The sequence below is a fragment of the Diceros bicornis genome, chromosome 12 (assembly GCF_020826845.1).
Source record: "Diceros bicornis minor isolate mBicDic1 chromosome 12, mDicBic1.mat.cur, whole genome shotgun sequence".
In the NCBI taxonomy this organism is placed as follows: Eukaryota; Metazoa; Chordata; class Mammalia; order Perissodactyla; family Rhinocerotidae; genus Diceros; species Diceros bicornis.
The window spans coordinates 22921256-23209613 of record NC_080751.1 but is presented as its reverse complement, the minus strand read 5'-3'; the positions used below and the strand labels follow the sequence as shown (position 1 = coordinate 23209613).

Below are 288358 nucleotides of genomic sequence, written 5' to 3'. Positions count from 1 at the left end.
TCAAGGCAAGCATGGGGAAGCGTCCACTTTCAAGCTCACTCAGTGGTCATTGGAAGGACTCAGTTCCTGTGGACTATTGGATTGGGGGTCTCAGTTCCTTGCAGGCCATCAGCCAGAGGCAATGCTCAGTTCCTTGAAATGTGAGCCTTTCTCCAAGGGCACCTTACAACACGGGAGCTGGCTTCATCCAAGTGAGCAAAGGAAAAGGGGGGATCACAGACTTTGATAAAATAACGTAGAAGTGATATCGCATCACTTTTGCCATATTCTGTTCATTAGAAGTGAGTCTCTAGGTCAAGCTCATACTCAAGGGGAGGGGATTACATGAAGGCCTACATACTGGGAGGTAGTGATCATTGGGGACCATCTTAGAAGGCTGATTACCTCACTGCCCTCCTGGTAAGAGCAACCCTCCTTCCTCCATAAAGGCACATATGAATCTGGTGGAGCTGCTCTTAACACCTGCCATCCCCTTCCCACCCCACATTGGCATAGCATGAGACCCAGGTCTGGTCAGTTATCATAGCACATCCAGTTGGCCACAATGATTGGTCCAAGAAGTAGCCATGTGACCCAAGATTGGCCTATCAGAGTCTTTCCCTGTGATTTATATATAGACTGAAACAAGTAGACAGAAGATCTCTCTTTCATCTGAAATCACTAACATGGAATGATGTAGCCTGGGGTTTCCCATGGCTGTATCTTCTACCAACCATATAAAGGAATTCCAACGATAACAGGAACAATTGAAGCCATCATATTTTGAAGTAGAGACAAAAGATTTGAGATTAAAAAGAGAACACAAATAAACTAGTGACATTTTTTTAAATCCCTGAAGCTAGTTCTACCCCTGAAAGCTAATATATCTCCTTTTTTCACTTGAGATAGTTTAAAGGGGTTGTGTCTCTTGAAGCAAAAAGAATCTTGGTTAATTCAGCCTCAGTTTTTGCATCTGTAAAATGAAAGAGCTGAACTAAATATCTCCATGTTTTTTTCTACATTTCAAATTCTAAGATTCAGACTTACACTGTCTGACCCCTTACTAGGAAATAGACTTTTCAAAAGTGAGGAAAGAGCAGGAGGGGCAGCTGAAGGAAGAGGAGTACATAAGAGGGAAAGGGGGCACTCCTGTGACCAATGGGAGCCAAAGACCAAGTCTGCCTTCTTCATAATTTAGGCAAGCCTCCAGGTTTTAACTCAGAATTTGAAGAATGCCACCGAGAAGGACTCATGCCTCCAATGATCCAGGGAAAGACCCAGACACGTGCTTCTTTCATGTGTTGCTGGGGCCATGATAACACAGTGTCAGGGGCATGGGCTTTAGAGGCTGTAGCCCTGGGTTTAATGATGATAATAATAATGGCTAATGTTTACTGAGTGCTGACTCTGTAGCTGGCAGTATCTCATGTCCCAGCTCCTTGACTTACTAGGTATGTGACCTTAAGCAAGTGACTTAACCTCCATAAGTCTCTGCTTCCTCATCTGTAAATTGGAGGTAATAATAGTTCCCTTCTCACAGGGCTGTTGTGAGCATTGCATATGAGTCAATGCAGGGAAAGCACTAAGCATGGTCTCTGGCACATGTTTTTCTTCCTTGCCTTTTACACCCAGCTCAAATATCAACCAGTCCACAAACCTTCCCCAGCTGCCCTCCACCTTCTCTGTACTCCCACAGCACTTTACTCCTGCCTGCTTTTCTAACCCTATGGCTCTGCATTACATTTACCTGCTCACATATTTATCACTCTTGGTAGACCACTTCTTATTTATCTTTGGGTTCCTGAAGCCTAGATCAATGCCAAATACACAGTAGGATCTCAACAAATCCAAAGGGATTGATAAACACAATATTTATCAGTCTCTCAAGAAGAGGAGCAGACAGTCTGACTGGTACATGGCCACACCTTTTGGTTTCACTGCCTCGTTAGGCATTAAGGATTTTTGTCAGGCGAAACTCTGATGTGTGTTTGTAAAACTACTCCTCAAACGAAACCACCAATTGCTCAAGTTAAAAGTAACAATTCCTCACAACTGGCAGGCCAGCCTGTCAGTAACCAGCGCGGAGCCCTGTGTCAGCGGGTGCGGTGCTGCTGGTTTGGAAGCTGACCAAAGAGACAGTAAACACTACGGTTGCCCGGGTGCATAAACACAAAACCAGCTCCTCATCGCCTCATCCCTGAGACACTCCAGTCACAGCATCGGTGACACACTCAAGTGGTTACTTGTCAGCTCCTGTCAAGTGCAGCAGCAATGGCCAACCATCCCCAAAATGCAGATATTAAGGACGAAAACACAGTAACAGTAACCGCGTTTTTATAAGAAGCTAAACAGTGTGTGTGTTTGTGTGTGAGTGTTCAGAAAAAGAGATCTTTTTCTAAGGTTAGTAAAAGACAAGGGCCTGTGTTAAAAAAGGAAACATTTCTCTACTCCTGAGACCACATTTTTCTCCAGCTAGAGGCTGGGTTGGGCTAGAAGGGAAAATTCTTTGGGAGTACCCACCCTACCAACTACAGAAAGGCCCTCTGGGGAACAGTCTGCTGTGCTACATGGGGCTAACCACATGGCACCTCATTTCTCATTAGTGTAAATCTTAGGGAAGTGGTGCAAGTGCTTTTGGAATCTATAAGGAGAGTGGGGAAGGAAATGAGAAGCAGGCCTGGCTGGACTGGCATGAATAATGGAATAAAAAATTTTAAATATAATTTTTATTCCCCTGTGTTGATAGGAATTCAACTCCAGGGCATGATATAGCTTACAGGATCACAGTGCATGGTCTCCCACATGACAGGAATTCAAAAAACTCTCTTACCCCAATTCCTCTTCCCCATCTGTTTGTTTCTCATTCATTCATTCATTCATTCACTTATTCATACCCTGCCTCATTCCTGAAAGCAATGCAGCCTTATACCTATCAATGGTCTTTAAACAGGGGATCTCCATGATCAAATATGATTTTTAGATCATCTGAAATCAGTGTTGAGGATGGAATTAGAGAAGACAGAGACAAGTAGCCACCGAGATGCGTCCTAACTATGGCTATGGAGGGAAGAAGATAGAGATTATTTAAGAAGTAGAATGATCAGGACTTCTTGACTGGTTGAATGTGTATGGTAGAGAGAGTGAAAAATAACTAGAAGTTTCTTGTTTAGATGACTTTGTAAATGAGGACATTACTAAAAGCAAATTGACAATACAGGAGGAGGACCAGTTTTGGAGAGGGGTGATAAAAAGCTTGAGGAACTGCTTTAGTGAAAAATGCTATATAACGATGTGACCAGTCACCAGTGTAGGGAACAGATAATGTTGCTAATGAGGGTCAGTTGTTGGGTTGATCCCCAACTGCATCACTTTAAGTTGCTCTGTCCCACATCCAAAGTTTGTCTTACAGGCTGATCATGCCCCATGATCACTATGGTCACTAGAGGAACTTTGAGAGAGTGTGGGAATAGAGCAGTACAAGCCTAGGGCCACCCTTAGAGACCCAAACAGCAGACCTCTCCTATGACAGTGGGCCCCATGTGGTACCACCTTCACATCTTCTAAACATCTAGAGGTTGGACAGAAATCTGCTGGTAGTGGAGAACTGAGTGTTCTACGGCCAAGGAGATGACTGTTGTGATTGTCCTCAGGCCCTGCCTCAAGTCTCTACCCATATCTGACCTCCTAGCCCGAGGGATGGAGGGAGGAGAGGAATCTTTCCAATCAGCCTAGTCTTCTCTCTTTTCCCCCAAAACACCTTCTGTCCATCTCAGAGCCTCTTCTGCTCCTTCCATTCCCCAGAATTCCTTCCTTTTCCACACCAGGTAAGTCTATTAGCCGGCCGCTTCCTGAGTGGGAGTTATCTGTTGGAGCAGTCTACCTCTGGCCTGGGTAGACTGTCTCTGCTGCACAAATAGAAGGCTTTCGTTCAGCTTGGGAATTTTTTATGTATTGCTTATTTATTCTCACCTTGTATTAAATAAAGGTTTGAGCCATCCTGCAGTACAATAGGATTTTTTTTTTAATAAGAAGAGGGGGAGTGGCGGATGTCTCACTTTGGGCTGAGCCTACAGAGCAAGTGTAGAGGCTCCCCCTGCTGGCTGGTTTTGCTCTTGCCGCCCTCTGCCTGTCGGAACCCTTCAGCCTTTGTAAAGTTCAGCGTGGTGTCAGAGGAGAAAGAATCACCCAGCTTCAGAAGACACTCTTGCTTTCAGAAACAATGGTCAGTGTCTCTGGTAGACTTATCATGTTTAAAACTCATTCCACCACTTTCTACCCTTCTCTTTCACTAGCTCGTGCACAAATATTCAGGGTCTTCATTTGTTTGTTTATGGAACATTTCTTGGGCCCTGACACCGAGACAACACCTTGTGAGCGGTGAGAACACTAAGGCGAAAGAGACACGCTCCCTGCCTTCTGGAGGCCAGAGCTAGAACGGCTGTCCTCTGTCGGGTAGTAAAGCCCTGGCCAGCCCAGGGTGGGAACACTCAGACTAAAGGGGCTCCCCAGCCAAGGGCCTAGACCCAGGCCCGTGGGGTAGCCTTACCACTCTCTAGGATTTTCAGGAAATGGGAGTATTTTCTCAGGGATTCACTTCGCAGTTATCCGGGTCCTTCCTCTAGGCTGAGGCAGAACCAGGCTGCCCCCTTCAGGTGGGAGGGAAACGTAGGCATCCTGAAAGCTGCAATCCTGGTGGGCTGTGCTCCACCTGGTGATCTTCTTCTCAGAGGGCTTCTCCTCTGAGGCGGGGGACGACTACAGCAGTGGTTCTCAACGCGTGATCCCCAGCCCAGCAGCAGCAGCAGCAACTGGGAACTTGTTAGAAATGCAAGTTCTCATGCCACGCCCCAGGCCTACTGAAAGGCACCTCTGGAGGTGGGGCCAGCAGTCTGTGCTGAAGCAAGCCCTCCAGGGAATTCTGGCACACTTTCAAGTTTGGGAGCAGTGTAGCCACCTCTGAAGCCCTACTTAATAGCTTGGCTTCAGGAGACTTGGCCCCTCCTGCATTCTACCGACCTCAGAACCTCAGCATTTCAGAGTACCTACTGCATACCCCTTCCCTTTACAAGTGACAACAGTGAGGTGCAAGGATGTGTGGTTTGCCCAAGGCAATCCTGTCAGGGAATTTTCCCCCAAGCCTCCCAAATTACATGAGAGGAAAAGAGAGGCCAGTAAAAGTGCCCCTCCTGGGGTTCCTCAGACTTCCGTGCTGTGGTTTTCAGGGCTCTGCACAGCCACTTATGCAGGTCTGCCTCTCTCAGGCTAGACCGGAGCACTGGGCCCAGGGCACAGACTCTCTCTGCCCCTCGCCCTGTATTCTTCGCCTCAGTGGTGATGTTGCATTCAGCTTTCTCTGCTTTGATCACATTGGTCCTGCCTGCCACTAGCTCAGAGATGGAACATGAAGGGCTCAGCTGTGAAAGGATCACAACAGGATTTGGTTTTGTTTTTAATCAATCTCCAGCATTCAAAAATACTTGTCAATCACAGAGAGATAGGAAGTCACTAGAAAGACAGGAAACATTCGAGGATGGAAATACATCCCGCTTAGCCCGGTCATATGGCAGATGTCTTTTCAAATAAGTACCAGGGTCTTTTTGGCAGGCTGGAATGAAGGAAACGTTCTGCCTCTCCCTCCCCACAGTATTTACAAGTGTTGATTTTCTAGAAGCGGGGGGGAGAGAAAAGAAGAAAAGAATAGCATCTTTATTAATATTAGTATCTTTGTTAATGTCATCAGAGAGATTGGGTCCCAAAGGGGAGACTGTACTTTGAAGACACAGTTTTCTCTCAAAGAGCGGAAAAACGATGGCCCCCTTTTCTAAGCACTGTCGGCGTAGTGCTGCGCTTAGCCACAGAAGGTCTTTCTGTCCTCTCCACTTATGGCCTTTGCAAAAGGTCCTGTGCTCCTTTGTTTCAAAACATCACCACACACACACTTGCATCTTTACCCAGTGGGTGGGGTGGGGAGCAGAGGGGACTTTCCACAACGGAAAAGCTATCCTTTCTCACCAAAGGTGAAGGAGTCATTTTTGCAGGAGGCTGTAATTGAATGCTGCAGCTGAAGGTACTGAGGAAGCACTGGGAAATCATCCAGTAATAGAAGAACAATCCTTCACTCTTGCAGTGGGAGCTCCCCTCCCTCCAGCCCTCTTGGGAGGTGGGCTTTGTGCAAGCCCATTCAGAGGTGTTTCCACAGGTATTGATTGGATTTCAGGTCTAGAATTAAAGAAGAGAAGGAGAGAATCTTGCAGCTGGTGTGAGAAGGGGAGCTCGGGGTGTAAAAGGCGTGCTCATCACACACACACACACACACACACACACACTCTACAAGCTAATTCTGTTTTGTTTTCTGGGTAGTTCACTTCCTTATTCCAAGAAAGTGGTCAATCCTTATATTTCTTAGCCTCAGGAGCACTTGCTCCGTGGAAACCTGGTATTTCTAGAAGATAAACTCTTTTTCTGGCCTAAATGAAAGTTTAATCTCATTGAAGATATTATATTATTCTGGAAGTTGGTGGTGTTTGGGGAAGGGATGGGGGTTGAGCTGAAGGAAGAGGAAGATTCATGGGTTCGTTGAGCATTGGGACCTACACTCTGTGCTCTCTCAGTGCCCCAGGGATACAGCAGGGCCTCTGAGAGGAGTGATGCGCCTGGGGAGGCTAGATCTAGGTCTAGGGATACCTAGTCCACACAAAGATAGTGTAGTGGTTAAAAAAATCAGATGGCCTAGGTTTGAACTCAAGCTCTGCCACTTGCTGACTATGTGAACTGGGATATTCACTTCCCTTTATGTGCCTCAGTTTCTTCATCTGTAAAATGAAGATTATTTACATATTCCACAGGCATTTATTGAATTATATGCCAGGTACTGTTTTAGCAGCTTGAGAGACAAAAGTAAACAAAATAAATATCCTACCCTTATGGACCTTACATTCTAGTGGGGGGAGGCAGACAGAAAACACTGTTAGTATGTAAATCATACTACATTGTGTTAGCAAGTAAGTGCTATGGAACAAAAGTAGAGCAGGGAAAAAGGACGGGGAATTGTGGTGGATGAGGCAGATATGCAGGTAGTCAGGAGAGGCCTCATTGAGAACGTCGTATCTGGGCAAAGACTTGAAGGAGATGAGGGAGAACTGTGAGTTATCTGGGAAAAGTGTGTTCTAGATGAAAAAGTAATTGGCCCATCTGAAATTATTTATGTGGAGCACTACTAACTCCCTGGCACTTTAGTAACATTCCATAAACATTAATGGTTGTTATGATTTTCATGCCCAAGTGTGGCCCAGCAGCTACCAGACACTAGCGTGCCATGTAGGCTAGGAAAATGAGCATATCCACAGTAACCAGCATGCCTTGCACTGAGGGGACCCCTCCAAGTGTTTTCCTCTGGATAAGATCCCGAGGACCTTTGTCTGACCCTGGGGTGAGGGGAAGAATCCATAATAATAACCAAGATTGAATTTCCCTCCAGTCCTGCCAAATGGGGACTCGGAGTCAGTTTCTGTTATGATTTAAAGACAATAATGTAGCTTTCTAACCTGAGTTGATAAAGTAAGATTCCTACCCATCCCAGAGAAAAATGGAAGGAGGCATAGGAGAGAAAAACAATCTAAACACACAATAGGGTCCTGGCACAAAAGATTTAAAAATGTCTTAACGCTGCAGATTAGCAAGTAAATATGACTTTAGCAAGGCATGGAACAAGAGAAGGGAAAAAAGGCAAATGAGAGACAAAAAAGAGTCAGGGTCAGAGAGAAGAAAAATGTGCCATATGTGCCAACAAGGATCATGTTGAAGGACATTTGGAGATACTAGAACTGAAATACAAGTGGCTGTTTCAACAGGGGCAGATCCTGAACCTGTGGCCAGAACAACCAACCCCCAAAGGAGATGGAGCAGTAGACACCATAAATCAGAGGGGCTGGTGGTAATACGGGCAGAGAGTGGCGTGTGGCTCCAGGGAACCAAGTTCACCCACAGCCAAAAATGTTTGGGCTCCATAGATCAGGGGACTTAAATGTGTTAGAATCCTGAAATGTTAAAATCCTTGAAAAGACTTTCATATTCAGCTAACCTGACCACCTCTTTTTTATCAGTGAGGAAACTGAGACTCAGAAACTTGAAGCAGCTTGCCCAAAGTCACATTAAACTTGTCAGGACTCTTTCATCCACAGTGGCAGAAACCCAACTCAAACCCACTTAATAAGCAAAAGGGAATGAATTGGCTCATGTGACTGTGAAGAATAGGACTGGTCCACAATCCAGGACTGAGACAGAAATTTGGGTGTGAACAAATCCAAGATTTATAGCAGAGACAAGATGCAAGGTAGACTGCTTTCACAGTGTTCTGTGAAGGCATAGGCAGGCATGAGGCGCCCTGGAATTTACAGGACTTTTCCTAAAACTCATTGTGGTCCATTTCCCAGGACAAAATAAATCAACTGTCTACTTTGTGGGAGGCAGAAAGCTGCTTGCAATTCTTAATGGCACTTTTCTCCAAGGACTGCTCAATATAGGTCTACAACAGAATTTGCACACTGATGGCCCATGAACTGAATCAAATTTCCAGCTGTGCTTTGTCTGACCCACATAGTGGGGTGTTTTTAAAAATTCATTTACTTAAATAAATGTTGAGCACTTTCTATGTGCCAGGGACTATTCTAGGTACTTGGCATACAAAAGTGAACAAAACAAGACAAAAAGTGCTCACGCTCATATACTTTGATTATAGTGGTAGAAAATAGGCAGGTCAATCAATAAGTTTAAAAAATTATTATTTATTTAGAAGATGACAAAGAGTATGGAGAAGAAAAGAAAACAGGGAAGGTGGAGAAAGTAGAAGGTGGGAGGGAGGTGTTGTGATTTTAAAGAGGGTAGTCAAGAGAGGCTTCACTGAGAAGGTGACATTTGGGCAAAGACCTGAAGAGAAGAAGGAGCAATACTTGCAGGTGTCTAGAGGAAGAACATTCCAGGCAGAAGGACCAGCAAGTGCGAAAACCTAGAGGCAGAAACATACCTATGATGTTTAGGAAACAGCAAGGATGTCTGTTTTTTGGTTTTGGTTTTGTTTTGTTAATCCATATGAGCTGCCAACACATAAAAATTGGGAGATTTCATATCAACATCCAGATTTCCAGCTTGTCTTGAAAAAAATATTCACTTAAGATCTGGCAATGCTGGCCCCAAATTATTTCATGAGAAGATGAACTAAATCTGAGCAGCAGCTCTTCCCCTATAATGGGACATGCATCTCCAATTCAACACAGTCCCCTCCCCACCCCTCCTCCTTCTTCTTAGTCTCGCTCTTAGCTGCTTCATTCATTTTAATTACCTGCTGGTGGAGTCTCTGGAGGCCTTTAAGCCCTTGTAGTCTACATAGGCTAGGCTAGGCTATGGCCATAAGTAAACCCCACCAGCTCAGTGGCTTAGTTTAACAGAAGATTTGTTTCTTGTTCACACAAAATCCAACCAGGGTGGGGTGATTCCCCCAGGCATCTGTCCTTCATGCAGTGACTCCAGGATCCATGTTATTTCCATCTTGTGGCTCTGCCATTTCAACTTATGGGCTTCAAAATCACCGTAGATAAGGAAAAGAGAGCATGGAGGGGCCACACTTGCCCTTAAATGCTTCACCTTGGAAATGATACAGATCATTCGTTCTCACATTTTATTGGCTAGAACTAGTCACATGGGCTTGCCTGACTGCAAGAAGTCTGGAAAGTGTGTCCATGTGTCCAGGGAAGGAGAAAGAACTAGAGAGAAGTAAGAAGTACTAGTTTCTTCCCTACCCCTGATTAAAACTGTGCATCTAGTCTCAGCCAGAGCCACCTGGTTATATCTATATGATATGATGTTGTTGAGAAATTTTCCAGAGAGCTGAGCTAGCCAGCCAGGTGGCTGACTTATCTAAGCAATCTTTGGTAAATTATACATGACACAGAGGTGAAGTGCATGAGCTCTGGGATCAGACAGGCTTTCTTTAAGTTATGGCTCGACCATTGCTAACATTGTGACTTTGGCCAAGTTTTTTAACCTCTCTAAATCTGTTTCCTCATCTTTAAACTTGAAGATAATAAGAGTACCCACCACATACGGTTAATGTGAAGATTAAAAGAGATTATACATACAAGGTGTGCTCTTGATAAGTATCCAACAAGTCTTCAATAAATGTTAGTGTTATTATTATGAGATTTTTTAAACTTTATATTATGACATAATTCCAGACTGGCAAGTTGCAAAAGTAGTGCAAATAATTTCCATATTTTCTTCTCCAGTTCCCCAAATGTTAATACATTATCACGCTTTCTTATTCTCTCTCTCTCTACGCACATGCAATTTTTCCATGAAATATTTGAGAATAAATTACAGACATGATGCCCCTTTCTCTCTAAATATTTCAGTGTATATTTTCTAAAAATCAAGGACATTTTCTTACGTAACCATAGTACAGCTGCCAAAATCAAGCAATTGGCGTTGAAACAATAGTATTATCTAACCTACAAACCTTATTCAGATTTTACCAATTGCCCCACTAATGTCCTTTTTCTGGTCCAGGATGGTTCAGAATCATATGGTGTGTTTAATTGTCATGTTTCTTTAAGCCCTTTTTAATTTGAAACAGTTCCTCTTTCTTTGTCTTTCATGACCTTGACATTTTTTAAGAGTACAGGCTAGTTATTTTGTAGAATGTTCCTCGGTTTGAGTTTGTCTGATGTTTCCTCATGATTAGATTTAGGTTATGCATTTTTATCAGGAATATTCCAGAAGCATGTAGTGGCCTTCTCAGTACTTCATGTCTAGAGGCACATGATGCCTATAATGGTGATGTTCCCTTTGATCACTTGGTTAAGGTGGTATCTGCCAGGATTCTCCATTGTAAAATTACTATTTTTACCTTTTTAAGAAGCATCTTATGGGGAGATACTTTGAGATTGTATAAATATCCTGTTTCTCATCATACTTTTTCCCACTAATTATAGCTTTTAGTGGGAAATCTTGCCTAAAGCAATTATTACTGTGGTGGTGGTCAAACAGTAATTTTCTAGTGCCATCATTCCTTCTACATTTCCTAATTAGGTATCATGACATATCAGTGTATCTTGAGCTTCTCAAAGGAAAAGGCCCTCTGGTATGGGACTAGGAAACTTGCCATTAAATTAAAGTTCATGAACAATGAAAGAATGTAGCAACATCAAGGGAACTATGAAATGAGCACTATTGTATTCTACAGGAACTGATGATGTAATTTCTAACATGAATGAATGTGGCCACCATCACCACCCACAGCCTTCCAAATTGGTGAAGGTAGGGTGGGGTAGCCTAATGCATGTTTGCATACCTTTTAAAATTATCCAAAATAAACTGAGCCTCCTGGGATCTAGTGTACTCTTGGTCACATCAAAGCAGGAGCAGATTCACTAGGCTTTCAAAAAGCATGGGAATGAATGAGAAATCAAGGTTAGATGCACTGAGAGAAGAGGAGTCAGCCTGAAGGGGAAACTTGCAGTGTTTTAACTTGTACGGCATGTGCAACAGGTAAGCCAGTGAGAGAGAAAGGCCAGAGAAGGAGAAATAGCATGATGTTATGAAAGCCATGGTAAGAATCTGAAGAAAGAGAGAGCATCCAAGGTTATTTTCCACTCCTTGGTACAGTCTTGGATTTGGAGTAACTTGGGTTCTTTAGATTGGAAAAACTTGGGGTGAGCTATCAATGTGGCTAACTCTGTAAAGTAAGGGGAAACCTCCCTGTGGGCTCTAGAATGTCAGTCCAACTCCTTTCCCCAAACAAAAGCCACATGGCCATTCTTCTGCCCAAGCAGTGCTGCACTCAAGACTACCAGGATGGATGGGACCTGCTGTCCTGGCTCTGAGAGAAGGGGCTGGGAGCCAACTCTGCCCTCTTCACCCTCCACAAAAAAGGAACCAGGCCCAAGGTCCTGGTGTGTTTGAGTCAGCTTTACTTCTTCAATGGCTGCTTGCAAAAACTGGGCTTCCCTTCTGGAATCTCATTTACCTCCTTTTCACTCTCTAATCTCCACTGTCTCCCTTTTCTAAGCATGGTCTACAATCAGGAGGGTCGAGAGTTACAGAAATCAGCAGGATGAGGTCATTGGATGTGGTGTTTAAGCAGTTCATGATGACTTTTGAGAGGCTAGTTTTGTGATGGTTCCAGATAAATTGACTATAGCCTACACTTTCCAGAAAGATTGGTTAGCAATCTGATAGGGAGGCATAGTCATGGCACAGGTTTTTGCAGTCAAGACATTAGGGTATGTTTTCGAGGAGCTAGAGGAGAATAAGACCTCAGAGATGCCAGAAAGAGGGAGATAATGGTCACTGGTGGTGAAGGTGGAGAATTATTGGTGAAATCAAGAACCCCAGAGGGCCGGCCCCGTGGCTTAGCAGGTTAAGTGCGCGCGCTCCGCTGCTGGCGACCCAAGTTCGGATCCCAGGCACGCACCGACGCACCGCTTCTCCAACCATGCTGAGGCCGCGTCCCACATACAGCAACTAGAAGGCTGTGCAACTATGACATACAACTATCTACTGGGGCTTTGGGGGAAAAAAATAAATAAATAAATATTTTAAAAAATTAAAAAAAAAAGAACCCCAGAAAAGGTTTTGGGAACAAAGATAGGATGTGGCTTCTCCGGAAATAGGTAGAAAGAATGAAGGAAAAAAGCAAAGGATGGATGATGATGCAGACAAAATTGAGATAGTGGAGAGGAGAGCTGAGGCCTTGACCTTCTCAGGAAATAAGGTGTAGAGGTCATCTGTAGGGAGTGAGGGAGGTCAGAAGTTCTTTGAGAAGAATGAAACAGATTTAGGACAGCTGCCTTAAAGAATTGAATTATTGAATTAAAGAATTCAATAGAAAGTCAAGGGGAATAAAAAGGCTGCTCTGACAACAAAATGACTTAGGAAACTGAAAAATAAACATGCCTGGATAATGCATTGGGTACAGATTGATTTCCTCTAGAAAAGTCTCTGCTGATTGTACTGCTTATTGGAACATCCATCTGAACGTCTAGGGCTGATAGAAATCTTTGGCAGACTAACTAATGGCTGGGATAACTATTAGCAAGCACTTCTCAATACTTAGAAAAATGAAATTTTCCACTCACAGTAAGCTGTTAAAATCCTAATTATCCCCTTGAAGGCTGGCCCTCTCGATTTCAGAAACTAGCTCCTTGACAAAGGAAGGAAATTATACACACACACAAGTACCCATTCATACACACCATGAATAAAATAAATCGATCTACATTTCCTTATCCAGTAAGATACTCTAAGTCACTCCTTGACACATGGACTTTCTGGTAATCCCATCATTGATCATTCCAAACAAAGTAAGCTTTCTACCCATTCCAGTGACAGCAGCAGCTGGGTTTTGTTGGAAGAAGCATTTATGTCAACTGCGGAGAACATTTACTCCTACTCCCACTGCCTCCCATACCACGCTGTGGCCAATTATGAATGAAAGGCCAGTTCCTTTCCTCCTGGGATTTTGTGGAGAGACTGAGAAAATCATTTCCTGGGGAAATGAAGGCTGAAAGCCCTGGCAGAAAAGAGACAGTTCTCCAGAGAGAGGTAGGAAAAGGTTGGTGGAGGAGAGATGCAAGGGACCGATGCCAGAAGCAAGGTACTGAGTGTTGACTGCCCCTTTTTCCAAGCCCTAAAGGGCTTCTCCGTGGACTTGAGCTCTCAGCAAATGATAGCCTACAGGAAGCAGTGAGGAGAGTCACTCTCACTTGGTCCTGAGAACCAAGACTGAGTAACGCAGCTTGGGAAGCCCCAGATGGAACAGAAGCCCCGAGGCAGGTTGCCTGAAAGGGAACCCAAGAACAGAGTGGAGGTTGGAGGAGGTTTTGGAAGCAGAGCCATGCTTTGACCAAAAGGTGAACAACAATAGAAGGAAAGGGAATAAAAGCCTTCCTGTGCAGTCATCCCTGCATAGAAGACTGAATTCATAAAGTTAAGAGACTCAAATATACTCTACAAAATTTAGAATTTGCAGCATTTTGTTATTTGGGGGCTGGTGGTAGAATGTAGTTAGGTGTGTAGTCTCGTACATACACATCATATCATATTACATATTGCTGTAATTATTAGAATTACTTTGCTATTTGCAAAATGTGCCTTGTAGGATGTGACCAGCTTCCCAAATAAGTGATGAGTGAAGGAGTGATTCTGTGGGGAAGAAAAAGTAACTGTAAGGTTAAATGCTTTCGAAAAAGTCAGGCCTGGGGGCCAAGTTGTATTTATGTCTAGAGGGTATGCTGGATACATAATGCAAGTGTGCATTTTGAATCCACCAATGGTAAAAAAGAGGAGAAGGAACCAGCAGGGCTATGGGGATGGGTAATGCTATGGGGCCATAGCTATGGACAGTCAAGGAGTACAAAGAATATGGAGTTAGATGAACAGAACGGGGCTAGCTCTGGAAGGTAAAGGTAAACAACTGAGTTGAAGGGCCACCAGACAGGTGATGTATTGTGTTCTTTCCCAAGGCTGGCTGTTCTTTAATTGTGCTGTTTATCTCCTAAGAACACTTGAGTAGTTGCAAAGCAAACTTCTGAGCTGAGAACTGAAGTCTCAACTAAGCACAATCCACTTACAGCCTCCCTATTGCCGTAGACCCCTTGGTGCAGAGTTCAAGACCCTCCACAAATTGGTCTCAGCCTGCCTTACCAAACTAAGGCACAGAAGAGCCAGTAGTTAAAGCATTAGTTTGGGAAAAGATGGGTTAACATTAGGTCTCTCTAACACCATGTTGGTAATTGATAGAAATTACCAGTTGCCTAAAAAGGAGTGGGATGGTGGGAAGAACAAGGCCTGTGCATTGGTCCGGGCGCTGTCCCATCTCCTCTGCTGCCCTCTCTACTTCCTCTCTCCTTCACTCTCACCCTATTTCCAAGGCATCCAGTTGCACTCTGGAGTGCTTTTGGCCTACCTGAAGTTATCATAACATACAAAACCAGGCTTGCAGCCCTTTGACACGCTCCAAACTTACTACCCTCCTTTCCTTCTACTTTCTACCCCACTCCTCAGACAAATCCATCAAGAAACCACAGCATTATCTGTCACAGCAAAACAGAGTAGAGATGCCTTAATGTTAATCAACATGGGAACTGGTTAAAAAAAATTGTGGTCCACACACTATGGAGTACTATGCAGCCATAAAAAAGAACTGGAAAGTACTGCATGCATTGATAGTGGAAGATGTCCATAATATGTTGTTGAGTTTAAAAAAAAAAGGGTAATTTGCCCAAAACTATGTCTGGAGTCAGATGATTCCATCTTTGTAAAATAAATAAAACAAAACAAAAAATTCATAGATGTCTTGAGACCTCAAAGGTATGCTTGAGGAACAACAGGTAGTCTGCTTGGCTAAGGCCCAAGACTCACCTTGCTGGGTTGGGTTGAATATACCCACACTGAGGGGATCTGGAGGTGGAGATGGTGGAGACCCAGAGCCAGTTCTGCCTCAGAGAGTTTGGGAGGAGGCAGCTTTGGGAGAAGGATGAGCAGGAGAAAAGAAAGGACGAGAGAGATGCCGTAGGGAGAGGAACTACTTTGTAGAGGTCCTGCCAGCCACTCTGCAAGTCGTGTAGGGCTGTGCTGTGCTAGCCACTTTCTAGAGCCAGTTTCTTAGCTCAGAATGTTTTTTTTTTTACGCACGATAGAAAAACAAAACTCCTCACTGAGTTTTAGGTTTATAAAGTGTCAGAAGAACTTTTACTTATTTATTTTTGAACCACTGCAGAAGGAAGATAACAGAGCTGGTGTTTCCTGCCTCGAACACCAGAAATCACACTGTGTGGTCTTAAGGAAGAAAAACCCAGAAAAAGGTGAGAGAGGAGAAGAAAAAAAATGCTTTGAATTTAATGGAAGTTCATGTGTATACCTCCACATGATTAATAATTGGTAATTTGTGAACCATCATCATCTCCTACAATTGTTTTATTTCCTTTATTTCCTGTTTTATTTCCCTGCTACGGATGTAGCGGGTTTACATCTGACATGGATAAGGCTCTGTAGAAAAACCATTGGACAACAATGGTGTTTTTATCCCTTTGTAATTAAGGAGAAAATTACCTTGATGGATATCAGTGCGCAGACAAATTTATTCTAATTTGAGACCTTCATTACTATCCCAGTAGTCAGTTAACAACGGCTTTTTGTTTATTTCATTAGGTCCTCATCTCAGCTTCCTTATCAGCAAAGAGCAGGTCATTTACAACACGACACTGAATAAACAAAATGTTTTAGATCCAAGTGATTTGTTTCATAGATTCCATTTAATAAAAACTGATTCCCTTAAGGGAAAATATGCTTCTGGGGTTTTGTGTTTCAAATTTAAACATAGTCCTTTCTGAATCATCCAAAATGTTTACAATAAATGTATTTTAATTTGTAACCATAAAAATTATTTTTAAAAATAATAGAGACCAATAACAAAAAGAAATTGCTTTTAAGAAGCTTCAGTCCATATCCTGATTCCCCACTGCTGTGCCTTCCCGAAGAAGTATCAGGATGTCTCCTCAAACAAGAAAGCTGATTTTAATGGCAGGGTCACCTTTGGTGACTGGGTCTGACTGACTGGATGGATGGCAGTTATTGATATCCCTGGAAGAAGCTACGTCATCTCAGCAGTTTCCACCATTTGTGTAAAAAAAATAAAAAATAAAAAAGTGCCTTAGTCAGAGCTTTAGCTGCCTCCAGCTCCTGCTCATTTTGTCACCATAGCCTCTCTTTCCCACAGAAGACAGAGTGTGAAGCTCAAAAAGTTTATATATCAGTCAAGGTCCAAACAGAGAAACTGTAGATCAATAGACGGGATTTAATACAGAGAATCAGTTAACCAGGTGTTAGAAGAGCTGGAATACGGAGCAGGGGCAGTGCTGCAACCCAGGGGTTAGCGATAGTTGGAAGCCATCACCTCCTCTGGGCAGGAGGGACAAAATTATTACCAGGGCCCAAAGCCAGGGCTGCCTGGTGAGAGAGGGCTCCAGAGAGAAAGAGGTTTCTCATGGGATCTGGACCATGGAGGAGGCACAGCCCCTGTTGGAGAGGCCACATGAAGCAGATAAAGGGATAGAGGAGAAATACCCAGGCTTCTCCCTTCCGGCCTCTGACCTCTCACTAGGACCTTCCATGAACTGAAGCCACCCAGTGGCCACTGGCAAAGGGGCCTGGGAAATCAGCAAGGGACCAACGAGGCACTATGTCCATTCCTAATTTAACCACTCACCGTCATCTCCTACTTGAACTGTGCAGCATCCATCTAACTCACCACCAGCCTCCATGCCAGTCTCCACACTGCTGCTTAAAGCCTCTCAATGGCTCCTTGGGATCCTCAGGTGCAGTCCAAGCCAGCTCCACAGCTCTGATCTGACCCTGCCACCACCCGCCCCTGCCTCTCCCAGTTGCCATCTCCAGTTCTATTCTCCCTCAGACTAAGCCTTCTTAAAGACTTTTTTTCTTTACGAAAACTTTCAAACACACAAAAAAGGCATAGAGAGTAATATAGTGAACACCCATGTACCCAACATCACAAGATACAAAACTTTACAAACACAGTTGAAGCTCTCTGCATACCCTTTCCACAATTACGCTCCCCTCTTTGACCCACAGGCAATGAAAACCTTTTTCCTGTATTTGAAGTTTATCATTTCCAAGCAGGTCTTCATGCTTTTGTTATACATGTTAAGTATCCCTAAACGATAAATGATAATGTAGGGTTTTCAGATATTATATATATAGTGTCATATTGTATGTATCCTTCGGCAGCTTTTTTTTTTTTTTTTGGTGAGGAAGATTAGCCCTGAGCTAACATCTGTTGCCAATCCTCCTCTTTTTGCTGAGGAAGACTGGCCCTAGGCTAACATCCGTGCCCATCTTCCTCTACTTTATATGTGGGACACCTGCCACAGCATGGCTTGATGCGCCATGCGTAGGTTCGCACTGGGATCTGAACCTGCAAACCCCGGGCCTGCGAAGCGGAGCGCGAGAACTTAACCACTACACCACTGGGCTGGCCCCTTTGGCAGCTTATTTTTTTCACTCAACATTACATTTACTGTTTGTACCTGTAACTCATTCATTTCAACTGTTTTATATTATATAACTGTACCATAGTTTATTTATCCATTCTCTTGGATGGTGACATAAGTTGTTTCCAAATTTTTGCTATTACAAACGATGTTGCCATCAGCATTCATATTGCTGTCTCATGCTGGCTTGCAAGAGATTCTCTGAGATGAACTTCTGAGGTAGAGTTGCAGCTAGTTCATGAGGCATATGCTATTTGTTTATTGGATTTTGTCAAATTGTTGTCCGGAATGGATGTACCAATTTAAATTCCTACCAGCAGGAAAAGAGAATTCCTTTGCTACACATTCTTACCAACATTCAGTACTGTCAGTTTTTTGTTGTTGTTTTTTTTGATTTAGGAAACTAATAGATGTTAAATTGTGTCTTACTGTGTTTTTAATATTTTTTTCCTGGTGACCAACAAAGTTGGGAGTCCTTTTATGTATATTGGTCATCTGAGTCATCGTCTTCTGTGCATTACCTGTTACTATTTGTTCATTCTATATTGGAATGTTTACCTTTTCCCTATTCATTTGTAAGAATTCTTTATATATTCTGGATATTAATACTTTGTTATATGCATTGCAATTATCTTCTCAGTTTTGGTGTATCTTTATGCTTTTAAAATATGTCTTTTAATTTATTGAGGTTTTAAGTTCTAAATTTCAATGTATTCAAATTTATCAACCTTCTTACTTATAGTTTGTGCTTTTTATATTTTATTTAAGAAATACTTCCTTATCATGAGGTCATAAAAATATTATCCTATATCTTTCCTAAAAGTTTTTAAATTTTGCTTTTCATATTCAGATTTTTAATCTATCTGGAATTTGTTTTTTGTTTATTTTGAAGTATGGTTCTAATTTTATATCTGAATGGAAAATTCAGATAAGCAATTTTGTCAGCACTATTTATCCCATTGTCCATTCTTTCTTTACTGGTCTGCGATGACAGCTCTGTCATAGATCACATTTCTGTATTTGTGCAGATCCATTTCTGGGATCTCTGATTTTTCCCTTGGTTCACCTGTGTATCTCTGAGCTAATACATGTTGTTTTAAAAACTATAGCTTTATATTAAGGCTTGATATCTGCTAGGGTGTATTATTCCACCTTGTTCTTTAAATTTTTACTTTTTCTTGGCCCTTTGCTTTCCAAACAAATTTTTAAATCAGCTTGTTAAATTTTATGCAAAAAATAATTTGGATTTTTGTTGGAAATTCATGAAATTTGTAAATTTACTCATGGAAACTTGACTTCTTTATCATATTGAATTTTTTTTCAGTGACCACAATATACCTCTTTATTTATTTAGGTCAGTTTTAAGACATTTCAATAAAGATTTATGATTTTCCTCCATAGGATCTTGCCCATCTTTCGTTAGATTATTTTCCTTACAAATCTTTATATTTTTGTTGCTATTCTGCATGACATGTATATTTAAGTTGCACTTTTCTCACTGTTGCTTATGTATAGTAATGCAATAGATTATTGCATGTTACTCTTATATCCAGCAAACTTGCTGAGCTCCAATAATTTGTCTATAAAGTGTTTTGGGTTTTCTATATTGCCATTCATATTGTCTCTACATTTTTTTCTTTGCAGTCTTTATATGTATATATTTATTATCTTAGCACGTTGTCTAGGACCTTCAATACAATGCAGAATAAAGTAGTGATAGCAGGCATCTTTGTCTTATTCCTGATTTTAAAGAGAATGCTTCTAAAATGTTACTACATTTAATATTTGTGGCAGGTTTTGTAGATACCCTAGTTTCATGTTCTTCTCCCTCAGAGAGGAGGCTCTACACTCTTATTCCTTTTCCCATGGACATCTAGGGATAGTCAGGCTCCAGTAATATGACACATGCTAACCACACTCACAAAAGACTGAATAGAGTATCAACCAATTGCTTTATAACAAGAAGGATAAATAGCAGGTGGACCAGATACTGGTGTATTCTGTCTGTGGCCAAACCTTTGTGAGAAATGATCATCAGAGGGTAGTTCAGTGTGTGGGAAGTGTTAGCCCACGTGTCATCAAACTGTGGTGGTTTGATGCTCCCTTCTCCACCACGGGAAAAGACCAGTTTAATCAACACATGGTGCAGAGCCAAGGTTCCTCTCCCCTAGAAAAGGTGTCTGCTTCTCCTACTCTCTGTTTTCCCTGTGTCCATTGCTGGCCAGCCCTTTTCTGAGTGACATCTCCTGCAGTGTGCTTGTACCTTCAGTCATATTAAGACCTATTCTGACTATTTTAAGAAGAACTGCATATATTTCTACTTTGATCTATAGTGTGTTGATTTTATAGTTTGACATTCATAGGCAATTTTATTTCACCTAATTTTTAGAATGTCCATCATCCAAATTGTGTATACCCTTTCATCTTGCAGTTCCAGTTCTAGGAAATGGTAGCACAAGTCCTCAAAAGTGCACGAATAGAAATGTTGCAATGCTATTATTCCGTGCTCTTGGATTGGAAGAATTAACATAGTTAAGATGTCCATACTTCCTAAAGCCATCTATAGATTCAATGCAATCCCTATCAAAGTTCCAACAACATTTTTCACAGAAATAGAACAAAGAATCCTAAAATTTATATGGAACAAAAAAAAGACCCCGAATAGCTAAAGGAATCCTGAGAAAAAAGAACAAAGCTGGAGGTATCACACTCCCTGATTTCAAAATATACTACAAAGCTGTAGTAACCAAAACAGCATGGTACTGGCACAAAAACAGACACACAGATCAATGGAATAGAATCGAAAGCCCAGAAATAAACCCACACATCTATGGACAGCTAATCTTTGACAAAGGAGCCAAGAACATACAATGGGGAAAAGAAAGTCTCTTCAACAAATGGTGTTGGGAAAACTGGATAGCCATATGCAAAAAAATGAAAGTAGACCCTTACCTTACACCATACACAAAAATTAACTCCAAATGGATTAAAGACTTGAATGTAAGACCTGAAACTGTGAAACTTCTAGAAGAAAACATAGGCAGTACGCTCTTCGACATCAGTCTTAGCAACATCTTCTCAAGCACCATGTCTGACCGGGCAAGAGAAACAATAGAAAAAATAAACAAATGGGACTACATCAAACTAAAAAGCTTCTGCACAGCAAAGGAAACCATCAACAAAACGAAAAGACAACCTAACAATTGGGAGAAGATATTGGCAAACCATACTTCTGATAAGGGCTTAATCTCCAAAATATATAAAGAACTCATGCATCTTACCAACAAAAAAACTACCAACCCAATTAAAAAATGGGCAAAGGACCTGAACAGACATTTCTCCAAAGAAGATGTACAGATGGCCAACAGACACATGAAAAGATGTTCAAAATCATTAACTATCAGGGAAATGCAAATCAAAACTTATTGAGATATCACCTCACGCCCATCAGAAAGGCTATAATTAACAAGACAGGAAACAACATGTGTTGGAGAGGATGTGGAGAAAAGGGAACTCTCATACACTGCTGGTGCGAGTGCAAACTGGTGCAGCCACTATGGAAAACAGTATGGAGATTCCTCAAAAAATCAAGGATAGAACTACCATATGATCCAGCCATCCCACTGCTGGGTATTTATCCAAAGAACTTGAAAACACCAATTTGTAAAGGTACATGCACCCATGTGTTCATTGCAGCGTTATTCACAATAGCCAAGACTTGGAAGCAACCTAAGTGCCCATCAAGGGACGAATGGATAAAGAAGCTGTGGTATATATACACAATGGAATACTACTCAGCCATAAGAAACGATGAAATCCAGCCATTTGTGACATCATGGATGGACATTGAGGGTATAATGCAAAGTGAAATAAGTCAGAGGGAGAAGGTCAAATACCGCATGATTTCTTTCATTAAGTAGTAGATAATAACAACAATAAACAAACACATAGGGACAGAGATTGGATTGGTAGTTACCAGAGGGGAAGGGGGGAGGGAGGAGGGTGAAAGGGATAATTCGGTACATGTGTGTGGTGATGGGTTGTAATTAGTATTTTGGTGGTGAACATGATGTAATCTATGCAGAAATAGAAGTACAATGATGTACACCTGAAATTTTTACAATGTTATAAACCAATGTTACTGCAATAAACAAAAAATTAAAAAAAAAAAAAGAAATGTTGCAATGCTATTTATAATATCTTTAAAATTGAAACATAAATATACCTCAACAGGGGACTAGTTAAAATTAATTAGGTATTTCCATTTGATGAAATACAACGCAGCTGTAAAGAGGCTAGGATAGGTTTTTATGTACTTATATGGAAATAAGTACCCAACATATTTCTAATAGAAAAAAAGCAGATCATAAAATAGTATTTATAATATTATGCTACCTTTATTTTTAAAAATGTTTGTATGTATTTATATAGGCAAAAGAGCCTATAACTACACACACACACATTATCAAACTGCTAACGTTGTTTATTGCTAAGGAAGGAGAATCATGGAGTTAAGGTAGCAGACACTTTCTCTTTGTATTGTTTTCCATTATGATGTATTATCTGACAAAAGATATTTCTGGATTTTTTGCATTTTTATAATTTTATAACTTAATTTTTTATTTTTTAATTATGTAATATAAAAGTAAAAAAATTACAAATAGATGTTGTGGGGATAAAAAATAGGTCTGACTCAGAATTTAAAAACAAGCCTTTGCTATTTCTAAGAACTGTATTGGCAAAAGCAAGGAGGAAAGAGCTACTAGCCAGGGGACTGGGAACCACCAACCTCAATTTCTTAGTGCATTGATTTTATAGGTTCTCTTTTATACCCAAGTACAACCCAACATTCAGCCCTGCCTCACCCCACTCCAGGAACTGCTTTGAGGACAACAGGGAAGGAAGGGCCTTGAGACACCTGAAACACTGACCCACTTGAACCCGTGCTCAGGAGTCCTGAGATGGGCCACAGGATTTGGAGATGTGCCATCCTCTTCTTGGCATGACTCGTCAATCTCAAACTTCATGCAGCTGATATAGCAGGAAGAGATCAGGTCTATCTCCCAGCTGGTAGGGATACAACACCCATGGAATAACCACATCATCAGCAATAGCTAACGTTGCTGGTACTGATTATGTTCCAAGCCCTGTGTTCAATACTTTATTTACAGCATCTCACCTAGGCCTCATATAGATCTATGAGACAGAGACTATTATTATTATTTTTTTTTTTTTGGTGAGGAAGGTTGGCCCAGAGCTAACATCTGTTGCCAATCTTCCTCTTTTTCTCAAGGAAGATTGGCCCTGAGCTAACATCTGTGCCCATCTTCCTCTTTTTTTTTTTTGTATGTGAGACTCCACCACAGCATGGCTTGATGAGCAGTGTGTAGGTCCATACCCAGGACCATGAACCCCAGGCTGCTGAAGCAGAGCACACAAACTTAACCACTACACCACCGGGCCGGCCACATGAGACTATTATTTTTTAACAATTGTTTTATTGAAGTATAAAATATGTAGAAAAGTGCACAAAACATGCAAAATCTTTGCAATGATACCAGGCTGAGAAGTCCTGGAGGAAAGGGAGTATCTTATTCATCTTCATGCCCCCACAGCTCCTGGGACCGAGCCTTGACATAATAGTTAATGTTGATAAGTGGTTAAATAATAAGCTAATAGCCAAAAGAAAATAAATGGTCCTTTGTCTTAATAGATCTCAGCTTTTGGTGCACTTCACCACCACCCGTGGAACTCGGAATGACAGCTGCCAATGCCCCCAAGCCTGGGGGTCCTGATGCAGTGAAAAATCTTGATTCAGTAGCTGGATTTTTGACCATACAAATATTTTCACTCACCTTTAACTCATGCTCTTGTCAAATGAAAACGTGTTTGCCATCACTTCACTAAATCATAAACCTAGAAGCTCCGTGATGTGTATCTATCATCTCTTTACTTCTAAAACGATTTTTCTTACACAACTCTTCCTCTCAAATACTTAAAGCACTCTAGGGAATATCACTAACTGGCTTTTTTAAACCCACACTTTCAACATTTTTACATCAAAAAGAATAAAAGTAATCATTGGAATAACAATGAAAACTTCTCTGGCAGTACATAAAAGGGAAATAGATACTAGGTAGAGAAGGAATCCATTAAGATTATGGATAGTAATATCCAAAGAAATTACAAAAGAATTTACAATTTATAAAATCAATACCCTAAAATTTGCTCTATTTTAATGTCAGTGGAAACTTATCAATGTTCTATTATGACAAGAATGCAAATGGTAAAAAAAGAAAACTTTGAAATGATGCCTATTTATGTCCAGAGCTGTTATAAACATACTAAATTTCATACCATCAATTTCATTTGTTCAATTACTCATTCATACAACAAATGTTAGATGAACACTATACTAGGCACTAGAGATAGAGAGATGAACAATACAGTTCTTTCCTTTAAAGTTATCAGTTTCATGGGGTAGACGGTTTAGGATATCAGAAATTAGAATAGATATGATAAGAACAATATTATGGATACACACAAGGCACTGTGGAGCTTAGAAGAGGAACAACAAATTTGGGGGGAAGTACAGAGAAGACATCAGTGAAGGTTTCCAAGAAGAAGTTCTTGAGTTTTGAATTTTATTTTAAGGAAAAAATAGAAGCCAGCTAACTTGGGAGAAGCATCTGTCAGAGTGCTTAGTCACAAGCAACAGAGATCAACATTAGCTGATTAAGCAGAAAAGCAATTTATTATAATGATAGCAGGTAGCTCACAGAATTTCCTGTATGACTTGGAGACTAGGTTCAGAGTCCACACAGCCAGAAACATCTCTCAAAATCATGCCAGAGATCTGGTCCAGTGAGGATGCTACTGAAGTTGGTATTGCCAGTGCCACTGGCCCTGGACATTAAACAGCAACCAGCCCCTGCTGCCTCAGAAGTTCAGTCTTGCTGCAACTGCTACCATCACCATCAGAAAAAGTTCTCTGTGGATCTTGCTTCCATTTGTCATTAGCTCCTAATTCAGAGTCTGGGGAGAAGCATCTTCTCAGGAAAGCCTAGGTCACATGCTACATCTAGTTGCAAAGGAAGCTAGGAAAGCGAGTATCTGCCTGTTTTCATTACCCATTGCTGCATAACAAACCACCCCAAAATTTAGTGGCTTAAAAATCATCAATGACCATTATTATGTCTCAAGATTCTGTAGAGTGACTGGGCTCAACTGGAAAGTTCTTCTGCTCCAAGTTGTGTCTGCGGGGTTTAAAATCATTTGAAAGCTCATCTGCCTGGAATGTCCAAGATGGCTCACTCACACAGCTGGCTGTTGGCTGGGAGCTCAGCCAGAAAGGGTCAGCTCTTCTCCATGGGGCCTCTTCACAGAGATTGGGCTTCCCACAGCATGGTGCTCTCAGGGGAGTTGTACATTTTACATGGTGCCTCTTTTCCAAGATGGGGGCATTCCAAACAGCAAAGTCAGACACTTCAGATCTGCTAATGCTCAGCCTCAAAAGTTCCACAGCACTGCTTCCACCCATTCTATTAGTTAAATCAAGCCACAAGCTAGCACACACTCAAGAAAAAGAGCGAGAAATCCCATCTCAAAATGTAAAGAGTGGCAAAAAATCTGCAGCTGTCTTTAATTCCCCACACTGGTACTTTCAGCCTTCATACTGCGAGGAAGGCTCTGCCTCCCACCTAGACTCATAAGTTGGTGATTTTCCCAAACATAGGAAAGAGGTTCAGATGCTGAGCTCTCAAAAAAAAAAGACAATTGTCCACTGTAAGAAGCAGGAAGAAGGGCATTCCAAGCAGAGGGAACAGTATTGGAAAGTCACAGAGAGGGCTTCAGCTGATACTGCCACTTAAATAGTGCACTACTCATGATAATATAATTCCTGCTGGTCTCTTGCTAACACTGCATTAGAACAGCTCCTTGTTGAGCAGAGTTGTAATTCTACTGTATTTGTGCATATTAGAGGGTTTAAACTAATTACAATTGATTTGGTAGTTGCAGACCTTGCTTGTTTTCTCCTTTCTACATCTTTAAAACCCTGTACAAGATCACCGTTAAAAAGAGCTGCACCAGAATTGGAAACGTGTATTTGACAATGATTGCCTAGGGAATGCAGAAATTTGGAAATAAATATAAGGGAAATCCAGACCTCATCTGTATACTCAGGTATTTTTTAACAGTCTTTTCTTTTACTTTTCATTACAAAAATATTCAAAATAGCAGAAAAGTAGAAAGGAGAGTACAATAAACACTAAGATATCCACCACCTAGATTCAATTCAATAACTGCTAGCATTTTGCCATATTTGCGTTATCTTTTGTATATGGGGTTTTTTGTGAACTGTATTAAAACAAATTACGTATATCATGACATTTTAGGCACCTCCAAAAAGAAAGAGCATTCTCATATATTTCCATAATTTCATTATCATATCAAAAAAATTAATAATAATTCCTCAAGAGCTTTTAATTCCAGTCCATATTCAGATTTCCTCAGTTATCCCCAAAATGTCTTTTGTAACTGATTTATTTAAATAAGGATTCTATCAAGAACCACACATTACATTTGGTTGTTGTTTCTCTTAAGTCTCTTTTAATCTAGAATATCCCTTTTGAAGAGGCCAAATTCTTTGTTTTGTAAAATTCAAGTACTGGACTGGTACGGTGTGATTGTTTCTTTGTAGTCCTGTTTAACTTGTCCCTCCAGTATTTCCTGTAAAGTGGAAGGTAGATTTAAAGGCTTATTTAGATTCAGGTTAAATATATTTGGCAAGAGTACCGTGTACTTCTGAGATCGCCATACTTCTGTGGTCTATGTACTTCACATTGCATCACATCAGGAGGCTCATTGTGTCCTAGTATCTTTGTCTTTCAGTTTGAGGGGGGAGCAAAAATAATGTCCACCAGGTTGGATGAGGCAAAATAGTCTAAGACAGGGTCACAGCGGGACTAAAGGTGTGGAGAGAAGTGATAGCCAGCCCCGGGGGCTGCTGCTGCTTCTGAGCGCTTAGCTCACCTGAGAGGAGAGACACCCATCTTGATGGTGTTAATGAAGGGAGGCAAAGATCCAGGCTGGGGTCTGAGGACAAGTCCTCGTCTACTTCAGAGAAGAGGAAGGGCCAGCACAGCCCCTGCACAAGTCTCTCTTGCCCTGTTTTGGGAGAAGTCTGGCCAGATTTCCTAATAGGGCAAGCAGTACAGCAGCATTTACTTCATGGGATCCACAGAGTTATAAGAATTTAGGGTCTAGTGTATTTAATATGGGCCTATAGGCCAGAGCACCGGAATTAGTGTCTCTCTCAGCTCTAACACACCAGTAGAGGCCCAAAATGGCAGTAGGGAGTTCTCCAGAAAGCCAATGTGGCAGTTTGGCTCTTGAAGTGATTTTAAGTTTTGGGGAGCAGAAGCAGACACTTGAGGAACCTGGGATTAGCAGCCCCAGTGGAGAGAATTAGCTGAGGCAGTACAGCAGCAACTGAAAGCTTCAGGGTGGTCCGGAGCATTCTCAACCTCTGCACTACTGACATTTTGGGCTGAATAATTCTTTGTTGTGGGACCATCCTCTGCATTAAGAATGTTTAGTGGCATCCTGGCCTCTACCCACTAGATGACAGTTGCACCCCCACCCCAGTTGTGACAACTAAAATTTTCTCCAAACATTGCCAAATGTCTGGAGTGGAGAGGGGGAGGCAAAACCACCCCTGGTTTTGAATCACTGGTCTTGGGGGAGGGTCAGTTGAGTGGCAGTAGGGTTTTCCATTAAGGAACTAACACCAGACTCTATGTTGGAATCTCTTACATACATTGGTTCACCTCATCTGGATAGCAGCTCTGGGAGGTAGGGGCATTGTCTTGATTTTTACAGCTGAGGAAAGTTCTCACCAGGGTTCTATGATGTTGCTAAGATTCTGACCTGGGTCTATCCCACTTCAAATCTAATTCTCTGTCCATATACCAAGCTGCCTCTCTTTCTGACAGCAGGGAGCAGCCTCCAGAATGTCAGCCTTCCAGGCCTGGTTGCAGGCACTGAACTTCAAAGCGGCCTAGGAGTGTGAGGGGCAGTCTTAAAGGAGCATTAGCTTGGGGCAGGGAGCAGCTTCCAGCTCAGCAGCATTGATCTGGTGAGAGTTGTCAGGGTGCATGGGGAAGTTTCCGCCGGTGGTCTTCACAGGGCTTCTGCTACTTGGCCTGACCAAAGACATGAAGAAGACATAGCCAAGAGGGTCACAAAGACCTGGCTTTGTTGGGAAAACATGGAACATGTTAAAAACATGGAGGAAAAAAGTGGTGGGCCAATGAGAAATCACAATGAGAAGATTATCCTTATGTTCTTTAAGTAACATATGAGATCATAGGCTCCAAAGAAGCGTGAGATAATTCAGGAGTTGCAGCATGAGAACAGAACCTGGACAAACCACACTTCACTGAAACAGCATAGAGTTGAGAGAAGCTCACTGAACACCCTAGCAAGGAAGGGCTGGTGCTGTGGAGGGGCAGGGCCTGAGGCACTGGGCATGGAGGATCTGGAGAGGTGCCCGTCCAGTAGAACCAATTGGATTAGTGGGCAAACACGTAACTGAAGCAAAGCATTTCCCAACTATTCCAGGAGATAGTCCTCTTCTCTGAACTCCAGTTACTTTTATTGTCAATCCCATGAAGCTCAGGGTTTAATTGTTCTCCATTTCATAGACTCAGAAATTTCAAGGTGGTGGTTGCTTCAAGTATGTTGGTCTTGTCTCCCTAACCAGACTATAATCTCTTTTGTTTATGTGCAAGAACCAAGGCCTCTTTCTTAATAGTCCCTCAGCACAATGCTGAGTGCATAAAGGTGTTCAGTAAATTGTTAATTAATTTTAAAAGACAAATTACAAAAATAATCAAGGATAGGTTAACTATAAAACCATTGAAGAACATGATAAATAGCAAAGCCTCAAGAAAGCTAGTAACAATTAAGTATTTTTAAAAAATTTTTTCTGGCAATGCTCATCCCACTGATTCAAGAGAATGTTATTCATTCAACAAATGTCTGTTGTCATCAACCATGTGCCAGGCAATGTTCTTGAAGTTGGGAATACAACTTTCTTATTCACTTAAAGAAGTGAATAAGACAGACAGAAATTTCTGCCCACTATCTCTGTCACATTTCCCTGGATCTACCACACAAAGTTAAAGACAGATGTAAGTTATTTGCAAAGGTAATACTCTAGTTCAGCCTTGTCCAATATAAATATAATTTGAACTATATATGTGATATCAAGTGTTCTAGTAGCTACAGTCTTTTAAAAAGAAACAGATGAAATTAATTTTAAAAGTCTTTATTTAATCAAATATATCTAACATAGTATATTAACATGTAATCAATATCTTTATATTATTAATGAGATCATTTTTGTACTAGGTCTTCAAAATCCTGTATTTCATACTATAGCATATCTCAATACAGAGTACACACATTCCAAGTGTTCAGCAATCACATGTGGCTAGTGGCTACCTTATTGGGTAATGTAGTTCTAGTTATTTTTAAGCAGCACATTTGATTAGCCAATCACTTATGTGATAGTCATTTCAATGTGTTAATAAAGCCAACTAAAGAGGTCAAGTTTAGGCATTAGCCCCTCTTACCCTACGTCTAGGAAATATCTTTAAGGTCTTTACTTTAAATGTTATGTATTAGTGTGAATTCCTACCCCAGGAGCCTATTCTTCAAAACTATCCTTGGAAAGGTCTACACAGCCCTGAAATATTGAATATTTGTCCAGAATGTTCTAGCTATCCAGTAGGCCAGAAAGTACTACAACATTAAATTGTAATTGTCATCATTTATACAATAAACTTGACAAGCAAGTCCAAGAAAGGCCAGTGGGAATGATTCAGAAACAAAATCTCTGTTGCTCATCACACTTTCACCAAGTGTAAAATGGTGAAATCCCCACCAAACCAAAAACAAAAACATTAGCAACAAAAAAAGTTTGATTGTATTCCTACTATAGAACAAGTTTCTTTTTATACTTTTATTCCACATGATTAATGTAATTTATATCTAACATGAATGTTTATTTTCAGCACATCTTGTATTATGGCCACAGCCAGCTGAGGATATAGAAAACAAGTTCATCTGGGTTCCCAAATAGTTTGGTTTCTTACATGCTTTGGGGGAAAGAGAAGATTGTAACAAACAAGAAATAACGTGGAGTAAAAATGGAGGTTACTCTGGATTAGAAACATGAAACCTGGCTTCTAGTACCTACCTAGTTCTCTACAAACCAACGGGATGACTGAGGATGTCATTGTCATTTAACCTCTTATAACATTATTAATCTACTGTAAAGTTGGAGGGGGAGGTGGGGAAGAGACTGCTTTTGGACCAGATGATTTCTCAAGTTGCTGAAAATTTTTCAGCAGATTTATCAATGGCTCAAATTCTACATATACAATACTTTATAGTGAAGGTTTGTTCCATTTATTAACCACACTCTTTGTGAGAAGGAAAAAAAGCTCCATTAGAAAATAATTCAAACATGAAGAAAACGAGCAAAGTGTATTAAATGATAAAATGAAGGCAATTGTCTTTACCTATGAGGAAAAGGGGGACTACAATATTACTCTTCTACAAAGTTAGAAGGCCAAATGATACAGGGGGAAAGAATTGTGAATCAGGAGATTGTGGTTCCAGTCCTAAGTCCATCTCTAACTTTTTAATCTTGTACAAATCCCAAAATCTGTGATCACATCTTCTGTAAAATGGTATTAATCGGCTCTACGGGGGTCTGTGTGAGAATCAGAAGAGATAATATACTTAAAAGCATTTTGAAAAGTTGTGCAAATCTAAGATATTAGCATTAGCATCAGGAATTATCTCTAGGATGCTGTTCATATTTCACGGTTTTAAACTAACTGGTTCTGGAAAAGTTATTTTTTAACCATGAAAAAAATGAATACAGAACATGTCAGAGAATTATATAACAAACACCTATGTACCCTTCACCTAGAATTAAATGTAAATGGTTTGATCAAATCATCAAGTTGTACACCTTAAATATACACAATGTTTATTTGTCAATTATACCCTGATAAAGCTGGGAAAAAAGAAAAAAATGTAAATAGTTTGTCATATTTACTTCAGATTTTTTTAAAGATATAAAACATTGCAATTACAGATAAAGTCCTCTTTAGTGCTGTCTGACTCATTCCATACTAGCCCCTAATGAATTTTGTGTATATCATTCCAGTCCATATTTTTATACTTTACCATAAAAATGTATATCCATGAAGAACAAAGTATTGGTTTATTTTTAAAAGTTAAATACATTGTAAAATTCATATCATATTTTACTCATTCTGAAACTTCATTCACTTTTGTTTTTATAGTTTAACCATATTGATGCCTAGAGCTCTAGTTTAAGTGCTGAATACTAATCCATCTATGAATATATGACAATTTATTTATCCACTAAAAAGTATTATTTAGCCAGAAAGGTTTACTAGGTTATAAAATAAAAACATAGGAAAATGTTTAGATACAGAAAGAACCTTGGAGATCATCTGGTGCAGGGTTTCCTAAGCTATAGTTCGTAGACCCTCTTCCACGAATGAGCTTTAGGAGGTCTAAGAAATTTGAGTGTCTTTGGGATGAGCATTTTCTGCAGAGAGGGCCAAAGCTTTGACCATATTCTCCAAGAGATACACATACTAAATAGTTACTTGTCCTAAGAGAGTTGAGAACCTATGGTGTAGTTCCACTCTCTCATTTGACATATAAAAAGACTGAGGTCCAGAGAGGTTAAATAATTTATGCAAAATCATAGGGATAATAGGGCCTGTTTGTGGAACCAGGTCTATGTATATTGCTTTTCCAGAATACTACATTGCTGGGATTTTGTGCTTGCTTGTTTGTTGCTTTCTTAAACAATATAATATGAGTTAAGTTCATTTCAACTTTTAGTCGATAAAGTTCAATCCAAGTTTCTTTTAATTATTGTCCACTGCTGGCAAGGAGGTGGTAAAATTGGTACACCCCTATTTTACTGGTGGCATTGTAAATTGGTATGGTCTTTTGGAAAATAATTTGAGATGATGAAGTGCCAATGAAACATTCATAGCCTTCTGGCTCAATCATTTTTAAAGATTTTGTTTATTTATTTTTCTCCCCTTAAAGCCCCAGTAGATAGTTGTATGTCATAGCTGCACATCCTTCTAGTTGCGGTATGTGGGACGCGGCCTCAGCCTGGCCGGAGAAGCGGTGCGTCAGTGCACGCCCGGGATCCGAACCCGGGCCGCCAGCAGCGGAGCGTGCGCACTTAACCGCTAAGCCACAGGGCTGGCCCTCAATCATTTTTATATAGAGAAAAATTTCCTAATATTGGACAAAGCTACATGCACAAAATGTTCATCAAAGTGTTATTTGTAATAGTGGAAAATATCCACTAATAGGATAATGGATAAATCACAGTATGTCCATTCCATTGACTACTATGTAGGCAATTAAAATTAAGGTTTTATAAAATGTTAAGTGATAGAAGGAAATGGTTACAACATAATATTAAATGAAAAAAGGGATACAAAATCAACTTACATTATGATTACAACTTTGTAAAAAGTCTGCACAGAGAAAAAACTAGAAGTAAATACAACAGATTATAACTAGTCATTTATTTTTTTTCTTTTCTTGATGCAAAATCTTAGGTAATGTAGTGATGGTCATAATTTTTAAAAAGTAAACAAAAGCAATACTATCCTTGAATCCAAATGCAATAAATTTTAATAAGTATATTTCCCACAGATTCATCACCTTAAAAATATTCAAAGATAAAAACTTTCATTTGGTAATACAATTTTGTAGGCATTGGAATGTGGTCTTCAGAATTATGTGTGAAATTACCAATTACAAGTTGGTTGATTGCACTCACAAGTCATCTGGCCAAATAGCTACTCAATTTCCAGGCACAAAGTTGGATGCTGATTTCTGAATTGTTCTTAAGTGAATAGAATTGGCTTCTGCTTTTACCTGACAAAAATCACGTTATGTATGAAATCAGGAAGAAATTTTTCCAAAAGCAGGGTTCTTTTCAATGTTTTGATGTTTACATTCATTATTTCAGTTTAAACCTTTTCTTAGTGTAGGGTCTGCTTTAGGATTTTGACATGTGTTCTTACTCCGATATTTCTGTTTAGTAGAGCTATCAAATTAAAACAAGCATGTATTCATCTAAATTCAATTCATTTCCAGTTTCTCCGCACACACACACAAATATTTTTGTTTCTTTCCTTCCTGGTCAATAAACATTTACAGTGACATATATATATATTAAAGCTTGCACGCGGGCTAAACCAGCAGGGGGCGAAATACAATAAGAGTAAATTTGACAAGCCGTATAGATTTTTCCCGCTTTAGCGACCGAGCAATAACAAAAAATTCAGCACCACCACAAAGCAATAGGTACTCCAATTTAAAGTGATGCAGTCTCCGTATATCTTACAGCGATCGAGTTGTAAAGAGACTAATGCGGGTCTATTTTAGTGCTCCAAGTTAATTTGTCGAGACCATTGCAGAGGCGGGATAAACCGTGATGAACTGCTTTTGTCCTTATCTTTCCCCTGATTCGTTTAATTCCTCCACTCAAAGGGGTGGACACTTCTTTGTGGCTGAGGGGGTGTTTTTCATCCAGGTTTCTTTGCGTAGCTGCTGAGCTTTGCTGTTTGGGAACTATTTTAAAATATTCAAATTACCGGTGCGGGTTTGGTAAAAGTGAGCAGAAGCAGCACCCGTCAGGGCTCATGATTTATAGGGTAGGACTTATCATCCCGGATGATAACAATAATCCTTGTAGACTAATTTTTACAGTGGCCGGTGTTCTAACAGATATTCATGATAAAGGATGCGGAAAGCTTATAAAAACGCAAACGATCAACTGCTCAGGACTGATGATAGAAAAAGAATGTTAGGAACTCTTAGAGAAATGCAGAAGTTGACTTGATTTCTTTTCACTGGCTCTTCTCCCGCAGCATCTATGAAACACGACCACTGTCTCCATCCGTTAGCAAAATCCCCAATTACTATTATTTTTTAATTTTTTTGTTAGCCTCGAAGACGATTTGTCAGTTCGGCGGCTGTTTGCCCTCTTGCTTCCCATCTTAAGTTTGATTTATAATAACCTCTTCTTTGTTATTTGTTAAATATCAGTTTCCCCTTCTGTCAGCTTAAATTAAAAAGAGAAACGGACTTAAAAGACTGTGAATGAAAAAGTCCTTTTTCGGGGCGAAAAGGGCAAGCTGCTAACTGTTCTCCAGTAGGTTTTGGTGGAGAAGATATGGTTCTGTATTTCAAAACCTTTGCAATTTTATTTGGAGACCAAGGGACCTCTCGGTCCCAAGCTGAACGTTAACGTTAACCGACTGAGGAGCACCTGCCCTCGCAGGGAGCGCCGCCTCACCGGGCGACGAAGTGCCTAAGGACGTCTTTCCCTCCCACAGCTCCATGACTGGCAAGGAAGTAAAGGAAAAGGACAGCTTGCCCGCACCCAAAATGGCGGCCGGCGCTCTGCGCGACAGCGCCTGCGCAGGGGTAAGCGTTCTGTGACACTAATTCCCCTGGAGTGTCCTCCCCCCACCCCCCAGCACCCAGCAGCGCCCGGCCCCGACCTACCCACCTGCGCCCGGAAGTGACGTGTCGGCGGCAGCGGTCCCCCGCTGCATGATGGGAGAGTGTGTGGAGTGGGCGGGGGGTCTCCGCGGAGGAGGATGTGGAGGCGGCGGAAGAGGGCGGAGGGTAATGGAACGGGGGTCCCGCGGCAGCGCTGAAACTCCGGGTGGGCGTCCATGGTGCTGCTTCGCTGACAGGGCTGTGAGCAGCCTGCCTTCCGCTCTCACCAGCTCCGCGTCGGACTAGCCGGTCCTTCCCCGGGGAGCCAGTTCCTCCCCGGGCCCCTGAGCCATGCCCATCGCTGCCGCCCCGGACGAGCCAGGTGAGCGCCACCGCTCCGCTCCCCAAGCCGCGCCGGGGGAAGAGGGTACAGGGACCCGGCGCGGCCCACCGGCTGGACGCTCGCCCGGGCTGGGGGCACCTGCCAGCTGCGGAGAGGGGGCTTTGAGGACGGTGCCGGCTCTGCGGGCCTGCGGGCTGCGAGTTGGGCTCTGCCCTCTTCCGCGGCGGGTGCGGGGACGCCGGCGGCGGCGGCGCTCGGCCCCCTCCTCGCCATCCCGGGCACCGGCCGGGAAGTGTGAGCCGTTCCCACCTCCCCGGTCGCCGCCGGCTCGCCCTGCCCCTCCGCTTCCACCTGCCTACAGGTCCGCGCCGGCCGCTCCCTCCCGGGAGCTGTTGAGAAGTTTGGGGCTTTGCTCGGGCTTCCTGTTTCTTCCTCCTCCTCCCTCGTGACAGGTGTAAACACTGCCTGCTTCGCCCAGGCCCGAGGCCGGCCGCTATCGGAGTGTGCTGCTTCCGAGGGTCTCTGAAGCAAGCGGATTTTTAATGCTCCAGGCAGGCAGAGGAGACAGCCCGAAAGCTCATGCATCTCTTGCTGAGAGGACCTTTTCTGCTCCGTTCTTGCACTCCTCAAGAAATAATCTGCGTCTCCTCCCCAGATTGTCTTCGAAAAGTTGGACCATTATTCTTTAAGCGCCCAGTTTGGCAGGTCTGCGTCTTGCTTGGGCAGGGGACAGAGTATAGGGTGAACGGTGGTGGGTCCTTTCTCCATTATTAGGAAAGTACTGAGAATGGCTAGGTATTTCTCTTGTTGGTTAATACAAGTTATAGCTTGGTTTCCCACTGAATCTTCTATTGGGGTCGAGGAAAGGACTAACTCATACACGTAAATATTTTACTAGGGGCAGGAGGTGGGTGTAAATGAAACAAAAGCAGTGGTTTCGTTTCAAAGTTCTCACTTGAGGAGAAGAAAAGTAAAACTTTACTTTTGAACGTTAATCGTCCTTTTCACTGGCTACGTTCTCGTACTCAGAGTTTTTGTTTTTTTGGAGGGTGGGAGGGGGAGAGAGTTTAATCCTTGATGTTATGTTTAATTGTTGCTTTCAGTTAACCTTTTAGACGTAGAAATATATGCTAAACTCTAGGGGAAGCAAATGTTTCAACACTGTTGTGTTGATATAATTTGCATAGCTCATCTACATTTTATATGCTTTGCCGGCTTAAATGTTGGTTTTTGTAGTAGTCATTTTTAACTCTTTGCAGAAATATATGTGTTTAAACAAAATATCTATGGTAGTCTTCTAAATTTTGTCCATGAAGATATCTCACATGAATTAAAAGACAGATCCTGTGTAAAACATCAAGCCCGGTAAGTGGCACCTAGTAAATGCTCCTTAGATCGAATTCCTGTTTTATGTATCAATCAGATATATTAATTGATCGTCAGAGCGTAGATATATTTTTAAATCTTTAAAAAACTCTGGAAAGAAATTTACTAGAATTCACGTAATATGTAGGGCATTTAAGTTTTGATGTTTTCTGATCTTTTGACCTAGAGACTATTATAAAAATAACCCAATATTAAAACAAAGATAATGTGTGGATAATTGCATCGATAAATTTTGCAGAATCCAGTTGTCTTTATGAAAATCTTATGATGTAGATGAATCCTATTATAAAACATCATTTTAAATTTTGATTTGTTCTGCTTATATGTAAAAACTTGTTCAGAAAAGTAGTGAAATTTGAATATCAAGTAATGTTTTATTTTGTGTGGAATCTAAAATGCCTCTCTTAACAGTCTAAATAGTATGTCATTGAGGGATTACCCCTTCTCTCCCAGCCCTATCCCCCAGAGCTCATAAAAGGAGGCCATTAAGTATTTAGGTATTTTTAAACAGTCGAAAATTATTTAAGTCAAATGTTTATATTCTAATTTAATGTTACCTACAATTCGTAAGTTTAAAAATAGACTTTCCTCTATGCTTAGAACTTTCAGTTCCTCTTCAAGTAAGCTAGTGATCCTTTCCAGCCTGAACTTCATAAATATTTCTAGTTTTTCTGCAATTTTGAAAATATCTGGCATTTATATGAATTATATATATATATATATAACATTTTGGTAATTAATGTTTTCTCAATCAGTGTACACAAACAAACACATGTCCTTCTGCAGCTTTATATGATAATTACTAACAGTAATGTACACTACTTCCTGTGAGCAAGATACTGTTCTAAGTGGTTTATATACAGCATATTAACTCATTTAATCCTCACAACAACCCTATAAGCTAATAGTTGGTATTATCCCCATTTTTCCTAGGGAAAACTGAGGCACGGAGATATTAACATCAAACAGCCTAACATCAAACAGCTTGTGACAGAGCCAGAATATATGATAGTTTTATTTATCATACTTATATAATTTTAAAAACATGCCACACTATACAATATATTTTCTGGGAATCGTGGAATATGTAGCAAAAGTATAAAAACATGCATTGGAATGATAAACACCAAATCAGAGTAGAAGTTACCTCTGGAGAACTGGAGAGGGGTAAAGGATCTAGGAAGGCCCATGGTTTTTCAACCATAACTTTACTGTCTTTAAAATAAACATGAAGCAGATTTGGTAAAAGATTAAGATTTGACACAGCCAAGTGGTGGGTACTTGATCATTATATATTTTTTTTCTAAACTTTGTTGTATGCTTAAATCTTAATAAAAAGTTCAAGTTTTTCATTTAAAAACATATGTAAAGTATCACTCTGTGTTTCGCCATTGTATATTTAAAAAGAGGTCAGGGAATTAGTGTTATTTTGCGTTGACTTCCTTTTAAAATATAAGGATCTTCTACCTTCAAAATATTTGAATTGAGAATTGTTGCCCTCCCGAGGTTCCTCTGCAGTAACTTCCCCTGCCTGGGCTCGCCTCTAACTGCTGCCAGCCATCTCAGCAGCCCTCTAGTGCACTCCTAGTTTCTATTTCTGGCCTTACCCTAGGGTGGGAGCTCATTGGTCTGGATTAGACCTATTCCCTGGGAAAGGGAGAGGGTCAGAAACTAGATAGTGGGGAGGAAGCAGAAAGATGGGGAGTCATGACTCATTATTTTGGGAGAAGTGAGAAGAGAAGGAAAATAGGAGAGTTAAAACTCTGTTCTGTCGTTCCTCAGTCATCACTACTCACTATTCCAAAAAACTAACTTAAGTGAACCTTGCAGAGAGAAATTGCTAATAAATTAAAGGTTGTCTGTATGCCCCAAGCATTTACAAGCACTATTTTGGTGAACAGTTCCCAGAAGAAAATTAAGTAGTAAATTAGAATAAATTCACTGTAGGTTCTATTTATGAATATTTACAATATGCCACAAACCATTTCAACTAAATGTCTACTAACACGATAGTGTTCTCTTGCTTTCATTCATGCAGCAAATACTTACTGATTACTTGCTGTGTGAGGCCCTGTTCTAGGTGCTGGGGATGCTGAAGTAAACAAGGGGAAAAAAATAGCCCTCAGAGAGCTTCAGTTTCTTGCATTTGTAGGTGTGCGCACACACACGTTTGTGTATGTGTATAGGGATAGACTAAATATAAAGATGGCAAATGATAAGTATCCTAGAGAAAAATAGAGTCAGTTTTGTGGGATAGGGAAGTACAGACTTTTTGGCTTGAAGCTGGGAGTGCAAGGTTGTTGGGGCTTGCTGTTTTATACAGGATGGGGTCAGAGAAGGCCTTAAGACCTGAAGGAGGAGAAGGTGGTGGAAGCAGAAGTATGCCTGGAATAGGGAAAGAATTGCAAGCGGAAGAGTAGTAGATGATCCGAGTTAGAGGGTGAGTGGGCAGGGTTATAGGAATTTGTAGAAATTCTAGTGACGTTGGCTTTTTACTGAGTGATATGGGAAGCCACTGCAGGGTTTTTGAGGAGAGACATGACATAACTTGTGTTTTAAAAGAATCTGACTGCTGTGCAGAAAATAGACTATATGAGTGCAAGAGTAGAAGCGGGAACATTCTGTTAGGAGCCGGTTACAGTGAGGCAGCTAAGAGATGGTTGTGGCTTGAACCAAGATGGTAGCAATAGAGGTGGTGACAAGTGGTAGGACAGTTTCTTGAATTGGATCCTCTACTAATTTCCCTATTGCTAAACTCAAAAACTTACAGATTTACTCCCTTCTGAAAATTCAAAGCCCTCACAGCCTGCTTTTTCAACATACTGTCTACTCCCTTCGTATACTCTACATTCTAACCGAACCCTTATGTGACTTCCCGCTCCTTGATAGTTGGTCCATGCTTTATCTTTAGTGCCTGCCATTTCCTCTGTCTATTAAAATACTTCCCATTTCAAATTCTTTTTCCTTCATGAAGCTTTTTTCTCATTTTCACCATTCTTCCTCTTCCCAGTCAAATGAGATCTTTTTCTTAGAACCCTTTTAACTATATTTTACTTCATTTGATGTTTATATTCTGTCTTGCATTGATTACTCTTAGTGTTTTCTTGTATTGTTCACCGTAATTAATTGTAAATTTCTTTAAGGTTGTGTTTCCTTTTACTCAGTTGTACCCCTCATAGAACTTAGCACAGTTTTGTATGTAATAGATGCTCAGTAAATAGTGGGTGTATAGATATTTTAATTTTTAAAAATAGTCGTTTATTACAGAAGCATACAGGAGCATCATAGAAAATAGGCAAGCAAAAAAAAAAAAAAATCACATTCCCACTGCCCAGAAATCCCCACTGTTAACAGTTTAGTGCATATCTTTCTACACGTTTTTGTACATATTTATATATGTGCGCTTTTTACCAAAATGAAATCTTATTATACTGACTGTTTTGTAGGTTTTGTTTTAGTAAACTAGACTCCCCTTACTATTTCAGGAAATTTTCATCTAAACTAATATTCAAGACCATATTCAGATTCTTCCCCAGTTGACTGAAAAACGTCCGTTTACAACTGATTTGCCCAGATCAACATCCATTCCATATTATATTTTTCTGGTTACTAAAATTATGAAAGAATAATATACTTATTATAGAAAGTTTGGAAAGTGTAAAGAAAACTGGTATGCCCCTTGGTGACAGCGACCCATCTGTTTTAACACCTGACACAGAGTAGCACTCAATAAATATATATTAAAAGGAATAATAGAAGAAATATATCATTAGTCATCACACTACAGAGAGATAACTGTAAACATTTTGGTTTACATTCAGTTTTGGTTTGTTTCCTGTGGATATATGAGTGTCATACACACACATACATGTATGTATGAATCGTATTATATCTCTGTGAACAAGTTTGTATGTGAATCTTTGTCTGGTTATTTCCATAGGGCTGAGTCTTAGAAGTGGAGTTACTAAATCAGAGGGAAAGCCAGTTGTTTTCCAAGAGGTTGTAATAAAATCACTCCTACCAGCAGTGGTTGAGAGTACCCATCTTCCTGTAATCTCCTCAGAGGATCAGTAAATACTCAGTTTTAAAATTGTTTACCTGAATTTTTATTTCGGAGTTAGGCTTTTCAGCAGTGTGGAATGTTTGCATAATTTAAAACTTTTCAAAGAATTTAAACGTGAGATGTCCTTGTCTGATATGCAGTTAAAATTGCTTGAGCCAGCCTTGATGGCCTAGTGGTTAAAGTTCAGCACTGACCACTTCGGTGGCCCGGGTTCGCTTCCTGGTCACAGAACCACACCACTCATCTGTCAGTAGACATGCTGTGGCAGTGGCTCACATAGAAAAATTAGAAGGACCTACAGTCAGGGTATACAACTATGCACTGGGGCTTTGGGGAGGAAAAAAAAAATTGCTTGCTGTCATGCTCTTTTTAAAACAACTCTGATTCTGTTAGCAAGCTATTTAAGTATAAGAAATACAATATTATCTTCCAGAACTATGTTGTATAGTACGGTAGACACTAGCCATATGTGGCATTTGAAATAAAGCTAGTCCAAAGTAAGATGTGCTTTAAGTGTAAAATACACACCATATTTTGAAAACTAATGTAAAATATATATTTTACATTGATTTCATGTTAAAATAATATTTTGGATACTTTGGGTTAAGTAAAATATATTATAATTAATTTTATCTGTTTCTTTTTCTAATTGGCTGCTGGAAAATTTTAAATTGTGTATGTGGCTTGTATTGTATTTCAGTTGGACAGTGCTGCTCTAGAGCATGACACTGACTTATTTTTATCTGTGGAAAAGAAATATAAGATTAACTTCACTGTTCTAGAAAGTAGTAAATAGGTTTTTAAAAATCACTTCTTACCTTTAAGCCTATCATTTTGTTTTTCATAGTATACACAATTTAGTTATTTTTCAAATTATAAGTATTTGATTACAAACTATAACTTACTGCAGTTCTTATGGTCTGAAAGAAAATACATGTAGGAGGACTTGGGGAGGGTGTTAGGAAACTTACCTGAGGAATTGATCCTTCATTTAAGAATTGAAGGATGTATAGGAATGTTTTAGGCACTGGGACTGCAGGTGCAAAGGCCCTGTGCCATGGAAGAATGTTATTGTCTGCCTTTCAAAAACTGAAAGAAGGCCTAGCTTAAAGCATTGAAAACAATGGGGGAAAGGAGGGAGAGTCGTGACTGGAGAGATAGGAATGGCTTATAGACTTTATTAAAGATTTTTTAAAAAATATTTATCACAGGCAGGGGGTTGATGTGATCAGATTGACTTTTAAAAAGATTACTTGGGTTGGGCATGATTGAATACTAGTTAGGGAGACTAGTTTAGATGATAATGGCGGCGTAGACCAGAATGGAGTCAGGGGAGCTGGAAAGAGGTACAGATATTCCAGAATTGAGGGGTTTATGAGATAAAAACCATTCTTTAGAGATGGTGGAGGGTCGAGAGCTTTGTGAAGGATGGCTCTTAAGTTTCTGGCTTAGTATCCGGGTGGGTAGTAGGGCCATTCACTGAGTTAGAGAGCCCTGGAAGAGGACCAGGTTTGAGGAAGAAAAGCTTGAGTTCTGTTCTTGTTAAGCTCAGTTTGAGGTCTTGGAGGAATTCAGGTGGAGAGAACTAGTAGAGAGTTGGCTTGGCTGGGCTGGAGCTCAGGTTTGAGGGCTAACCTGTAGGGATAAATCTGGGAATCCTCAAATGTGGTCATTAAAGCCTTAGGTGGATGAGATTGTTTGGGGGAGAGTTTGAGTAAGGAGAGCGTGGATGAAACCTGGAAGAACTCATAGTGCTACTAAATTGAGTATGTTTAATACTTATGAGAAATTTTCAGTTTGTTTTGAAGCCTAATTGTAAAAGTGAAAGTAAGGTGTAAGTTGGATCAAATAAGTTAAATACTTCTGTTTAACATACGCGTGATCAAGTAGATAACCTAATACAATGCTTATTTGATTGGGACAATACCCTTTTCCTGCAGAAAACAAATTGGGCTTCTCTAACCATAGAACAGGCTGCAAACAATTATGAATATTGGTATTTTTGCTACATTAAGAGATCTAAGGAAAAATTATATAATTATCTCCATAAATATTGAAAAGGCATTTTAAAACCCATTTCTGATTTTTTTAACAAAGTAACTTAAAATAAGAATTATTGAATAATTCTGTAATATGATAAAACATGTATACCTCAAACCAAAAATCAGTCTTTTCATTAAGGGGGAATACTAGATGTCTACTGTCACCACTACTGTTAGATTTGGTATTGAAGGCATTAGCCAGCACAATCAATAAGGAAAAACAGAGACATAAGAATGGGAAAGGAAAAGGTCAGACTACCCCAATTTGTTTATGATGTGATGGTGTACTGTACAAGTACCAGGAGCTTTCAATTTTATGAACAGTGCTCACCAGTTAGAAAATAGGATAGAAGTGGAGACCCCATTTTACATGAGTAGCAAAAAAAATAAAATAATAAAAGGTAAAATACTCAACAATAAACTTAACAACAAATGTAAAAACCCTACATTGCTAAGATTCATTTTTTTTTGTTAAAACAAAATTAACAGGGCTGGCCCGGTGGCGCAGGCGGTTAAGTGCACGCGTGCACTCTACTTCAGTGGCCCGGAGTTCGCGGATTTGGATCCTGGGCGCGCACCGACGTGCTGCTTGTCATGCCATGCTGTGGCGGCGTCCCATATAAAGTAGAGGAAGATGGGCACAGAAGTTAGCTCAGGGCCAATCTTCCTCGGCAAAAAAGAGGAGGATCAGCATCGGATGTTAGCTCAGAGCTCATCTCACTCACAAAAAAACAATACAAAACAAAAAACAAAATTAACAATTCTTTGTTTAGATAGTAGAGGAGATCATTCCTAAGGCACATCTTCATATTCTTTAAATGTTAACTTTAAATGACACTTCTCAAAGCAAGACTTCTAGGAGTAGGATCTTTAATATTTGCATACATCTTAATGAGACCACAGTTTTTTTGTTTTGTTTTGTTTTGTTTTTGATTTTTATTGATATTTTAATGGTTTCTAACATTGTGAAATTTTGGGTTGTACATTTTTGTTTGTCCATCACCCCATATATGACTCCCTTCACCCCCCTTGTGCCCACCCCCCCTTCCCGGGTAACCACAGTCCAGTTTTCTCTGTCCATGTGTTGGTTTATATTCCACATATGAGTGAGATCATACAGTGTTTGTCTTTCTCTTTCTGGCTTATTTCACTTAACATAATACGCTCCAGGCCCATCCATGTTGTTGCAAATGGGACGATTTTGTCTTTTTTTATGGCTGAGTAGTATTCCATTGTATATATATACCACATTTTCTTAATCCAATCGTCAGTCGAGGGACACTTAGGTTGCTTCCACTTCTTGGCTATGGTGAATAATGCTGCAATGAACATAGGGGTGCATAAGCCTCTTTGGATTGTTGATTTCAGGTGCGTTGGATAGATTCCCAGTAGTGGGATGGCTGGATCATAGGGCATCTCTATTTTTAATTCTTTGAGGAATCTCCATACCGTTTTCCATAGAGGCTGCACCAATTTGCATTCCCACCAGCTGTGTATGAGGGTTCCTGTTTCTCCACATCCTCTCCAACATTTGTTGTTTTTTGTCTTGGTGATTATAGCCATTCTAACGGGCGGGCGTGAGGTGGTATCTTAGTGTTGTTTTGATTTGCATTTCCCTGATGATTAGTGATGTTGAGCATCTTTTCATGTGCCTATTGGCCATCTGTATATCTTCCTTGGAGAAGTGTCTGTTCATTTCCTCTGCCCATTTTTTGATCGGGTTGTTTGTTTTTTTGTTGTTCAATTGTGTGAGTTCTTTATATATTATGGAGATCAACCCCTTGTCAGATGTATGTTTTGCAAATATTCTCTCCCAGCTGGTTGGTTGTTTGTTCATCTTGATTCTGATTTCATTTGTCTTATAAAAGCTCTTTAGTCTGATAAAGTCCCACTTGTTTATTTTTTCTTTAGTTTCCCTAGTCTGGGTAGGCATGTCATCCGAAAAGATTCCTTTAAACCCAATGTCAAATAGTGTGTTGCCTATATTTTCTTCTATGAGTTTTATAGTTTCAGGTCTCACCTTCAGGTCTTTGATCCATTTTGAGTTAATTTTTGTGAATGGCGATAGCACATGGTCCACTTTCATTCTTTTGCATGTGGATGTCCAGTTTTCCCAACACCATTTATTGAAGAGACTTTCCTTTCTCCATTGCATGTCCTTAGCACCTTTGTCGAAAATTAGCTGTCCGTATATGTGGAGACCACAGTTTTTTAAATGGATGAAATGAATAGTGTATCTGCCTCACCCCGCCTCCCAAGTGAATATTTTTCTTATTGTTTTCTTCTTGGTCATTGCTTACATTTTGTAGTATTTTCTATTTTGCTGTGGTTTATCATCTCTCATCTTAATTTTTTATTGTGTAGATGCAGAAATGTTGACCTGGAGTATTTGCAGGTAAAACACGTTTGCTACAGTGACACTCAAAATCTGAAGCATTGATTTATTTTCTTAAGGCTTTTGTTTTTGGTAGCTGTTTATAAAAAGTAATGAAATAGTATAAAAACTAACATTAAGAGATAATTTAACTCTGGATATTTTCAATAGCATCTTTGTTCCTAAAAAAAAAACACTTTATACCAAGAGGTTCAGGTATCAGATTTAAATTTTCTCTTATCTGAAGCCCAAACAGACTGTTTGAATATTCATTACTTTTTACTTCTAGTTAAGTCACCATTTCTTCTTATTCCTTTCCGTATTTCAGACTCATTCCCTTGTATCGTAATGAGCCAGCAAGTGATTGCTTTCTGTCTCATTAGGTTTCAGAAGTTTACTTGAAGCACAGTGCAAGTGTTACAGCTAAATAAAAAGTGCAGATTTTTAATCAGATTACCAGTGACCTTGATTTCTGGAAGTGGAGGAAAGTTTCTGTTGTTGCTGTTCACATATTCATTTCTTAATGTTCAACTGCAAGAGAAACTGATTAATTTTTTAAACATTTTATTTTTTCCAAGACATTTTTTAAACATTTTATTTTTTCCAAGAATTCTATAACATTTAAATTATATACATAATTATATCTGTTTCAAGGATTATCGCAGTACTTTAAATTTGATCCTTTAAGGAAAATTTCCAAGTTTCATTTTTGAGAGAAGTATTGAAGATCTAATGTTGTGAACTCCTTGTTTTTGAAATCTTAAGAGTTTTAAATTTCTTAGTGATAGTCTCAAGTAAATGTGTATGACACAACTTTAAGAAATATTTGTACAGGGCCGGCCCCATGGCGTAGCAGTTAAGTGCACACACTCCGCTGCTGGCGGCCCGAGTTCAGATTCTGGGGGGGCACCGACGCACCGCTTGTCAGGCCACGCTGTGGCGGCGTCCCATATAAAGTGGAGGAAGATGGGCACGGATGTTAGCCCAGGGCCAGTCTTCCTCAGCAAAAAGAGGAGGATTGGCATGGATGTTAGCTCAGGGCTGATCTTCCTCACACACACAAAAAAAAAACTTCAAGAAATATTTGTACAATCAAATCATTGTAAGTTAGGGAAAACTTTTTATAAGAAAAAGTACTATTTCATTGATTTACCTATATCAGTGAGTTTAGCAGTGAAGCTTAGAGACATTTATCATCCCCAGAGTTCTCAAGTCCAGTGATATTCTTATCCTCTGGAAGTTTAACACAGTGGTTCTCAACCTTCACTATCCATCAGAATCATCTTTGAAATTTTTTTTTTTTTTTGTGAGGAAGATCAGCCCTGAGCTAACATCTATGTCAATCCTCCTCTTTTTGCTGAGGAAGACTGGCCCTGGGCTAACATCCGTGCCCATCTTCCTCCACTTTATATGGGATGCCGCCACAGCGTGGCCTGACAAGCTGTGTGTCGGTGCCCGCCCGGGATCCGAACCCGGACCGCCAGCAACGGAGCGCGAGCACTTAACTGCTATGCCATGGTGCCAGCCCTGAAATTTTTTTTTTAATGCAGATATTAAGATCTGCCTATTCTATTAAAAAAAAGCAACTTAATACAAAGCCAAGATTGAGAAGCATTGGTTTATAGTCTCCTAGGGGAGAAAAACATGGAAACAAATTTGATTCACTTTGTTAAATGTAATATCAAGAGGTAGATAGAAGGAAGAAGGGTTAATTCAGACAGGCAACCTGACGTAATAAAAAGAACACAGGCTTTAATGTTAGAGCCCTACTTTCCATAGTTACCTTTTGTGGGATCTTGAGCAGATTATTTGACCTCTCTGAGCCTGTTCCTTCATCTACAAAATAGATGGTTGAGATTAAATTGGGTAGTGTATGAATAAGCCCCTTGCATAATACCTATCACATAATAACTTGATAAATATTGGTGATCTCACTTCACAGAAAACTTTAGGCCTGAGTAGGGTTTTGAAGGCTTAGTAAATGGATTCTCTGGACAGATAAGAATAGGAAATTAGAAGAAGTGGCATATGTGACAACCTAGAGGTAACATGGTGCCAGTGGAGAAACCAGGGGGTAATTTTGTCTGGCTGCAGCAAAGAGGGAGTATCTTGGCCATGTTGGCTAAGATAAGGAGCTTCAAGTGGACTGCACTTATCCTGGCCAAAAATAATGAGGCCCTGAAATAAGGTATTGGTCCTGGGATGTTAAATATAGTAAGAGATGTTAAGGATTTAATTCGTGGGAGAGGGATGGCAAAGGGGGAGCAGTCAGGCATAACACTCACCTTTCTGGACTTAGGATTCAGAATATTGTATAGGAACAAGTGGTTTCTGTTTGTTCTCTGAGTAGAGGTTGACTTCAGTTTTGAAATTGGAGAATATGAGATGTCTTTGGGACATCCAGATAGAGATATTTGAGAAGACATTTGGGTAGGCAGATCTGGGGTTGGGCAGCCCGCAGAGAGATAGAGGTTTGGGCGTCATGAACATATAAAAACAAAAGGTGAGGGCCGGCCCCGTGGCTTAGTGGTTAAGTGTACGTGCTCAGCTACTGGTGGCCCAGGTTCGGATCCCAGGCACGCACCGACGCACCGCTGGTTGAGCCATGCTGAGGCCGCGTCCCACATGCAGCAACTAGAAGGATGTGCAACTATGACATACAGCTATCTACTGGGGCTTTGGGGAAAAAAAAAAAGGAAGAGGTTTGGCAATAGATGTTAGCTCAGAGCCAGTCTTCCTCAGCAAAAAGAGGAGGATTAGCATGGATGTTAGCTCAGGGCTGATCTTCCTCACAAAAAAAAAAGGTGGATGGGATCTCTCAGGGATAAAAATAGGGAGGCCAAGGCCTGGGAACACTGACGTTTATGAGGCAAGCAGAAGCAGCAGATCCACTGAAAGAGGGGAAAGAAAGGATGTGATAGGTAGGAGCAGGATCAAGAGAGAATGCCTCTCAGAAATGCTTTTTCACTTAAAAATGTGTTTTAAGACACCTCTCCCTATTAATAATATAGCTTTATCTTGTTTTTTAATGGCTATACTTTTTATTTACCCTATTCCTTGTTGATGGATGTTTAAGTTGTTTTCAGTTGCTTTATGTAAAACAAACAATGCAGGAATTAACATTTTTATGGAAATATCTTTGCATACTTAGATGAATGCTTCTGTAGGATACATTCTTGCAGATAAAATTGCTTAGTCAAAAGAATGCGCGTTAAAATTTTTGACGTATTACTAAATTGCCTGGAGTATGTGAACCAATATATACTCCCACCAATAGTATCTTTAATTTTATCCTTAAAGTGGCTTGCTCCCTAGATTGAAGGTAGTATGAATTTGAAAAATAAGTAGTATTTTTTATTTATTACTTTTATGCAAAATTCTATAAAGAGAAAAGGAACTTTCGTTTATCAAATTAATTGTTCATTCAAATAATGGAATTTACAAATGCATTTTGTTCTTGTAAGCACCAGATCAAGGAGGAATTCTATGTTTTAAAGGAAGCTGTGTTCCCTTCTCTTATATGCTGGAAGCAATAAATTGAATTTAGAGGAAGTGGATCAGAAGAAAGAGAATGATAGTATTATGAGATGGATTAAACCTTGAACAAAATTGATGCATACAGTTTTTGTCATTGTTGTAGACATACTGACATTACCAACACAAATTCTGTGCTAAGATTTTGTACAGAAATATTTTGAATTTTTTTGTTTTTGTTTTTGCTTCTTATAGCAAACTTGAAGCAATGGCTCCAAGACTGTAAAGTGAGTTATTCTTGTAAAACTGATCTTAGGAGAGTCAATGTCTTAGAAAATACGCAGAGTAGAAATACTGCAGAAATTTTAAGTTGCCTTAAATTGCACCACTTACATAATTTAAAAGTAAAAAATATGGACAAATTTCACAGCTTGTATTTTGTTTTGTTTTGTTTAATTACCTGACATTGTTCACCACACCTGTATGGAAGGACCCACTGCCTTTCCCTAACCTTGGTGATACTAATAGTCTTTGGGGAGAAACTGACTGTAAGTTTTGGTCATTTTCTCTAAGTTCTTCAGTGTCCCTTTTGTCAGACTTTTCTTTACTTTGGGTTATGACCTATTTCTGGTTTGTAAATTTAGGTTTATAAAATTAATTTAGGGGGTCGTGACCAGCTTGTAAGAAAAAATGAAATAGAACTAAAAATATCAAGAGTACACAGAGAGTAAGGGTAAATACTGTTTGGTGAAACTTGTTTTGTAATGTATGTATGTATATGTTGGGTCATCATGCAAAATATATTTCTTCTGTGGATTATGGGGGGGAAAAGTTTGAAGAATTTCGCTTTATATGACAGGCTGATTCTCAAATCATTTCTAACCAAAGGTAATAATGGTACATTGCAAATAATAAATAACTTTTTTTTTCTTTTTACCCTTTAGCCTTTCTACCTCACAGGAGAAAGTAAAACTTTAAACCAAGCAACAACACCATTAAAAGGTCAATCAGCTAGAAATCTGTTTGCCGTGGGCATTCCTTCCATAGTTTCCTTGAAGTTATCAGTTCAGGTAGACCCACTTGTGGCATCACCTGCATACACCACATACACTCATGAGCGCTATTTTGGAATGTGTTTATGTTTGAGTTTTCAGATATACAAAGCTTTTGTTTTATGATAGTTCACCCCAAGAATGTCATTGTATGTTATTACCTGTGGATAATTTATGGCTATTTTTAAAGCTCATTCATTGTCTGGTTTCCTTCTGTTGCCTCACATGTCTCTAGGTCATCTTTTTTTCAATTGATGGGTGGTCAGAGAACAAATTAACGTAAAACTAATAGCACTTGGCAAAGATATAACTTGTGAGGTAAATCTGCGGTTACATGGGTCATATTTTAAGGCCAAATTTGTGAGTTTTAGATTATTTAGGACATTGCCTCCTTTCTCATTAGCTCAGTTAATTGAATTCTAACTGCACTTGGTTGCAGTTTTATAACTTTTACTAAATGCTTTTTCTCTAAAAGATGAGTTGCTTTCATGGTAGGCGTTTATAATATAGTGAGTAGCACTGTCAGAGAAAGGGGAGCTGCCAAGGGCCTGCCAAGGTGTGCATATTTTAGTTACAGACTAGAGTGGTGTCTTTAATTTTGAAAGTCCACAAAGTAGATTTTTTTTTTTCCAGAACACCCTGGGCTCTTGAGGTTGAACTCATCTGTCTTGACTGGAATGCTAATTTAAAACTTTATAGCAAGAAATTTCTTTCAGAGCATGTCAGCTATTCATGTCGGCTGATTGCAAAATCTGTGGGAAAATTTACATGAAGTACTAAAGAAAGTTGCTGGGAGCAGAGAACAAGAGCAAGGGAAATTAGTTGGACTACCAGAGGAGCATCACTCTCTGGAAACACCAGCTGACACCTCCGCTTATGCTGCGAAACTGCCTCATATCAAAGGAGATATTCATGTTAGTCTGTTGAAAACACATGAGCAAATTTTTGTCCTTTAGCTGTTTTTTTTCCTAGCTTGCGAATAAGTACTGCCCCTCTCAACATATTCTTTCTTCAGACAGGTTGTAGCACAAACAATTGGATTTGTTTTCTTTCACATGTGTCGCCTTTCAGGCCAGCCTCTCTCATATCACACTTACCTTGCTTGAACTTAGATACCTGTTTCCTAACTGATTTCGTGGAGCACTAGGAGACCAGAGCTAGGATTATAGAAACCTAGTCAGTGGGTGGAGGAGGAGGCAGTTCAAGATTGGTCAGTGGAATAATGTCCCAGCAAGAACAATAGGGGCTGGCCTGGTGGCGCAAACGGTTAAGTGCGCGTGCTCCGCTGCGGCGGCCCGGGGTTTGCTTGTTCGGATCCCAGGCGTGCACCAACGCACTGCTTGTCAGACCATGCTGTGGCGGCGTCCCATATAAAGTAGAGGAAGATGGGCACGGATGTTAGCCCAGGGCCAGTCTTCCTCAGCAAAAAGAGGAGGATTGGCATCGGATGTTAGCTCAGGGCTGATCTTCCTCACAAAAAAAAAAGAGAGAGAGAACAGTAATAATATATTCAGTTCCTACTGTGAGCCAGGCGCTGAGGATGCAGTGGTCAACAACAGAGACGTATGCCTGCACAACATTTTCAGTCTTTTGAGCTCAAGTAAAGTAACTCTTGCAAGAGCAGTTTCAGTGGAGTGGTAGGATGGAAGCCAGATTGTGCTGGGTTGAAGAATGAGTGGGAAGTTAGGAGGTAGAGATAGTGAATAGGCAGGGCCCTTTGAAAAAGCTTGATGGTGAGGAGGAGGAGAGCTAGAAGGGCATGGAAGGGAGGGATTTGTTTTGCTCTGATTTGTTTGAGGATGGAAGAGTCTTGAACATTTACAGACTGATGAGAAAGCATCAGTTAGTAATAGAGAAATTCAAAGAGCTCCCTGAGCAAGCAATTGAGACAGAGAACAAAAGGTCCGGGGGTTATCTATAGACGATATTGTGGACGTAAGCGAGATTTTATTGAAGGGGCAGGAAATTAAAGTGTAGTTACTACTTTTAGATTCTGTTTTCATTGTAAAGTTTCAGGGATATTAGAGTAGAAAATTAGAGTGGCTAATTTATTCAGCAACTATATAATACAAGCAGAGAATAAATACTGTTTTCCAAGGACTAATGCATCAACCCTCATTGCTGATTCTGTTTTGTTGCTTTTGTCATCACCAGTTATCCAGTGTCATTTATTCAATTTCAAGTCAAAGTAGGTTTTGGGAATAATAGCTAATAAACTCTCGAATGTGGTCAGTTGATATGACGAGTTAAAGGTAAAACAATTTCTAATGTTTTTATTTATGTTGATTTTTACTGTGAAACTATACAAACACAAGTAAAATGCATTATGAATTTGCGTAGAAGGTTAAAATGTATAGTAAAAGAAAAGCTCTTTCTTAGGAATTTTTGAAAACCAGCTTCTGTAAAATGATAACTCTTGGGGCCGGCCCAGTGGCGCAGCGGTTAAGGTTGTACGTTCTGCTTTGGCGGCCCACATAGAAGAACTAGAAGGACCTACAATTAGGATATACAACTATGTACTGAGGCTTTGGGGAGAAAAAAGAAAAAGAGGAAGATTGGCAACAGATGTTAGCTCAGGGCCAATCCTCCTAAAAAAAAAAATGATAACTCTTATTGCTGGTTTAGCAGCATTCATTGAAGAGTGGATGTGTGTTACTACTCGTGTTGTCATCTACCTTATATATATGGTATTTGTACTTTGGTGAATCAACCTCATTGACATCAAAACCAGGAAGACAGAATATTTGTCACTTTGGCAGTCTGGTCTTTTGAGGGTGATCAACTTAGGTATAAAGATATTTTGCTGCTTATTTTCATTGTTTACCACATTTTTACCACCATGTACATTAATATTGAAACAACTTCTTGGCGTTTTTGTTGGTTATACTTTCTTCATCTTAGCTTGTAAACATCTTTTTTTCTCCTTCCAAATTGTTGTGGAAGTTTCAGAAACCTTTTTCTTTAAACTCAGAAACCTTTTAGGGAGGATTCTTGTAATTCTAATATTTGCTGTCAATTATTTCTGCAATAAGACATTTTTCAAGTATTTTATTAGCGTGTGACTGATTTACCACTTACTAGTTAGACTACTGTGAGGGATTATTTAACCTCTTAAAGCTCTTATTTCTTCACCTGCAAAATGAAGATAATTCCTACCTCAAAGCATATCGTGAGGACTAAATGAGATAATTCAGGAATGCTTTTCATGTAGTATCAACACATAGTAAGCACTGAATAAGTATTAACTTGATATTGGTGTAAGCAGAGAATGAAAGCACATGGAATATACTATCTAACAAATGTTTTAAATAATATTGCATATTATTATGCAGTTGATGACATATTGATACAATTGATGACATATTGATACAATTGATGTCTGTGATGTCTTGGGTTTTTGTTTTTAAATTGGCAAGTTTGAAGGAATTATGAGATCTCATAAAAATATTCAGCTTTGAGATTGTGGAAGTTTGATTAAGTAGCCTTAAAGTTTGCAGCCTCTGTTGAAGGGAGGATGATAGTTCTAAAAACAAACAACAACAACAAAACCTTGCTCAATTCTTTACTAAAAAGCATCTATCTTTAGGCACTCTCCCTGTTTTGTTAGCTGCCTTTGAGCTAATATGCTGAGGACAAACCACTCAAAAAGAGAAAATGAAAATTAGCATTTTCATAGATTTTAAATTTTAGAGGCATGAAAACTTTTGTGACATCCTGGTCCAGTCATCTCTAGATGTACTGAAAACCAAAAAGTTAACTAAAATCCAAATCTTCATATGGCTCAAAAAAAGGGCTCTGTCTTCTGTTGCTTTATGACAAAATGATTCTTAAGCAGGAATGTAGGCTGGGCAGGTTCATTGACAGTACATTTTGATAGTATCTTAAAACTCCCATGAGGATATTACAGTACAGATTTGAATAATTTGAACTACTGCAATAGCAGGCAACATTTGTAATGCTAATTGATGTTTTTAATTGCTTATGTAACATTTTCATTCATTTTTCTAAAGAAAGTGACTAATTATAAACCTCAGACATATTGTGGTAAAAAAGGTAGCAGTTTTTTTGTGTGTGATCCATTAAATAAATCTTGCTGGTATAGTTTGTACTATTTAAGTCAGTAGCATAACTTCAGATACAGTTGTTTATCTTTCTTGTCCATTTTCTTACTCCTGTCCTTTCTGCTTGTGTTCTCCTCCTCTCCACACCCCCCATCCCAGTCCCTATAAAAATAAATTTGGAGTGAAAAGTGCTTGGGAAAGCTGGATTGTAATTTAGGTGTGCTTATCTGGCCTTGAAAGTTGATCCACACGTTGATGCAGCTGGGCTGGTGCCCTGGGAAAGGTGCAAGTTTCTCTCTGGTGAGTTTTTAGCTTGTCTGGAAGGAACTCTCAATGTTTGATTCTGGGAGATTCTTGGAGGGCCTCTTAGAGACCCCACCCCTACCACCAAATGTGAGCTCAAAGACTGTTAGGGCAGTTAATACTTTGTCTGGATAATGGAGAGTAGAGTAGTGGTCAAGGATTAACTCTCTTAGAGGAATGTGTAGAATCCTTTCCATCTCAACCAGGCACCTTCTGAGAAGTCTTTATTCTTGTGGTCTTTCCTCTAACTGGATAGTATCTACAGCCAGTTTACTTCAGGGTGCTGGTGAGAGCTTCTGGGTTGCATTGTCCTTTTCCACTTCATAACCTCCATCTTTTAACAGACTACTACTGGTCCCTTGAGTTGGTTCAGAAGTTATGGTCTCAGTCCTTCAACCTTGGGTATTGTTTCATATTTTCTAGGGATTGGTTATAGAAATTAGCAATAAAGTCAACTTCATGTATCTTTAGTGTAGTTGGTAATATTTTTCTTAAATGACTTATTCTTTCAGTGATCTTTTAAAGCATATGCCGAGTCATGTGAATGTTTGTGCCGACTAAGCAAACCTTGACTTATGTTAAGGATAGATTATGGTTTGAGCCACAGACTTGGTGAAAGTTAAAATGTAATGATAGTTGATAATTTACTGAGTGCACGAAACGTGCCAGGTACTGAAGTTCTCTTATCTGTAATCTTCACAACAGCATTGAAAGGTAGGGACTGCTAGGCCCTTTTTATAGGTAGCAAACTGAAACTCAGAGAGACAAACTCACATATTTAGTATATGGGGAAACTGGAATCTGAACCTAGGATCTATCTGAATCTAAGTCCATGATCTTTACCCCATACTGTACTGCCTCTTGAGACATACACACATATTGCCTTAAACCCCCAGAATAAGCCAAGGTATAAATAAGCAAAACTTTTTTTTAATAAAATGGTATATTGATAACTATGGTCATATATTCATTCACTTGTAACGTAGTTGCTGTTAGTCTAAGTATGTTGATTTTCTGAGAAACATTTTTTGTTTTTTATTGATGTATAGCATACATACAGCAAAGCGCACAAATCTTAAGTGTATGACAAGATGAATTTTTACAGATGTATGTGCCTGTGTAACTACTACCCAGATCAAGAGATAATAACATTATTAGCATCCAGCAGGCTCTTTTATGCCCCCTTCCAGTTACTACTCTACCCCTTGTAGGTAACCACTATTCTGAATTACCACTGTAGATTAGTTTTGCCTGTTTTGAACTTCACAGAAAGGGAACCATACAAAATGTATTTTGGGTTTGTTTATCTGGTTTCTTTCACACGTTATGTCTGTGATAGTCATCCATGTTGTTGCATGTCGTAATAATTCATTTCATTGTCATGTATCCCATTGTATGTATATACCACGATTTATTTTAACCATTCTCCTGTTGATGGACATTTGGGTTATTTTCAGTTAAGAATAAAGTTGTTATGGGGGCCCGGCCCAGTGGTGCAGCGGTTAAGTGCGCACACTCCACTTCGGTGGCCTGGGGTTTGCAGGTTCAGATCCCGGGCGCGCACCAATGCACCACTTGTCAAGCCATGCTGTGGTGGCGTCCCATATAAAGTAGAGGAGGATGGGCACAGATGTTAGCCCAGGGCCAGTCTTCCTCAGCAAAAAGAGGAGGATTGGCATCGGATGTTAGCACAGGGCTAATCTTCCTCACACACACACAAAAAAGAATAAAGTTGTTATGAATGGTCTTGTACATGGCTTTCAGTGAACAGTCTTTTCACTGCATAAAATGTACTCAACGTGTCTTTTCAGTACATAAAATGTACTCACTTTTATGGGGTATATACCTGGTATAGTTTTAGTAGATACTGCCAAACAGTTCTCTAAATGGGTATACCAGTTTACATTCCCACCATTAAAGTATGAGAATCTTCAGTTGTTCCTCATCTTTGCCATCAGTGGGTATGCTTAAAATTGTTTTAATTTTAGCCATTCTGGTGGGTGTGTAGTGGTGTCTTATTGTGGTTTTAATTGCATTTCCCTGATGACTTTTCATATGCTTGTTGGCCATTTGGATATCCTCTTTTGTGAAATACCTGTTCAGATATTTTGGCCATTTTTCTATTGGGTTGTCTCACATTGATTTGTAGGAATTCTTTACATATTCTGGATATGAGTTCTTTGACAGTTTATATGTATTGCAAATATCTTCTCCCAGGTAATGGCTTGCCTTTTCACTCTCTTAATGTTATTCTTTTCATGAACAGAAGTTTTTAATCTTAATGAAGTCCAATTTATCAGTTTTTTCTTTTAAGATTATTGCTCTCTGAGTCTTGTTTAAAACATTTTGCCTTCCCTAAGGTCATCAAAATGATCTCTTAAGTTATCTTCTAGAAAGTTGATTGTTTGCTTTTCACATTTACATCTACAATCTATCTGTAGCTGATTTTTATGTAAGATATTAGGTAGAATCAAAGATGTTTCCCTGTGTGGATATCCAGTTGATCGAGCACCATTTGTTAAAAAGGCTGTCCTTTCCCCACCACACTGCAAAGGCATCTTTGTTATCACATGACCATGTAGCTTTAAACTAAGTCCTAATATCTCGTAGTTTAAGTCTTCCAACTTTATTCTTGAGAAACTATTTTTAAATGGCCAGATAGTTGGGCCTGTTCTTCTTTTCATTCCTCTGCTTTCCCCAGCCCACCTTGCTACTTGACCCCCCGGAACTTTCAGCCTGGAGACTCATTACCTCTTCTTTTTCATGACCATTTTCAGACTTGAGGCTAGAACTCCTTAAGCAAGTGTGGTTCCTCTTCTTGTGAAAGGTTAGTACTGAATCACTTCACCCATTGTATGCACTGTCACGCTGGCTGCTAATCTAGCACAGGGCTTAGGGTTCCACTGCTGATTGCTGCTGGACTTCTGGATTGTTCCCTTGACCCCACTGTATTGGACCTCCTGTACCAGAATTTCCAAACCGAAGACCCTGTGATTATCATGGTTGCTAGCCCTGCAGGTCTTCTTTGGCTTGCATTTTTAGTTATTGTTATTCACCTATATTGTCCCCTAGTCTCTCTATAAGGATGTGATTTCCCAGATCGCCAGAGTACAGGAGGTCTCCCCAAATTCTCTGTCTCCATGCTCTGACTACCTTTGGGATAGCCCCTCATGTCTACTGTTTGTGTATACTATGGCTTGAATCTTTCCTAGATACCCCCATTAATTGTTACTCCCCTCTAACAGGTCTTGGAATAAGCAGACATAAAAATGGAAAGTTGAACACATCCCCCTCCCTGCAAACACGTACATGAGTGCTTGTTTAGGTTGTAAAGAAATTGGATGACTCATTCAGACTTCTTCTGGTGTGGAGTAAGTAGTCCATTAAGAAAATGAAGAGGGCCAGCCCCATGGCTTAGCGGTTGGGTGCGCGCGCTCCGCTGCTGGCTGCCCGGGTTCAGATCCCGGGCACGCACCAACGCACCGCTTCTCCGGCCATGCTGAGGCCGCGTCCCACATACAGCAACTAGAAGGATGTGCGGCTGTGACATACAACTATATACTGGGGCTTTGGGGGGAAAAATAAATAAATAAAATTATTAAAAAAAAAAGAAAATGAAGAAACATTTATTGAGATTGCTGTGCCAGGCACAGTTTTAAAGTAGCTCATCTATCCCTTTTTTTTTCCTGTTAAGTGGGAATAGCTATTTAAAGTCCATATTTTCTATGTAAAAAAAAGTAGATTTATCTAAGTCAAATATAATACAGTCACATTTCAGTTAATGACAGGGATACATTCTGAGAAAGGCGTTGTTAGGCGATTTCGTCATTGTGCGAACTTCATAGAGTGTAATTACACAAACCTAGATGGTATAGCCTACTACACAGCTAGGCGATATAGTACTAATCTTATGAGACCACCATCATAGATGCGGTCCATGGTTGACCAAAACATCGTTATGCGGCGCATGACTGTATGTAAATTCATTATACAAATCATATTTCAATTAACAATACTTCAATTAACAAATTTTACCGAGTTGGCCTAGACGCATAAGAATTTTCTGGTAAGTTTCGGGTCTCCTCCATACTGGCTGGTTGGCATTCTTGGCTGAAACTTGGGAGCAGTGCCACTCTCTTAGGTTTCTGAAGGGTGAGTTGGGCCAGAGCTCAGACCAGCTGAAGCAGAATGTGCAGCCCAAGTTCTTTCCGTCAATTGGAGACACAGTTTTGAGAAATATGGAAATGTTTATAGTCTGGGAGGCTGATAGAGCCTGTTGCACCTAGCAGGAAAGAGAGAGAGAGTACCTTACCAAGGTGTGATAGGAAGAAAAACTACTTACTGTGTTGTTGGTTTGGTTACAAAGTTCCTGATTCAGATCTTTGTATTTGCCTTAACATCCGAGTTTGAAATAGACCTTGACCCAATAAAATAGTTCATTTTTCAAATAATGAAAAGTTTTAGAAAAAGCAATAGGTTAACCACGAATAGAGTCTCCTAAAAAGAAACATCATAGATGATTCTTTAAAAATAAAGTATTACAGGGGCCAGCCTGGTGACGTAGCGGTTAAGTGCACCCGCTCCACTGCGGCAGCCCAGGGTTCACAGGTTCGGATCCCGGGCGCACGCTGATGCACCCTTTGTCAAGCCATGCAGTGGTGGCGTCCCATATAAAGTAGAGGAGGATGGGCACGGATGTTAGCCCAGGGCCAATCTTCCTCAGCAAAAAGAAGAGGATTGGCATTGGATGTTAGCTCAGGGCTAATCTTTCTCACGAAAAAGTATTATGGGAATGTAAAATGGTATAGCACTCTGGAAAATAGTTTGGCAGTTTTTTTACAAAACTAAACATGCACTTACCATAGGCCAGTATTCACACTCTTGGGCGTTTATCCCAGAGAGATGAGAACTTATGTTCACACAAAAAACCTGTACATAAATGTTCTTAGCATCTTTATTATATATACTATTTAAATATATTATTAGTATATATATTATTTAATGCAGTATATATATTATTTATAATAATAAAATACAGGAAATAACCCATATGTCCTTCAGTTGGTGAATGGTTGAACAAACTGTTATATCTATACAGTGGAATACTACTCAGCAATAAAAATTATTGACCTATTGATAACATGCAATAACCAGCATGGACCTTAAGCACGTTATACTCAGTAAAAAAAGTCAACCTCAAAAAAATTACATACTGTATGATTTCATTTAAAACTCTTGAAATGAAAAAACTATGGCGATAGAGAACAGATTAGTGGTTGCCTAGGGACAGGGATGGGGTGAGTGGGGGCAGTTCTGTATCTTGGTAGTGGTGGTAGTTACACAGATCTGTACATGGGATAAAATTGAACAGAACTATACACAAGCACAAATGAATGCAAGTTGTTTTTTTTTTAATGGTGAAAACTGAATAAAGTGTGTAGTCTAGTTAGTAGTAATGTACCAGCAAGGTTAATTTCCAGTTTTGCTATTGTCCTAGAGCTATATAAGATGTCACCATTAGGGGGAGCTGGGTGAAGGGTGCACAGGACTCTACTATTTTTGCAACTTTCTTTTAGTCTATTATTATTTCAAAATAAAAAGTTAAAAAAATAAGGTATGTTGTACACCCGTCTTCATGGAAGCATTATTCATAATAGCCAAAAGGTGGAAGCAACCCAACTGTCCATCGACAGATGATAGTATATACATACAGTAGAATGATGAACCTCAAAAAGGATGAAATTCTAACACATGCTACAACATGTATGAACCTTGAGAACATTATGCTAAGTGAAATAAAGCAGTCACAAAAGGACAACTGCTATGATTCCACTTATGTGAGGTACCTAAAGTAGTCAGATTCACAGAGACAGAAAGTAGAATGGTGGTTGCAGGAGCTGAGGGGGAAGGGGAATGGGAAGTTACTGTTCAATGGGTACAGAAGATATTTTGATATTTTGGAAGCTAAGTTCTAGAGATGGATGGTGGTGATGGTTGCACAACAATGTGAATATATTTAATACCACTAAACTGTATACTTAAAAATAGTTAAATTTTGTGTTATATATATTTTGCCACAATTAAAAAAATAAGGCATTATTACTGTATAAGTAATACATGTTTATTATAAAACATGCATATTTAAATGCAAACGTAAGTCTCCTTGAATGCTTTTTTTGTGTGTGTGAGAAAGATCAGTCCTGAGCTAACATCCGTCGCCAATCCACCTCTTTTTGCTGAGAAAGACTGGCCCTGAGCTAACATCTGTGCCCATCTTCCTCTACTTTATATGGGACGCCGCCACAGCATGGCCTGACAAGCGGTGCATCGGTGCGCGCCTGGGATGCGCCTGCGGTGGCCTGGGCCACCGCAGCGGAGCGTGCGCACTTAACCACTACGCCACGGGGCCGGCCCCTCCTTGAATGCTTTTAATTTTTTTTCACTTTTCATTTTGAAAAGATCACCAACTTATAAAAAGTTGCAAGTTCATTACAAATAAGGTTTTTTTCTGGAACAGTTTGAAACTGTTACCAAGCTGATGTCCCATCTCTTCCAGGTATTTTAGTGTGTATTTCCTACAGCCAAGGACCAAGCACATTCTCTTACATAACCACAATACTACCATCAAAATCAAGAAATTAGCATCAATACATTGCTGTTGTCTAGTCCTTGGACTCTATTCAAGTTTCACAGTTGTCCCAATAATGACTTTTATAGAAAGGGGAGCCAGTTGAGAATCAAGTCTTGCATTTGCTTGTCATATCTCTTTAGTCATCTTTAATCTGGAATAGTTCTTCAGTTTTTCTTTAACTTTCATGACATTGATACTTTTGAAGATTACAGGCCAGTTGTTTTGTGACTGTCTCTCAATTTGAGTTTGTCTGAACTTTCCTCATGAATCAATTCAGGTTATGTATTTTTGGCAGGAATATTCCAGAAGTGATCCTGTGTTCTTCTCATTGTATCTTGTCAGGTGATGCATGATTTCTATATTCCCATTATTAATGATGTTCACTTTGATCACTTGATTAAGTGTCAGGCTTCACCACTGTAGACTTACACGTTTTCCCTTTATAATTAAGTATGCTGTGGGAAGGTATTTTGAAACTATGCAATATCTTGTTCCTTATCTAACTTTCAGTTTATTCACTTACATGTTTATATCTGAGGACTGATAATTTGTTATTTTATTCAGTGAATTATAATCCATTATTATCTGTATTTTGATGCTCAGGTTGTCCCCGATTTAACCAGTAGGAACCCATTCAAGCTAGCTTTTGCGTCCTTTTGACATGTTCCCATCATTATGAATGCTTTTAAATTAAAAAAAAAAAGAAATCATCATATTATTGGCTACATAGTATGCTACTGTAACAATATAGCATAATTTACTCAAATAATCTCTTTGGAGTTGTTTTACTGTTTTTGTAGAGTATAGCCAGATTGCCTTCTAGAAGCCTTGTAACAATTTACACACCCACCGGCAGTATGTGTGTGCAAGTGTCCCTTTCTCCACACTCTCGTTAATGATCAGAGGGTATTTTTAAAAAATAGGAACATCATAATTACAAGGAAACTGTTAGAGATCAGATTAGCCTGTACAATAAACATTAGAAGGAGTAATCTTTGTCTAGTTATCTCTAGACAAAGAAAGAAAATAGGGTTTATATGTGTCTTTTACTATTTTTTTCCTTTTCTCTTTAAATCAGCATCCTAGAGAAGGTATCTCAGAACTAAAGCAGTTACTTCCTTCTTTATGATACTGATTTTGTGAGGAAGACAATTTAAAGCAGATATATTACGATGTAGTCTTTTACTTTTCTCATGACTTGCTCATTTCTTTCAAATAACTCTCGGTGCTGACCAGTCATTGACCTCAAAGATCCTTTTCAAAATTCTGAAGTCATTCTCTACTAACCAGCTGTATGACCTTTGGGCAAGTTGCTCACCAGTAGGCCTCATTTTCCTAATTTCTAAATTAAAATATATGGTTTCTAATGTACCTTCTCCCTAAAACTGGAAGATCTTATGAAAGTTTATTCTGAGAGTTGTAAGAAAGTGATTTTTTTTTAGCTTGCTAAACTGGTTGAGTTTTGTAGTAAACATTTCTTCATGTATCTAACTTGCCAACTGAATTGGAGAAAGTATCAATTCATTGTTTATGGGCTGGTTTTATTCTAGGACTTTGGTTGTTATTCCTCCCTTTGCTTTTATTGTTAAGTCTGTTTTGTGGCACTTTTGACTTAGTACAGAGGAACAGAATAACCCAGAGACATAGATTCCATGTAAGTATTAAAATGTAAGAAATATTAAGAATATAAGAAAAGAAGATATCATCAACTAATGGATATGGGAAAGATTATTCAATAAGTGGGATTGTGATAATTGCTTGACTATTTAGAAAAAAAATTCACTTAGACCCTTGCTTTAGATCATGCACCAAAATAAGTTCTAGATGTACTAAAAATTAAAAGGAAAAAAAGGAAAAACCACTCTAAAAGTAGAAGAAAATAAAAGTGAATATGATAGCAGAGTAATGAAGAAAATTACTAATGAAAAGATCAATTGATTTGACTTTTCAAAAATTAACTTGGGAAAACAATTTGGCAGTTTCTTATCAAGTTAAACATACACTTACCATGTGACCCAGCATTCTCACTCCTAGGTATTTATCTTAGAGATATGAAGACTCATGTTCACATTACAGTCTGTACACAAATGTTCATAGCAGCTTCATTTGTAATTGTAAAATACGGGAAATAACCCAAATGTCCTACAGAGAGTGAATGGAGAAACCAACTGTGGCACATCTATACAGTGGAATACTGCTTAGCAATAAAAAGGAATGAACTGTTGATACATGCAGAAACATGGATGGATCTCAAGGGCATTAAACTGAGTGAAAAAAGCCAACTTCAAAAGGTTACATATTGTATGATTCCATTTACCTAGCACTCTCGAAGTAGCAAAATTATAAAGAATAGATCAGTGGTTGCCAAGAGTTAGGGTTTAGGGAAGGGTGTGACTGTTAAGGGGTAACACAAGAAAGTTTCTTTATATTGATGAATATTATTGAACTATTTTTGCAACAGTTCTTATCCCAATTGTAGTGATGGTTACTCGAATCTAATCTACACATGTGATAAAATTTCATAGAACTACACACACACAAAGAAAAAACTGGTGAAATCTAAACTAGGTCTGTAGCTGAGTTAATACTGTTATCCTGATGTCAGTTTCCTGGTTTGATCGTGTATTATTATTTACCATATTATTGGAGAAAACTGGGTGGAATGTACATGAGAACGCTCTGTACTATTTTTGCAACTTCTTGTGAGTCCCTAAATGATTTCAAAATTGAAAGTTATAGAAAATTAACTTAAACTGTGGTCCATACTGACAATGGAATATTATTCAGTGCTATAAAGAAATGAGCTAGCAAGAAAAGACATGGAGGAACCTTAGATGCATATTACTAAGGGAGGAAAGCCAGTCATACAATATGTAGCCTACATACTATATTTTCTAACTATATGACATTCTGGAAAAGGCAAAACTATGGAGACAGTAAAAAGATCAGTGGTTATCAGGGGCAGGGGAGAGTGAGGGATGAATAGATGGAACACAAGATTTTTAGGGCAGTGAAATTTTGTGTGATACTATATTGGTGGATACACGTCTTTATACATTTGTCCAAACCCATTGAATGTACAATACCAAGAATGAACCCTAATATAAACTGTGGACTTTAAGTAATAATGGTGTGTCAATGTAGGTTCATTAGTTGTAACAAATATACTACTCTGGTGGAGAATGTTCATAATAAAGGAGGCTCCACATGAATGGGGGTAAGGGACGTATGGGAAATCTCTATATCTTCTGCTCAGTTTTGCTATGAACCTAAAACTGCTCTAAAACATAAAGTCTATTAAAACAAAAAAATTATCTTGGGTCAGAAATAAACATTGAAAAGCAAAGTGAGAAAAATATTTGTAGCAGTTACTAAAGATAAAATTTTCATGTCTTTTATTTATAAAGAACCCATATAAATCCATAATGCAAGCCCTGAGTCCCCAGTGAACTGGGAAGAGCTTAAGAGAACAAGCAAGTGACCCAAGAGAGCATTTTGTAGATGTTCTTTTGTAAGTGTTTATTCAAAAATTTCTGGAATCCCCAAATTCAGTAATATACTACCAATACCCTTGGAAACATGCGCTAGAAGAGAGAATTTTTTTTTTTTTGCCATTATATTATAGCTGTGTAAAGTAATCCTACCTAAGAGAAAAATAGTTTAAAAGATACAAAACAGAGCACTGTAAATTTGCATTGTTTTGAGGTAGCTTTGAGAGAATTTTGAAAGACCTTGTTATATGTAATCTGTCCCCTCCAAAAAAAATCTTTTTTTTTTTTCAGGTGTAAATTAATTATTTGAAAGCAATTGAACAATGGAGCCAGACATCATTCGAATGTACTCTTCATCCCCACCGCCACTAGACAATGGAGCTGAGGATGATGATGATGATGAATTTGGGGAATTTGGTGGGTTTTCAGAAGTTAGCCCTTCTGGTGTGGGGTTTGTTGATTTTGATACACCAGGTTATACTCCTCCCAAGGAAGAATTTGTACCTTCAAACCATTTTATGCCAATTCATGATTTCTCAGAAAAAGTAGATAGCCTTACAAGCTTTAAGTCTATTAAAAATGATAATGATAAGGACATCACTGCTGAACTTTCCTCTCCTGTGAAAGGACAGTCTGATGTTTTACTTTCTACCACCAGCAAAGAAATAGTTTCATCTAAAATTTTAGGTACTTCCACTGAGGACATAGAAAGTCCAGGATATTTAAATAAAGTAGAGGAGCAGAGACAGAATGTTGGAACACCTGAAAGTTTCTCTCCAGGAGATTTTAGAACTGATACGAATGTTGTTCATCAAAACAAGCAGTTAGAGAGCTGCAATGGTGAAAAGCCTCCTTGTCTGGAGATTCTAACAAATGGATTTGCAGTATTGGAAACTGTAAATCCTCAGGGAATAGATGATCTGGACACTGTAGCTGATTCAAAAGGACGAAAGCCTCTTAGCACTCATAGTACTGAGTATAATTTAGACTGTGCCCCTAGTCCTGCTGAGGAATTTGCAGATTTTGCCACATTTTCCAAAAAGGAAAGGATACATCTAGAAGAAATAGGATGTGCAATTTTAAGTGAGAGAGAAGCACTAACCATTCAGGAAAACAATAAAATTAATAGAGTCAATGAACTGGATTCCGTAAAAGAATTGTCTTTGGGTAGAAGCTTTGACGATAAAGGAGACACTGATGGAGAGGATCAGGTTTGTCTTTCAGAAATAAGCATAATGAGTACCAGAGATTTCAGTACTGAAAAACAAGGCCTTCCAACATTGCAACAGGATGAATTTTTAGATTCAAGTGTTCAATCAAAGGCTTGGAGTTTGGTAGACTCAGCTGATGATTCAGAAGCCAGTAGGAGAGAACAATGTAAAACTGAGGAAAAACTTGATTTATTTACTTCTAAATGTGCTGATCTATGCATGGATTCTATTAAAACTTCTGATGCTGATGATGAAGTTCGTTCTTCCAAAGAAGAAAGCAGAAAGTTTACTGATTCCCAAAGCCCCAGCATTGATCCTACAGAAGAAAATGTTTTGGATGATTCTATAAGTATAAAAAATGGTGATAGTAGTAGCGACTTTGTGACTTGCAATGATACTAATGAGGATGATTTTGGTGACTTTGGCACAGCCAGTGGCACAACTCCACCTTTTGTTGCTGGTACTCAAGATTCAATGAGTGATGTCACTTTTGAAGAATCCTCAGAGCACTTTCCACATTTTAGTGAACCAGGTGATGACTTTGGAGAATTTGGGGATACGAATGCTGTTTCTTGCCAAGAGGAAGTTATATTTACCGAGTCAGACCTAAAGCAGACTTCTGATAGTTTATCAGAGGAATGTGAGTTGGCAAGACAGTCTACTGGGATAGGCACTGACCCTGTTTCAAAACTGAAAATTGGGCAAGAAGGTGAGTTTGGAGATTTTGATTCTGTGCCAAATATTCAAGATGACTGCACTGCTTTTCAAGACTCTGATGATTTTGCAGACTTCAGTTCAGCTGGTCCTAACCAAGCTGTAGATTGGAATGCTTTTGAGGATGGACAGAAAGATAGTTGCTCTTGGGCTGCTTTTGGAGACCAGCAGGCTACTGAATCTCATCATCGAAAGGAAGCCTGGCAGTCACATAGGACAGATGAAAAGATTGATACTCCAGGAACCCCCAAAACGCACAGTGTCCCTTTAGCAACTCCCAAAGGAGCAGTTGCTGGTGGCCATTTACAGGAAACAGCCACTTCAGTTCAGGTATTTACTAATTTTCTCTGTTTTGTGTAAGATATTAATTGCTGTGGAGGCTTCTAATTCAGCTTTTCAAAAAATGTTTTTAAATTGTGTCCCTGTTAAAGGAGTCTTTATGATATATATTGCTTCTTGCCTCATTTGTAGATTAATTAAATTTTTCACAACCGTTTGGTAAACTTTAAATAGACAGTTCTATAATAATGCTTGGTAAGATTTTTCTTTATCTCAGTGAGTTGCTTTAATATTTACAGAAATTCATCAACTTGGTTTTTTGATGAATATAAATACCACTTATGTAAAAATTCATTAATAAGCTAATTAACTATTCCAGTGAATCCTTCAGTTTTTACCTTTACAGTGATTTTAAAAGAAGGTTAAACTGAGATTTAGATGACTTTTTTTAAGATTCAGAAAATAATGTCTCAATTTTGTCTATTGAAGACCTAGGAAATTAAAGTACAGTTTCAACTGCAGGAGAGAACAAGTAGAATTTGAAATCTCAACCTGCGTTGAGAGGGAATTGAAGGACAGAAAAAGAATTTGAAAAAAGCAGATTTGGACCTCATAATTTAACAGCTACTAAAAGACCTGGGGTGAGGGTATGAGATAGATTTAGGTTAAGACCTAGAGCAAGCAACAGCCGTAGGTTGACTTATTGTGGCTGTATTTATTTGCTTATAATTTCTTGCAGATGTACATTTATGTTTACTCTTCTTGGGGAGTAGGTATGTCAAAGAGAATATTTTTACCCCCGAGCTCCTATACTTTGTCCTTTTCTGGTTCAGACTCTTTCAGAGAAGATTCATTAAGATTTATTTTGAGGGGCCGGCCCGGTGGCACAAGCGGTTAAGTGTGCACGCTCCGCTGCAGTGGCCCGAGGTTCACCAGTTCAGATCCTGGGCGTGCACCAACACACCGCTTGTCAAGCCATGCTGTGGCAGCGTCCCATATAAAGTGGAGGAAGATGGGCACGGATGTTAGCCCAGGGCCCGTCTTCCTCAGCAAAAAGAGAAGGATTGGCAGATGTTAGCTCAGGGCTGATCTTCCTCACAAAAAAAATAAATAAATAAAATAATTAAAAAAAAAAAAGATTTATTTTGACCTGTAGTAGCCCCTAGAGGTGCCGCTTGATATCCAGGTTGTTCCCAGTCCTGAGTTGTACCCTGTGCTAAATTTAACCTTTCCTCAACCCCAGGGATGTGGAAGAGAGCACTCCCTTGAAAATCACTGCTTTATTCTGACAGTTGATATATGTAACACTTGGTCCAGAGGCTTATTTTAAGGATACCTATAATAAAATCAGAATTTACGAACTCTACTTCTCCAGTTATCTTTTCTTCTAAGCAAACCATTTGCAATTGGAAGTATTTCCAAAGACTAAGTGTTTATTGAAATGGTTATACATCATTGCTTTGATACCTTTGATACATTAAGATATTGTGGAAATTATGTTATTACCAGTTGGTGTGCTCAGCTAATCACTTTTCATTTCACTTTGAGTGTCTCAATAGCTTAATTTACTAATTCAGTTATTACATGCTTTGGCTAATGTGTATTATTCCTGTGAAGTAACTTATTATTGAGGCAGAAACTTGCAATTTTAAACAAGGAGTGAACTAATTATAACCAGAAGACTGTTAGTTTTGACCTAATCCTTTCCCTATTTAGTTTTATCTTACTAGAGTATAGGGTGACAGTGATATTGGATGATCTTTAATTTATAGCCTTAGAATTTTTAACATCAATAATGAATTTTTAAAAGTACGACCACTTCAAGAAGGAATTTTTGTGGGGGCCAGCCCCATGGTGTAGTAGTTAAGTTCAGCGTGCTCCACTTTGGCGGCCTGGGTTCATGGGTTCAGATCCCAGGCATGGGCATACACACCACTCATCAAACCATGCTATGGCAGCGACCTACATATAAAGTGGAGGAAGATTGGCACAGGTGTTAGCTCAGGGCTAATCTTCCTCAAAGAAAAAAAGAGGAAGATTGGCAACAGATGTTAGCTCAGGGCTAATCTTCCTCAGCAAGAAAAAAAAAGGGGGAATTTTTTGCATCATACAAATTGATTGAAGTTATTTATATATAATTTGGTAACTAGACACAGGAAGTAATAAAGTATATGGGCTTTACGGAATCTTACAGATCTGAGTTTAAATCTTGACTCAGCCTCTTATAAGCTTTATGATTTTGGACAAGTTACTTCTGAACTCAGTTGTCTGTAAAAAGGAGATAAAATCTACTTCGAAGGACTTTTGTGAAGATAAAATGGCAGTAAACTTTAAAATGAATGAGAAAAATACTAAAAAGTAAGAATTTTGTAGTATGATTCTATTTTGTAAAAATAAAACAAAAACTGTAGATATGGCAAGATGCCTTAAGACTTCTTGAGATTTGTTTGGCTCAGTCCTCAGGCTTTTATTTTTGTTGAATGGGTTATGTAAAATGAGCAGAACTTGGAAATGGATGTTGGAAAGGAGAAACTGCTGGAAGGAGCTGGAGGAGAAGTTTGGAAGGAAGTCGAGGTAGGGAAATGTTACGGTAAGCCCTGCTGAGTAAGGGACTGAGTCGGAAGTGACTTTCATTCTTGTCCTGCTGTTGTGAAGGAGGCTTGTGGCTTGCAGTTTCTTCCTTTTCCGGAATCTGATGGAAAAGTACATTAATCTAGTCCTCTAGGAGATGATTAGATTTATTAATATTTTTCTTAAGATGTTTCTCCTAGTTGCTACAGTGTTGGAGACAGCACAAAAATCCTCACATGTTAATGACAGTAGTAAACGTTAGGTTTTTTAATGGTAAAACTTAAAATGATTTGTTCTTGTTGAATTTTACCTGGATGCAACAATTCTGCCCTGAATAGAGTGCCATCGAGTGGTTTTGTCCAAATTCTGCTTTGACAGAATGTTGTGTCTTTTAAAATTCAGAGCTCAGTTAATTCGATTAAACAAACATGAGGAACAATTCTTTGTTTTGTGAAGTGAGACAAATGGTGTAGTTGTCATTACAGATTTCTTCTACTTTTCACTATATTTGGTTTGTGACATTGTCCAGGTCCCTATTTTTTAGTACTTTCCTTTTTTTAGCCTACCAAAAGGATATCTTAACATTTTAATAAAATGTCTTCCCTGGGTCAAGAGACAATCATTTATTGCAGCTTTATTGCAAAAATTTGTTACTTAGGTAGGGAAAAGTCAACCAAGAAGAAATTTTTCAAATGTGTAAAATGTTCTTAGTCAAGCTAAGTCGCAGATGTGGGTCCAGCAGGCCTCAAAAGTTTCAGGCCTTGATATAAAAGCCATATATGACCATTTATTGAAAAATATTCTTCACTTCTGTGAATATTTTTTTCTGAGAACCCAGAGTTCAGTATATTTCATTCTCTTGTTTACAATCTTATAAATTGTGGAGAAAAGCAAGTAGTGGTATCTCTGTTGTACAAATTAGAAAGAGGTCAAAACTGTTCTTCACTTTTTGGGCCAAGATTTAAAACAAAACGACAACAAAAAAACAAAATCCTCCTTACTTTTAAAGCAGTCTTTTTTTCCAAAAGACCATTATGTGTATTATTTTAATAGTTTTTTTTATTCTTTTTTTAACCTGTTAATGTTCCAGGAAGGAACCTTGATTGAAATAGCCAAGATGACTTTTTCTTAGATGTATGGTAAAGGAGACAATGTCATAAGCACTGCATTTAACTCTGAGCTTTTGTAAAATTTTAAAAATATTGCTCTGGATGTTATTTGAGAATTTGGGTAACTGGTAAGTAATCTCTTTGTATTAATTGGCTATAGAAAAGGAAACTATGAGTCATTTTTTTCTTATTAGCCATCTAATTGATAATGCTACTGGGGAAGTGTTATTAGATGAAGATTTGTTTTGAGAGCTTTAAAAATTAAGTATCACAAAGAGGAAAAAGAACAGAATCACTAATACTTTAGCTTATGTTATTTTGAGACAAAGTTATTGGTTGGTTCACCAGGAAGTCAGCATTCTTAAACTGAATGTAACTAACCCTACATTTTCACCTTTGTTTATTTAATCATCTACCTAAGATTTGTGCAAGTTTTCCTTTCTGTAGGTGAACTTATGACTGAACACAGAAGTAAGCAACAAAATTAAGTGGTCAAAAGGTACAAACTTTCAGTTATAAAATAGATGAGTCCTGGGGATGTAATATACAGCATGGTGGATCTAGTTAATAATGCTGTATTGTATATTTGAAAGTTGCTGAGAGAGTAGATATTAAAAGTTCTCATCACAAGAAAAGTTTTTAACTATGTGTGATGATGGATGTTAACTAGACTTATTGTGGTGATCATTTTGCAATCTATACACGTGTCGAATCATTATGCTGTACACCTGAAACTAATATAATGTCAATTATATCTTAATTTAAAAAAAAAAGAAATTAAAATTTTGACCTGATAGCTCTTTATTTATTTGAAGTATTTGGATCACAGTTCCTTTTGTTATTTTTCCCTCAGAAAATTTGAAATTCTGGTCTTTAATTCTAAAAGAGATAGAAATACTTTATTAAATTTATCCAGAAATTGTGCAGAGAAGGCAAACCATCTTTTTAGAGCGTGGCAAATATTACAATTGGTCACTCTTCTTATATAGCTTGAAATGGGGGATTGATAAGTATACAATTATAGATTTCACTTGATATCTTACTTAATATTTCATGGTGGTGAGGCATAAGGTATCCTCTTAAATGGAAGGTTAAATTACCCAGTGAATTTTATGTTTCTTCTAAACCTCCACTTAAGAGCAAGACCTAACTAATGCTATCAGTATTAAAACTGTTGACATTAATCAACTTCTGTTCTTAAGGAAGAAAGGAAAACTAACTAGAAATACGTTGAAGGAATTTTAGGAATTACCTTAAATACAAGATACTTTAAAGGAGATATGCGTTTGAGTGGCATAAGAACCAGAGTCTAAGATCCTAGCTGCTGTCTTACACAGCCCTTTGGGAAACTGAATGAGACTTTCCATACACTTAATCTTTTTATACTCAAATGTAGTCATTTATAAAATAAAGGTGTGTTAGGGTTCTCCAGAGAAATAGAACCAGGAGGATAGATGGCAGGGAAGGGATCTATTATAGGAAATTGGCTCATGCAATTATGGCGGCTGAAGTCCCAAGATCTAGTCTGCAAGCTGTCTTCAATTGATTGGATGAGGCCCACTCATATTAGGGAAGACAGTCTGCTTTACTCAGTCTACCAATTCAAATGTTAATCTCATCCGGAAACACCCTCGCAGGCATACCCAGAATAACGTTTGACTAGATGTCTGGGCACCTCCTGGCCCAGTCAAGTTGACACATAAAATTAACCATCACAAGAGGAAAACCATATGTTCATATATAGCTTTCAGGATTTTTGGAAGAGTTGTAACCTGTTTGTGATTGAGGCATACCAATCACAATCACAGGCATACCGATTGGGAAGCTCTGTATTAGATAATTTGACTTATTTGCACCAGTGGGTAAAATGAAATGGCTGCTTATATCCCCCAGGTCTTTCTTCCTCCAACCCCAGACATGGAGATATGACAGGACTGGGAATGAGTATGAGTGAATTCATGCATGATGCTTTGGCCCATTTGATGAATTAAACCCTTGAGTAGTTAATCACTTTTGCTTTCCCAGAAATCCTATCTGGTTGGAAAGAAATAAAAGTAATTATAGACACATGCAAGGTATTAAAGGACCCTGATAGGAAAACAAATATATGAGAAATGAGAAAATTGGGAAAGATAGAGAAATGCTATAAAAGCCAGTGTACCTTTGGAGAATAGTATAGCCAAAGCCACATATGACTTTTGTGAGCCCCTTCCCAATAAAAAATATTTAAAGTTGTATTTTATAACAGTATAAAGATGAGTCTGTTAATATTAGCTATTAAAATGTTTTCATGAACCCCTAAAATTATTGTGGGTCCTAGGCCCTGTGCCTACTGCCTAAGTTGGCCCTGGGTATAGTACACTGCTTAGAAGCAGGACTCGGGAGTCACAGTGCTCGATTCAGATCCAGGTTTAGCACTAACTGAACCTCAGATTTAGAGAAGAATAATAGTACTTACTTGAAAACTCTCATTATGAAGATAAAATGAAATTGTGTATGTAAAGGTGCTTAGCACAGTGTCTTGCACATAAGTGCTCAATAAATGAGAACTGTTACTGAATAATCTCAGAAATGAACTTCTTGGGAAATAGTCTTCAAAGGTACAAGAAATAGTGTTGCCAACTGAATTTTTTGGTGAATAGGAGAAAGTAATAGGGGTGCAAATGAGAATTTGTGTGGGAATACCCCCAGTTCTGGCTATATACTCCTCTGTCAAACTATTTTGAGAGCAAAGCTGCTGCTTTGGGCTAGTTTCTGGTCTCAGAGTAGTTTTGGCAGGTAGGAACTTTTCTGAGCACAAGTGCTCTTCTGTGCGAGTAGCAGACCTTCTCCTGAGGCTTCTAGCACTGGACACAAATAGAGAAAAGAAAAAGGGAGCCTGGCACCTGCCTTAAACAGCATTTGACTTTCAACCCTACATTGATCAGAGCCCCCAGTTCTTAAAATGTTTAATGGCCAGATGTGCTGCTGTTTGCCAGGCTTAGAATTTGATACATGTATGAGTTGAAGGACACGACTGAGTTACATAAACTGGTATTCAGCTAATCAATCACCAGTTTCCTAATTCCAATTTAAAGGGAAAACGGATGACTCCTTTTCCTCTTTGACTTTGAGGTTGAAGGCATTTAAAATTCAAGTAAATGGTGTGAATATTATTTTATTTAGTTTGCTATTTAGTTACTATTATAAGCCAGCTAAATATTTAGTATGCTGTGTGTGTGCACTTATTTGTTACCCTCACATTAATTTAGAGTGCAGCACTGACTCTTCAGTAAAAATTTACAATTTGCTTTGTTGAAAACTATGAATCGTAGTGTTAGATGAAATAATTTACTTTTTTAAGTAGCCATCATCTCAGCAGTTAACAGTTGAATCCCTTATCTAATGGCTAGAAATGTTTGAAAGACCACAAAAAGTGGGTAAAAGCATGATGTGATGAAAAGTAGGCTTTAAAGTCAGACTTTGGATCAAATCCTTGCTGTGCACCATACCAGCATGACACTGTGGTTAATTATGTTGATCTCCTTGAGCTTTATTTTCTTCATCTGTAATATGAAAACAATAATACTTATCTTTCAGGGTTTCTTTTAGAAGATTCATCAAGTAATATATGTAGAGCATCAAGCATAGTACCTACTACATAAAGGCATTCAGTTGTTGTTTATACATGTTATAATTATATGAATATATCCAACCTCTGTACAAAAAAGACTTAGATGGCTTACAAGATGTACTTTCATAAATAGAACAAATATGCCCCCTGCAGTCTTAAGTTAAAGTGAAGTGCTTTTTTTTTTTTTTGTAATCTAGTGCACATTGATTTGGTTAACATTCCTGTACCAACTATGTGCAGGAACCTACGTACTGGAGATTCAAGATAAGACATGGTCCCTGCCCTCAAAGCTCCTGTAATTTTTAGAAATTGAACTTAGAACTGCTTTGATGACAACATAACATAGTGATTAAGAGCACGGACTCTGAGGCTATACTACCTAGGTTAGGATTCAGCCTCCCCATGTCACATTCTGTGGGCAAGTTAACCTCTCAGTGCTCCATTTTTCTCATCTAGAAAATGGGGGTAATAATATTACTGTTACCTCCTTCATATGATTCTTATGCGACTTAAATGAGCTAATAGTTGTAAAGCATGTAGAATAATGCCTGGCACGTGGTAAGCACTATGTAAGCATTAAATAAAAATCATAACGCACCATATCAGGCTTTTGCAGTTTCTGACTATTTCAGTGAACATCTTTTGGTCTTTTGCTGAATTTAGGCCTTCACTTTCTTGAACTGAGTTATACTGATATTGTTTACGTATGCTGCCTCATCTGCCTAGGGAAACTAGAGTTCAGCCAGTCTGACTTGACCGCTAATTCCAAATAATCTAATCTTTTGGAATTTAACGTCTAATACAAGTCCACATATACTCTAACATATTAATAAATATCACTGTTCAATTTATATCTTCTTTTTCTGAATTAATCAGCTACAAGTAGTTTAAAAAATTGAGTAGTGCACCCATTTAATCAAAATCAGAAGTATACTTTCTATTATGGCTAGATATACTCCATATAAAAACAAGAGTTTATCTAAGTAAGGTAATATAAATAAAGTTCCTTTTTACTCATGCACAGTAGAATAAATCCAAGTTTAAGTAATATTTTACTTTACTAACTCTAGTTTTGATGTGATATTAATTTTATTACTGATTTGGTTTAAGGCTGTTACATATATTAAACTATCCTCGCTGATAGTGTTGAGGAAAAAATTGTATATATTTTAAAACAGTTAAAATTATTTAATAATTTTTAAATTAAAAAACTCAAAACCTTTACCAATATCACAGTTTTGATATACCTTTTATATCATGCTCAAATTTTGTGCTCAAAATAACAATGATTTTTTAAGAATTTAGTTCCTGATTATAATCTGTTTTGGAAAATCTGTTTCTTGAAAGAAACCTGTCTGCTTGGTCACAAGACAAGCTGTTCTTGTGGTAGGTTGTTTTAACTTCTCTTCTGAGCGTTGTTAATTATATTCTTGTACCTGTTCTCCTTACCGAGTTACTCCATCACATTTTTGAACTTTTAACTTCATTGTGCTTCTTGGGAAGTAAAGGTCTCTTAAACACACCTAAAGTGTGGCTTACACACTTTGTATTTCATAAAGGTGATCAAGATTTAAGTCACAAATGCCAACAAGTAAACCAAAATGTTCATCAATTTCCAAAGTTCAGAATCCACAAAGAGTAGCAGTAACAGGTTCTATTTATATAGTGGCTCTTAAAAATAGATATTTTTAGGGGCCAGCCTGGTGGTGTAGTGGTTAAGTTCATGTGCTCCACTTCAGCGGCCCAGGGTTCGTGGGTTCAGATCCCAGGCGCAGACCTACGCCACTTGTCAGGCCATGCTGTGGCGGCATCCCACATACAAAATGGAGGAAGATGGGCACACATGTTAGCTCAGGGCTGTTCTTCCTTAAGCAAAAAGAGGAAGATTGGCAACAGGTGTTAGCTCAGGGGCACTCTTCCTCACCAAAAAAAATTAGATAGATATTTTTAAATTAAGTACTTTTTTTCCACCTTCATAGGAGGATCTTAAGGAGGATGCAAAATATTTGGATTAATTTCTTCTTATAATATTGTAGAAATTGATAGATTGAGATAAGTATTTTCATAATGATTTAGAATGCTAAATAGTGGTAGAGAAACATCCTTAGTGAGATTTGAACCTAGTTTGGACGTTTATTTTATTCCCTGGCAGGCCACTGTATCCATGTGTATCATCTATATAATAACAATAGTAGTGATATAAGCTACCCCTTCTTGAGCACACATTGAGTGCCAAGTATTTAATCCTCCAATTCATTATCCACTCTGTGAGGTAGGCCCTGATATATCCAGTTTATAAATCCAGAAACTGAGTCTCAGCCTCTTGGGTCCATAGTTTTCTATTCAAGTGTTATCATTACATCAACGATGTACTGATTACCATTACTTACTGGAATTAACTAGTAGTGAATGAAATTTGACATTACTTATTACCATGAACAAGATAGTAGTAAGAAACTCTTTTTAGAGGATGCCCTTTTACCGTCAAACTGGTCTTGTGGATAGTTGGAAATTGATGTACTTTTAAAAGTAAATGACAGGGGCCGGCCCCGTGGCTTAGTGGTTAAGTGCGCTGCGCGCTCCGCTACTGGCGGCCCGGGTTCGGATGCCGGGCGCGCACCGACGCACCGCTTCTCCGGCCATGGTGAGGCCGAGTCCCACATACAGCAACTAGAAGGATGTGCAACTATGACATACAACTATCTGCTGGGGCTTTGGGGAAAAAAAAAAGGAGGAGGATTGGCAGTGGATGTTAGCTCAGAGCCGGTCTTCCTCAGCAAAAAGAGGAGGATTAGCATGGATGTTAGCTCAGGGCTGATCTTCCTCACAAAAAAAATAAAAATAAAATAAAAAAAGTAAATGACAGAGGAACTTTAATTTTAATCAAAATCTTTGTTAATTCACTTAGCTGCTTTCTTGTTGAATTGTTGGAGTTCCTCCTTGTGGTGGGCAGTGCTCTTCAGTTAGTGGATTCAGGTTATTTGAATCTTTGTTGTTTATTTATTGCTCTACCTCAGGGATCGGCAAAGTATGGCCTAAGAGACAAATCTTTCCTGCTGCCTGTTTTAGTAAATAAAGTTTCATTGGAACATACCCACACTTATTTGTTTATGGGTGGCCTGCAAAGCCGAAAATATGTACTTTCTGGCCCTATATAGAAGAAATTGCCAACCTCTGCTCTATCTCACTCAACAAAAGATTTGAAGCAATTGAATGTCATATCTAATCATAAAGACATATGGAACTTTTTTTTTTAATTTCCATGTAATTTATATTCTTTATGAGAAAAGATTAGAGAAGAAGTTAAAAAAAAATGATTAGGTTAATATAATGTTCTGTTTCCTCAAATACACTCTGCTAATTTGAGAATTTGCTCACCAGTGTACATAAGAACTTGTAGTTATGTGTAATATTGCCCAAATGATTGAATGTGTTTTGGGGTCATTTCTTTTTTCCTTTGATAAATATTTTTTGTATCTTGTTAAAAGGATAACAAAGAGCATACAAGAAAGAGTCTGTTTTAATTAACAGAGAAATAAAATTTGGTCACATGTGAGTTTTTGTTTACCTTCCTTGCCCAGGAGGAGCCAAAGCTTATCATGTTTCCAATTAGATGGTTATCTGATCCCTTTAAAAGTAGTGTCTGTCCATTCCCTTTGTTGAAGCAAGTAAGTGCGGGTCCCCTTGACACACTCAAGTTTCACAAGCCTCGGGATCTTGAGTCTACTCTTTACTGTAGGTTTCATAATTGATACTGAGAACCTTTTCCCATATCACACACATGAATGTAATGAAGGTGTTAGAGTAACTTTTGTAGAGATAGCAGAAGAGTACCCTGAGACTAATTATGCAGTGTTAAGTTTTATGCTCTGGTACTGCTTCCAAAAGAGAGATTTTGGTTTGGGAAATATGTTTGTGAAAATTTTTCCTTTTGTTTTTCATTTTCCTGTTTGCTGACTACACTAAACAACAGAAATGAAATGTTAACTTGTTTTTGTCATTTGGCAGGAAGTACCACCATGCTGTGGCATTTTCTTGTACACTGGGTGTCATTTCGGTAGTACATTTAATCTTCCAAGCTTTAACTTATTTACAGTTTGCATTCCTGTTTGATGTTTAAGTAGTAGATTGAGCTAAGTTGAAAGTATTTTGTGTATATCTGAAATACAGTTAGGAAAGTGAGAATAAATGTTATTGTAGGTTGCATATGTAGAATAAACCTCGTAGTACCCTAAAAATGTAAGTTAATCTAAATCCAACAAGTTTTAATTAATTAAAATACTCCAAAATGCCAATGTTCTCAGTGAAAATATTCTAGAGAATATGCAGGCTTTGCTTGGAGGAAAGGCAGTGTTCTATTCAAAAATACATGTACACACCATAGAAGAGTAGAGAAATGGAATTTCTAAAAGACAACACAGATCATCAAAATGATAAATGAGCTGTTGAATTTCTTAGTAAAAATTGAGACATTTTTTCCTACTTTGTTCTATTAACAGCAGAGATTATTTCTAAAAAGCTTTCAAAATTCAAGTGTTTATGTCCAAGAAAAAGGTTCTGTATAATACTTTTCACAAGCATCCAGTCTTGTTCCTAAATCTAGAGTACGTGAGTGGTAGTAAGAAACATGCCAGTGTGGTGGAAAGAATATGAATGCTGTCTGGTTGGTTGTTTTTGATTTTCTTTGGGCAGATTATTCAGACTTGGAGATTGCTGTCTCACTGTACAATTGGGTGATAATTTCTTCTTGGTAGAATTGTGTAATGGATTAAATAAGATGATGTTTGTAAAGTACCAGGTATGGTGCTTGGTGTATAACTGCCTTTATTTGTCACCACTGTATCACCGTGGTTGTTTAAAGTAATCGTTTAGAACAGCTGCTCTCTGAGTAGTTATGCTCCTTTCACCTGGTGTTTCCTGTACCTGACTGGTGTTTCCCTCTCTCTCTTATAGTAGGGGACTGGGTGCCGGGGTGAGGGTATGTGTGTGTGTTAATGATAAAACTATGACATTATTAAAATCAGACAAATGAAAATAAACCTTTTGGGGGTGTTTTGATGCAGACAGCTTTACTAAACCGCCTGGAGCGAATTTTCGAAGCATGTTTTCCTTCCATATTTGTCCCTGATACTGAAGAGGAAGTGACTTCTCTGAAGCACCTGCTGGAAACAAGCCCCTTGCCAATAAAAACAAGAGAGGCCTTAGCTGAAAGTGGGTAAGTAGTAGACAGTTTTTAGATAGCACATATATTTGTTAGTTCCAACTGTTCTAACTTATAAAGTTATCTTAAAACATTGATTCTAAAACATTGTGTTGGGCTGGCCCCGTGGCTTAGCTGTTAAGTGCGCGCGCTCTGCTACTGGCGGCCCGGGTTCGGATCCCGGGCGCGCACCGATGCACTGCTTCTCCAGCCATGCTGAGACTGCGTCCCACATACGGCAACTAGAAGAATGTGCAACTATGACATACAACTATCTACTGGGGCTTTGGGGCAAAAAAAAAGGAGGAGGATTGGCAATAGATGTTAGCTCAGAGCCGGTCTTCCTCAGCAAAAAGAGGAGGATTAGCATGGATGTTAGCTCAGGGCTGATCTTCCTCACAAAAAATAAATAAATAAATAAATACATACATACATACATACATAAAACGTTGTGTTAAAGTTTAAAAAATCATATTGTGCTAAAAGACATGATTTAAAATAACTCCCTGCTTCTCCATTTTTGAGCTTTTTTTTTTGCCATTTCTAAATCAATATTCTAATCAGTCAAGTTTATTATCTTTTGACTTCCTAGTATGATAGATGAGAATTTAGATCTTACATCTGCTATTCTTCTCCCTTCGTCTTCAAATGTACTTATATCATAGTTTTTCGTTAAATTGTTATTTGGTATTTTCATTATTAGATCATGTAAATAGTGTTCACTAAGCCACTATTTCCTTTATAGTACAGCTTTTTCCTGGACTTATTATTGCCTCTCTTTTTCATTTACTAATCCTTTCCCTATCCTCCAACACCTGTTAATACAGTTTTACTTGTGATCAAACCTATCAGGCTGGCCATTCCATTTTTTTCCTGCAGTCCTCCATCTTCCTATTCCAATCTGGAATGGATTCAGTCTAGGCCTCTTAAACACGTGTTGTTTTGGGACTTCCCTTCACTTAGATCCTATTTTGGTGGAGCACATCCTCTAATAGCATCCTGAGAGAAAAAGGTACATGGGAGGTAAAATTTTACTTTATTTCTACCCTCACATTAAATTTATAATTTAGGATCTTTTGTTGCCAGTGTTCTGAAATTTTACAAAGTATCTTGAGGAGTCTTTTTTCATTCATTGGACTGAGCACTAGGTAGGGCCTTCCAATCTGGCTTCTGTTCTTCAGTATTGAGCAGTTCTCTTGTATTGACAATTACCTTCCCTCCATTGTCTCTGTTTTCTTTTTGGAGCTCCTATTAATTATTAGACTTTAGAGGGTCTAGATTGATTTTCTAACTTTAATTTCAAAGTTTTTCTCATTCTTGGGGTCTCCTCTTGCGTTTCATTATGCTCCGCCTCTGGAGGCATTCTCTCCCTCTGCAGGTCTCCTTTGTCCCTCTTTGTGACCTCTGTGTTTGTAGTGCAGGGTTATAAGTGTCTCTTAATTTCATTGAAGGTGGAGATTATTTTTGCTTCTTGATTTTTATTTTGGGGTGATTTCAGAGAAGAGAAGAGGACAAAAACCTTTATGTTTTGCCATCTTAAAACTGTTTATATGTGTTTTTTTTTAAATATGCTAGTTGTCCGGATAGTTTATACTCTTAGACCCAAGAATATCTTTCCAGGAGATTCATTCTAAGAAAATAACACACTCTACAACCACACACACCATAGAATACAGGAAGGTATTCTTGCCTTATTAACAACAGAAGCTGCAGAATGAAAGCAACTTATTTAAAACTGTAGGATTGTGGCTAAATAAATGATGGTGTATCAATCTAATAGAACATTACACAGCCATTGAAAAAGATAGATATGTAGATGAGGAAATGCTTAAAATCTGAAGAAAAAATACAAAATTACATATATGCTGTAATTGCAACTGTGTGTTCGTGGATCCAAACTCAAGGAGAAAACACAAATATTAAATGGCTATAATAAGATAGTGGAATGCTGAGTGATTTCTTCCTTTTAAATGTTTTTGTTTTACAATAAAAAAAAAGAATAACTTACAGGCTCAATTTTTGCTTGATTACTGGCATATTGTTTCAAATGAGTTTAACTTAGTTACTTTTCAAATGACTTTAAAAATGTTGGCTATTGATTTCTTTCAGATAATAGTTGTATACTCATGTTAGACACAAGATTAATTGGAATGTATAATATTTCACAGTCACATTGAAAGTAGAATTTGTGGTGAAAGCTATTGAGTAACCTGTTGTTGGTGGCTTCATCATGACCTTTACAGGGAACTGCTGGATGTGTGGACAGAACTACAGGATATCCACGATGCACATGGCTTGAGATATCAGTGGGGTGGCTCCCATAGCAACAAGAAGCTTTTATGCTCCTTGGGAATAGACACTCGAAACATTGTAAGTTTGTTAATACCTTGGAAAATCTTTTAATCAACCTATGGGTGTTTTTAAGTCTGTTACACTTCTGTTCAAGATGTGATAAGCTAGTTCCTAAGAAAAATAAATATTAGTTGGTCTAAATGTTCATGTATTTTGAATATGCTAACTTTTAAACATAAATCTATTTAAATTTTTCCCTAATCATTATTTATTTTTAGAAAAAGTTGTTTTAATGTTTTTCCGTAACTATAAAATGAGAGAATTAGACTAGGAGATCAAGAATATAACCCCATAAGGGCAATTTAACAATTTCTTCAGTTTATCATTCACAATTTATGTAATAAAGCATTGCAAGCATATTTTGGAAACTGTTGCATCGTATAACAGATCGTTCGCTAAATATGTTCTTTCTCTCTAACGCGTGTGTAGCTCTTCACGGGCAATAAGAAGCAGCCTGTTATAGTGCCCATGTATGCAGCAGGATTGGTAAGTACAAAAATGTCTCTGCATATATTTATCATTGCTGCGTTTGTTCTGTAAAATCATCTTACATAACATGACATGGAAAGTATATTTTAAGGGGCATTTAGTGTGGGATCATCAAGGGAATAAATACAGTATCCTTTTTGATCTCATAAATCCCTTAAAGTCTTGATCTGAGGAAATTTTTCTATATTCCATTAATTAGACACTGTTTTGTTTTAGAGTGAAACTTGTTTTTATCTTAGTAATATTAGTGCTTATAACTCTTTGTAAAATGCACTTTCAGAGGTCTCGCTCTCTCTCTTTTGCTCTAAATTTGCTTTTAAAAAGAAGCTAGGGGCTGGCCCAGTAGCATAGTGGTTAAGTTCACACACTCCACTTCGGCAGCCCAGGGTTCACATGTTCAGATCTCGGGCGTGCTGGATCTTATCAAGCCATGCTGTGGCAGGTGTCCCACATATAAAGTGGAGGAAGATAGGCATGGATGTTAGCCCAGAGCCAGTCTTCCTCAGCAAAAAGAGGAGGATTGGCAGCGGATGTTGTTAGCTCAGGGCTAATCTTCCTCACCAAAAAATAAAATAAAATACAGAAGAAGAAGCTGGAATATCTGAAGGCTTAGATATCATTTGTTTTAATCCAGTTGTAATCAGTTTTAAATAATGCAATATTCAGGCTATGGAGGTGTATAAAAGCTTGGAAATACCAAATTATAGTAAATGAAAATGGGCCGGGCCCCATAATTGGTCTTTAGTTTTTCCATTAATGTTTTAAATGTGTTGAATTTTGTTTTTTCAGCTATGCCAGGTAGTCTAGGATAAGTGAGGAATTTTCATTCTGTACCTTATCAAGATTCAGTCACATTTTAAAGTTTGATGTGCTTGTGGTTTTTGGTGTGTCTTTGAGTTATTGGTGAATAACAATGTCCTATTAAACTAAAAATATTTTAAAATTCTTTCACCAATAACCTGAAAATAAGGAAAAAATACTATGTTTAAGAAAGAAAGAAAAGACTAACTAAGGAACCCTGGGTATAGAATTTAAATAATATAACCCTTTGTGTGCATGTGAAAATGGATTTGCTGTGAAACATGACCTGTTTTTAATCTACAAACTGTTTCCATGACTATGCTCTAATTACTGATATTGAGTTGGAACGTTTTGCTTTGTTTTGTTTTTGTAGTTTGTTTGTTTTGTGGAATTGGACAAAAACTTTTCTGTGTGAGCATTTTTATCAGTTTCTGCTCCTTTGTAAATGGTTATCTTGTATTTTCAAAACACCTTGATCATCCCTACACTCTATTCTGTTATAGGTAAATACAATCCAAAACATTTCTTTAACTTTTTGGTTATTTGGATTTCTTTCTTTCTCAAGGAGTAGCATTCTAAAGATTGTCGGTAGTGTTATTGTCACGTTCTGAGTAGGAACTAGGAATTTAATTTGTAGGAGTTTTCATTCAGCATGCTTAATTAGTAAGCTACTTAATGCTTAGGTCTAGGCCCAGCACATAAGCCAGTTCTTTAAGTCTTGTGAGGAGTTAGAGACTAATATCTATGCTTTATTTTCCTATTTTAATTACAATCTTTATTAGTAATAATTTTATGCTTTTTGTGAGCTTTTAATACCAAAGTTGATTTAATGAATGTGTCTCTCCCCACCCCATCTTGGTGATGCCTTACATTTAGGAACTTATTCTTTTTCATATCTGGTTTCAAATTTTTAATTATACCTGAATTTTTCCCATGGTGCTTTACACATATGAGATCTGTTCAGTATCTTTTGATCTCATCAGGAGGAATAGTACCTGAAATGATTAAGTCACTGGTTCTCAAACTTTAATACACATCCAAATTGCTTAGAAGACTTGTTAAAAACCAAAATGCTGGGCACCACCCCCAGAGTTTCTTATTCAGGAGGTCTGAGGTGGGGCTTGAGAATTTGCACATCTGACAAGTTCCCAGGTGATGCAAAAGCTCCTGATGGGACCGGCCCCGTGGCTTAGCGGTTAAGTGCACGCACTCCGCTACTGACGGCCCGGGTTTGGATCCCGGGCGCGCACCGACGCACCACTTCTCTGGCCATGCTGAGGCCGCATCCCACATACAGCAACTAGAAGGATGTGCAGTTATGACATACAACTATCTACGGGGGCTTTGGGGGAAAAAAAGGAGGAGGATTGGCAATAGATGTTAACTCAGAGCTGGTCCTTCCTCAGCAGAAAGAGGAGGATTAGCACGGATGTTAGCTCAGGGCTGATCTTCCTCACAAAAAAAAAAAAAAAAGCTACTGATGGAGACTACTTTGAGAACCACTGGTTTAAGTGATAGTTCACTTCAGAAAATTTGGGTAAGACTAGTATTTGTTTACCACATGTATCGTCTCCTTGCATAAAGGCACACTAGAAAGCCTATATAATATATATGATACTGATTTAAACCATGAATTTATTTTTGTTTTTCAAGCTGCTAGATTAAAGCTTTTCACATGTGCCATTGTTAAGAATTGAATCTAGGGCCAGCCCTGGTGGCCTAGTGGTTAAGTTCCTCACACTCTGCTTTGGTGGCCCAGGTTTGGTTCCCGGGCGCAGACCTACACCACTCTTCTGTCAGTAGCCATGCTGTCGCAATCTTCCTCAGCAAAAAAAAAAAGAATTGAGTCTGTAAATTGCTTTAGTTAGCATATGCCCTGTTTTATGGGGGAGGAGGGATTCTCCTGACAGCTTGTTTTTAGAAATTTACAGATTCTAACCTTACTGACTTAGCAAGTTTGATTTTTTTCTCCCGGTAAAGGGAGACTTTTGTTTAGTCTAGTTGATAAACATTCAAGAGCTTATCGAGTATTATTTTAAAATGTGTCAAAGCTTGACTTTTTTTCAGGCCATTAACCTAGATTATTACCCATTATTATTAATGTTTGGTAGAGTGTTGATGCAAAATGCTTATTTTTTTCCCTCTTTGTTTCTACACCCATCCTGAATGTCTTCCTTTTTTATTCAAAAAGTGTGTTAGATTTGTAACATGCCTAGTGGAACATGTAAGATGTTTTTCCCTCTGAAATGGCTGTGTCTCTACTTTGCCAGTTCAAGGAACTAAGTATTGAGACCCCCATCCTTTGGTGGGGATAGGACCAAACACTAAATTCACATTGAAGCATGTAGACGTCATTACATCGTATGGTGTGTTTTAGAATCAGCTCTCACTTCTCCAGGCACTACCAAGTGTGTAGTGTGTCTTTTCCTGCAGTTTCAGTGTCTGAAACATCATAAAAGTGTTGGGTGTAATATACTATTGTGCTTGCCTCTTACTCACCCCTGTCATCCGAAATTGTGTGTAATGTTTTGTGTGACAGTGATAACTAGGCACTTTAAAACAATTCTGATTTAAAATACAGGATCTTTCTTCAAAAGGTTTGGGTTCCAAAGGTATTATTGTGAAACATTTCGCATTATAGTGCTATAAGATTTTCTTTAAACAAAATTTAAGAATAGTTCCTTTTTGTCTTTAGTACTTTCCAAATGACCTGTTTTTTTGTTTCTGCTTTCTGCTAGATTAGCTTTCTGTAAAGTTTATGGGTTGATTTCCCCGATACACAATTAATGGCTAATATGCCTCTTTCAGGGTATGTTGGAACCCACCAAGGAACCATTGAAACCGCTATCTGCTGCAGAAAAAATTGCTTCCATTGGTCAGACAAACACCATGTCACCAGAAATGAATACATGTACATCTGACCAATTCCAGGTAAAAATATCTGTATGTATATAGATATGTTTATGCAAGTATCTATACATATGTCTACACACACTGTTATTTAGCTTAATATATAAGTTTTAGTTTTTAAAATATTTTTTAAAATTTGATTTCATGATGGACGTGATTTTGATTACTTAACATCCCTTGGAATACAATGAACAAATTATCTTTAATTTTCAAAAAAAGAAGGCACAATTTGAGAACTGGCTGGTTATGGGTAAGTCCTTTAAACCTATACAGGCCTTAGTCTCTTTACCTATAAAATGAAGACTTTGAAGCAAGCATCTCTAAAAATTTCTTGCAGCTTGAACATTGTATGATCATAATTACTGACACAGAAATCTGGTAAGTGCTGGATTTTTTAAAAAATAGGAAACACTGCATTTATACCAACTCTTCAAGTCTGCTATTGTGTGTTTTTCCTGAAGCTTGCAAAATTTTATAAAGTAATAAAATGTAGGTGTGTTTAATGCATCAAAAACTGTTGTTTTGAGAGTTTGAATAAAGCTGTTATTTAAATTGAAAATGATATGGCATTTAACAAAACATCCTATGAATTAGGAAAAAAAGAGTGCTCTCTTATCTTTCTTATCCTTTACCTCCTTGGCACATGTAAGCACAAATTTTATTTCAGTCTAATATGTTTACTATCAAAGCCTTCCCTCTCACTTTCCACATCAAATGAGAAACTGACTCAGTGCTAAACATTGTTTTTTAGAAGGTTAATATTTTTAAGTGAACATTACCATTTCTAAAACAGATTCTTGGGCCGGCCCCATGGCTTAGCGGTTAAGTGCGCACACTCCACTACTGGCGGCCCGGGGTTCGGATCCCGGGCGCACACCGACGCACCGCTTCTCCGGCCACACTGAGGCCGCGTCCCACATACAGCAACTAGAAGGATGTACAACTATCTACTGGGGCTTTGGGGAAAAAAAATTAAAACAGATTCTTGCTGTGTGTGTCATTTCTTAACCTTAAGTGTCATCTTCAGTTATATCTAACACAAAATGTGTGTTTAGACGACCTTTCCCAAAATGTGTGTTCCATTGAACGCTAATCCCTGGAGATGTTCCATTAAAGAACGGTTCTAGGGTGAGGTAAGTTTGGGAATACTTCATATCATACCCTACAACCAGTGTTGGAGATTCACAACACACATATTAAGGACTTCGAAGAATCCTACGGTAAAGAACCGTCTTTAATTTTAATTCATTTCTCAAATTTACTTGACCACAGGACCCTTTTCTGCAGGGACCAGGGTAGAAGAGTCATAATACCTTTAGAACTAGTGTTTTGAAAAACTTACTTTAGAAAACAATGATGTAAAGCAAGGTTCTACCCTTTCAGGTGTGTTTCAAGAAACATCTAATATTACTGCTCTGTACCACTGTGGTTTACCCTTGGGCATAGCTTAAACATCACTTTGAAGCCAGTTTATTGCTAGCACTGAATTAGTGGACAAGGGGGCCTGATGCGTAAAATGGGTGGCCTTATTGATGGCTGGGCAACAGGCAAGGTGGCTTGGGCAAAATGTCTCAGTGGGTAGAATCTGTCCTTTGTTATCTTCCTTTCATTGCCCTTATATTGTCCTCTGGCTATCAACTACTCTCCCAGGCCTGCCCTGTCTATGCAGATTCCAAAATTGCTTCTCCCACAGCACATTCCCACTTCTGCCTCAATCAACATTCTTACTTCTACAGTGCTAGGTATTGGGAGAGTAATTTGAGTAACTACCTGGGACATTTACTGAAAATGGAGCTGTTCTTATTTGAGGCCACTTGTTGCTAGTTTTGTTTGCCTCCTTCCCCTCTTCGGCTCCATCCAATCACTTCCATGTGTTAATAGCCCATAAACTATTGCTTGTTTTATCAGAGTTAGCTCTCACCTGTCATTTTTGCCCTAGCTGGTTTGATCGATCTTACATATTTCATTCTAGTTATACCTCATATTTATCATCTTTCTTATATAATTAATTATAAACTTGACTAAAAGTAGTCTAGATGACCTAATAAAAACGTATGTTAATTTAGTGGAAGACTTTTCATGGAAATTAATTTGTGTTAATTTAATGGAGGTCAGTCACTGTTCCATGATACGTGTTCAGCTACTGCCATCTCTGTGCGTATACGTATACCCCTATATACTTGTAATCAAGGGACTACTGTCTCCCTATTTATAGGCAAGTATAGAAATTTCAGCAATGTTTAAGCATATATAACTTGTTTGCTAGAAGGTAGAATTTGGTCTCTTACTACGTATATATAAAAAACTTTTCAAATACGGTCTTTTATTCTGTTTAGTGCACACCTTTCTTTTTTAAAAAAATACACGTATAAATATTGAATTACCAAGTTTATTCTGTACGTTTTTTTTGGTAGTTTGTGATCCTCATTAGCTTTAGTTTTTAGGCTTTTTTGGGAACCGATGAAAATAATATTTCCCAATGGAAGTTGTTCAAAATTATTTCTGAATTGACTTGAACCTGTGTAGGTCTTCATGGTAACATACACACACACTCAAACTGAAGATTTCAGTATGCATATCAGAATTTTGTACTGTGAATGGAGCCTGACCTCCGTTGTATGATGGAGGTATAAATTGTATGATCTTTGCGTGGCTTCATACTTCTGATTCAGGTTCAAATATTTTAAAAATATCTAAAATGCATTGTAGGATTCTCTTTATATAAAGGTGATATTTCTTACCACTATACTTTGGCATGCAATGTATATATTATTTTTACTTTGCTTTTTGGCCATGCAATTACACTGTTACGTCATCCTGCTAATCATAATGTTCAGATGAGACAGCCATAGCTTTCAGTGCTAGAAGTTTAGCAAAATTTGTCAGGACAGGCCTGTTCAATACCTGATTTTTTTTTTCAAAAAACATATACCAAACATTGCTTTTATGTTTCTGTATCTGGCATCACTAAACAGCGACTTTCAAACTTAGCATAATTATATAATTCTTGTTATGACTACTGGATTTTTGATCCGTCTATTCTATCTCAATTTTGGTACCCATTGAATTTTTATTTTTTCTTGCAAATTTGTTTGTACTCAATCTTATAATCGTTGCATCTCTTGTTTAGGAATTTAATAACTATTAACAGCTGTTGATCGTGTTTTTTCTAAGATACTTTTACCTGAAAAGACAGCTTATAGGTAAAAAAACAGTAGTGGTACTTTTGTTGTTGTTTTTGTTTTTATTCTTTATCCACTGAATTTCAAAGTCACACCATTCATGGTGCCATTACTGATTCCCCTCTTAGTAAGATTCATACTTTAACCACACTTTACTGTTGAGTAGAGTCACCTTTCTGGCTAGCAGTTATCTGACTAGTCACCACTAGCAGACTTCTTCACTTAGGCTACTTGATGTGGCTGTTTCAGTTGTGAATCAGAATTATAGAGCTAGAAGACAGAAAAAATGATTATCTAGTACTGTGCTCTCTTTTTACAATAAGAAGACATATTTGGAAAAGCTCAGTGATTTACCCAAAATCATGCATCAGTGGTACTGCTAGGACTACAACCCAAGTGTCCTGTCTCTAGTCTCCATTTTTTTACACTTTTTATTATGACCTTGTTTCCTTAGTGCTTTTGTCTCTACTGTAATCATTCACACCACATTGCTCCAAGTTGTTTTAAAATGCTTCATTCTCTGTGCTTTCTCTTTGAGTTGCCTTACTTGTCAATGCCTTTAGTTAGCCTATAATTGCTTAGTATCCTGTTTTTCATCTGTCTCATTTCCACTAAATATTGATTCATGTTTTAGCACCTCATTATTATAATATTGGCTGTGTCTTCAAAATGCCACCCACCTGTATGGGAACCTAAATTCCAGCAAATCACTGAAATATTTCTAAGCATCCAGCTACTTGATAACATTTAGATAAAACATGTTAATGAAAGAGCTGTGCTCCATTTACCCAGAAATTTTGTTATAGCATAAACCTGGGTTTTGTCCATCCAGTCAATGCTGAATATGACTAAAGGTGTTACTGATCTAGAAGTAGAATAATATAAGTTGAATCTATCAGAATGCCTAGAGCTTTTTGTTTGTTTGATCTTTGATCTTTTCTAAATGTTGTTTATTAGTTTTGCAGGTAGATCGTATACTAGATTTTCACCGGCATTATTTTTTTTAATTTTATTTGAAATAATTATAGATTCATGGGAAGTTGCAAAGAAAGTACAGAAGAGGTGGCTTGTACCCTTCACCAGTCTCCCCCATGATTACATAATTATAGTACAGTATCAAAATCAGGAATATGACATTTGTACAATATGTGTGAATAGTTATATGTCATTTTGTCACTTGGGTAGATTCACGTAAGCACCACCACAGTCAAGATACAGAACTCTTCTGTCACCACAAAGAGCACCGTTAATAGTACCCCCCACGTCTGCACCCCCCACAACTAACCCTAACCACTGGCATCCACTAATGTTAGCATTTTGCTTTGTTTATACCTCCCCCCCCAACCTCCAGGCCTGACCTGAATTTGGGGAGACTAAATGCTTATAGTAACATGCCTATCATTGGTATCCCAGTTAGCAAGACAATTGTATTATGATATCATGGGATTAAATTTTCCTAAATAACTGATTCATGCTCCTTTCCTACAGGGAACAATGCCTTTATCTATACAGGAAAAAAAAAGGGGTATAAAGTTTTAATAGTACCTCCCTCACAGTAAAGCATAGTGGTAAGCAATTCAAAATAAAAAAGACAACGACATGTTGATATTAAGTCTAATGAAATACTGGTTATTTCAGTAAGTGTTGTCAACACACTCCCAAAATAAAAGAAGAAAGAAAACCAAAAAAATTAATTTTTCATCATCAAGAATATTCTTAAAGCAATGCTTATTTTTTAAATGTCTTATGTTAACTTCCATCTTATATATACCATTTGTTCATTTTATCTTTGTGCTTGGCAATTAACAAAATTTAAAAACCTAGAAGATTCAAATGAGTTTTTTTTTTAATGAGAAATTATTTTTTATTTTATTTTATTTTATTTATTTGTTTTGTGAGGAAGATCAGCCCTGAGCTAACATCCATGCCAATCCTCCTCTTTTTGCTGAGGAAGACTGGCCCTGGGCTAACATCGGTGCCCATCTTCCTCCACTTTATATGGGACGCCGCCACAGCGTGGCCTGACAAGCGGCGCATCTGTGCCCGGCTGGGATCCGAACCCCGGGCCGCCAGCAGCGGAGTGCGCGCGCTTAACCAGTACGCCATGAGGCCAACCCCTCAAATGAGTTCTGAGTATGCTTTTTAGTATATTATCTTAAAAATAAACTCTGATACTGATTATAAGTAATTTCTAAATTAGAGAAGTTGATAACATTTTTTTTTAATTTGTAAATGTAGTTCCCATTTTCTGGCTCATAATTTCCTTTATAGTTTGGAAAATTGTAAAGAACCAGAGACCTTGGGCTTTGAACCTTCTCATTTTATATATAAAGAGACTCACTAAATTAACCTTACATCGTCATATAACTAGTTACCTAGTAATTACTCAGTCTTGAATAACGCAAATCTCCTCACTTTCAGTATGGTACCTTCTCTATTGCATTATACGGTCTATTTAAAAACTTTAAGTGGTTAGTCATTTAAAATAAAGTAGATGACTCTTTAGTGAAAAAAGTCAGTGATGGTTTTTAACATTTTAATATTTTTATTGTAATCAAGGCAATAGTTTAAATTATGATTTGAGAATAGATTGAAATCTTGACATAAAATCAGTCCATAAATTTCTGTTTGAAAATGTAAAGATAATTCCATTTTTCAGATATAACTTTTTAATGTCAACAAGCTGTACTGTTTGTAAATTTTGCAATTTCAGTTTTTGTTAATATTTGCAGGTAACCTGAAATTGTAAATTATCCCAATTTTGTCTTTAGGTATTTTATCGGCTAATGATCTTGCTATAATAGTTTTTTTAAAGGATTCTTTACATTGCTGCAACCTGTACTGATTAATTTTGATTTTTTGGTTTTCAACTCTAGGAGTCTCTACCACCCGTCCAGTTTGACTGGAGTAGCAGTGGCCTTACTAACCCTTTAGATGGTACGTCTCTCCGTAGAGCCTCTAGCACCAGAGCTAGAGTTAAGAAAGCTACAAAGTTCAGACAAACTTCTCTCTGCTGATTTCCATTTTTGTTTGAACATAACTTCTTATTCTTATCTTTGGAAATTCAGGCTTTCTTTCTGAATAGTAATTGCTCAAGAAACCAGCCTTTACTATTATTAACAGTATTAATGTCCAAATATAGGTAGTAGTAGCTAGGTAAAATTTTAGTTTCTTTATGTTAAGTCAAAAACAGGCTTCTTTATTTTTTACAAGTATCTAGGTAGTTTAAATGATATTTTAGGTAGGATCAATTTACTTGAAATTTGTTTCTGTAGTTTTAATTTATGGAATTTTCTTGGATGCAAAGTCTTGTGGCTAGAGGCTGCTTTAAAGCACAAAGCACAATTATTTAACCAAAAACAATGTGCAAATAGGTCCATGTTTGTTGACTCAAAGTAGTTTTCAGATTTAATAATATTTTATAGAGCAATTATATGTAAATGGAAAAATGAATGGTTTTCATGATCCTTTTCTAAAACTTATCTCAAAATACTAGTAGATAGTTCCAGAAATAAGTGGTTTCACTCATGGCTTTAAGAGAGAATACTGAAAAAGGAGTAATTTATTCCAGTAATGTGGGGTCTTTAAAATAACATAAATGCTAGTTTTCCAGTGTGTTGACACCACAAGTTTTAATTGGACCCTGAGATACAATTACTCTTACTCCTTATACTTCATCAGTTGTTTGAGCCATTGTCTAAAACACCTGTCATTCTATCAGCTTTGCCTTAGAGTGGGGGTCCTAGAATATCTGGAAAGCATCCAATTGAATAACAGTGCTGAAGGAAAGCCTGGATGCACCTTTTGCTGTTGTCTGGTGTCTTATTCAGTCAAATCATCATGCTTTTTATTAACAAACAACTTCTTTAAAAATGTATACTATTTCTGATTACTGTTTCAGAGTTAAAGGGGAACAGTACAGCTTGAGGTTGCACATCAGGGTAGGGCAGTTGTGACATTCCTTATTATGTTATTTTCAACTAAGTTAATGTATTGGTGCGTGTCCTGAAACTGACAGCTTTGTCACTTTTTAAAAATCATTAATTAGAAACCAGCATTACTAACATGAAATATTGATTTGGGCATGTACAGTGATTTAATGTTGGGTTGAGATTAAAGTATTGTTTCCCTTTAACGGGTACACTTTCCCCTTGGTCTTTCTGGTATGGCTTCGAGTTTTGATGGAAAGAACTGAACTCCTAACTAAAACCTTACTAAGTGTTAAATTACTTACATTGTACATGAGAAGATGTACATTGAATTAAATTGTTACTTTAGAAATGTCCTTAGGAATGAAAAACTAATACTGTATACATTGTTTTAATGTTGATTTTAAAATGTGTAATGATTACTAATTATAACCTGCATGTTCAAGTGTGTGTCTTACCCCTTTTTACACATAACCCCTCCTCCCTTGGCTTACCTTCTGTGTGGCTGACTACCAACACGGTCACTGAATTTCAAGCTAGTGGAGGTTCCACTCTTCTGAACCTTGATTTCTTTGGGCCCGTGGATGACAGTAGCTCTAGCAGCAGCACCACAATCCCAGGTCAGCAGAGTGTTAAAACCACAATTCTAGTTTATTTCCTAAAAGCATGACCACATCACTTGACTTTCCTATAAACAAGGAAACAACTAGAGTGTATTCTCTATCATGTCTTTCTAAGAATTTTCTTTCATCTATCTATTGTTATTTTCTAGGTATCTGACTGTAACAAATGACTATGTGAAATGTATTTTAAGGAAGTCTCACTCAGAGTGTACTATTCAGAGCTGAAAGTAGTTTCTAGAAATAAAACAGCCCTAATGTCCTTAGACAGTTAAAGGCAAAGGGTTTTTTTTCCTGTGAGTGAAAATTGTGATATTTTATACGCTTATTTTTAAAAGCATATTCTATAAAGCCATTTGAAAAATACAAGTTTAGAGATATAAGAATATTTTAGTACATAAAGATGACTACATTGTGTCGCCTGTGATGATAGAACCTTTACAAATTCTAACATTCAATTTGTTGTTTATTAGTGCTGCTAAGGTATCCAAAATGTTAGAGTCTAGCACTTAGTTTATAGTCCCACATAGAACTATTACTGTTTTTATGTAGCTCTTAAATAGAAAGTATACTGTTAGTTTTCCATGGAGGGAAAAAAAAAAAGTGTTACAAGAGTTAATAGAAAATAATTGCTATGAGATACTAAAAGCTAGAAATTAAAACTTACTGGAGTGCCTGTTAAATTAATTTTCAGCCCTGCAAAAGTTCAGTTCATTGACCAAAGGACTAATGTACTTTGTCATTTTCTAACTGAATAAAAGATTAAAATATAATGACATTTTTATGTTTACATTTTATTTAATATGATGTTAATGAGTCCGTGTCATCCCAACTTGTGATCTGGTAATCATGCCCATTGATCACCAGACAGTTGTCGGGGTGCCATATAGTTGCTGATGCCCAGAATGCACAGCAAGGATCCCTCTCTGTCCCTACTAGTAGCCAGTTACACAGCCAGCCTGGTGTCTGAGAATTTGCTGGTTTTGTTCTATTCCACTACCCTGCCACCCATTCCCAGCAGTTTAGGAGCCAAGGTGGGGAAATGGGGGAGACAGAGTCAGCTAAGGGTAAGCGTGGACCCAGGATGCCCTTCCCCAAAATCTGGTTATGGAAATCTGATCCTGCTATAAGGAAGTTCCAAGGTCATTTGGTAGAATGACTGGATTCCTCAAATCTAAGCCCCTGGTTATCATTTTCATTGTTTTCAAGATTTTACAAGCATACGAAAAACCAATCTGTGCCTGGTTTGACTTCAAAATGATATTTTATTATTACTTAAATTATTTCTAAATACATTTGAACTATGGAATGACTTGGGTGAGCTAATTAGTTGTTTTTATTACTTAATGGGGGAAAAGAAAACAACAAAAAACTTGTGTATCAGTTTCCTTATTACTGTATTCCCAAGAATGAATTACCAAGCCCCCATTTTTAATTTGCTCTCAGCTTTGTTTTGTCATGAACTGTATTATAATTTAAATGAGGTCACTATTTTTGGATGCCTAAAACCTGGTTTAAGTTTAATTTTTGGTTACATTTCAAACTCAGTTAAAAACCATCCATAGGAGCACAAGTAATCTGACCAATTTATAAAGAAGTACAGAAATGGCCTGATAACCAGGCTCAGTATACACAACTTCAAGAAGAGCAAGTAGTTTCAGAAGCTTAGAGCTGTAATGGAAGTGAAATTAGCATGCTCAAATGCAGTCCTCATTACTTTGGAACCTTTTAAATATTTTCGTTCCGTTTTCATTAATATGCTCTAGCTGCTGTATAAACTTGATTACTATAAATTTGCTTTGGCTTCTTTTTATTGCTATTGGGTTTTGTTAAAACTTAACATCAAGCTACAGGTTAATAAAGGTATCAACACCTTTCTTAGTATTCCATTTCACCACTTGCTTGCACTTTTTCTGACTTGTTTCTGGGAAAGTCATTTTGTCTTAGCTTGCGGTTATTTAATTATTTTGTGTGTGAGACTTTAAGAGGTTGGCATAGAACTTGGTTGGCTAGCTTTAGTTATGTAACTATGCCTCATTAAGGTTCTTAAAAACAAACAAACTCTTCCATTAAAAAAATTACTCTCCAACTATTAGTGTAGAGTATAATAGTTATCTTGTTTTTGAAAAATATACAATATAGTACCTTTTGCGGGGGTGGGGTCTATTTTTGTTGTTGTTGTTTTTTAAATCTCCCACGTTACTGTTTGACAGCCAAGTGGCTGGTATTTTACAAACCCACCAAGTTTTTACTAGCACTTTCTTGTTGCCAATCAGAATGCAGTTGTTTATTCTGCATTCTTCATTAGACATCAACTTAAATGTGGTGGTTATTTGGAATCTAACCTTTCACAGTGGAGGAAGGAGGTACTTTGGGTTCCTTTGGTCTCTTACAGACATCTACAATTTTTTATGTTTTAATTGCAATGTATATACTTAGAGAAATACAAAGAAAAGCCCTTTTTAAATATACTTTGAAACTGTACCTTAATAATATATTAAGAACTTGAGAGAGTCAACAAACATTTTCTATAGCCTTCCTCCCTTATTGGACATGAACTGTGGAAGCTGCTTTTGCTTGTTTGATTTCTGTAAACATCTGAGATCTGTGTTTACATCTGCTAATCATCTGCAAAGTTGGGTAATAGAAGGCAGTTCCTGATTTTTTTCTTAACCTTGAAATATCCTAAAAGGAGGAAACTTGTTAATATCAATATTTTCATTTGTATATAATGTTTTTTGCTGATCTTTAGGGCTTGTTTAGAAGTAATAAGTAAAAATTGATGAAACCATAAGACGTTCTTTTTACAGTCTGCTTTTCTGTTACACGCTGAAACTACTGAGCTTTTTATCTCAAGTTAATTTGCTGGTGCCAGAGAGAGGGTAGGATTAATATTTGTTTATCTGATTGTCTTTATTATCCAAAATTTAGCTTGAGTTGAAACTATTTGTTATTTTCAGTGTTTTTGTAGTCATCGTGGTTATTTAATATGTCTGTATTCAAGGGAAATATAAAAATATGTATATTTCAGTGAGGTCAGATAGGGGAGGATTTTTATAGACTGCAATAAATCTAACTCAGCTTCATTTTGAATTCCTCTAACAAGATATTTGAACTATTAGCTACTATATTCAGATATGAAACTATGGAAATATAATTAACCCTTGAGACAATTTTCATTTTGTTCAAAAGTAGTGCTTTTATTAATTTTTCTGAGAATACTTTACCCTCCTTTCTTCTTACCTGAAGAAAGAACAATGTGGTATATAATTTATCTTTAGTAATGATTTGATGCTTTGAGTAATATTTCATGTCCTCAGATGGTCAGAATATATTAAACTAACCAAATCATTTACCATATTTGAGACTCTATATTAGCTTCCTGATCTTTTGGTGTGGAAGAAAATAATGGAGAAAAAAAATGATCAGGGAGGTGTAGGGGGAGAGAGTTTCAAAAAATGAGGTTAATCAGTCAATTTAAAAATTGAGGTGTCATATAACAAATCATGTGCACTCTATTTATAAAACATTGATAACTTTTGTATCACCAACTAATCCAAAATTGAGGTAGTTTTCTATAGCAGATAGAAAAATTTTAGAAGTATTTGCATGATATCTACTACATAAATGTTAGATTAATTAAGGCTATATTGATACCAAATTTTTAAAGTATTTAAGGAATTTTAAAGTATTTTAAAGGAATTTTTAAACTATTTTCCCTATTTATAAAAACTCTAGAAAGAATTTATAATTTAAAAAGTAAATGCAATATTACAGTGTTCTAAAGATGTGTTGTGCTTGTAAAAGACTCAGATGTTTACAGATAACTGCCTTTTGCATCTTGGATTGTGGCTAGTTGAGTAACCTATTGCAGCTTACCATCACTGACTATCATTTTATACTATAAGGTGTGGATCCCGAGTTGTATGAGTTAACAACTTCTAAGCTGGAAATCTCCACCTCAAGCCTCAAAGTGACTGATGCATTTGCGAGACTCATGTCCACAGTGGAGAAGACAAGCACATCTACCAGGTAAACGTCTAGTGTTGATTACACCCTAATTTAATTCTGTGTTAAACAAAACAGCCAAATAGGAAAGCAAATAAGTTGGCAGTATTTCAATATATTGTATTAAGATTCACTTTATATTTGTAAAAACCAATTAATGACTAATTCCAGAAAATAGTGTCAAATTATGTTTAATTACGAACTTTATTAGAGCAGAGCTATTTCATAAGAGACTGGAAAGGGCTGACAGATGTGGTTTTCTCTCTTCTGTGCCCCCTCCCCTCCCCCCCGCCACCTCCAACTCGTAGAGATGATATTCTGGTTAAGTATTGAGATCATAAAGCCACTGTAGAAACATTCCCCCTTTCCTTTCCTAACTACTGAGATGATCATCTTTGGGAACCCAGTTTCACACTCCCAGAGTTACTTAGGCTAATCTTTTCACTTCTGGGCTAAGATAGAGTAGGGGATGGCCACTGTTTTATTTTCTGAATTTTTGCTGCGTGTAGCACCTCTGATTTGGGATGTGAAAGCCTTGCTTTACCAAGCTTTCTGGGAGGCCCTTCCAGGGTATGGCCTCTAGAAAAACAGTTATTATCTCTCAGTTTTGGAACCAGATACAAGGAATGTCACTTGGGCCTTGTATTTAGGATTCAGGAAACTTTTAGTTTTACATAATTAAGCACTGGAATAAGCCATTGCTTTGACATGTTAGCCACAAGAATAAGCCAGTTCCTATAAGAAGGTAGTCATTATGAACCAGGAAATCACTACTGCAAGAGCAAATACTGGTTGACTGGCACACCAACTCTGCTGTCCCAACTCCATGATTCCTCAGCATTTTCAAGAGGAAATATTTACCTGTTAGTTGCCCACTTTGGCAGAAGTATGATAGCTTTTTCTCTTGAATAAATATGTTCCACTTAAATGTCAAATTCAAATTTATCTTTTTTTTTCCTGCTGAGAAATGTTCACCCTGAGCTAACATCTGTTGCCAATCTTCCTCTCTTTTTTCTTTTTCCCTCCCCAGTACATATTTGTATATTCTGGTTGTCAGTCCTTCTACTTCTTCTATGTGAGCTGCTGCTACAGCATGGCCACTGACAGATGAGTGGTCTGGTTCCTCGCCCGGCAACTGTCCCCAGGCTGCCGAGGCGGAGCACATCAAACTTTAACCACTGGGCCATCAGAGCTGGCTCCAAATTTATCTTTTAAATCATTTCTTCTGTAGAAAAACATCTATTTAAAAAAGCCTTTTTTTCTTGTGAATAATAAATGCTTACCTGTCTTAAAACTTTGGCTTGAATTATCACATTGCCTTTTAAACTGTATTGTGAGCATAAGTATCTATTCATTTAACAGATATTTATTGTTATTAATATTTATAATTATGAAAAGCCATTATTATTTGTTTTATAATTATGGATACCTTTAACTTTTCCCTGGAATGGAGGGGTAGCCTGTGCGTCCTTGTTTGTCCACAGATCCTCTCCATTCTTCTCACTGCCCTGTTTCTTTGTGGTAACACCACCTGGCACTGCTAAAGCCTCCTATCAAGTGAGCCTGCTTGGAAATGAAGCTGTGGTGGATTTTTTTTGCTTGCTGTCTTATTTTTTCTCTTTCCAAATCATATTTTCAAATTGAAATTCTTCTCATACAAATTTCTCATCCATATATGTTAACTAAAAGCTAATGCACATTTGACTTGCGCTTTTATTGTTGAGATTTCCCCTGCTATTTTTAAGACAATCTTTTCTAAGGACAGTCCTACTATTTCCTTACCTTTTTTTCTCTGCAGTCTCACTGAAGGAACAGTAGTTGAGTTTTCAAGTCCCAATGATGAGAATTCATTCTTTGTGCCATTAGGAGGAGCTCTAATCCGTATTGTTAACTTGCTTGCTCTCCTAACTTTTAACTCATCCTTTAAACATGCTGTACACTAGGGAACTTTTGCAACTCCTATCACTTTAAGAAGTTATTTTCATTTTTTTCCCTTATTCTGTACTATTATGGAATGAACTGAAACTACAGTGTGTATCCTAGGGTCAGTGTTATAGCTGCAGTGAATTACTCTCTAGTACCTGTCCAGCTTCATGTTTAAAACACAACAAATTGAAAAGAAAACAGTTGCCAACTTTGTATTTTCTGTTTTGAGGAATTATTTAAAAATGGCAAGAAGTACAAACATTCACAAGTCTTATAATTAGAAGGTAATACCGTAAAATGTCCCCATGAATGAGTCTCAGTTGTACAGGGAAGAGAAAGGTGGGTGGCATATATAGTTTCAGAAAATTTCAGTGTCTTTGTTGTTTTAGGTTTTGTTTCATTTTTCTTTTTGTTTTTGAATAAAATAAACTACAGCAAGTAAAGCTCAGCAAAATCTTCTTGGCTGTTGACAATACAGAAGATAGAGTACAAAAGCACTGAGGGACCGTAGGGTTAGAAGAGGTGAAGAAACAGTGGTCTAGGCAGAGGAATTTGACATGTAACAAACAGCATCCCATACTGTTTCCAAGTGCCTTTGCATATGGAAGAGAAGGTACGTGTGCTCTTCTCTCCATACGCAGGTTGTAAAAGTGACTTCTCACTCTTTAAAGAAATGCAAGTTCTTCATTTTAAAATAGTTCCATCTTCTTGCTTACTCCTTTTCTAATATAGAGAAAAATTACTTCCTAATCTTAATCAGTGGGTGGCCAGGTAGTTAGTAGCTACAGATCTCTAACTGAAGTTTATATAAGCAAAAGGACTAGTTGCCCAAAGGAATACATCTTTTTTTCTTTTTTGACCTTTTAATTGAGATATAATTTACATACCATAAAATTCACCCTTCTCAAGTGAACAATGCAGTGGTTTTTAGTATATTCACAGGGTTGTGCAACCATCACCACTAATTCCAGAACATTTATATCACCCCAAAAAGAAACTCCATACCCATTAGTAGTCACTCCCTATCTGTCACTTTTCCCAGCCCCTGGCAACCACTAATCTGCCTTCTGTCTCTATAGATTTGCCTATTCTGGTTATTTCATATAAATGGAATCATACAATATGCAACCTTTGGTGTCTAGCCTCTTTCGCTTAGCGTCATGTTTTCAAGTTCAGCCATGTTGTTGCGTGTGTCATTACCTTTCATTTTTATGGCCACATAATCTTCCATTTTATGGATATAGCACATTTTGCTTCTCCATTCATCAGTTGATGGATATTTGGGTTTTTTTCACTTTTAGACTGTTATGAATAATGCTGCTATAAACATTCGTGTAGAACTTCTTACATGGACAAATGTTTTCATTTTCTTGGGAGTGAAACTACTGGGTCATATGGTAACTCTATGTTTAACTTTTGAGGAACTGCCAAACTGTTTTCCAAAGTGGCAGCACCATTTTACATTCCCACCAATAATGTACAAGGGTTCCAATTTCTCCATATTCTCACCAAGGCTTGTTACTGTCTGACTTTTTGGTTATAGCTGTCCCAGAAACCAGTACCTACTTCAAGGTCAGGAAGATTTACACCTGTGTTTTCTTCTAAGAGTTTTACAGCTTCATCTCTTAGATTTAGGTCTTGATCCATTTCAAGTATTTTAGTATGGTGTGAGGTAGAGGTCCGACTTCATTCTTTTGCATGTGGATATCCAGCACTGTTTGTTGAAAAGACTATTATTTTCCTATTGAATGGTCTTGGCACGCTTGTTAAAAATCAATTTACCAGAAATGTATGGGTTTATTTCTGGGCTCTCAATTGTATTCCATTGACAAAAAAGATAAATCTTAGCTAGAGAGAATATATATCAAAATTAGGTCACTGCCTTTGGCTTTGGGAAAAGTTCATGATATAACTTTTTATTTTCAAAGTCTCCTCAAGCATTTTCTTCTTATATTCTTAAAAAAACTAGATCACATCATTGCACAGTGACTGCAGATAAATGCACAGGGCCTGCCCCGTGACTTAGCGGTTAAGTGCGCGCTCCGCTGCTGGCAGCCCGGGTTCGGATCCTGGGTGCGCACCGACGCACTGCTTCTCTGGCCATCCTGAGGCCGTGTCCCACATACAGCAACTAGAAGGATGTGCAGCTATGACATACAACTATCTACTGGGGCTTTGGGGGAAAAAAATAAATAAATAAAATTATAGATAAATGCACAAACTATAAACTATGTAAACTTTTTTTCTTTTTTGTGTGTGTGAGAGGAAAATCAGCCCTAAGCTAACATCTGCCAATCCTACTCTTTTTTGCTGGGGAAGACTGGCCCTGGGCTAACATCCGTGCCCATCTTCCTCTGCTTTATATGGGATGCCACCACAGCGTGGCTCGACAGGTGGTGCGGTGCACGCCCAGGATCTGAACCCGCGAATCCTGGGCTGCCAAAGCAGAGCGTATACACTTAACTGCTACACCACCGGGCTGGCCCTGTTTTTTTTTTCTTATTTTTTAATTACAATTTCATATTGCCTCTAAGTAGTGCCTCTGAAATAAGGCCATTGATGGAAACTCAAGAATAATCTTTACCAACCGTTCCTTGGATGAAAGCTTCTTCCTTGCTCTCCTTTCCCACACTCCAACTGCACTCCACAAAGAGCAAGTCTTTGCATTTAGTTGCAATTTTTTGGTTACTGTTTTTAATAACCTTTTATCATTACAGAAGCAGTAAGATATATTATAGAAAGTTAAAAAATACAAACAAAAGTTAAACATTAAAGTATCACATTCTTACCACTCAGATCAGTATAACTTAGTGCGTATTCTTTCAGATCTTTTTCTATGCAAATATACACCTATGTATGTTGTTTTAACCAAAAATGAGATTTTATAGTCTGTGCTGAGTTGAATGTACTCTTGCAGGCATTGATCTCCATCTGTCAATTTCAGTAAATTTTCATTTTCTATACCCAGGCTATATTCCAGTTTCACATAAATTGAATATTGGTTTGGACAAAGCAGAGGACTGTTATACCTGGCTATCATGGCTCTTAAGTCTCCTTTAACCTAGCATATCTATCCATATCTCTTTTTGTTTGTTTTCCAGTTTAATACTAGCTTGTTAAAAAGATCAGTCCCTTTGTCCTGCAGACAACCTCTGGATTTGTCTATTTGCTTCCTTCAAGTAGTATTTAATATGTTTCTCTATTCCCCTGATTTCCTGTAAACTGAACATTATATCCATAAGTTTGATGGATTCAGGCAAAACATTTTGGCTAGAATACATCGTAGGTGTTATATTGCATCAGAAGCTACGTGACATCTGGTTGACTCCACTCTTAGTGATGCTAAGATTGACCACTGGTGAGATGCTGACCTTTTCCATTACACACTTCCAGTTTTTCACTTTAAGACTAAAAAATGAACTATCTGGTTTTATTTTGGAGTGATGCAGATATCCATTTCCCCATCAAACATCCACCTAATAGTTTTGCCACCATTTAAATGCAATTAAAAAGTCTAGGTTTTAATCAGAAAAATTTTGGATTGCTATTCCCTTCTTCTGAGAAACCCTAGAACTGAGTTCAGTATTGGTTGATCTGCTGATGGTTTCAGTGTGCCTGAGGCTGACCCCCTTTTGTCCTAAAAGTCTGATGTTTGATTTTTCAGTCATTCTATAAAATCTGTTGATTTCAGCCTAACTTCAAAAGTGGTAACAGAAAAGTCTAGGTATAAAATAAAGACCTACATCTCTGTTTCCTTTCTTGCTTCATCTCCTGACTTCCCGCTCCCCATCCCAACGACAAAGAAAATATGCAGGTGGAAGAAATAACTTGTGTCACCCCTAACACCAATTATCCTTTACCATGAAAGAAAATTGAGCTTTGGAGAGCCAACAATTTTAAATGAACTTGGTCTAAAATTAGTATCTGTATGACTACAACTATTCTTTCAGTATATTTCACATTCTGGAAAAAATAAAGATTGGACTACCGTCATATGCTCCATTTGAGCCGCATTTGAGGCTCAGGTGGCATTTTCTACAGCTCACCTGCTGGGTCACCAGTTCTTCCTGTTTGTGCCAGGCACCAAACTGCCCACTTCTCATACGGGGGCTGGTGCAGTAAATGTACTCTATCTACAGGACCCATGGGGTTTCAGCATCTCCCATCTCCCTGAGTCCTTCCTGCCTGGAAGGACGTCCTTCTCAACGTCAGCAGCTGGCCCTCGTGCTGCTGCTTTTGGGCCTGTTGTCTTAGTCCCAGTGGGGCTGAGACTGGGTGTTTTTCAGCTGAGGGCTTTCTCTCCTGGAATTCCCCATTGGGCATGAAGAAAGCCTGAGGTTAAAATGACTTACGAGGTCTTGTGCCAGACATACTTTATTTTACGTTGAGGTAATTTTGGAGTTTCACAGAGGGACAGGGGAAATCCAGTTGGGCGGAGTGTTATTAGGGCTTCAGCATTGTATTTCTGCTTAGTAACATTTTGAAAGTATGTCTGGGTAGATGCTTCTGGCCTTCAGTAAAGCTGTGAGCTGTACACAGGTCCATGTGGATATCTGTATGTACGTGCCCGGCTATCATGAACACACAGAAACAGGGCATGCTTCTTCAGAGGAGGTTTGGCATCTGGCACAGCAAGCACACAACACACAAGTATTACAAGGTTCAGGAACTGGCAGAGGAAAAGATACTCAGGTTCCCGCAGATTGCTAACGATCTTCCTTGAGAGTGAATTTTCTCCCATTTGACCTACAGCAAAATCACATTAACCCACTTCTCTTTTTCCCTTTGTCAATAGGAAACCGAAAAGAGAAGAGCACCTGAGTGAAGAAGCCGTCAAGGTGATCGCTAGCCTTCCTGACCTAACGTTCATGCATGCCAAGGTGTTGATGTTCCCGGCCACACTGACACCTTCCACACGCTCCCGGGAGAAAGCAGACTGATAGCTGATGTGAACTGGACAGTTCCAATTGCTTTTCCTTCCCTCCATCCCTTCCCTACCATCAAAAGCATACCTGCTCTAATTAAAAAAAAAATTCAAGTTCAGCTGATTTGTTGGTAAGCCGCACTAGAAAGGTATACATAGTAATGTATATTTATTTACATACTGAAGTCCTAAATTTATATTAGAAAAAAATGTAAATAATCGGGGGTGAACATTTTTGAAGATTTATTCTTTTTGTGTTGCTGGGGTGTATACATTTATGTCTTTGTGAAATACACTGGTGGTGTCCTTCTTACAAAACTTTTGAAATAAAAAAAAGAAAATTAAAAACTCAAATCTCCACTGTCTGTGAAATCCCCTTCAGTCTTTTCAGATTGCATTGAATGTCCTATTAATTTTTCATATCATATGTTGAATTACTTTTGCTGTCATAAATAAGCTCCAACGTACCCATTTAAATTTCTTTTTTTAATTTTATATGTGGTGGGTTTGTTGCAGATCTGGCTTTTGTTAAAACTTTTGCACTCGTTGAGTCTCTTCAATCTGGCATATTGCTGTTTCACCTCTTGCAAGGTACTTCATCGATTGCTCTTTTGTTATGGCGTATGGATCATTGTCAGAACTTGATTGGAGGGGTTTAAAGAGATTGTCTCTGTTTTAAATCATTTTGGTTTGGAGAAGGACCAAAATATATGAATGTCTTACAATGAAATTTACTTGTTACTGATTTTTTTGTTCTATCGTACCACTATTTTTTGAGGATTTTGCACAGTGTAAAATGACATAATCATAGATTGCTATGGTTTAGGCTGTATATACAGTAAAAACTATGGGTTTTAAATGTTTGGGGAAATTCCTATGGAAAAAAGAGAGACATGTAGAAGAACCTCTAACAAGGTTAATGTGCATGCCCAAGGTCTTTTGAGATTTCAGTGTGTAAATTTCCTTTTAGCTTACACAAAAATAAAATAATTTAAAACAAATTTTGCCTGGTGTCTTTATACTTTGGTATCTGAGGGAAAATGTAATGAGTTTGGATGTGAAGTTTCATTCCGTTTTAACATATTTCAATCCAGAGGAAATCATTTGGTAGGGCTTCCACTTTGTTTGAAACCAGAAGGAATTAGATCTGGCCCATAAGAATTGGATCAGTACTTTTAGTAGCAGAGCTGTTTTTATGTAGAACATGAGATCATAAAAGAAATTCCTATGATTCATTAGAACATATCTTCTTCAGAATTGGCAAAGTTAAATGGAGATATATAGAGGATTTTTTTCTTTCCAAAACAAATATATGTATGAAATTAAGGTGAGCAGAAAATTTCTGAAAGTAACTTTAAAATATTGTTATTAGATATTGCTTCAGCAGAAGATCACATGACATACTTCATTAGAAGTAGGCGGTCAGCCCGACGGTGGTCCACCTTATCTGCTAGGAGAATGTTCCTGTGAAGCCCTTTTGCACCGCCGTCATTGACAGAGATTCCTGTGTTGCCAGGTTATTACACAGGCCGTTGGAACAGTTGCCTAAGTGTAATTTAAGTATGGCATGGAGTGATGATGCTTATCTAGTCCATCTCCCACTATTTCCCCAACTTGTTTTTGTCTTTTTCAGAGAAGGCTTTCCTCCAGAATAGTCACAAGTTTTCAGTCCCCAGTGGACATTCTGAATGGAAAGATAAAAGTATTCCCCAGCAGAACTTTACACATTTCAGTAATTGAAACTTAAAAGGCTGCGTCTGCAGTACGTTACAACTGAATTGTAATGGCAGCCTTCACCAGCCTAAGTTCAGAGCCCATTTATTAGCTGTGTTACTGTGAGAAAGTTGATCAACTTCTCTGAGCCTTAATTATATTATCTTTAAAAATGGGAATGAGATTGCCTACCTGTGGGGTTGATATATTAAATAATAAATGTAAAACACTTGTTACATGAGGAGACAGTCAATAAATGATATCCAGAGCGCAGAGCCAGCAAAGCCTGTGAAGGCCCCTGGAGTCCCAGGAGATTCAAGAAGCAGTCACAGGAGAAAGGATCACTTAAAATAACAAGTTATTGCATTATTATTTAAAAACAAGCAACTGGGCCTTCCTCATGAAAGTGATCCTGCTTTAGTGACACACAAAATGGATATTTTATCTTACATCCACTTTTAGATTTCCCTTTTGTTTATCATACTGGCCTTTGATGTTTTAATCACAACAGGTACATTAATATTGGATTGTCATAGGTTAAAGTCAGGACTCTAACCTTGAGGACCAAAAGTGCTCAGCTTTGCACCAGACCAGAAAGCAATAGCAGTGGCTGGTGCCGGCAGAGCCTTGAGCGTCTCCCTGGGGCCTCAGCTAAGGGAGAACCTGCTGGCTGCAAGCTTGTTTTGATCATCACCAAGCAGCTGCCCATTTGGTTTTCTCCAAGTCGACCAGGAGGACCCTGCAGAGTTGGGGAGAAGAAACCAATGAGTCTGAGACCCTAAAAGCCAAATCACACACAGTGGAGACTAGCTTAGCAATCAGCTGTGTGTCCTTGATATCTTAAAGCCAGCTCACTCATCCCCTTGCGTGTCGTCTCACTTGATGGCCAAATCCAAGTAGGCAAACATAATTCCCCAGTCAATCCAAGCCAGACTGGGAAGGAGAGAAGAACTGTCCCTAAATTGAGTCATGTGTCACTACTATTTTTATGAGTCATTCTTTTATATAGAAACTTGTTCTTCCCTCTACTTGATTATCATGTTCTTTATTTAGAACTTGGCATCCTTTCGTTCCCTCATGTTTCTTGAACCAGTTAGGATTAGGCTTGGCTATGAGTAACAAAAACCCAAAATACTACATTTCATGTAATAAGACTCACACTTGTGTCACATTTGAACTTCTCTGAAATTGGAATGTGTCATACAATCAGAGGGGGTATCCATTTAGTTGGCAGTGGTTTCTTTTTCCTAGTGATGTATAACTACTGCTGTCTACAGTGAAGGACAGAATTGATGAAAAACGGTAATGGTGGCTTAAATAGTAGAAGTTTATTTCTCTTGCCTGTAAAACAAGAGGAAAGCAGTCTGCGGCTGTTAATGGGGCTTCATAAGATCATTAGAGACTGAAGCTCTTACTATCTTGTTCCACTTTTCTCAACATAAGGTTTCTACCTTATGGTCCAAGGTGGCTGTTGACGGTACAGCCACCATGCCTGCATTCCAGGCATCATGGAAGAAAGGGTGAAGAAGGGCATTCTCCCTCTCATTAAAGACACTTCCCATAATCTATACACAAGATTTCTAATTACAATCTATTGGCCAGAACTCAGTTGCAGCACCATATCTAGCTGCAAAAGAGACTGGGAAATTAAAACTTTTATTCTGAGCTGCCATCTAAAAGGGATTCTAGTGTAAGGAAGAAAGAGTGAACAGATAATGTAGGACAACCGGAAGTTGGCACCACACCTATTTTTCACTTGTCATCTCATACACACAGTATTTCATTGAGCTAAAGTAATACATAGAGAAATGAATTCCAGCGTCATTGTCTCAGGCTGCAGCGATGCGTCAGACTGGATCTGTTGCCTTCCTGGTGCTTTTCCAAGGGAGAGAGAATCTGTAGAAAGCAGCACAGGTTTGCTGGGACCTTGGGGGAACAAATGCTAAGACAAATCATGGATGATAGTAGGGAGCAGCTTGGTGAGATAGCAGGGGCCCCAGATAGGCTAGGAGTTGTGTATTCTAAATATAGCTCTGCCACTGATCAGCCATAAGCTCTTGGCTAGATCCCTTTTCTAAGTCTCAGGTACTTCATGCATAAAATGAATGGTTGGGGTCTATAGAATTGAAAACTAAGGTACGAAGAAATCTTAGGGAATCATGGAAGTTTGGGGCTGGAAGATCAGCTGGTCCAGTGCTTTGCAAACCACTCCCAAGAGCCCTGCAGTGTTCCGGGGGGAAGGGCTCCCCCTGCCTCGAGGGGGCTGTCCAGTAGTAACACACTGGGCTTGTATGTTCGGAGGCCGGGGGGTTGGGGGGGGGTGGATTGCGGAAGATTTCACTTGATAAAATGGTTCCATTGCTACCAAAAGTTCAAAGCCAATGATGATTAAATTCTCAGAGCTGAAGAAATTGAAGCCCATAAAAGGAAATTGGCTTGCACAACATTACACATCTATAGCCAGAGGCAGGACCTGAATCCAGTTTTCCTGACTCTTTGCCTTTTCATTTACACCCTCCTGCATCTCCCCTCTGAATGGGTAGCCAGTCCAGCCTTTGCCTGAACATTTGCTGGGACCTTATGTGGGCTCAGAGTCTCACAAGGCAGCCCCCCACCACACGTGCTTTGGTGGCCACTATTGATTGTTAGGACTTCTATTGAGGGGAAACTTGCTTCCCCATAACCTCCTGTTGGTTCAAGGTACCTCCTCTCAAGCCGCATGAGATAAACCTAATCCCTTTTCCATAAATATCTGAAGACAACTATCATGTTCCCCATCCCCACCTTCTACCAGGTCTCCCATGATGACATGGTTTCCAGGCCTTTACCATAAACATTCCCCTCTGGATGTTGTTCCAGTTTGCTGAAGTTCCTCCTAAAATGTGCTCCCCAGACTGGATCAGATGTTGCTTCGTCACTGGCATGGGGCTCATATTTATTTTATTTCAGACACTTCTTTTAAAAGTGGCCTAAAATCACATTACTGTATACGGCAACAACGTTGCGTCTTTAACTCACTGTGTGAACAGCCTTTTCTCCATAACTGCCATCAAGCCAGATTTTCTCTATCATCCACTTATCTACTTGTGGTCATTGAGTTTTTAAATCTAAAAACAGAGTTCTACATTTATCCTTTTACAACTTTATTTTATTAGCTTTAGATGATTATTTCAGCCTGTCCATCTCACCAAATCTCTTTCTCTTCTATTTTTTACCTTTTGACCCCCTTCACCCAATTCTCCCCAATTCTACCATCCAGTATATAGCCTCTCCCTCCTTCCTCAGCTTTGTCACCCACAGATTGATAAATACCCCTCGTGATCCAATCCCCGACCCAAGTGTTGACCGGCACAAATCTCCGCACCTCCTCTCCCACTGAGCCAGGAGACTCTGCCTGGGGCTTCTCAACACAGTGACACCCACATTTCTCCACCTTGCCCGCAGACCCTAAGAACAGGCGAAGCCTTGCCACGCACGGCCACACTACACCTGTGGCCTTTCATGGATCTCCAGCACCTCATCCAGCTTGAAAATTTCTGTGACTAGTGCTTCAAAAGAAGCATAAGGGTGAGAAAACAGGTGGAAGAGAAAATGACATCCACTCAGGATGGGAGATTAGATGAGGATAATCCACATAGCCGTGGGCACATAGTAAGCACTCAGTAAATCACTTTGCATTTTCATTATTCATCCAGGTCAGTGTTCCATGCAGATCAAAGGCTAATGGCAGGAGAATATGGCTGTCTTCCCGAGGGTAAGTCAAAGTCAGCCTGACCTCCAGAATCCTCAGGCCGCCCTTAATAGATCTCTGAGGTTTCAGTCATCCGTCACTTTAGTTCATCTTTTCAGCCTGGACCCCCTCTGAGGACAGCACTTCATATCACCTCACATAAGCATTTTATTTTTTTTTACCATTTTATTTTATTTATTTTATTTTATTTTATTTTATTTTATTTTATTTTATTTTATTTTATTTTATTTTATTTTATTATTTTATTTTATTTTATTTTATTTACCTCTTTCAAAACTGCACCCTTCCTTCCTGGGAAAGGAGCATTTGGGGACTAAAACGATGGTCACCTTGTCTACACCCTGAGTTTCGTTGTGAACTGTGACTGGAGCTCCTTCAGCTTTCACCCGCTGGCCTCGCCTTTGACCCAAGCTTATGACCCCTCCCGTGCCACTGTCTCTCTCCTGAGGGTCAGTGACTAGGGTTACAAAAGGTCACAGGGTCAAGGAGTGAGAATGAGGAGGTCGTGTGTCATCAGTGCTGTGTCTGCCTCAGAAAAGGGGCTGCCGTGCTCTTCATGGTATTTCCTACATGGCATCCTCCGTCAGAACAGGTGACAAATGTTCTTGTTGGAGATCCGCATCCTCGCCCCTCCCCTGAGCTCTGCGCGGAGATTCTCACAGCCTCTGGCCCTCCCCACCCAGATGTCCCACAGACCCCAGACACCAAGCCCGTGCGCCACAGGTCCGTGCTCTCACCTGCCTGCCCAGCTCTCCACCCACACCCCTGCCCCATAGCTGGCCTTGGTGGTCCTTTCTCCAGTCGCTGCCCAAACTCCCAACTCACTCTCAGCCTGCTCCCCTTCCTCATCCCTGATCCTATTGGTTCTGGAGTCCTATCCATTATCCCTCCTAAATAGCCATTGCCTCCTTCAGGCCCCCCAGTCTCTCATGTGACTACTGCAACAGCCTCCGCACTGACCAGAATTCCCCGCCTTTCCTCCCTTCCCATCGAATCTTCCACTACGACGACAGAGTGCTCTTTTCCTGTTAAAAATCCTTTACGGTACCTCTTTGCCTCCCCAACAAGGTCTTAACTCCCTGGCATGTCACACATGCATCCCCTCTGCACCGTGGGCTCCTGCCTGGACAGCCAGCTCCTCGCCAGGCACCCAACGCCCCCCTCACAGGGATGCTCTGTCTCACCATCGGGTCAGCATCACTTCCTCTGAGAGCTTTTCTGGACCCCCGCCCCGTCCCTCCTCAGACAGCCAGCTCTCTAGCCTCCCAGAGTGCTTGGCCAACCTCTCTGATACCATAACACTCATGATAAACCTAGTTTACATTATTCAGAGCGCTGCTGAGTGCCAGACACGACGCTCTGCACGCATTCTCTCTCTGAATCCTCCCAGTAACCCTAAGAAGTACCAGAACTGTACTTATTCCCAGTTTGCTAGTGAGGAAACCCACACTTGGAACATTAGGTAACTTCCCCAAGGCCACTCAGCCAGAAAGCAGAAGAGTCTAAAACTCAGTCTGTCTGATTCCAGAGGCTGAATGCTTAACCGCAGACTATCAGCCTCTCGGTGTGAGGAGGGTGTCGCCTTGCTTTATGACGACCACTCCGCTCATCTCCGCTCATCTTTCTCCCTCAGGCTGTGAGCTCCTTGAGGGCAGAGACGGGGTCTGACTCAGGTTTGTCCCCCTGGTCCCTGGCACAGTGCCTAGCACATGGACAGACTTTCACCTTATTTGCTTCCTAAACCAGTTTTTGCATGAGCCTCCTCAGTGAAATGGACAGGCATCCTTCCAGAATCTGTACTTTGTCTTTGCCTGCAAATATTGTGAACCCCACTTCAACCCCCATCTGAATTTTTCCAAAAAAATGTCCTGTTCTCTTGAATACCGACTCGATTCTCCAAGCTCTGAATCAGCCCCCAAACACCAACCCCAACCCCATGGGGTTTCCATTTTGCCAACAGCTGTTTGTTTTGGTTGGTTTGTTTTTGCCTGAATCCCTGCCTTGCGCAAGCGGCAAGCAGGGGCTGGACGTGGGGTGACACCGGCCGCTCCTGGGGCACAGCTCCATAGCCCACACCACCAGGCAGGCCCCAGCTGAAAAGTACTCAGCTCTATAGGAGACTCCCAAACCTGGACTCGTCTTGACCATTCCCCAGAGGGTGTCCTGAGTGGATGTTTATGGGAAATCGATAAAGATGCCTCTGGGTCCCTGAGCGAGGCCTGAGGGTGGCTCAGAGGGGCTCAGATGACCACACTCTTGGGTCCTCAGACAAAGCTTGATACTCCTGAAAGAAGATGTCATACTGACAGTCATTAAATTCAAGTGACACAACAAGCATACCTGAAGGTATGCTCCATATTGAAACCTGCCCTGCCATCCATCAGCTTTCAACATCCCATTTACTTCCCTCCTTTTCCTCCTTTCTGTTATCCAAAGCAGGACTTCCACACTGGGGCTGGAGGTGGTGCGGTCCTGGTAGGGTGACTCACTCCTAAATTTGAGGTTCTGGGCCCAGGCTCCTCATCATGGCCCCAGGACCCCAAATTCAGCACGATTATTGCCAGAACAAGCTACACCAGGGGCTCTCCTTTCATTATAAACTCAAGCCTCGGCTGACTGGAGACATTTTACTGAAATCTATTTTTACTCAGTGGGAGGGGAGAAGCATGGCCCAGGGACCGTCCAGCTCCTCACCTCACACCTTGGCCGTGGGAAACATCACTTCGAGTGGGGTAACAGTGTGCTTCACTTTCTTTTTGCTGAGTTGCTTTGGGAGCCTGATCTTTGATCTGGGTGGGAATCATTAATTCATTGGCTCAGAAGAATGACCCAGACAAGCGTTCCACCTCCTGTCAGAATAAACTGCTCTCCTTGGTGCAGAGAAGGGGTCTGAACTCTCCTCAGGACCCTAATGTTTGCCGAGCACCCCTATTCCATTCAAACCCCCTCTCCTCCACCCTGTTTCATCACCTTTCTTGCTGCCTGGGTCCTGTTGGTGCAGCAACAACAACCACCCAGAAAACAGGGAGGCGTTGTTTCCCTTCAGCTACTATCTTGTAACTCCCTCGTAATTTACAATCTGTTTGCTGTTTCAGATGTTTGGAAAGAAAACTCCTGAGTCAGCAGCCCTGGAAAGCTTCATTTTCAGTGAAATCTGGACTCTTCTTTCCCACCCCAGGTTTTTTTTTTGGTTTTGTGGCTGGAACCTAACATCTGTGAGGCAGGCAGGACCTCATGGGCCCTGTGTCACCAGATACCTGTTGAAAGGATGCATTCGGAGGTGGAAAATCTGGGCAGAGCCCACCAGTGACAACTGGTATTTATCTAATATCAGCTTCCACTGACCGGGAGATGGATGGGCAACCAGCCCTGGGAGAGCAGCAAAGGCGAGAAATGGCAATCTGTCCTAGCTGAGACGCTGGTGGGGACCCGCCAGGAATCCCTGTCCCTAATGACCAACAGGAAAGCCAAAGGCGCTTGAAGACATGACCATTTCCCTAGCTTAAGAGGAGTGTCTGCCATGGTGGCACCTCCACGGGGCTGACAGCTGGGGAAAGGGTCTTCCCAGGCACTTCTATAAAAGGTGACACTTGTCAGTCCGCCTGACTTCCAGTTGCCCTGTGGTGTGCGTCTGAAGGGCTGTGAAGGGAGAGGAAGAGCTCTTCCTTCAGATAATCATTTCAACCCGGAGCTTGGTGAGGACAGAGAACCTACCTGGAGTCGCAGCTCTTGGGCCCTGGTGGCTCCTGGCTTTCCTTGCAGCTGTCCTCAAGCATCACCAGCCCCACAACAGAGGAACCCTGAGCCTCCAAGGGCACAGAAGAGGTGGCCTGAACATGGCTCCTGGGGGAGAAGCAGGAAGGAGGCAACCAGAGTTGAATCCAGGCAGTGCCACTTCCTAAGTGTGAGCCTATGAACCAGTCTGTAAAAAGGGATCGGAATTAAAGTAAAAAAGACCAAAACGGGCTTCTTAGGAGAAGTAAAGAGATAATTTGTGTTAAACACTTAATATAACACTTGGAAATACTAAGTGCTCAGTAAGGTTAGGTATCATTATTATTATTATTTAGGACACCAAGTTCTTATTGGGTGTCTACAATAGACAATGTTTCTCGCCTGACTTGGGAGCCTTTTGGGGTACAAGGCTGTTTAAGATGTAGCACCTGATTCAACGAAATAATTGGGGACCAGCAGGCCAGCGTTCATGATCGAGTGATTACGAGCAACCTACTCTTGACCCGAACAGTGAGGCTACGGAAGGAACCGAGAGCCACGATGGGGCTGCCAGGAGAGGCTGAAGGGGCTCGGGGAGGGGAGTTGGCAGCGGTGCCTGGAATCATCCACAGAGACCTCAGAGGGCCCTCCCAGGCACTTCCATGACGGTCTGCCCATGTTTTCAACTGTCTTGTGGTGGGCTTGAAGGGTAGGTGTGATGTAAACTTGTGGAGTGGCAGGGGTTGCTCAGCCAGAGCCCATCCTAGGAGGTGAATCCCACAAACACTTTCATTCATTCCTTTCATTCATTCAACTTCGATTAAGCCCCTCTGTGCCACATTCCCTTCCTGCACACACAGAAAGTGCACGCCCTGGGGTTTGTCAAGCATTTGGGCTCGGCCAAGCCCAGGAAAGTGAGCCATGTCCCTTGAGGCATCTCATTGTCCTTCTTTGAGCCATTTCTAACCTTAGATATCTTAGATTTTATTTACTTATTTACTTTGCTGAACAATTTCAGAATAAATTATGGACATCATCACACATCACTCCCACACACCACCATCATACCAAAATAAAGGGATATTCTCCTCTCTAACTGCAATGCCATATCACACCAAAGAAAATTCACAATAATTTCTGAATACCATTTGAAACCCAGTCTATTCGAATTCCACAAAGTGTCCCTAAAAGGTCTCCTATAGTTTGCCTGTTCAAACCAGGGTCTGCTCAGGGACGATGCCTCCCATTTGATTGTATGTTCCTTTTCATCTAGAACAATTCTCTCTTCCTTGTATTTTTTATTACATTGACTTTTTTTTTTTTTTTTTTTTTTTTTTGTGAGGAGATCAGCCCTGAGCTAACATCCACCAATCCTCCTCCTTTTTTGCTGAGGAAGACGGCCCTGGGCTAACATCGGTGCCTATCTTCCTCCACTTTATATGCGACGCCGCCACAGCATGGCTTACAAGCAGTGCGTCGGTGCGCGCCCGGGATCCGAACCAGCGAACCCCGGGCCGCCGCAGCGGAGCGCGCGCACTTAACCGCTTGCGCCACCGGGCTGGCCCTACATTGACTTTTTTGAAGAGACCAGGCCACTTGTCTTGCAGACTCTCCCACATTCTGGATTTATCTGATTGTTTCCTCTTGGTGTCATTGGGCTTCTCCCTCTATCCCCTATATTTCCGCTAACATTGTCTTAGTCCCTTCAAGCTGCTTTGATAAAAATACCATAGACTGTGTGGTATTTACACCCACCCATAAGTTGGGCTTATAAACAACAGAAACTTATTTCTCACAATTCCGGAGGCTGAAAAGTCCAAGATCAAGGCACCAGCTTGGCAAGGTTCTGGTGATAGCCTGCCTGCTTCCTGGTTCATAGACAGCTGTCTTTCACTGCACCCTCACATGGCAGAAGGGGCAAGGGAGCTCTCTGGGGTCTCTTAGAAGGGCACTCATCCCATCACGAGGGCTCCACCCTCATGACCTAATCACCCATGATTGGTCCCACCTCCAACTACCATCACACTGGGGTTTAGGATTTCACATATAAATTTTGGGAGGACATCAACATTCAGTCTACAGCAAATAGTATAGCCTTCCTAAAGGTCAATGTCTTGAAACACTGCCAACTTCATCCAGCTTTCAGAAGTTTTTTGGGTTTGGCAAAGTGCAGGTACAATAAGGAGAGGTAAGGATGAGAAGGAAACAGCCCTCACGGTGCTCTCAGCATGGCAGGGAGGCCCAGCACACAGCCTTGAAGGACCTATGTGCCCCAGGAAAGGTTCCGGCAGAGGGCTGGGGGCGTTCAGCAGCCTTGTCATCCAGAAACCCCAGCTGTGGGAACCGGCCCTGTGGGTCATCAGTCATGCTGGGCTGTCCCAACTCAACCAGGACTGGCCACCTGGTGGATGGCCCTCCTTCCTCCCTGGGCCCTTCTTCACGGCTCCCGCCCTCACTCCTTTGGCCTCTGCTCAAAGAAACCTTTCCTGAACACTAGCTAAAATAGCACGTCCAGCCCTCTCTAGCTCCTGCCTGCTGTGTTTTTCTTCTCAGCAGGCATTACCATCCGACATATATTCACTGTTTACTTTGTGTCATCTGTCTTTCCAGCCAAGACTGTAAACCTCATTAGGACAGGGCCCTTTATTGCCTTGCTCACTGTTTATCCCCAGTGCCTAGAACAGCTTCTCGTGGAAGGAAGGCACCTAATAAACCCTGAATGAATGAAGAATGACTAAATAGGTCCCACAGCAAATAGCCCAATTCCAAGCACATAACTGACCTCAAGTAAACAGAAATTGTTTGAGGTTATTATCTTCCCAGAAACACGTACTAAAATTCTGAAGCTACACTTACCATCAAGTGGGTAAAAAATCTATCATCAATTGTGAACAACAACAAAAAAATCTCCCCCCTGCACGTTGTCTGATCTCCCAGCCCTCGGGTCTCTCCCTGCTGCCGCCAGAGTCTGGGCAATGCCTGGACCGCTCAAGTCGGGGTGAGTCCACGCTCTTGGCCATAAATACCATTTAGTCCCACTCAGCAAATAAGAGCCTGTGAATTATGGTGTCTGGCTTGGAGGATGACTCCTTCTGTCTGATTTTTTAAAAGTTGAGTCTGCTTTTTCTGTTTTAGCCCTCAAATGCTGAACAGGTGCTGTATTCAACTCCCAGCCAAGGTTCGTGGCTTAGAGTGGGCGCTGAGCCAGGGGCCTGGGGAAAGGTAATGCGGGGCCTGGGAGCTGTGAGGGGAGGCCAGGGTGCAGCCCACTGATGAGTGAAGGAGGAGGGCCACCTTTTGTTTGTTGGAGACATGGGAGGGTGTGTCATCTAAAGATGGGCTTCTCATCCCGGCCCTCAGGGGGTCCAGGGATCCCCTGAAACTCTGTGCAACATATTGTGAATATTTGCTTCTGAGCTCCTTTCTGGGGAGAGCTTTCTCAGTTTCGTAGCTTTCATCGGTTTCCCAACAGAGTTTGTGACACTGCACCCCCACCCACCACCACCAAAAGAAAAGGTAAAGAAGACAGAGACAGCACCTGTCAGCCTTTCAGGATATGTGAATCAACGGAGTTGTGTCAAACTCCTGCTGTACCCCCATCCCACTCAGGAGCCCAGGCTAACTGGGGAGATGTGGCCCAACGGGAGGATGTAGGGTGAGGTGTTTTGTTTTGTTTTGTTTTAAGTTATTTCTTGAGGGCTTCCTACATGCACAGCATGGTGTTAAGCTCTATAACAACAACAACAACAACAGCTGGCTCTGACCTAGTACGTAGTGTGCCAGGCACTGTTCAAGGTGCTTTCCATGTATTCACTCATTTAATACACGGTAGGCAGGTACCATTATTCTCATCTCGCCTTACAGATGATAAAACTGACACCCAGAGAGCTTAAGTTAACTTGCCCCAAACCCTCAGCAGACGGGATTTAAACCCGAGGATCTGGCTCCAGGTCCGTGTGCCTAAGGGACATCTCAGGCTCTGTTATCTCATTGGAGCCTCACAACCACCCCCTGAAGTATCTACTGCAATGATCTCCATTTGGCAGGTGATAAAACTGAGGTTGGGAAGTTTGCCCAAGGTCATCTCGGGCTGTCCACACCCTGAGGGCTGTGAGGGCTGAGAGCTGAAGACAAGTCAGAGGAATTCAGAGGGGCCAGAGGTCACTCTGGGCAGGGGTGACCAGGGGAGGAGTTGAGCACAGATCAGTGGGAATCTGGAAGGCCACCAAGTTCAGATGCGGGTGCCTGGGGGCCAGCTCCTGGGGGCCAAAAAGCAGGGGTCCTAGCCCTGGCCCCATCATTTTGCCTCCTTCCAGAGCCCCCAGCCCAGGAGAGATGGCTTGTGGTGATGGGGATGGAGCCCCAGTCTCAAGGTTAACACCCACTCTCATTCCCCCTTCTGCATTGAAGGCACGGGGGTCCCCCAAGGAGTGCCTTCTATGGGTAGAGAGCCATTCACAAGGCAGCTTCCCCAGCCTGCCCCCACCCCGACGCTCCTACTTGGGTCCCTTGTCCCACTTTGATCGACCAGGTGTCTATTTACAGTTCTGCAGGAGAGGCCTCTCTCATGGGGAGAGGGAATCCCCTCAGTGCCAGAACTCAGGCCATGTGGAGACCAGGCTCATTAGGGGCCACACACAGGGCAGTTATAGGTCAGGCCTCCTGCCACCAACCCCTCGGCATAGATGGCACCGCAGTCCCTACAACCATCCTGCAAAGGAGCTAGAGAAGGAAGTATGAGGAGATGAAGCCCATCTCATAGATGAGAAACCTGAGGCTTGGAGGCTGGATTAGGTTGACTGGTGGCCCCCTCAAAAGAGATGTCTCTCCAGAACCTGTGAAGATGACCTTATTTGGAAAAAGTCTTTGCAGATGTAATTAAGTTAAGGATCTCAGAATGAGATCATCCTGGATTAGGGAGGGTTCTAAATCCAATGTCAAGTGTCTTTGTGAAAGAGGAAGGGATGTGAATGTACTTAATGCCATTGAACCATATATTTAAAATTGGTTAAAATGGTTAAGTTTTATGCTGTGGATATTTTCCCACGATAAAAAATTCAATTCCATTCCATTTTTTTAGAGAGAGAGAAGAGGAAGGGAGAATGCGAGGTGAAGATGGAGCAGAGATTGGAGTCGAGTGTGTGGCAGTCAAGGAATGCAAGGATTGCTAGCAACTGCCAGAAGCTAGGAGAAAGGCACAAGGCAGTTTCTCCCCCAGAGCCTCCAGGAGGAACCAACCCTGCAGACATCCTGAGTTTACACTTCTGCCCTCCATAACCGTCAGAGAATAAATTTCTGTTGTTTTAAGCCTCCTGGTTTGTGGTAATTTGTTACTCAGCCCTAGGAAACGAATACAGAGAAGGACACTTGACCAAGGTCACATGGCTCCTCTGTCCTGAAGACTTGGGGTTTCTAACTACAAATCCAATACTCGTTCCACTCCTGGAATGTTCCCAGCTGCTGCAAGGCAGCTCTCAGCAGCTCACAGAGCAGGTGGGGCTAGAAGCAATGCTTCCATCTGTGTTTACAGCAATGGCCAGCGCCGCGTACCACCGCTTGAGAGCTCAGTGTGGCCCCCAGAGAAATCAAGTCACCGTCCCATTGCCTGGTGTCTCTTTTATAAGGCCATGTGTGTGCAGGTACCTCAGGAAGCTCTCTTTCTAAAGATCACCAGACTGCCTGGTTGTCCTGAAAAGAAACAGGGATGCCTCGAGGGCCACATGCACTGTGCACTGCACAACTCCAGGGGGCGCCTTCACAGAGGCAACAGTACAAATGGCACCCTTGGAGCTGCAGTGCACAATCCACACCACCGCACACAATGACCTTAAACATTTCTGCTGAACAGGTCAAATTCCCACGTGGCCAGACCTTCGGGGAGACTGGCCCCATCCCTCTGGTCTCAGTTCTCAGGCAGAACTGGCTGGTAGGTCCCAGCTTGAGAACCGTGTGGGCTTCATCAGTCCTGGGGAGTGGGGGTCTTTGTAGCCTGGAGCCACTACCAGAGAGTAGGCTCTCCATGCCCTTCACAGGTTCTGGTCCAGAGGAGCCTCTCCTTGCACCCAGGGCCTGGGTGAATCAGTCTGGGCCTCCACAGACCTTTCTCAAATGTTCTGTGTGGTTTGCTAAGGAGTGCCTTGCTCTAGAATTTTGGAGAAAAGTTGCAGACTTCAAGTTGTTGAGCTTGGGAGCAGCCATCCGAGAGTCCTATGGCATTCAGGGCCCAACATCTCTACCCTTCCTACCAGTATTCAACCTTTATCTAGGTTCTCTGAGCCAAATATACATATAAAACACTATATAAATTTATATATTATATATGTATGTATATCTTTAAGCTACCTGGAGGGACGTTTCTGCCATTTGCAATCTGACTGTCTTATATACTTCTCTGAACCATCTGGACATTTTGTGGGAGCTTCTCTTCCTGCAGAGCGGGCAGGGGTGGGCTGGGGAGGACAGGAAGGCCTTTGGGTTAATGTGTTGGAAGCTGCTACCAAGCTTATAAATTAAGAACTAGCATCTTTGAACTCATTGAGTAAATCAATAGGAAAACGGATTTAAGTCTAAAATACTGTCATTTCCACACAGTCTTGGGAGCACATGTGTGAGGTCATAAAGCTAAAAGCTACTAGACTTTCTGCTCAGGAGCTCTCAGCTGGATGGCAGCCGCATCCCTGGACCAGGCTCCTCCAGATCCAGCAGGGCCTGTGACACAGGGACAGGGCCAAGCAAGACTTCAGCCTCCAGTGTGAGACAGCCATGGGCCATCTCCTGCCCAGCTGGATTTTCCAGTCAAGCCTGCATGTTCCTTCCTGTTGCTTCTCTCATCCTCGAGCAACACGTGACTGCAAACCAGGCACCCAGATAGTGAGGGGATTCCCATGGGGCCTTCCCTGGTGGATGGGCAAGGGCTCAGCCAACCCCCTCTTGGAGGCCAGGACTGCAGGGCCTCCTCTCTTCTTTCCCTCCACCACCGCAGAGCCCCTGCCTGTACCCAACCCCTGTTCTCCTCCCTGCGCCAGACCCCATCCCACCACCTGCCACTTGCACGTCAAGGTGGAGAATCATAGCTCTCTAAAGTTGGAAGGAACCTCAGAAACCATCCCCTCCTCCCCAACCCATATGCTTTACCCAAGGAGAAACTGAGGCCAGGGAGGTACAGCGAGCTTTCCAGGCCACATTGCCGTGAGGAACGGCTCTGGAGAGAGAACACAGGTCTCTAGACGCGTAGCCAGTGGGGGTGTGGGTAGGGGGTGCATGCAGAGCTTTCTCTCTCTTCCTGCGGGCGAGGAGGAGAGCCCTGAGCTCCAGGGACAGGCAGCTGGGGCAGAGGAAGGGTTTGAGAGGCAGGGACTCAGTCTGTCTGGACAGTCGGGAGGGAAGCTTCAGCGGCCATCCCTCCTCTCGCCTTTGTCCCGGCGCGTGGGACTCCAGCTCTCCCTCCTGCCCGGGGGTGCCGGAGGACTGGAAGCCGAGGGGGCGCGCAGCCGGGTCTGGCCACTGGGCCGGGTCGGGGAGGGCGGACGGGCCGCCATTGCGCCCAGGGTGGCGGGGGGAGGCTCCTGCCCGCCGGTCACTGGGCACAGCCTGCTCGGCCCACGCCCCCGAGGCGCCCGCTGCCCCCGTGCCACCCGAGCCGGCCCGGTCGCTGGACCCGAGCCCCGCGCGGCGGAACCGCACCAAGCCCGGCGCCCGAGCTTCCAGCTTCCCGCTTCCCTGTCCTGGCCCCCGGGCCGGGTCCGCGCCCCCACCCACCGCTGCCCCGACCGCCTCCGCCCGCACGCTGGCTCCCCGCTGCACCCCGGCATCTGAGCCCGGTCCCGTCTGCCTGGGGCGCCATCCCCGGGTCTCTCCCTCTGACCTACTGGGCCAGCGTCCTCGAAGTGTGGCCCTGGGACCAGCAGCGTCAGCATCCCCCTGAAACTTAGAAATGCAAACTCCGGCCGGCCCAGACCTACTGAATCAGACTCTCTGGCCCCAAAAAGCTGTGTCCGCAGGCCCTCGGTAGACTGTCAGCACGCCGAAAGTTTGAGAACCGCCGCTCTGGATGGAGCACGGACACCGCCCGTCCGGCTCCACTGGGAGGGTGGACTGAGTTCTCTGAGGACACCGATCCTGTGTTTGTTTCCTCAATTAGCAGGCTGTTCTGCGCAGCCATCACCTGTGCTGATTATTGACCAGTGAGACAGGGAGAATTGTTCCTGCAGGCAGCCCTGGGTTCTTGAATAAAAATTGTCTTTCCTGGATCATGACCAGGAGTGACTTGGAAATTGACACAAATTTCCTCAAAGAATTGATCCACTTAGCATCTCTTTAGATTAAATCCCAGATTGTTTGCAGTGGAGCTGGAAAAGCGCTCTGCCTCTATTGTGATGGCCCCTGAGGGGCTCGTGGCACCTGGCGCGGCTCACATGTCCGTCTGCTGGAGAACTGAGCCACTGCTTCATGGATGTCATTCACAGGCTGAATGAAAATCTATCCAAGAAGGTTGGGATACATTTGAAGGTACTGATCAAAAGGTTCACTGAAGGTTATTCGCATTTCATAAGAAGAGACTACTTCTCTCACCTAGAAAAATGTGGAAAAATGAAAAAGATGTGGCCATATTTTGTCTTTTTTCCAAGAATATTCTTTAATATTTTTACATAATGTTTTCAATGAAATTTAAAACATGCATAACTCTGTAATGTCTCCCACTTCCTGAGGCCCAAGTCTCCACGTTAACTTAGTGACGGAAGGTTAGCCCAGTGGCCATGGCTCAGTGGAATGTCTCCAACTGGAAGTCCATTTTACAACCAGTGGTCTTTGAGCCCCACTCCCCTTAACCCAAAGGAGTAATTCTGACGATGGAGTCCAGATCAGAGAGAGGGGGAGATTTGGGTGTAGATTGGCCAGGTCAGTCAACTCCCATCTCCCAGGTGACACTCCCACCTGCTTCTGTGTTTGAAAGGGCAGGGGGTTTGGGAATGAGAGGGGGACCTAGGGGATGGGGCCTTCTGGCTGGTCGGTGGGTCCACCTGGGTGGGTGAGGCTAGGAGAGGGTTTGATAGAGCAGGGGTTTGTGCAGAGCCAACTGTGATATGTCAAGAGCCTTGGAAATATCCCTTCTCCTTGTCCCAACAATTTCGCTTCAGGTATTTCTCTTATGGGAATAATCAGAGAGGCTGTAAATGAACCACAACAGTATGGGAGTGGCTTAAACAAGATGGGCACCGTCACATGAGAGAATAATCTCTAGCCATCAAAAATCCCATTTTCAGGGGCTGGCCTGGTAGCGATTAAGTTCGGCGGCCTGGGGTTCGCAGGTTCAGATCCCGGGCACGGACCTGCTCACGGCTCATCAAGCCATGCTGAGGGGGCGTTCCACATTGAGCAACTAGAAGGGTGTACAACTATGACATACAACCATCTACTGTGGCTTTGAGGAGAAGAAAGGAAAAAAGGAGGAAGATTGGCAATAGATGTTAGCTCAGGGCCAATCTTTCTCAAAAAAAGACAAGTCCCATTTTCAAAGAATTTCTAATGATGTGGGAATTGTTCATAAGGTAAAAAAGCAGCATAGCAAATAGTATTGTATGAAGTCTAGTTTATGCAAAATACATATTATTTATCTGAGCAAAAATATGTATGTATAAAAGGACTGGAAGGAAATTCACCAACATATTAACCAAGGTTTTCTCTGGGTGGTGGGATCATAGGTGCTATTTGCTTTCTGCTTTACTTTTTCTGTGTTTTCTATTTCTTTTTCTATAATGAGCACATGTTACTTTAGAATTAGAAAAATAATTTAAGAATCTACAGTGTTCTAGGCATTGTACCAGACTCAAAGATGAATAAGATACAAAGACATACTTGCTGCCCTGGGGCAACTCATGGCCAAAGGAGATAAGAGGTACCCAGAAAATACCAACGCAAGGCAGGGTGGGATAAATGCTGAAGAGCAGAGCAAGGTGCAGTGGGAGCCCAGTGGAGAGAGGGAGCACATCTACTGGAATTTAAGCTCCTTGGGGACAGGCACATAGAGGGTCAGGTATATGATACAAAATGGCGTGAGAGTCCAGCTGGGCTCCCTAATGCCCTGTGACTTTGGGCAAGTTATGCTGAACAAGTCTGACTTTCCTCATCTGTAACATGGGATAACAAAAACATCCCTGTGAACAATTAATAATGTCATGATGGTGAAGTATGGGCCCTGGCACAAAGTGAGGGCTCAATAAAAATTAGATATACAGGAAAAATGTTAGTCATCTGAGTGGGAAAGCTCAAGGACTGTGGGGAACGGATGAGGGGAGCATGGGGTTCACAGGGAGAGGGTGGGAGAGAAAGCAGGGAGGTTGGGTGTAGCCTAGGGCAGGGTGCTGGGCGCAGGTGGAGGGGTGCTCCTTCTTCTGTGGGCTTGGGTCAGTGCTGGAGGCCGGGAGACCATGTAGGCAGAGGCTGTCTCCTCTGCCCCTGAGCAATGGAATAAATGAGGCACGTGGGGATGAAAAAGAGGATGGAGATTCCGGAGCTGGACCCGGAGCCCCCAGCTCTGACTGGCGAGGGTAAGGAAAGGGCATGAAGGGGCACACACAGAGCACCCCTGGCATTTACTGAGACTGTGCAATGTGCCACATACAGCTTTTTTAGTCCTCTCCGCAACCCTGAACATCAGCATTACAATCTCCATTTTACAGATGAAGAAACTGAGGCTCAGGATCACACACTGGCACCAAGTGGATTAAGATTCAAGCCATCGAATACATTCTCTCACCTCTGGGCACAGCAGCACCTGGAAGACCCGCGTCCCTGTCCTCCACAAGGCCTCAGGTGTGCCTGATGTGGAGCAGCACCAAGCCAGCCTGGGAGTTCCCAGGGACCTTCCTGACTGAATCACCAGAAACACCCTTTCATCCCATGACCCGCTGGGCTGCACTAGGCTGGAGCAGAGGTGGTTAGTGTTGGTGGGGGGGATCGGGGGGTGGGCTGGTTAGAGTTGGGGGGGTGCAGATCTTTTGGGTTTTATTGGAGTTCAAATAAGTTTGTTTTGAGAATATCATAAACCCCTTGAGAGGACTAGAGGTGGTGGAGGCAGCCCCTGCACCACCCGGGCTCCCCTGACCCTCCCATCCCCCGCCTCCTGGGCAGGCCTGTGAGCCAGAGGGGTGGTTCCCTCCTGAAGGACCCATGCTGACATCTGAAAGGAGACGAGATGCCTCACATAAGACCTTGATTCTAAACCTTGAAGCCCCAGAGATGGCAAGATTGCTGTGCATCTGAAGGGGGGTGCAACAGAGAAACAAACATGTTCTGTAGAATCCCAGCTTTATCCCCCTCCACTTAGAGCTCAGGCTGTCTTTAGGGAAAGTCTAATTGCCTGAGCAAGCATTTTTAATTTCTTCCAATCCACCTGGCAGAAAGCCTGACCACAGCGTCTGTCTCACCCTCTTTCCTGAAACTCTGGCCTTCTCAATGGGATTTATAGAATTTGGTAGGGGGTCTGTGTTGCTTCCCAGTTCTGCTGCCCATTTTTTCACAAAAGAAAACTGGGTGTCAAAGAAATGAAATCGATTCTGCCGTGAAAGCATTTGGAGCCAGACAGTGAGAAAAATCTAATTTATAACAAGGGTTCTCAACCATGGCTGCAAATTAGAAACACAAGGACACTTTAAAAAATTCTGATACCCATGTTCCACCAAATATTTACTCTAGGATGGGGCCTTTTTCCCTCTCTCCCTCCCTCCCTCCCTCCCTTCTTCCCTTCCTTCCCTCTTCCCTTCCTCCCTCTCTCCTAACACCTCCCTCCCTCCCTCCCTTAGTTCCTTCCTTCCTTCCTTTTTCTCTGTCTCTCTCTTCTTTTCTTTCTCTCTTTCTCTTTTTCTTTCATTCATTTAAAAAGTCTTCCAGGTGATTCTAACATGCCAGGGTTGAGAACTACTCACATAAATAAGAGAACTGTGTTAAAAAGAAGACTATCCAATAGAAAAATGGACAAAGGATATGAATGGTAATTCACAGAGAAGAAATAAAAATGGCTAACAGGTACATGAAAAACTGTTGACCCCAATTAATTATTAAAGAAATGCTAAATAAAACAATAATGAGATAGCATTTCATGTATCAAATTGTCAACCTGTCTTTTTTTTTTTTTTTTTTAATGAAAGAATATTCCCAGGAATAGCAATAGTGTGTCTGTGTGTGTGTTGGGGTGGGCAGGGAGGGTCTAAACTCTGTTTATGAGAATACATGGCTACAACATTTCCCTAGGGCATCTTCTAAAAGTAAAAGATACTTTTAAAGTATCTTTTAAAATGGGCAACAGACACACCTTTTGAACCCTCAGTTTCACTTCAAGATTCCAGATAAGGATGTACTGAGATTTTAACTAGAGTTGTTAATCACAGCAGGAACAAAATATCAGAAATTCCTAAATATTTAACATTAGGAGATTAGTTCAATGAATTATGGTGCAGCTGTAGAAGAGAACGCTAGCTACGCAGCCATTTAATATGATACAATAGATGAATAAATATGTCCCCACTTGGGAAGATGTTCAGATAAATTATTGAGTGAAAAAAAGCAGTTTCTAAATAATAATGATAACATGTTTGCTTTGTTAGAAAAATAGAGTATGAAAAAGTGTATGTGTGTGTTTGTGTCTGCACTTAGAAAGGAATGTACACAAATATATGCAAGGTTTTAGCAGTCATCACCTCTGAGTAATACAAAGGTGAGTATTTTACATTTTTATTTTTGCTTCTCTGTATTTTCTAGTTTTGCCCTACAAAAGATGTACTTGTTTTTGTCAATTTTAAAAATTTACTTTCCAGAGCAAAATTTTCTAATCTGTTTTCTTTTGGGAGGGGAGGGGTCAACATCTTGCAGCAATGAAATCTCCAGATAACCCCCTAACCACTCATCCTCTTCTCTGCATCTCACCTTTGACCAAGAAGCCAAAATAGAGGCTCCAACTGGATTTTTCTTCTTCTTCTAGGCCTTTTCCACATTGTTGGGCTGAAGGAGGTGAAGTCTTCAATGAAGACATTGAAATGGCTGAGGGAAGTGGACTTGGGGAAGGAGAAAAGGATCCAGAGGTCTGAGGGATCCCCATCAGAGTAGAGAAGAGCCCAGGCTTTGAAGTCCTGGCTCCACCTCTGTTTAGCTATGTGATCTTGGGTCAGGCCCTTACCTTCTCTAAGCCTCAGTGTGCACAGCTATAAAATGAGAATAATAATAGTGCTGACCTCATGGGTGGTTATGAGGCTTTACTGAGATAATGCAATGTAAAGGGCTTAGCATGCCACCGGGCATGTAGCACTCAATGAACAGCACTTCTGATCGTTTCTGACTTGGGAAGCCAGACTCTTCCCTGCCCAAGGGGTGGGCAGATGCCCACAGGGAGCCTCTGGTGGTCCTGACCCTCACTGAGGCCCTTGTGACCATCTTGGGAGGGAAACTATAGAAAGAAACCAAGCCCCAGAGCCACAGACTCCAAAAGCACCTTCCTAGACTCTGTGCCTGGACCTATTACCTGGGAGGCCATGCTTGGTAAGGGCTCCACACCTAGCCCCTTCCCCCTGTGCCCTGTCACTCCATCCATAAATGCCCTCAGAGACTGGTGCCTGGTCTTGATCCTTCCCCCAACAGTAACTCCATTTATCACAGTCCGCTTGGTGATGTGTCAGAGCCCCCAAAAGACCTGGGAACTCATCTTGTACTGTTCATCCCCCCTCTCGCCCCTCGCTACAATGTAGGACTGAGAGATTAAAAACCACCTCCACTCACCCATCCTCTCAACCCCATGGCCACCTCTGTGCCTCCAAGCCCCTCACTGTCAACCCAGGGGAAAGTTCCCACTGAGGTGACCCAGCTCTTCAGTGCAGAGCAAGACGTCTACCGGGCACAGAGTTCCTGGTCAGTGCAGTGGCCGGGGCCTGTCACCAGGCTTGGGGAGGCTCCTCAGCAACAGTGCAGATGCCCTCTGACAAAATCGGGAACAGAGTGGCTTTATGGTCTTCTAGAAGGTTCCATCTGGGAGTTGGAGGAGTTGTGCTTGCTCCCTGACCCAGAGGAGGCTGTAGTCCCTGGAGGCAGCAACAGGCCCCACCTATTCTCCACCCACCTCCAGAGCAGGGCTGCCTGGGACCGGGTGCTCAGAAACAGTGTAGGTAGGAGATAGCCTTTACAGCAGCAGGTGGAGCACCTGCGAAATCTCTTCCCCAAAGACCAGGAAAGAGCTGGGAGGACATTTGGGGTTTTTTGTATAAAGGACCTGGTGGGCCAGCCTGACTTCACCCCTCCTGAATGAGTGAGGGGATGAATGACTGAATGATTTGAGTTTACTCTGTTATTTCTAGAGTTAATTAAGGTACAATAAAACATCCGTGGATGTGCTAAAAGCCATTAGAAAATAGTTAAATTAGCCTGGAAGCTTAGCTGAGCACTCACGTGTCAGGAGGCAGCCACGTTTTGCATTACTGCCCGGAAGCTAAACCGGAACTTGGCCCGCAGTGTGGCAGTTCAACCATCGAACGGATGAATGAATGATGTTACCAGACATCTCAGACGAGGTGGGGAGAGGGAAGGAACCTCTGGGTGTGTCTCCACTTGTCCTTGCTGGTATGACCTGACAACTTGGTGAGCCGTGGAGTCAAGCGCCCACAGGTGGGAAGCTCATTTGTAAAGTGAAATTAACAAAGCAAGAGGGGCACAGGCAGCTCAGGAGGGTTCAGTTCACACCCCAGGCTGCTCTCCTAGCGATCTAGTCAAATAACACTTGCCCGGGGTGCGGGTCTTCTCTCTCTCTCTCTCTCTCTCTCTCTCTCTCTCTCTCTCTCACACACACACACACACACACACACACACACACACACACACACACACACACACACACACGCATGGACCCTGCCCTGGGCTATCCTGAGTGTTTGATGCTTGAGCCATCGCTAGGGCTTGTGTGGACTAGATTTCCTGGAGGTCGGGCTTCTGGCTGGGACTGGGTGCCCCAGAACTTCTCTGGAGAGCCCAATGAGGCCACCAGGTGGCCTGTAGCCTCAAGCCCTCTGGCCATATTGCTGTGTGTTCACTCCACTGGGGACTCCTGGTGGCTTTGAGCCTCTCACTGATCTGGATCAGTCCCTGAGCTCCAGCCTTCTGCCTGGTCCCTGTCTCCCACCTTTGGACTCCCCTGGGCAACGGGCTGTCCCAGTCTGAAAGGGGCAGCGCCCAGGCCCTGCCGCGTTGGGTCCACGGCCCCAGGAAGCATCTGGAGTGGAAGGTAGGCCTGCAAAGCTTGTGTTTTTCTCCTGGGGGGTGGCCCCTTTTTGTGACTCAGATCCTGGGAATTTGGGAGCCCTGCTAGACTCTGGACAAAGTTGGGCTCCCAGGAGCCCTCACCAGGCTCAGAGTGAATGCACTTGGGTTTCTCAGCTTCTCTGGCCCCCTCCCATTCCCCTCAGTGGGTTCCTTTTGTTGTCACTAAATCCCTTCCAATCTCCCCTTCCAAAAGCCCGCAGATCCAAGTGGAATTCAACACCCAAACACTTACACAAAAGCTAGGATTAATAGCTGGCTTTGTCTGGGCACAGATGTGCAGCAGCTTGGGGGGGGGGGCATTTTTCCTGCCACTTGAGTCAACCCGGCTGGCTCCACACTGGGGGAGGGAGAAGAAGGGGAGAGAGATTGCTGCCTGGATCCCCCTCAAGGGCACCATGCCCCACCTCTCAGAGCTGGTGTGCTTTTGCGGGTCTGGCCTCAACAAGGAGGAAACAAATGTCCTTTCCCGCTAGGAGGCCCCTCAGTCTCCCCTCTTCCCCTTCCAATAAGTCACTCTCAGCGGCTGGCTAGTGCTCACAGTCCCTGGACTCAGTCCCTGTTCTTCTGGAGCCTGAGCTGTGAAACAGGCCCCAGCAATCCTCAGAGAACCCCTGTGAGCTGAGCGAATTAATAGGGCACTGACAGGAGGCCCCCAGGAGCCTATATGTGCAGGCAACAGGGAAGGTTCCTGGAGGAGGTGTGGCTGAGCTCCAGAGGGTGGGCAGGGTCTGGTAGGCGGGGACGGGATGAGGCGGTCCTAGGCAGGGAATTCCAGGAAGAGTCTGTGGGCAGGAGAGAGCAGGGCCTCAAAAGCCTGGAAAAGGGTTCAGATATTTCCTCACGGCAATAGGGAGCCACTCAAGGTTGTGGATCAGAGTAGGAGCTGGATGAACAAGGTGGGGTGTAAGGAAAGCTATTCTGCTGTTGAGTAGGGGACAAGGTGGAGGAAGTGGTAGCTGAGGAAATAAATGGGTGTTGCTGGGGCAGAGCCGGTTCTCACCCAGTCCTCTCTGCCTCCAATAGAATCCCTTTTCTGAACAGTCCCTGCTCCTGTTCAGCCACACAGTCTTGGAACTTACGAATTTGGTCCTCAACACTTAGGGGGAAAATATCATGTTTCCCTATTATTCTATGTCAGGTAAATCAGGCTCCATGCCCAACAGGAGAGCTGGTGGAAATATGATGTCAGTCAAGTTTTGGGGGTGGGGGGTGGCTTCCCCTCCCTAGGGTGGTACAAGTATCTGGAGTCCCCAGCCCGTCTGGTCTCTGAGGAGCTTGTTGACCAAGACAAGGTCCCTACTGTCAGGAGGATATGCTACAGGAAAGAAAACAGGTAAGAAACAAAGAAGCAAACGAATAAATGAGATGACTTCACATGGTGAGAAATTCTATGGAGGGGATAAGACAGCGATGTGCCTGGCTGGGGGGCGGTGGTCAGGGAAGGCTACTCTGAGGAGGTGGCATCTGAGCTGAGATTTAGAGGATGAGGAGGAGTGGGATGTTGGGATGTATTAGGAGAACCCTATGTGATCACTGATATTTAACCTTTTTTTGGTCCATAAAAATAGTAATTTCACAGGGTTCAATGAAATACAAAAATAGAGGGGGAAGGGAACAGCAAATGCAAAGAAGCGAGTGTGGAGTGGTGGTCTGAGATCAGAAGGGCTGGTAGAGTGCAGTCCCCAGCAAGAGAGCGCTTAGGAAAATGAGGTTGGAGGGGAGGACTGGCAGGGAAGGAGGTGGGAGTTCAAGTTCACTGGGAAGATGCTGAAGGGCCAGGATGTGGCCTGATTCGTGTCTGGAATGTTGAACATTTTGGAATTTGAAATTAAAAACATAACACCGTTTACATTAGCACTTTATACTTATGTGTAAATCTAACAAAATACTACAAAATCTATAGGAGAAAAACTACAAAATGCTGATGAAAGAAACCAAAGAAGATTGAAATAAATGGAGAGATGTTCCATGTTCATGGAGAGGAAGACTCAATATTGTTCAGATGTTAGTTCTTCCCAACTTGACCTACAGGATCAACACAATTCCAATCAAAATCCCAACAAGTTAGTTTGTGGATATTGACAATCTGATGTTAAAGTTTATAAATACCCAGAACAGCAAACACAATATTGAAGGAGAAAAACAAAGTTGGAGGATTGACTACCAGACTTCCAGACTCACTATAAAGCCACAGTGATCAAGACAACATAGTATAGGAAAAAGAATAAACAAAAACATGAATGGAAGGGAATAGAGTGCCCGGAAATAGACCCACAAATAGATTCAACTAATTTTTGACAAAAGAGCAAAGGCAATTCAATGGAGAAAGGATAGTCTTTTCAAAAAATGGTGCTGGAATAACAGAACAGACAGGTACAAAAAAAATGAATCTAAACACAGACCTTACAGTCTTTACAAAAATTAACTCAAGACAGATCATAGACTTAAACGTAAAATGCAAAACTATTTAAAACTTCTACAAGATAACATTGGAGAAAATCTAGGTGACCTTGGGTTTGGTGATGACTTTTTATTTTATTTATTTTTTAAAAATAATTTTATTTATTTTTCCCCCAAAGCCCCAGTAGATAGTGGTATGTCATAGTTGCACATCCTTCTAGTTGCTGTATGTGGGACGCGGCCCCAGCATGGCCAGACAAGCGGTGCGTCGGTGCGTGGCCGGGATCCGAACCCGGGCCGCCAGCAGCGGAGCGCGCACACTTAACCGCTAAGCCACGGGGCTGGCCCGGTGATGACTTTTTAGATAAAATGCCAAAAGCATGATCCATGAAAGAAAAAATTAATAAGTTGGACTTTGTAAAACTTAACATTTCTGCTCTGCAAGAGACCCTATTAAGAGAATGAAAAGAAGACACAGACTGGAGGAAAATCTTAGCAAAACACATATCTGATAAAGGTCTGGTATCCAAAATATACAAAGAACTGTTCAACAATAAGAAAACAAACAGCCCAAGTAAAAATGGGCAAAAGATATGAACAGACACCTCACCAAAGAAGACATACAGATGACAGATAAGCATATGACAAGATGGTCAATATGATATGTCATCGGGGAAATGTAAATTAAAACAACAATGAGATACTACTACACACCTGTTAGAATGGCTAAAATCCAAAACACTGACAATACCAAATGCTGGTGAGGATGTGGAGCAACAGGGACTCTCATTCATTGCTGGTGGGAACGCAAAATGGTACAGCCACTTTGGAAGAGAGTTTGGCAGTTTCTTTCAAAGAAGCCTCCTACCATATGATCCAGCAATTATGCTCATAGGTATTTATCCAAAGAAGTTGAAATCTTATGTCCACACAAAAACCTGCATACAAATGTTTATAGTAGCTTTATCCATAACTGCCAAAAATTGGAAGCAACCAAGATGTCCTTCAACAGGTGAATGGATAAACAACGATTGTACATCCAGATGGTGGAGTATTACAATAAAAAGAAATGAGCTATCAAGCTGTGAAAAGATATGGAGGAACCTTAAATATGTATCGCTAAGTGAAAGAAGCCAGTCTTTCAGGCTACACACTGTATGGTTCCAATTATATGACATTCTGGAAACACAAAACTATGGATACAGTAAAAAGATTAGGGGGAGGGATGAATAGGTGGAGCACAGGGGATTTTAGGGTGATGAAACTATTCTGTGATACTGTAATGGTGGACACGTGACATTATATCAAAACCCATAGAACTGTACAACACACAGAGTGAGCCCTAATGCAAACTGTGGACTTTAGGTAATAATGTATTGATATTGGCTCACCAATTGTAACAAACCTAACATGCTAATGCAAAATATTAATAATACAGGAAACTGTGGGTGGTGGCAGAGAGAGGCGATATATGGGAACTCTCTGTACTTTTTTCACAGTTTTTCTATAAAACTAAAAAAGATCTAAAAAATAAAGTTTATTAATAAAAAAATCTTTAAAAGTAATTTAAAAAAGATTTCTGCTGCCCACTCCTCTCTCCTTCAGGGCAGGGCCGGGAAGCCTCTCTCCCTCAGCCCTAGCTGCCAACAGGTGCTATCCCTTCCCCACCCAAAGACCCGCAGAGCACATCATGAAGCCCAAAGCACCACCAAGAGGGGGTGGGCAAGCTAAAAGCATGACACTTCCTCCACTGGGAAAAGGAAATATCCCAGCAGCAAGACCAGCATGCACATCGTTATCTCAATCAATTATCTGGCCTGGGATGATGACTTTGGGCCTCCTCCCTCTAGGCTGGAGCCAGCCTCACCCCCCCGCCCTTCTCACACCTCCCACCCCTCACCAGTGTTGGGGGGTGCGTTCAAATGCCAGGAGCGAGGTGTGGGCCCCCAGCGCGAGGGAAGGAGAGAGTGGGGAGGGTGCAGGGCCCCCACTCCCCACCCCTCACCCCTGCAGGGGGAGGATGGGGTAACCCAGGGGAGAGAAAGCAGATCCCTAAAGTGCAGCAAGCCGAAGGCCACCCTCAAATGAGATGTAGGCGGGAATGACAGCACCTACCTTGCTGGGCTGTAGCGGGACTAAATGAGACAGCTCACAGAGACACTTGGCCCAGGGCAGACACTGGAAGAGGTCAGGAAATACTGACCATGACTGTTTGGTTGCTCACCCCATGCCCATCCTCCCGCTGGGAACAGGGCTGTGGACTGCTCCAGGGCAGGCGCCAAGCTGCTTTGCTCAGTGCTGGAGCCCCGGCACCTAGCAGCGTCTAGTCCATCTGCTCCTCCAGCAAGTAGTTACCGGGGGTCGGCCCCCATGCCAGGCACTGGGGATACGGCCACAAAAACACATATTCCAGCCCTCATGGACTCTACAGTTCAGTGAGGGAGACATGAGCATCAAATACATGTAGGAGGTTTATAAACTATTAGGAAGCAACGCCTGGTGGAAGGACAAGAAGGCTGGTGGGACTGGAGCAAAGTGCGTGGGGAGAGGGGAGATGCAGGGCAGAGAAGCATCAGGGGCCACAGAGGCCAGGACAAGAAGTGTGGATTTTATTCCAAGAAAGCACCGGAGCGCTTGGAGCACAGGAGTGACGTGGTCTCACATTTGGCTACTCGATGTGCGATGTGCTCCATGGACCAGCGTCTCCTAGAAGCTTGTTAGAGATGCAGGTGCTCAGCCCCAGCCCAGACCTGCGGATTAGAAGCTGCGTTGTCACAAGTCCCCCAGGTGAGTCATGTGCACATTCTGGGAGCACAGGACTAACTTATATTTCTAAAGGATCCCTCTGGCTGCTCTGCTGAGGACGGAAGATCCCGACAAGGGTGGGAGCGGGGAGCAGCGCTGGGAGGCTGTGTGGTAATCCAGTAGAGATGACAGTGCCAAGCGGTGGTGAGATGCCAGGGGACCCTGTGTACATCTGGGAGGCAGAATAAACAGGGTCCGCTGTTGGAGTGGGTGTGGTGGGAGAGAGGAGGGTCAAGATTGACTCCGAGATTTTGGCCACATCCGTTAGGTGAGTGGTGGTGCCATCTACTTTGATGGGGATGCTGGGGATGAGCCAAGAAAGGCTAACGGAATGAAAGAACAAATGGCCCACAGGGCTCCCTAACCTGCAGCTGCCCCGGCCATAGTCTTCCTGCCGCTATGGCCATCAGACAAGCTCACAGGCCCTTTGTAGCTGGGAAGCGTTCCAGCCTCTGTTTGTTATGACCCACAAGGATCAGTCTCAATGAGAGGAGTCCTCCTGGTCTCCAAAGGTCCTCTTTTGCCCATCCCACTCTTCCCCGTAGCCAAGCTGAAGGGTCTGGCAGGCCAAGGATGCAGACTGCTAGAATTTGAGGACCAGAACCTATTCCTGGCCCCTCGTTCCCCCGTGAGCCAGCCCCATCTGAGACAGCTAGGGGTCACATCCAAGCTTTCTGCATGGCACCGTCTCCACAATGACCCACAGGGTGACCTGGGCCCCCTGGACAGCAGTGTGATATATCCTTGCCATGCAGAACAGAGTCCCACAGGCACATGCAGACCCCCTTCACTCCCCAGCGACCAGCTATGCCACCTTGGAAAACCTGCCTCACTTTTCTGGGCTGCAGTTCCCCTGTCTGGATTAGTGAGAGGGTGACCAGAGAGGGCCCAGCCCAGTGTCCAGCAGAGAGAAGGTGCTTTACAGAAAGCGGTCTCCCCCCTCCCACCTCCCTGAGGGCACAAGCCCTTAGCCCCAACCTGTCAGCCCTCTTCAAGGTCCCAAGCAGCCCCTACCCCAACTGCATGGTCTTAGGACCACTTAGAACAGAATGACCCAAGACTCACGCTGCCCACTACCTGCCAGCACCACTGGCTCCTGTCCCCATCCTTGGCGGATGCCTCTCCTCAGACCCCACCTCCCCCAGAGCCTGGCACCCAACCAGCTCAGCCGGCCCAGGCAGTGCAACCTGGGAGCCCCTCCTCTCTGCCCGGAATCTCCCTCCATGCCCACAGGCCAATTGTACTTAGTCCCTGAGCTGCTCCAGCCAACCTGGAAAACAGCTAGAAATTCTCTTATCCCAGCTGACTCCTAGCCCAGGTGGCCCCAGATGGGGAAGCCAGGTGCTTAGGGGGTAGCACCAAGACTCCCCACCCCCGCCCACCACACCAGCAGTTGAGCGCCCCTCAGGAGGTCTGGGAGCCCTCACCTGGTGACTCAGAGGTCCCCAGACATCCATGAACCCGAGCCCTGGAACCTCCCAGTCCCACCAGGCCTGCCTCAAAGCCCAGGGAATGTACCCCAGCTCCTTGGACCCAGAAAACTCATACCATGGAGAGGGGGGAAGACCTGAGGGCAGAGAGGCCTGGGTCCTCGGCTTCTAAGGTCAGACTCAGTGCCCTGCGGCAGCAAAGCTGGCTCTTGAGTAGTAATGCAGGAGACAGACCAAGACAGAGACCAGAGGGAGGATAGGCAAAGAGACTGAGAGTCAGAGACTGAAGGAGGGGGGCGAGTCAGAGAGAAGGTGGGAGGGATGGGATTGGGACAGAGAGAGCGCGCGCGCACGAGAGAGAGAGAGAGAGAGAGAGAGAGAGAGAGAGAGAGAGAGGAAGCGAGCGTCAGCCAGCACACTGGCAGGGTGGCCACAGAAGTTCTACATGAGCAACGCTTAGGGGCAGCAATTTGGCTGCAGGGGGTCTCAGGATTTGTCTCAAAGCCTGGTTGACAGCAAGTGCCTGACTTTCTTTAAGGCTGAACGTTTGGGATGGTGCTGTGGGTCACACGTTGGCCTGGGCCTAACGACCTGGAACGAGGGAAGGGCACTGGCTCCCCCTGAGCTCAGCCCCTCAACTTTGGGCCAGGGGGAGGGAGGCTTTCAGGGACAGAAAGGGCAGAACGGAAGCTCCGAATGGCTTCCATTCTCCCTAAGTCTGTTACAAAGATCCAAGAGGATATGCAACTTCTGGCTCCAAAGCTCACTGCTGACCCTTATTTTCTCATAACGAAGTTTCTGGCCAGTTTCTCTAAGCTCGGAAGCAGCACGAGGTAAGACAGGAGGAGTCCAGGGCTTGGACTGCATCCTCGCCCGGCTCCTCCACCTGGCAGCCTTGGGCCTCTCTGTGTACCCCAGTTTCTCCATGCCTGCTCAGCCTCCCCCCATTGCCCCCCCCCCCCCGCCCCGAATCATCAGGAGACTCAGACAAAGAGAAGGTATGTGAAAGGCTTCCTGCACCGTGAAGCTGCACGGAGAGTCGAGGATGCTTCTGGCCACCCCCGGACCCTCTCCGGGCCCGGGAAGCGGCCTTCCCCATGAGTGTGTGGACCGAGTGGACTCGGAACAACACCATTTCAGAAGCACCAGCCACCTGGCCCTGTTCTCAGGCACTCAGCCAGGAGATAAGTGACCATAAATCCTTTGCTAGAGGCGGCCTGACTCCGCTCACGAACACACGGCAACAGTGACACGCACGTCCGCTGAGACTCTCCTCCCGAGAAGACACGGGAGAAAGAAGTCTGCTGGCGTGTGTGCCTGCGGAGCCCGTGTGGGAGACACGGCCCCGCTCGCCCACCCCGCCCCCGCCCGTCTCCAGCCTTTCCCGGGCCTGCACTCCCGCAGCCATTTCTTGTCACTGCTGAACAATAGGCCTTGCTGGCAGCTGGCAGCCTGGCGGCCCTGCCCGGGGAGGGGAGCAGGGAGGGAGGCCGCCGGCGAGGGGCTGCCAGCTCCGGGGACACTGCCAGCGTGTGCGCCTCCCTGGCAGCACAGGGCGGGCCATCCCAGGGCCCTGAAGGCTGGCACCGGAGACCGTAGAGCCCCGGCACTCCTCCCATCCGAGAACTTCTGTAAAAGCCCTGAGGCCTGGGCCTCCCGCCAGAGACGCCCAGCGGAACCCCCAGGATTCTAACTTGCAGCCAGGAGAGCCAGGGCCTGAAGCCTGTGGCATGTATGTAGTCCTGCCTCTTCCCTTTGCCACTGAGCCAACTGAGTCCTTGAGAGGGAATGTGACAGGCCCAAGGTCACACAGAGCCAGGATGAGAGAACCTGGGGGGCACTCAGCTCTGTAGAGCAGTCCCCACTCCTGGTTCACCGCTGGCCCCACTGGGCCATCTTCCTCCTCTTGTCCCTCAGGGTAATGCCCTGGTGTGCCAGGAGGGCTCCACCCCCCTAGAAGAAGAGGAGAGGTAAAGCGGCTGTCCAAGGTCAGGCAAGTGAAAGAGGGATTGGGATTGGGATGCTATCTCCTGACTCCCTCACCCTGTTCAGCCTACAGGTGTTAGCCTGCCTGTGGACACCAGGACGCCAGGAGCAATGACGGGCAGGCGACGAGAGAGTGTGCTGAAGGGGTTATAAGAGTCAGAGAGGCCCCACCTGCAATCCCAGCTCTGCCTCTTGCCAGCTGTGTGACCTTTGGAAAGTTGCTTAACCTCTCTGAGCCTGGACTCCCTCCTCTGTAAAGTGGGGGTGGTAAAATAAACCTCGAAGGGCCGGGGTGAAGAGTCCGTGAGATCATGCACGCCAGGACTTAGCGGTGTCTGGCACATGTGAGTGCTCAGTTAAGTGGTAACCCTGGGGACTATTACTCCTGCTTCAGTCAAAGATTCCTTTCCAAGAGGAGCAGAAGGACCTTAAAAGCAGAGATGGAAGAGGCAATAGGCACTCTGGGACCCCGGACTGCCACACAAGCTTGGAACACAGTGTCCTCCATAAACAAAAAGCTGACCACCATGATGACAAGCACGGTGTTAGGAAATGGCGCTGCCCCCACAAAACGCGTCTTTAGCGTGACGATCCCCCAGCTTTGCTTTATGGCCCAACCTAGAACACCACCCTGAGAAGAGACCTGGATTTTAGCCTTGTCCACTCTCATGTTAGCTATGGCTAACATTTGTGGACTTATTTTTTTAATGTCCTAGAGCTGTTCTAGGTGCTTTACGCGTATGGACTCATTTAATCCCCACCACTGTGTGAGATGAGCTCAGTTATTACTCTCATCTTACGGATGAGGAATCTGAGGACAGAGAGGTCCGGGAACTTGCCCCAAGTCATAGGCTACAAATGAGGAGCCAGGATTCAAACCCAGGCGGGCTGGTTGCAGAGCCAAACTCTGCACCCCGATGCTGTAAACTGTGTCTTGCCTTAGACAGCAATCACTTCCCCTCTCTGTCTCAGCTTCGACATCTGTAAGATGGGGCCCTTTGACCAGAAGATCCACGTCTAAGGGTCCTCACAGGTCTTAAGCTCTCTGAAGATGTCCGCTTTCGTGTGACTTTCCTGACTGCTCTGCCTTTTCGCCCTCGCACCCCCACCTCCAGCACTCTGTGCCCTTGGGACCCCTGCCCCTGCCCCTGTACTGATCCGCTTTCCTGGGGTGTACGTCCCGGTCTGTGCAAACCCCTGAGCCCAGGGAGCGTGGCCTGGCCCAGCTATGGACGGACGCTGTCCTAAGCATTGTGTGGTTTGCAAAGACTAGGGTTTGGCCACGTTTTTCTATTAAGTGCCAAAGAGCAAATATTTTAGACTTTGAGGGCCATATGGTCTCTGTGCCATTGTAGCAGGACAGTAGCCATAGACACACAAGTAAACGAACATGGCCGTGTTCCAATAAAACTTTACTGACAAAAACAGGCAGTGGGCAGGATTTGGCCTAAGGGCCGTCGTTTGCTGACCTCTGGCAAAGGTGAGCATCGCAGGATTGCTGCTCCTCAGAACAGCAGAGGGAAGCGGAGGAAACAACGGTGCCTGGCTAACCTGAGATGTAGTGGGACTTGCTAAGAGCGTTTGCAGAGGCACAGAGCCCACCAGAAGGAGAGGTTGTTTCTGACTGCGGGGAAGGCTTCATGGACAAGCACTTGAGCTTGGCCTTGGAGTGAGGGGTAGAACTTCTACAGGCAAAGGTGGGGGCACACGCAAGGGTGTGCAGTGTGCTGGGGATGCGGGCGTCCAGAGGGCCAGGATGGGAGTGGGCCTGGGACCCGACAAGGAGTCCTGGCTTCCCTCATTCCAAGAGAAGGGTGAACTCCAGGGAGTTTTCCTCTTTTAATTCAGCAAATGTTTTGCTGCCTACTACGTGCTGGGCACAGTGGTAGGCATGAGAGGACAGATGTCCGTAACTCACATTTTTGTTGCACTGTCAACATTTTCCAAGAGATTTAGGAGCTATGACTTTATCCTGTCCTCACAAACACAGAGAGACTGAACGATTTGCCAAAGTTTTATCTCTAATTAACAGCAGATGCTCATAATTCTAGAGACAAACCACTCTACTGAGCAACACTCTCATTTCTAGCTGCCTTGTGAGTCTCTCCACCGGGACATCTGGAAAGAGCGCGTCCTGTCCTTCTCCCGTTAGCTTGCTAGGGCTGCCGTAACAAAGTACCACAAACTTAACAACAGAGTGGCTTAAACGCAGAAATTTATTGTTTTGGAGAGTAGAAGTCAGAGATCGAGGTGTCAGCAGGGTTGGTTCCTTCTGAGGGCTGTGAGGAAGAATCTTTTCCATGCCTCTCCCTTACCCTCACTTCTAGTGATTTCCTGGCAATCTTAGGTGTTCTTGGCTTGTAGACATATTACCCTGATCTCTGCCTTCATCTTCACATGGTGTTCTCCCTGTGCGCTTGTCTGTGTTGAAATCTCCCCTTTTTATAAGGACACTAGTCATACTGGACTAGGGCCCACCCTAATAATCTCATTTTAACTTATCTCCGTCAAGACCTTATTTCCAAACGAAGGTCACATTCTGAGGAACAGTTGTTTAGGACTTCAACATACCTTTTTTGGTGGATACGGTTCAACCTGTGACACCTCCCCAATACTCCTCCCTCATGTTCCATTGCTGATTGATTGGAACCCTCATTTCCCAGGTCTCTCACACCCAGCCCCATTCCCTCATCAGCTGGTATTGGTGGCCCAGAACTGCCTGGACCAGGCAAGGCTGGATCCCACGACTCCATCAAAGATGGGCGAGCTGCCAAGCAGGTTGCAAAGGATCTCCTCCATTCACCTCTGGAAGATGGTGGAGGGCCAGATTGTATAAATCAGAGGGGGCTGCTGGAAGATGAGCAACAAATGTGTGCACCACTGGTGCTTTGAATGTCAACTCTGACACCAAGGATGTTAGAGACAACAGTGGCAGTTAGAGTAGTTAGGAAGCAGGTGCAGTAATCGGAGGCAGCAAAGGAAGTGGACCTGAGCTGGGGAAGCTGTGGTAGGGACAGAAAGGAAGTGGTGGGGGAGCAGTGAACATCCAGGAACAGAGTGGCTTGGAGAACTCTGGAGTGGACTGGAGGACAGCTTGGGTGGCAGCAGCAGAACCACACCTGGGAGGAGGGTGATGAGGCCAAAGAGGGACCCAAAGGGGAAGGATCAGCCCCGTGGGGAAACAAGGCTGTTTTAGACGCGCTCAGTGTGAGATGGCAAAGCTTGGCAGATGCTTAAGCCCAGAGCTCAGGAGAGAGGCAGGAGCTGGAAACAATTTTCAGAGTCCTGGGTAGATTAGATCCCCTCGACACAGCGAGCTGTAGGAGCAGAGCCTTGGCAAAGAGCTGGTGGCCGACCAAACCCCCGAAAAAAACGTTTCGAGAGAGTTGGGGGAGAGAAGTGAGAACAAGGAGGAGACGGACCCAAGAGGCGGGGGGAACCAGGAGAGAAAGGTGCTCCTGAGACCAAGAGGCGTGAGAAGGTCAAAGGCACCAACTCCAGCAAAGGCTGCGAGGGGGACTGTTCCTTAACACGAGCAGATGGTGACATCTGAACTGGTCGTGCTCCGGTCAGAAGAAAACTGCACACGCCTCTCTCGTCTTTTAACTGTTTATTGTATAATATAAAACTACAAAAGTAAGACTGCTCATTTCCATGTACATTTAATCTGTCCAATTGTTTAGATTACAGCCCAAACCTACATGTGAATACAGCCATCTGGGTTCCGATGTAATGTCTGTAATATTGCATAGAAAAGGCACAGCTCTCAGGTCTGTGGGGGAAAGGTTACACCTCCTTTTTTGACAGAAGCCCTCCTCAAAAACCATGCACCAAACATGTCACTATGTACATCTTTTCCAAAATCTTGGTTGTTTGCTCGTATGGACTGCACTTCTCTTCCAAACTTGTTATCCCCAAAAGACGTCCACAATTTTTACTGGCTTTGTCTGCAATAGCATTTGATCCTGGCTAATTTTCCAGAACACTTTAGACTCATTCTTAGAAGCGCTGAAAACAACTGTACACAAGCAGGATGCACACACCTCGCTGCCGACGGGAGGTAACGGGAAGTTAACCATTTACAGCCAGCACAGGTTAAATATGCTCTTTTCAAGATTTTCAGAAAATGTATAAAGGTCCAATTTGTAACAGCAAGGTATTGAAATTAAGACAATTCATATGGAGAATAACAATCGCTGCACAAAGTAGGGCCTTTTTTTTTTTCACATCTGTCATTTAAGAAGGCTGCCCTGCGGTATTCATAATTCATTGTTTACCACAAAGGTGGCTAATAAATTTAAGCTTTAAAAACGATCCGTAAGTTGATACTTTGGCTCTTTGGAGCTTATTTATTCAAGAAATTTTCCTTGATTGACCTCAGGGCAGTTGGGACACTCCACAGGGCTACGGCAATCAAAAGCTTAATTGATAAAGACACTCGAGGTGGAGCAGAGGCTGTGGCTCGTTCTCCGCCTTTGGTGTGAACGAGGATGTCAGTGTGGTTGCCCCTTCTGTCATAAAGAGAAAGTGCTACTAAAAAAAGTTTAAAAATATCAACCCTTTGATGCTTGATTTTCTTAAAAATTTGGAGGTATTAAAACATTCCTCATCCATACCTTTTGCATATTTCAAATAGACCCATATTAGAGAAGAGAGTAAAAGTGAATGTGGACTGTGCATACAATGAGAAGACCCAGGGGTCTGGCTCGGACCCCCTTTTAATACAGATTGACATTCCTACAAGAGAATACATTCCTACCATACATTCTGCACATGTTACGATCCAGATGTTGTTAGAGCTCCACAGTAAAATAAATATATTTACACAGAAAAAAGGAATAAATAACTTATGAAAAAAAATCACTTCAAATTCAAAGCTCTTATTATTCTGCTCTCATCTTGTCACTTCATTGCACATCACTGTCAATAATTGTCCTCTCCCAGCCCCACCCAGCTCGTCTTTCTCATGAAGGCACCTCAAACCGCCTGCCCGACTCTGAATGCTGCGTGGTATCCTCTAGGATGGGGAAGGCACTGCTGCCAGGCAGCATCTGGAAGCACGTCCCACACTCAGACGGGGACTCGGAGATACACACAGGCTTACGGTCTTCCCTGTTGGGACATCACTTTGTAAAAATAAGACACAGAGATAACTTGAACACTTGATGGTTTTGTTCTTTTTAAAATGGGCCACTAATTTCCCCCATCTTCCTCATTAGCCCTTGAATATCAACAATTTACGGTAAGGGTGTCCAGAGTTAAAAAGCATCTGCCTGCTGTCGTTGGGGGTTTTGTTTTGATTCTGAAGCCCAGCCTTACGAATATGGGAGAGTCAGAGAACTACGTCTGGGCAACACTTCGCTTGCTTATTTGAACTGTTGCCCAACATATGGGATTTGTTTAAACACACGATTTGCTAATCCAACCAGAGTACAGTTGTTCTAAGTTACTGTAAATCAGTTTTTAACAATGGCAAATCAACCGCCTTACCCTGTTATTATTTGGAATAATCAGCACTATTGTGTGTGTATACGTACGTGTGTGTGTGCAGCATGGGGTGAGTTTGCTACGTCCTCCAGTTATCAAAAGCATGGTGTCTGGACTGACTTGTTCTCTACAGGAAAAGGAAGCTCTGAAAACGGACAGGCACAGGGATGCCGGAAGCATCTACAACAACCCTCATCTTCACTATCTGGTCCCTGGTCCTATCAAAGGAAACAACACACCTGCAGCAGTGAGAGGCATCTGGGTGGAGGTTGCTTGTAGGAGAACAAGCGCAATTTGATCCCTCTCTCACTGTTCTAGAGTTGATAATTAGCCTTTAAAGACACATTCAAGTGGGGGGAAAAAAGTAAATTAGAATGTAGCAAGATTTAATCATATCATACATGAATCTTTTGCTTAGATGAGCAGTTCCTTCATCACAAATGTATTTGCTTTGCCATGTGCATTATAAAAATAAAACTATCTATGGCTTGTTTAAAGTGCCATTTTATAAAGCTGTCTTTTTTAATTGGCCAGAAAGACTCAATTTTATCCATGGCAAGAAGTGAGCAGAATTGGTGACTGAATATTGACAAATGACCAACAACAAAGACAACAACAACAACACAAATCCCATAATTTAAAAATTCTTAAATAAATATAAAAGTTATTCCTAAAGAAGCCATCTGCATTTCAATAATATAGGTTGTAACCAGCTAAAGTACCATTGGAAAAAAGAAAAAAAATGAAACGAAAAGGCCATAAACAATTTCAGCAACAGGCATGATACATTGCAAACGTTTTAAAATTAAATGTACACCACTAGGAATAAAAAGCTACTTCTCAAGTGTCCTGGGGCGGGGCGGGGGGGGGCGGGGGCGCGGCGCAAAGAGGGAGGAGGAGAAACATGCATAGAAAGTCCTGTCTGTGTATTTGGGTAAAACAGCCTTGCAAAGTGTAGTTAAAGCAGTTGATTCAAGAAAGTAACCAGATTGGAAGCCATGACATAACAGGACCGACCCCAGGTTCAAGAGCCACGGATGTTACAAGAGTGCATCCCAGGCTGGGCCAAGGTGAGCGAGCTCACTGTGGTGATCATGAAGATGCCATTTTCAGCACTTAGCAACAGAGGGAAGGAAAGCTCTAGGGAAGCTGGAAAAGGCAACTGAGCAACATGATGGAAGCCTTCTGGGGGAGATTTTCTTCTTTACCAGCCTTAAGCATTGCAATAAGGTTTACTTCCGTGAAGAGGTTGGTTGCTTTTCATAAAAGTTTGTTCACATGTAAAATTTCAGGTCATCATAAAAATTACGCCAAAAAAGGAAAGATTTGGGTTTTCATTAAAAAAAATAAAAATAATTAAAAGCGCAAACTGGCATAAATAGAGTATTCGGTAGCCTTCCCCTCAAAAGAGGGAGCTAAAGAGAACCATCACTTACACCCCCGAGCTCGACAGCCACCTCCCGCCAACTGCTGAATGCAAGTTTGATGAGCAAACATGGCTCTGGCTTTGGAAGTCACAGTGCTGGCGGGTGTTCATGCCAGGGGGTCAGTGCTCGTGAAATTTGGGTGTGATATCGCCCGGCCCTTTCTTAAAGCGCTGTGTGTGTGTGTGTGTATGTGTGTTTGCATTTGGGGACATCAACTGCGGACTGATTTGATCCAATTTTCTCTTTGCACCAAACACATATAAAACATTACAACTCTATAAAAGTACAAGTGCAACTTGTACATCTGAAGTTTGCAGGAACTAGGTGAGCAAATCCTATCAAAATAGCTATCTCATATGTATAAACAGCATTTGTTTTTAGAAAAACAATATCATAAACTGCAGAATCTGTACAAAAATATAAAATAAATTTGGGCAGCAGTTTCTAAACAGCCATGTAAATGCAACACTTATGAGGAGTAGTTAATGCCTCTAAAAAGGCTGAATTGCCAAGTCAACCTATACAGGGCGAAAATGCCAGAAAAGGTACTGAGATTATCTAAATAATATATATATATTTTTTCTTTTTTTTACCTCTTGCAATAAAACTTATAGAAAAAATAGACAAATATGCACATGCAATTTACAGCTTTTTCCAACTTATTCCTTGTGCTTCACTTGAACTGTTTATTTTTTGTCATTCAACATAGCAACATTGTCTTCAAATGTATTCTTTCCTATTCCAGGGTAGTAGGTCTCTGAGGAACCACTCAAAAAAGCATGTTAAAAGTGGTTGGACTGGGATGAAGGCACTCCAACTCTGCTCAAAGCAAAAACTAGTGTGATCCTTTTGTAAAATGTTCGTTTTCTCTGAAAAAGGCAAGCAAGGGTGCATGCACAGTGCGGAGAGCTGTCAGGGTGCGGGACACTCGCGGGGTCTGGGTGGGCAGAGTCACAGGGTCCCCAGGTCTTAGGACCCGACGAGCACCTCCATGATGTGGTCCAGCTCTGTGAGGTCCATTTTGAAAGGCTGACTCGGGGCAACGGGCTGACTGCTGTAAGGAGCCAGAGTCTTGAGGAGGTCGTCGGCTGACACTGGGGCCATTTTTGAGGCTGTCCCCGATGTGGACGTGCAGGGGTCAAAATCATACATCGACGTGTCGATGTCAGCAAACAGGATGTCATCCAGGGTCAAGTCTGTCAGGAACCCCGTGGACGTTGTGATCTCAAAGTTCCCAGGCAGTGAGTCCATCAGTTTCGAGTCGTCAGGCCGGCCCTCCTGGAGCCCCTCGGGTTTCTGGAGGCTGGACTCGCTGGAACCCCCCTTCGGGCTGTCAGTCGCTGCCACGGCGGCGGCCTCTGTGGAGGTAGATGTGGGACAGAGCTCCTCGATCTCATCCAAGGCCGAGGAGAAGCTGTCCTTCTCCGGCGGGAGGGCTGGAGGGGACAGTCTGGTGGGAGCCGCGGGCGGCACGGCCGGGGAAGTGCAAAAAGTGTCATCGTCCTCGAGCAGCGAGGCCGGGGTGAGGCAGGCCTCCAGGGGCGTAGTGCTTCCGAGGTCGCAGGGGTGTGCGGGTGGGGATGCGGGGTGGCCAAGGGCGGGCGGGGCCTCTCGGTAGCTGTCGCTCAGCGAGTCGGCCGGCTGGGAGGAGGCAGTGAACACAGGCCTCAGGCTGCCTTCCTGTTTGAGCTCGTCCTGGATGCGCCTCAACATGTTGTTGATGAGCACGGTCTTTTGCAAGCTGGGCTCTGTGAGGGGCCTGTGGTTGTAGAGTTTCATAAGGGAAATGTTGAAGATAGTCTGGCGCTGTAAGGTGTAAGACACCTTGGATGGACCGTCGGAGGGAGACACGATTTTGCCTTCCAGCCCATCTTCATGCTCGTCAAACTTCCGTTTTCCTCCTTTACCCAACATATATCTGCAAAGGAGAAAGGAAGGAAATGGAATTAATCACCCGAAAACTAACTCCTGCCATAAAAAAGACGCTGATTCAGAGGCCGGGACCTGGCCTTCAGTTCCTCATCCAGGGTTAGTTAGAACAGATTGATTAATTGGGGGAAGACTTTTTAGAATAAGAGAGAACTGAGAAATCTACCTTTGTATGCCGGTGGAGCAATTTTTATCACTAGGTGGTCTGGTGAATATATTTCTTGAGAAATGTGTATGACACAGACAAGTTACACGTTACCATGGAAACCGCGATTTTGACTTTCTCAGCTCCTGCGCATGCTTTCCTTCGCATGCCTGACATTACTATGCAGGTTCAATTTCCCTCCCCCAAACTGATTTATTTTTAAAGCCCAAGAAAACACTTACAATGCTATGACCTAAACAGATAAAGGTGCCATAGATTACAGCTTGAACACATCTTGAACGATTAAAAGAACCAAGCTGGAGAAGGGGGAACATGGACAATTTTGGTAGAACTGTGTGTGCTTTCAAAATGCCCTTTCCTTTCTCATTATGCAGAGAGCCTTTCCGCCTGTTTGGTGACACGTGGTGAAGCACTTGGCCTGTGTTAAATGACCACAGTGATGGAGCTGCCACCACTTTCAGTCTAGAATCAAGTGGAGGAATGTGGATTTCCCAGCCCAAGTTTTTCCATGGCTCAATTTCATTGCACGCAGTTATGACTGAATGCAACTGGACTAATGTAAAAGTAATTTGCTCTGATTATAAGCATTGCTGTTTGGGTACCTGAGACATTTCATAACAAAAGACCTACTGTGATTCCAGAGATACATATGTATTTCAAAGAAACAACAACCTCAGACCTCAGACCTTGAGCATTTGGGAATGGGTTGCATTTTAACTCCTGCCCGACCTCACCTGAGGCTCACAGCCTAGGCTGCCTCCTTGCTTGCTCTGCCCTTAGTGAAGACACCCTCAGCTGGCTGCACCTTCTGGAAAGTGGTCCTTCCTCTCAGAACTTCTACCAACTAAACGCAACAATCTCAAGTCCATTGCCTTTTGCCTCAAAGACCTCACTTTCTAGCCATTTAATCAAGAAAGCTGTCCTTATGTCGTCCAGATCAAGAGATGTGGTTCAAATTAAGCCAAGCTCCTGCTTGCTCCCTCACCTCCTCTCTGTGACTTACCCAGAGACGCGTGTTAATCCTCTCCACAGTGCCCCTCACTCATTCTCGTATCTTCATACAAGTGAGTGCTTTGTAGTCATCCAACTTTTCTTCTAAAAGCGACTTGTCTTTTACTGAATTGTTTCAGCTGATTTTGATGGCGCCTCATTCAATCCTTTACTAACTCATTCCGCATCTACGCTGTCTTGGGCACTTGGCCAGAAAGTGGGGAGTCTGGCAGATGAATAAAGCCTGGTCTTCAAGAGGCTGAATATCTTCTCCCACACCTTGGTATCATTTTGAAGGAATAAGGCTAACTTATAATAAACGTCACAGAACTTCCTTCCAACACTTTGTTAAAGAAGGCCAAGCTGCCCTTCAACGGGCACAGACAGGCAGGTGGTCACAGAGCCTGGCACACAAGTGCCGCTTGGGTGACTGCCTTCCTGTGCCTCAGTCTCCAGGAGAGAAAGAAGACAGCTGCAAGCCATCAACATCAGACTCAGCTTGAGAATTTGTCAATGCTCATAGAGAATGTGGAATTACTTGTGTGAAACACTTTCTCTCATTTTGTAAACATTAAGAAAATGGCTGTCAATCACTAGGACCAAAGACCAGTCCCATAATTAACTGTTCTCTGAGGCAAGGAAGGCTGATAAGAACAACTTGCTTATCGAATACTTCAGATGAAAGAAACATTTCCTAAGGCTCGGTGCTCATACTTTGCACAGAACATTTCCTATCTCAAGTGTCTGTGCCCGTGTAAACTTGTGTGAATCAGAGAGGAGGTGATTTCATTTCACATTACAAAATACTTCCTACTTTATGGATTAGAAGTGTTACTGGACAACTGTGCTTTGAAACAGAGAATTGTATTCACAATTATACTATTTGTATTTGCTTACAATTTAAGCATTTAAATACTCGCTTCCAGAAAAATTTCACTTTTGCCAAAGAGCTCACTAAATACACTTAATTCTCATATAAAGCTGTTATATGATCTGTGTTCTATGTAATAATGTGATCATATCCAATACATTTAAATGTGCGTGTGAGAATACACAAATGCATACACACACACTCTACAACAGTGTTTCTCAAAGTGTGGTCTATAGATGGAGCCAGTCTGTGAACTGTTACTGGTCCGTGATGAGGTAAGTAGAGATACTGTATTAACTAGAAACTTTCATAGCAAATTTATAGAGTAACTGTATGTCTGTAAATCTAATTTTAAAAATGAGGCTCCTATTTTTACATTTGTCCTTTTACTTCATTTTCTAGTAATTATTTTTATTGTGTTTCACTAAAGTATTAGTCTATGAAGGAGGAAAAAAACAAACAAAATGGTCCTTCATCACAGAAGGTTTGAGAAGCACTGTCCCAAAATGTAAACCAAATAGACAACTAAAAGGAAATTCGTAAGCTCATCACCACTTTGAATTTTTATTGGTTTTCTGGAGGAGAGGTAACATTTGGGTGAGACTTTTTCTTTTAGTCATCGATATAGAACTGTCTTTTAAAGACTTGTTGCCAGAATAAACAACAGGACTTTGTCAATAACTCACATTTCCCTAGAAATAATCACTGAATCTACAGAACTGAAATATTTACTAGGGATTTAGCAGAATTCCCATAGCTGCAAGAGATCTGTGGAGATACTTTTCAGACAGATGTCAATGTGGGGAGAACTTGATTTCCAATTAGAATGATCCAGCTGGTCATAGCTGTGTGATAATCCTAATGATTTGGGAAAAGCCTGATAAGACTTGGTAATGCTGTCTGGAAGGGGAAGGAGGAGGGCCCTTGTAAGCAAAACCTGTGAGCAGGAATAGAAGACGAATTGAATCTTGGATGCTTTTCAAATGTGTAAATAGGACCCCTGATAGAGTATGTCTCAAAGCAAGTTTGCCCTCATTTCTCTGGTTCATTTTATGAGGCAAAACTGGCTCCACACACCCAGCAAGACTGCAAAATGCACGCAGTCTTGATTTGTAATCCTAACTCTAACTACATTTTTATAGAAAGGAATAACACGCAACATAAAATCTAGTCCACATTTTTGCCTAAAAATTTAAAAAGTTAAAGTTTTCCCATAGTTTGCTTAACACACTGTTGAGAGTCAAGTCCTTTCAAGGACCATGTTCCAAAGAGGCCTCCAAATCCTATAAGCGGGAGGGTCGCGAGAAGAGCTCCCACTCTCAGGGCTGTGGTAACACCCGCCTCCTGGAGCAGAGCACAATTCAGAGAAAGGACAAGGCTCTCAAGAACCTGAGGGCAAGAAGCCAAACGGTATCTCTGGGCCTGGCGCTCCGGCTGGCCACAGCCAGGGCCTGCTGGCTCCTCAGAAGCCTCTTCCCTCAGGCACTCTAAGGAAATAACAATAGCTCTTTAAGCGTGCTGTTGGAGAGGCACGTGACCTTTTAGAAGGCCTCACCAGGCTGCAGTTTGAAGATGAAGCAATAGCTGAAGCTCTTTAAGGGCTTCAAGGTAACACTAGGGAAGGGGGTGTCTGCTGTTCCAGCCTGAAAGGCCCCTCGGCTGGGGAACATGGACTCTGGACGGCAGGCCTGAAGTTCACTGAAAGGAGAGGCTTGTGATGTCTGGTTTCTAGGCCACCCCGAGGCTTCACACCCCACTTTGTCTCCTCTCTCGGCTTGTGAAGACCCCAGCCCAAAGCCCATGCCTTCTACCCAATCTTGCAGTCAAAGCCCCAAAAGGGACTCTGAGTTTCAGGGCTGGTTAGAGACCCCCACAGGGAGGAGTGAGGGGGGGTGCTCCCTCTCTTTTCTGCCCACCCAAAGGGGCCAAAAACTAACCACACGCACTCTTCACTGGCTCTTAACATAAGGTTCGAGATAAAACACCCTCCTCAATGAACTTGTTAGAAACACACTCCTAGCATTCTGATTTTCTTAACATAAATTTTAGCAACTATGGCTGCAGCAAACTAAGTTTTGAAAATAAAAGAACAAAACTCATGGGTAGCAATATAAATGAAAACTTCTCTTCTGGAGTTTTCCAGCAAGTTTAATACTGCATAAAACTCTCTATATACCAAATCTGGCTTTCAACTGTGCAGCTTTCATTAGGAAGGACCCTGCCCTGAAAAGCTACAATCTGCTTGGGCAAATGATCAAAAGTAACAAATGTCACTAGGAGATTCCTCAGAAGTACCAGAGGAAGAGCTGACGATCGTACCTATTTGGAGATTTGCAATGTCAGAGTCTGAGTGACTCCCACAGTAAGGAATCTGTGAGATTATTACCAATTAGGGGGATGGGGGAGACTTCTAGAGGTAGGATTTGAGATTGATATTTAAGGTGGGATTGTCTCTTAATGTCTGTTCCCCACCCCAGACAGTAAGGCCATGAGGGCACCGAGTGTTTTGTTCATCTCTGCATCCTCAGGATAGGGCAGTCCCTGACACACAGAAGATGCTCTGTATATAGTCCCTGAATAAATGAATGGTAAATGGAAAGAAGGAGAAAAGACATGGAGGGACAGCCAGAGAAGAACGGTAAAACAAAGACAGAGGTATGTGTGTCTTTGGCCCTGTGCACGGGGGGGAGGGTATGAGACAGGGGAGAGTTGAACGGACCTCAGAGGTGACGGGTGTACAAAGCAGACCTGGGTAAGGAAATGCGCCAGGACCTGAGGACTGGAAGGTGGCAGGGAACTCGCACTCAGAGAGCTCTTGTGAATGCCTCTGTCTCACTCTTCAGGTCTTGAACTCCAGCAAGCACCAGACCCACCCGGAGGGCTTGTTAACACAGAATGCTGCCCTCCCAACCCCCCAAGATTCTCAGTCAGCAGGTCTGGCGTGGGGCCTAAGAATCTGCATTTCCAACAAGTTTGCAGGTGATATTGGTCTGGGGACCTCACTTAGAGAACCACGACTTCCTCTTTTCCCCATCTGGCCATTTCACATTTAAGCCTGAGAATGTCTTTCTTTACTCAATTAATCTTGAGTCCGAAGGTCTTCCCTATTTGTGTCTACGCAAGTAAGGAAAAAAGGAATGAACAGCGTTTTTCTGATGGCAACTGACCTTAAAAAAAAGACTACATGCAGAATTAAGATGTCTTCAGCTCAATTTTAACGATAACGTTTAGCTTCTCAGACTGATCATCAGACCCCACTGGCTCAGTGGGGCCCCGACTCCTCTTGCTGTGACCTTAGAGGGAACAGCAGTGAGGCCTTATGCCCCAAGTCCAAAAAGGAACTGAGATAGTACCTACGTCTTAAAACGGTAACATTTCACAGCTTTTATATTTTTAAGGCATTAAGGAAAAAAATGCAAACATTAAAAAAGAAACAAGTGACCAAAAACTTCTTTTTAACTCAATGTTTTTCAACTATCTAAAAGCTATGCCTTTAAATTTTTAAAAAAAACCACTCTCCTCGGGCCGGCCTGGTGACGCAAGCAGTTAAGTGTGCGCGCTCCGCTGCGGCGGCCCGGGGTTCACCGGTTCGGATCCCGGGTGCACACCGACGCACTGCTTGGCAAGCCATGCTGTGGCGGCCTCCCATATAAAGTGGAGGAGGATGGGCACGGATGTTAGCCCAGGGCCAGTCTTCCTCAGCAAAAAGAGGAGGATTGGCAGATGTTAGCTCAGGGCCGATCTTCCTCACAGAAAAAAAAGACAAAAAAAAAAAACCACTCTCCTTTAATGTTATTTGACTGTCAAAATGGTATGATTTTAAAATTAAGACTACTAAACCTACTTTTGCAAACTACCACTTCTGTAATCCCTACTGACAACGACAATAAAACCTATTGCTTTTTTTTTTTTTAATTCAAGTGACATTGGTGTGTAACATTACATAAGTTTCAGGTGTACAACATTATAATTCAGCATCTGTATACACTACAGCCTGCTCACCACCAAAAGTCTAGTTTCCATCTATCACCATACAATTGACTCCCTTTACCCATTTCGCCCACCCCTCAACTCCCTTTCTCTCTGGTAACCACCAATCTGTTGTCTGTATCTATGAGTTTGTTTTTGCAAAACCCATTGCTCTAAGCTGCAGGCTCACCACAGCCTTCTGTGGCCACTGGTGCTTCCTAGAGGCCCAGAGCCCGCTGGCTGCTGACTGACAGGCACCCAGAGGGGCTGTGCTGCCCCTCTGGGCAGCATCACTGCTGGCGCTTGTGAGAGGCCTGAACGAGGAGCCCTAGCCCTCCTCGGCCCACCACAAGGGTCAGCTTTCTGGCTTTCTGACTCTGTGCTGGTCAAAAAAAGATGTGAAAGACTGCATTATGCTTTAACTCGATCCATCCCAAACAACAGTCACTACCTCAGACAGAAGGAAAACCCTCCTACTCAGTATCCAGGGAATTAATGCCACAAAAGGTCTTTAAAAAGGGGTCAAAATTGACCCCTTTCTTAGTCCCAATTTCTGAAGGGAGGAAATGACTGGGGAAGGTGTGATTGACCACATGATCCAAAAGGCAGTGAAGAGGGGAGGCAGCTGATCCTGCACACCTGGGAGGCCGTGGGAACGGCTCCCAGCTCAGCACCAGACAGGGGAGGGGTGCTTGTCAGCACAGAGACCGGGGTGGATGGGGGATCCCAGAAGCCATTACTTGGAAACACCTAAAAAAGCCCAAATGGGTTGTGCCTTGTGTACATTTTCAAGAGCTTGTTCCAATTTCCTTCTGGACTAGTAAATAACAACTAGAAGTCTGGTGTTTTCCCTTCTCAGGAGTGCAGCAGGCTTCACGATTAAGGACCATGTTTTAAAAGTCAGTAAACAAGGCAGAACTGAGCAATGGCGTCTCCAGTCGGGGAAGCCAGTTACTCTGGGGACAAATGGCTTCTGGGAAGCTGGTCACATTCTACTTCTTCACCTGGGTGGCAAAGACACTGCTGTTTGCTTGGGGATAAGTCACTGGCCTGTACATTTAGGACCTGTGCACATTTCTGTATGCACGCTGTACTTTAATAGAAACGTTTTTAAAACACTAGTTAACGGCTCTCAAGAAAAAGGCTCTTAATTCAAAGGAGAGCTTTAAGAAGCCATATCCCTAATCTCTTCAACTACACCATCCAGTGTGACCACTGTTTGCTGAAGAGTCCAGAAGCGCTGATGCTGACACCGAAAATCATAAAAATGAGGTATTTACAGTAATGCCAACAGTTCAGAACAATGATTTGTCCTCATGGATCTACCTCATTTGAAGAAAAAAGCTAAGAGAAGATGTGAGAAGAGTGTCTTCAAAGAGGCTGGCAGAAGCTACTTCCTCACTCTGACATCCTGTGCCGTCAAACCCAAAGCCCCTTAAGTGGAAACACACACGTTCTTTCCCTTCCTTTGGGGGCAGTGGGAGAAGAAAGAAGCGCCCCTGGCAAAATCACTGTGTGTGTGACAGACTTCCAAGACCAAAGGAGAGGCCGCCAGAAGCGGTTTTGAGAGGACTTCTGAGACACAGAACGTTCTCCTTCCTCTCCTCACCCCATCCACTGCCGTCAGAACCGCTTTGGATCCTGCTTTTGACGTGGTCCAAGTGGAGAGCCTCTGTTCCTAACAAAGGCTCCCTCCCGCCAGCCTCAGGGCGGGACTCTGAGAAACGGTTCTTCTACTGTCAGACTGTCACACAGCAACGCCCGCAGGAAGGAAAAGCCTGATCCTGCTTCAGTGGGGGGAAGCCACACTTGCTGAGACAACTTTCTACACCAATCAAGTACTACACCTTAAGAGACACACGGGAGTCAGAAATCTGATAACGTCTACACTTTTAACACTCTCCCTCCCCCAAGTAACAACAAAACACACCAGGCGAACAAAAAGGCCACCCTGAAGAGGGCAGGGGTAGGTGGAGGGGCTGGCAGGATCAGAGCTAACAGAAGCAGGCCAGTCCTCCAAGGGCGTGCTGTGCTCTGTGGCCGGTGTAGGAGTGACAGCCCCCAAGCGCCGGGGCCACTATTTGGTGAGCCTCCAGGAGGGTGGGGAGAGGGGGATCAGCACTCGCAAAGGCTGCCTCCAGACCCCAAAGTGCTGCCTCGGGCCCAGGGGAATGGCAGACACAGGGGTAAAATTCCAATGGGGAGAAAGCCTCTCGCCTTATTTACAGCCAGTGGAAGGGCTCCCAGAAGACAAGGGAGAGTGTTAGTAACAGAACCCCTAAAGCTGCCCGGATCAGAGGAGCTTTTTTTTTTTTTTTAAACCAAAGCTCATCTAGGATGAGGTCCCTGCAGTAACATCCATGCTAATTGGTAAGTAAGACAAAGCCTTCCCTAACAAATCAGCAATGTAATTACGAAGCCAGTCACTCGACCGAGCCAGTTCGGCGCGCTCGGGCGCGATTCTGGAGCTGTAACCCGACACCACTGTTTGCTGCCGGCGCCTCCTCCCGGCTCTCCCCGCCGCGCAGGGCTGGGGCCGCAGGGCACCGCACCGCCTGTTTATTAATGATCAGACACTGCATTTCGACGGAGACCGAGGGGAACAATCGTCTTGGCTTTTCTGACAGCATCTTAAAGCCTGGAGATAAACCGAAATTCGGCCAGGAAGTCAACCTCTAAGTAAATTAAAAAAACAACTTTCACTGTTTGGGAAGTTTTCTCATGTCCACATTTTAAGAAACTAGAGCTTTCCCTCTCGGGATTTTTACATATTTCTATTAAATTGAAGACTTTCTGATACTGTTGGTTTGTCAAATATAATCTCTTCTCCTGGAGAAAGAAAAATTTTAAAATGTCGACAACTAACTGCAATTAATAGGCAAAATAGAGCCAAATTCTGGAAGAGAATGTTTCAAATAAATATTTCTTTGGAATAAATTATGGCCTCGTTAATAAACATCTGGAAAGAAAAACAGGCTTTTAAGAATGTAACTGTTAAATAGTATAAAATGTTTCTAATATCCTGTCTTATTGGTTCCTCTGCCAGCTGGAAATTTTAGGTTTTAAACCTAACTCTTAAATGAAGCTAGGGACACCAGTCATCTTCTTCCAGGCAATGGAAATGCTAACAATTCTTTTATTTTACCTAAGAATTCTGGCTAAAAGCACTGCACACTTAAAGTAAAAGACTGAGTAGAATTATATGGTTTCTAAACTTATGTTTAACAAAAAACATACAATATGATACGATGCCTGGAATTTGCTTTAAAATACTCCAGAAAAAAACTGGCCATGTAGGTGAAACAAGATGGATAAAATGTTGATAACTGTTGAAGCTTCGTGTTAAGTACAAGGGGGTGCATTGTACTCTTCCCTTAACTTTTGAGTATGTTTGGAATTTTCCATAATAAAAAGGTAAAAAAAAACACAACACACCAATACATATTTTTAAAATTCTACAAATTAAAAAAAATCGAATGAACACAATAAATTATTTATACCCTTAGCGAGAACTATTATATTAACTTGATAGGTTATTTTACACAGAAGAAAGCTATTAATGCTCTATGTAAACAAGCATGCCCCGGACAAGTGGGAACTCCTTTCAAGCTCTGAACGACAGCACATCATATCCAGCCACAAGGGGGCGCAGCAGAGCAACAAGGCACTCCTGAAGTCTGATTATTCACTGCAATTTCTACCTACAGATCTCTCCAAGCATACACATTTCCAAGATTGTTCCCAAATTCAGGTCTCCACAGGACAGTGCTAAGCAAGCCAAAGGCCTTGCCAAGACCAAACTAAATTATATTATGCTATAGTTCAAACTCTGGAAATACTTTATGTAGAAAAGATTGTCGCCTGTATATAAGTAACACTGATGTTTCGAAAACCATGGTTAAAATCCCTAAAGGATTCCTGAAGCGAGAACAAACACACAACAACAAACACACAACTTGAGTCATAGATGTGGACTTGAAGAAGCCCATAGTTCAGAATTTCCAGTGGAAGCCCTAAAGCAGACTCCCATACACACAATGGTCTCAAGGTTAGTACTAAGAATTTTACTAGCATAGAAAAGCCTTCAATAATCTTATTGCTTCTCAACAACAGGAAATTACCTCCACACTGAACAGATATGGCTTCAGGCAGTTATTTGGGAAAACTTCATAAAGACTATTGGGGAGGAGCCATTTAATTGTAAAATGTAACATGGTTAACCTTAGATAATAAGCAAGTTACTGTATAACTACTTGCTGGAATTCTTTCTATTCAAATTACAAGTTGAGGTTTTATGATGTTGTATGTTCAATTACAATGTTCATAAGAGATGAACTATTATCACCAACCTTTCCATTTGAAACTTGGTAAATATGAACATATTATAATATTATTTTTATAAATAATATATTATAATCATTTAAATTAAGATGCTACTTGATACTAATTTGGTGTCACGAACATATCTTTAACATGCTGAATCTAAAGCCTCATCATCATTAAGGGAAGGAATTCTTAGATTTGAATTTCTTTCCCTTAAGATTACGTGACTGTACAGGCTAGCCAGCCTCGCCCCACCCCCATTCCCGTGCATAATGAAAATATTTTTTTCCCCTGTATTTCTAATTGCTTGGATGGGATTCTGGTTTCAACTCTCTTGTAGCATCTTTTCCCCAAAGATACCTTGTTTTTCCCCTCACACTAGAGACCCTTAATAAACAATGTCAGGGGGAAAAAAGGCTTAGGGTAGAAACCAAATGCTTTGCCAAGACTATGTGACTGTTTTTTTTTTTTTGAAGAGGGCCATCAGATAGATAAAACAGTCACACTAGAACACACAAATGTAATTTGTTAGACAAATCTGTGAAAAATAAAATTGCATCTTGAATTTGAATTGCATCTTAAAATAAAATGTTGCCTTCTAGATTTTGTTAGCCAACTACTTGCCACTGAATAAAACTAACAAAAACTTAGTATGCTACATCAGGAAGTGTTTTTATGGAAGTGTTTCTTAAGGGTTATAATTAGTTTTTAATCTTCTTTGCTTTCAAATTTGGAATGTTAAATCTGCGAAAAATCACTTAAAAGAAGACATGCTATAAAATATTCCTCACAAATACAGAATGTATTTCATCTTTTAACTTTCACATGCAGTCTAAAGAGGAAAACCAGAGAAACGTTATTTATTTACTTATTTACTTAGTGAGAAAATTAAGAAATGTGCTGCATCATCTAAATCCGGATTCTTTAAAAGAAAAATTTCAAATTTCCACAATATGACACGAGTATAAAAATTTAAGGTATAGGATAATAGAGGCATACTTAAAAGAAATGTAAACGGGAGGAAACAACTATTCTACTACGTAAATATCTGTCCCATGTAAGCAACATATATATTTGGAAAGTTTATTTTAGTTGATTCTGAGAATTAGGCAGGCTAGTGATAAGGTTTCATAAAGACAATTTAAACTTTATATCATATACTTGAATAATTCGCCAAGTAGAAAAAGGAAATGAGAAAACAAAGTAAACCTGAGGGCAGTGAATGATACGTTGTAAATACGGTAGACATTTATTTTTTAAAATAATTACTTTGGACTATTTTGAGATAAAATGTATTTATTTCTTCCTGAGGACTTCTGCGAATTGACAATTAATGACCCATAGAACTTTATGCAAAGTCACTTAGTCAAATACAATAAAAGTAATCAGAGTACCACACTGAATATAATAAATATTTATTTTCTAAGGAAACTACCTCATAGGACTCCAACTTCAATGATCTTTAGGGAGAGGCAGCCTCCAACCTACCTCACTTACCACCTCCAACAGTCCATTCTTCCCGCCTTCAGGAGCTTTAGAAGCAAGAAGGCAGGTGGGTGCCACTTGAGGAATCTACATTTTGAATATTTGTAAACCAACTACTGTTAGATAGCTAGCAATCATCACCAAGTGAAATCTATTTTATTTCATATTTCTGAATATGGTAAAAATATTTTAAAAATCACTGTTTTAAAAACCATTCCGAAAAGACCAGCACCAGGTTCATGACAAGCAGAGAGGCAGTACAAAAATTTCTTCTTCAGCTGCAGACCACAGCGCTCAAATCCCTCGGCCACAGCGGTTCTTATGACAGCAGGGAAGACAGAGAGGTACACGTACATGGCGCTTCCCTCCTCAAAAAAGGAAAGAAATCTGAAAAGCAAATCTGTATCATGTATTATTATAAAATGGGATAACCACTCAGGGAGGATCAGTTTAAAACAGTTGCCACCTCGTTATCTTGTTAGTGTGGCTAGAATTTTATGCAAACCTGTTCTGGTGTCAGAGATGACCTTGGGACTTTCAGATTCCCTGAGTTTAACTCGGGCAACACTTCTAAACACCAGGGTGGGGTACTCCAGCAGGCGGCTCAAAGCCCAGGGGCTGCGGCGTGGCGTGGAATGATAAGCAGCCAGCCAGAGAGGAGAGCAAGGGGCCAAAGGTCGATCTGCAGCCAGTGACACTTCAGTATTTCATTTTTTGACCATGGCATATTCAGATAGCACTTTTTCTTTTGTTCATCAGTCCACTGTAAACGCGTGCGTGCGTGCGTGTGTGTGTGTGTATGTCCTTAAGAGCCAGAATCCCCTCCTCTTGACTATTCTACCTGAAACTCCTTAGAAGCAGAAAAATGCTTGGTTTAGCATCTTCTTTTCAGTTAACCACCTATGAAGGTTTTTAAAGGAAAATAGCTTAGAATTAAATAGTAACTCTGCAAACCTACAGGTTTTTTTCAAAGAGTCAAAAAAGATAGTAATGCAGACACGACTTAGTTTTAAGAACTTAGGTTTGCTGCTACCTTGAGTTACCAGAGAAACAAAGCTGCCTTTGGGCACCTAAAACTAGTCAGACCTGCTGTAGCAGTTACACAGTCGGCTCCGATTTGTGCTCCACTCTCCTGCCTCCAGCCCCCACCCCACGCACCTGCACAGCTCACTCCACTCCCCACTCAGGGCGGTGCCGAGCCCGGCACACACACCCCTCGTTCTGCCGTCCCTGCTCACAGGCAAGGGCCCGCTCTGGACACACACGGCGTGCAAGTGTAAGAGGAGGCCAGACAAGAGAGCAGATGCCGACTGCGTTCTGAACTGAAAGCTGCAATGGGTGCAGAATACAGCTTATGTGATCTTGGATTTCTAAAATAGATAAATCAAATTGTAGTGTTTGCCTCAGTGAATCCTGGCAGGTATTTGCAATTAAGTTCGGATGCGGGACAGAAGATCCTGAGAGGAGACAAATGGGCCTTTCCAGCTTTAGGAGCCTTCAGACCACAAAGAGAATAGAATTTCCAAAAGGGAGTTTGCACTGTCTGTATGTGGTGCTTGTTTCAATGGTAAGCATCGGTTTTGCGCTATTAGAAATCATATGTTTTCAAAGATATTGTGATGTTTTTATTTTGAAATTTTTATTTGTATTTCAAAGAAAATTTTTAGACTGCCAAGCATGTTTTGTTTGTCTCATGATCTTCAAGAAAAAAACAACAAGGCATCTATTTATTACCCAGAATAGGAATGGCGTCTTATTGGCCTGACATATGCCATTCACAGATTCATACAAAGAATGAACTGCCACACAGTGCTCATGGAGAAAGACACTGCTGCACACAATGAGTGATGGGTGCTCCAGGGGACAGCACTCTTCACAGGGTTTCCGAGCATCTGCACAGAGGGCAGAAGTTTGCCTTTAATACCAACTGCACTGGCCATTGGAGACAGTACTTAAAAAAAAAAAATACACCAACTTTGGTTAGTAGCTGTTTCCTTCAAGAATATTAAAACTGAATTATATAGCCACACACTTCTTAAGCACGAATCCTAGCTTGTGGGTTTCTGTCAATTGTTTAAGGAACAATTATTAAGAGTGGGTAGAAAATATACGATTTGTGCATATGCAGTGGCCACAGCATTTTTAGATTTTTGTGTTCTGCTGATCCGTATCAATTAATAAAAAGACCTATGAAGGCGGATGTTACCCTTATTGCGAGGCCATTTTCACTTAAAACTGGAGCTTGCCCTCTGGTGCCTTTAGCATACACCTGATCTTTGGACTTAGTAATCAGAGACACCTCTCTCTCGCTCTCTGCCAGCTATCTCCTATAGGATACGCCATTAACAGTAAACATGAAATTTCTGTAGCAACAAAGTTTTAAAAAAATCCTACAAGTGAATTAAAGGTCAGACTCCTAAATACCATATTTATCTAAACATATTTTTAACTTATATATAATATTGACAAAGTCATCTTGATTTTTCTGATATAAATGAAATATAAAGCTACATGCTTTTACTACAGTTCTTTAACAAGACACTACAGCAAAAGAAACCTCTACAAGTTTCTGCTGTAGCTTTTATCTTTCTTAGTTACTAAAGTGTAAAGTATTTCAACTACAGGTAAACTTATAACTTGATAGTGATAATTTGTAGTATGCTAATTTATTGACAGGGAAAAATTTTGATGTATTTGTATATATGTATATACGTATGTATCTTCAACCTCCCCTTATACCTTTTTATCTGTTTTGTGTGTGCACGCCTTTCTAAAGTAGTGTTGTGACTTTTATTCTGCCACTGGAGCGCTCTTTAAAATAGTGGATGCCAAAAGCAATCAGTTGCTACACAAATCTGAGTCTGTTTTAAAATATCAAAATATGTATTATTTTATATACTCATTATTAATCATTCAGTGCATGGCAACTGGGTAAAATTTATATTTCAGCTTCTCAATTAAATAAAAATCTTTCAAGGGAGACAATTCAGCAGATAGGAGTCTAAAGATTTTCTAAATCTGACTTAATATCCTTTTCTTAGTTTTTTTAAGAGAAACAAGCCTGAGCAGCTGTCACCTAAAAGCTGTGACACTCGCCTGGCAATAAAACTGTTCCCTGGGACATCTCTTGTTGTACACTTGGTTGGTATTATAAAATGTGAGTCTTCTCTCCTACCTGTTGTAATCAAGCAAGGAACAGAGCTGAGTGTTACAAAAAAAAAAAAAAGGGCTGTCAAATCCATTTCATAAGATTTCTCACCTGAGAGCAACATGCTTATGCACATTTTAATTAGGAGGAGGAGAAAGAAGTAAAAATTATTTTAAAGGGTTCCAAACTTGATGAACATAACTTTACATTAACACGTAATACCTCTAAGTAAACCAAAAAGCTTGAAGCTAAAGGAAAACTTTCTAACATTTGTTCCTCTCTCTTTTTTTCCCTAAGAAGAAACTGATAACAGGAAAGCAGAGACCCATGAACTAGCTATTCTTGCTCAGGCCAGAAGCTGGGATCTTAGGATGGGTATTTTCATCCTCCCAGTACGCCCTAGCACACTGAAGCAGAATAGACTGCTATAAAAAGGGGGAGGAATGGGAGGAGCTCTTGGGGTGAGACAGGCCTTCTGGTTAGCTAAGCAACTATCCCCCCTATCAGCAAAACAACCCAGAGCCTCTCAGGTGGACCATCCTCCAGGGGTTGAGTGGAGCCAAGAGCCCACTTCACTCTAGTCAGAGACTAGTCCCTAATTATAAAAGGCTACTTTGAACACTTAAGGCCTCAGGGATCCTATTGGCTAGTACAACTTCTAGCCTGTTTACACATATTATGGATATTTCTTAACATATATTGGGAAATCAAAAAGCATATTTCATGAAGACAGCTTGAAAACATTTACCATCTTCCTTAAGACCAACTGGGGCTGCCCAATTCGATTCAAATAAAAACCGCTCTAGTCTGAGGCTGGACGTCTCATCCTGCTGACTGCCCTTCCCCATCGGGTGCCTGTAAAACTTTACTTTCCACCTCCTGAAACATCCTGAAACCACCCAGCTTGAAAGCAAAAAGTTATTCTAAGACAAACTAGATCTAATCTTTTTGTCAAATTTAACGCTAAACCCAAAACTCTACTCCCATCTCAATCGATTACTACTACTTCCACTAAAGGTAAGATAACTCATGGCCAAGGCAAAAAATAAAAACAATTTACGGTTTTCTCCATGTAATGGCCCTCTGACGGCACCCTCTGTCTTAATGGTACAAAGTCCAGGGCTTGGGACAGCTGGCTCCCCTCAGCCCCCTCCCTTTCAGTCATAGGCGGTCACCACCAAGATGACTTGTAGATTTCTAACTTAAACACCAATGAGGCATTACGTTTAATATACAAATATATTCAAAATCAATTCACTTGGGCACGGGCGAAAAGAGGGTGGAGAGGGATGTTTTTAAGCTAAAAACACAGGGAAACTCACAGAAACACACTATAGTAAGTTGGATGCAAACCCAGCCACGGAACTCAAAAGTGAAGCAGCCTTCGCGCCAGCAATCCGAGCCTTAAAAAAAAAAAGTCTCGCACGCTCACAACAACACAACCGCCACAAGACGCACACACATCCCAGCTGTAAAAGCGACAGCTCCAGGCTCCCTCCGCCCCACTGCTGGGCTCTGGTTAGCTCCCGACCCCCTGCTGACCCCGGTCCGTGACTGCCCGTCCCCTGCCCTTCCCCCAACAGATCTGCCCGCAAACGCTGGGGTCCCTGGACCCCCCCAAGGGGGTCCAAGGGCGCGGGGCCGCGTAGCAGCAGGAGGGAGTGCTCCTCCTGGTACCTGCTCCAGCCCAGGTCCCTCTCGACGAGGCGCCCGCGACCCTCGCGGCCGCCCGGGTCCCTCCGCCCTCCGAGCTCTCCCGGCCCTGGCCGGGTCCCAGTGCCGCCCCCCACCCATCGGGAGCACAGCGCATCCAAGGATCCCCTACAGCCCGGCGCCGGGAGAACTTACCACTTGCAGCTCCACCTGGGAACTAACGCATCAGGAGGGGTTTCTGCCCACTCCTCAAGCTATTCCCACTCCATGCAGAGTCCCCCGCTCCGGGGGCCCGAGGGTGGCGCCGGGGAGCGGGCAGGAGGCGAGACCGAAGCTAAGACTCCGCCGTCCTGTGCCTGCGCGCTCGGAGCATTATACAATGGTGGAGGAGGAGGCGGCGGCGGCTGCAGGCAGCGGAGGAGGAAGCGAGAGGCGGGCGGAGGGGGCGCCCTGACCGAGCGAGCAGCAGCTCGTGCTCCAGCACTCGCCGTGCAGGAGTGACGTGCGGCCAGCGAGCCTCCCGCGAGCTCCGGGCCCCGGGCTCAGCAGGCCCCGCCCCTCCCGGCCCCGCCCCTCGGCCCGGCCCCGCCCCTCGGCCCGGCCCCGCCCCCTCCCCCGGCGGTCCCGGGAGGCGCGATTAAATGTGGAGCGGGCCCCGGCCGCCGGAGGAGCAGGAAGGGGCAGGCGGAGCACGCGAGACGCCGGGTGGCAGCGCCGCCCACGGCTCCCTCTCTGGCCGGCGCGCCCTTTATTTTCTCTTAAGGAGAGGCTTAAAAAGAAGGGGAAGGGGAAAGAGACACTCCGGCCAGGGGGCCACACCTAACCACCAATAATCCCCTCACTCTAGAAAATACTCGTGCAAATGACGGAGCGGCTAGTGACAAAGGCGGCGGCGAGTGCAGCGCGCGCACAGCCCGCTGAGTCGTGCGACCGCAAATATGACAAGCATCTGAGCTATTCGGCAACTTGGGGCCGGTCAGCAGGGCGGACAGGGTCCCGCGAGGGGGGTGGGGGGCAAAAATTCGACCCCGAGGCGCGGCGTCCACGCTGCCTGCGGGGCTTTCGAGACAGGCGTCCCGGGAGGGCGGGGGCGACAGCGCCCGCAGCTGGGACGCTCCCCGACGCCCCCGTCTCTGCACGCACGAATGGCCCGCAGAGATGTCCGAATGGCAGGACGGGGGCTTCAGCTGGAGCCGGGGACAGAAAATGCCCCTTGCGCGCAGTGGCCTCGGCCCAACCCTCGAAATGGGTCACCAAGTCAACAGTACTTTCGGAGCAGGATGGAACCGAGTTGCATCCTTCGTGGAAGGCTGCGCCGCGGTGTAGACCCGGCAGCCGGCTGCCCACCCTGGCAGAGCCCACGCAGGTAGGGAAGCCAGGCTGGGAGACGCAGGGAAGTCCGAGGCGCCGTCCTCTGCCCAGAAGTTTCACGTTGATAGCCTCCTGCCTCTCAAGAAAGCTTCTGCTTTGAACTACAGACTTAACATTTAGCAGGGAAATTTATACTAGTTGGGAGAGGTTGTGTGTATGCCTAAATGGTGCGAATTTTAAAATACTAGGAAATGAGAGACAACTTCCTTGGAAAATTAATGATTATCTTAAAAATTACATGTGCATTCAGTGCAAAGATGTTACAAAAAGTAATTCAGGCACCTTAAAATTTTGGCTGCCACCCCAGTCAATATCATCTGAGATCACTTTGGTGTTTAATGGTCCACTATACTAGTTACATTTAAGAATAATAAAGCTTTAAGACCTAACATAAAGGTGATTATAAGTCGTTAACATCAAGACAAGTTTAGACCTGTTGGAACTGTTCTCTAATGATTTGTTATCAATCAAATTGATGATTTTATTGAAATTAAACCTGGACTAAAATGTTGGTAGATGAGACAATGTTTCTTGTTTTATCTTTAAGGGAAAGGAAAAGGTTTTTACTGGACCCTCAGTAGAATTAAAATCTTATACAGACTTTTCTTTAAGTATAACCAATGCCAAAAGCTAATTATTTGTGGATGTCTTTGGAAAGTTTCATTATAATGGCGTTCCAAATTACACATCATGGGAGCAGTGTTCAGGGCCCTCTATAGGTCCCGCTCAGTTGGTGCCTGGATGGCACAGCATTCAAACATTTTGCCAGGAAGCCAAGATATTTTTCATTTCCAGAGTTCTGCCTTTTAGAGACAACACTAACTGCTAACAGTTTCCTAACCACCCACTCACTTTTACTTTCACCGCTCACTTTAAGGAAAAGCCATTGAAATAGAAGCTGCAATAATCTCTTCCTGTGATATCTTTGTAGGGGAGGCCAGAGGCTCTGCTGAATTTAAAATGAATTTAGACTGTTATTCACGAATTGAAGTTAGCAAGTTAGACTTTCAGAATTTTTGTGACACTTGGATATTTTCTAGCAATTGGATTACCAAATGCAGTGTTCCTGTACAAAAGAACTAAGATCAAAGTTACAATTTTTGTGTCTCCAGAGTGGACATGTGATTCTGCTAAAGCACGTATTCTGTGCATGCTCAGTAAAGGTTTGAGTTCTTAGGAGAGCAACCTCAGTTTTGGGGTGAAATGATTTTCACCTTTCCACGCTTTTGAAGGTTGTAACATCCTATGAGTGCACACATTATATACGAGTCCCATTTCCCCCACTTTTAGATTCTGGCATCTTTCACCAAGAAGTCAAAGCATCAAGTGGCAGCTTTAACAGCTGCTGATGTGGTCCAACACCAGGTGGTTAACCACTCCCCTCCCCCAGGCCAAGTCCCCCACAGTCCAGCACAGCAATCCCTGCCTGGCCCTGAGAAGCCAACTCCATGAGGATAAGGAAAGGCCCTTCCAAGCTTTTGAAGTCAACTCCCTTCAGTGTTCAACGGCATGATTTTTAAAACATTATTGTTTATTCCTAGCAAATGAACAAGAAATGTTTAGCAAACATGTTAAGTGTGGTTTTCACTCTTTCACTCTTTGGGACATTTAAAAGCCCATTTAAAATAATCCTACCCTCAGGATTTAGAGTTTAGAGTTTCTCCTTCTCAGTTTCACGCATAAGAAATTAGGCCAGTCATCCACATTTAACTATCAGGAACATATCTGTCTAGGGAGGAAAAAAAAACATGGCTTTTGTAAGTATAGAACTGTGATAGTAATTTTTAAAAATACTCATGAGTTTAATTTCAGAGAAGTACTTCTCAACATTGCTTTGTAGATCTGGGTACTAGTTTGCACTTCGATGCTTCTCTTGAAAGTTGCTGTGCCCTCACATCTCGCAAAGTGCTCCACTACTCCACTAACTGAAGGCCACTTTTAGCACTTAATTAGCATGCACCAAAGAAATGACACAAGGACAGCTGGCTATACAAACTGAGAAACAAAGACTTTCAAACTAATTAATTTTTCCTTCTCCTTTGCTGTGTTTTATCTTTCAAGTTCCACCTGAAATGCTGGTAATCATCATCATCTACATGCCTTGGCAATATTGGTCTTATGGCAAAAAAAGATAAACATTTCAGTTATTAAACACATCGTATATAGCTGGCTGGGCTAAATAAACTTCTCATGGAAAATACAGAGATCCTAACTGAATGTGGATTTCCCATTCACCAATAACTGAAAACTACTAATAAATCTTCAAAGTAAAGTTCTAGAAGTCACATCACCTAGCTGATTATCCAGGAGCTCTGATACGGATGCAATGATTTGGAAAACTGGATACTCTCACAAAGATGGCACAGACAGGTTCAGTACTTGTCAGCCACTAGCAAGTTCAAACTTCACGTACCAAAGGAGCAAGTCAACTCATCTGCTTCTAGAAACTCTTCTCCAGCTCTTCTTCCCCCTATTTTTGTCAGGTTTTTTTTCTGTTTGTCCCTGAAGTCATGCTTCACACAAGTAGAATTCGACTCCAGCAAAGGGCTGCTTTTGCAAAGCTTCCTTTATTGTTACTGGACTGCTTTGCAATGACTGTCCCTTATGTACCCAGAGAGGGTCATTCTTCAGTTAGAGATATGCCATTTTCTCTTTTAAAAATCTGACAATATTTAAATTCTAATTTGGAACAAAATCTTAATAATAATATTTGAAGGAAATGCTTTTACAACCATTTGCTTTTTTCCAGCATTTTTGATTAGCCCCTTCTTACCATCACTAGAGAAGATGGCTTCCATTGGGCATTAGCTTCCTTCCTATTCCATTTGACACTATTTTCCGTTAAAATCCTTAGATAAATTGTGAGGTCCAATTTGAAGCAGCCCTCCATAGAGACTCCAGCTTTTGCTCTCACCCTCTCCTCCGCTGGAAAGCAAAGGCCTTTCCTGATGAAAACTCCAGTGTCCCCTTCCTGCCAGATGATGCTCCACTAAGACTAGTGGTGGCTTCTCAAAAACATCTCTCCTTGTCCCCAGTTCCCCACACAGCACTACCCTCCTGATGGCCTGTGCATGTTGACTCTGTATTTCCTGTCTATAGACCATCCTCCCTTCTTGAGTTCATTCTCTTCTCAAGACACTCAGCACTCCTGGCTTCCAAAGAAAACCTCAATGAATGTTAGAAATTACACAGCCTCCAGACTTTCCTTGTCCCTGGGAACCAGCCTGGTGAGAATGAAGAGTCCTGGAGCAGGAGCTAGAAGATCTTGTACAAATAAATCACTTAACTATGAGGAATCATTGACTTTTTAGTTTCTTAATCTGCTATGTCACAGATTCAGGATCAGCACCGCTTCCGGTGAAAAGAGCACAGGTTGTTAGTTGGTCAGATTTCGGGTCTAGTTCCTTAGCCACAGCCAACAGTGAGGCTGAATCAGACCCTTGACATCATGGGGCCGCCTCCACACCCCACAAAAGGAGGAGCTCAAGCTCCAAGATTTCTGTAGCCCCTTCCCCGAGCCGGGAGTCTATGAAAAGGTGACTACAATGGGGACTACCTTCAGAGAGGAGGTTTAGGACTCAAATGAGGTAATCTGCTCAAATTGGAAGACTATAAAACCAACTTTACATTCACACATTTCTAAAAGAAAGGAGCAGAAGTACAAATAATGATAATATGTATGCTCTCTTTAATAGGATATGTTCTTTGAATTATTTTTCATATCCAGAAGACAGATTTGAGCAGTCCTATCCATATTCTCCTGGATTTGTTACCCATTATGGTTCAAGTCACCTACCTGTGATATCTGTAATATCCCCCCACTCCAACATTTGTATGGAGGCAGGACAGTTGACAAGGCATTTTCATATGGATTCACTTGTTTGCTCTTCAGAAGACCTTCCCTGGGCCATAGGCAGTACGGGTGCTACTGCCGAAGTCCCATAGATGAGTAAACAGAGGCTCAGAGAAGGACCCGCCTACTGAACTCTTCCTTTATCAAGCTGACTCCCAGGAACAGAGGTCTGGAGGCTGCGAGATTTCTAACATTCATTGAAATTTTAGGGGGAAGCCAGGAAAGACTCCAGCCGAGTGTCTTGAGAAGAGTATGAACTCCTCAAGAAGGGAAGATGATTTATACACAGGAAGTGCAGAGTCAACATGCAGAGGCCACCAGGAGGGTAGTGCTGTGCCAGGATCTGGATGCCGTTTGCTTCAGTCCTACACTCGAGTCATGAAATAACAGTTCTATTTCTTACACAAAGAACTCCAACCCTGCCTGTCCTTGGCTTTGTTAGCATCACAGTTTAACCCACAGAATTAATAACCCACCACAAAAAAGAAATAATACTCATCACACCTCCGGCCCCCCACTCATTTCCAATATGGTTCATCAAACTGTCCTTCCTGTTTATCACTCTATCTCTAGCCTCTCACAGTACCCAACACAGTAGGTATCTGGTAAGTATTCACTGAATGAATAAATTAAGGAATGCTGAAGAGTTTATACCAGCTTCACAAACTCAAGGGGTTAATCTTTCCTGCTAAAATTTTCCTCTCACTACCTTTTCACTAAGCTCCATGTGTGTGTACACATATGAATAACTATACACATACATTGTTTAAGCAGTATTTGGAAATCTTCATATTAGAGGGATCACTGTGAGTGATTTAATATCGTAATTATAACTGCTTTGCAGCATTTCTAAAATATGCCATTTGGGTTTAACATAGGTAAAAGGACAAATGGATACTCACAAAGTACTTACTGTTTTTTTTTTTTTAAGATTTTATTTATTTATTTTCCCCCCCCAAAGCCCCAGTAAATAGTTGTATGTCATAGCTGCACATCCTTCTAGTTGCTGTATGTGGGACGTGGCCTCAGCATGGCCGGAGAAGTGGTGCGTCAGTGTGCGCCTGGGATCCGAACCCGGGCCACCAGCAGCGGAGCCTGCGCACTTAACTGCTAAGCCACGGAGCCAGCCTAGTACTTACTGTTAAGAGTTAATCTACACAGCCTCACTACTGGGGGAACAACCTTGCAGATAAACAAATTATTGCCATAAGTCCACCATTCTGTACTTCTTTACGAAGATTTTCTCTTCCTATTTTAAGAATTAAAAATCTCAGTTAAATCATTCTTAAAAACACAAAAGAGGGGCCGGCCCAGTGGTGTAGTGGTTAAGTTCACGTGCGTTGCTCTGGCGGCCCAGGGTTCGCCTGTTCGGATCCTGGCGAGGACCTACGCGCCATTCATCAAGCGATGCTGAGGCGGCGTCCCACATAGAGCAACTAGAAAGATGTACAACTGTGACATACAATTGTCTACTGGGGTACTTTAGGGAGAAAAAAGGAAAAAGGAAGGAAGATTGGCAACAGATGCTAGCTCAGGGCCAACCTGCCTCAAAAAAAAGAAAGTGCAAGTAAAAACACAAAAGTATTTGATAATTATGAGTAAAAAAAAAAGACCTGCCTATCCAAATTTTCAAGTGATTACCTGAATGGTTCAAATGACCATTTATTACTGCCACTTTCATGCCCTCCTGGTCATGGAATATAAAAATATGCCAATAATCAAACATGTTATGAATATCATCAATCAATATTAATTCCTAGGAAAACCTGGCAAAATGATGACTGAAAAAATAATTTTTTTCAAAAATATTGCTCTAATGCCAGTTGTCTTTTATGTTTCAAAATCAAGCAAATTTATATGACTGGCTAGACTAATTTCTATTTTCTGCTCTACATATTCTTATATCTATTGTAGAAACTATCTAGGATTGTGTTCCTTTAAGTCACCTATAAGAAAAGAGATCATTTAAGAGAAGTACGGTAATTTGGGGAATGTAAATAATATATTTAAACCATTTTTTGAAGTCCTGGCCATAAAAATTCTACTTTGAGAAGTTAAAAAAACTGAAAGCTTTAATGTATATATAGATGCCAAGGAAATGCCTTTAAGTTCAGGCTCTGAGGTCTCATTAGAAAATAAACATGTGGACAGAGAACACAGTTTAAATGCAAGCATAGTAAATCAGTAAGCTTGAATCAGCTCTTTGCCACTTTGACTTTTTATGGGTTTACTGGAGGAGAGGCAGCACCCAGGTGGGATGGTGTAGACTTGATCTTGTCTTCCAGTGGCCCGTGCAGAGCTCTGTTGTAAAGACCTGCTGCCAGAATAAACAAGGCTTCTTCAAAATTATCCAACTGTCCAATAACACTAGTCCTTTGCTTTAAATTGAAAAAAATTATATTTTTAAATTTAAAATTTTTTATATTTAAAATTTCAGAAATGCAGAGTGAAGTCAAGTAGAAGAAACTAAAGCAAGCATCTCAGATAAACAGCAACACCACAGCAGATACACTTGTGTACTCACTCCGTCAACTGGTTTTCTAAACACGCTTTAAATACTGAACAAAAGATTGAATCTTGCTAAGTATTATTTGTTTCAAAACTGTTTTCTTGAAGTCTTGTTTGAGTTATATGAAACTCCTTAAATGGGCAATTATCAGAAAAACTGGCTTTTAAAGGAGAAAATAATAGTGTGAATGAGCTATATGTAACTTCCCTTTTTAAAAACAGAAGTTGAATCTGTAACACCAAATTTAGAAAGGAGAGTGGATGGCAGCAAATACCATGAGAATATCATCTATAGCATAGACGCCCACTGCCGTTCTGTTCTGTTACAAATGTATACTCTATGATCTTGAGTTTGCTCAAACAATGCGTGTATTTAATCATCTCTACAGATTATTCTTTTAAAAGAAAACATACATGTGCAAGAGTCACATCAAATTTAAAAAACTCACTTAAAAAGTGCCAGATTCCCTGACTTGGGCTACTGTGATTCATTTGGCCTCATTACACAGAGTGCAGCATAGTCCATACTAGGGCTGTAGATTAATAGCTTTTGTGGGAATAATATTGGTAATTTCAACACCATTTATATTTCCTTTTAACTTCCTTTAAGAAATTAAAGCCCAAATTACAGAAAGGAACAAAAAAATTTTAATGAATCAGATATTCATTTTCAATCCATCCTGACTTGTTACCATGTTAGAACTTTTAGACATCATGCTTTTAGTTTTAGTGATAAAAATTAACAGCTATAAAGATAAAGACTCCAGAATTATTATTTTCACGTTACAGCCAAAAATGAAAAGTGATAAAATAGAAAGCTTTCCAAAAATTCATCAGATGAAAAGATTAGAATTAATGAGGAGCCATACCAATTATGGACAAAAATACTTAATACTATATAAACACCAATTCTCCCTCAAACTCATCAATAAATTAAATGCAACTCCAATTTAAATCCCAATATATTTTTTTTCAAGGAACTTGGTAAGCAAATCCAGAAATTCATCTGGAATAGCAAAGGGCAAAAGATAGCTATAATAAGTTTAAAGAACAAGATGGCGGATGTGTCCTATCAGATATCAAGGCTTATTATAAAAGTCTAGTAATTAAAATAGTGGTGTCGGGGCGGCCCCATGGCGTAGTGGTTAAGTGCGTGCGCTCCGCTGCTGGCAGCCCAGGTTTGGATCCCGGGCGCGCACCAACGCACCGCTTGTCAGGCCATGCTGTGGCGGCATCCCATATAAAGTAGAGGAAGATGGGCACAGATGTTAGCTCAGGGCCAGTCTTTCTCAGCGAAAAGAGAAGGATTGGCATGGATGTTAGCTCAGGGCTGATCTTCCTCACAAAAAACAACAACAAAAACAGAGTGGTGTCCGCATAGAGACAGATAAATAGATTAGTACAACAGAATTGAGAGTGCAGAAACAGACCCACACATATATGAAAGCATAATATATGACAGAGGTGAGATTACAGATTACTGGGAAAGAATAGACTTTTGAATAAATGGCTAAGTGTAAGCTGGTTACCTGTCTAAAAAATAAAGTAAAATTAAGTACCTAATATTTCAAATTTCAATATTTCAATTTTCAATATTAGGTACCAAATATTTTCAAAAAATATATGTCAGGGGGACTGAAATCTAAATCTATAAAGTAAAACTTTGGGGAGAGAATATAGGAAAATATGTTTACGGCCTCAGGATAAGGAATGTGTGATTATTGTTTGTCTCCTAAAATTCATTCTCTACTTGCCTCTGCTTTACTCTGTGCCTTGAAATGTTGGCCCCTGGGGACTAAGCTCCTTTGCCAACTAGCCTCCAACTGGATTCACCAAAAGGCAGGCACCAGAAAGAGATCAGTAGGTCAGGGGAGAGAGAGGCTGGGGTATTTCTTCTGCTCTTTCCTGATTTGGGCCCCTGATATGGCAGTACCCTCCCTCCACAACCACGGCTTCTGCAGGTGGCCCCGTCTCCAGGGCGCCAACTCTCACAAATTCTTGCAACACCATTTCCTCCCTTTTCTCCTTTAGGCCTAAGGATAGTAACAGCTTCCTACTGTTGTCGGTCTTCCATGCCTCAACTTTTGTCACATACCTGTAAAAAGTCCCTTCGTTAAAGTCTCTTTAGTTGAATTATTTGAGTGGAATTCTGTTTCCTGTCGAGACTTTGACTATTAAGAAACAAGACATCCAATGCACAAACCATAAAGAAAAAGATCAACAACTTGGGTTACATTAAAAATTAAACATCTATTAAACAAAATATACTATAAACAAGACAAAGGCAAGCTAAAGACTGTCAAATAATACACGTGATTCATATAATCAACAAAAGCTTAGTATTCAGAATTAATAACAAATTCCTCTGAATCAATTTTTAAAAAGCCATATAAGCCCAATAGAAAAATGGGTGAAAGAGGAAACTCAAATGTCCAACAAACACGTGAAAAGATATTCAACCTCATCAGTAATAAGAAAAATGCAAATTATAAAGAGAGAGTTCACAGCTATCAGATTGCCCACTTTGGAGATAATTTGGCATTATGGAGATAATTTGGCATTATGTAGTAAAGTGGGAGATGCACACACCCCACATGGATGCAGTCTTGCTCAGCTGGGGTTCCATGAGAAAATAAGCCCTACGGAAAAAGATTCAAGTGCCTATTTCCTCAACTCTCCCAAGGATGGTATAAAGTTACAAACCAGTGGTATGCTAGTAAATGTTTAACAACAGGCTGGGGGGATGGGGAAAGATGACCTTATTTGTAGCATTTGCTGATTTCTGTGGTGTAAATACGCCCACCATGGCTGATTTCAGGCCTCACAACTGAACTCAAGAATTAGAAAGTGATTCGCAAAATTGCTCTTAGGAGCAGGTATTGGTCTCTAGCTCCAGCCCAACACTTGAACCATTCTAGACTTACAGGATGGAAGTTAATTCATTACGTACGATGGACACCTTAGGGTACTAGGGCTTAATTCTCTGGAGGAATTCTGGATGAGAAGGGCTAAGTCTAGAATTTAGAGAAACTCTTGTTTTTATCCCCCAAGGAGACATATAAGAATGTTTGTGGCAGCTTTGCTTATAATAGCTAAAAATTGGAAACAACCTTAATGTTCATCAAGATGAGAATAAATTGATACGCTTGAAACTATAGTGGTTTAAGTACTAAAGATACCATATATCAACCTGGTTAAATCTCAAAAACGTAAGCCTGAGCAAAATTAAGCAAGTTGCGTAATATGTACAGTATAATATCATTTATATAAAATATTTTAAAACATGCAAAACATTGCTGTATATTGTTTACAAATACATATGTATGCAATTATAGAATAAAAACAGAGATAAAAAAACATTCAGGAAAATGGATACCTCTGATAAACGGGAAGGTAATGGAATCATGGAGAGACACACAGGTGGCTTCTATTTTATCTGTAATGTTTAATTTCTTTTTTAAAAACATGAAAAGCAAATAAATATGTTGTAATACACAACTTTATTGTTTTAGATTTCATCAGGTTAAAAAAAATACATTTGCTTTCTTCCTTATGGTTCCCATGCAGTAGAACTTCATAAGGTTTTTTCCTATAATTTCTAATATCTATTAATAAAGATATTATTTGGACAATATTTGTATTTCATGCATTTCTTTATTCCCCATTATTTCGGTAATAACTTACTCCTTTTACTCATGTGATACATTGTCCTACTATCTCTCTTAATAATAGACTGTAAAATTCAATGATAATGCTAGAGTAACCTAAAGTCCTTAACAGGAAGCCCAGCTGATAGGGCAAGTATAAGAAAATAATTGATTTAAAGCCTGAGTTTGGGGTATATTTCTCACCTGCCAGGCTAACTTCTATCACGCTGGAAGGAAAGGATAAAATTTCCTCACAAAATATGTAGGGCTTCTTGTTATTTCCTTAATATGCCAAATTCCACATTTAGCACTAAAAAGTGAAATCTTATTTTGTTTTGTTTTTTAAAAAACAACGGAAACACACTTTCCCCATGAAATATCTTTCACTTAGTGTGAGGTGACCACTGACTGACACCAAACGCGTTTTGACTCTTTCTTATTTTGTGTCTCTTAATACCGGGAGCAGAGGAATAAAGCCCACTTGGTCTCCTGACCTCTGGGAACATGAGGTTGTCTCAGTGCCTGGGTAGTGTGACTTTTTTTCAGAGATTGTCTTGAAATAAGCCAATGTTTTAAATACACACTTTTCTGTGCGCTAGCAGGCATTCTGAAGCTAGGTGGTTCTAAATAAAGAACTCTAGTCAACAACAGGAAATAACTCCCACAGAAAAAAGGGGCAGAATACAAACTCTTACCAACTCTTGTACACAGTTCACAACGGCCTTTTGTTCCATGCACATTAAGCCTGAAATCTTTACTTTTCAGAGCATGTCTGGGCCTTTGCAGGGCAATTAAAACCTTTCTTTTCCTTCTGCTGGTTGTCCTTGCCTTCTTCTCCCCGAGGAGGTTAACCTTACAACTAACTTCTTACTACCAGGGAGCAGATCAGAAAACCAAACAGTTTCTATTCTGAGATGTAACATTTTTTTTTCTTAATGGAGCTTCTCAAGAAAAAAAAAAAATCAATCCTCAGTTTAAAACTCACTTTTCCTTCCAATACTTACAATACCATGTTACCACGCACACATATGTTCTAAAGGAATATGTTCATCCGCAGCGTTTGTTTCTAAATCTATCAACAAGGATATCAACCCATAAATCTAAATTCATGGGTTATCAACGCTTTACCAGTGACATTTCAGCAGATCAATGCAACAAAATTTATATTCTCTGCAAAGGCTCCCATCTTGAGTCTTCAGCGAAAAAGAGGGAGAAAAGTCTAGATCCCAAGCTAACCAAACAGAAAGACATCTGAAAGATGGTTTTCAAAGTCAAAGTGACTCCTACTGGAACGATTTGGTGGCATTCAACTACAGCACAACATAGGTACTCCTGACAAGAGAACACAGCTGAGCAAAATAGCTTAAATATGACTGCAGACTGGTATTCCTTCCCTCCCCTATACATTCAGCCTTGCCCTCTTTACTGGCTCCTTCCTGTAGTCAATAAATTACAGACTCACCACGCTGTATCATCACTGTTAAAACAAGAACAATCCTCCCCTGCTTCAGAGCTGCAGGAATGCTGGGGGCTACTCCTGTCCTTACCCTTTACAGCTTTAGTCCCTTCTATTTCCTTTGGCTTCTGCGGGACAAATGTATTGACCACCCCCAGAAAAGAGCACCAGTGCCCCCTAAATGCCAAGGCCAACGGCCACTTCTCACGGCCTCATATTACTGAGCCTCTCTGCGGCGTCTGACGTTACTGACCACCGCCAACCATTTCTTTCAGTAACTTTGGTTGAACTATATCGTCTCCTGGTTCTTATCTCTCTGGCCATTTGTAGTTTCCTTTGCTGGCTCCTCTTCCTCTGCCCACCCTATAGACCTATAGTTCTTGACTTTTTTTAAATCACCTCCTCTGGCAATTTGAGACCAGAGAGGGTTAGGAGGTGAGCAGGGGATGGGGATGATTGGTTAGGATATCAGTCTTCAGGAAAATTTGGAGATACGATTGTTTGGAAAAAATTTTGCTAGTTGATAATCACTATCTAAATGTTTGTATTCCCTATTGTTTTATTTTTGCTCCCTCTTCTCTTCTCCTCATCCTATAAACTCTCCCTAGGCAGCCTCATCCACTCTCGGGGGCATCTATATGCTAATGATTCACAAATCATTAACCACATTCCAGACCTTTCTCTTTGAGCTTCATATCTGACCTTTATATAAAGAGAGGCCATATATCCAGTTTGTTAGGGTCATTCCTAGTTTATGCTTGTCCTGGCACAATTATTAATAGCACTCTGTTTCAATCTCAAAAAGGTCCTGGTTTGAACCATAAAAGTATATAATTAGCCTATTTCTACCCCATTGCCTATCAGACATCTCCACTGGGATCATAAAGGCATCTCCAACTCACAGCACATCTAAAATTATCTTGATTGCATCTTCCTTAAATCTGCCCGTCCTCCTGAATGCATAAATACGGTTAAGGTACCAACAAGGTACCCCTGGTTTCTAAGGTGGAAATCTAAGATTCAAAGTCTCTTCCCTCTCCCTTTCCCTCACATTTACCCAGATATAAACTCCTGTCAATTTTCTCTCTTAAATATTTTTCAAATTTTTCTCATCACTGGCCTAGTCAAGACCCTAATTATCTTTCACTTTGATTATGACAACAATTCATCTCCTTACTTCCAGTCTTGGACAGTCTCCTCTAATCTGGCGACACCAGCTACTGTGTGACACACTCTGTACTAAAAATACAAAGTGAACAAGAGATGCTCCCACCCAGTTCACAGGGAAGACTAACTCATCATTGTGATGCAATGGGGTATGTGGTGATAGAGACACGCGCAGGGTGACAGTGGACACACACAAGTGGCCACAGAGCCTGGCCAGTGTGAAAGTAGTCAGAGAAGTGGGGACGGATTTTTGGGTAAATGGGAGTCAAGGTCATTAAAGGGAGATGGGGCAGCAGGGACGGCGAGGTGAGAAATAGCACAGGAGATGGGTGCAGAGCTGACGTGTAAATCGCAGGCAGGGAACAGAAATACACAAGACAGAGGGTTTGGCTGGGCTTGGATGCCACAGGAAGGGGTCTAGCCTTTATATTCTGAAAGCGGTGAGGAGTCATTAAAATATGTCCCATGGGGGAGTGGCATGATCTGATTTTTATTTTAGCATGATAACTCCACATTTATTCCTGAACTTGACAGAATCATCCTGAAATTTATTTAGAATAACCAAGAAGTGAAAAAACTATAATAATTAACAGAGTTACATCCTGGCAAAAGACAAATATAAATAAATCTGCATTGAAAAACTTGAAACAGACCTTAGTATAAAGATTTAGTATATCTAAAGATGGTGTTTGTGTTAGTTTGAAAGGAAGGCGTGTGCAATAGTCTACTATTTAAGAGGAAAGATGGGGGCGGCCTGGTGGTGTAGTGGTTAAGTTTTGTGCACTCCACTTTGGCGACCTGGGGTTAACGCATTTGGATCCCAGGCACGGACCTACACACCACTTCTCAAGCCACCCTGTGGCAGGTGTCCCACATATAAAGTAGAGGAAGATGGGCACAGATGTTAGCTCAGGGCCAATCTTCCTCAGCACAAAGAGGAGGATTGGCAACAAACGTTAGCTCAGGGCTAATCTTCCTCACAAAAAAAAAAGAAAGAAAAAAAGGAAGAAAGATGGACGTTAGAGTCTTGCCTCACACAATATGACAGAACATAGAGATTAAGTAAAGAAGAAAATATAGTTTTTAAAAATGTAAGAGAACTAAAAGAACTTACAGATGCATAATTGATCCCACAGGTAGACAAGACCTTTCCAAACATAAAGCAAAAGAAGAAACAGAAAGTTAAAACAGATCACATTTAAAAACTATATATCAAGAAATACCATAAGCAAAATTAAAAGAAAAATGACAAATTAGGAAAAATATTTGCAACACAGACAACAAAGACTTCGTAACCGTACAACCTAAAGAGGTCTTATGAATCAATTAGAAAAACACCAATACTAAATTAGAAAACACTGCAACTGAATTAGAAAAATGGTTGAAGGACTCAAGCTGATGACCAAAGGAAGAAATGCATGAAAAAATAGATACAAATTCATCTAATCAAAGCAATACAAATTAAAAAGAAATATAATTGTCACACACCAAGCTGGCTACAGATCTGTTAAAACTGGTGACAATGTGAGGGCACAGAGGACTGGGCTGTGTCATAGTCACTGATGGGATTATAAATGGATTCAACCTTGGGAAGGTATCAAGAACCTTTAAAAATGTCTATATCCTGCAATGTGGTCATTTTGTTTCTCAGAATTTACTCCATCGAACTAATCAGAGCTGTACATACAGAGTATATTCATTTAACAAACACTTATTGAATGCCCACTGTGTCCTAGGTTCTAGGAGCTGGGAATATGGCAGTGAACAAAACACACAAAAATCGCTGTTCTTATGGCTCTTACATTCCAGTGAGGGGAAAGAGAGAAAACAAAATAAATTAATAAATTATATGGAATATTAGAAATTAAGTGCTATGGGGAAAAATAAAACAGGGAAGGAGGATGGGTAACGTGTGTGTACATGTGGGGCGGGGGTGCACTTTCCACGAGATGGTTAAGAAAAGCCTCATTGAGAAGATGATCTTTAAGTAAAGATGTGAAGGAGGTGAGACTCAAGCCAAGCAGAACAGTTTTCACGGCAGAGGGAACAGACAATGCAAGCAGGCTGTGAGTGGGGAGCATGCCTGAGGGCTCAAGGATGTCCACATGGAGGAGAGGAGTGGGTGAGGGGGAGAGTGGAAGAAGAAGAGGTGTGGAGAGGGGCGGGACTGGGGGTGGAGGGCCTTACAAGCTGATTCAATGACTTCAGCTTTTACCTGGAGTCAGATGGGAAGCGATTATTGCAATATTCTTGACCCCTAACCATGTATTCTCAATACATGGCTGGCGATGAAACAAAACTAATCCTATTAAAATTAATTAAACAAAATTAAAAATAAATAAAATTATTAATTAAAATAAAAATTAAAAAATATAAATTAATAAAAAAATAATAATAATTAAACAAAATTAATCCTATTAAACCTATTAAAACAAAAGTCAGGTCATGTCACTCCTCTCTCAAAACCCTCCAATGATGATGATTGGGTTGTAATGATTGATTTGTTTAGTGTCTCTTTGAGTTTTTAATCTCTTCAAGTGTGCCAAAAATTCTAATATTTGGAAATGTGCAACCAACACTAAACAAGAGAACTGCTGGGCTGGTGTAATGGGCAGGGCTTGAACTCGACAGTTAAGGCAGACCTGCCGCTTCTGAGCTTTCCCCTTACAAATTTTGGGCATGTTTCTCAATCTCTCGTTCCTCACTGTAGAAAAAGGGAAATATTACCCATCCCATGGTGTTATAAAGACTGAATAAGACAATGTATTTTTTTTCAAAGTGAAGGGTGGCACTGGTGGTACACAAGGTGACTTTAAAAGGTACCAGGCCCTGGCACTAAAGGATCATCTTGGAGGAGGGAGGCAACAGCTAGATGAAAGGGAAGTGCTGTTTGAGGGGATGCAAAGGTTTCCCAGGAGAAGGAGGAGGAGGAGAACAGGATAATGTTTGAGACTTGACTCAACATTCCTTGCTGTCTAGACTCCTATGCTGCTGGAGGTGACCAGGTGATGCAGTTCTGCCCAATTAGGTGTCAGGGGAAGTCTGCCCGGTGCCCAAGGAAGGAATTTTTCCTTCCTGATTAAAAAGTGAGGGACACACAGGCATGCAGAGAGAGCTCTCTCTCTCCTTCCTGGCTGTGTGAGGATGTGGTGCCTAGAGCTGTAGTAGCCATCTTGTGTGTATGAGGTAAGAAGGCTAAGGACAAAAGTCCAACACACTGAGGGTGGAGGTCGAGGTTGAGCTGGAGCCTGTGGTCCTTGACAACGTCACTGAGCTGATGAGCTGATTAGAGCAACTGATGCTAGGACTATCCACCCGTAGACCTCCGAGGAAAACAACAAATGGCCTTATGGGTATGTTTGTAACTCTGTAGGTGAGGTCCAAGGACCAGAGGCTACTGAATCACCTGGTGACTAATTTAACCCCACATCCCGGACTCCACCCAGCTTTGCTAAAACATTATCTCTGTGGGAGGAGCTTAAGAATCTGCATTTTATACTTCCTAGTATATTGGTTTCCTATTGCTGCTGTAACAAATTGCCATAAACTTAGTGGCTTAAAATGACACAAATTTATTCTCTTACAGTTCTGGAGGGCAGACATCTAAAATTGCAGTGTTGACTTTCTTCTGGAGGCTTCAAGGGAGAATCTGTTTCCTTGTCTTTTCCAGCTTCTAGAGGCCACCTGCATTCTCTGTCTCATGGCCCCTTCTTCCATCTTAAAAACACATCATTCCAACCTCTGCTTCTGTCATCCCATTTCCTTCTTCTGCCTTGACCTTCTTGCCTCCCTCTTAAAAGGACCCTTGTGATTGATTACCTGGAGCCCAGCCAAATAATCCAGGATAACCTGCCCATCTCAAGATCCTTAATTTAATCACATTTGCAAAGTTTCCTTTACCACGTAAAGTAACACGGGGGGAGGGAGGGCACACTGTTCTGACCACTACATAAATTGATTACAGAATCATTAAAAATCATAGGTTAGGGCCGGCCCCGTGGCTTAGCGGTTAAGTGCGTGCACTCCACTACTGGCCGCCCGGGTTCGCATCCTGGGCACGCACCGAGGCACCGCTTCTCTGGCCATGCTGAGGCCACGTCCCACATACAGCAACTAGAAGGATGTGCAACTATGACATACAACTATCTACTGGGGCTTTGGGGGAAATAAATAAATAAATAAATAAACATTAATAATAAAAAAAAAAAATCATAGGTTTAAGCCACTGTTCATTGGCTTTTCTGTAACCTGCATGTGAAAGCATCTTAATAAATCACTTAATGGTCATAGAAACTTAACCCAGTGGTTCTCTATAGGAGCGGGGTAGGGGGATCAGGGGGTGGGGGGGTGGGGGTGGGTGGAGGATGGAAAAAAAAGTCTGGAAAAGCTATGCACATTAGAATTGTTTGGGATCTTTTTCCAAAATAATTCTGAAATACGTGGGTCCTGCGGAATGTGGAATTGGGATATCCAGGTAGAGGCACCAGGCATGTATGGATGAACAAACCTCCCTGGGAGATTCAGCTGTGACGACCCCTAGCTAAAACCCACTGAACAACCTCCAACTATGCCTTTGTACTTTTATCTATAAAATGTAAAAATAATATATGTCCCGCCTATCTCTCATGATCAAGGATCAAGGGAGGCAATGTATGTGGAAGCATTTTAAAACGGGTAACAAGCTACATGAGTATCACTGGTGATTATTAGAGGAAACTGATGCAGGCTATAAATGGTGGCATTGGGCAAAAAATTCATCCAGAGAGACTCCAATCACTCAGAACTAACAAAGCAACCAAAAATAAATCCTTGGGAAAAAAGAAGAAATCACTAAGCCCATACCAAACTTCATACATTATCATGTACTCCCTCAGTGTCTATTTAATCTTCAAGATTATTTTAATTTATTTGTGTTTTTCCCCCCAAATCATAGATTGTAAATGGAAATTAGAGGGGAGAATGGATTAAAAGAAGCAAGCACATGATACTAGCAAGAAAAAAAGACAGCTAACAACTGGAAAGGGGAGGATTTAAAAAATGTTGATACAAGAATTAAAAAAATTTAGTGATGTGGGATCATTTAAAGTATGGGCAAACAGCACCATGCCCCTCACTAGCCCTGCCCTAAAAGACTCTATATTCTAACAGAATATGTTAGCGATCGAAATGATCCTGAGTCATGACAAAAAGGTAGTATTATGTTCAATGCTCTCTATGGAAAAAATGTACTAACAACAACACAATAACGATATAGGGACAGATTTTTATTGAACAAGCTTACATTAAGCAAATTTGGATGCTTAAAGAGAAACTTCAAATATCTATGAAATGCACGTGTACAGAATACCTGTATGCTACATAAATATGTCATTGAATAAACTATAGCTATTGTAAATCCATACGTAAGTTCTGCTGATGTGAAGGAAGTCCTCACACATCACAAGAGCTCAATAATTCTGTATGAGAGACTAAAACTGACATTGTCACCTTCATGGATGAAGGATGGTGTTAGATCGGTCCATCTGCTGGCTGCGGAGTATACGATAAGAATACCACACCTTTAATTCTGTATAATTACTTACTTACACATTATAAAGCATGCTGACACCGTCATCTTATTTGCTCCCCACCCTCTAAAGCCCCAGGAGCCAGCTACTACTATTCTATTTTACATTTGAGGAACTGAGGTTCAGAGAAAACTTTCTCAAGATGCCACAATGACCAAGCAGCAAAGCCCAGCCTGGAACCCAGATCTGATTCAAGATCTAGTTTTCATTTTCAAATTTATGTTATTGTAAATATCACTTCACTTAACCATCTAATGATGACTCTCTGCTGAAGCACATTTCTGAAAACAAATTCAGATGGGAACTTAACGTATGGTCAAGTTATTTACCCATCTAACTCTCTATCTACCTATTTATAAAGCAGCATGAATCAGAAAATTTTTAATATATCGTACCTTTTTTTTAATGTGTCCACATACTGGCTAAGTTTCTATAAACAGCTTTAGCTCAGAGTGAAATTTTATGACTGAATCTTAAACAAATAAATAGAAAATGCTAAAATGATCTAAGTTAGTAAACAAAATCATTAGCTCTAAAAACAAAAAGCTCAAAATGCACAGATTTCACAAGTATTCAATGGTTGCCATATGTTAGTTATTCCAATGATCTATTTTATTTTTATTTATATTTCTAGTGGACTACTATGTTTCGTGCAATTTCAACCCACATACATTGATGACACACGCAGAGCTTAAAATGCCATGATTCATCAAGGCTGCCACAGTCATGCAGCTCAGTGATAGACCCATCGGATGTGAAGCTGCACTCTGCCTAATGTACACTCACGCTCCCCTGCTCCCACCACACACTGCGTGTGACTCCAGCAAAGCATATTCCTCCACCTCCGACCCACCCTCCCACCTGAGGGAGAGCGCATGCCGTGAAACTGAAGTAAATAAAAAAGGATTACATAAAGGCACCCTTAGTCAGAAATCATCTTTTCCACATTAACAGTAAAAAAGTCTTCACTATGAGTTTGGGTCACTTTTATACCATAACCTTTTGGTTCTTTGCAGAGAAATCCAAGTACAAAACACTGAGTATTTTGAGATTATTTAACAAGTAATTAAGCAAACTATAGTCAATATTTTCCAACATGCCTAAGAACACTCTCTCTGGAGTCAAATAGTTCTGGGACAGACAGGGTTTCAAGTTCCAACTTGACCATGTCTTGGCTATCTGACCTTAGGAAACTTGCTTAAGCCTCAATTTTCTCTACTGTAAAATGGGGATAAAACCAGGACCTGAGGAATGGTGATATTGTGAGGGTTAAGTGAGATTATGTATGTAAAGAAGTTAACATAGCCTCTGAAAATGATAAACAAAGGTAGCTATTTTTGTTATTAATAACTACTTAATTACAAAATGCTCATTAAGTTCAATACTGCACCAGTGCTCACTGGCATTGGAAGGAGAGCTCCCTTGCTCACCCCCAGCAGGCTTAGTCATCGCTGCCAACTGCGATGAATCTTATGTCCTGGTGTGGGATACACAGTACAGCACACTAGAGATCAGATGGAGCTCCACTCCCTTAAGGCATTAGGTCAGACTGGAGTATAGGAAAAAGACATTTTTATTGAATAAATCTCATCATCTGACTAGCATTCAATATGTACCTCTGTCCCTGCAATTCAATATAAAACCGACCCCACTTTCTTTCTTCTTCTAACAAACATTTACTGACTGTCCACTGTGCCAGGCCCTAGTTGTTAAGCTTAAGAAGAGATTCTCTCACAAATAACTGAGAGAGTGCCAGACCTCTGGACTGTTAATTAGTTGTCATTCCCTCCTCCTTGTCCCTTTGCTTTAATTATATTCTGATGGGCAAATGTGTACATTAAACATAATAAAGACTAGCAAAGATCAGCTACTTTCTTCAATGGCTTTAAAATATAACTAATAGGAGTAACCAGCATGCCTCTTCCTACTTTCATTGCTTTAACTGGCCTACAATACTTTCTTCTTCCACGTAAAAAAATGCCAGTAATGTTTGGCAAGTGAATCCAAAGAAATGGCAAATGTACGCAAAAAATGTAGAAAGCTATAAGCCTCATTAGGAGTAGATATATCCGTCTTTCTTTACTATCCATTATAAGTCTGTGCAGTTGAACCTCAGATCTCAAATCTCAATCTCTTGAGTTGCTCTGAAAAATACTGGTGCTCATCACAGAAACAAATCTCTCCATTGGCCCATGTTTCTACCCCCAGGTTGATAGATTATGGGCTTGAATGATATATCAGGATTTACATTTGCCTGTGAGTTAAGAAATACTAACAGTGGCTTAAATGACTAAAAGTCCTCCCCACACACACACACAAAATTAGAAGTCTGGGGTTAGGTAGTCCAAGACTGGAAAGATGGCTCAAAGGTACCTGTTCCACCATACTCATGGTCCTTAGGGTCATAAGGCAGCTGCTATCCACCAGCTATTTCATCCACATTCCAGGTAAGAATAAAATCAAAATCTTGTCTTCATGAGGCTTTGGCTTTTTATTCAAAATGGGGTATCATCCCAGGGACCTCTCATCTCACATGCCAGAACAGAGCCAGAATGGAGCTACCTCATCTACAAAGGCGTCAGAACATCAAGTATTTTAACTTAGCACATAGCTACCCCAAATAAAATCAGGGTTCCCTTAAAACAGAATGAGGGAGAGAGGATTCTGGCAAGATGATAGAGTAGGAAGCACCAGGAATCTGTCTCTCCACCTAGACAACAAGTGCAACAGCAGAATCTGTCTGGATTCTGGATTTGGAACTCTGGAATCTGTTGAAGGCTTGTAACTTCCAGGGGAAGACTTGAATGGCAAATTGCAGTAAATTTTGGTTAACTTCTGTCCATTTCAGCTCTTAGCAGAGTACACACCCTCCCCTCACCCCTAGCTGCACAAGTGTTCCTGGAGCAGCCTGCAAGCAGCTCACAGGAGCCAGGAGGGCAAACAGGACCCTGTCCTCCAACTATAAGAGATCTGTGCTCTAATTATTAATTGTTGCTTCTGATCACAGAGGTGCAGACAAAGAGGTGGGCAGCCATTGTTGTTGCACCTCCCCCCACTCCACCTGAAGTGACTTCCAGGGATTTAAAGGGCCAGTGCCCTTCCCTTCCCCTTCATTTTTTGCTTTTTCCCCTTTTGAGAGCTGGACATTAAAGACTAGGACATTAAAAAACAACTGCAATATATAGGAAAAATAAGAATGTGACTATGTATGCCCAGAGAAAGGCTCAGAAAAGACCTGAGAAGACCTTCAGTTTATACCTCCGGCTGATCCTTGGCACAGAGCAGCCTACAACAATCAAAAAACAAAAACAAGGGGCTGGCCCAGTGGCGTAGCTGTCAGTGCGCGCGCTCTGCTTCAGCGGCCTGGGGTTCGCAGGTTTGGATCCTGGGTGTGCACCGATGCACCGCTTGTCAAGCCATGCTGTGGTGGCGTCCCATATAAAGTAGAGGAAGATGGGCATGGATGTTAGCCCAAGGTCAATCTTCCTCAGCAAAATGAGGAGGATTGCCATCGGATGTTAGCTTAGGGCTAATCTTCTGCACCAAAAAAAAAAAAAAAAAATTAAAAAAAACAATACAAAAAACAGTAAACCTTGAGGAAGGGGGAGAATCTGATTTCCAGAGTTACCACATTATTAGATTCAAATGTCCAGTGGTCAACAAAAAAATCACAAGGAATACAAAGAAACAGGAAAGTACAGCCCATTCAAAGGAAAAAAATAAATCAATACAAATTGTCCTTGAAAAAGACCTAATGGAGATATACTAGACAAAGACTTCAAAACAACTGTTTTAAAGATGCTCAAAGAACTAAAGGAAGATGTGGAAAAAGTCAAGCAAACAATGTGTGAACAAAATGGATATCTCAATAAAGAGATAGAAAACCTAAAAAGAAACCAAAAAGAAGTTCTGGAGCTGAAAAGTACAATAATTGAAATGAAAAATTCACTAGAAAGATTCAAAGGCAGATCTGAGCAGAAGAAAGAACAAGCAAACTTGAAGATAGAACAATGGAAATTATCAAGTCTACGGAACAGGAAGAAAAAAAATTGAAGAAAAGCAAACAGAGCCTAAGGGACCTGTGGGACAAGGGAACCAACATACTCATTGTGGGAGTCCCAGAAGAAGAGAGAGAGAAAGGGGCAGAGAGAATATTTCAAGGAAAATGGCTGAAAACTTCCCAAATTTGATGAAAGACATAGATATAAACATACAAGAAGCTCAACAAAATCCAAGTAAGATGAACTCAAAGAGACCTACACACCAAAACACATTACAATTAAACTTTCAAAAGACAGAATATCTTGAAGGCAGCAAGAGATAAGTGAATCATCACATACAAGGGGTCCTCAATAAGATTATCAGCAGATTTCTCATCAGGAACTTTGGAGGCCAGAAGACAATGGGCTGATATATTCCAAGTGCTAAAATAAAAAAAAACTGTCAACCAAGAATCCTATATCTGGCAAAACTGTCCTTCCAAAGTGAGGCAAAATTAAGACATTCCCAGATAAACAAAAGCTGAGGGAGTTCATGACAACTAAGGTTGTCCTGCAAGAAAGGCTCAAGGGAGCCCTGCAGGGTGAAATGAAAGGACACTAGACAGTAACTCAAAGCCATATGGAGAAATAAGGATCGCAATAAAGGTAAATACATGGACAATTATAAAAACTACTATTATTATAAAAATTATTTTTAACTGCACTTTTTGTTTTCTACAAATTGTTTTTAACTGTACTTTTTGTTTTCTACATGATTTAAGAGACTAATAGATTTAAAGAGGAAAGAATCCAATTATTAGTATAAAAGCTAGTATTACTGTAACTTTGGTTTGTAACTCTAAACCTTGTTTTCTCTACAATTTAAGGGACTAATGCATTTAAAAGAATTATGAGTTAATATTTCTTGGCACACATATATAAAAGTGTAATTTTGTGACATCCACAACTGAAAGGGGCTAGGATGGAGCTTTTATAAAAAAGCAGAGTTTTTGTATGTCATTGAAGTTAAGCTGGTATAAATTTGAATTAGAGTGTTATAACTTTAGGAGGTTAAATGTAATCCCTATGGTAACCACAAAGAAAACAGCTATAGAACATACACACAAAAAAAATGAGAAGGAAATTTAAACATTTCACTACAAAAATATCAACTCAACACAAAAGAAGACAGTAATACAGGACATGAGGGATAAAAGAGCTATAAGTCACATAGAAAACAAATACCACAAGGACAGAAGTAAGTCCCTCCTTTATCAGTAACTACTTTAAATCAGTTGCATTTCTATACATGAACAATGAACGAGCTGAAAAAGAAATTACAAAAACAAATTCATTTACAATAGCATCAAAAAGAATAAAATACTTAGGAATTAACTTAATCAAGGAGGTGAAAGACTTGCACAAGGAAAACTACAAAACATTGCTGAAAGAAATTACAAAGGACATAAATAAATGGAAATACACCCCATGTTCATGAAATGGAAGACTTAATATTGTTAAAATGTCAATACTACTCAAAGTGATCTACAGATTCAATGCAATCCCTATCAAAATCCCAATGATGTTTTTTGCAGAAATAGAAAAACCAACCTAAAATTCATACAGAATCCTAAAGGACTCTGAATAGCCAAAGCAATCTTGAAAAAGAAGAACAAAACTGGAGAACTTATACTTCCTGATTTCAAAATTCACTACAAAGCTACAATATCAAAACAGTGTAGCACTGGCATAAAGACAGACATACAGACCAGTGGAATAGAATAGGGAGCTCAGAAATAAATCCTCGCATATATAGTCAAATGATTTTTGACAAGGGTCCAAGACCATTCAATGGGGGAAAGGACAGTATTCAACAAATGGTGCTGGGAAAACTGGATACTTACATGCAAAAGAACGAAGTGGGACCCTTATCTAACTCTATACACAAAAACTAACTCAAAATGGATCAAGGACCCAAAGGTAAGACATAAAACAATAAAACTCTTAGATGAAAACATAGGAAAAAAGCTTCACAACATTGGCTTTGGCATTGATTTCTTGCATATAATATCAAAGGCATAAGTAACAACAGAAATAACAAATTGGACTTTATTTATGAAAAATTAATTTTGTGCCTCAAAAGACACTATCAACAGAGTAAAAAGACAACCCAGAAAATATTTGCAAATCTCATATCTGATAAGGAATTAATATCCAGAACATACAGAGAACTGCTAAAATTCAACAACAAAAACAAACAACTTGATTCAAAAATGGGCAACTGACATGAATTAGACATTTCTCCAAAGATACATGAATGGCTAACAAGTACACGAAAAGATGCTCAACATCATTAATCATTAGGGTAATCCAAATCAAAACTACAATGAGATACCATCTCACACCCATTAGGATGGCTACTATCAAAAAACCAGAAAACAACAAGTGCTGACAAGGATGTAGAGAAATGGGAATACTTGTGCACTACTGGTGGGAATGTAAAACGGTACAGCCACTGTGGAAAACAGTATGGTGTTTCCTCAAAAAATTAAAAATAGAATATGATCCAACAATTCCACTTCTGGGTGTATACCCAAAAGAACTGAAAGTAGGGACTCAAAGAGACATTTGTACACCCATGTTAATAGTAGCATTATTCACAATAGCTAAAACCTAAAAGCAACCCAAGTGTGCACAGAAAAATGGATAAGAAAAATGTGGTACATACATACAATGGAATATTATTCAGCTTTAAAAAGGGAGGAGGGGGCCCGCCCCGTGGCTTAGCGGTTAAGTGCGGCGTGCTCCGCTACTGGCGGCCCGGGTTTGGATCCTGGGCGTGCACCAACGCACCGCTTCTCCGGCCATGCTGAGGCCGCGTCCCACATACAGCAACTAGAAGGATGTGCAACTATGACGTACAACTATCTACTGGGGGGCTTTGGGGAAAAAAAAAAAAAGGAGGAGGATTGGCAATGGATGTTAGCTCAGAGCCAGTCTTCCTCGGCAAAAAGAGGAGGATTAGCATGGATGTTAGCTCAGGGCTGATCTTCCTCAAAATAAAAAAAGAAAGAAAGAAAGAAAGAAATAAAAAGGGAGGAAATTCTGCAATATGCTACAACATGGATGAACCTCATCCATGGATGAGGACATTATGCTTAGTGAAATAAGCCAATCACAAAAAGACAAAGAGTATATGATTCCACTTATATGAAGTACTTAAAGTAGTCAAAATCATAAAGATAAAGTATAATGGTGGCTGCCAGGGGCTGGAGGTAGCGGAAAACAAAACGGGGAGTTATTGTTTAATGGGTATAGAGTTTCAGTGCTACAAGATGAAAAGAGTTATGGCAATGGATGGTGGTGATGGTTGCACAACAATATGAATGTATTTAATACCACTGAATTGTTCACTTAAAAATGGTTGAGCTATTAAATGCTAGGTTAAGTGTATGTTACCACCAAAAAAAAACACAAAACCCAGAATGAGGGAATGAGGGAACAGACTTAGCATAGATAATTGATAGAATTTGCCATAAGTGGTAAGAGACTGCAGCTTAAATTTATGATTTCATTGTGGGAAAAAATGAATTAAAATGTCAAATGATTATTAACAACTAATATGGCTTTGTATTGGTTGGTAATTAATAGTAATAACCACAAAAGCATCTTGGACTTATTCACATAGCACTTTTCTCTGAGGCTCTCCACATGTTTTCTACACATATTTTCTACACATATTAACTTTTCTCAGAAGATTAAATGAGAAATTTTCCAGAGAATATTTGCATAAGGTAAAGGAAAGGAATACAGAATATAGAACTATAGAATGAGCCTTTGTGCCAAGTACTACGCTAAATGTGTTACATGTGCTGCCTCATTCTCTTCTCCCAGAGACCCTGTGAGGGATTCAGAAAGGTTAGGGAGGCTTTTAAAGGCTGTTCATGAGAAATACAATCTGAGTCTAGTTAGGCTCACCAAAACTGTGTGTGCTGAACTGAACAGACTCTTCGTTAACCCAATACTCACCCCTTATGAAAGAGGTCTGCAAGTGTAGCCCTGTGAGTGTATGTACAGTGAAACAAACACAAGGTCTCAATATTTAGGTCACGGTAGTCAAGTTGTCAGTGCTAGATCAAAAAGAGGAAGGGAGGGAAAAAGGGGGGAAGGGAGTGAGAGGCGGAGCTTTGATCACTATGAAACAACTCCTGAAGATTGAGACGAACTAAAACCACATCACCTAAGACATTATTCCTTTTAATTCAAATATGAGTTCACAGATGGGTGGCTTTGTCCCAAGGAAATTAAAGTTTCAGAGAATTTGTATACAACATATTCAAGCCCAGAATATATTCAGACTCAGTAGGGTATCGTATAGCCATTAAGTAACATTATAATTTGCTCCCGAACATACAGTTTCTAACTCAATCAGAGCTTATTTCTAAATCTTTAACCATTCTGTAGACTAAAAAAAAAAGTAGTATTACAACATTATTACTAAGCAAAATACTAAAAATACTAAAACACAATGGAAGCTCTTCTCTGAGCACATATAGAACTCCTATTAAGAGAGCTGAACACACACTCATTTGGAGAAAAAAAAAAGAAATACTCTGTAATTCTCAGAGCTATTACAAGTGATGCATTAGCTTCCTCAGACGAAATAAGAAAAGCAGACACTGGTTAGATTTACAGGTTTCAAATATGTACATGTCCAATCAATTATTTGTGTTAATTTTAATTAAAAAATCACCCCACATGAAATGGTTGCATCACTGATAGATTAGATCACAACACTCTTTTCAGAAAAGCAAAGACAAGTTTAGTAAGTTTAAATACTATACTAAATAAAGGTTCCCTTTCTCAGCCGAGAAAACACGTGAGTTGAAATCAAGTATGGGGAGTTCTGGAGTCAGTTTCATAATTACTTATGACCCCACAAGTAGTTAGAGAAAAACTTCTTTATAGCAAAAAAATTTTTTTTAATTCACAATTATGTGGTTGGGTACATATTCACCACTAGCTATGCAGATCATAAGGTCTCTAAATACTAAAGCAAATAAATACACTCTCCATTTTGAGACCTCTGTCTTTCTTTGAAGAAGAATGGGAGTGTGCGTGTGAGGGGGTGCTTAAAGCTGGAAGGGGCCTGGGAAGCTCATCCAAGACTTTAAATTTTAAGCAAGATAGATAAACAAACCAACACTGGCTCCATTTATTGAGGAATAGCTGCCTGGTCGCAATAATGGATACATTTCTTTTCCCGTGGTGTGTGTGTTGAGGAGGCTGACATGATTTTTAACTGTATATTACCAAAATGGATTTACAACACTTTTTGTTTGTTTTAAAACTAATAAAAAATTTTTAAGTAAATCTTTTATCTCCCAATGGACAAAGACTTGGGCCCTCTAATGGCTTCATACGAGTTGGTTTTTAAAACCTGGAAACTGATTGGGTGACATTTAATCTCCAAGATTAAAATCACTTAGTGAATATTGTATTGTTCCACTGTTCTCACTGTCATTTTGGCATTCGGGGACTCGCTCTGCTGCTTCTGCTGGCGCACTTACCAGCTAATGAAACCTAGCCCAGGAGCAGCTGCCTGAATCTATGTCAAACTGCATCTGGCACCCATCTATCTTCCAGCCATCTAAATTCACCTCTGAAATCATACAAAAGCAGCGCAGAGCTCCCTGCAGCCACACCAACACACCAGTCTTTTGTTTCATCAGGGCTGTAAAGCAATTTTAAACCTTTTTTTTTTTTTTTAATTTGCCACATATTTTAGAGTGGCAGCTTTTGAAAAGAATGCAGGAAAGTTTTTTTTTTTTAATCATGAGAACATCAAGTCTTAAAAATATCCTGTTAAAATCTGGTAGACCATCATTAGCACAGTTTTGGCTGAAACAGTACATTTAGGGGCTTGCCAGTAGAGACACACTGGTGCCGACAGATCCCAGACAAGGAGGCGAGTCTGCTTAAAATTCTTGAGTTGTCACGGTTATTAAATATGCTGTGCCACAAAACCTTCCAGTACTCCAGGTTTTCTCCATATCAGCTCTGCTAAATTATCAAAAATGCTGGTTTTAGCAGGAAAATTACTTACATGTGCATTCAAGGAACATTGTTTTCAAGGACCATTATATGAGAGAGAAAGGTTTTCCTGAATGAGCAGATAGGTAGGTAGGTAGGTAGATAGATAGATAGACAGATAATTTATAATTATATATAATTTTAAAGATGAACTTTTTCCAAAAATTGTAATTAATTGGATCACTGTAACAATTGACTCTTCTCCTGCCCTTCTGATGATGATGACCTTTATAAGCGGAAACCATTTTCTTTAACTGCGATGGCTAAGGCTTGAGCCATTAAGAAGAATGTGTAAGAAACATGTACTAAGGGATCTACAAGGAAAGCCAAGTCATAGATGATGCCTAAAGCAAACTTAGTTCTTAGATCAGAAGTCAGTGAAAAAATAGCTATTTTTTGCTCATTCATTGATTTTATTCATACGTATTATCAATCTCATTTTAGACAATGTTTTACCTGCATACTATACTTTCTTTTCACTGTGGTATTTACATTTATCATTCCAACCTTCTTAAACTGTACAATACAGTGGCATTAAGTATACTCATACTGTTGTACAACTATCACCACTACCCATTTCCAGAACTTTTTCATCATCTCAAACAGAAAGTCTGTACCCATTAAACAACAATTCTCCATTCCCTCCTGCCCCAGCCTCTGATAACCTCTATTCTGCATCTGACTTTATAAATTTGACTATTTTAGGTACTTCATATAAGTAAAGGCATACAATATTTGTTTTTTTGTGTCTAGCTTATTTCACTTGGTATGTTTTCCAGGTTCACCTATATTCTAGCATGTATTAGAATTTCTTTCTTTTCTTTTCTTTTTGTTTTTTTTTGCTGAGGAAGATTAGCCCCGAGCTAACATCTGTGCCAATCTTCCTCTACTTTTTTTTACATGTGGGTCACCACCACAGCGTGGCTGATGAGTGGTGTAGGTCCATGCCCAGGATCTGAACCCACAAACCTGGGCCGTGGAAGCGGAACACGCTGAATTTAACCACTACGCCATGGGGGCCAGCCCCTAGAATTTTATTTCTTTTTAAGGATGAATAATACCCAATTGTATGTATATGGCACATTTTGTTTATCCATTCATCTATTGTTGGACATTTGGGTTGCTTCTACCTTTCGTTTACTGTGAATAATGCTGCTATGAACAGTGGCATATAAGTTTATCTGTTTGAGTTCCTGCTTTCAATTCTTTAGGAAATACCTAGAAGTGGAATTGCTGGATCATATGGTAATTCTACAACTTTTTGAGGAAACAGAAAGTAGCTTTCTAAAACAAATCTTCTAAAATTTAATTTTGTCCTTGTAATGAGCCATAGATTAGTTTAATGACCAAAATCTTCCTCTCTGATGTATGGAGGTCATCAGCTCCCTCCACATTGCTAAATTCAATGGTCAATTCTCACTTGACCTACACAGTTGATCAGCTGATCTGATCACTCCCTCCTCCTCCAGGAAACATTTTGTTTGCTTGGCTTCCAGGATCCTGTACTCTTGGTTTTCTTCCTCTCACAGGCCACACCTTCTCAGCTTCTCAGCTGGTTCCTCTCCCTTTTCCTGACCTCTACAGGGTCTCTGGGGCTCAGTCGTTGGACTTCTTCACTATACTACTCCCTTGGAGATCTCATCTAGTTTCAAGGCTTTAAATATCATATAAACGCTGACAACTTGCAAATTTATATCCCCAGTCTGTATACCTCTCCTCTGAACTCCAGACTGGAATATCCAACTGTCTATCCAACATTTCCACTTAGAGGTCTCAAATTCAACATGCACTCCTCAACTTCCCCCCAAAGCTGCCCCCACTTCAGTGTTTTCCATCTCAGTTAATGAAAACACCATTTATCCAAGTCCTCAGCTCCAAAACCTCAGAGTCATCATTGGTTCCTCTTTCTTTCATACCCCACATTCCAATCTGGAAGCAAATCCTGTTGGCCCTGTCTTCAAAATCTAAATACAAATGGATCATTTCTCATGACTCGACTGCTACCACTCCAGTCCAAATCACCATCACTTCTTGCCTGGAGTATTGAAACAGCTTCTGAAGTACTCTTCCTTCTCCTTAACCTGTTCTTCTACTGTTTGTCCACAACACAGCAGCCAGAGTGCCCCTTTTTAAAATGTTAAGTCAGGTCATGTCACTCTTCCATTCAACATCCTTCAGTGTCTTCCCATTTCACTCAAAGTAGGATCTAAAGACTTTACAACACCCTAAAAGGTTCTACATGTTCTGCACTTTCATTGTCTCTCTAACTTCATCACCAAACTACTCTCCCTCACTCATTCTTGTTTCTCCAACACTGGCTTCACTTTCTTGCCTGTCCTTGAACATGCTAGACATCTTTCCACCTCAAAGCCTTTACACTGGCTGTTCCTTCAGCCTGGAACTGTCTCCTGAATGGTTCTTCCCTTACTTCCTTCAAGACTTTGCTCAAATGACACTGTCTCTTTGTCTTTAAATCCTGTTTAAAATAGCACATTGCAACCCACTCTCTCTTGCAGTCTTTTTCACATCCTCAACTCCTAAACACTGCTTTAAAATTTTTTTCCATAGCATTTACCACCTCCTAACATACTGTATAGTTTATGTATTACATTTATTGTCTTCTGCCCCAGTTAAAGGGTAAGTTCATGAAAGCACGACTACCCTCCCACCCCAATTTTGTTCCCTGTCGTATTTCCAGCAGTTAGGAGAATGTCTACTGTAAGGCAGATGCTCAACAGATAGTTTTTGAATGAATGGGTCAGAGAGAGATACCCTTCATTTTGGGTTGTACTGTCAGTTATGGGTGCTTAATATGGTTACATTCAAATGTTCAGCCTCTCTCACTTAAGGCAACCCACAAACATTTTTGAAGCAGGGACGGTACTAGCTGCCAGTAAAACACAGATATCCCTTCCCTCATGCAGTTCACAGTCCACTGGAGTTCTAAGGAGTTCATAATTTTTTAATTAAACTTTTTATTTTGAGATAATTGTATTTTCACATGCAGTTGTAAAAACAACACTGAGGGAAACCATGTACCCTTTACTCAGTTCCCCCCAAGGGTAACATCTTACAAAACTATAGCACAGGGTATTGCCATTGATATAGTCAAGATACAGCACTCTTCCATCACTGCACAGATCCCTTGTGCTGCCTTTTTACAGCCAAACCCACTTCCTCCCACTGACCCCACTTTCCTTAACCCCTGGAAACCACTAATCTGCTCTCCATTTCTATAATTTTGTCACTTCAAGAACGTTATATACATGGAATCATACAGTATGCAACCTTGTGGGACTGGCTTTTCTCACTCAGCACCATTCATCCAGGTTGTGGCATGTGTCATTAGTTGGTTCCTTTTCGTTGCTGAGCCTAGCACCATTCAGCAACTATGGTATAGTGCTGAACATACACTTAGCTTACCTACTCACTCACTGAAGGATATGAGTTGTTTGCAGTTTGGGGCTATTATGAATAAAGCTGCTATAAACATTCATGTACAGGATTTTGTATGAACTTAAGTTTTCATTTTTCTGGCATAAATGCCCAGGTGTGCAATTACTGGGTCATGGTAGTGGCATGTTTAGCTTTTAAAGAATCTGCCAAGCTGTTTTCCAAAGTGTCTACAACATTTTACATTCCTGTCAGCAACATATCTGTGATCCAGTGTCAGCATCCTCACCAGCATTTGGTATTGTCACTATTTTTTATTTTAGCCATTCTGATAGATGTATATGTACCTCATTGTGGTTTTAATTTGCATTTTCCTAATCTAATGATGTTGAACATCTTTTTGCCATCTGTACATTCTCCTGGTGAAATGTCTCTTCATGTCTTTTGTCCATATTTTAATTGGATTTTTTTTTTTTATTGTTGAGTTTTGAGAGTTCTTTATATGTTCCAGATACTAGTCCTTTGACAGACAGGTGATTTGCAAATATTTTCTCCAAGTCTGTAGTTTGTCTTTTCATCCTTTCAACAGTCTTTCATAGAGCAAACTTTTTAACTTTGATGGTCTAATTTGTCAATTCTTCCTTTTATGGACTGTGCTTTTCTTGTGTAATACAATTTATTTTGTAATGGACCTGGGTCTTCAATGAGTAAGAGTTTGCCAGATTGAGAAATGGGAAAGAACATTCAAGGCTAATGCATCAAAATGGCAATACTAGCTATGATGCCAGTTGGCTTAAAAAATATGAGAGCTGGAGAACTCTTTGACAATCCTATACTTACAACAACACTCTATGTGTAACCAGAAAGTTCCGTACTCTTTACAGTGTAGTGGGGATGGGGAGTAATTGCTCTATGTTTATAATTTGAAATATTCAGGGATTGGCTAATATAGACCCTGTCTTTAAAATCAAAGAAATTACTAATGTCAAGCACTGTGAGACAATATATAATTCTAGATACCAGAAATGAAACTCAGAAAGAATGTTCCTACACAAATAATGTGGTGGTAATTAGATAAACGTGAAGAGTATTGTGAGTAGAGGGGCCTCTCCTTTATTTGAGAGGATCATTTTTATACAATGTTCTACATAAATTAATTTTCCAGATAATTAACGAAGCTTACCTCTTCAGAGTGCCAAAATGTTTTTTCTTTTAACCATAATGGAAGATTCTAGATCATTGTTACTAAATCTAAGTATTTTACTATGTGATAATGTTGTTAAATGAGCAATGCCTCGGGCTACTAAAGTTCACAGGACTGGTTGCCCCTATATCAAATTTCTCTGAACCGCCAGCTTAGTTTTTGTCTCAGCCTTTTGTATGTCCAGATTTGTTATTGGACTTTCTGCTCTCAATTTTTGCAGCTGTCAAGAAGCCTCCTTCTCACTATACTTCCTCCTAATCTGTAGTGGTTTGGGAAGCCCTATAACTAAGCTAATAACAATTCTATCTAAATTAAGAGTAATAAGCTCTGAATGAGGACATGATTTTACTCATCTCTGAGTAAAATACATTACTGAACAGCCCTGTGATATCCATTTTAACGCTGTTGAAAGCTTTGAGCAGAGGCTTCTAGCTACCCCCCAATATATATTCTCCCTTTCTTCAGTAATAACATAATTTTTAGATGAGCCCATGACTGCCTAACCAAAGACTAAAGTTCCTAGCCTTTTTTGTACCCAGGTGTGGCCACGTGACTATGTTCTGGCAAATGGGATATGAGCTGAAATGACAGCTACAACTTCTGGGTTGTGCCCATCTTTGCCCCACCCCACTCTGTTTTCTCCTGTCCAGTGGCTGTTTTCGTGGGTCTTGAGCCATCCTGGACAAAGGTAATGCTCCAGGGATAGTGGAGCAATGAGAGAGAAAGTGATATGATAACAGTTCTAGTGCATTGTCTCCCAGTCCTTTATATTACATCTTTGAGTATCACTAATATTTTTAAGAGATGCCATAATACTCTTAGTAAAAAATGAATTTTAAGTTAGAATACACATTATGCAGAACTTTCTGAGAGGAACCTTCTGAGAGGTAGGGAGCCTCTAACATGGTCCCCATTGGTTCCTGCTTCCTGGTATTCACGTTCTTGTGAAATTCCCTTCCGTTGAGTATAGGCTGACCTAGTAACTCACTTCTAACAAAAAGATGCAGCAAACCTGATGGGATGTCACCTTCAAGATTAGGTTTACAAAAAGACTGGCTTCCATCTTGCTCACCCTCTCTTGCTCGATTGCTATGATGGAAGCTACTCTAGACAGAGGCCCACAAATCAAGGAACTTCTTCCAACAGCCCATGAGGGAGTGAGGCCTTCATTCCAACATCCTGTGAGGAACTGAATCCTGCCCACGACCATGTGAGTGAGCTTAGAAGTAGATCCTCAATCAAGCCTTCATATGAGACCACAGCCCTGCCTGACACTGCAAGACCGTGAGGCAGAGGCACTCAACTGGGCTGCACCCAGATTCTTTACTCACAGAAACTGAGATGATAAATGTTTGTTCTTTAATTAATTAATTAATTAATTAATTAATTCTGTTTTTGCAGGGAAAGATTCACCCTGAGCTAACATCTTTTGCCAATCTTCCTCTTTTTATTTCCTCCCCAAAGCCCCAGCACATGGTTGTATATCCTAATTGTAAGTTGTTCTAGTTCTTCTATGTGAGCTGTCGCCACAGCATGGCAACTGACAGATGAGTGGTGTGGTTCTGTGACTGGGAAGCAAACCTGAGCTGCCAAAGCAATGAGCACTGAACTTTTAACCACTAGGCCATCAGGGCTGGCTCAAATGTTTGTTATTTTAAGCTGTTATGTTTTGGAATAACTTGTCATGCAGGCAATAGATAACTAACATAGTTGTTTCAAAATATAAATATCAATGATGAGAACGTAATTTCAAAAAGTCACAAATCAATTTCATTTCATGATTTTGCTGCTTTTATAGATACTACAAGTTTATAGGTAGTGTTTATGTGAAAATAAAAGGACTAAATTATCCAAAGTATAAAAATAACTTTGTTTATAGCTATACAATTTGGATATTAGCAAATTAGTCCTTGAAAGTGACTGAATAATTAATTTTATTAAATCTTTTAGGACTAATGATTTGATATCAAAGCAATGATATACTACATAGCCATAAAGATTTCTCACTCTTTTCCACCAAAATAAAATAGCATCTTGATTATAATATAATTTAGGATTGAATTCTAATTGTGACATTCATAAAATGTTATAAAATTCATGAGAGATAGCAATAATAACAAGCAAATTTCTAAATATCCAGATTTGGAAATATTTAAGTATTGGCAATTTCAATATTCGTATCTTGGTAATTCCAACCCCCCTGAGTAGACTCTTGCACAGAAGGCAATCCAACGTTTTTTTCCTCCAGATTCATTTTCTTAAAACTCAACGGCAGAAGAGAAAAATTTTTTTAACAGCTTTATTGCGATAGAATTCACATACCATACAACCCATCCATACAAAGTGTCTAATTCAATGGCTTTTAGTATATTCACTGAGTTGTACAACCAACTGCTTTTTGCACTTGGTGTTTTGAGAGGTCAGGATGAAAACTAAGTAGAAAGAAGGAACTTGTACAGATGAAACTACCACCCTTTTCAAAGGCTAAAGTCCTATCTTCCAAAGCTCACCTGCAGGAATTTTTTCAAAGCTTATTCTCCTTCAGACAACCGGCTAAAATTCCTCGATTCCTTTTCAGTCTTTACTCGTAAATGGCTCTGCCCTCCATCCACACAGTCTTATACTTGCTCTTGGCCACTGCTCTCTCCCCCTTCCCTCGAGCTGAAACCTCCAGATGCAAGGACCTCCCAAGACTCTCTAACGCAGAGCTTCTGTACATGAGCAAAGTGCCACGAATGGGTGGCAGGTATGCTGAGATGCTGATCCCTCAGCCTGCAGGGCAGCTACAGAGGGCCCAAGCCAACAGAAACTCTTCAGCCAGTGCCTCTACAGGGCTCACCCTCTTCACTTATCTTCTCTGTGTCACAGAATGAAAAAGGTTGTGAAGCACTGTTCTAGTTTGACTTATTCAGTGAACAAACATAGCTCAACGCCAACCATGTTCCATCATTCTGCTAGGTGCTGGGGCAACAAATAAAAAGACAGTCCTTCACAGTCTGGAAAAAAGGACATATAAGTAATTACAACATACTGTGATATGAGCTCCAAGGTAACAGTGTAACAGAAAGTAACAAAGAAAGCTCCCAGAACTGGTTTGAGAAAGAAGAGAAGAAAGAAGGGAAAGCAGACCAGAAATGGCTGCCTCTAGCTAAGCAACCACCTTCTCAGGGAACCTGGATGGTAAGTGCCACCTTCTTTACCTTGTTTATCACCACATCCCAACACCAGCACAGTGCCTGGCTTATTCCAGGTAGTAAATAACTTGGCTAAATGAATAGAGTTCACATTCCTCTTCTTATGCAATGTGACCCAATAAGTAAGGGTTCACTTTTGTCAGACTGCAGAATTACAAAACTATTGGAACACATGATCTTTGTCTTTAGTCTCCTGGTGTTAACTGATCCTTTTCTGGGGACTTCTATGATCTGGTATTTCTCAATTCTGCATTAAATGTAAGCATAAGAATTCATTTAATTTAATTCAACAAATAATTAATGAGTGCCCATGATGACAGAAAGCCATTTTACTAAAAACTGACAGATTTCACAATACTACTCATTTTTTAAAAACACTATCTGCCAAACAAACCTTGGTAGAAAAAACTACGTTCTAGGAAGGTCATGCCTTCATTTTTTTTTTAATGTAGGGAAGAAGTTCTGAGAAGAAATAATCAAGAACTGCCTTGCCCAGGGGAAGACACTTAGGAATATTAAGAAGAAAGAAGGAAGGCATAAGTAGAGAACTTGAACTCAGAACAGGGAAACACTCATTACAACAAATCAAAAAGAAAAGCAAACTGAGTGCGGATGGTCACATTCATTTTATATCTCTCTGGTAATTTTTGATGGCTTTAGGCTTCATCCTCTGCAGCAATAAATCAGAATTCAAATTTGCTTGATGTTTATTTCCCACTATTTTATAACTACTGCCCCAAACAAACAAAAACAAATCCTCCTACTAGAGAGTAAAAAAGAGAGAAAATTACAGAAAATACAAAGTTACAGCTATAGCACATTCTATTTATTTTGAACAATAAAAATACCGCTGATGCACAGCTGTCAAATACAGCAAACTCAAAAAATGTAGGAGAACATGCATATAGGGTCCAAGAGTGCAAACAATTCCCAACAATAATAGGTATAACTATTACTCTGTCACACTTAATCCTTGGGATTCACAGTGCTTAAAGAATTCCTAGTAGCTGAAACTACAACAGGCAGGAGAATGATACTCCTGTTCTTAAAGCTGGCTCTTCTCTGGGCCAGTCAAAAGTCTTCTTTTAATTCTGAGCATTGTACTCTATCTAATCAAACCATCAAAATTCCCTCAGAAAAGGAATCCCTATAAAGTTTTCCTTGAGTCTGCCCTATCAGTCTGTTAACTCCAAATCTTTTGCCTGGGGTGAAAATTCATACTTCAGAAGGAAGATTTCAAAAACAGAAAGAAACTATTCTTGAGAACCAAGTGGACAAGCATATTACAAACTATGAGATGACTAAATGAAGCTAAAAATTAGAATTTGAAATTGAATTCCATGTATAATCCTGAAATCCTAATTTTAGTTGTTTTATCATTGTATATCCTTCCTCCACCCTACTCCCTACATGAAGAAACCTTTTAAAAACACTATTAGAATGTAGAAGAACTGACTAGTTTGGTTTTAAGTATTTCTTCCTGTATCTGGGAGGCTCAGAATCAGTGAGGTGTTTCAAAAGATGAAGAGTAAAAGGAAACTGAATGAGGGGGCTAGATTATGTCACTTGATTCTAAGATTTTTATAAGCAAGACAGAAAACCTGTTTAATCCATGAACGAAATAATCAGATAATGAATAAATGAGAAAGAATATACATTTCTCAAATATCCTAGTGATTAAGAAAATTTTACTTGATTTAATTTTTTTCCATGGGCTTGTACTCAGTAATTGCTGAACAGTACAATTAAGCAGTATATTATTTTATAATTGGGACAAAATTAAATATTTAAGATCCCTTTCACTGAGGACAAAATAATTCCTTATACATTTTTACCTTGCTTCATCAAAATTCTGTCACTGAGTAACACTACAGATAGTGACACAGATTATTTATCAGTAAGTTTGATAACTGAGAGATCAACTATTAAAATTGTACATCATCATTTGGCATGTTGGTGGTTTGGTCTCTGTACAGTTTTATTTCTTTTAGCAAGTATTTGTTTATGACCTACGGTACTGAATAACACCTCGTAGTAAATGTGTACTATGAAAACATGTTTCTTGCAAATGAAATCTACAAACGCCCAATATGTGTTTTTCAACATCTTTAACTAGGTTTTCCTGGAACTTATATTATTGCTCTTGATTTCAAACTTTTCATCGTCTGCTTTATATACCTTTTTTGTTCAAAACTAAAGAATAAAATACAGAACTTAACATAGGAATTGTGGAGGTTTTTTCCACTGTTTCTCCATAGGTATAACTAATTATCTTCCAAAAGAATCTTTCTGAAATAAATACAATTGATCATAACTAAACTTGTAATTTTTTTTTAATTTTTATTTATTTATTTTTGCCCCCACAGCCCCAGTAGATAGTTGTATGTCATAGCTGCACATCCTTCTTAGTTGCTGTATGTGGGACACGGCCTCAGCATGGCCGGAGAAGCGGTGCGCAGGTTTGCGCCTGGGATCCGAACCCGGGCCGCCAGCAGCGGAGCGCGTGCACTCAACCGCTAAGCCACAGGGCCGGCCCTAAACTTGTAATTGACACTTGTTTAAATAAGTTTTATTGTAGCTCAATACCTAGATCTCAAAACAAGGCCATGTATCTCAAATAAAAGACAATCAAGGAGTCAGCTTTTTAGTTTTTGAAAATTCATTTTAACAGCATACTATATCTTATTTTAAAGATGCAAAAATAATCCAATTTTTGTTTCATAGATTTTTTTTTAATATTCTTTGTCCTTTTTCTATTTTATTGATTGAGTTCTCTTTATTATTTCCTTCTTTCTACTCACTTTGGGTTTAATTTGCTCTTCTTTTTCTAGTTTATCCAGGTAGAAACTTAAGTCATTGATTTTGGACCTTTTTCTTTTCTAGTATAAGCATTTAAAACTAAAAATTTCCCTTAAGCACCGCTTTCACTGCATCTCACAAATTTTGATGTGTTGTGATTTCATTCTCATTCAGTTAAAAATATTTTCTATTTTCCTTTGTGATTTCTTCCTTAAACCATGTGTTTATAATAAGTGTGAAGTTTAATTTCTAAATATTTAGGAAATTTCCCAGATATATTTGTGTTATTGATTTTTAGTTTGATTCCATTTTGGTCAAAGAACATATTCTACATGATTTGAATCTTTTAAAATTTACTGAGACTTTTTCTACAGCCAGGAATATGGTCTATATCTTGGTGAATGTTCTATGCGCACTTGAAAAGAACGTGCATTCTGCTACTACTAGGTGGAGTATTCTATAAAAATCAATTAAGCTGGGTTGGTTGATGGTGTTTTGCAAGTCTTCCAATTCCTTTCTGATTTTTTTCAATTTATTCTACCAATGACTGAGTGGGGAGTGTTGAAATCTCCAACTTAATTATGGATTTATCTATTTCTGCTTTTAGTTTTGTCAGGTTTTACATTATATATTTTGACGCTGTATTATTAAGCGCATACAGATTTAAGATTTGAATGTCTTCTTGATAAATCCACCGTTTTTGTCATTCTATTAGATCTATTACCGTGTAACGAATTACCCTAAAACTTAGCAGCTTCAAACAACAACCATTTATTATCTCACACAGGTTCTGAGGGTCAGGAATCTGGGGCAGCTTAGCCAGGCGGTTCTGGCTCAGGGTCTCTCATGAGGTGGCAGTTAAGATGTCGGCTGGGGCTGTGGTCATCTGAAGGCTTGACTGGGGCTGTAGGATCTGCTCCCAAGATGGTTTCTCACATAGCTCTTGGTGGAGGCCTCAGTTCCTCATCACACGGACCTCTCCTCACCATGCGGCAGCTGACTTTCCCCACAGCAAACAATCAAATAGAGAGCAACCAAGTTGGAAGCTGCATTATCTTTTATCTCTTCCACCATATTCTATTCATGAGTCACAAAGTCCAACCCCCATTCAAAAGGAGAAGAATTAGGCTCCACCTCTTAAATAAAAGAGTATCAAAGAATTCGAGGACACATTTTAAAACTACCACAATCATTATGAAATGTCTTTCTTTATCCCTGGGAATATTTCTTACTGTGAAGTCTACTTTGTCTGATAATGATATAGCTGCTACAGTTTTCTTTTGATTAGTGTTTGTATAGTTTATTTTTCTCTAGTCTTTTACTTCTAACCTATCTGCATCTTTATGTCTTAAGTGTATAGATAATATATAATTATAGACAGCATATAGTTGGGCCCTGCTTGTAGAGAGCATATATAGTTGAGTCTTATTTTTTTATCCAGTCTGACTCCTTTTAATTGGATTGTTTAAACTATTTACACTTAATGTAATTATTGAAATATGTTGGCTGTAAGTTTAGCATCTCATTATTTGTTTTCTATTTATCTCATCTGTTCTTTGTTATATTTTTCCTCTTTTCTTCCCTTCTTTGGGGCTGGGTAATTTTAATTTTTACTATTTCATTTTATCTCTTCCATTTATGTATTAGCTACTCCTCTCATTTAATTTATTAGTATTTGCAATATGCATTTTAAACTTAAATATACCCTCGAATAATATTATGTAACTTCACATATACCGTTAAGAACCATTCTTGGTATTATTCATGTCATTCGTTTTACTTCTACATAAATTATAAGCCCCACAATACAATCAATTTGATTGCTTTAAACAATTGATTGTCACTTAAAGAGTTTCTTTTTAAATGTTATATGGAAAAGTCTTTCCTATTTACCCACATATTTACCACTTGAAGTGCTCTTTATTCTTTTGTGTACATCTAAGTTTCCACCTGGGATCTTTTACCTCAGCCTGAAAATTTTCCCATTACATTTCTTGGTGGGCAGGTCTGCTATGAATTCTCTCGCTTTCTGTTGGTTTGAAAGGTCTTTATTTTGTCTTCATTTTTGAAAGATATTTTCACTTGGTATATTATTTTATATTGGCCACTTCTTCCTTCAGCATCTTAAAGATATTATTCCACTGTCTTCTGCTTGTATAGTTTCTGACGAGGAGTTGGTGATACCTTTTTTTAAATTCCCTGTATGTACATGTCTCTTTAAATTTCTTTTTTTCCTCTGGCTTTTAAGATTTTTATCATTATCATTGGTGTTCAGCAATTTGGTTATGATGTACCTTGGTATGGTTTTCTTTGTGTTTGTTCTGCTTCAGGTTCATTTACCTTCTAGAGTCTGTAGGTCTTATTTTCATTAAATTTTGGTATTTTTGTCCTTTATTTTGTCTAATTTTTTCTCCCTCCACCCTGAGAACTTCAATTACATGTATATCACACCACTTATACTGTCCCACAGGTCACTGGGGCTCTGTTCATTTTTTTGTTGTTGTTTTTGGCAGTCATTTTTCTCCACGCTTCATATTGGATATTTTCTATTGCTATGTCTTCCAGTTCACTTATCTTTTTATTCTGCAATTTCTAATATGCTGTGAATCCCACCCAGTGAATTTTTCATTTCAGACATTTTATCTTTCAGCTCTATAAGTTCCAGTTTTTAAATATCTTCCATTTCTGTCTTTATTTATGTTTATGTTTTATTTTAAATCCTTGGTCATTTGATAATAACTATCTGCTAATTCATCATCTTAGTCACTTCTAGTCCTCCTTACATTAACTAATTTTTTCCTCCTGGTGATAAATCATATTCTCTACTTCTTCACATATCTAGTAATTTTTATTGCATGCTGGACATTACAAATGTTGCATTGTTAAGTGTCTGGATTTTATCAACTCCCTTTAAAAAGTGCTGATTTTGTTTTGACTAGCATTTAAGTTATTTGCAGATTAACTTGATCCTTTCCAGTTTTATTTTTAAGTTCTTTTAGGATGGGTCTAGAGCAGGGTTTTTCAACCTTGGCACTACTGACATTTTGGGCCATATAATTCCTGGTTGCAGCGGGACTGTTCTGTGGATTGCAGAGTATTTAGCAGCATTCCTGGTCTCTACCCATTAGATGCCAATCATACTTCCCAGTTGTGACAACACAGAATGTCTCCAGATATTGCCAAATGTCCTGTGGGGGGAAAAATCATCCTTGGTTGAGAACCATTGGTGTAGGGTAGCTTTTACTCTAGGGCTGGTTTAGCCCTATTTCTATGGTGTGACCTTTCTGGTACCTCTACTGAATGACCCACTGGCTACTCAGAACCCAAATGTTATAATGCCCTATGTGAGGTCTGGGAATCATTAGCTTACAGGTTCTCCCAGTTCTTTGTCCAGTGTACAGAAAAGAGTTAACATAGCAGGCCTGGTTCCTACCATTTGAAAGGCCTACTTAAAGGTTAGTCCCTGGCTGGCATCTGGAAACTTGAATTTCAGGAGTTTTCCCAACACCCTAACTGATAAGAGTGGCTCACTGTGCCTAAACTGTTTGTACAAACAATATGGTTTATGCTGAACATCTGCTTTCTTTGTGAAAGTCTGAAATTTTGGTATGTGTCAGGCAGAATGTGCCTACGTGAATAGGCCCTAAAAGAAACCCTGGTACTAAGTCTCTAATGAGAGTCCCTGGTAGACAACATTCCACGTGTGTTGCCACAGCTTGTTGCTGGGGAAATTGTGTCCTGTGTGACTCCACTGGGAGAGGACTCTTGGAAGCTCATACCTGGTTTCTTCCAGACTTACCCTATGCACCCTTTCCCTTTGCTGACCTTTGCTTTGTATCCTTTCACTGTAATAAATCTTAGTCAGCAGTATGACTATATGCCAAGTCCTGTGAGTCCTCCTAGAGAATCATCAAATTGATGGTGATCTGGGGACCACCAACACACAGCCTTGTGGAGTTTAACCATAGGCATGCACAACTTAGTATTCAGTAACAGACTCAAGGGACCCCTATGCAGATGTCTGCGTAGCTCCCCCCTCTCTGGTACTTGGACTCACAAATTCTGGTCTCTTCAGCCTCACTGAACTCTAATCTCTCTCTCTCTCTCCAGCTCAGCCACAACGTAGACAAAAAAGTGCCTCCAGACAGAAACCTGTGATGATCTCAGGGCTTACTCCATTTCCCTCTCTCAGAGATCACAGTCCTGCACTGCCTGTTGAACAGTTACACATCTTCAAAGGACCAGCCACCTGTGGTCACTAATACTGATTATTCCCCCCGTGTTACCATTATTTATCAACGCTTTCCTTTATTCACTTAGTCTCTCTCTTGATGATTTTTTTGCTTCTTACCCACATCTCATTGAATAAGACCATCTCCTAGCACTCTGTCCCATATGCCTGCTTATCTGAATCTCATTGATTTATTCGTTCCAACAGATATTTATTAAGCACCTACTATGAGGAAGCCTAGTAAGGTGGAAAGAGCCTAGAATCTGTAACTAGGCTGCCTGGGTTCAGATTCTTGTTCCTTTTCTTACCAGCTTTGTAGCCTTGGACAAGATACTTAATCTCTCTGTGCCTCAGTTTCCTCATCAGTTAAATAAATACAACAGTATCTCCCTCATAGAGTTGTTATGAGGGCATCTGACTCTCTCAACAACCCTGTGAGGGAGATACTTTTAATAAAGTTCTTAAAACAGTACCTGGCACATAGGAAGATCTATAGAACACTTACTACTACTACTACTAATAGTGCCAAGCATTATCATAGATGTTGGACAAAAGTGAATAAGACATAGCCCCTTTCCTCCAAGGAGTTTACAACCTAGCAAGGGCCACCCAACAAGAAGCAACGAAATAAAATTTCAGGAGTTCAAATAACCATTGTAAGACAACATTTACTGAGCACTAAATAGCTTTATCTGTCACTTAATCCTCATAATAATCCCCACAAGTTAGAGGCCATTATTATGTCCATTTTACAAAGAAGGAAACTGAGCACTTGAAGGTTGACACGCTCACCCATGGTCGTACAGCTGCTATACAGCTGGGATCTGGACCCAGCTCTTCTAACTCCAGAGCAGAAGAGATTACTGGCTCACCACAGCACAGTGGTTAAAGCACAAGCTCTGGAGGCATAAGAGGAAACACCACTCACTCTGCCAAGTGGGGCCCAGGAAGAGGTAACATTTGGGTTGTGCTTCAAAGATGAATATAATTTCACCAGGCAGAAACAGGGAAAGTCAACCACAAAATAGGCTAATTAGACAGCAGAATGAAATGGCAAAGTGTGTTTAGGGTACTGAGACTTGTTTGACGAGATTATAACATAAAATGCACTGAGGGGTGGTGGGAGAAGCTGAAGGCAGAAGTCAGTTGGGGTCATTTTCGGCAGTCTTTATAGGAGTGCACATTTTATCCTGTAGAGCGATACTTCCCAACTTTGTCATATCATGGCACACACAGAAAATAATATTTGTACAGCACGCTGCAGTGAATGGAGGTACCTGCTGGTTGCTGAATGAGCCCACTAGGCACGGGGCTGCCCAGGGCCACCACTCCGCGCCCCTCAAGAGCCAAGGGGACTGGATATGGAGCGTGAGGAAGAGAGCTAGAGTTCCAGCTGAGACGATAAAAAGATGGAGAGAGATGCCCTAACAGGAGACAGAGCATTTAGGAGGGTAAGCTAGAGGTTGGGGAAAGATAAGTTTAACTCAGGATATGCTGAGTCAGGGGCCTGCAAGACATTTAGAACACTTTGTAATACCTTACTGGAGATCGGGAGGAAGGTCCTAGCCATTATCTCGTTTTCTTACCTAATTAATTATTACCCTTAGTGTTGTTTTCAAACCACATGTCCAGTATCTTTTGGATGTATGAAAAAGAACAGTATTGAATATGTTTGGAGAAAGGTGTCTATGAGTTTGGGGAGAAAGGAGAACAGTTAGAAGGAGGAGTTGGAGTGAAAATTATCAAGTTTTTAGAAAAGGTGACAAGTACAGCTTCCAGTGTACCCTTAGAATGAGAGCACAGCCTACAAACAGTTTTTTAAAGTTAAGGGAATAGGTGGTAGCCAAACAACTGGATTTACTGGGTATTAGGGAGGGTAGAATGCAATTGTGCAACACTGGAATTTGACCAGGCCATTAGGGTCAAGTAGTTAAAAGCAAAAGGTGCTTCTGATTGCCTAGAACGTAAAAACGTCTGTTTTCCTACTAAAACAAAACTTTTAATCACACTGACTTTCAGTTCTCTTTTTCCTTAATTCTGAAAGTAATTGATCACACTTAGATAAGTGGTACAACTGGAGGAAAGAAAAGATAATACCCAACAAAGTATATATGAGAAAAATCTTAGTGATTTTGAAATAGTTTAATGTGTCTATTAACAACTGTAGTTCTGTAAAAAGAAACCATTTGAAGAATATACCAACATTTAGTTTATGTTTTCACAAATACATGCTGACTGTCTCATAATTAAGTACACAGAGCTCAAAACAGCCAACACTACAGAGAGCTTACACTGACTGTTAGCCAGTATAGAAGGGGTTGAGAGATATTTGCTAATGACTGCCATAAAAGGAACAGATGACTAAGAACGGAGAGGATGTGTGACTAAAAAGTCCCACTACAGTTCTTTGAAAATTCCCTGAATAACTAGGCATGCCAAATGTGGTCTGTCATAAAAATATTTGATGCTAAACTCTGTAGTTAGACAACGAATACACGCTCTGCCCAAAAGATAAAGTTTTTGTATAAATCATTCAACTGCAAAGTGCCAAAATAACAAGATCATCCATTAGGGAAAGTGTTAATCAAATTAAAGTGTGGCCCTGAGTTCAAATGCTGCTGGACCAGACTGCTCTGGGCTAACTCCACAGAAAATTCATCTAATCCCTAGGGTGCTGAAACAGAGAGCAGTGACCAGGCACTTCGGGCCACTGCTGCTCCTTCCTACATCTGAAGATGTTACTGAAAGTGTCTCACAGATCCTCGAACACTAGAATAACCCAAGTCAGCACTTCCCAGCCTAGCTTTGGTAAATCAACCTCTTCACCCCAAAGGCTTACCACAGCTCTACTGAAACTGCACATACCAAAAGAAAATCCCAGTACACATTTGGAAATGCATCATACTTTTTTCATATACCCAACTCTCTCTGAATATGCTGACACAAGTGATTTTCCAAAAGAATGTTACTTTTCCCCCAAATAAAAATTACAAATTATAATGACAATAGTTACTATTGTTATGTAAACAATGTCATTTAATCCTTAACTCCTGAGATACGTATTACATCACTTTTCTGGGGATCCACGCTCAAGGTCACATCATTTAAAATCAGATTGAAACCCAAGTTTGACTGACTCTAAAACCCATGTTTGTTTCATTACACTTCACTGCTTCTTGATATTTTTCTGCTTGTTACTGGCATTCACAGGAGAAAATACATTGAGCAAGCACTGACTCAAATGGGGAAACAGTTCTGAACGACTGCAGGAATGTCTCGTAACACACAGCAGTGACTTCATGCCATGTGATTGAGGGTGTTATTTATTTTTTTCTTTTCAGTTTTATATTTCTGGCTTTCCTAATAAATGCTACTATTTGGACCTCTAAACATGTTTATACAGCTTTCTTTCATTCAGTATAATTGATTCAAAAATGAAGGATGAAACTTATTAGGATTTTAACACTTCCTCTACCTAGTGAGGTACAATGAAAAAGAACTGATTTAATAAAAAGATATTTTTATTTTCTGAAACAATAAATTGCAAACGGCATTTTGCTATACTGAAAAAATGCAGAATCCAGTATTATTAAAAATGTCATATACCATGATTACAGAGGACATCTGTTGCTTTTGTCGCACCTATTCCTCTTCTTCTATAACAGCACCCCACTTTTCTTTGAGAACCACCCCTCCCTCTTTACTCTGCCCAGCTGATTCTACTCTTAGCACCAGGGACAGACAAATGACCTGGGCCTGGCCAATCAAAGCATTCCATCCCCCTTGCCACAGTGACTGGTTCACGGGTACGTACATGTCCCAAGACAGGCCAATGAGTTTCAATGGCAAGACTTTTGCACAAACTATTGGAAAACAAGTGCCCTCTTTCCGCTAAAGATGCTACAAAGGTAAGACGGTCGCTTCTGGCTGTCTTTACTATCACATGGGGACAAAATACCTGTGATAGTAAAGAACGAAGACACCACAGGGGAAAACAATGAAGGAAAGTAAGAAAAGATTACCAACTCCCGATGCTATCATCTGAGCAGCAGCAGGCTCAGGATGAGAAGGATGGTCTTACCCAGCCGATCCCTGGCACGTGGCCTTACTCTGCCGCAGCCCACACAGCTTCTCTTGATTTGTTGTTTCCAGGCTTCCTGGCAATTCTGTGAGCACCTGATACCATTTTTGGCTTAAGCACAACAGAGTCAGTTTTAATTTCCCAACCAAGAACCCTAGCTAGTCTAATGGGCAAACAATTTTATGATCTTAGGGTGAAGAAAGCCTGCCTAGAATGATAGATCTGACTACATTAACAAACTAAAAATAGTAATAAAATAAGAAAAAATAAATTACAAAAAAATAAGTATGTGAACATGCAATCCACAAAAGAAGAATAGTAGTCAATATAGACATTAAAAGATATTCAAATTAATGAGAAGTAAAAAAACGAAGATAAAAAACCAAAATGGAAAGATACTAGTCTCCCCAAACAACAAATCCCAGGAAGGCAAAAATCATTTCTGTATTACCTATTCTTGAAACCCTAGCACACCATGGCACTTCATAAGCACTCACATATTTATTAAATAAATGAATGAATCAGTTTAGGAAAGAAGAAACTGGGTATAATAAAACAGACCTTCTCATGTACTGTTAGTAGAGCAGACCCTATACTGACATTGGAGAGCAAATCAGCAACACTATGAAATGTTTTAATGTGCATTCTGCTAGACTCAGCAAGCCCATACCTACAAATTTATTCTACTGAAAAAAATGGAAAAGTGTGCAAAGATGTAAGTATAGGTGATGTTCCCAGCAGCACATTGCTTCCAAGAGGACAAATGAAAAACAATACAAATGTCTGGCAATAACGGTTTGTTGAATAAATTATTATACATCCATTCATATTAGAATATTATGCTAGTTAAAAAAAGATAATCTATATTGACATGGAAAGAGTTCTATGACTGAAAATAGCAGAAAGCAAAATAGCATCTACCTATGACTTTATTTAATAAAGTTATTTATTTCTATATATCCCCTGAGGCATGGTGGGGTCTAGAAGCTTGTTCATTAAAATGATGCCAGTGGATTCTAAGTGGAGGGCTTAGGGGAGTTTATACTTTTATGGTTTGGATCTCTTGCACAAACATATAGTACCATTATAAACAGACAAAATAATAAAATGACACACACATGCACATACACAGAATTAGTGCAGTTTCCAAACGAATTAAATTTAATATGTAATCAGATAAAACATGAGAGAATCTTAATTTTCATTATGGCAATGTAAGCCTAAAAATTTACCCAATTGGCCTAACAGGGAGTAAAGTCCCCCTTTTTCATTCTAGAGGTATAAGACCCAAGGGAGGGACCGGCCCCGTGGTGTAGCGGTTAAGTGCGCACGCTCCACTGCTGGTGGCCTGGGTTCGGATCCCGGGGCGCACACTCACGCACCGCTTGTTAAGCCATGCTGTGGCAGCGTCCCATATAAAGTGGAGGAAGATGGGCACGGATGTTAGCCCAGGGCCAGTCTTCCTCAGCAAAAAGAGGAGGATTGGCAGATGTTAGCTCAGGGCTGATCTTCCTCACACACACACACACACACACAAAAAGACCCAAGGGAATGACCTAGGTTAAAGCAGCTACCAGGTGAAGCATGCCAAGAAAAAAACTTGTTTTATCTTAGAAATGATGCTCTTCTGAATTAACAGAAAAAGCAAGGAAACTGAGGAACTATGAGGGAATGAACCAAGACTATCAGTTGTTCAGATGCTCACTGCATCAATTCTGACCAGTCAGAAAAACTACAGCAAAATGCAATGGAAAACTTTTGTCCAACACCATCAGGATGCCTCTTATTTGCTGCAAATTCAAACATATTCACCTACGACTGATCCCCAAATCCTCAGACATATAATCAATTTAAAAAGTAGTAAGTAAAATGCTTGGCATGTAATATGGAAGGCAAGATTGACACCAGGAAGAGATAATGGAATACAAGCTGTCAGTCTCGTACAGTAAATAGTACAACCAGCGCATCCGAAAGTCTTGTTTCAATGGCCTCTATTACTCTGAAGTACTTCAATTCTCAAGAATTCTACCTTTGAAACAGAAACCTCTCTACAGGGTACCATAACTTGTACAATAAATCCAAGTTAATATTGTGAACTCTCCCCACTTCTTTAAAAATTAAGACATATGGGAAATTCAAGCATGTTACACACCATCTCAGAATTTATGTATTCAAGTACATATAGGCGATCAAGAACAGTGGTTAAGGCCCTGGAGGCAGATGGTGTGGGTACAGGTCTTGGCTCTGCCACATACTAGCTATGAAATCTTGGGCAAAATAAGACCTATTTCATAGAGCTGTAATGATTAAATGAGTTACTACATATAAAGCACTTTGTTTCTGACACAGAAAATGCTCAATAAATATTAGTTATTACATGATTATGGGGCATAATGATTCTAGTACTCTAATTCTGTGGAATGGCCATGGAATTAACCAAGTTAAATTTAAGTTTTAAGGCATTTATAATTCAACTCATTATGGTTCTGACTTTTTAAAAAAGTGGTGAATAATGTATTTTAATTCATTGTGGCACTTTAAAACCCTGTGTTAACTAAATGTTATTCATAAGGTTATATAGTAGAATTGTTTCCAAGAGCTCAGAGGCTTAATCTACTTATTTTCTGAGCCAAAATGTGATAGTGTTTTTTTCAAATAGACAATTTCTAAAAGTTGATTTGCTTATAGATTACAGGTTTCATTTTGAAAAAAAAAAATATTTGCAAACATGACATATAGACTTCAAAGAAGTGGTAATGAGGAGTTTATGCCAGTAGTTATTACAAATTTGAAAGGGACCATTGCAAAATCCATCTATATGAAAAGCCTAGTACTAAAAAATGTTCTAATCTTAGATGTACTTCTTCTGCCCAATCTATCAAAATGAAGCTTCTTTTTTTTAATTTACTTCTCTATCACTCCATTTTTTTATTGAGGTAACATTGGTTTATATTATATAAATTTATATTATACATATTATATGAATTTAAGGTGTACATCTTATATTTTTCCTTCTGTATAGACTACATCACGTTCACTACCAAAAGTCTAGCTTCCATCCATCACCATACAAATGTGCCCCTTTACCCATTTTGCCCTTCCCTCACCTCCCCTTCCCCTCTGGTAACCACCAATCTGTTCTCTTTATCTATGTGTTTGTTTGTTGTTGTTTTTATCTTCTACATATGAGTGAAATCATACAGTATTTGTCTTTCTCTGTCTTATTTCACTTAGCATAATACCCTCGAGGTCCATCCATGTTGTTGCAAATAGTAAGATTTCATATATTTTATGGCTGAGTAGTATTCCATTGTATACATACATATACCACATCTTCTTTAGCCATTCATCCACTGATGAGCACTAAGGTTGTTTCCAAGACTTGGCTATTGTGAATAATGCTGCAATGAACAAAGGGGTACATATATCTTTTTGAATTAGTGTTTTCATATTCTTTAGATAAATAACCCGAAGTGGGATTGCAGGATCATATCATATTTCTATTTTTAATTTTTTGAGGAATCTCCATACTGTTTTCCATAGTGGCAGCACCAATTTACATTCCCACCAGCAGTGTATGAAGGTTCCCTTTTCTCCTATCACTCCATTTTTAGCCATCCCTTAATTTTATTAACACATTATTAGACTTCATTTCATTGTCCCTTTTCAATAGGGATGCTTTTTTTTAAAAAAATCGTCTTGGGGCCAGCCTGGTGGTGTAGTGGTTGAGTTTGCGTGCTCCACTTTGGCAGCCGTGGGTTCGTGGGTTTGGATCCCAGGCACGGACCTACACCACTCATCAAGCCATGCTGTGGCGGCGTCCCACATACAAAATAGAGGAAGATGGGCACAGATGTTAGCTCAGGGACAACCTTCCTGAAGCAAAAAGAAGATTGGCAACAAATGTTAGCTCAGGGCCAATCTCCCTCACAAAAAATAAATTAATTAAAATAAAAATAAAATAAAAATAAATGTCTCTCTATTTTTGCAAAAAATCATGAGAACTAAAATATGGCCAACTCATCATATCATTTCACCTCAAAGAGTCTGCCTTTAACACACAGCACTGTTGGTTTTGGTAGAGACAATCTGAAACTTACTAGAAATCTACTACATCCCAACGTATTTACCATTTATCTTAGTGCAAAGACCATGATTTTGTGTCTTGATAAGTGTATTTGTTTTGTTCTGAGATTTGAGAGAGACCCCTTTGGGGCAGGTTCGATTATTTAAAAGTCATAAATAAGCCCTCTTCTTTCGGTAGTAAAACGTCTGAACTTTGCCAGCCGCTCATTCACCTAGTCCTTGATTTGAAAGGCAAAGTTCATCAACTGGGCCACAGCCTAAGCTCTAGTAAAAGTCTGACCTCATGATGTAAGTTGTCGTCTGACATCAAATCACACTTATGAACCAGCACACACCATTTACTACAACTAACAATTTCTAACAGTATTGAGTGCTTTCCATGTATCCACTTACTTAGTCTCACAACAAACCTATCAGGTAGCTATTCTTTTCATGCTGACTTTATAGATGGGAAATCTGAGGAAAAGAGAGATTAAGTAACATGACCAAAGTCACACATATTGTGAGTGACAGTGACATTATACTCTCTCTCGAAGATAATTTGGGGCAAGCAAGCAATAAAAATACAGTGGTGTGAGCTGCATCATCATACATTTAAATTCAACTATATGTGCTCAATTAAAAAAAAGGAAACTGGAAAATAGCAATTTAAGTAGTATAGGCAATTCCTCCTGCTTTATTCATTGTATGCCCAGAAGGACAGAGATTGGAAACTAATTCTTTTGTACCCTCAGTCAATTTCAGTACTTAAGTACCCCTCCTTAATGACCCAAGTACTTCTCCTTAATGAGAGTATTTAATTAAGCTGAGTGTGGTTTTGGTATAAAGAGACATTTTTCATATGACATTAGTTGTATGCAAGTCAACTATTTCATCTGGTGCTCAACTGAAGAAACAGTGATTATTCCACTGCTGCTGGGGAAAACCGGCTCTCTGAGGAGACGGAATGTCAGTCCCCACTGTGCACCTTCCTAAGGAATTTACAAGAGCAATTTTGACCAAATGCAATTTTTGCCTTACATTGCTAACTTCCAAACCTATCTTCTGCCTTAGATGCAACTCCTCTATACACATCAGCACTGCATGCATTACTTCAATAACAATGCATGATAGAGGCCAGATAATTACGGAATGCATCTCATACTCATCTAGGCTATTATTGTGGCTTTGTAGTCTCTTATATTCCTCATAGCATCTGTTCAGTTTTTTCTCCACTCTCCACAAAATCTCAAATAGATCCACACCCTACTCACAGTTAGTAGCTAACAACAACTCTTACTTTATAAAAAGATGGGGGCCATGCAGCATCAATTCTCTCCATTTACTTTACTTTCACTACAAAACCCTATATCCTCATCCAGCCCCTCCTACTACAAATTGGAATATAGTCTCACCACTTTATTGAAACTGCTCTCTCAAAAGCCACTGATGACCTGGTTGCCAAGTCCAATCACTTCTCAGTCTTCATCATACTCTCTCTCTCTGTAGCAGTGATTGTCAACCCCGGCTACAAATTAGAAGCACAAAGAGAATACAGATGCCAGGGCCCCACCCACAGATTCCAACTTAATTGGTCTGGGTTGGCAGAGGCCTGGGTACGTGCTTAAAGCTCCCCAGGTGATTCTAATGTGTAGCTGGGGTCAAGAACCACAGCTCTACAACCTTCACTCGATTCATTAACTCACCTCTTCTACTTAAAACTCTTGGTCACCGCGATACCATACTCACACTGGGTATTTCTATTTCTCCTCTTGTTCCTCTTCGATATCGTTGTCTGGAGTCTCTTTCTTTGATTCCATTTGCTTTGCCAATTGTTCATTTTCCTCTCAACTCTTAATTTAAGGTTTCTAACAACCCCAAATCTCTTTATCTAATCTTGAACTCAAGCCTCAGCTACAAACTCTCAACTCACATAGATGTTGTCCCTCTGAATTCAAACTCCACATGTCCAAAATTGTCACACTGTGCTAGCTGCCTCTCTCCCCATTCTACACAGTAGCTATTTCAAACTTTCTGCATTTTTCTCAAACCCCTCATTGTGCCACATCTCTCCTTGGTTACAGCAGAAAACCTTGCTCCTACTTCACAGAGAAAATAGAAGCCATCAGATTCTTTTAACTTGATCCCAACCCTACAAAGTCATCTACACATGCACTCTTTCTCTGCACTCCAACCCCTCTGGGGCTCTTGTTTTCAGCCACCCTGGACCAGGACTTATCAATTATTTCCTTTCCCTCTTCTGGATCTTTCCCATCAGCATCTAAGTACGTTGAGGCCTTTCCCATTTTCAAAAAAGAAACTCAGGAAACTGTTCAACTCCACATAGTCTCTTAGGTACCACCATCTCTCTTCTCTTTGCAGTCAAAATTCTTTTATTTTTCTGTAAGGAAGATCAGCCCTGAGCTAACATCCGTGCTAATCCTCCTCTTTTTGCTGAGGAAGACCGGCTCTGAGCTAACATATATTGCCAATCCTCCTCCTTTTTTTTTCCCCCAAAGCCCCAGTAGATAGTTGTATGTCATAGTTGCACATCCTTCTAGTTGCTGTATGTGGGACGTGGCCTCAGCATGGCTGGAGAAGCCGTGTGTTGGTGCGCGCCCAGGATCCGAACCCGGGCCGCCAGCAGCGGAGCACGCACACTTAACCGCTAAGCCACGGGGCCGGCCCTGCAGTCAAAATTCTTAACAAGTTGTCTACATTCACTTTTTCCCTTCCCATTTGCTGTTCAACTCACTACACAAGTTTCCATTAACACCACTCCACCCAACCAGTTCTTGTGATAGTCAGCAAGGGCTTCCTTCTTACTAAGTCCATAGAAAACTTTCAGAACTTAGCTTTCCTGATCTCTTCGCAGTACTGTACACTACTAACCATTCTATCCTTTTGAAATGTTCTCTTCCCCTGGCTTCCAAAACACTTCACCATCTCAACTTCCCCCTACTTCTCTAGCCACTCCGTTTTAGTCTCTTTTGGAGGCTCCTCTCCCTCAAGGTATTCCTGAAGACGCTGTCCTCATCTGCGCACTTACATGCTCTTATCTACTCCCACAACATCAACTGTGGGCTCTCTGTTGCCGTCTTGTAAGTATTTCTCCACGCTGATCTTTAATGAGATTCAGATTTACAAATTCAAATGCCTAACTCTACTTCTCCTCTGAGAAGTCTTACGGGTATTTTAAATTCAACGTGTCCCAAACTGAACTCATCCTCTTCTCACGCCGCTCCTCAAACCTGCTGCTCTCCTTCTTTCTCGGTAAAAGGCATCATCGTCGTCTATCCAGTTTCCCAAGCCAGAAACCTGGGCATTATCTTCATCTCCTCCTCTTTCTAAACCCACCACATTCCAGCAAGCATTCCACCACCACTGCTTCAGTTCAGTTTAGGCTGAGACCATTTCTTGCTTGAATTTTACTGGAACAGAATCCTAAGCAGCCAGTGTGAGCTCTCTACAAGTGCAAATCTGATCATGTTACTCTGCTGCTTAAGACTACTCAAGGTGGTGCATTTTATATAGGCAAAGGAATAGACAAACAGATTTATGGGATGGGACAGAGTTCAGAAACAAACCTAGAAAAGTAGTTTTATATATGATGACATTTAAAGCAGCATTTAAAATCAGTGGGAGAAAATTCAATTAATGGAGTTGGGATAATTGGCTATTTAGTTATGAAAAGTGAAAGTTGTATCTTTACCTCATTTAACGAATGGGTATAAATTCCAGATAAATTAAAGACCTAAACGTAATAAAAGAAACCATAAAAGAACATAGAAGAAAATATATGTGAACATTTTTACTAATCTGGGGGTGAATAAGGCACTTGACTGAAAGGTCCAGACTCTTCAGGAGGACATATAAGGACCCTTGCTTACCTCCTTAACATCACCTCTCTACTGCCCCTACTCCTCCTCTCTAGTCACAGGACTTCTTGCTCTAAGAGATACACCATGCATGTTCTCTCACCTGAGGGCCTTTGCAATGTTCTCTTTGTCCTCTCTCTCTAACTTACTGAACAGTCCATCCTCTACCCTCTGATTGTAAATGCTGTATCTATCATATATTAAATTTGGTTCTATGTCTTTTTTTTCTGGATTCTTTTCATTCCATTGATCTGTTTGTCTCTTCCTGTGCCAATGCCATAATGTTTTAATTACTCTAGATTAAAGGTAGATGTTTATACCTGGTAGGATTATGCTTTTCATTCTTCTTTATTCAAGTTTTGAGAAAAACTGGAATCAGCTTATCAAATTCTATTAAAAATTCCATTAGAACTTTTGGCTGTAATTGCATTGAATCTATAGATCACTTTGAGAAGAATTATCACCTTCTCAACTGGGAATATGTTTCTCTACATATTTAGTCCATCAACAAAAATTTTTTAATAATATATGTCTTACAGAATTATTATTAAAATTTTTTCCTGGGTATTTTATAGTTTTAATTGCTATGATGATTGGGGCTTTATTTCATTATATTTTCAAAGTGATTGCTGATGATATATAGGAAAGCTATTGAATTCTGAATACTTTGCATCTGGCCACCTTACTGTTTTCTCTTACTAGTTCTACTAGTTAATACTTAGGGAGAGTGACAGAGTATTAGGTTCCACAGGAAAGAAAAAAGACAGGTAGTTGAAGCAGGTTTGTATGCAAGATAATGAGGTCCATGCACGACAGACTGAATTTAAAGTGACAAATTATACTTAACTGGAGATGTCCTAAAAGTCTACAGAAATATAGAACTAGAGCAGAGGGGAGGGGTGAGGGCTGAACAAGACGTAGGAGTCACGTGCAGACAGGTAAGAGTTGAAAACGCTCCTTAAGAGCAATGTTGATGCCAGGATTAATGAAGAAAAAATGTTTGTCTATTCCAAAATTTGCTATTAAAAACAGAATGAAAAAGACATTCTTTTAAAATTGTGTGTGGTTTCATATTATAATTATTGAGCATAGACCTGTATTTTTCCAAAAAGAATTTCAGGAGACTAAGGGTGGAGTCTCCTAACTGTAGGTCTGACTACTACATTACTACCGGGAGATTCATGAGAAAAAAAAATCCTAATGATCAAAAGCAAAGGCAGGAAACGGGTGGAGGGAAGGGGAAATGCTGAACTACAAGGTCATGGTCAGGAAACCAATTTGGCAAGGCACGTGGAAAACCAAGACATATAGAATCAAGTACCACATACAGCAGTGCACAGTACCAAGCCAGCTTTGTTTTCAGTAACAGGCCTCAGATGGCAGAGTGAAGGCCAGTGCCTGCGATCCACAGCGGGAACCACCTCAAAATTCCCTGTCGAGTTCATTTCTTTTACTCACTCTTACTACTGAGACAGGCTCCCAAATGGAGCTCGGACAAGAGGCTGCCTAGGTCCTAAGAGGAGCGTTAGCAATAAATGCCTAATGTTGATTGTCAGCAACGTACACAAAGTCCCCTTGTCATTCATTTCCACTATTTTTTTAAACAAGTCAAAAAATGATACTTGTAAATCATACAATAAAAGAAAATTAAGATATGGTATGTACAGCCAAATCCTAATTTTATGAAAGAAAGGTATTTGTGCGTTTGTATACAATATATAGGTATGTTCATATTATGTGTGTATTTATTGAAAACACAGTGGAGGAGCATTTGTCAAACTGTTAAAAGTAAATATCACTAAATACTAGAATGCTGCATAGTTTTTATTTTTTAATTCATTCTTTTCTGTGTTTTTATGTAGTTTTCTACAATGAATATATATTGATTTTGTAATAAGAAAAAAATACAACAGTAGGTGTTATAAAAAAACAGAAATTAAAGATCCTGATAAAATTTTAATATCAAAGAAAAACAATCACAACTGTAATACAGAATTTCAGATCACTCAGGAAGATAGGAATTCTGATTAAATCTCAAAATTTTCACAATATAAGTAATAAAATAAAGGAAGCTATACAACTAAATTTCTCCTTTGAAAAACTAAAATTAAAGCATCTTGTAAGGAATAAGTGAAATCCATAGAAGTCAGTGCAGCAGCATGAACAGGGATCGTAATTGATACTCTCACTATGCCAGTAGAGTGGGAAAGAGGTCAGAGAAGACAGTCACGCAGCAAGTCAAAACAGGATCAGACTTTTGGGAAATGAACACAACATCTCTCTGAAGCCGATGAGGTGTACGTGCAGGGTTAACTACACGAGGCAGCTTCTTCCCAGCACCGTCACTGGGGAGGGGCAACATGAGTGGCAGCTAACCCTGCCTTCCCCTGAGACAGCTGTTTCCTAACCTGGTCTCTTACCTTCCAGCAGCCCGACTAGGCTGCCTTCCAGGTGCCTGGTCCTTCTGGAGAGTCCCTACTGACTCCTACGACCCATCCTCCCATCCTCCCCTCCTCAGGACACGGACTTGTAAAGCTCAGAGGGAAGAGGCTGGGAAAGGAGCTAAATGCGCAAATTAAGAGTCCTCTGATTTGAGGCTGGAAGACAGTCTGCCAGAAGACAGCTGCCTAAAGAAAGAGTAGTTTACTTGACCAGATGTGAGAAATGGGTAGGTTTGTTAGGCTCAATTGAACACCTACTTGTTAAGCGTCTTCTACATAGGAGGTGCTTTCTAGGTGCTATAGGGGATACAAAGAAAAATTACTCACCTTCCTAAGGGAACTAGTGTTGACAGAGGTGCTAGTGTAAGTAAGTCAATAATAATGCAATACAATAATGAGAAGGAACACTGCATGTGGGTAAGAATAGGCTCTAGTCAGAGGACTGAGTCCAAATCCACAGCTTCTTAGCTGTGTGACCTTGAGCAAGTCACTTAACTTCTCTGTGTCTTAGTTTCTTCATCTGTAAAATAATGATAATAGTGGTATCACCTCAGAGGGTTCATGGGAAGAGTAGTGAAAACAGAGAACTTAGAACAGTTTTTGTTGTTAGTGCCGATGAGTAGATTCCTACTCCTAGCAACCCCGTGTACAGTAGAGCGGAGCCCTGCCTGGTCTTTTTGTGCCATCCTCTCACCTTCCGGCGCTACATCAGACAATGCTCCACGGCTATTCATAGGGTTTTAGAACAGTACTTGGCACATAATAAAACACTTGCTATAATTTTGTGCCTACTACGTAGCAATGTGCTAATATTTTATATTTTATATCATATATTAAATAAGGGAGGCATTATTAGCCCTGTTTGTAGATGAGGAAATGGAGGGTCAGAGAATTAGGTAATTTGGATAAGATCTAGAGAGAGGAGGAAGAGAGTTGTGATTTGAGCCCATGTCTGCCTGAATGCAAAGCTTATGACTTCTATTACTACTACTATTACTATAAAACAGTAGCAGCCAATATTTGTGTAGTACTTACTCTGTACCAACTACTGTGTGCGTAATTGCAATTATTCTCGCAGAAAAAAGAAAGACTCGGTGTGGAGAGGCCTGCATGCAGGCTGGAAATCACTGAGCTGGTAAGCGGCAGATCCAGGATGCATGCCTGTGTCCACTCTTTTCCAGTGCCAGAGCTCGTCACCCCTGCTGAGTGTGCTTCCACTGGGCATCTTTAAAAAGAGAGAGAGAGTTCCCAGGGTCCGACCCCAGAGGTTTCTGACTAGGTTAATCTGGGACGGCCCACCACCACGGCCCGCTCATCTCCCGGCTGGTGGTTCTCCCAAGCCTGCAGAGGCATGTTTTGTCGTAGATCTTAAATGCCGAGGTGAAAAGTTTATACTCAGTTCATCTAGAAATGGGGAGTCAATTAAGGTTTTCAGTGAGGTTTTTCAGTAAGCAGCGTTTTAGGAAAATTAATCTGGGAGTAATGAATAGGATGGATGCGAGGGGAAAGAAAAGCGTAGCAGAGACTAACTGGCAAGAAGACTATTCTAAACCACAAAGCTTATTTTAGTCTGTACATAGCTATATATCACACACACAGAAAATCAGTCCTTGGAAGAAGACCCACCTGAACACAAAAGGACTTGCAGCTTGCAGAAAAATGTATTTTAATATTCCAGATCTATATATAATAGCTCAAATAAAAACTGAGTTTTTCCTTTTTAAAATTAACAAAAGAAATTATACAAGTGTATACAGAAACATCAAAATTTTTAAAGTAAACTCTGAGACATACTAGATATGTAAATATGACTGAACTGTCCTAGCATATTATAAGAAAAGAAAAACTAGGATTTTATAGGAATTTATAGTTTTAAAAAACTAATGATATAAACTTTCTGGAAACACTGAAGAAAAGAGAAGACAATGTGTGAGGTTTATTTTATATATAAAGGATATAGTTTATTTAGATAATTATAAATTCATGAACTGAACTTATTTTTGATTTGTATTGCAGATATAAATGTATTTTTGAGATGCTAAATTTAAGGGAATAATAGCTTTTGTCAATTTGAGATTAAAAAAACTAAAATCAAAACTGTGGTCAAATAACAAAGTTTTATAGTTTCCAGGTTTATTATTGTTAGAGTGTTGAGCAGATACAGAAAGTACTCATTTTCAGAAAGGAACTGAGACAAGCACCATAAAGCTATTATTCCCTTTCACTAAATAAATCTACTCCTAGGATCTATTCTAGGGAAATGATTGAATAAAAGCAAAAAGGCATATGTTGAAGATACACAATGCAGTGTTTCTCTAGTACCTAAAAACAAGAAACAATCTAATAAGTCAGCATTAGAGAACTGCTTAATAAATTATGATTTAGAAACATAATAGAATATTTATAATACTAAATAAATTTCAATTATAATAATGATATAGAAATACAAGAAAATGATTGTTATATTTTAAGTGCATATTCCAGAATACATTCTCGCATGGATATTATTTATACCTATATAAAAACATACATCCACGGAATAGGGCAAATACCAAAAAGTAAGAACAGTAGTTGGATGGTTGTGATTAGGTGTCTTTCTTAAAATAAAAACTTTTAATACTGTTCTATTGTTATTGTCTTTATATCTATACCAATTTTTCTATTTCTTTAAAGTGGAGGAAATTTCCTAATGGAAAGCCACCTCCCACCCCTAATTTCACGGATTTTAACTTCTCCCATGCATGGTTTTGCCTAATTAGTCTCATTTCTAAGGCAGCACTAACAACAGCCTTTCTTCTCATTCTTAATATTTGTATTTACTGGAAATAACATAAATCGCTATCCCTTCTCAAGATTCTGAGTCCAGGGCTAACCCAGGCAAATCCAGGAGAGCTGGTCCCACCTCCCCGCTCCTTCCTTAAACTTGGATAGGAGAATTCTGCAGCCACATGGATTGGCTCACGACAAAACCCTTCCTATTTCTAAATAAAGTATTTCTGTGTGGTCATAAGCAACAATGCACTCAGACTCTCCCAGAGTTCATTTTATCTGGGCCATTGGATAAAGAACGCCTGACAAAGGGAGAAGGGGATTCAGGGAAGTGAGAGCTGCAGACGGTTTTCCAGAGAAGTCTTTCTACTGCCAGGTTTTGAGAAATAATTTGGGAAGAATCAGCAGTTATGAGCAGGTTGCAACAGAAACACGTTATCTTAAACAATTTTTCCAATATTCTACACTCAATTTCATAAAAAAAGAATCTCCGAGAAAAAAAGGTAGTTTTCAAAAAACTTTTCCAGCTTTTTTCTGCACCTTTGCATCTCTGGAAATAACCCAAACAGTGGTTTGAAACGGGCCAACATAGGTCTTGCAGAATAATAGGTAGACACTGGGCAACAGTGAGTCGAGTAAAAGAATGAGTTCCTCTCCCCTGATCCAGCCACCTCCCCTCTGGTTTCCCATTCTCTCCATGTCACCCACCACCATTGTTTATTGTTCAACACATACTATTTCCTCACTCCTTCACATAGCCTCTTTTCTTCAGACAAGACATATGTCTATGAAAACACATCCGCTTCCAGTTCTCTCTCCTCGGTGTACCATCAGATTCAGCTTCCTAAAAGACAGCTCCATCCACATCACCCTCCTCTTCAAAACCTGCATTAACTTGCCAAATTCCTTAGCGTGAATTTCAGCTTTCCCCAGCTGGTCCATCTATTGTTTCTATATGTGCCTGGGGCTTTTCCATCTCCAAGTCTGCTCACAATATTCCCTCTCTCTGAAATGATTTTCCCCTCTTCGTCCTCACTCATGTCTAAAATCCTACCCATCCGTTAAGATTCGGTTCAAACTGCACTTCCTCCAAAAAGCCTTCCCTGCTGGCACTAATGAGACACTCTGTCCTTCCTCTGAACTGTCATCCTAGTTTATGCGTATTTATTCCAGGCTAGCCTTCACAAGTATACTTAACCCACACGGAGCTCAAGAGCTCCCCAACCCTGGCTGCACATCAGTTACCTGAGGTGCTGCTGGGTCTCACTCCCTAAGAGATTCACATTTGAGGGACTGGCACAAGGCCCAAGCAGGGATACTTTTCTTTTAGTTTTGCAGGTGACTGTGCAGCCAGAGGGCAGATACAGTATTAACAGTCCAGTCCCGGCCTCAGTTTGGGGTCCTAGCAACAATGCATATGTGGTTCAATAGGGAGGAGGAAGAGGAAGACGATCTCCCCCCTCCCCTTTTCTGGGGGAAGAATGCACCTAGTCCGACTTTTTAGTCTTCCTCTCCCCATTTCCCAGGACCTTATGATGCTCTAAATCTCCGAGTTTCTCACCTTGACCTGCCCTTTTCCCCAGCATCTCCATGCTAAAAGTTCCCCACTGTCCTACCCCTCTGAAAATGTCAGTTCCTCCAAGGGAGTAGGGTTCAATTAGATATTTGGAATAAAGCATTGTCTTAAAAATAACTTACAGTGTAGGGATCATTTGTGGACCTTTTAGTTGTTTGCATATACGATAAGAGCCACTGTCTACTGAGAGCTTACTACACCCTAGGCACGGGGTCATGTACACTGTACGTGTACAGGTCTTGATTTAATCCTAGAGTAACCCTGGGAGATAGGTACAATTATCCCCATTCACAGAAGACGAAACAGACTTGACAGGAGAGGTAAAGCAACCTGCCCAAAGGTCACACAGCTGGGAGGTGGTAACGCCCAATTTCAAGTCTGAAGTATCAGACTCCAAATCCATGCTCTTATCCTCCTTGCTATATGTGAAAGAAGACTCTTGCTACCACACACTTGCTACTCTGTTCAGCGGCACTTGACAACATAAATAAGAAAAAGAACTCTGGTAGTGGGCAAGAGGACAGGAGAGCGTCACAGTATGAGCAGACAGGCTCTGTTCCTGGGGTCCGCTCCCCTGGTCACTGTTTCCATAACTTCGCCTCCTTCCTCCACTCTGACCCTCAGATTCTCTATGAGCACTGACAACGCCTTCCGTGGCAGCAGCATCTGGGCCTGGTGAGAAGGGGAAAACTGGGGCAAGAGCAGCAGCCATTTGTGTGTGTGGGCTGCTTATAATTAGACCGCCCTATTTGAAATGCACCAGGAAAAATGCAATTAGTAGATTCATTTCTTAGATATCTGTTATATTTCACTTGTGAAACACTTCGATTAAGACCTATATCTTACAAATAATATCCTGGTAGGAGGTAAGGAGAAAAATATTTATTGAATGTGGATCCTGGTTGCAAAATACAGGGCCTATAATATCAAAAAATGCTTTTATTTATTCAGGGACACTAACATTTAACAAAGGTAAATATTACTTTAAAAAAAGAAAAAAGATTAGCCTGGACAACCTATAAAAAGAGGCTTAATTTATTTTCTAATTACCTTTCTCTGTTGCCAGAGATTCTTAGCCACTTTCACGAAGACTTCACACGTCCACTTAAATCAGAGCTAGGTCTGTGGGCACATCTCCTTCAGAGTCCAGGAAATCTTGGCCTAATCTGTTGCAGCCAAGCTGGGATAATTCTTTTCTCTTAGTGCATACACGCTTGCACACACAAATCCTGAGTGCGTGAACCTCTGCCAAAGAACAAGAGAACAGTCCTGTTGGGAGATCAGGTACATCTGCGAGTTCACTGATTTTATCTGCGGTCCACCTCCACCACTTTCCAGTCACCCTGACGGCTCACAAACGGAGAATGAACACTCCTCCCGCTTATGGCACGTGGGTTCAGGTGAAGGCTATGATTAGCAGCATAGAATGCATACCTCAGTTTCTAACCGACAAAACTGAAATTTAATTTAGTCTATGTGGTTTCTAAGCATTCTCGCTCCAAGTCTCAGAACATAAGGAAGCACAAAAGACGGTGCTGACATACATACAGAACACTGACTGATATTCCTCACCAGAAGTGAGAACGCTTGGCGAGCAGCAAGAGCACCAACAAGGCAAAGGCAAAAATGTCCAGATTTTGATGACTATCTTGAATTCCTTACAATTAAACTAGCTTTGTGGGAAAAGCAAATTCTAGGAGTTATGAACTCTTAGACCAGTCCTGGCTTTCCTACTGAATTAATCACTGATCTTTTCTGTGCCTCAGTTTTCTTATCCACGAAATGGAGGTATTAGTACCTGTTGTGCTCAATTCAGTGTTACAGAGATAAAATTAGACAAATAAAGTGAAAGTGTTCTGAAAGCATGACCACAAATAAGATATCCAGTAATGCCAAAATCTTATTACTACTTCTTATTTTATTTACAGTCACTATAGTTTTATGATTTAATAATAGCAAAAGAAGTTAGAAATGGTTTTAATTTTCACTTGTATCGTTGCTCAAGTCATTTTTCATTTTGTGCTCCTTTCAGAAAATAAGGATATGGGAATAGCTTCTATGGTAAGGTTTAAGTCTCAAATAACTAAGTGCTATATAAAGTTTTAAATTAAAGAAAAAGTTTCCTCCTCATAATTTTTACTGCCTTAGCCATGTCTGTACTATGAGGGGGAAAACGCACTAGAAGTACTTGAATTCCTACCTCAACTGTAATACAACCAAAGGAACCAGAGCCCAAAAAGCAGAAAACATTGGACAAATACATCCTGCATATGATACAAAGAAGGAAGAACGGGGGGGTGGTTCCTCCCTTCTCAGCACTCTTTATATAGCTAAACCAAAGACTAACAATGCTAGTAAAAATCAGAGTAACAGACGTATAGAAAAGTGCATAAATATAAATGGACAGATTCACATATTATAGGACAAACATCACCACTCAAGTCAAGAAACAGAACACTGTCAGCATCCCAGAAGCTGCCTCCCCACCGTGTACCCCTCCTTGATCACATGCCGCCCTCTCATACTCACATATATGTATCCTAGTGTATCCTGGTGCACAAGAGCTGTGCTGTCTCTAGGGCAGCAGTTCTCAAGTGTGGTCCAACTCTAGGACCCCTGGGGATCTCCAGACTCCTTCAGAGGGTCCACAAAGTCAAAACTATTTTCATAATAATTCCAAGATGTTATTTGCCTTTTACATTGTTGCAAAACAGTGAAAAATCTGGATGGGTTCAAGATCACATGAACAAAGGCAGTAGCACCAGACTGTACTAGCAGTTATTGTATTCCTCACCTCCACACACTAACGAAAACACGCAGGGTTCACGTTACGATGCCCTTGGTGAAGCAGTGAAAATACTAATTTTATTAAATCTCTACCCTCGAGTACATGTCTTTTTAACACTCTGTGTGACGACATGGGAGAGTACACAGAGAGCGCTGCACCGCACACCAAAGTACGAAGGTTGCCTGGAGAAAGGCACGAGGCAGTTGTTTGCCTTTGAGCTGATGGTCGCTGCTCTTTTCATGGGACACCATTCTCCTGAAGGAATGACGGTCAGACAAACTATGGTTATTCAGACTTGAGCATCTGGCAGACAAGTGAGCCTACCACTTTGAGAAAAACAACTGACAGTTGTGGTGCCAGTGATAAAATTCAGGCTTTCAAGTGAAAATAAGAATTTTTGAAAACTTGTACCTGCCACTACGTGCTTGACAGCTTGCCAATACTTAAACACTTTTCTGACAAGATTAGTCGTGAAGTTAAAGAATGTGACATTTTAATATTGTGTAATGAAATGTGTCAACAATGAAAAGATCTGCATAACTCAGTAAACCAATATTTTCCAAATAATCAACGTATGATGTTACAAAGTCATGCATGAGTAAAAATCTATTCAACATGCAAGGTAATAAACTAAAAGATTTTATTTTTTATTTATTTATTTATTTTAATTTTTATTTATTTTTTTCCCCCAAAGCCCCAGTAGATAGTTGTATGTCATAGCTGCACATCCTTCTAGTTGCTGTATGTGGGACGCGGCCTCAGCATGGCCGGAGAAGCGGTGCGTCGGTGCACACCCGGGATCCGAACCCGGGCCACCAGCAGCGGAGTGCGCGCACTTAACTGCTAAGCCACGGGGCCGGCCCTAAAAGATTTTAATGTAACAAATAATTAAAAGTTTATTGATATGGTTTCAGATTTCACATTGCCACTAACTTTTAAGAAACTACCATTTGTAGTTTTAGTTGAGTAACAAAGAACATCTACAATTGTTTGAAAAGGTTATTAAAATACTCTTCCTTTTTCCAACTACATAACTGTGTGAGGCCACATTTTCTTTGTATACTCCAACCAAAACAACATACCACAACAGGTGAATACAAAAGCAGATATGAGAATCCAGCTGCCTTCTATTAAGCTAGACATTAAAAAGATCTGTGAAACTGTAAAACAACGCCACTCTTTTGAGTGATTTTTTTGTTTTGGTAAAATTTAGTTATTTTTCATAAAAAATAAGTCATTTATGTTAACACATAATGAATTTTTTAATGAACAAACATTGTAAAATTTTCTCTATTTTCTAATATAGTAGATACCAATAGATACAATCCACATAGACAAAAGTTCTTTGAGGTCCTCAATAATATTTAAAAGTATAAAGTGAGATCAGAAAGTTTGCGGAACCGCTGCTCCAAGGTGTAAATCTAGGCGTGAAACTGCTGGTTCACAGGGTTTCTGATCTCCAGCTTCACTAGACACTGCCCAACTTTCTCCTGACACGGTTGTACCAGTTTACACTCCCACCAACAGATCTTTAGATATCTGAATATGAGTCCTTTGTTATATGTGTTCTAAATACTTATCCCAATCTACTTTTTCCAATCTTTTTAGTGAATAGAATTTCATCAATAGTAGTCACATTTACCAATCTTTTCCTTTATGGTCAGTACTTTTTGTGTGTTATTTATGGAATCTCTTGGTATTCCTAACTCTATATTCTCCAACACATTGTTCTAAACATTTTATTGCTTTGATTTCACAGTGAGACCCACGGCACTATATGCTTATCGGTTATTAAGGATCTCTATGGGCTTCTAACTGTTTGCAGTGAGGAACTCGACCACTCTTCTCTGCATTTTCATATGTCACATTCAGAAGTCATTCTGTACTACTGCTGCTAAGTTTCCATCTGAATCTCTCAACTCAACTTAAGAGATAGAAGGCTGGGGATTCAATTGTTTCAACAGAAGATAAGAAGTAAGAGACCTTCAACTGACTCTTGGAGAAGTAAAGATATCATCCACCCCCTTACAGTATTACAATGATCAGGAAAGCTGCCCTTCGCGTTGCCACAATCAAGTTTTCAAGAAAGCCGTGTTGATGTTTTGTTTTAAGAGAGAACTGAAAGCACTTTGGGAAATTTTCTAGGTCCACAGGATTTCAGTATTTCTCAGCAAAAGGTAAGTTCAAAACAGAGTGGAGTGCAGCTGATTGCATATGGCACTTGTTTTACAAAGGGCTGAGGAGTGGGTCCAGAATATTCCTCAGTAGGAAAAGCACCATCATATCCACCATAGGAACTGGAAAGGACATTCATGTCACATATTTGTCACCCTATGAGACCCCAGCATCTTTCTAGAATGTAAGCTATTATTTATTCAAGACTGAAAAAATATCCATGCCCAAATATCTGTTTGCACGTGAACTTACTCATCTGCTACTTTCAATGTCTAGCATAGTATTTTTCAAACTATAGATCATTATCCATTAACGAGTCATAATCAATTAGGTGGATTATAATCAGTATTTTTTAAAAATGAACTACAATATGGAATATAAACTAACACATGGACAGAGAAAACAGTTTGGTGGTTACCAGGGGGAAGGGAGTTGGGGGGGTACAAGGGGTGAAGGGGCGTATTTATATGGCGACTGATAAATAATAATGTACAACTGGAATCTCACAATGTTATAAACTATTACGATATCAATAAAAAATTTTTAAAAAATGAACTATAATAGAATGTAACAGAATATATCAGAATGCCTTGTACATAGTGAGGGTGAGTATTGTTTCATAAATTTTTTTTCCAGTTAAACGTGTGTATACGTGTGTCTCAATGCAAAATGTATTTTTTACTATGGATTTCTGTCAAAACATTTGAAAGGCACTAGTCTGACATGTTGTAGTGAGCATACATGCTGGGGAATTTTCTTCCCAACAACCATCTCCTATCCTGGGAAATACCCAGCCATCCACTTCCAGTCATATGAGTAAACACACGTGTCGCCACGTTTCTACATGACGCCCCCCAACTCTCTGACCCCTGCTGAGTGATCCAGGGACGGACACATACTGATCTGATAAGTTCCTTGCCTATGATTTTTTTTAACTTGGCATCCACAGAACTTTCTCCGTGACAGAAGCTACAAGATAAACTGTTGGTGGCCATATTTCTAGCCATATGGAAAAATGGTCTTCCATGAGAAGAAATGAAACAAACATGCAGAAAGAGGCAGAAATGAAAGATAGAGAGAATTTTGGCCATGTTCAGGACAACTGTGATACTGCCCTTCCCACATTTTGGTGGCCCAAGCCTTTCTTAGATTCTGTAAGTCCATAAGCCTCTGTTTTCTAAGTTAGTTTGATGGGTTTCTGACACTTTCAGTCAAACAAATAGACATGCAATGCCTGTTTTTCTCCTAAAGTCTTGGAGGCTGCAGTGATGAATTGAAAATTTAAATTCCAACGAATAATGAATCGGATTATTGCCCTAAAATCTATGGAACGCCCCACCCCCCGCCATTTATCATCTAAGAGGGAGAATTGGCACAACTCATAAAAAGTTACAAATATAAAGAGATTGTTATTGAAACTCAACTTTGGTCTTCACTACCAAAATGAAATGAAGGACACTTTTGGGTAAACATAGTAAGTGGAGGTAGGACCCTTAAAGCCTCTTCAGCAAAGTTCACATATGCACCATTTATAACATTAGGCCTCTGTCTGGGGCCTGATTTGAAGCCAGTGAGACACATTATGGTGGAAAGGTACTGCACAGATCTCAGTCAAGGGTGTATGTTTATTTTTTTAAAGCTAACCCAAAATCATTCCATCAAGTTCTTAGGCCCTGGAGAACGAAGTGAGAGTTCTAATCACTTGATTAGAACCAAGTACTGTGGGGTGTGATTCAAGGACTTAGGGGCAGAAACATGAGAGAATGAAGAGAGGTTGGCTGAAGAGCGAAACCTGGAGCTGTCAGAGGTGAGTACGATCCAAGACAAGAGACGGGGAAATGGAATGCAGCTTTTAAATTAAAGAGAATCTCCTCTTCCTCTAAGAATATATTATAGCTTCCTCCTATATCTGCTTTACTGGAGGCTAGTTTGCCCATGAAATTTATAACCCAACTGCCTTTGTGTATACCTGAACATTTCATGCAGAATACTGCACAAACTGACCCATTTACACAACATAGTTCTTTTAGCTTTGGAAGTAACCACGGAGAAAGACGAGTTTAATTCTGATGCAAGTTAGGTCTATAAGGGCATTCTGCGAGTGTTTTTGTTGGCAAAATGATCTCTTTTATACAATAGAACTTGTAATTATTTTGATCAATTCTGCATTCCCTATCAATTCAGCTTGACTTGGAGACTGCCCAAATTATCAGGGGTTTCAAAAAGGCTCTCCAAGTTCTCAGCTGAACAGCACTCACCAAAGGCTAGCAAGTGGCTGACTTGCTCACCATTAGCTCTTTGGAAATACAGAGCAAGGAGTTAAAAGCTATTAGCAGAGCTTTTATAGCAAGGCTCAAGTAATATATGATTTTCTCAGTCAAAATTTCTAGAGACAATGCCTAAAGAAAAATCTGGTGCTAACCATCACAATTTGATTTGCTTTTAATTTGCTTTTCATCTTTATACTTCAGCTTCTCAGGGATGGCCAGCATTATTCTGAAACGTTGCAAAGTAGCCACAGTTGTCATTTTTCATACAAATAGAAGGTCACATAAGAAAGAGCTTCTTCATAAATGTTTCCAGAAGACTGAGACCAGATCTGGGTTATCCATGAATCTATCTGTGACATTTTTAGTCTTTTAAAGGGCTGAACTCTTAGCACAGGGTGCATTTTACCCTGGATTGAGTCTCCCCCACTAGATCCTCAACTCCTGCAGGACTGGTTCCAGCACACGGCTTTGCACAGGGCAGATGCTCAGGAATGTCTGCCGGAAACTCAGGTCAAATTAGCTGTTGCAGCCTCTGCTTAAGGAGGTGAGGTGTCCTTTTTAAAAGAAAGAGCACACTAGTCTGAGGCTGGGGAAGTGGGCCCTAGTCCCTGCAATGAACTGGAGTTTCACTTTCCTTATGAAGGGCTTTACTCTAGACAAAAAAACTGTATAGTAAAACTGCATAGTCCCTAAGGTTCATTCTGCACTACCATTCTGATTAGAAGTAAGAAATAACAAGGCTCCTTTTTTTTTAATTGGATTATTAACTTCAAAGTCGATCAAGAAGCTGCCCTTGATGATATACATGTTTTCACTGTGAGCAACATGAATTGGGCCCTAAGCTGGATTTGCTGACTGTGGTTTTCCGTGCAGATATGAGAGTGAGACGTAGGGACAACCACGAAGCTGGATGTTATCAGAGTGCACATTCCCAGCTCAGTGAAGGGAGTACCAGAGCAGGAGTCAAAAGTCAGGGATTCCGGTCGAGGCTCTGCTGCTTACTAGCTGTGTGCCCTTACCAGAATTTGGTTTCCTCATTTACAAAGGGGAAGGGCAATACCTCACGCGGTGGCTGCAGCTGAGGGTGTTCAATAGGACACTGCTCCTGAGAGTGCTTATAAACTGCAACGCACCATGCAAATCCAGGTGGTATTACTATTTGTAACAAATCTGCCAAAAGAGCATTTTTCAACAAACTCTGAAGTGTTGAAACAAGAAGCGAATGCTTTTATGAAGGGTTAAAACTAAAATTCGACTTTGTTTTCTGCTCTTGTGATATCCACTGCGGAACAGACAGCAAGACAACTGCTTATGAGTTAAAATCTAAGCCCCACTTGGCTCTCCCACTGCTCTCCCACTGCCTCCAGTTATCTCACATCTGTCCTCTGCCCTTACTACTATTTGTTTACAATTACAAACAGCCTCTTGCAGTGATGAGAAACTCCACTGCTGTTAAATGATAAACTGGGACACTTGCAGCATCAGTTTTTTTAACTTAAAGCTGGGCTGGGCAGACCCCCTGCGGCCATTCCTGTAAGAAGTGGGTGTGGGCTTCCCCCAAGGGCAGTGCTGGGGAAGCCCCCCCCCCCCCCCCCCCCCCCCCCCCCCCCGCCACAGCACCCCCCTGCTGTTGTGCACACTGCGCGGGCCACTCACTGCAAAGGCGGCTCCACTCCCACAGCAGACCCAGACCTGGAGACTTCGCTGCACAGCACAAGTGAGTGGCTTTGGCCGGCAGCTGTTACTTGCTCCTTATTCTTTGCCACTCACAGAAAGAAGCGCAAGATGGTGAGAAGGCAGTGACTTGTTTTCTTTGTTAAAGCAGATTTTATGTACTTCACCTCTATTCCTTCAACCTGCTGTAATTTTAAAAACTGGCAGTATCATCTTTTAAGGGCAAAACTAGTTTTTTCCATTTAATGAAATAAAATGCAAAATAAAGTCTTTTGGTTCATTTTAAGTTATGCAATAAAATACATTTCTTTCATCCAAAGTGCACTTTTTTTCTGGAATATATTTTAGTCAACTACTGTATAGATGCTAGTTTATTGAGGCTGCTAATATACTTCTGATTAGCTTCATTTAGAATTCATTTTTGAGTACCTACTGTGCGCCAAAGTGCAGTTTTGGAAAGTAGTTTATTTTTTGGGGGAAGCAGTTTATTTTTTTTAATTATATGTGCCTTTTAATACATAGGGTTTTAACACATTTTCTATCAGGGGTAAGCTAAAATCAACATTAATTTGCATTCCCTAAACATACACTTTAAAATCAGGGGAGCTGGCTCAAATTGGGGCATTCAGCAGAGAAAGTAAGGTCCGAGTAATTTACTGTGGATAGTCCACACATCTAAACACCATTCCTGCCTATTACTAATGTCACATTGAAAAACGGGCTCAGAGTCACAAACAGAAAACGAAGAGTTAATTACAACCTGAAATACTCCCAAACCATTCAAGCAACTATAAATCACGGAAGGTAGTTCTTTTTCACTTTTTATAACTGCCTGAAAATAAACTAGAAGTGGGCACATGAGAAAGACAACTATTTTATATAACAAATAAGTTTTATTTTAACCAGCAGTTCAACTCTCCCCTCCTTCCCAATAAAATTCTGATTTCTAACTAATAGAACAGTCCTTTCATGTTGTTTTTGTCTCTTCCAGTTAACAACACAAAAGAATTACGATTATTCATCCTCTCAATTTTATGTAGCTTTCAGAGGCCAAATGACGAACACGATCATCTTGTTAATAAATCTTTCCAATTAAGCTGGTGAGTGTAGACTTAACACTAGATTTTTCAAAAGGCTCCCTTTGAGGCCCGGGAGTGGGTTATCTTATTGTCTAGGAGTTCCCAAATGTAACAACACTGTATCTGATTTTAATGCACAGATGTCCTGACTGGAAAAAAAACTCATAAATCATCATCCCACACATTTTAGATGGGAGAGGAAGTAACAGAATAGAACAATTAACAACGTCTAAAGAAGTTTTTAGTATAGTGAAAAGAGAGACAAAACAGTATTTCAAAGGCCTGCATTTCAGTCATTCCACCACTTGCTAACTTTTTAATTCTCTGAACTTGAGTTAGCTCACTTCCAAAATAGGAGTAACTACAGTTCTGCTCATCACACAGGTTTCTTGTTAGGATTCTATGTGAAAATTCAAGGATAAATACTTTACAAGCAGTTTTAAAGGGCTACCTCAGTATTCCTGACATTAATGAATTTCTCTGCATTGCATTTATTCGAGTGTGACTGAAGATGATGAAAGCCAGTGACAGGCCTTCAACAGTTCTGCCAATTGAAAATCTCTAAAGTGGGTCCGCTATCACTGCTGCATGGGGTGACGTCAGGCTGTTGTTTACAGGAGAAGAAAGGCTGCCAATTTCCACCGACCAGAAGACCACAGTAGTCAGCCTCCTTCGGCTGCGTGTGAGCAAGAATGGACTCTTTATGTGTGGCGTGTGTGTACATGCAGTGGTTCACATGCGGGGCACCAAAACAAGAAAACTGCTTTGTGTGTGCCCGCTAGCACGCATTCTGGGTCTTAAGTTTTCACTAAGAAGACCAATCACAATTGATCAAAATGCAACTTTCACTTTTGTTACTCTGAAGGAAAAAAAAAACCTCTCAGAAACATCCTCAGTTTGATTTTTTTTAAAGCATTTCTAAACCAGAACTAATTTTAAACCAATTCTGCTAGTTTTTACAGACTCCTCCTCACGTTCTACAAACATTCACTAACAAAAAGAATTATGGAAGATACATTGCAAAGCACAGAGTTTTATAGGAACGACTTCACTTTCAGAGTGGTTGGAGTCGCTTTCTCCTATAAGTTCAGGAAGTACTCACTCAAGTAGTAACATACTCTAACTGAATCCACTTTGAGGAGATATTTTGTTAAGCTTATTACTATAAAGGAAAAAAAATCTGGCTTATTAACATATGCCCATTCATGAAATTTCCTGGCAGAAAGCAGCCTTACATTAAATCAAATTTAGAAGGGCAAAAAGAAAATAGGGGCTGCATTCATTATACTCTTTCTTCAACTATCCATCACCTTCTGGGACAGCAGTCAAATCAGGAATACTCTGAGAACAGATCACGTTTACAACTGGCACTGACTTTACTTCAGACAATAAATCTAGTGTAAATCCTAACACTGGAACACGGAAGAAGAGACGTCGGAAATATTTTCGGTACCTGGAAATGTATTTTTTGGGGTCTCGTTGTAAGTATATCTGAAAAGGAGAGAAACTACAGCTGTTAGAAAATGAAGTTGAGGAAGAATCCTGAGTTCTGTTTTTGGTTCTGCAGCTGATTATAGTATAATCCTAGGTCAAATACCTAGCCACGATGTGCCTTGTTCTTATTCTTACCTGAGAAATGGGGATGATAATAGCAAATACTATTTTCCAATTTCTAGGAGAACATAAAAAAAGATAACGAGTGGAAGTCTTATGCAACATTACATCACAGGAATTAGAAAATAATAGAAACACGGGCTGGGAATCCAGCCCGATATTGGCCAACTCCTTTGAGAGCTGGAGAGGAAAACGTGCTAAACAAGTAGGAAGTGTTATTAGCACTTCCTTCATTTTACAGTTAGACATAACAGTAGCATAAAAAATATGGCACCAGCTCAACTTTTCCACGGCTGGTTCCAGCAAGTAACACTGGCTACACATTCTTAAACACATCAGGAAACCTGAAGGGCCATCCCTGGGCTCCTCCTTAACATGAACGCTAAAAAAGTATACCAGAAAACCTTCAGAAAAGTATGGAAAAAGTTTTAGATTATACTTGAAAATGGCTGTTACCAGCTTCACTCCTTTGTGTGGTGAAGGACACCTGAACACACAATTCAATGATGATGCAAAACAATGACAACAAAATGGCGGCATGTAGAAACATTAATAGTCTGACAGTCAGGGATGTTTTACAAGCGCAGGAATTTTATTGACTAAACAGAGCGCTGATTAGAGCAGAGCTGTACACATCCTGAGCCAGTACAAAGTTCATGAACTATATTTTTAATTTAAAACAAATAAAACTTTACATAAAGTAAAGGAGTCAACTTGCCAGTCAAGACAATCAGCAAAAGGAATAGTAAGAGAAACCAAATTGATGGTAATCCTCCATATTTAATATGTTTCCCCATCCAACTTACTTAAAATTCTAAAATAAACTGTGTGGACTTCATTTATGTTGCTCTTTCTGGTTGTCAAACTGACAGGGTCACTATAAAGCAATTATAAATGCACACCGAGAAAATGAGGGCATATGAAGAGCAGAAATTTATAATTGGATTGACCAAGTCCCTGAGTTTCCACCTATGACACATCATAGCTTAACTGCTGCACTCCAGGATACCAGAGCATCATCTGCTCTATGGTAGGCTCTTCAGAAAAGTCATAGTATACTTGCTCGCTATGCATTTGCTTCACGAACTGCCTCCTTGAGAGCACAAAGGGTTCCAAGAACTCACTACACTAATGCTCATAAGTGACTACTGAATCATTTCAACTTCAAAGACATACCTAATAAAAGAAAATTCAATTCCATTTCTGTAACTGACTGAACAGGACAGAACTTCTCTTTGTGAAGAACTTTTTCCTAGTCCTATAAACATGTCTTTTTTTTTTTTCTGATCACATAATGGTGTACTGAGTTTGCACTAATACCTGTATCCAGTATTCAAAAGGTAAAGGATAAATATTCCAAAGTGCATCTCATTTCATATTCCTAAGGTAAGAAGCAGGCATACTGCTAGCTGGAGTGTCAACAACATAGACCAAACACAACTTTGCAAGCTTTCAAAAGAGTAATTCTCACACCAACAATGCCTATAAGGATACAAATGGCTAATATAAGATGAAGCAGAAGAACCAAAGAAAAGGGGTCCACTTTAAATTTAGGGGAAATCCATTAAAAAAAAAAAACTTTCTTATTCATATAATTATTCAAAAATAAAAGTCATAGTTTCTCCAAAAGAAGTGAAACCCAGGTCACCAGAACAGTCACCAGAGATGATATGAAATGATTAGTAGGTCACACAGATGAACAAAAAGTGGTGGCAACAAGCCCTCTTCTTCATCACCCCCCAACACAGATTCTTTGCCCATCTCCCTGTCCAGTCATCATGGAGGAGCAAAACAAAACAAACAAGTCTAGTCCAATGCCTTTATGTCTCTATTAGTGATCCCAAATTAGCCCAAATAGAAAATGCTTCAGTTTTCATCATACTGCTATTACGATGCATAAGTACTGCAAAAAACAAAACCAAGGGGGCCAGCCCCGTGGCGTAGCAGTTAAGTGCGTGTGCTCTGCTGCTGGCTGCCCGGGTTCACATCCCGGGTGCGCACCGATGCACCGCTTGTCAGGCCATGCTGTGGCAGTGTCCCATACAAAGTGGAGGAAGATGGGCACGGATGTTAGCCCAGGGCTAGTCTTCCTCAGCAAAAAAAGAGGAGGATTGGCATGGATGTTAGCTCAGGGCTGATCTTCCTCACAAAAAAAAAAAAAATTTCATGACCCATGTCAATCTAGTGCACGGGTCACTTACCACTCAGTACTCACTATGTTAATGATAACATGTGAAACAAGTCGCAGTAAAACTCCACAAAAGAGGGCCGGCCGAGTGGCACAGCAGTTAAGTTCACGCACTCTGCTTCAGCGGCCAGGGGTTTGCGGGTTTGGATCCCAGGCGTGGACCGAGGCGTGGACCGACGCACCACTTGTCAAGCCATGCTGTGGCGGCGTCCCATATAAAGTAGAGGAAGATGGGCATGGATGTTAGCCCAGGGCCAATCTTCCTCAGCAAAAAGAGGAGGATTGGCAAGGGATGTTAGCTCAGGGCTAATCTTCCTCTCACACACACACACACACACACACACACACACACACACAACACTCCACAACAGTGCTGAGAAGACAGGAGTGTCCCTGGATCACAAGGTTTTCATGCTAAGTTAGGAAAAGATGGACTGCATCACTAGCAGAGTCCATGACTTGGTCAACAATAAAACTAAATTTATGGCTAATAACAGACAAATTTTCTGATAATCAAATTTTTCAACCATAATACAATTCTAATAGTACCCTTAAACTGCCCTTTATTTTTGTCCAGCTGCAATTAAAAAAAAAAATTACTTCTGAAAACTCAAAGTGACCAATAAGTGTCCCCAAAGTGCTTCATGACTAGTCACATAGCATATAGTTAAAGATGCACAAATTAAATGGTGCAATGCTTAATAGAGCAAAATGAACTCATGGCCCTAAAATTTCCCCGTGGTATTTAGGTCTTTCAGAAATAATAACAAAAATTATTCTCCAAGAATAACCTCTTTTCCAAATAATTTTTTAAAAGCTACTGTATATATATTTCTCTTAGCTGGTCAACAAGTGTTCGTTGGTTATGCTGCAATTTTCAGTCAAAATAAGAATTCCTTATGAAAAATGAAAACAATAAATGACCTGAGACAAAAACAGTTTGCCCTTAGACCCCATTCCACACAACTTTAGGCTCTGCCCGTTAGAGGCTCCAGGACAGAACACAGAAATGACAGAATGCAGAAAGAAGCAAAGACAAAGCCCTGGCAATTACTCTATCACTAGAGTATGAGTCCTGGATAATAAGAGGCAGATAGCGCACTGCTCTCCAACTCACTGTCACTTGGATCTTTGTTCCATTCTCTCAAGGAGACTAAAAAGTAGGGGCAAAAGTAGAAGCACAGTTGAAACATTTCTGGCAGGAAGGTAAAAAAGAAGGTGAGTCAATCCCAACTGCTTAGCCTTGATTGGTTTTACCTGCCTCATTGAGAGTCTGAGGCCAGGAATACATCCCGACCCAACTACTACCCCACGAGCACTGTTGCCATGGTATAGCTATGAACAGATGTTCCCTACGTATGACTTTTCACATCACGGCAAAGACAGCCTTATTCTATTTAGGAAATTAAATGTTAGTTTGAGCTTTTGGATCTTGATTTTTGCTTTCTTTTCATTTCTTTTTTTAACACTGGGTATTGGAAATAAAAATAAAATCTGGCATTAGATGGGAAACAACAGCAATTTCACTTTTCATTTCATCCTCTGGGCCACTGGTAGCAAACCTTAGCTAAACAGTAAAAGCATTTGTTACACAACAAAGGGAATCTTGTCCACAAAACTCTTCTGCAAGATACTAAAATTAAAAATTTGCCCCCGAAAAAACCAAGCTTCACAAGCTACAACCATATGTCACCCTTTTTAAAAGTAACAAATCGCACTTCGAGGAAACGCAATACAAATTTCAAACTTTTTCTTTTTTCAAAACCTTAGCACTTTTAACAAAAACTATAGCCACAATGTCCCTTCTCTGGCTTCTTTAATAAAATTACAATTGATTTCAGAGTTGTGCTTTCATCGTGCTGCTTCATAATTTAGCGTTCACAGAACCTTCAGTTGAGATGTACAAGAAACATCAGCACACACTTAAACAGTTCTTTTAAAAAGTATCCCCCTGACTGAAACAATTCATCCAGCAGAACCTTTGAATTATGGATGAAACCATTCAAAATCTGAGTATTTTCAGTATTCACAGAGCTTAACAGATCAATAGACACCTTGTCAACACTAAATCTAAAGATAAAGTAAAAAAACTGTAACTGAAAAGGGACAAGCCAAAGTTCAGCATCTTCCAAGCAACAGAGACACCAGACTTTTCATCTTCTATTCCCTTGCCATGGAGGCTAGCAGGAATTAAATATTCTACTTGAGGGGTCAAGACGGATCGACAGTTCTCCTTCAAGAGTGAGCCCATTGTTTAGGAAGAAAATTCAAAAAGAAAGGGGAAGATCTTCCCATGTGATTGGGTTGTGACAATTTTACAGGACTTTGCAGGTGTCTCAGGAGTGCTTTAGAAAACCCACAGGGGAAAAATATGACAATCCCTCTCCAGATACTTCGAAAAGGGCATGCCTGAGCAAAGACCCTCCAGCACTCACACATACTGGAAAACACGGCTTTGGAAGATGACTTTCTCATGGTGGGTGAGAGAGGGTTCAAGACCAAACAATCCAAAAGAGATCTGCTGGTAAATTAGACACAATTCTTTTTAGAAAGTAAGTTTTAGAGAAACCAGATAGTGTAGACAGAGACTACACTATCAACGTAAGCCTAGATTTTCCCGAAGTATCAAAGACCTGGTCTATCCTGGACAAATAAGATACCGTATTTCAAATATAGCATTTTACCTTGCTGACTTTTTCACAGGTCATGGTACACTTCTTTTTCCATCCCCAAAGCCCCAGTACATAATTGTATATTCTAATCGTTAAGTCCTGCTAGTTCTATGTGAGCCGGCACCACAGCACGGCTACTGACAGACGAGCGCGTCGAACTTGAACCACTAGGCCATCAGGACTGGCTGGGTGCATTTCTTTTAATAAAAGGGGAAAAATCTATTTCAACTCTGTTGTTTTTACGAATAGCGACATTAAAGAGATTTTTATTCACATATGATCTAGATCTTGATAAATATGTACACACTGTTGACGTTTCCCTTCCCTGGCTTTGGAATAATATAAAGTGAAAGTGAAGTACATAAGAAGAAATAAGATGGGCCAAGACAGGTTAATGGACGGTATTTGACCAATGTGCAACATTCACATAAAATTCCATGCCCTAGATACTGAAGTAAGAGGGCAGGTAAGAGACTAGTTAAGGGAGAGTCACTGACACGTGTTTACTAGTATGGAGTGTGGCAGTGTCAAAGGAAGACAGAACTTCCTATAAGATGGAAAGGGGAGAAGAAAAAAATAGGAATTAGCATTTATTAAACATCAGCTTTGTGCTTGTTGCTTTACCTATTTTATATCAGTTAATAATCACAGAGGTAGTTACCACTGTTCCCATTTTACAGCAAAGAAAACAGAGGCTTAGAGAAGAGTAATGAACACTGTTAGTGGTATAGCCAAAATCCATTCCTTCCATCCTCTCCCTAAGAGAACCCCATCCCCAGGTTACTGGTCCAGACATGAGCAGAAATGCCAAATCAGACAGAAAGACTGACAGCCCAGGACTGTGGAGAGGTTTCTGACTTCCTCTGGATACCATAACATTTGGATATGAACCAGCTTGAGCAAGGACCCAAAACAGAAGCTGGAGTCAACAAGGAGTCTGGCTCAGCAGAAAGATGCTAAGAACCCGAGCTACAGAACTGCCCGACCCTGGAGCCTGCCCTACCTCTGGATTTGTTGTGAAATAATAAATTGCCTGATGATTCCAGCGAGCTCGAGGGCGGTTTCTGAAAGCATCCCAACTGACACAGGAATTGAACTTCTCCAAGGTCACCTGCAGTAAATGGCAGAGCAAGTACATGAACCAATACCATTCTGGCTTGAAACTGGGCTTTTTCCACTAAACCACACTGTGGCATGAACTTTGATAAATGTTTTTTCTCATGATATGATCATGAGATGTTAGAGCTAGAAAGGATCTTACCTCACCATACATAAGAAAATGCATTTACTTCACAAAAATGTTTGAAGTAGTGGCCTTACTTGCAAACACAGAGAAGAAACATATCTTTAGCCAAAATTCTCAGAATTTCATATTCTGCAGAACTTCTCACTTCATATGCACTTGATTTTTAGTGGAATATGAACTCATATACTTTTAATAAATGGAAATGAGGTCTAGAACAGCATTCCCAAGTTATTATTAATTTTCTTAGGTGTGATAATGGTATTGTGGTTACGTAGGGGAATGTCCTCATTCTCAGGAGGTGCATACTGAAGTATTTAACGGTAAAGAGTCATGATGTCTGAAACTTACTTTCACATGGAACAAAAAAGCAATTACAGCAAAAGGTTAATAATTACTGAATCTAGGTAGAGGGAATATGGGTGTTCACTGAATTATTCTTTCAAGTTTTCTACATGTTTGAAAAGCTTTACAATAGAAAGTTTGGGTGTCGGGGAATACGGTATGGGAGAGAGCACTGAAGAGCAGTTTCAGTTACCCACGGTCAACTGCAGTACCAAAAATATTAAATGGAAAATTCCAGAAATAAACAATTATAAATTTTAAATTTAAAAGTTTTAAATTACTCACTATTCTGAGTAGTGTGACGAAATCTCGAGCCTTCCCTCTCTGTCCTGCCTGGGATGTGAATCATCCCTTTGTCCAGCGTATCCACGCTATATATGCTACCTGCCTGTTAGTCACTTACTAGCCCTCTGATTAACAGATCGACTGTCACAGTATGGCAGTGCTTGTGTTCAAGTAACCCTTTTTTACTTAATAATGACCCCAAAGCACAAGATTGGTGATGTTGGCAATTCGGATATGCCAAAGAGAAGTTATTGTTGTTAATCTCTTCATGTGCCTAATTTATAAATTGAACTTTATCATAGGTATGTATGTATGGGAAAAACCATAGTATATACAGGGTTCAGTATTATCCTCGGTTTCACGCATCCACTGGGGGTCTTGCAACGTATCCCCCGCAGATAAGCAAGGGACTACTGTACAGTGCGGCTATACATTAGAATAACCTGGGGACTTTTTTTTTTTTTTTTTTTTGTGAGGAATATCAGCCCTGAGCTAACATCCTGCTGAATCCTCCTCTTTTTTGCTGAGGAAGGCCGGCTCTGAGCTAACATCTATTGCCAATCCTCCTCCTTTTTTTTTTTTCCCCAAAGCCCCAGTAGATAGTTGTATGTCATAGTTGCACATCCTTCTAGTTGCTGTATGTGGGATGCGGCCGCAGCATGGCCTGAGAAGTGGTGCCTCGGTGCGTGCCGGGGATCTGAACCCAGGCCGCCAGTAGCGGAGCACGCGCACTTAACCGTTAAGCCACGGGGGCCGGCCCAACCTGGGGACTTTTAAAAATATTGAAGCCAGGGCCTCACCCTGAGTTGTGGCCTGGGCATGGGTAATTCCAGTGGGTCCTGCTGGTATGAGAGAAAGAGCCTGAGCTTTAAAGTCACAACTCATGAATACTCTGATAGTCCCAATTCCACAAAGACAACTCTGAATATTTTTCTAGACTATTTTTTTATTCATGAAAAATTGCCAGTGTTTTAAACTTAACGTAGGCATTAATTCCACCAATAAAGAAATTTCCCTGAAACATACATTGGGTGACATAAGGAATATTCAATTAATATTAAACCATCACTTTAACAAACGTATATTAAGCCCTCCGTGCTGTGCTCAAGACACGGGAGCAAGAAGAATGGAGCAGGCTTAGTTCTTTCCTACACAAATCTATTCATGGAGTCTATGGTCTAACATGCCAAAATTTAATTTATAAAAATAAAAAAAAAGAACAATATTTAAAGAGAAGCATTAAGCCATTTAACCTCTTTTTTTAAAAAAAAAAAGTCTTACTAAAGCATGCTCTTTATTCCACGCCAAAGATGAGTCATAATCTGTTAAACTATAAGGAAAAGAGGATTCCTTGAAAAATACACAACTCCAGTTCTCCAAATTCAAATTTGTGCAAATTACTTAAAGATACTCCAGCGAGCCTTACATATGGAAAAAAGCTCTCTAAGGTCCAATATCAAAATTTCAGCTGGCGTATAGGTCTCCTCTGTTCTATTTGTCTTTCTGAAAATATGTGTGTCTGGGGTATGGGATAGAGGTGAATAAATGGTAGATAAAATAAAATAGAGAAATAAAAAATAAATAACAAACTTTAAAAATATAATTTTTATAACAGAGATTTTATTTTGAAAATATACCTTACAACCTACATGGCTTTTTTAAAAAAAGCTTTATTGATATACATAAATGCATATATTTAAAATGTATAATTTGGTAAGTTTTGACATATGTATATACCCTTGAAACCATCAGAGCAATCAAGATAATGAACATAACTATCCTAGGTGGCCTTTTGAATTAAACAGATGTGTGATGATTCTAGCACAGATACAGTTTTCAGGAAAAGAAACTCTTCACAGAAATTGTTGTTTAAAAAAAACAAAGAAGGCTCCACACAAATGTCCAACTACTTTCATTAACAGATAAACATTGAGGCTTTAGATTTATTTCCCCTAATTTGAATCTAAGAGAGAAGCATATATTGTATTATTCTATCTTAGATTTAAGTCCAAATAAACAAATAAATGCACTCTAAAAATAAAAAGATTCTTAATATTTTCAAACACCCAGGAAAATGAAAACAAAAGCCATAGTCACAGTGCATTATGCCTGAGAATTTAAACACACACATCAGGAATTTTGGCTAATTCCAAAGCAAAACAATTTAGAAAGATTATACCTACCTATCATAGCAATATATACAGACTTCCTAAATTTGGCATATTAGGCCCAGAGCATGCCCATCTCACAGGCAAGGCTAGTCCAGGCAAAACCGAGGAAGAAAGAGCATATCTTCAGCAACTGTCAAAAGCCTCCATCTCTACTTCTTTTCTCCCCTTTCAGTGTTTCTTCCATTTTTCAGTGAACTCCCCTTGTCCACAGGGCCCTCACTGATGTACCAGGCTTCCCAAAGCTATGGAATAATTTTTGTCCTCAAGAACCTAAACCATATCCATGGTGTGCCCATACATTCTATTCTCAGGCTCAGAGTTTCTGCTTTCTATGGGGATAGGTACCAAATGTAATAATTGGCTAAGATGTGTGCTGCATTCCCTTTCCGAAACTTCCCTCCCCTGCTGAGCAGTTGCAGTAGCTACCCTTAGGCGTCTAAGGCACAAAGAAGGCCTGCTAACCATCTTTGCCCAAACTTAAAAGGAAAGATTTCCCACCCAGGGTTTCCAAAAGGCAAGTTCATCTGACCTAGGACTAAGTTTACTGTAATGGCCTACACCAGACTTCTCATCAAGCTAAATGCCATATTGCCTAATACAAGAGATTTAATTTTCATGTGGGGATCTTTTGTCTCCCCAACTGGACTCACACTATGGACATGGGCCATGTCTTGTTAGTCTCTGATTCCCCCAAGCACTTGGGACATGTATTAAATATTTATGAATAAAAATAAAATAATTAATGAAAATCTTTATATTGTATTATATCGTATTAATGCTATTTTACTGCAAAAACACTTCGATAAATCTACTTTAATATTTGAGGTGGAAATGTAAACTAAGGGTTTTATTTGTTTGTTTAGGAACTTACATAGTTTTTACAATCATAGAAACAAAAAATTCGTTCTTTATGTACACTAGACAAAGCAAACTTAAGATGTTGTTGTTAATTGTGCAATATAGCTGAGATGATTATGCTTCCATTGTGCAATTTTTGGCATTACACATTTTTTTTCAGGCTCTATCACGAGGAAAGCAAAGCAAAGGGAGAAAACAACTTAAAAAGTATAAAGAAAACCTAGAAATTTCAGACCATGTCCCCTGTAAGGCTTCCCTGGTTCACAAATGAGGATGATTTCATGATTTCTGGTGGAAACACCAAGCAACATTATATATTTCAACTCAAACTCAACTGAAAAATATCCATTCAAATGGAGTTTTGTTTTGGGATTTAGGACTCCTTTTACACCAAGTCAAAGGACATAAAATCCATATGAAGAAATCTTACTTTTTTTCTATCATTATTACACAATGTTTAGTTATGACTACTCCAAATAGTAGATAACAAGCTCTATACACCAAAATAGTTTGGAATGTAATCTCCACAAGGATAGGAATGTTCGTCTCTTTCCTTCACTGCTGTAATCTATGAGCCGAGTGAGAGCAGCTGGCACACAGTGAGTGCTCAAGAAGTATCTGCTGAATCAACTGAGCCAATGAATCAATGAATGGAAGTCAGGAATGGGATAGAGGTGAGCAAAATAAAAAAAAAAGACCAAGCTTCTTCCATGAGGCATAGATTTTATAAAGTGCAATTTCTGAAAAATTTCTCATTTAATCAACTCCAAAATGCAGTTTATCTAATTTATATTTCAATTGTTAAATAAAAAGTCACAATGGACTGTTTTCTAAATCAAAAGGAGGATTCATTTTGTTTAATCAAATTGAAAGTTTTCTACTACTGATGTCTGAATAATGTTAGGTACTTTGAGAAACTATTAAGCATTCTCTCCAAACCAATGGATTTTGGTCCTTAGGAAAACTTTTACTCAAAGGATTTTTATGTACATCTTTTTAGTTTATAAATACATATTCATTTTCATACACTTTGATGTTCTGGGTGAAAAGAATCCTTAAAATCAAAACAAAAGTTAACTCAAAGGGATACATTTCATTTGAGACGAAGCCATGGAAAACAATAAAACTGATGGCTACCTCACCAGGAACCATTAATCATTCAACAATGGTGAACCCTGGAAAACCTCATGGTGGACATGGTCTGATGCTTGGTCTGGTTTTAAGGAGTTAAAAACAAAACAAAACAAAGGAGCTGCTCTTCATGTCTAATGTGATGTTCTCAAGCCAGCCACCCCCCATGTGGTCAGGTGGCTATGGTCATTGCCATCACAGCCCTCAGAACTTGCCATGGCACTGGGCACCCAGCAAAACAAAGTTGGGATGTTAGATGTTTCAAGGTAGTGTGGACAGAAAAAATTTTGTGGGTATCCTCCCATAAAAGAGATGAATAGAAAGGCAGTAAATAATAAACATATCACAGTTTTCCCTTTTAACCACCTCACATAAGCTAAAACTTGGTTTTAGGTTTACAAAAGGGCCCCTTACGTTTTGACGTTTTGTGTAGATAACATATCAGAGAGCTCATCTTTTGAGATAAGGCAAGGCAAATTTTCTATACAGTAGCCCTTTGCCTCAGTCCCATAAGAGCAGACTGAAATAAATGATAGCCTCTACTCCCTACTTTATACAGAGGCAAAGGCAAAAGAATGCTAAAGAAAAAAACCTGCTGTGATCAAGGAAAAAGGATATCAATGAGAAAAGAAGATAGAGCAAAATAAGAAAGATGCTGCACTAAAGGAAAGACAATTCATGTGGAAATATTAACAAAACTGAAAAACAATGGTAGAACAAAGGGAAAAGGATTGTGAAAAACAAAATTTACATTAAAAGTGAACTGTTTTGGTCATTTTATTTAATATGTTACACGTAAAGATTCAATATACGAAAGAGTTACACATACCACCACACAAGACATTATAAACATCAATGTGGACTTTAAATTCAAAAGTAGAGAAGAAATCTGATCATTTTAAGTTTCCATCAGTTGGCTGTCAAACAATGACAAAAGGACAATATATTTTTAAAAGTCGCTTTCTGCTTAGTAACCTTGCATTTGAGGATCACTGTTTACTATCCTTAATGTTAGTTCAAATAAATAATATTGCTTTGTATGTCCCACTCGTTTTAATAGGTCTTACTCTGAGTACACCAGATTTCATTTCCACCTAAAGAAGTGAGTAACATCATGAGATTGTGACAACTCTTCTGATAATAACCAGAGAGGTAAAGCTGAATTCAAAAAAACTTACATAATGTGCTAACTCTGAGCTTTTGACTTTTAAAGACTCCTAACTGATTTTTAGGGACAAGAGGAAAAAAACTGTTTCTTAAAATACAGCCTTTCCACATGTGTCTTCACTCACCTCCCTAAATAAAAGATTAGCTGGAATAAATGAAATCCTCCAAGCCTCTATATTCTGAAATGTGCACATTTCACTGCATTCAAGATACAAAACAAATCAGTATAAGGAAGAGTTCTATAGCCAAGTAATCCTTTTGAAATTTAAAAGTAAATAATATGATTAATTTTTCTCTTTGAATATACTTCTAATGGAATCTGATATATCTGAACATTTTTTCCTGCAACGCAAGTGCAAGTTTTACAAGCTTTAACTTAATAAAATGTATTATCCTCTAGATACATAGTTTGTTCTTACAACATCAACATCTGCTATAACCCAGGATGTACCAAAACTCAGTGTTAACATTTAAAATCCCATTCAATTAAACCAAAGTTCTTTGCTTCTTTTAAAGATACTTCATACATTTTTGTGAACATACCAATAATAGGTCTCTTCAAATATAAAGTCAAAAGGAAAAACGCCCTTCAGACAAAAGATCTAAAAAGTCATCATTTTTAAATAATGATAAACATCCATTTCTAAATGCTAATGTTTACTTTGTATTTGCTTGCATTTTGTCCTTCCCCAATGCTTTTAAAAAGCACTTACAACATAACCCTACAATGTCCTCTGTGAGTGAGGGCAGGGTAACTGCCTTCTCTCTTCCCACTGAAAAGATAAGAACATGGAGAGTCCTGGAGGTTAAGTGTAATGCTCAAGGTGACGTGCCAGTCTGTAGCATCACTCAGTCTAGAACTCCACAGATCTTAATTCTAAGTTCATGTCAACAGACAATACATATATTATTTCCCTCTCCTTTTGATCACTGGCAGAGTATAGATAGTAATCCATTTTCTTAATGTTAGAAGACAAGGATAGAAATCACAAGCCCCAAAGGTTGTTTCTATCCTCTTTCCTCTTCTTTCCAAACAATTCTTCATCAGAAACATTGTTTTTTTTAAAAGTTGGAGATATTACATACATCTATAAAATATTAATAAATACTCAACTGTCTTCACAAAAATGTTAAATGAAAGAATGAGATGTGAGGGACAGAAACAATGTCATGATAAAATGTGTCAAGTGAAAAATAAGTCACCTTCCACCTTGCAAACCACTTAAGTGTAGTTTCTAAGTGCCTATAAATTAATTTTTTTAAGTTTCATTTTAGATTGGCTGCTTTAAAAGTATAGGAACAGAAAAGGGCAAGTTTTCTAAATTAATTGTTTTAGCCAATGAAAATGAATATATTCAACCAAACTGGGTAACTGATGATTAGGTTGAACAAAGGATTATGTATACAAAATTATCCACATTGTATTAGATAGTTCACATATTTGAAAAGTTTTAACAATGTTATGAACCACTGTAACACTTCTGAGTAGATTAGTATTCAGATTTTGTTACTGAGAATCTCTCTTTCATGAACGATATTTCTTGCATTTTATAATTTCAGAGGGCACAGTAATTCAACTGGATTTTATTGACAAGTAAAACAGACTGATTCTATAAATGAAGCAGGTGGTAGGCCCCATCAATTCTGCTTATCTAAAAAAATATATTCCTAGGGGCCGGCCCCGTGGCGCAGCGGTTAAGAGGGTTAAGAGTGCGCGTGCTGCTGCTGGCGGCCCGGGTTCGGACCCCAGGCGCGCACTGACGCACCGCTTGTCAAGTCATGCTGTGGCGGCGTCCCATATAAAGTGGAGGAAGATGGGCACAGATGTTAGCCCAGGGCCAGTCTTCCTCAGCAAAAAAGAGGAGGATTGGCACGGATGTTAGCTCAGGGCGGATCTTCCTCACACACACACACACACACAAATATATATATATATATTCCTCAACTGTGTAATGCCTATTAAGTGTACAGTGAAGTTTAAGTGTTTTACTTACTAATTACATATACTTCCTTTATGATTCTTATTACACAATTTACTACAGCTATTTCAAAAGCTAATTATTTACTAAGACTGCCCAAGAGAAAGAGATTCACTCTTGAATGGAAAGAGAAATAAAGCTTTGGTCCTTAAGGAAATGATGCCTTTTTATTTTCACAGTGTTAGTTTGATAAATACTCTTTATTATTTTTAATTCCAAAGCCGTTAATAACATCACATCATCATTTGGGACATTCAAAATCTAATTTGTATTATTCATATTAACTATAACAACACCCAACTTAGTGACAGAAAGTTTTGGAGTCAGAAAGTCTTACTATAAAAAATGGACATGGTTATCAAAGAAAGATATTCGATATGCACTGTTCAGACTATTTTAAGTTTAATCTTCAAAGTGAAAAATATTTTCCTAATGAAACATAAGTTATACTGTAATTCCCCTCATTTACTCTCTATTTACAAAAATAATAATTGAGAACGTACAAGTTCAACTCAACAATGCAAATAATAGTATTCTGCACAATATCACTTATAATGTCATTCAACTACTCATAAACAACTTAAGAATAACATTATTTAATTCATTCCACAACATTAATTAAGCTTCTTTATGTACCAGGCACTCTGCTAGGCACTGGAGTTTAAAATATGAATGAAACACTATTCTTACTGTCAAAGAGCTTTCTGTTCAGTAGAGAAGATTGCAGATAACAGCAATTGTGTGATAGGTATCACTATAATAGAGGTATGTATAGTCTATGATGCATGTTTAAATGAAAGAGTGACCAAGTCAACTCATCCAACAACTAAATTTCATAAAGACTCATATATATTCTAGTCTAAAAGTATAAATCCCACAAAACATCATGAATATTGATAAGAATTCTGCTTATTTTGATAGCAATAATTCTTTACCTTTACAAAAAATTTACTTCTAAAAAAGTCACCCATGTTTCAAGACATACAAGGAGCATAACAGAGAATAACACTTGGAAAGACGCACCAAACACTAGTCAAGATCTTTGCATATATTAACTTATTTCGATCTCACAATAACCCCACGAAGTAAGTGTTTTTATGATTCCCATTTTACAGATGAGGAATCTGAGGTTAACTTGCCCAAAGTCAAAGAGAGCAAGAGGCAATGCTGGGACTTGAACCTACAGACTCTGGTTCTGGAGGCCCCACTCATGCATTACACTAGACATCCTCTCTAAGGATGGCAGTGATGATGGGGCACCTAAGACTAAGTCCTCTGTGGCATGCATTCTCATTTATTCTTACAGCAACCCTTTGAGGAAAAGTCATCCTTCCCATTTACAGGAGAAAACCAGCACAGGCCAGGTCTGAAACTTGCCCAAGGTCAGCTAGCCATGGAAGGATGGCGGCGGCAAGATTCAAACTCAGGCAATATGGCTCCCCTATGCTGTGAGGCCTGTCAAGGATTCAGTCTTACACTCATGAAAAAGGCCACACGATGAAATTTATTAAACAATTCAAAAAGGGCTTGTACAAGTCTTCCTGAAACACTCTGCAAGGCTGGGGGGCTTATGACAGCATTTCCTTACGACAGCACTTACATTTGAGTCAACTTTACTACTTTGGGCTGATCATAAACACATTTCTGCTCTTTAAAAAGAAATCCTTCTGGAGAAACTTGGCAGATTTCAGTAAAGGAACAATCTATTCTTTAAAATTAAATTTAGTAACAACTTATTCTGGTTAGTCTGAAAGAAAAGGAGAGAATGAGCTACTAAGCGGCCTTTCCTGTACTTTAATATTTCAAAACATGTTTGGTTTGGCCTAATTTGAATCTTGTGGACAACTAGACCAGAACTTGATTCAAAAAGAGTAAGACCATTTTAAATAGGCTGAATTCTCAAAAGTGACCTCAGAAGCTGATTCAGAGTAACTATTTCTTATAATTTTTACTTTTATCTCAAAATAAATATTAAAGATGCATAAGGCAAGATTCTCATAAAGCATACATGGGCAAGTGTGTGTACTTTTGAGCTACCAACAACCAAGACACCAAACTAAAATTTTACAAAATTCTGTAGCATGACATGGCTTAAGAGCAATCAAGTATACAAAAGAGGGATATCAGAAGAATAAAAAATCCCTACTTACCCTTAACACACCCCACTGTGCCCAGTGACTGAGAAATAAAAAATTCAGTGTTGTAATTTCTCACTAGAATAGAGGTGAACTAAAGACGAAGTGTCAAGCTGGATTTCCATCTTATCTTGCTTCCCTCCAACAGGTTCAAAGACTTCATAACCTTTACTTTACTACTGAATTCTATTTTTCCAAAAGGAAACCTATAAAACTATTTTAAAATAGAAATAGTAAGCCATGCCACTAGGTAACCTCTCTTCCCTTGTTCTATCACCACACATTCAAATCAGAAATACCTTTTCCTTTGCCTTAACTGAATAAAAGTTTAACTCGGGTTTGGAGGAAAATGTACCCATTAGCCTTTTTAGACTTTTTGCAGGTCACAGTCTATCAGATCACATCGCTATTACCGCTCACTAAGCATCCTAAAGACAGAAAGCATGCCATTACCGTTCATTTTACAAGCGTTATAATGCCCCGATGGTGGAAGTCTGGCAGTACCTAGAAATACAGCAAGGCTGGTGAATAAGGAGTCGAGGGGCGGGAGAAGAGGGAGCGAGAGAGGGAGGGAGGCAGTCGCCACCTCAAATCCACGCCGGACCAGGAACCACCAGCACACAACGTGATCTCTAACCTCCCCAGAGTGGACCGGCCACATCTTTCCAGATGCCCCCCAAACCCAAGACGGTACTCACCCTTCTGCGAAGAAGTGGGCACCGGGTCCAGCTCCGAGACGGGTCGGGGTGGCAGCGAGGGAGGGGACGTCTGGGCTGTGGGCGGGGGGTGTCGGTGCGTCACTCGAGTGCAGGACGGTGAGTTCCAGGGGTGGCAGCGGAGAGGAGCGGGGAAATCAAGTCACGGCCCAAAAGGGAGGGGGTGGAGAGCCCCCTTCCTAAAATAAACCCACCGGCCCCTGCGACCCCCTGCCCCAGGGAGGGAAAAAAAAAATCAGGGGAAATAATAGCTGACAAATCTCTAAAACGCCGAGGAGCGAGGAACAGACTTTAATTTTATAGGGGGGAAACTGAGCGAGGGCTGGAGGGGAGACAGAAAGAAGTGGCTCTGGGTCTATCCCATGCCTTTGCAGTCCCCGAGCAGAGGAGGAGGCTGGCTGAGGGGAAGTTGCAGCGGCTCCTGAGGAGGAGGCGGCGGAGGAGGAGGTTACACCGTAACAAGTACAGACAGACAGCCATGGATCAGAGGGGAGCTGCGAGCAGGGGCGGCCGCGGCGGGGCGAGCGGCGCGGCGGCAGCACCGCCTGCTCGGCTCGCTCAAGACATTTAATTGGATTGATGGGTTGTGCAGTGACTCACAGACTTTACAGAGTCGTACAGCAGTCCCCGCCCAGCTGGACAGGGGAGATGCGGCGAGGACGGGCGGGGTAAGGGGCCGTGGAAGAGCCGGCAGCGGAGGAGGTGACTGAGAGGGCGAGGCGTTGGGGGGGCGGGGAGCGGGGCGGAGCCACCCAATGGCGAGGCCCGCCGCTCCGACGGGCGTGGGCGTCGGCCAATGACGGCGCGGCTCCATAGGCGGCTGGCTTCGCCCCTGGCCCAATGAGTCTTCTAAGGACACTGCCGCGAACCGGGCGGGGGAAGTGGAGTGGGGGGTGGGGAGAGGTGGGTGGACGTTGAAGTGGGGGGTGGAGGGAAGGATGAGGCGCCGGAGACCGGCGGAGTCACTCTGCCCTCCTCGCTCCAGAAGTGCGCCTTCCGCCAATCCGAGGGCCGCATGGGGGTGATGGACGCAAGCGTGTGACCAATGAGGAGGAGAAGGTGCCGCAGCGAGCCGGAGGGGAAGGAGTGGGCGGGCCACCGCCCTCCTCTCTCTCCCGCGGCCGGGTCCTCCCTCCCGCCCGGTTCGGGTCAGTCACGCAAATAACAGTGTGAGGGCTGGGGCCGCGCGGTGGGGGTGGCGGAGGGGCCGCGCTGCTGGCGGCGTGACAGAGATAGGGACTGGCTGTGCTGCCGACTCCGCGCCGGCAGGAGGAGGTGGCGGCGGAGGCTGGCTCCTTAGTCAGTTTGCAGACTGCTGCTCAGCGCTGCCTTGCGCTGCGGGGGAGCCCCTGCGGCCAAACCCCGCTTCCGAGGGGCAACCAGATTCGAAGTGAATCAGATCAAAACTTTGCCCCACGTCTGTGCAGCGCCCACTCTCGGAGACAGCTCCATGTGACGTCCTGCGGGGCTGTGCTGGGGGCTGGGGCTGGGACCTGAGGAGGCTGGAAGCCAGAGACCGAAGCTTGGCAATGGCATTTGCCTGCTTGCTTGCTTGTGTTTGGGGAAGTCAGGGTAGGGTGTGGACAGGTTGAAACAGCTCCTGAATACATACCATTTCTTTACTGAGTTTCTGGAAAAGGCACTTCTTAACCTGGCATGAGCGAATCTGTATGGGCTTTGCTCTTTTAATACATGTGTATACCTCCAACCCTCCCTCCCGCACCACTCTTTCTCCCGCTTCTCTGCCCACCCTCCTCGCCTTCTACCCTGACCGCAGTGCTTCGGAGCGCTCACTATTAGATCTTCTCACTGCTCATTCCCAGGAGCTATGGCTTTTCTCAATTTCTTGCCTACTGTCCAGTAATCCTTTTACAGACCTTAACACTTTCCATGCACTTGTACTTGGAAGTAACTGCAATCACCAATAAACCTGAATAGAGATGCCCACAAAACAAATACACTGTCCAAAAATCCACCCTCTTTCCCACAAGAAGCATTTCTGCACATTATTTGAAATTTACAATTGCTTCCTATCAAGAAACCAAAGAGAGGCAAATCATATATCTCATCCCTACAAAGAGATTTTCAAATCCACTTAGAATACTGAATATCCGTTTTCCATAGACAAGTCAACTTGAGAGACCTAGGGTTGATTAGGGTCTTGAAGCGAGCAAGATCATTTTTTTTTTCATAAGTAAAAGATTAAAAGCTACAGTGGTCTGGAATTCAGAGGAGAAATACTAAGTGAACACAAAGGCTTACTCTAGTGGTATTGAGGCTTTCTTTGACTATTGTCTTTTTGGTGTATAGATCCTTCCCCTAAGCTGTAATTGTGATGCTTCGCCTCACTTATCTTACCTCTTCCCTTTCTGATTTTTAGCCCTACTCCGTGGGTTCATGCTGTGCCCCTGAGCTTGTAGTACCCAGCTTGTGTATGTGTTGCCCCTCAGTGTGTTGAAAGTCCTTTGGAATTTGGCAGTGTGAGGAGGCTGGTGTCCACACGCCAGAGCACACTGATCCTCAGGAGGTGGACAGTGTTCCCTTAGCCAGGTCACCTCGTGATAATCTAAACAAACTAGACCCCTTATGTGAAAAATCAGCTCTGTTTCTAATGTGGGCTATTGTACTACATTTAGATGTACTAATGATACATTTTAGAAAGCGCTTTTCTTATTTATTCCACCGTGAGGACGTTTATGGCTCAGGTGAATATAATTGGTCAGAGTGTTACCTTCCATACTGTGGGGTACTAATAACACAGAAGATTTTGAGTCTAGACATATACTAGTATCTTTCAGAGGATCTCCAAATACCCAGAGTTAGCACCCTGTGGCAGAAGTTGCCCGTTGTCAGTTGTTATTGGCACACCTCCAAACCCCACCATGTGTCATCTTCTAATTCTGTGCTTACCCTACTCCAGTATTTCTTAAATGGTTGTCCAAGGCCCACCCAGATTCCTGGGTCTGCTCTCAGATCTATTGAATCATCATCTCTCTGGGCTGGACCTGGACATTTGCTTTTTTGAACAAATACCCCAGGTGACTTGAATAAATCTTAAAATATCAACATAAACATTTCATTTGAGAACCCGTTTATTCCTCCCTTTTGAAAATTTGAGAACACCTATTTAGTTCTTTGTCTTCTTTTTTTCCTTTCTCAAACATATCTGTTTCCTTTCTCCCACATATCTTTCCTTTCTCCTGTATATTTTCTATTTCTCATTTTTTGTTTTTTGTGAGGAAGATCAGCCCTGAGCTAACATCTGTGCTAATCCTCCTCTTTTTGCTGAGGAAGACCGGCTCTGAGCTAACATCTATTGCCAATCTTCCTCCTTTTTTTCCCCCAAAGCCCCAGTAGATAGTTGTATGTCCTAGTTGCACATCCTTCTAGTTGCTGTATGTGGGACGCGGCCTCAGCATGGCCGGAGAAGTGGTGCGTCGCTGCGCGCCCAGGATCCGAACGCAGGCTGCCAGTAGTGGAGCGCACGCACTTAACCGCTAAGCCACGGGACCGGCCCATCTATTTCTCATTTTTGTGATCAATCCCTTTTCTACATTTCTTGTACACAGACCTGTGTTATATATAGGTAGGGTGACCCCTGAAAAAGAGGATGAAGCTGGCAAGTTGTCTTCCATAAGTGCAACAGGCATACCTTATAACTACAACACTTAAAAGTATGGGGAAGTCAAATAATTTTATAAGCTTAAAAATATTACTGTAGGGCCTGCCCGGTGGCGCAAGCGGTTAAGTGTGTGCCCTCCGCTGCGGCGGCCTGGGGTTCGCAGGTTCGGATCCCGGGCATGCACTGACGCACCACTTGTCAAGCCATGCTGTGTCGGTGTCCCATATAAAGTGGAGGAAGATGGGCATGGATGTTAGCCCAGGGCCAGTCTTCCTCAGCAAAAAAAAAAAAAAAAGGAGGATTGGCAGATGTTAGCACAGGGCTGATCTCCTAACACAAAAAAAATATATTACTGTAATTGATGTTATATGTGAATCTACAATATATGTGAAACTTACTAGTTTACTAAACTTACTACTTACTAGTTTACTATGTCAAAGTACACAGAGATAGAGTTTTTCATATGTGGGAGCCACATTTCAAAATGCAAATTTCAATGTACAAATAATACATTTATATTGTTACTGTCATTTTTTTCCTAAACACTGGAGTGAGACTAATGATGTACTGTTATGGTTACAAAAAAAGTACTACATGAGATTTTTATTGTCTCAAAGAGCTTACAATCTAGTTGAGAGGCTCAAAAGTGCACACATGCAACATTTAAATAGGAACCTGAGGAAAAGTCTAGGAAGACTTGAAGTGTGTTTGTTGGAGATAAGCAGTATTTGGTTCTTTTTTTTTTTTTTTTTTGGTGAGGAAGATGGGCCCTGAGCTAACATCTACCGATCCTCCTCTTTTTGCTGAGGAAGACTGGCCCTGGGCTAACATCCATGCCCATCTTCCTCTACTTTATATGGGACGCCTCCACAGCATGGCTTGCCAAGTGGTGCGTCGGGGCGCGCCCGGGATCCGAACCAGCGAACCCTGGGCCGCTGCAGCAGAGTGCACGCACTTAACCGCTTGTGCCACTGGGCCAGCTCCAGGATTTGGTTCATTTTTATCTATTCTCCTTTTGTTTATCTGTACTTTCTAATCTGTTATGATTATGAATTACATGTATAACTTTTAAAATATAAAATAAAAAATATACTAGCAGTGTGTGACAATAAAATATTTCCCTTTTACTGTTATTTAGATATTATGAGGTTTAAACTGACCTTCTCAACTAGATTATAAGCTCTTTATAAGCAGGTTTGAATATATACAACCCACATGGACCAGGAAGCAAAAGCACATCCTTTATTGAGAATAGAGGATTCAACCCAGGCCTCGTTAGAATTCCCACAGATAGAGCCTAGAAAAACATGAGCTCACAATCCAAATTACAAAACAAATGAAAAAAAAAGCCATCATGAGCAAGAGGAAGCAGAGACAGAAAAAAGAAAAACAGCAGAATTAGATTCTAGATCTAAAAAACGACAGTTCGAGAAAACAATAGGCCCATTTCACTTATGAAAATAAATGCAAAAATTCTAAATAAAATATTATCTAACTGACTCCAACGTGCTTACTCCAGTGAACTTGGAGAAACCTTGAGACTCATTTCTCTGTCTTTAGTTTAGAATACATCTAGCTAGCTACCTGTCTAGCCATTTGTTGTGAAAACATAATAAATCAAGTAGGGTTTACTCTGGAAAGTCAAGTATGATTTAACATCAGAAAACCTATCAATGTAAATCATCTCAAAAAGACTAAGAGAGCAAAAGCATTTGAGAAAGTGCATCACTTATTAATAATAAAACCTTCCAGGAAAATTAGGAATAGGAAGAAATATACTTAACTTTATGAAGGACCAAAAAGTACAGCAAAAATATTACTTAATCAATTAACTTTAAACACATTCCGTTTAAGTGTGGGATCAAGGCAAGGTTGCCACTACTGTTTAACATGATACTGAAAGTCCTAGCTAACAGAATAAGATTTGTAAAAGGAAGAAGTTAAATAGAAGAATCAGAAGGAAAGAGATAAAACTGGGATTGTTTGCAGTAATATGATCAACTACATAAAACACCCAATAGAAACAATAAGCTATTAGAAATGATACGAGGGGCCGGCCCGGTGGCTTAGCGTTTAAGTGCGCACGCTCCGCTGCTGGCGGCCCCGGGTCACACCGACGCACCACTTCTCCCGCCATGCTGAGGCCGCCTCCCACATACAGCAACTAGACGGATGTGCAACTATGACATACAACTATCTACCGGGGCTTTGGGGGGAAAATAAATAAATAAAATCTAAAAAAAAAAAAAAAAAACAGAAATGATACGAGAATTCAGCAAGATGACAGGGACACTTTTCTCCCCTTCTTCCATAGTACTACATTTTTTTAACAGGGCACATGGCCAACTAGAATAAAGACATTTGCTAGCCTCCCTTGTAGCTAATTATTGCTATGTTCCAGGCTATCAGTTAAAACCAGAATTGGTGCACACATCCTTAAAGGGAGAAGGTGTGCCTCATCCTCTTTCCTGCCATCTGAACTGAAGACAAAATGGCTGGAGCCTCGGCAGTTATCTTAGACCATGAGCTGACCTTGGGTATGGAAGCCTCACACTGCAGAACAACAAGATGGAAGGCACCTGTTATACCAGCACCAGCCCTGAAGTGTCTACCTCCAGTTTTCTTGAACTTCTTGAATAAACCTCTATCTCATTCATGCTACTGTTATTTTAGTTTGTGTGTGTGTGTGTGTGTGTGTATTGTTACTTACAGCCAAACCTAATCCTAACTGATACAGCAAGATTCCCAAATACAAAATCAGTTCATGAAAACCAAAAGTATTCCTACACACCAGTACCACCAATAAACTAGAAAATAAGATACCATTTACTAGCAACAAAACTATAAAGTCTTCAGGAATTAACCTAAGTAAGAATGCACAAAACTTTTATGGAAAAAAATGTTAACTCTATTAAAAGACTTTAGAGAAGACCTAACTAAGGGTATATAAAAAGTTTGTGGATAGGATGATGTAAGATTATTAAGATAGCAATGATCTCTAAATTTATTTATAAACTCAATGCAAACCATTCCAACTTGTAGCAGGATTTGAGGAATTTAAATATTCTAAAATGCATATGGAAGACTAAATTCCATTATAATCTGGTCATTTTTGAAAAAGAAAATGAGAGGAGAAATTTACCCTCCCAGATAATAAGACATATTATAAGTTATAGTAATAGACATGAAGAACAGTGGGACAGAATAGAGAACTCAGAAACAACCCATGTACCTATAAGAACTTGGTATGTAATAATAGTGACATCACAAATCTATGAGGAAATCATGTTGAGATATCAACTATTGCTGTAATAATAATAATGTATAACAAACAAACCCAAAATACCAGTGGCTTAGAGCAGCCATTGTTTTTCTCCCTCGTGGGTCTGTGTGTGAACTGAGGTTCTGCTGATGCCATCTGGGCTTCTCAAGATTTGGTTGGGCTCAGCCAAATTCAGCTGGGTTTGGCTCCAGGACACAGGTTAAATTCAGGTCTTCATCAAATGTCTCATTCTGGCAATGACAGAAGCTCAAGAGGTGAAGTCAAGTCACTCAAACACAGTTAACGCCTCTGCTCCCGTCACATCTTCTAACATTCCATTGGCCAAATAAGTCACATGGCTAAGTCCAACATCAATAGTGGAAGGTGCTGCAAAATCACATGGCAAGGGCATAGGTGTCTAATTCTACAGCAGGGAGGACATGAAGGATTGGGAACAATAATCCAATCTAATACGGAGGTTTTGTTTCACAGATAGTGTCAGGAAAATTGGTTCATCATGGAGTTGCATTCATATCTCATGCATATGCAAAGGTGAGCTCTTGATGAATAAAAAATCCTGCAGGTGAAAGAGAAAACTATAAAGCTAATGGAAATTAAAAACAGAATAGCTTTGGAATCTTAGGCTAGGAAAAGACTGCTTAAATAAGACTCTGAGGGGCCAGCCCGGTGGCGCAAGCGGTTAAGTGCGCGCGCTCCGCTGCGGCGGCCCGGGGTTCGCTGGTTCGGATCCCGGGCACGCACCGACGCACTGCTTGGCAAGCCATGCTGTGGCGGCGTCCCATATAAAGTGGAGGAAGATGGGCACAGATGTTAGCCCAGGGCCGTCTTCCTCAGCAAAAAAAATAGGAGGATTGGCGGATGTTAGCACAGGGCTGATCTCCTCACAAAAAAAAAAAAAAAAAAAAAGACTCTGAAAGCATAAACTATAAAACCAAAAGGATGATGAATTTCACTACATCCAAATTAAAGTTGTCTGTTCAACAAAGAACATCACAGACAATTCAAGAGAAAGTTGATAGATTGAGAGCTATTTCCAAAGGCTAAAACCAACAGGAGATTAATATTTAGAATATACTAGGAATTCCTGTACATCATTGAGAAAACAAACAAACAAACAGGACACACAATAGAAAGATAGCCAAAAGATGTGAACAGGCAAATTTACAACAGGGAACTTTGAGTAACCAGCAAGTAGACAAAAAGATATACAACCTCACTTAAAATCAGATAAACACATATTAAAATAACAAGACACTTCTTTACATCTGTTAAATAGGCAAAAATGTGCAAGTCGGATAACACCAAGTGTTGGCTAGAATGGGAGGAAGTATGAACCCTCATGAATTGCTGTTGGGAGTTAAGTCCCTGGAACAGTTATTTTTGAGGTTGTCTGGCAATACTTAAGGAAATGTAGCACGTGTTTTCCTAATAGCCCTGCAGTTCCACTCCTGAGAATATACACCACTAAGAAACTCTTGCACAAGTCCCTAAGAGGGCACTTTGAGGATATTCATTGCAGCAGCACTTGAGGTAGCATTGTATTGTAGGCAAACTAAGTATACATCACCTGTACAATGGGTAAGTAAAACGTAGTGGATGCTACGGACGCTATGGAATAAGACGCAGATGTTGGAAGTAATGTACTAAATGTACATCTTGCAACATGGATCTATCTTTAAAATGTTTTATAAGTGAAAAAAGGTAAGAAACAGAACAAAATCACGTAAGCCCCAGATCTCGGATGTCTTTCATTATAGGGTGCATCGATGTGTTTTTCATTTCTGCTCTTAGCTGGGGCACTTGGAGGGAAGGATAAAGATGATGCTGTTACGACTCACTTCCGACTCAAATATTTCCTTCCAGTTTTCACATGAAGTTGTGGCAGGTTTTCGTGCAGGCCCTCCCTGTATGTCCCAGGTTGACTCCTTCTGCAGGCCCGCAGAGTTTCTACCAGCATGGCATCCTCTAAGACCTCCCTGCTCCTCCATACATGTTTACGATCCATATCTCTGTTGTAAGTATACCTCCTAGTGTGCTGTCAGTGCTAATAATAACCATAAGGATGAAACAATAATGGTGATGGTAATATTAGCCTTGTGTCAATAAGCAGTAGACACAAAGGTCTTTTAAAGTTGACTGAGGGATGAGATGAAAAAAAATAATTAACTGTAGAGATTTAGGTTAGATATCAGAAATACCTCCCTGAAATCAGGGTTGACAAGTGAAGGAGTTACCAGAAGGTTTTGGGATAGACGGGGAGTTTTCTGAAAAGATTTAGGGATTTTCTAATCTAAAGACAAGGGAATGGATGCAATGGCTCTTGAAGTTTCTCTCAGCCCTGTCAGGTTATGAGTCTCCCACAGAAGGCGTGTTGGAAACACAACTGTTTCCCACAAAGGTACACTGAGAATAGCCTCTGCTTGGCTTGGACTGCCTCAAAAAGCTGCCTCTGCCCAAAACTTTCCTCAATGGCTCATTACTAGCGTGTTAAATTCTGACCCTTAGTAATGGTTGCGGTTTCATGGCCCTCAACCTCCCGTACGCAGGAGCTTGCCTGAGCCCAGGTAGGGAGCTCAGCAGGACAGCACACAAGGTCCAGCGGCCCACCCTTCCCCGTGGACTGAGCAATAGCTGCAGGCTTCTCTCGGACTGGCTTTGGGTCCCTGATTTCTGTAGAAGCCAGAATGTGATCCTGCAGAGGTGACTGTTCCCATGTAGGGTCTGTAACACTCATCACTAGCTCCCAAGATTGGGGCATTAACGTCAGTTTGCATCTATTACATACACCTAATCCTAGAAGGTCTGATGATTTACCCATCTGTCGTTTCTGTAACTCCTAGGAGTGGTGTAATCCAATTATTCCACGTTTGTTCAACGATTACTGACTGAGATCTAGGGAGTCTTGGGAGGTGTATTTGGAAAACTGGATTGAGCTCAGATTATAGAACCTTAAACGCCTGGTTAAGAGTTTCAATTTATAGGATAAGGCAATAGGGAGACTTTGACGGTGTTTGAGAACGGAAATAGCATGAAAGGAGTATTTTAAATTTAATTGAGCCAACACTTATTGAGGAAAAGGACAAACCAGCTATTAGGTTCCTATTACAGAAAAGCGCTGTGGTAAGCACAGGAGAAAGAAAGAGAGTCCTTGCCTTGAAGGAATTTATAGTTGCTAGATATTGTTCTGTTTTTGTTTTTAATATAGCATTTGGAGATATTAACCAATGTGGTTTCCCTGCATTTCCTATACCCCATCCATTCCCTTGGCGTGCGGATATTGCACAGCCCGGGTAGACATGCTACGTGTGATACTTGGAGCAGGTTTAGAGACAACTATTTTTATTCTAATATTATATACACAATATATTTTATTATAATATTATACGCATATAATACATATCACTGACACCTAAAAGCCATGATTATTGCTTAGAGCAAAGATAAGCTAACATAGAGAGCAAAGTTAGCTTGAATTAATGTTTTAAAAAGCTCTCTATAGGGCCAGCCCGGTGGCTTAGCGGTTAAGTGCGTGCGCTCTGCTACTGGCAGCCTGGGTTCAGATCCCGGGCATGCACATACACACCACTTCTCCGGCCATGCTGAGGCCGCGTCCCACATACAGCAACTAGAAGGATGTGCAACTATGGCATACAACTATCTACTGGGGCTTTGGGAAAGGAAAAAAAAGGAGGAGGTTTGGCAATAGATGTTAGCTCAGAGCCAGTCTTCCTCAGCAAAAAGAGGAGGATTAGCACGGATATTAGCTCAGGGCTGATCTTCCTCACAAAACAAAACAAAAAAACCTCTCTATAAATAATAGTATAGCTAGTGCCTAGAGATAGCACAAATCATGGAAGTGGTTCACTTTGGCGGTACTTGAAGGTGGGAAACATTGCACAGGGACTTTGTGGTTCTTAAGACAGTGGATCTCCGCTGTGGACAGCCCTATCCTATGACCCCAAACACAACTTGTGACCCAAGAGACTACTGTAAACCTCTCCTCATTCCAATAATAATTGTATTTTGAGCTCTTTTTATCTGCCAGACGCTGGCAAAGTGCTCTATGTACATTAGCTCATATACATGTAAATTCGCAATATTTCTGTTTGTTCAGAGATACCCCTCCTCCTCCTCCTTGTCTTCATCATCATCTTCATCACAAGGCATTGGTGCTGGGTCCCCTGAAGGAAACCACCCTGGCAACATCAATCCTGCACCCATTCCTCTTGTTATACTGAAGAGTAAGAACACAAACTTACATAAGAAATACCCACAATATCATTTTGCAATATATGTGTATCAAATCAACACCTTGTACACCCCGAACTTTCACAATGTTATATGTCAATTATATCTCAATAAAGATGGAAAGAAAAAAAAATACCCACAATGGGATTGAAAATATTAATAATTGGGCTAATTGCTGGTATAACCCCCTAGTGCACACCCCTTGTCTACCCCAGCGCCTCTGCTTTTTCACTTTTGTCACGGAAGCAGCAGCTCCCTGTGCACATTACTCTGTTAGAATATGTTAAAATCTAACCACTTGATCTCTAGTGTAGAAGTCATTGTAGGAAATATGAATTCTAATAAATAGGACTTTGTTTTAAGTGATAGTCTGGTGCAAAATAAAATGGATGAGTCATAAATCTCTAAATAATTATTTTACAATTGATACTCAATAGGCCTTCCACTCTGCCATTACTCCCATTCATAACATGCCACAAAGTACAAAAAAAGATCAACAACAGAGTGCCTTCTTCAAAAGTGCTGGCAATAGAGTCCTAGCAACCTCTGGGCAAAGCATTTCTGTGATTCATAGATCAGATAGAGCTAGGTTAAAAGGGTGCTGAAGATAAAAGCTTAGCTTAGCTTTTCTGTTCTGTTTTCTTTCATCATAGTAAAATTCTCTAAAATGAAAATAATCCCAGATATAGATCTTCTACAAATTAAAGAGATCTATCATATGTGGCTAATTTTAGGAAGAAATTTAAAGATATCTTTATTTTAAAAAATTCTTAATAGATGATGCATGGTCATGGGACAAAGTTCAAAAATACAAAAGGATAGATAATAGAAAATAAGTTTCTCTCCCATCCTAGCGTTCCAGTTACCTCCCAGGAGGCAAACGTTGTTACCAGTTTCATAAATATTTTCATATCTACATACATTTGATATATACAAAAGTTAATATATGCACATATATTTAATTTTTGTAATGTAAGTGATAGTATTTTATATTGTTTCTGCACCTTTCTTTTTTCACTTAGCAGTATATCTTGGAGATACTTCCCGATCAGTACAAAAAGGGTTGCTTTAATCTTCTTCAACGCTATGTAATAGTTCATCATATAGATGTACGATAGTTGCAGGAACATTTGTATCATTTCTAACCTTTTGTTAGTACAAACACTGCAACAATCATCGACTTCACTCGTGTGTACTTCTGTAGCATAAACTCCCAAGAGTGGAATTGCTAGGTCCAAGGGCATGCGTGTTTTAAAACATGACGGCTATTGCCAAATTGTCTTTCCCTGGGGTCCTACCATCAAAAGGTATTTTATGATGCACCGCAACACTTGTTTTTGTGGTCATTCTTTAACTTTATTATGTACTTATACAGTAGTAGGGCACAGTACTCTCCAGAGCAAAATCATGTTATAATACTGTTATCACAGACACCCCTCACTTTATAGACTAGTTGTTCGCAAGAATGGCACATTGGATATTACTCTGCTTCCTTTTTGCAGTCTTAGAATTACTTGCATGGTAACCAATCTGTGGTTTTGCTGGGCTTTTAAAATCAGGCCTATACAGGAGGCAGCCTGGTAGTGTAGTGGTTAAGTTTGTGCGCTCTGCTTCAGCAGCCCGGGGTTCCGGGGCACAGATCCCCAGCGCCGACCTACACATCGATCCTCAAGCCATGCTGTGGCCACGTCCCATATACAAAATAGATGAAGACTGGCACAGATGTTAAGCTTAGGGACAATCTTCCTCAAGCAAAAAGAGGGAGATTGGCAACAGATGCTAGCTCAGGGCCAATCTTCCTCATCACGAAAATAAATAAATAAATAAATAAATAAATAAATAAATAAATAAATAAATAAATTTAAAAGGATTGTTAGAATAAACCCAAAGAAAGAAGAAGAAAGAAAAGAATAAAGATAAAGAGAGAAATTAATGTAATAAAAAGGATTAAAAAAATAAAAATAAAAACAGGCCTATACAGAGCTCAGAGGATTTTTAGGACGGTGAAAATACTTTGTATGATATTATAAAGATGAATATATGTCATTATACATTTGTCCAAACCCGTAGAATGGACAACACCAAAAGTGAACCTTAAGGTAAACTGTGGACATTGGGTGATTATGATGTGTCAATATAGGATCATCCTTGGTAAAAAATGTATCACTCTCGTGAGCGATGTCGATAATGGGGGAGGCTATGCATGTGTGCCAGCAGAGGGTATATGGGAAATCTCTGTACATCTCTTTCAACTTTTTGTAAAGTTAAAATTGCTCTAAAAAAATTGTCTTTAAAAAAGAACTGTATCTACATACATATACCATTTTTCTTAATAAATCTAAAAGGTAGTATTTCTTTGGTCGGCTCTGGAGTTTAGAAAGTGAAACTGAATAGAAACCAAGATGAAAGATAATCATCATTCTTCCTCTTTAGCGTTGACTGCAGCACAAACAACCAAATTATGAGAAATAAACTACAGTTTAAAAGTTCTCTGTTTTAATTACTGCAAATGTTAATGTGACTAGGTAAGAATTATTTTAATCACCTATAGTTACATGGATAGTGTACATCTAAAGCATAAAGTCAGTATCCAAAGCCACAATTAAAAAAAAACAACCCTGAGACAAACTTTGCTTTTGTTTGAAATTTGCAATATTTTCCCTTTATGCTTTCTCTCCCAAATAAATTCTACGGTTAGAATTGCTGGTTTTTAGCAAATACAGAAAGCCAGCTAGAAACATCCTTTCCCTGAATTCAATGGGTTAGCCTCTTAGCCAGTTTGAGCCAATTCTTGGCGAATATGAACTCACAAGAGACGAATTTATTTGACATGTTTAGGAGACGTAAAATTAAAGTCGTGTAAGTTTTAAAGCTTCAGAAAATTGGGGAATTCCCTGTGCCAGAGAGAGCTCACTAGACCTGCAATTAATACTTGAAATTATAAAGGAAGGCACAAATCTTCCTTATCATTGTGTATTAGGATCTTCCATTCTAGGTAGGATTTTTCGTTCCCTCCTTCACGATGGAGGAAAGGAGAGCGAGGGTGAGCTAGGTCTGTGGTCGGAGGAGTGTCTATAAATAGAAGGTGAAGTGTTCTCATACCGGGAGGGTGCGTCATAGCGTCCCTCCCCGGAGCTGCAAGCGCCCAGGCGGCCGCGGGAGCCACAGCGCGGCACCCAGACGCCGGCCCCGGCTTCCTGCACCCGGCCCGGCCCGCGCCCGGCTCCCTCCCAGGAGCTGGAGACCTGCGGGCAGGGCAAGGGAATGGGCCCGGGGAGGCGCCTAACCCGAGCCTCAGGCTGCATTAGAGCCACTCCCGGGCGCACGGTCCTCAGCGGAGAGGCGGGGGGCCCAGGACCGAGTCGCCGCCGCCGTCCTCCTCCCGGCCGCTTCCCCACCCGACTCCTCCTCGCTGCCCGCGAAGGGAGAACAATGACTCGGGACGCGCCTGGGAAGCGGAGACTACCGGGCAGACAGACAATGCGAGGGGAGTTCCGAGGGGGCGGCCCCGCGCGCCGCGCGCTCCCGCGGGTCTCCCGGCCCGGGGGGACCGCGGCCACCGGCCGTCGTCTCGGGCACAGTAGGAGGGCCACGTGCAGGGTGGTTTAAGTCTGTTGAAATCTAAAATCTCAAAGTGTCTGTTCAAGGCCGGGGAGAATTTTCTCTAGTCTAGAGAGATCAGCAGTTGGTTAAAATACACACAGACAGCGTGTGTATTTGGGTCCTTTTCTATTTCGGACTTGAATCTCTAAACTCACTGTGGAATTTCCATAGGCCTGTCTTTTTGTAAACCGATTGCTCTGGGATTCCCCACCGAGTCTTCTGTGTTACCCTGCTTGTTCTTCCAGCTTGACCCTGTCTAGATCTTGAGATTTCAATCTCTCCCCCCTTCTTCCCTCCCTCCTGCTACACACACATACAATTTTGTTCCCTTTGCACCTTTTCTTTAATGTGTGTATGTATGTGTGCGCACACACGTGTGTGTGTGTGTGTGTGTGTGTGTGTGTGTAAGCGCACCCGTGGCCTGCAGTCCTTCCTCCCTTTTGATTGGCGCCTCCGTGGGATCCCCCTGCCTTTCCTAGGTGTTGATTTTATTTCTCTCTCATAATTTGCTCCCTCCAATTGCTTCTTTCCTTTGTTTTTCTAACACAGGTAACCACATCTGCATGACTTCTTTCTTCCCACTGCCTTAAGTTCTGTACCCTTAAGGACTCAAGGGTTCCTGAAAAAAACCAAGAGGATTTCATGACGTTTTATCTCAGGAGAATGTGTGGTAGTTCCACTTGCAGGGCCTCTGGGCTAGCCAGGATTGTTATACTTACATGTAAGTCAAGCCGTCTTAGCTAAGGAAATCAGACCTCTGTAATGTATTGGGTGCAGGGCTGCTTGCTTACAATAAAAAGGCATGCAGGAAAAGCAGGGGGAAAAAAGTATTTTCAAATTAGTTCTCTGAACATGTATTTTACACCTCCCCACTTATTTTAAAGCAAAATTTTGATCATACAGTATTTGAAAGTCAGGACACTGGCGTCTTTCATTCACCCATGAAGTACCATCTCCTTGGTCATCTTTTTGCCCTTTTCCCGTCTGTGCAATGTCTGACCACTTGGCTCTTTCCTCTAAATCTGGTCTGGAGTACAAAGTACAATCCTTTATCAACCACACAAATCAGAAATATCTCCTAGACGTGGGACCTGAAAACAAGACAGGCAAAAGAATGGCTAAAGTTTTAACAAAAAGCCTATGTTTTGTGGCTCAAGTATTTGGAGGTGAGAATGTGGCTGGAAGTGAGGTAGGAGTAGAGGTTGTGCAATCGTTATGCATTTCCAGGAAGCAGTTTGCTTCCCCAGGGCTGGCCGTCAGGTTGGGAAGGGCCTGAACATAGCACAGATCACGTTTCTCTGCACATAATAGCAGAAATGAACTTGGCGCAGCCATGACAGGGAAAACCACCACCACCACCACATCCAGAGGAGAGGAAGACTCATCTGCTCGGGGAAAGGGTAACTGGCAGGACTGTCTTTTCCAGCGCCAGCTGCGGATGGGGGCCTCTCCTCCATCCTGCCACCACTTCCGCCTGCCTTTCTGAGTTACCAAACCCACGTTCCTCCAGCCAGAACCCAGACCGAAGGTGGACCAAGAGCAAGCTATAGGTCACGAGCAATCCTGTTCCAATAAGCCACCCTCAGGCCCAGCCACCAGGGTTAAGACTCTAAAATAATAATGTCATCATTTATTGAAATTTATTTTATGCTAGGCACTCTGCTGAGCTTTAACATTGTATCTCATTTAATCTTCATAACAAGACTTTGAGGTAGATATTATGACCCTCATTTTACACCTAAGAAAACCCAGGCTCAGAGTAGTGGCTAAGAGCTTATTTGCCCAAGGTCACAAGGCTAGTGGGTAGTAGACCAGGACTCAATGCTAGTCCAGCTCCAAAGCCTAAACTACAATCCCTTCTCAACAAGGGGAGGATAAAGGCTGTCCCCACTATGAGGACCTGGGAACTCATCCCGAGGTGGGGGAAGGCTGCGGTATCCCTCCCTGTGTGCCTCTAAGGGGCCCAGGTCTGTGCTTACGGGGGTTTGCACAGGGGGCACTATGACAATCACCATTGTCCCTTTAGAACTGGATTCAGGATTTTCTAAGGAGAACCTGTCAACCTGAAATGAGCAAGCCTTCCTAGAGAAGACAAAAACATTCCTCCTTAAGCTATGCCATCAGGGTTGGGGGGCAAACCTCCATCCGTGTGGGGCAGAAGAGCTGGCTTTTTACAGCAACCGGAGGGCAGATCCATTACCAGGAACAGCCATAGCAGCAGCACCTGCCAGCAGTAGTGAACAGGCCCAGAGCAGGACATGACAGCACAGGCAGCAGTGGGAAGACACCAGGGTCGGGAGCAGTAGCGTTGCAGTGGGAGGGGCCTTGATCAGAGACAGGTTCGCAACAGCTCCAGAGATGAGCCAACTCCAGGTCAGCGGGCATCCGAGGAGTCCCAGACACTACCAGGGTTTCGTGCAGACAGCCACAGGCTGGAGGTGTTTGTTGAGAAGGGAGTGCATTACAGTGTTTAAGAGCAAGGGCTCCGGAACCACACTGCCTGAGTTCTGCCTCCATCCCTTCCAAACCTGATGACTTTAGACAAGTCAATTAACCTTTCTGTGCCTTGGTTTTCTTATCTGCAAAATGGGGATGATAATGTTACTAATGCCTCTCATAGAGCTGTTGTGAGGGATAAATGAGAGAAAGTATACAAAGCACTTAGAACAGTCCCTGGCACATGGTAAGTCCTCTTTCAGTGTAAGCTGTTATTATCATAATCATCCAACTTGACACAGGGTGAGCCCCCTGGGACTGATGGGGGCAGAAGGCAGCAGGGGGATTCCCACTTCAGGTGTGCATTCCCCCAGTAAGAAGATAAAGCAAAACCAGACAACAGAAAGAGTGGTGGAGTTAGAACTCCAGCAAAAGATTAGGTAGAAGTTTAAGCATAGCATAAGACCCTTAATTCCAACCCACCCCCACCCCCACCCCCGCCCCGCCAATGCCCCTGCCTTTCCTGTGTCTGAAGAGCTTGAAATGAGGATTCTACAGACTAAGCAGCAGTGTCAGGGACTGAGCCAAGTATTCGACTAGGTGGCAGAAGAGCTGAGTTTAAGTGCAAGTTGTAACCTTGAGTAAGTCACTTAACTTCTCGGAGCCTAAATTTCCACATCTGTAAAATGAGTCAGAGTGGATTTTTTTGGGGGGGCAGGCGGGTCAGCCCATCATCGCCCCCCTTCTTATGGAATCTGATTCTCTCCCACACTCCAACTATGGGGAACTCCATTATCTTACACAACTCCACCTCCCTGGTTATAGTTGATTGGTCCAGGAGGAGGCAACTGACCCAAGCTAGCCCAATCAGAGTCCTTCCTTGAGATCTTTGTTTTTGTTGTTAAACTGGAACTGGGAAAAGAGAGTCACCACCTCTGGATGGAGTGTATACAGTGGGGCTCAGGACCCCGTGGCAGTCCTGTTTTCAGGTGTCTCTGAGACCCACGTGTACCCCTGCCTTGCCTGCAGTTAAGTGAGACACTCAGATTGATTCCAATTGATTCTCCTTTTTGCCTAAGCTGGTTCAAGTTTGTTTTCTGTCACTTGCAACCCCCAAATCCCTGATTGATACAGACCAGTTTATTTCTTAGATCCCTTTAACCCTAAATGTCTGTGCTTTTATACAAAAAATAAATGATGGTGTTCAAATAGGGCTATGTCTCTGAACCTTGGATAGCTGTGTGGAATAATCAAAGATTACAAAAAAAAGAGGCCTGGTGGCTTAGCGGTTAAGTTCTCATGCTCTGCTTCGGTGGCCTGGTGTTTGCTGGTTCAGATCCTGGATGCAGACCTACTCACCGCTCATCAAGCCATGCTTAGAACAGCTAGAAGGATGTACAACTATGACATACAACCATCTACTGGGGCTTTGGGGAGAGAAAAGGAGGAAGATTGGCAACAGGTGTTAGCTCAGGGCCAATCTTCCTCGGAAAAAAAGGTTAAAAAAGTAAAAAGAACCCTCATTTAACTCACTTAAAAGTGTAGAATAGGTTCAAAACTCTTTATAGCTTTTTATTATATCTAAATGAAAGAAATAAATAGGTCAAGAGATGGTGTTTTGGTAAACTGTAAAGAAACCACCCACTAAATTATAAAAATTGATTTAAAAACTTTTGACTTGGTAACCTGGTTTTGAAACTGAATCTATTTTTTCCTATGCCCAGTATAATATAAGAGGGAGATTAGTAACTTTGGCTTGATGAAGACCAAGAATTTAGAAAGACTGGGTCACAGTGTGGCTATTTTAGCCTAAATTCCCTAATTTGTCTACACTACCTAGTTAGCAACTAATGAGTGAAATCTTTTCTTTCTTTTGGTTTAAACAGATCATGTAAATATCTATTTAAGTCTCCCACTTCTGACTTCCACTCTAATCCATCCATCTGTCTGTGTCTTGTTAAAAATACCTTACGTTTTAGCTTTCAATAAATAAAATTAAATAATTTTTTTATTTAGGCTTCTTGAGCATTTATGGATTTCAATATACAAAGTTTTGCAATTATGCCAATGTTAAAATACCTCAGAAATATCTGGTAACAATAAGTCTTTCTATTTCTAATGACTTCTCAATATTAAATTTGAGATGTATGCTCATGTGTCTATATATCTGTAATTGTGTTTCATTCTTCTCATTCTACTATAATTAATTCTGGATAATTAATGGTACGGGGGATGATACTTTCATAGATAGTGTTAATGGAAATCCATAGAAAGTTATGAGATCTCACTTTTTGCAATTATTGTCATTTTAATCTCCTCCCCAGAAAAAAACTTGAAACCAGAGCTTATATGTATAGTAATAAAACTAGCTGTTTTGAGTTTCACAGACTCTCTCAGTCCACCTTTTTTTAGCTGAGGACCTTACAGGATGTCCAATCATAGGTAAGGGAGAAGTGAGAAGAGGTAGGCGAGGCTGGAGCATGTATAAACCACTACAGGGATATTCATACATTTGAATAACAAAACACGGGTGCCGTGGGGTCGACTCAGATATCAGTGGTGCCTAATGGCTGGTCCTGACTCCCTAGATTGTCATCTGGAGCCCAGCAGGAACCCAGCTATCAAGATCATCCCTAGTGAAATGTTGGAGCCATGTAATGACTCACTTGATTCCCACTCGAATAACCCTTGTGTAATCCTTCCTGTCAAGGAACTGCTAACCAGCCATGAGGTATGCAGTCTAACCCATATGCACTACAGCCCTGTCGTCCTCTTCTTTGTCCCTTGCCCTCCTCCACTTTAAACTCCTGCACAGGCACCTCCTCTCTCTCCTCTTTCTTTCCTGTGTCTTGGTACCACCTCATTAGAGGGCCATCAAGGATCGCCTTCCTAGGAGACAGCAGGTGGGTGGAGTCTGTGCAGCGAGCTCTCCTGGACACTCGGCTGATCTTGGCTTTTAATCTTCTTTCATTCTGATCATTGTGTGTGGCCACCAGCGCTGATCAGGTGCGCCTGTTCCTGGTACAGTTCCTGCTCTGGCCCAGGCCACTTGGGCTTACTCTCAGTTCCCTTGATCTATCCTTTCCTACTTACACAGCTCTACCTAACAGAAATAGACTCAATAGAAGACGTGAAACCCCTGTATACATCTGTAGCGTTACATACCCTCGCTTTACAGATAGATAGTTAATAGAGGAAACAGACCCCCCATATGTGTCAATAGTGGCTCTCTTGCATCTGGTTCAAGCCAAGCATCAGACCAACCGTTCAATAGACTAGCACAGTGATGTGCAAGGGATGGGCTGCAAATCCTGCACAGGTGGATGAGTTCAGAATAATGTGTAAAATGTTTTTTTGCTACAATGTAACATGTAATCACTACAACAATGTTAGTCAATGAGTATTGCAACTTGGTATAGACCTCTGTACAACTTGCTGGAAATAAGTTAAATATTAAAGAAGTTACCTATAATGCTAGAATATGGATAGATGTATGGTCAGGTAAGTAAACTGCTGATACCACCATGGGAACTATAGATAATTTTGCAATGACTGTGAGACATTGCTTGGTAATCACTATTCACTTCTTTAGTTCTGCTTTGAATCTTTTCATCTCTTCAAGCATACAACCAAATTTTCAGGAATTTGAAAATGTTTCATGAGTACAAAAAAGACACTGAATTATAAGAACAACAGTGATTAATCATATGGTGTGGACTAAGAACACGTAAAACCAAGAGAAATAGCATTAAGATTGACGAAGAGGAGCAGGGGAGAGTGGAGACTGTGGTGGTGTCAGGTGGACATCGCTGCAGATCTATTGTCTGCAATGAGAAAAGGACATGCAGACGACATCCCAGACCCAGCAGGGAAGGCTCCCTAACCGGTGATGAGAGTGAGGACTGTATCTGAGAAATTATTCATTCATTCATTCATTTAAAAAATTCAATCAATAAGTGTTTACTGGGCACCTAGGATAGGCCATGTAACGTGTCCTGGGAGATGGAGATACAATGACAGGAGATACACCGTTTCTGCCTTTGTTGTCATTCTCGTTGAGGGAAGGACAAAAACGAAGTAAACTGAGCAAACAATGACAAGTGTTGATGTGTTATGGAGAAGCCAACAGGCGCTGAAATAGAGCACAGTGTGGTTGGGAGGAGAGACTCTTTTCACGGAGAGGACAATAAGATCTCCTAATTTTTATTTCCCTCATCAGCTCTTAGCAGCCTGCAAAACTGCATCTGAAGTTATGTGGAGACTTCAGGGAGAGAAGCTCTGCGTGTCGCCCTGGATGAAGTAAGCTCTTCATATTTTTCAAATTTTAATAAATGTTGCATTTTATCTGTGGGGAGAGTCATGAAAAACAGGCTCCTGGTTCACGAGAAGGAATCATAGGAAGGGACCTGCTCAGGTAAGTCTGAGAAGGTTTCCTGGAGGAGGAGCCCCTCCACAAACAAGGACTTGGAAACAGGAATGGGTTAAGTGATAAACGCACATATAATAGATGCAAAGATATGTACAGTCATCAACTTAAAGCAGGGGTTCTTAATCTGGAGGTTCCTGGGGAAAATTCAAGGACTCAATAAACATAGATGGGAAAAAGTTATATATTTCTTTTCCTTAACCTATAATCGCTGTTTAGCATTCTACTCCATTTTGAATACAAACTACAGTAGTATCAGCAGTACCTGTAACTTTGTCAACTACAGAAATCTCAGATATTTTCAAATTATACTATAGTTGTTGCATATATCTTGAAATACCTTTAACATTCATCATCTTTTCAAAATTACACTAGTTATTAGACTTACCATTAGATTATGTTAATTAACATTTTAATAAAGATGTGCATTCATTACTATATTGCAATTTAGTATGTTGATATCTGTGTTTGGTTACCTTTGTAATCCCATGCATCTTATTTTACGCATTTAAAAAGAAATCTGAAAAAAGGAGGGTCTATAGGCTTCACCAGAAGCCAAAGAGGCCCATGGCACAAAAATGGTTAAACATTTTTGCCTCAAAGAGCAGGAATGGCCTCAGGTCTGATAACATATTGTGTAGAAAGTAACAATCAGTGGGAGAATTGATGAAGCAATGGGAAGCTCAGAAAAGAGAGAAGTACCATCACTTTTTCAGTTCACAAAACCATAGAGTTGATTTGAGGACACAGGCCACCAAGACTAATACGAGCCATCAAGTGTATCCAGGTAATCCCTCTTGATCAGCCTTCCTATTTGCCAGGCAACCTGTTGGTTTTCATATGTCTTCCCATGCAGGTTTGCGTAAAGGGAGAGAAATTCAATTATCAGCAAACATAACACTATGGTCAGCTTGTGAGAGATTCATATTTTTTATTTCAAATTCAAGTTGAACACCACCAAATGCTGCTGAGGTTGTAGAGCAACAGAAACTCTCATTCATTGTCAGTGGGAATGTAAAACGGTACAGCCACTTTGGAAGACAGTTTGGCAGTCTCTTATAAAACTAAACATATTCTTACCATATGATCCAGCAATCTTGCTCCTGGGTATTTACCCAAATGAGTTGAACAATTATGTCCGCACAAAAACCTGCACATGAATGTTTATAGCAGCTTTGTTCATAATTGCCCAAACTTGGAAGCAAACAAGATGTCCTTCAGTAGGTGAATGGATAAATCGTGGTAATCCAGACAATGGAGTATTAGCTGGTGCTAAAAAGAAATGAGCTATCAAGCCATGAAAAGACACGGAAGAACCTTAAATGCATATTACTAAGAAGCCAACCTGAAAAAGCTGCATACTGTATAATTCCAACTATAGGACATTCTGGAAAAGGCAAAATTATGGTAACAATAAAAGGATCAGTGGTTGCCAGGGGTTGGGGGGAGGGAGGGTGAATAGGCAAAGCACAGAGGATTTTTAGGGCAGTGAAACTACTCTGTATGATATTATAATGGTGGATACGTGTCATTATACATTTGTCAAAATCCATAGAATGTATAACACCAAGAGTGAACTCTAATGTAAACTACAAACTTTGAGTGATAATGATGTGTCAGTGTAGGTTCATAGATGTGACAAATGTACCACTCTGGTGCGAGATTTTGATATAAGGGAGGCAGTGCATATGTGGGGTCAGGGGGTATGTATATGGGAAATTTCTGTACCTTCTGCTCAGCTTTGCTGTGAATCTAAAACTGCTCTAAAAAATAAAGTCTATTTTTTAAAAAAAATTCAAATAGAAACATTTACACCAGTCATTAGGAGTTGGGCTAATGTGAGTCCACTGCTGAGAGATGGAGCCCCCTCTAGAGTGCCAGAAGGATCAGCCTGTCTTCCTGAACTGAGATGAATGGACCCAGATTGTTCTCCCTGCCTCAGATGTTCTTCTCTTCCACTAAGGAACTCTTATCTGTTAAGGCCCAGGCATAATGTAACGCTCTTCTGTCTCTTCCCTTGGCCTTGCTAAAGGACTCTTTCTGTACTCCTGGTGTGATTGGCAGAGGTTGGTGCCCCAGTCTGGGGTGGCACATGTCACCTGGTGCTGCAGGTCTTGGCTTATGTGGGTCTTTCGCTAGACTGTGAGTTCCTCAAGGGCAGGGATAATCTCTTTACCATGTTCTAATCTCTCCAGTGTCTGGCACATCAAAGTTGTCTAGAGAAGTGACAATATCTGACCTGTGTTTTAAAGCAATTACACTAGCAGTGATGCGGAGGAAGTCTTGGGGAGGTGAGAGATGAGGGACAAGGAGACTCTTCCAAGGTGCTTGGCAATGCTCCCACGGAAATATGAGGAGGTTCTGCAAGAAGTCAGTGGCAGAAAGAATGGCAAGGACGGAATGTAGGTAAAATCATTAAACCTTAGCAATTGATTAGATGGTGGAGAGGAACGGAAGGAGGACTGGAAATCTGGAAACTTCTAGAGCCTCCTAACTGGTCTTTGTGCATCAGCCCTCGCTCTCCTAAGAACTATACAGACTACGGTCTGTTCTCAACATGGTGGCCAATGAGCCGATTAAACGTTAGAATCCTCTTCCTCCTCCACTCAGAACCTTCCTCCAGTGACTTCTCATTTCTTTCCTGGTAAAGCCATGGTTCTTTCAATGATTTATAAGGTCCGACTTGCTCTGGCTCCGTCCCTTGCTGCCTTCCCACTCTGGACTCAGTTCCCACTACCCTCTCCATTGTTTGCTCTGCTCCAGCTGCACGTGGCACACTCCCGTCCCAGGTTCTTTGCTGTCCCCTTGGCCTGGAATCTCCTCCTCTAGCTAGTGCCCTCACTTCCTTCAAGTCCTTACTCAATTGTCACCTCTTCACTGAGGCCTTCCCAGGCCACCTCGTTTAAAAGTGCAAAAGCCTCCATCGATTCCCGTGCACCTTCCCCTCATTACACTGCTTTTTTCCCTATTGTTGTCCAACATGCTGTAGATTTTAGGGATTTTTCTCTCAGCCCCATTGGACTCTAAGCTCCACGAGGGGAAGGATTTTTGTCTGTTTTATTCCCTGCTCTATCCTAGGGCCTGAAACGGGCCTTATCCAGCACATATGTGAACAAATGCTCAATCAACAGTTGTTTATTGACTGACTGGTTTTTCATGACTCATCTCCTGAATAGGCCATAAGCTCCTTGGATGTATGGATCCCCTCACGTCCCACACAGCACCTAGCCGGTCTTGGCCATGTGGCAGATGACCAAGTGGACCCCGGGGAGAAGGGCTATCTTTCTAGTGTCCTCGACCTGAATCCCCCCCGACCCCAGGTCTGTTTTTATCTCCTATTTGCCTGTAACTTGCTGACCTGCTTACACCCTGACGGGAAGACAGTCTGGCTGGATGACAAGTTGGTGTCCTGTAAGAATGAGCACATAAAAGACAGTTCAGCAAGGACGCCCCTCCCAGGTAGCTGTGCAGGCAGCACTGAAGAATCAAGTCACTCGTGGGGCCAAGATCATGCTAGATTTCCCCCTTTGTGAAATGACGTAGATCAAGTCTACCTTGCAAAGTTGTTGTAAGGATAAGGCATGATGAATGCAACATGTCATGGCAATGTTTGTAGATAGTATGTGCTCAATAAATGAGGACTATTAGATGATGATGTGGGGTCAGCACCCCCACTGCCCCATCCAGGGTGGCCATGACATTGATGGTGATGAATATGTGACTCATCATAAAGCCCAAGGACACTTGGCAGCCTTACCTGCCACAGGTTCTGAGGACACAGTTATTTCTCAAGGGTGCAAAACCTTGCCAAGACCCACTCAGGCATTTCATGCAGCTCATTTCCTTCCTCATCCAGTGGCATCAATGACTTTAGACATTAAACATTAGAAGAATGCATCTGTGTCATACTTTAGAACTGATTAGGACTGTGTCCAAAAATAACGTCAAAAGAATTCCCCAGTTCCCAGATAATAGCCACTGCTGTGAGCTATTATAATACCACAATTAAAACAAGAGGGGTGCCGCCATCTTTTCTGGCAGAGTCAATGCTCCTCACTATACACGGAGAAAAAATTGCTGTTTCTACCATCGGTGAACTTAAACAGCGAGCAAATCATTGATCAACCCCATGAAAGCCCATATTTTAACGCTGCCTCACATTTCCTCTGACAGTCTTACTTTTCCTTTCCTCCCTTTTGCATTTCAAAATTCCCTCTCCAATTATTACTTCCATTTGGCTCCTCCCTATTATTCCACCTTCCTGTTTGCCTTTTTTTTTCTTTTCTTTTTTGCTTCTCTCTCTGCTTTGCCTGGTGTACTCGGTCTTCAGTGAATTGCTGTATTTCATCACCTGCCTGTCCCGCAGGCCTTCTAAGCGGGATCTTAGGTTCCCAAGCTCCTTTCCTTTCCTGTGTAGCTCTTTTGGCTTCTGGGATACAGTTGATGCCACCCTGGCTCAGAAAGCTCCTAACTTCCCTTTTCTACCAAGTTCGCTGAGTTTAGAAGCAGCCTTGGTTTTGTCTATTTAATGGCTAAGGGCTTAGAGAGACTCTCAGACTAGGAAAAAGGCAGGCTGAGTGCACACTTGCTCCCTTACAGCCTGAAAGCATTAACATGCAGGCAGCACTTTACAACTACTAAGGAAAGACTGAAATACCAGGGAAGAGAAAATGCTTTGCATATTGCTGTCTCCTTGAGAACAGTGATGAGGCTGAGAGAGCTCAGAAGCCTTGGCTTGTGCTGGAGAGCCCACCACAGGGGGCCCAGGAGAGCCCACTGGCCTCAGGCCAGAGGTCTGTTAGGGGGCTCCTGCCACTCCGTCTCCTGTACCCCGACCTCCCCCGTGTGCCCAACTCACCTGGCCTCTGCTCCAACCCCTTGGCAAACACAGCACACCCGACCGTGCTGGACCTTGGCCCGCTGCTTCTCGATTGCCAACCAGCCAGGAAAACACCTGCTTTTCATTCTCTTCAGGGGAAGTGTGAATTTTTCCCTTGGGGCTATAACCTGTGCCTGGGCTATAACCTCTCTCCCTGGTTTCTTTTTCAGCATCTTCTAGACTAACTCCGAGGTGTCCAAGGGAGCCCCAGCATCTGCCCTTCATGGACCAGGCTCATCCGTGCGTCTCTGTAGTCAGTAAAGGAGAGCCCGTGGTGGATGACTTGCCTGTGTGGTTTTGTTTTCCTTTGTCTACGTGTGGTTGGCATAAACACTTCTGAAAAATGGACTGCAGCTGATGCCTTTTAGTTTGGTTCCTTTAACGAGGGGTTTATAAAACGACTCTTACTATGCAGAACACATGTTCTCAGTACACAGTTACTTGATGGATTGAAACAGTGCTGAGGGAGGCAGAACACATGTTTAAAAATATTCCTAAAATACATAATTACCCTGTGGACCAATCGGGTACATAATATACATTTTAATACACCATTTAATTGCTGTTTACCTAGGAGACAGGAACTTTTTTGGTCTCTTGGGTTAAACGACATGTTTTTAGAAACTGTCTAAACACATATTTACTTGATTCATTCTGGTCTCTTGGGTGAAGAATCCTTTTCCAAAGAAGTGGCTTTACATGCAAAACAAGAGAATTAAATGCTCTGAGGTGGTGGCTACTAATGAAAAGACAAAGGCTTTATCTTTCATGATTCAGGAATAACAGTCCCAAAGCGTAGGCTGAACCCAAGAGCCCTAAAAATAATTCACACCAGTAATTCCACATCACTGAAACTCTCCCCCTCCCAACACCGGAATATTTTTCATCATAACCCTTTCTGATAGTAATGTTTAAATTGCATCATAGTGGCTTCTTTAAAAGAGAACATTAAGGGGCCTGCGGTGGCACAAGCGGTTAAGCGCGCACGCTCTGTTGCAGCGGCCCGGGGTTCACTGGTTCGGATCCTGGGCGTGCACCGATGCACCGCCTGTCAAGCCATGCTGTGGCAGCATCCCATATAAAGTGGAGAAAGATGGGCACGGATGTTAGCTCAGGGCCAGTCTTCCTCAGCAAAAATAGGAAGATTGGCAGATGTTAGCTCCGGGCTGATCTTCCTCACAAAAAAAAAAAAAGAACATTAAGGAGAGATGGCTGGAGTGCTCCACCTCTCAAACCCAAGTCCAAGGGAGAGCCCTTATCGCCCTCCCCGCAAAACCTGCCTCTCCTCCCACATTACCCGTCTCAAGAAATGGCACCAAAATACACCCAGTACTCCTGTCAGAAACCAAAGTGTGGTCCTTTTACTCCTTCCTCTCTCTCTCATACCTTCATCCAATCAGAAACTATTTGGGCATATTACTTAGCTTCTCTGTGCCTCAGTTTCCTCATCTGTAAAATGAGAATTATAATAGTACAGACTTCATGAGGTTGTCGCTGTACACTTTAAATGTTAAGTGTCTAGAACAGTTCCTGGCACATAGGAAGTACTATGTAAGAGTGTTCTTTTTCCTTCTCTCCACCATATTTAGTACTTCTAGAATCTGTCCACTTCTCTTTATCACCATAGCCAATGCACTAATTCAAGCTGCCATTCTGTGTGTCGCCCTGTGTCTCTCTCACCTGTATCCCCTGCCATTCTCTCTCACCTATGTCCCATTCTCTCTCACCTGTCTCACCTGAATGGAATTGAGGGCTTCTGAGCATTCACTCTTTCTGACCTCACCCGGTGCCACTCCAATCCACTCTTTGCAAGGAAGCCAGAGCTGTCTCCCACATTCAAATCTGAGCATGTCACTCCTATGCCTAAAAGCCTCCAATGGCTCCCCCGTCATTCTTAGGATAAAGATCAGCTTTTAGAAATGGCTTTCAAGGCCCTTCATGATCTGGCCCCTAGCTCCCACTCTGGCCCTGTCTGAGTTCTAGAAGGCTATGGTTACTGGAAGTCTGACTTCAGGATGCATGGCACAAAACTGTATACATGAGGCATTATGAAGTCTGGTCCCCTTTCTGGCAACAAGTGGACCCTCTCAACATGATGGTTTCAAGAGAGCCAGCAAAACCGTGCTGGCTCCCCTAAACTCTTCTCCTACCAAATCCTGAGGTTCCACTGTTAGTTTTCCTGGCCTCATAAAACAACAGTACCCCAAGATGGACAGTACTTTAAACTTCCTTCCTTCTTATCTTTAGTAGACACCTGGGTTCTCATAACAGAGTATAGAAAAGTTTGGTTCATGGCCCAAGACAGAGCTGAGCATAGGCTAACAAGCGTTGACCACTTTGTCTAAAATGACAAACCACAACTACCCTGGAAAATCCTCATTCTTGTAAGGGAAGCGGACCTGTTGCCTCCTAGGAGAGAGAGAATCAGAGGGAGCCGTAGGATAATGGTTCTCAAACATGAATGTGCATCAGACTTACCTGGGGGGGGGGGCTTGTTAAAACACACTGTGGGCCCTACCGCAGAGATTTGGGTTCAGCAGGTCTGGGGTGGAGCAGGTGGAAGGGTTAACAGATCTGCGAGGAAACACCTGGAACCTCTGCCTGGGCTTCATCCTGAGACCGTGGAGTCTCTATGGTGACCCCTTTGCTTTTTCTGCTCTCAAGTTGGTGGGGCCTGAGGAAACTCCTGTTGCGACTTGGTCAAGAATGAAGACTGCAACCCGACAGGCCTGCACACAGGGAGGCCAGCTTCAGTGAGGGTGTGACCACAAGCAGGGCTCACCAGAGTTGTTGCACCAAGGGAGACCTGAGCTGGCTGGGGCCTTTTATCCTGGCACCTCAGAGCGATTCATTCTGCCCCGCAGAGCCTTTAGCTTCTGAAAGTCTGGGATCATACTCACCAGCCTCAAATTCTCTGAAGGAACTGTCCGCCTACCCCACTAACAGCCAGCATCTGTGTCTGATGTTGGTCAGTGGGAGTCCTGATCTCCCTGAGGAAGATTGAAGACTGTGGGCTCAGGGCCCACATTCTCAGCCATTTTCACCTGCGTGGGAGTGAAAGAAAGTTTAACGGTAGGAAGGTAGGCAAGGGGGAAAGCAAGATGGATGGAGCTACCTAGAAGGTGAGCACCTGGGGAATAGCAACAGACAGAAAGAGGGATGTAGCCCCTGTAGGGCATCTGTTCCCATGGCAATGGACCAGAAGGGGAGTAGAGGTCTCACTGGTCTGCTCCAGGCCAACGGGGAGACCCAGGAGGAAAGGTTGACTCTGGCCACTGACGATGACGGAGACTACCTATTGTTGCAGCAGAGGGGAGCAGTGCCCACTAGCAGCCCCCAGAAGAGTCAAAAACCACAGTTCATGATTGTAGATTTTCAGGCAGAAGGTGCCAGACAAGGCCAGCTTATCTGAGCAGGGGTGACAGATGGTGGGCCAAACCCACTAGGGCTTAAGAGAACCAATTTGGAGGCAGAGAGGTTAGCTGAGGAGGTGGGACCAGGGCAGGTGCAGCTGCTGGAATGGAATTGAGGGCTCCTCCCCAGCACAAGCCAACTGGGGCAGTTGGAGCCACGTGCTCTATGAGACAGCTAGCACTCCAGTAACCAGGGAGACCTCTTCAGTTTCTAGGGAAGTCTAAGAGGTGGTGATGCAAAAGGTAAGCTTACCTGGTGCAACAGCTGACAAGGTCCCCAGTGGAAGAGATGCATGACAAGACTTACAAGGATGTCTATGGCAGAATCATAACAGCAAAGGATGCTAGCATAGACTGAGGTTCGGATTCAAATCTGGATTCAAATCCTAGCTCAGCCACTCACCCAATGTGACCTTGGGCAAGTCATTTAAGCTCCCTGGGACTATATGTCATCTCTAAGAGAGGAAAATAATAGTACCTACCTAATAAGGTGGTTGTGAGAGTGACACAGAATAAAAAACATGTAAAGTACTCAGCATCTTGCATGGCATATGGTGAGCTCTAAGTTTATTATTATTATTGACAAGCAATGATGTCTGTGATATATTATTAAATGAATAAATAAAACACATGCATGGTACAATCCCATTTATGTAAAAAGGAACCACTATATTTCCCTCTGTGTGTGTGTTTATAAACACATAAAGTCAGGAAGAATCAAACTGTTAACAGTGGTTAATTCTGGGAAATGGAATTGGGGAAGTGGGTGAAAGGGGATTTCACCATTTCACTAACAAGCCTCTGGACTGTTTGGGTATTTTGGGGGGTGGGGGTGAGGAGGATAAGGGATGTCGGAGTGGAAGGCATCCTTCTGTCGTAAGGGGTTGTGATCTGCCAACAGGGCTTTGCCAAGGCCTCAGTACTTACTTATTGGTCCAAGAACCTCATGTGTATCCTCGGGTAACACTCACTGAGCTGTCTCGCTGGGGGTGATACTGTTTTCCAAGGCACACACTGCCAGGCCACCTGCTTCCTTTGCTTAGTGGCCCCCCTTTCCTCATGGCCAAGGCTACCTGCCTGACTCAGCCGCAGCCGGGGCACAGCCCTGACCAAGCTCCACACCAATCTAGAATGCACGTGGGAAAGTCTGAAGAGCTGAAGACTGATTCTTTGGAACTCAGCATTCGGTGGGGCTCACTGCATTGACCAGAGTCTCCAAATTCTGATTGCTGGGTGTCGCACAGCCCATTCTCTCCTTCTTCCTCTCAGTAATTGAGTACCCCTGTAGTGGGCTGAATAGTGCCCCCCCCATTTCAGGTCCTAATCCCTGGAACCTGTAAATGTTACCTTATTTGGAAAAAAGATCTTTGTAGATTTAAGTCAAGGATCTTGATTATCTGGATGAGCCCTAATAATGCAATCACATGTATCTTTATGAGAGAGAGAGAGAGAGAAATTTCACACAGACAGAACAGGAGAGGGGCGGCCCTGTGGCATAGTGGTTAACTTCGGCGAGCTCTGCTTTGGCGGCCCAGGCTCCGGGGTTCAGATCCCGTGCGAGGACCTACACCACTCAGCAGCCATGCTGTGGTGGCGACCCACATACAAAACAGAGGAAGATAGGCACAGATGTTAGCTCAGGGCCAATCTTCCTCAAGCAAAAAGAGGAAGATTGGCAACAGGTGTTATTCAGGCCAACCTTCCTCACCAAAAAAAAAGAAGAGGAGAAGGTGGTGTGAGGCAGAGATTGGAGTGATGTGGCCACCAACTAAGGAATGCTGGCAGCCATGAGAAATTGAACGAGGCAAGGAACGGATTTGCCCCTAGAGCCTCCAGAGGGAATGCAGCCCTCACAACACCTTGATTTCAGCCCGGTGATACCAATTTTGGACTTCTGGCCTCCAGAACTGTAAGAGGATAAATCTCTGTTGTTTTAAGTCACCAAGTTTTTGGTAACTTGTTACAGCAGCCACAGGGAACTAACACAATCCTCCTTGCTGAATTTTAGGACTCAGGGCCACACAGGTAAAGACTACATTTCTCAGTTTCTCTGATGACTAGGAGTAGCTATATGACTAGGTTTGGCCAATGAGTAGAAGGGATGTGTGTAACTTCTGCTTCCTGAGTTTCAAAATAAAGTTTCTTGCCCTCCACCTTCTGTTTCCCCTTCCCACAGACTGGAACTCCGACCTGGTGCTGGTAAGCCAGATGCGACCAAGAGGAGAGGACAAATGGAGTAAGAATCTCAGACACAAGGATGGCAGCTGTGAGCAGAGGATTGTTCCTGGGTCTCTGGAAAACCTCGAGGAGCTGCGGGTGTCCTTCTGTTTTACAGTGTCACATGAAAGAGGAATAAAGTTTTATATTATTTAAGCCTCGTTATATTGGGTCTCTGTTATAGCAGCTACACCCAGCTTATATAATGTTATAAACCAATGGTACCTCAAAAAACAAAACAAAACAAAAACATGGGGCTTCTGTCTTGTTCTGGTTCTGTCTTGTTCTGGGCCTCTCTCTGTCTATAAATCCTCCCTGTAGCCTCTGCATGGCTCCCGGCTCCTGCTGACCGACCTCCCCACTGTAGACGACCATCTTCCTGGATTGCCGAGTACCACCAAGTCCAGGATCATCAAGTGTCATACTTTCCCTGCCTATTGAGACACCTCGACTGCTCTGGGTGGAGCTGCCTAATGCTGACACTACCGGCGTTTGCCTGTCACCATACCCTCCAGATGCTAACCTCTACCTTCACTGCCCCTTCAGCTGGCTATGTCTTCCTGGAGTCTGCCCACTCCAGGAGGAAAATTTGCTTCTGGGTCCTCACTCCTCCTTGTCCGTCCTGTCCTGCAGCGATTAGCCAGTTCACGCCTGGCTATGTCCTGAGATATGTGGGGGAAAGGTTGCCCAGCTCCTGGCAGGAAACACACCACGTGACAGCCAAGTCTCCCCCGACACCTTCCTTTGCTAACCCTGAAGCTGACTAGAGTTTCCGCCTGCAGTGTTCAAACCAGCAAATGGCTACATTGGGCTTTGCTAACAGAGATACATTTCATTGTTGGATGGCTTACAATTAGTGTTTGTTTTCCTTCCCACGACTTGACTTTACGGTTGATAATGTATCATCAGACACTGATGAGGGCCTGAGGATGTGTACAGCTTCAGGAACACAAATTTCACGTCTGGAAGGTGCACAGGTTTAACTTCAGGTAAAGAATCACCTGGGCTCATGGTGAGAAATGCATTTTATTAACTCTGAGCTGCGGAAGGAGACTCACTCAGTGTCCTGGATCTGATAGCTACTATTTATTTATGCAAAGCATTAAGACAATGTCATTAAAGCCCCCATTCCTGGTAATTGTCTCAAAAATTGCATTCCCTGGCCTCGCAATTAGTTTTATACAAGGCGAGAAGATATTTGGGTTAATAACCTTGAATTTTTATGACTCAATCAATGTTTTGGCTGCTGCAGGCTGCTTTGCTACTGTAACTTTTGAGTACAGTGCTTGTGGGGTGTATAAAGATTTAGCTAACCATTGAAGCATCAATTAATGAGATCATTTCTTCTGTTCCTTAATTTAGAAGATACCATTGGCAGTGTACTGGTATGGGGTGTTTATTTTAGCTGCTGTCATAGTTTGGGAAACGAACTTGCTGTTGTGCCGTGCGGTTTATTAATTTGTCAGTTGCATATCCATACTGCAGGCGTCTCTTTTAGATTCATCTCCTTCAAACAGATCTTGAACAACCTAGTCACTTGCTTCGGATGGTTTTGACCTGATTTTAACTTTACAACCATGCTTCTCTAGCTGTTTTAAGATTTGCAGCATTTTGTATGTGTATGTGTGTGTTTATGTGTGTGTTTGTTATGTGTGTTTATCACACATATGTATATGTTTGATAATATATGTAACATATGTAATACATGATAATATGTATTATAACACATATATTATAATGTATGGATAATATAATAATATACTATTATATATTATAATATGTAATATATGATAATAATATATAACACATATATTATATGTGTTTGTTAATATCACAGATGTACTAGGTATCCCAACTAGGACTGATTACTAGGCCTTTCCTTTTAGAATGTGATCATGTGAAAAAAAAAAAACCTACATAATCAGAGTCCAAAACTATAGGTATTAAATACCAAAACACTCAAAGTTAAGTCTTCTTTCAATTGGTTGTTTTGTCTCAATCAAAATTTCCTAAAATGTGTTCCTCAGAATGCATATTCCTGGGATGCTAAAGGAATTCTATCTTGTTTCTATTTGGAAAGTCAAGTGAAAAAAAAAAAAGGTGGTACAATCCAGTTATTAGCCTCTTCACTAGGCAAGAGACATCTTGAGGGTGAAGGACTGAACATACTCTGTCTTGCATATTTCAGGCTGAATTATTATCATTATTATTATTATTATTATTTTGGTG

The 288358-nt window shown here is 41.0% G+C and overlaps 2 protein-coding genes across 9 annotated transcripts; one reads left to right on the top strand and one right to left on the bottom strand.

The window, feature by feature from the left end:
- Positions 1-34771: 34771 nt before the first annotated feature.
- On the top strand, positions 34772-104696 carry AFTPH (aftiphilin). Of its 4 annotated transcripts, XM_058551093.1 has the most exons (11): positions 34772-35019; positions 61917-62020; positions 64149-66112; positions 78418-78569; positions 80798-80924; positions 81336-81392; positions 85005-85127; positions 91165-91225; positions 92754-92837; positions 96746-96869; positions 103567-104696. In XM_058551093.1, the coding sequence occupies exons 3-11, from the start codon at positions 64181-64183 to the stop codon at positions 103709-103711; spliced, it is 2805 nt and encodes a 934-aa protein (XP_058407076.1). In that variant the 5' UTR covers positions 34772-35019; positions 61917-62020; positions 64149-64180; the 3' UTR covers positions 103712-104696. The 4 variants fall into 4 exon arrangements, with proteins under 4 accessions (XP_058407076.1, XP_058407075.1, XP_058407078.1 ...); XM_058551092.1 differs by lacking the exon at positions 61917-62020; XM_058551094.1 differs by lacking the exons at positions 61917-62020; positions 92754-92837 and having other exon boundaries at positions 34773-35019.
- Positions 104697-143902: 39206 nt separating this feature from the next.
- On the bottom strand, positions 143903-254625 carry SERTAD2 (SERTA domain containing 2). 5 transcript variants are annotated; one of them, XM_058551086.1, is made up of 3 exons: positions 253985-254625; positions 242976-243083; positions 143903-145623 (listed from the first exon to the last, which is right to left on the bottom strand). In XM_058551086.1, exons 2-3 carry the CDS (start codon positions 243044-243046, stop codon positions 144675-144677), a joined length of 1020 nt encoding a protein of 339 aa, XP_058407069.1. In that variant the 5' UTR covers positions 243047-243083; positions 253985-254625; the 3' UTR covers positions 143903-144674. The 5 variants fall into 5 exon arrangements, with proteins under 5 accessions (XP_058407069.1, XP_058407073.1, XP_058407074.1 ...); XM_058551090.1 differs by lacking the exon at positions 242976-243083 and adding an exon at positions 226563-226757 and having other exon boundaries at positions 253985-254624; XM_058551091.1 differs by lacking the exon at positions 253985-254625 and adding an exon at positions 226563-226757 and having other exon boundaries at positions 242976-243042.
- Positions 254626-288358: the final 33733 nt, after the last annotated feature.

What these genes read in the sequence shown, in the direction of transcription:
- SERTAD2 (XM_058551086.1), bottom strand. Translation starts at nt 243,046, where the DNA reads ATGCTTTCAGAAACCGCCCTCGAGCTCGCTGGAATCATCAGGCAATTT. An exon ending in ATTTCACAACAAATCCAGAG is followed by an intron (nt 145,624 to 242,975) that starts GTAGGGCAGGCT and finishes TCTCCTTTGCAG; the next exon opens with ATATATGTTGGGTAAAGGAG.
- AFTPH (XM_058551092.1), top strand. Translation starts at nt 64,181, where the DNA reads ATGGAGCCAGACATCATTCGAATGTACTCTTCATCCCCACCGCCACTA. An exon ending in AAACAGCCACTTCAGTTCAG is followed by an intron (nt 66,113 to 78,417) that starts GTATTTACTAAT and finishes GTTTTGATGCAG; the next exon opens with ACAGCTTTACTAAACCGCCT. An exon ending in GAATAGACACTCGAAACATT is followed by an intron (nt 80,925 to 81,335) that starts GTAAGTTTGTTA and finishes ACGCGTGTGTAG; the next exon opens with CTCTTCACGGGCAATAAGAA.